The following is a 288,358-nucleotide window of genomic DNA, read 5'->3' on the forward strand; positions in this document are numbered from 1 at the left end:
TGTAAATTGACAGCCCAGGCACAGTTTTGCAGCTCACATACTTGACATGAAGTAGTGAATAAGCATCAAATGCTACAGCTGCTGGATATGCTATTAATATTTATACTGTTAGTTTTACCCTACCCAGTGCCTGTTTACCCTACCCTGTGCCTGTTTGCATTCTCTTCCCCTCCTTATTGTTTTATTACGATTTTATTAGAATGTAAGCCTATGCGGCAGGGTCTTGCTATTTACTCTTTTACTCTGTACAGCACCATGTACATTGATGGTGCTATATAAATAAATAAATTAATAATAATAATAATAATAATAATAATAATAATAATAATAATAATATTCACATGTGCCACTTTGACAGGGGACTGAGTGGTTTTCACCAAACCGCTACAAATATTCCCGAAGAAAGGCTTGTGGTGGAAGGATGAAACTTGCCTGAATTGTAGGATGAGCTACTGCAGAAAGCAATTTTAAGTGGCCTTTCTCTTGTTTTACACGTACCAACCTTACATTTCCAAACTATAGTCACTGAAAGCTAAACAGCTTCTTGCAAATGGCTAAGGATGGTTTTTAAATAATATTTATTTGATTATTTATTGCATAGCAGACATCACAAGACATTGATTAGATTTTAATTAACTCTCCTTTAAATTTCATTAACTGCTGACAGTCAACAATAGTGTTGCATGTTCCTAAGCAGTAAAATCTGAGCTCGTACTGTTTTTTGTTATTAACCTTAATGAAACTATTCATAGCAGAACTAGTATTTATTATTTAGCCACGCGTGAGTGAAGAGCTCCATAATGTCGACAAGGTTTACAGCTGAAGGAAGAAGTTTGTTCTCGTCTGTCCTTAGGCACCAGCTCAGAAGGTGGCAAAAGGCATCACGGTTGCCAGCCTCTCCGTTGCTCCACCTTCCTTCCATTTGAGTAACGTTCGCTCTGTTTTGCCTGTGTGCGAAATGGATGCAGAGAAAGGTCAGTAACAGCCTCCTGACCATTCTGTTGGGGTTTATTTCATTATATTGGTCTAGCACAGCCTTCCTCAACTTGGGGCGCTCCAGATGTGTTGGACTACAACTGGGAGATGCAGTCCAACACATCTGGAGCGCCCCAAGTTGAGGAAGGCTGGTCTAGCATGTACATTATGCTGGCAATATGTGGTGTAGTGGCTAAAGTGTTGGACTGGGAGTTGGGAGATCCAGGTTTGAGTCCCCACTCAGCCATGGAAACCCACTGGGTGACTTTGGGCCAGTCACAGATTCTCAAACCAACCCACCTCACAGTGTTGTTGTTGTGAGGATAAAACGGAGAGGAGGAGGATTTCCTTGGAGGGAAAATGGTGGGATATAAATGCAATACTAAATAAATAAAATATGTATCTCTTCACCTGGATTAGTGGTGGCTAATTGGTTCTACTGGTGGGCTGTTTTTAATAGGGATGAGTGGGCTAAATCCCCCACTCCTTCACCTTCTGTCTCCTCTTCTTTGCATGGTGTGAAATTAGGGGTTGGGGCAGGGAGGGAGAAGACTGTAAGGGGCCGTCCGAAGAGAAAGCGATCGGCGCCTTCTGTCCCAGGTGTTTCTTGCCCCCCTGTCCAAACCAGGTTCCAGCTGCAGGAAACTGAGGAAGGGGGTGAAGGAGAAAAGAATGCTCCCATTTGTACAAAAGGATAAGAGGGAGAGAGATGGTGAGCCCGTGAGCTAGAGAATTCCCTTCCCCACTGTCTTTCTCCCTCCCTTTCACTCTTAGCGAAGGCAAACATGTTGGTCTTAAAAACATTACGTGGGAAAAGGGTCCACTGACATTGGTGGGATGGGTTTAGGATCAGGGAGTTGACACCTCCCAGGCCAAGATGCATCAGAAATAACTGGTTGAACCTTGCTGTATTTTTCTAGGTATCCTGAGTCTAGTTGAAAGGGGTCTGATCCCACGTGCTGCTAGGATTACTCTAGAGAAGCCTCCTGTTCTACCCAAGCCTGTTCTTCTTCATGAATTTCACACAAAGTACAAGAAACCAGCTGCAGGTAGGGACAAAGAGATGCTGCTGATAATGCCAATAAAAACTTCCATCCTCCTATGCCCAGTGGCGCCTCCCTGCCACACTTTGCTCTTCAGCAACTCCCAACTGCAACAGCAGTTCCTGTTTTCCTTTGGATAGGTTGGGCTCAAGAAGCATCTATTCCGCTTCTGCCCACTTTATAGCACAAAATGCATCACCAATGCAACATTGCTTGTGTCAAAAATTGTGACCTCATAGTTGATTGTAGTGGAACTGTATAGTTGTAGCTTTTGCTGGAACCATTGTGGGCAACAAAGCAGACCTGTCCTTGATTCCTTGTGGCTTTGGTCATTGCCATGGTTATCTTTTGAGATTTGAGATCTGAGGTCTGAAGGTCTGACATTTACTTTTAATAGAAGCTTTTAAAAGCATTTCATTGGTTCTATAGATGGAGGTGTGCAGAGCGAGAAGGTGGAAGCACGCCCTCGTCCTTATCAAAAGCCGCCACGCACATCCACTTACGCAAGCAAGGCAAGGCAAGGAAGCCAGGGCAGCATCGCTCCACCCCCATCCTGCATCTCTGTAGTTCCACCCAAGAAATTGAGGCAGCAGTTGATTCAGGCCTTTCAAAAGCGGGAGTCAGCCACTTCTTCTACCTGGCTGCCAAAGGTATGACAGCGTTCTGGCCTGAAAATGTTGGGTATCTATTTGACTCATATATCCAGTTACTGAGCTATATATATAGCACCATGGTTCAAGCCAGGTGACTTAATATCTTGATTATGCCTAATTCAGAGCCCTGTATGTAAGTGAACTTCCCTGGGCATGGAGTTACCTTCTCCACTGAAGTGAATGGGGACGTTCTCACAGACTGGTGAGCTCTGTGTGTGGATTGGGACGCAGTGTGAGGATTGAGCCATAAGCAGTTGTTAGAGATGTACTGAGAGTGGAGCCCAGGACAAAGAGCCAAAGAACACACCAGAACCAAGAAGAACTTGTTGTTCAGGCAAAGTCTTAGCCCAAACAGGAAGTCTTTATAGCCCTTCCTGTCCAGGAGGGCCCAACGGGGCCTGTTGAGAGTGCTTCACCACTAGGAAGATGTTCTAAGCTGCCATTCTAATAGCTCACCATACAGACCATCTGCATGGAGTCATGAAGTTTCCTGGTTCTAGCACCAGAGACTTTAACGCACACATCTTTCACGTGATGAGTGCAGTTATCACATCCTGTTCTGGTCATGTTGGCCCTGTGCCCTTCCCCACGGCAGCCATTCCAGTGCACGTTTGGGCAATTTTCTTGAGTCGACACATAAGCAAAGAGTTTTCTGCTAACAGTATCAAAACAAAATTGACAAAATATGCATGTTGAATTGGTCAAACCTGATGGTCATGGATGATGGGGGTTGGAGTCTAGCAACACCTGGAGGGCCACAGGTTTCCCGCCCCTGAACTAGATCCAATTCTCACAGTAAGTAATAATAGCATTGCGTGCCTGCAGCGCTCGTGTTATGATGAAGGGCTCCTTCACGTCCATGCTTATTCTCTCTTTCTGTAGACTCCAGAAGTGACACCAGCTCAGGTGTTCCAGAATCTGTTTTTGGAATTTGACATACCTGTTCGTAAAGGTGCTATAGACCACGCAGCTTCCGATCTCCTTGGGTTTAAACAGCACTGCTGCTTATTCTGGGGAAGCACTCTTTCCTTCTTGGAGCAAGTTGCAAATCTTCTCAAGGATTATGCCGTGCCCTCCGCCGTCATCAAGGGGAAGAAGGTGATGGAGATCATTCCGGATTTTGACCTTCACCAGAGGCCAACCAGGGAGGATCTTCTCTCGGTGATAAAGGATGGGGCAGTGATCAGGGAGCTCTTAAGGCAGCCTGGCCAGAGATACAAAGGCCAAAATGGTACTGAAGCAGCAGCCAGCAAGATCCAGGCGACATGGAAGTGTTACCGATTCAGAAAAGCCTATATCAGATTCAGGCAGCAGCAGTGGGCCTCGGGCGTGATTGCCATCTCTTGGCTTGTGCATGTTCACATGGGGCGTGTCAGAAAGGCCCTGCAGGAATCACGGCAGAGACACCTGGAGAATTTCTACATCAGGGCCAAGGTGCGCAAAGCTGCCAGCTGTTTTGGCAATGCTCCTTTTTCTAAACATCACCTGCTTGAGCGAACGCAATAAAGTGTTCCTATTTTTTCCCATTTAACTATACACTTGTCTGAGCATATTTCATGCTTCATTAAATGTGCAGCCTTTGTGGCTACAATCCCTCCCCCCCCTTCCTAACACCCCCTCCTCAGAACTACTGCTGTTTTTTGTCATGCTGCGTGCAATTGGATTTTTTCTCCTTTCCCTTTGAGTTGGGTCGGTCTCGTTAGAAAGAAATATCCAGTGTTTAAAATGTTTTACAGAAGCTGATCATGGTTGTCTTCCTCTTCCTCAGCGGCATTTTTACCCCACTCTTCAACTGAAAACGGCTTCCGGAGTGGCTTACAAAGATCAACATTGTCAGTCCTTTGCCTTCAGGCTTACAATTGAAAAGTTGCAACACAAAAAGAAAAGGGATTGGGAGGGAGGAGGAACATTGCAATGAACATGGCGTTGCTGCTGAAAATGGCAGCCCTGTTAAGTTCCCCTCCTCTCATCCCATCATGTGTAGATGTGGAAATGTGTGAAATGTCAGCAATAGGCCTCGTATTTTCTCTCCCCCCCCCCCAGCATGCTTTTGGCTGCCAGCAGAGGCAGGGCGGGGGGGGGGGAGTGCGTTGTGATGGGGCCAACAAATACATAGTATAAGGGAGAGAAGGGGGGAACTTGGTGCAGTGCCGTTGTTTTCAGTGGCACGCCATGTTCGCCTTCCAATCTAGCTCTACTCGTGGCTCCTTCCACGTCTATATTCTCTGTCTGTCCTTCCCTTTACACCTACATTGTGCACTTGATTTGTTGTAGGAAAATAAACTCACTTGCCTGTGTGGCAGTCACTACTTTGTCAGAAAGTACTTAAGTTTGCAGACAGGCTTTTAATTAGTGCTCACCATTTCATTTATGTTTGCTTTCTTTCTTTTTTTCATTCATATTCTGTTAATTAAGTGATCAGCCTCTAATCTTCCCCTGCCAGTAGCTTCATGTAGCCATCTAATTAAATTAATTGGGGAAGATGTTTTAAGTATGTGATTAAATCAATTAATATAATTTATGCCTGGCTTAACTGTACAGTGGGAGAAGCGAGGATGGGGTGGAAACAGCTGAAGTTGGACTGGATGTTCTCTGCTGCAGCTTCGCCCTGTCACTGATCAATGCCTTCCCTTGATTTTTAGCATCTGGCCGCCAACTGGAATCGCATCAGGACCTCTAGGAGGACCATTATCCATATCCCATCATTAGGTATAACGCTTTTGTCTGTGGATCTATCAGCAACCTCTATTACCCACCACATTATGACTCCTTGATTGAGTTCAAGGAAGGCCCTTGTTTTATTCAAATTGGTCTCGGCAGGAAAATGTTGTCGACATGATGAGAGTAATAACGCAGGGCCTTCGCTTGAAACAGCGTTTAATTTGGGGATTAAGCAAATAAAGTCATTATGTAGAGGCCGCTATTCAGTGGAGAGGTGATTTGCTGTAATTCGCTTTCATCTGTATGAAATGAACTAAAAAGTTGTATTCCTCCCCCCCGCCCCCGCCTTCCCTCTCTCCCCTCCCCTCGAAATAACAGATAATGTTTCCAGTCTCTTTTAATGATGGGGGCACATGGGCTTGCCTGCTTTGTTGCTATTACACCAATAAGCTGGGATGTTGCTTGCGCCCTGTTTTTAATCAAATGTGCAGTCAAAATGATAAGCTGCATTCTCTGAAATTATTTAGTTCTAATTACGAGCAGATGGGATGCTTTATTTGCACCTTGGGCGCCTGAGCAAAAGGAAATGCTGTGTGCACAAGAATAATTAAGAAGTTGAATAGTGGGGTTTTTTTGTGCTTAAATAATCTGCAGTTTCATGTTAATTAGCACTAATGTAATTATTTAATTACATTTATGAATTTGGGGGGGGGGGCTTAAAAACATTTTCCTAGCAAGTGGAGAGGAAGCATAGGTGTTTTTCAAAAGGGCAGAAATTCCCTTTCTAGGAAGCTGCTGAAAACAGAAGCTATGGTCTCAGATTTAAAATATAATTAATTTCATGAAATTTAGGTGGTTTAATTTGAAGGGGTGAAAACTAAGTAGGAGGTGTGAGACACGTCTCCTTAGTACATACGTCTGTGCTCGTACATGCAGTTGAAGCATGTCGCGTTTGTCTAGGAGCAACTTGGCCTGCACAGGCCCTACTGCTACAATTGGTGTGAACAGGCAACCACACAGCTATGCATGTGCTTGGCACGCTATACAAATACCATTTGCATATTGGTGTTCTTTTTTGTGTGTTTTCAAAGCCACACATCAATTGCCGCACCGGCTTTCAACATGCAGCAAAACTCCCTTTTCCACCTTAAGATATTATTTTGTAAAAAACTTTCTACTGCTTTTTGCCCACGTGCAAGGTGGAGTGGGGCAAGAATTTATGGCAAGCAAACAAACATTTTTACGTCTTTAAAATCAGATGTCAGCAATATTACCGCATGCTAGATGCTTTTAGAAGTCCTTTCTAATTCTTTGATATAATAAAAATAGATGAAGATCTTTCTGCAAGTGAAATGCATTAATATTCTATATTCCCTTTTATTTTCTGTTACCTCTAGCAAAATATACAAATGTCGTTGGAAATTATGCAAATGTCTCAAAGACTGTTTTAAAGATATTATTTGTTTCTCTGTTTTTGAAGACATTCAACAGGGGGAAAAAAGACCTCTTATGTTTCTGAATTCATATTTTGGTCTGTGGAGGCCACACTCTGATATTCAGGAACCAGCATGATTTTTACAAGGAAATTACATGCAGCCCAATTCTGTAGAAGTGTGTTTAGGATTACAGAGCAAAGGCAAGGGTTTTGCCTTGTTATTGTCACTTTCAGCTCTGTTTGAGGTTCTCTCACTTACAGTACTACTAAGCCAATATTATATACTCAGGAAAAAAGTCTGCTAAGGCTGCAGTCCTACTATACACACTTGCCTAGGGCTAAGCATCATTGAACTCAAATGGGACTTACTTCTGAGTAGATATGCAAAGGATTGCACGTTTTTTGTTTTTTGTTTTAACAAAACCCCCAAAAGACCAAACCAACTTTTTTTCTTTTTCCTTTTTTTAAAAAACTAAGCAAGTTTTGGTGTAAATAAGCCAAATTTATTTTTTTTATCTATGAGCTTAACAGTCTGGTCCTTAGGCTGCAACTGTAAACATAAATTCCTATAATTCCCAATCATATGAGTGGAATGTTCTTCCCAATAAACATGTTTAGGATCAGGTTGTTAGGTTTTCTATGACAGCAAATGCTTAAGAAAAAAATATTGACTACAATATTAGCACAATAGCAAAAATCGTGGCATTAAATTGATATGTCTGGGATGTTGTGCCAATGTTTGCAAAGGTTTTAGCTTTAGGTGGAAAGCTAATTTTGCATTTCATAATATATGAAGATACACCTAAAACAAGGACATCTGTTCTTTTACCACTTATGTAAGCAAGGGATGTTATTTTCCTTTCTCCTTGAAAGAGTAATTACTTGGTATAATTTTAAGACTGGATATGAAGCTAGTTTAACGGCCAAAAATAAAACACCCAAGGTGCGTTTCATTGAGTAGTGTGTGTCTTGTGTATTTGATTCCTGAGCATGAGGGCACAGTGTTAATACTAACACTAGCAGTTTTACCTTACTTTAAGGCACACTTGTTGAGGGGACAGAGAGATCGTGTATTTTCTGAAGACCCCACGTGTAAGGAATGATGTCTTTGTTTTAAAAATAACTTCAATTAAAATTGCATGCGCACTGTATTACTAACATAAACCTTGTGGTTTGAAAAATAAAATATTTTAATTAGTTGGGGAGGTGGTTAATTTTTCTCCAGCTGTACATCTTTTCCCGGATGGCAAAACACCCAGGAATGGAGCTAGAATGCTTCACGCATAAAGTTGTAAGAATTAAATATTTTTATTTCTCTGTAGCCCATTTCATGTGCAGCAGTACTGAAGGGCAATAATGTAGACTGCATTTATTATAGAATAATGTTTCATGGTTTTAAAGTAATTCTTCCGATCAGATGTTTTGTTTTTAAATGATAGAAACTACTGTCTAAATTGTAAGTGATGTTAAATCTCCAAATCTGGGGCAATGCTTAATATATTGTCCAGTTCCCCTCCCTTATCTGTTGTAATTTCTAGGAAATTTTCTGATTACACAAGATGATAAGCATGTTAAACCAATACAGTAATGGGGTATAATTCTCCACTAAGAATGCACCCTCCCATTTCCTAAATCAATATGTGAATCTTAAAAATTAATGCTAGTTTTGCAATTGCAGTAAGACTGTCTGGTCCATTGGGTTATCTCTGTGTGGGAAAGGATTCTCTCACCAAGTCAACATGCTGAGCTTTTGTGGTGTGTGTTTTTCCAATGAAATAAACAGTTCTGCTCCACAGCACAGCTCTGTGGAAACTGTGTATAATATATGATTATGGAAGCATTCTCTTCTTCCATGTAATCCATTAACCCCCATCTTAAACCTCCTTTCACTGCTAAGTGGGAGTTCAATCTCTGGCTATTGTTCAGTTTCTCAACCCACATGCAGAGCTATGAGAATTTCAAAGACAGCTCCTTAATGCATGAAGCCCAGCCTAGCACCCCATCCTGCAATTCCCAGAAGGCTGAGAGTGAGACCTGCTGCTTCACTGGGACATGGGTGGGTGGTATCTGGATGCAATTCTGGGTCTTGAGGACAAAACCTGACATCCACCAAGGGGGGTAAATAAGGTTGTCAGAAACCAATCTACCACTGCTTCAATTGCATTGGAGCGCCCTTTAAAGCCAGGTCCTTCAGGGTCCTGGAATATCTTCGAACCATTGTTTCCTGTACACTCTTCCTATACGTAGCAATGCTCAATGATACCACACCAAGATCCCAGTTTCCTACTCGTAACATAGAATCATAGAATAGCAGAGTTGGAAGGGGCCTACAAGGCCATCGAGTCCAACCCCCTGCTCAATGCAGGAATCCACCCTAAAGCATCCCTAAGAGATGGTTGTCCGGCTGCCTCTTGAAGGCCTCTAGTGTGTTTTGTATTAAAAATTTCCTGCCTCCACCATTTCCCCTAAGGTTCCAGATAAGTAGAAATGGGGGGAACCTAGGAAGCTGCCTTATACTGAGTCAGACCCTTGGTCCATCTAGCCCAGAATTGTCGACACGGACTGGGAGGAGCTCTCCAGAGTTTCAGGAAGGATTCCTTTCCTTGCCCTACCTGGAGAAGGTGGGGATCGAACCTGGGACCTTCTGCGTACAAAGCACGGGCTCTGTCACACTGAACTATGAAAGGGGTACTATGTGAAGGTCAGCCTAGGTATTGTGCCCAGTTTGGGGATGCCTAGTTCTGGCCCCAGCGCAGTGCTACAAAAGATACACGTTGCACTACTGTTAGGATTGTCACCCAGGCTAGCTTTTAGGCCCCTTCCAACTCTACTAGTATACTATGAAGGTTGGTCTTTTTCTTGGTATGTTTTGGCAGATTTTACTTTCCCACACAGGACCTTATAATTAATCATCATGTTGGAGAGCTGAAGGAACTTCCCCTCAGGGGAAACCACTGAGTAATCTTTCACCTGCTGTTGTGGTTTGTATTTTGGTTTGCTTGTATGAGCATCTGGAAGTGTTTTGCTAAACTTTCTCCTTGTTCCACTGGCAAATTGCACACCTTCGTCTGTTCCTTTCAGATAACCTAGACTGTCTGAGATGGCAAGTCAGGGTCCCCTCTTAAGTGCCTTTACTATTCCACTACCTGAATGGGGATTTCCCCCCAAAGAAACGTGTTTAGGAACAGAATCGCACAGGTTGATGATATGGAAAGGATCCTAATTTAGTTAAGGTAATTGAATCGATTACTTTCCAATATCATCTTCTGTATCAGCCATGATATAAAATATATAAATCACCCATAATATAAATGGAACTGTTTTGTTTAGAGGTCATATACCTTTAAATGTCTTTGTCTTTGTGGCTGCTGCCTTCAAACACTGCTTTTAAGCTTTTCTAAAGCATCTGGCTGGTCACTGCTGGAAATGCTATACTATAGATAGCAATTCACATGTCCTACAATTAATTCTCAGTGATCAAAATCTCATTCAACAGCTCCTCCCCCAAAGCCAGACCTATAACAATGAGCCTAAAATGTCTGCTACCCGTTTTCCCAAAAAGTGGTGCCTCAGGTGCAACTATGAATTTCGCCCCATTACCCAAGATTCTGGGGGTGTTGGTCATATGCAATATGGAAAATGCATCGCTTTAATCTTGTTAATAGGCATTTCAAGAACACACATCAAACCTCTAGTATCACACTTGCTATTGATTTCATGACAACCCTTCCTGCTGGCAATTGATCTCGTGTGTTTTTTTACAGCAGGACAATTTTTAGGCAGGCAAATTTGGAACGAGCTAACTTTCAGAATCCTTTTAGATGGGAACGGTAACTGTCAACAATGTGCTATATAGAAATCATTTTGAAGGGGATCATGCAATCAGTGTCAAGTAATCATTCTAGCTTTGATAGCTGAAGAAGCCTATTTACACATTTCAGCCCTATAAAAAAGCAGCTGCCACCCGCCAGGCAATGGGCCCTGGGAAACCCCAGGCAAGCTTTATTTTCAGGAATGGGAAGGGCCCCGCAGAAGTCCTTGGTGGACTGAGGGCGAGGTGATCCAGTGTCACTGCAGTCCTTTTAATAGAGAGAGAATGCGGGTGCGAATTTCAAGTTAACTCATTGAAAAGGAAAATGATCTTTTAGTTAACGAGTCGCTCTATCAAGAAAAGATCCTTGCTTTTATAATTTAATTTGCTTTTATATTTTAATACAAATACATAAGTGTTTTGGGATGCAGAATTAATTCTGTGTGAATTTAACATCACAGCCCTCTCTAACAAACAATTGAGTCATAATTGTATGTGGATTTACTCATAAAATAATCTTTTTAAAATCTAGTTCTATTCATTGTCTTCCATTATACAATCTTCCAGTTGTTTTTTTATTCTTTTTTCTTTATTTTTTTATTTTAAACATCACAAACAATCTTTACTTCACATATAATACATACAAACAAAAGTATTCACAAAACAACTACACTAAAATACAATAATAAAAATTTAAGGATAAGGTTAAAGTATATTTTGGCCCTCTTCATGCCAGAAATGCTAACTAACTTCTTAATTACTATTAATATGTTAATCAAATTCAATTCTTTCTTATGACTTATCTGAACCTCATACATTGGATTCACAGAATCAATCTTCCAGTTCTTATCGTGTCCTGCTCTGGGAGAATTGATAGCAAACAAGACAATTAAACAGCTTAAATTAGGAGTACTATGTTTGAACCTGGGGATGCCTCATTTCACCTGCTTCTGAGCAATATTGCAGGGAGATGGTGAATATTTTGGCACTAAAAGATTCTTTAAAAAGCTGTAGATTATGTTTCCGCTATCATTAAAAAAAATGTAGGCTCTTGCTATCACGGTTTAATGGAAGTATAATTTGCTGTAATTCACAGGAAAAGATGTTTGTGTCTGCCATATTCAAAATGAAGCCAGGATACAATTTTGTCAAATTTTAGTTGGATTTAAAGCTCAGTGCAGTTGTGTGGTTTTGAGTATACAATACTTTTTCCATCATATCTTATGTATTTTGGGGTTCTGTGGGATGTTCGTGGCAGTCTGAGAAACTGCAGAGTAGGACAACTTTTGTACCAAATTTCAGCTCTATATATGTTGTTCAAGAACCGTATGAATTTTGATATCCCTTTCAGTTAGTGAGGCCCAATATAAAACATAATTTTATAAATAATGACTTATATAATGACACACACTCATACATAGGCTTTATTATATATACTTCAATGAACTTGTTGTTTTCCACCTCAGACTGAAGAGAATGTGTCAGCCAGAGACAACTTGTTTCTCAATGGTGGTTTTACAACTCCACGGTAGAGTTTTTACACCACCATTGAGGAATGTGTTGTCTGGTGGGAAAATTCCACCCCACAGTGCAGGTTTTTTGGAAAACAGACCATGCTGAATATCCACGCTGTGCAGAGGAGAGTTCCTGCACAACCATTGTGTTGCGTGGTGTGGCGGGCTCTGTGGAGTTTTCCGTTGCATTAAGTTGACTTTTTCCACTGGCTACAGAGTTCTCTGGCAAGAGAGGCGAAAGCGAATGCTGCTCTAGGAGAGCCAGCCAGGATTTATTTATTTTTATTTATTTTTTTGCAGCATTGGCTGATGGGATATCATTGGGAGGATCGGGGAGGCGAGAGGGTGGAGGAACTGTCAATCAAACGTCCCAATGGATTTTACTCAACTCCATGGTAGTCCACAGTCACACAACGGTGGAGTTATAACATGTAAACCGCCCAGAGAGCCCTGGCTATGGGAGCGGTATATAAGTTTAATAAATAAATAAATAAATATATGTTGTGTGGGGAGTACCTCCTAAAAACTCAACCTTGAGTGGAGTTTTCACACTGCGTTGATTAACGTGTTATCTGAACCGAGTCCCCCCTTCTATATATATAATATGGAAATGTTTGCTTGTATGTCCTCAGTAAACTTCAAGGCATACATCTAATTGAGGCTTTCAGGATTTTTTCTACCTATATCTGAGATGGTTTTAGGTGTAGTGAAAATTTTGACTGCCATCTTGAAGTAAAATGGTGGCCAATCAATTTTTTTTACAGACTTACTGCTTCAAGACCAGTTGATCGATTTTAATCATACAAAATTACATCTGCCATCTTGAAACAAAATGGCAGCCAATATAAATTTTCAATATTTATAGCTTCAATACCATTAGATCGATTTCAGCCAAACTTGTCATGATGATTCAGCAGTGCAGCGAGCAAATTTTAACCATACAAAAAGAACTATAAAATTAATAGCAATTAGTAAACAAAAACGGAAATTGTCTAAAAAGTAATATAAACTTGCTGTACCTGTTGTGAAAAATTTCACAACCATGTGTGTGAAACTTGCGCTTTGATAACTTCATTAATCTGCTGTTTTACCCAATCTTGAGATTTCACACATTCATATTAAATTTGTATTAAAACTGTTAGAGATAGAATGGAACATTGAGTGAGAAAGTTGTTCAGTTCCCACACATAACACCCCCATACACTCCCACACAACACATCCCCCTCCCACACACAACACACACCCATCCACCCTCATGTACTGTGCATCCGTTAAGCTTCACAATGCAAATTATTATAAACTTTTACAATTAATTATGAAGCTGTCAATTTATTTTCAGGATGCGATTATTTTTCTGCAAATCTAGGCATCGGCGGCTTTAATTTGAGACCATTCCAGGCTTGATCAGATAATATTTAAGGGTCAAAACAGAGTGAACAAAAATTCATATACACCAGTTGCTGGGGAACATGGGTGGGAGGCTGCTGTTGCACCATGTCCTGCTTTGTTGGTCCCTGACTGACAGCTGGTCTAGGCGGACCCTGGGTCTGATCCAGCATCAGGGCTCTTTTTATGCTCCATATTAATGTATAGATACAATACACAGGTAACTCCATGGTGGAGGCCATGCCTTGGGGTTCCAGTGGACATGGCTTCACTCAAGTGGAGCAGGCACAATGTCTGTGTAGGACTTTGTTGTATCAAGCTAAGGGCTCTTCTCAACTCAGGCAAAGCCAGGGTCGTTTTCTAGTATTTCATAAATATAATGTCCTTCTGAAACCTAAGTATGTTACTTTATTGCTTCGATTCCAAGACATCTCTAAAAACGGGGTGCGTCTTAAAATCGCGAGTGCGTTTATTATTTCTTAGAATCAAAGCTTTTTTTCTGTTGGTGGTACTGAAATTAGTGTGCGTCTTACAATCGATGGCGTCTTAGAATCGAAGAAATACGGTACTTTATACATCAGGGTTTTTTTTTTTTAAAAAAAAAGTGATAAAAAGAGGTGAACCTTCTCGGAGCTGTCATTGTCTCCCGTATTATATGGCCTTTGATTTGAATGAGACTCAAGGGCCAGTTTTATACAATTTGAATCTTTTCCTGTTTCAGGCTGCCTGGGTTGGAGGTTCCATATTTAATACTTCCCCAGTGCGGGATGGTAGGAGAACTATTAAAAAACAGAAAAATAGCAAGTCAAAGAGAAAGCTGGCTACACATTTATAAACTGCACTTCCACCAAATGGTTCCAAGGGCAGTTAATATCGATGCTCTTCAGCCAAATCCCAGCATGTGCCGACGACCATTTTAGATATTCAAGCCATAGTTGGTCAAATCGTCTGAACCAAGGGATCATGGGTTATGTGAGGGTTGTTTAATCCAACAACACAGCGTTGATTGTGTGATAGTTATTTAACACTTTCATAATCCATGGTCCCCAGCTTTGGATGAAATGACAGCCGCGACTTCACTATTCAGAGAACACCCGGCATGTCGCAGCTTATGCCACAGCGCACTGTGGCTTAAACAATTCATGGCGTTCTATGATCACTGAATATCCGTGAATTGTAGACTGGTTTTATTCTAAACTGTGAAACTGCTATAAAAAGTTGACAACCAAAGTTGTCCCTTCTCAAGGAAAACAAAATATAGGAGCCCAAGTTTTCAAACCTAGGTTTGAACTTTGCGTGAAGGTCTTTGTGAGTGAGACTCCTACTAATGTATTGTGATGGCTTTTCAGGGTATCCTCAGCATATTCGAGATGCAACTTCTGATTTTGCTATTCATCAGGGAATGCAGATTGGACGGCTATGTGAAATACAAGGTACTGACATGCTCCTGCCTGCCAAACAGCCGCCTTGATTCTTGAAGAAAAACCCACAGTTCATTAGATTGCCCCAAAGACATTTTAACCTCTCATCTCCCAAAAGAATCTGCAACAAATTGAGTCTTTCCTGCTAAAGGTTTCATGATTATCTCTCCTCTAGGCCTCTTGGGACTTATATCCAAGTAAACATAGGATTGCCCTGTAATTCCCCCAGCAAATCACAAAAATGTGTAGCCTGCAAACAATGTTTCACTAGCCTACATGCCCACACATTGTACATCACTCATGGGTTATTTGTGCCCTAAGAGAATGGAGGAGCCAACTTTTGTTCACCTTCCCTCCCTAATCAGCTGGAGGAGGCACCGTGTAGCAGGATTTCATTTAAGTGCAGTTTATTCTGTTTTGCTGTCATGCCCCAAGCCTGTTTCTCTGGTAGAGAAATTCTGCCATGCTCACAGGGGCCAAAAAACTACATAGCTTAACTACCCTCGTGCAAGCACCGAGTTATTACTGACTCTTGGAGGGACGCCAGCTTTCGCTGACGTTTTCTTGGCAGGCCTTATAGCGGGGTGGTTTGCCGTTGCCTTCCCCGGCTGTTATTACCTTTCCCCCAGCTAACTGGGTACTCATTTTACCGACCTCGGGAGGATGGAAGGCTGAGTCAACCCGAGCCGGCTGCCTGAAACCAGCTTCCGCTGGGATCGAACTCAGGCCGTGGGGAGTATTTCGGCTGCAGAAACTGCTGCTTTTGACTCATGCAGCCCAATGCAGTGCAAAGCAAATAGCTTTTGAAACCGAGGTGCCCCATCAAGTATTGCAGTTTTGAAACTGCAACACCTGATGAAGCGCCCCTACCAGTATTCTATGGTCAGCTTCCGAGGCCCTTCTCCAAGAGCCTCCTCCAAGGTTGGCACCCCCGAAAACGATCGTGTAACTTGCCTGTAAAAGAGACGAGGAAGAAGCGTCCTTGCCGGCGCCGCCACCCAACTCCCTCCTCGCCAGCCGGCTTGGAGAGCTCGGCAGAAGAAGGCAGGATGGAGAGCGGAAGAAGCTCTCCACTCCGCCTTCTTCCCCCAAGCTCTCTGTCCCAGCCGGTGAGGAGGTCTGTGGGTGGCGCCGGCGCCAGCAAGGACGCTTCTTCCTCGTCTCTTTTACAGGCAAGTTACACGATCGTTTTCGGGGTGCACTGGGGGCGGATGGAAGCGCCCTGAGAACGACGTGCGGATTCCCCCCAGGTGGGCCTGAAGTAGCTCTTTGAATCTGTGACAAACCGGTACGTCTGCAGCTCCGCCCCTCCAGGTAGGACTGGTTGCAAGACACCTGTTGCCTATTTTCCTCAGAGACAGGCTGCCACCGCCCACATATGAATGGCTCTTATTGAATAGTAATATTAAATAACTCATAACCTGGATATCTTGAAATTCAGATGTATGGAGACAGACGGACCCCATTTCTAGCGCTTCCTTTAAACTCTTGAACAACCATGTTAGCGTGTTTGCTAATCAATCTAGTGCATGAGTAAGGCCAACTTCCAATTCAATCATTTTTTTAAAGAACCAAGCAGAGAGAAGTTCAGAAATAGTGGCTTTTAAAAATAAAATGAAACAGCAAACTAGCTCACTGATTCTTAATTCTCAAGAAGCTGAGATTTACTGACCAAAGCAGCTTTGCTGGGGAAGGCAATATTCCCCCTGGACATCCAGAGTGTAGAAGAGTTTTTCCGTGACTCTTTGCCAACCACTTAAAAAACAAAGAAAAGGTTTCCCAATGCAGGTATTTCCGGGGTGGGTGGGGGGTGGACAGCTCCCAGAGAGGGAAAATTCAAACTTACCAGTTCTCCTGGTGGTTTCTGCGATGCCTACTTATAGTAGAATCATAGAATAGCAGAGTTGGAAGGGGCCTACAAGGCCATCGAGTCCAACCCCCTGCTCAGTGCAGGAATCCACCATAAAGCATCCCTGACAGATGGCTGTCCAGCTGCCTCTTGAAGGCCTCTAGTGTGGGAGAGCCCACAACCTCCCTAGGTAACTGATTCCATTGTCGTACTGCTCTAACAGTCAGGAAGTTTTTCCTGATGTCCAGCCGGAATCTGGCTTCCTTTAACTTGAGTCCATTATTCCGTGTCCTGCACTCTGGGAGGATCGAGAAGAGATCCTGGCCCTCCTCTGTGTGACAACCTTTTAAGTATTTGAAGAGTGCTATCATGTCTCCCCTCAATTTTCTCTTCTCCAGTCTAAACATGCCCAGTTCTTTCAGTCTCTCTTCATAGGGCTTTGTTTCCAGACCCCTGATCATCCTAGTTGCCCTCCTCTGAACACGCTCCAGCTTGTCTGTGTCCTTCTTGAATTGTGGAGCCCAAAACTGGACGCAATACTCTAGATGAGGCCTAACCAGGGCAGAATAGATCAGTACCTCACGTGATTTGGAAGCTATACTTCTATTAATGCAGCCCAAAATAGCATTTGCCTTTCTTGTAGCCGTATCGCACTGTTGGCTCATATTCAGCTTGCGATCTACAACAATTCCAAGATCCTTCTCATTTGTAGTATTGCTGAGCCAAGTATCCCCCATCTTGTAACTGTGCATTTGGTTTCTATTTCCTAGATGTAGAATTTGGCATTTATCCCTATTAAATTTCATTCTGTTAAATTTCATTCTATTTCATTAAATTTCATTCTGAGCCAGCCTGGAATGTGTATACGAAGGCGAAGTTTGGGTTCTGTCACAGCCTGACCATACTTGGTGTGTTCTTTGTTAGAAGATCTTTCCAGCGAAAGGGGACTGGGTGGACTGGGGAGGGGTTGGTTCATCACAGGACCCCTCCCAGGGCTGTTCAGTCTTTAAAATGTAACTGGTGACCTTTCCCCTCTTTGTGGCCAGCCCCTTAAGCAAAGCGACAAAAATATTAATTTGCTAGTGTCCAACATCTCTGGCTCCCCAGAATGACATACTTTACATGATTCATTTATATTTCAGCATCATTATTATTTCATAAATGCCATTTAGGAAGTTTGCACAAAAATGTATTCTGAAAATTTATAGGAGCCTAAAATAATCACTTAATTGCCTTTATATATTATGAAGGCACTAATGTTGTTTTGTCCTCAGTACGGTTCTTTTATGTTGTAGTGTTTATTTTAGGAAAGATTTGTTACTTCTGAACGACTTAGGAAGTGAGAGGCAGCGTGTAACCACACACGTCCCTTTGGAAGCTTTGCTGCTCCTTGCATTCGAACTCTTCCCCACCTTCAGTGTATGTGTTACACCTGTATCCCATCCTTCTCCAAGCAATCTCCGGGGAAATAGCAAGATACGACCTGTTCAAGCGGCCACGTCGTTTGCTTGTGCCTTTGGACTGGGCCTGCAAAATGGACCTGTGTGTTGACAGATAGTTGCGGAGTAGCAACATGGCAGCCGGCAGCACTGTCATTTATTGATTTTATTCTTCATATACCATCATCAATGTGGAAAGGTCCCTACCCTGAGGAACCGACAATCTAGAATTCAGCATGGTGGTGGAGATAACAGAGAAAAGGGAAATGCCCTTCCTATAGAGTTTGCATCCAGAGATGGCCATATCCCACTGGCTGTTTCCATTCCACCAGATTTCTGTTATGACCACTATGTCTATGTTCTCCTTTAAAACCAAGGACTCCAACATCCCCCGTCTGACGTTACTTTAGGAACGCCTCTGTATGGCATCCCTCTCCAAAAGTCTCCGGTCTGTGCATTTCCCTGGTACCTTTTTGAAATTAAGCACTAGCAGTTTTGTTCAATTCTGTTTCAAGAAGCACCTGTCCCTTTCATACAGGCCTGGCGTATCTCCAAATATTCCCAGTGCCTAACAAATCTAACTCCCTCCTCCCTGCACCACCATCTCACCCATGCATTAAGGCCCCTCACCTTCATCTGTCTAGCTGGCCCTGTGTGTGGCACAGGTAGCATTTCAAAGAACATTAACTTGGAGGTTCTGGCTTTCAACCTCCTACGTAGTAACATAAATGTTGCTTCCAGGACATCGCAAATACATTTTCCCACGTCATTGATGCTGACGTGTGCACCCTGACTGCTGACTCCACCCCAGTGCTAACAGGCTATGTAGACAATGCAGAGTTTGACGAGATCCAAAATAACTCGATGGAAAAGAAAGATCAGATGTCGTAAAATAACGTTTTGTTTTCTGTCCTTCAAAGTAGCCAAATGTGGTTTTTGCCTGTGGCATATATTTCTGGGCATGCTGCAGAGGTTTAAATCCAGTGGCAGGATTTATTCTTTGAAGCATCTTTTCGGAGAGCTCTTCAAGCCATTTACACATTCTAACCGCTGAAGAAGGATCAGAAATGTATGTCACTGTGGGGCCTGACTTTCTGAGACGCTCGGGTAACCCGGCACAGGACACAAATAACAGCAAAACCCTTTATTGCAACCGATCAGGTTGCACAGACCGGCTTTCCAGTGCTCACATCGGAGCTTACAGCATTTATAGACCTCAATAAATCAGGTAGCTTAGGCAGAGGCTACTGGCATGTTGCTTTGTTCAAGAGGAAATTCCAAGAATCCACACAATATCAGAGTCCAGTAATATATTCCAAATCAGAGTCTAAATGACACAGGCTTCAAGACAGACAAGAGTTCAAGATTCACAAAAAGGCCAGGCAAGAAGGTAGTTAAGACGTTCCCATCAAAGGCTCTTTGACTTCTGCACTGACTTAAATACAGGGAAGGAGTTGCTAAAGCTTCCCTTTCTGATGATCTATCCTGAGTCTGGCCCATAAGCAAGCATGGTGTCTGAGAGAGTGTCTCGCTTGTGCTGTCAGCAGTCGCTGCTGTAACCTGGGACAGGCACACCTGAGCCCTGTCCCCCTGCAGAGTCCTCCCCCTCCTCGGTTCTCACAAGCCCAGGCTGTAAATCAGAGGCCTCATTCAAGGCTGAATCTTTCAGCTGTAGCTGATAGGGAGGGTCACCCTCCTTTGGCCTGCAACCAGATGGGAAGGCGGACAGAACCGAGCTCCCAGGCCCTGAACTTCCCACGACTGGACTGGGTTCTAAGTCATCCTGATTTAACTCTGAATAATCATTCTGGTCTGATTCTGAATCAGACTCTTGCTCCAAAGCTGTCGAGCCCACAGCTAGGCCCAACAGCCACGGGACTGAAATGTTTGGGCTACTCTGAAGAATCAAACCTTATTTTCCTGCACCCTGAGACTTGTTTTCTCTTTTCTATCATAAAGGTAATATCCACCAACCTCTCTGCCTCTCTCAGCTTCTCCAGGTCAGCTGCCTTGAGCTCAATGGAATGAACTTGTTCCGTGGGAGCCAGGAGCTCATTGCACTGAGCACACATCCACAACTTCTTTCCAGTAGTCAGATAATCATACATTTGACACTCTGTGAAATACCCTTCTCATATATGCTTGGAATCCTCCAACATGAACCCTAGGGAAAGAAAACAGGGTCCAGACAGTAAGGCTAGTTGTAGGTTATAAACACTCGTGTCTCAGGAGTGGAAGAGCGGGATCTTGCATCTTTGAGATTCCAAGTACCAATAAATAGGCCGTTCCCTTTGGAGCCACAAGCACAACGCTCATCTCGTGCAAGAATAACTTCAGGGAGGAAACCAAACAGCACTGTGGTGTATTGTGCCTTGGTCAAAAGTACACATCAAGTATCCTTTATGACCAGACTGTGAGTTGCTTTAGACACAAGTCAAAGCAGTGTATAAAATGGTTCTTTCTGCAGCCTTCTCAGAGTAAATAGCAATTCCTACCAACATTAAAGCAGATCATTTCATAGAACCATAAAATAGTAGAGTTGGAAGGGATCTATAAGGCCATTGAGTCCAACCCCCTGCTCAATGCAGGAATCCACCCTAAAGCATCCCTGACAGAGGGCTGTCCAGCTGCCTCTTGAATACCTGCAGTGTGGGAGAGCCCACAACCTCCCTAGATCATTGGTTCCATTGTCATACTGCTCTAATAGAAAGTTTTTCCTGATGTCCAGCTGGAATCTGGCTTCCTTTAACTTGAGCCCATTCTTCCATGTCCTGTACTCTGGGATGATTGAGAAGAGATCCTGGCCCTCCTCTGTGTGACAACCTTTCCAGTCCTTGAAGAGTGCTATCATGTCTCCCCTCAGTCTTCTCTTCTCATGGCTAAACATGCCCAGTTCTTCCAGTTTCTCCTCATAGGGCTTTGTTTCCAGACCCCTGATCATCCTTGTTGCCCTCCTCTGAACCTTCCTCCAGCTTGTCTGCATCCTTCTTGAAATGGGGTGCCCAGGATTGGACACACTTTTTGGCTAAGTATCTCTACAACAGTTCTCAGACCAGTTGTCCCCCCAACTTGTTCCTCTGGCTTTCAGTGCTTTGCCCAAAGAGAGAGAGAGAGAATTGAGTGCACAATGGGGGTGGGGCGAGATAAGAAGTTTAAAGTATTTGTGAAACAGATATCTACTTTCTCTGTCAGGGTTGTTATAAACAGTGATCCTGATGAACAATGTTACCTTTATACCAATAATTAATAGTGGGTCTCTGCATGGTGGGTTTTGTTTTTTTAGATTCTAATGTGGATGTCATCTATATTTGCCCCCATCAAATGAGCAAGGAGATGCTGCAATATTACGATAAACTCTTGGGTCTGCAGCCAGCCGTTAGATCTGGGAACCCCGAGGACATCACTGACCTGCAGGACAGGTTCAAAATTCTCACCCCTGAAGCCATAAACAGCTTCCCTGTGAGTTTGTATCTTCTAATTACTACAGCTGGGGGGAATGCCGTAAAATTAAATTGGAAATTTTATAACTTGCAATGCTCTGGTACCCATCAGTGAAATATTATTGCAAGTTTTAAGAGCTTCACAGATTAAGTGACTAGTTAAGAGTGTTGGAAATAAATGCCGTGGTTTAGCTTTGCCGGCTGAAAGCTGAGCTGAGCTAAGCCCTTCTTTCTCCACTGGTCTCTGCCTGATGTCTGGCCCCATCTAGAACTCTGAACTTAAGAGATTTATAGTGTGATAGAAAGCAGAAGCCTCAAAATGCTTCTTCTGCTCAAACTTTCCTTCTTTGCAGCTGTGCAGATAGTTGTTCCCTTCCCTCCCTCCCTCCCTCCCTCCCTCCCTCCTTCCTGCTTTTATTGTGGCAAAATCCAATTTAGGACTCTTTTTCCCCCCTTGGATTGTTTAATGGCTTTAATTGAGAGGTGTTAGATATGTGTCTTGTTTTGAACCCATCTAGCCATTTTTAATTCTCCGGAACCCACTCCAAAAGGATGACACACACACACACACACACACACACCTCAGTTCTCCAACTACTGTACTCTTGTTTTTGAAAGGGCTTTTCATAATGCTGCAATGCAGTCAGCTCGTCTGTGTCGGGATGCTCCTTTGGTCACTTGAAATTCACAGACACTCAGCTGAAAGTTGGCGGTCTTGGCTATATCGAAGCAATGCCCACTTGTCCCTGCCCAGGTATCCTTGAAGTACAAAACATCTTTCACTGCAAGATTCTGGCTAGGTCATTATTTGTACTATAAAACGATGATGCCTCACCATATGAGAACTCTTTAGGTACTGTTATCACAACATGCAAATTTGTCAAGCTCTTAAATTTTGCCCTATTATAAGCATGTTCTTTCAGTTCAGCCAATCCATGCCTGTCACACTGATCCAACTCAATGAAGTTGTTCAGTCCAATACTGTGTTCAGCTCATCAGCCTCAGTTTTACAAAACTTGTTTGTGCGCATTGACCTTATGGATGTAAGCAGTACCAGTGGCATAAGGGCAGCTACTCAGCATCGTAGGCAAAAGTACGTGGTATGTATTTGGAGGATGAAGGCTGAGTGTTGAATACCTTGCATGATTAGGACCTGAACACTTGGTCATACGGCATCATCAGACAGGGTGGGGGAAGGAATCACGTTTCCCTCCCATCTCTTTGCCTCCTGCTTCTGTCCCACAATAGGGATGAACAGCTTCCTCTTCCTTCACACGGGGAAGAAAGAGAAAGCAAGCAATGACCATGTGGCCCATGCAGTGGGTGTTTTTATCACGCTGCTTCTCCTGCACATAGCAGGAAATGGAGGCACGTTTCATTACAGCAAAAAAAAAAACAACCTCGGATTTTCCTGGTCTATTTTTGTGACGGAAAAATGAGCAGAAAGGAACGGGAGACACGCGGGAGGCAGACGGCGTCATGAAAAGGACCCACGAAAATCTGTGAGTGGCCAGTAACGAGCGTGCTATAAAATGCTCATGTGATGACGCTCATAGAGGCAGAGGCCATTGTATTAAAGTTGTAATTGCACATTTTATCACGTGTGCTTAAAGATGAGCAAAGTAGAGTTGTGTAGCACTGTGAATTATATCAATAGCAATTAATCTGTGTGTAAATGTAGTCAGAGACCTACAAAGTAAGTGATTTTAAAAGCAGACCAAACCCAGATTTTTTTATGCCTCAGTGGCTAGTTTCCATAAAACCTTGCATGCCAAAAGAGGTTTGGAGCTTGGATTTCTCAAGCAGCAGCCCAGATGCCACATGGCAAATCACTTTTAAAACCTCAGAGATGTTAAGAAGTAGGTGGTGCTATGACATGAGAGAGCAGCTATTTAAAGAAAAATGTCACAAAAAACCTAACCCTGCTGGGCGTGGCATATTGAAAATAGCTTTTTAGATTCCACTCCAAATGTTAGACTTCAGCACAGTGTTGTTAACCTTTTCCAAATATATCTCTTATCTTTGAAATAAATAGGGGATGGCCTTGCAAATAGCTTCCATCCATTCTTAGGGAAATCACGCAAGAGATGTTCCAAGAGGATTCTTACTAATCTAAATATTAAGATTCCTACAAGTAAAGGTGCATGGCTGGAAATTTTAAAATCTTAGTAGTCCTATTTATTTGGGCTATAGCCAGATTGCTCCCTATGGTCAGGCTTTTTGTCTTTCCGTTTCTAGGTATCCATTTTCTTTCTGTCCCTTCTGTATTTTGGACACACCTTCATTGCAAATTCAGGTCTTTTTCACACAAGATGAACAGGCAATATAAGTGTACCGCTGAGTGCATTATTAAGAGGGGGTTGCAGCCAATCACAACTCCCTGATGATTGCACCAACACAATATACATGTTTGCAAGCATGTATTAGTTATGTTTGCACTGTACTTTTTGGGTGTGTTCACCTAAAAAAGTAATGTGTGCAATAGCCCTAACCTGTACCTTCCAGTGTTTCTTAATAACCAGAATTCTCCCATATTTTACTTGGATGATTGTTGGAATAAGGACCTATGTCTAATGAAAATGTTTGTCTTGTGGCATTTGACCTATAAAAGGTGTTTTGTAAATCAAAATGTTTAGTTCTGAAAGAACCACTTTACCTTGCTGCTCCCCGTAAGATGAAATGCAGACCCAGCGATGGGGGTGGGGTGGGGATTCTCCATTTTTTTGTATTGATTTTTCCCCCTGACGCGGTAGAATCAAACTGTGCCAGAAGTGTTGAGATGAATCACCATTATCCAAAGGCCGCAAGCCTCTCTTCCGAGTGACAGAAGGAGAATTCCGCGTGGATCAAATAAATACAGATGTGTCGTAATTAGTTCTATTCCCAGCGAGCCCATTTCCAACACACTAAAGATGTGAGCGATTATGGAGCCTCACCCCAACAGCTTTTATCAATTTAAACTGCTACGCTACAGGATAGGTCATAACCCAGCCTGCTATTAATAATGTATTTATTGCACTCAACATTATAAATTAGCGTTGTGGAGGAAAGAGAAAGAACACCTCTTAACGAGACTAATGTGATCTTCCTACAGAACCGGCCCATGTCCCTGGCTACTTTCTTGAAGTTCAGCCCCAAGACAATCAAAAGGCTCAGAAACCTGATCCAAGGTAAAGAGGCCTATATCGTTGGAGGGCTTCTGAACCAAGATGACCTGGAAGTGGCTGATGCCTTGGATGTGCCCATTTTGGGCTCAGACCCGGAAGTGGCCCATCTCTACAGCTCCAAATCAGGAAGCAAAAGGGTATTTGCTGATGCCTGCGTGCCACTGCCGCCAGGGCAATATGACATCTACAACAGGCAGCAGGTAAGAGCGGCTGCCGTTTGGGCAACTTAGGCATTCCAGTTAGAAAGAGTATTCGACACCCACCCACCCCCGGTTGTCCCTAGTCAGCCCTTACTTTGATGGCCAGAGCTGAGCCTGTGCTGAGGTTCACCAGGGCTGAGCCCCAGAAATTGGTGTCAGTACCAGAGCTCAGCCTTTAAATCTGTGAGTGGATTACTAGTGCTTTTTCCAGTAAGTGTTATGGCTGAACGGGGATTTAAACTTGAATTTTACTTGCCCATGTCCATCAGTCTATGTGTAACACCAAACTGACTCTCGTGCATGATTTCCAACCAGAATTGCAGCCTGGCTGGTGCCACCTTTTAATCCAGAACACATTTGCTTGGCCGCCATCATTACGGCGGAGCTTTGGCACCATGAGGCGCCTTGCTTCCGCACTTGCATTCCTTCCTGGCATCTGCACAGGAAGGAACACACGTGCGAATTTTCCAGCTTTGGAAAGGTAAAAATAAAAATAAAAAGCGGGGGAGGAGAGGAACGGGGCCGTTACTCCCCCCCTTTTAATTTATTTTATTTTATTGTCTGTATTTGCGCAGCTGTGCAGATACAGATAATAATTTTTTTAAAAAAACCAGGTGGGGGAGGAACAAGGCAGCCAGAGGAGGATGTGAGAAGGGGGACTGGGTGAACCACGTCTCTTCCCTCTGGCTGCCTCTTCCTCCCCATCCCGCCCCATTTCTTTTTATTATCTGTATCTGCACAGCTGATAATAAAATTTAAAAGGGGGGGAGGAACAGCCCTGTTCCTCTCCTCTCTCCCCCCAATGTTTTTTGTTTTACTTTTACAGAGGCATGGGGCTGCCCATGGCAACCAATCAGGGAGCGCCATGGGCTCCGCTGCCCCAAAAAAGTCAGGGTAAGTGCCCAACTTTTTGGGAGCGGAGTTTCCAGGGTTTGCCCCCGGATGGCTTCGCAATGATGGCTGCATCATGTAGATGACGTGCCGCTACTGCGAAGCCACCCTGGGGCCAACCCTTGGTGTAGACGGGCCCTTGGAAATACATTATGTGGAAATGGAGGGGATCTTAGAAGCTTAGAATTGGGATGGCGTCCGTCTGCACGATAACTCACAAGTTATTTGTTTATTTATTTGTTACATTTCTCTATTGCCTAGTAGCCAAAGCTCTGTGTGCAGTTCACAAAACAAAACTTAAAACCCTAAAACACAATTGCATAGTGAAAGATAATATAAAACTATAAAACAAAATAAAACCAAAGCAGGAACCAAGATAAAAGCCAGCAGCAGTGCAAAGAATTGAAGGACGAATTGAGATGCCACCACGGAAAATGCCCTCTCCTTAGTAGCCACCCGCCTCACCTTATTCAGCATGGGCACCTGGAGAAGGGTTTCTGAGGATGATCTTGGGGTCCGGACAGGTATATATGGAAGGAGATGATCCTTCAGGTAACCTGACCCCAAGACACTGTAGGTTAATAACACCACTTTGAATTGGGCCTGGAAAAGGACTGGCAGTCAATGCAGATCCATAAAATACTGGCATAATATGGTCATATCAGGCAGTCCCCATTAACAATCTCGCTATGCTGTTTTGGACTAGCTGAACTTTTCAAAGGCAGACCCACATATAACCCATTGTAGTCATTCTTTAGGGCGAATGTTACCCCTGCAGAACATGTTGAATATCACTCATCTGGGCAGAAGAACACTTCCTAACAGTACTTCTGTCCTGTCTCAAGGCAAGTTTTGTTGTTTATTCGTTTAGTCGTTTCCGACTCTTCGTGACTTCATGGACCAGCCCACGCCAGAGCTTTCTGTCGGCTGTTGCCACCCTTAGCTCCCCCAAGGTCGAGTCTGCCACCTCCAGAATATCCTCCATCCATCTTGCCCTTGGTCGGCCCCTCTTCCTTTTGCCTTCCACTTTCCCTAGCATCAGCCTCTTCTCCAGGGTATCCTGTCTTCTCATTATGTGGCCAAAGTACTTCAGTTTTGCCTTTAATACCATTCCCTCAAGTGAGCCGTCTGGCTTTATTTCCTGGAGTATGGACTGGTGTGATCTTCTTGCAGTCCGAGGCGCTCTCAGAATTTTCCTCCAACACCACAGTTCAAAAGCATCTATCTTCCTTCGCTCAGCCTTCCTTATGGCCCAGCTCAACATACAAAATGTAAAATGGCTAAAACAGTCTTCCCGTGTTGCGTGGTGAGCTGTTTCACACAATCTGCTTCTGCCATGCAGCTGCTTCTATATGGTATCATTTTGAAAAGTTTCCTCGTTGCACTTTGCATTTGTGAACTGGGCCTCCAAAGGAGAGGTGCCTCCACCAAAAAGGCCACCTCCCCAGTAGCTCCCATCTCTTGAATCTATTTCCTCAATTTTAGAGGAGAGTTTCCCAGATGCCAGAACCACACTGAGGCCATGTGCAACCATAGCAGAATCTGGAGTCTAAAGCATGAGTTCAAAGTGTAGTAGAGATAAGGTAATTCTTTGATCAGGCAATGCTAGAAGGCCAAGCTCTGGGTTTTTAATACCAGTCCAGCTCCCAGTCAGAGATGTTCTACAGCCTGCCAGTCTCAAAGGCTGACGTTGCTCCCTTTTCAATTTGGCACATGTAAAATTTCTCCCAACTAGAAACATTTCCAATTCTAAATTGATTACATCTTATGTAATAAAAAAAATGAAATAATGTGTATAAAGATGAGAAGAAGAGTTGTGGAGGGTAAAACGAAATTAAGCAAGGTAAGAACTAAAAATTGGAACTCGGAACCTGATGGAGCTTATGAGAACTAAAGAGTTTTCTAGAGCATTATGGTAGCAAATTGCTTGCTAATGTAGAGCCATTCATGATGTTAAAGGAGTCTGGAGTATCAGCAGGTATTTTGCAATTTTCTTTTAGCACAATTTTTTAATTTGGCACATGTCAACTTCACTCAGACTAGAAGCATTTCTAGTTTTAAATGGACTACATAACTAGAAGTTTCTTAAAACAACCCTATCACCTGTCTGTGTTGCAGTCTGAAAATTGCAGCCTATTTTATATCTTCCAAAGGCAAGAATCGATAGGATTTTTGCTTGCCGATATGAATCATAATGATTTTGAGAGGTTGTGATTACTCTCGGATTTATGAATACTGTTGGTTTTCAGAACAGTTGCTTTCTTTTCTTTCTCCCCCCCCCCCCCCGGTTTTTCTTTTTGCTCATTACCATTGGCTTGTAAACAGTGGCAGGTAACCTAATCTATTGCAAATTCCAGATGGTGGATAAAAAACACATCATCAATGCTGAGAAGAAAATAACCAATGTCTTGTCTGTACTCGACAACTAGATATAAAACACATTTAAACTATGTTTCAGACACTGAAAAAAATACCTTGGAAAGCATGTAGGTGTTAGGGGCCAGGGCTGATCTTATGATGAAGCCCAGGGATGAATGCACGCAAGATCAGGTAGAATCATAGGCAGCCTCAAGAACAAGGTACTAAAGAATGCAGCAGCCAGGATGAAAAGCATATTACAGAAAATCATAGAATAGTAGGAGTTCTAAGGGACCTATAAGGCTGTTGAGTCCAACCCACTGCTCAATGCGGGAATCCACCTTAAACCATACCTGGCAGATGGCTGTTCAGCTGCCTCTTGAAGGCCTCTAGTGTGGGAGAGCCCACAACCTCCCTAGGTTATCGGTTCCGTTGTTGTACTGCTCTAACAGTCAGGAAGTTTTCCCTGATGTCCAGCTGGAATCTGGCTTCCTGTCACTTGAGCCTGTTAGTCCGTGTCCTGCACTCTGGGATGACTGAGAACAGATCCTGGCCCTCCTCCGTGTGACAACCTTTCAAATCCTTGAAGAGGGCTATCATGTCTCCCCTCAGTCTTCTCTTCTCAAGGCTAACCATGCTCAGCTTGTCCAGACTCAGAGGGACAAGTGCCTGCAGAGGTTGCATTTGCACCCTTCCTGGATGGAATATAAATGGTAGTTGGGCATCTTGCCTAGACTGGGAGGATGTGGCTTGCTCAGGAAGAAAGACGACGTCCACACTCGTGATTTCATGGGCTCACAGTGGTGCAGAGGAGGCTCCATCCCAGTAACTTCTGTTAGAATGCAGAAGCAGATGGCATATGGTCAGCTCATAGTCAAAGCTAACCACGACGGTACAAAAATAATATATCACAGTGTAGTCATGGCCCAAGCATTGGCTTTAATATTACTTCCCTCACTGTTACAAATTGTACCCTGCAAGCCTACTTACACATTAGCTTTCCTTTCGATTTGTTTCAGATTGTTTTTGTTTCCTGCTGTAAGCTTCATATGAAATATTGACGGGGGGTGTTAAATAATCAAAGGAAGGTGACAATAATTTAAAGAACAGTTCAATTTTCACTTAAAGATAGCTCATAACTCTTTCTATTGGTGCAATCTTTACAATACTATCGACCCATTTCATTTCTGTAGGGGAGTCGTCAACAGAAAACCTATTTATTGGGCTTTCAAAAGCAACAAATAACAGGACACTGAGCAAACAAATAATAATTCCATTTGTGGTTGAAGTTCAAATAATAAAAAGTGTCTTAGAATCCAGAGGATTGCTGTTGTAACAAATACCTCCTGAGCTAATCTCTTTTGCAAGGTTATGTTCAAACCCACTAACAATGAAGCCATGAGATAGTTTTAAAAATGCCTCTTTTAATCTAGTTTTAGAAATACTGTGTCTGTCACCACTACACAGTAGGGCCTCCCTCCCACAGGCTGCCTTCATGGTTTCATCAATGCCTCACGCAGGACATCACTATGGGAAAGTAGGTGATGAGTTATAGAGGATGCGCGTGGTTTGGAATGGAATCTGTTTGAACTTAAGTGGAAAACCTCACGTTTTTGTCCCCAGATGGTTGAGGCCATAAGTCAGCTGATATTAGACTATCCGGAAGTGAAACGCTGGGTGTTCAAAGTGGACAACGACTTTGGGGGAAATGGTACAGCATACTGTGACATCACCACACATCTTAAATGCCTCCCTTGGATTCTGAAGGAGAGCCATAGATATGGTCCTGAGATATGGAAGAAGAGGTGGGCGCATGTAAGTCCACTGGACAGTTCAAATTCCTTGTATTTTGACCCGTTTCTCCCAGTTTTAATCCTATTTTTATTTTATTTATTTGTATAATGATAAACCACCATTCAAGATATAACCAACCTTATCTTTATCACAACAGAGAAAACATAACTAAACGTCAATTTCCATAAAATACAAAAAAAATGTAGACAGCAATTTGAAAAAAATACATTACAGTCAGCAATAGGGATGTAAAATAAAGCTAGAACGTTTGTCTCCAAATGCTTAGGTTTTTTAAAGCCTTCTACAGGATGGGTGTGGTATTCTGGGAAGGGTTTTCCATATGTGCAAGGCTATGCCTCTTGCAGTGGTCAACAAAGCTTTGGGAGGTTAGGTTTTCTGGTGCATGACAGTTTTAGTGATTCCAGCCGGGAGAAGCCTTCCCTTAGACATCCCAGGGCCAATTGGTTAGGGTTTTAAAATTCACAGCCAGCGCCTCGAATTGTGCCTCTGAAGTGTTCTCTGTGTGATACAGGGTAATTCAGGGTGAAAAGTAAGGCTTTTATTCTTCTATCTTGGCTAATATTAATTCTGTATATAGAATGTATTGCAACCTGCCTTAAGAAACCTGTCATCGGTCTTAAAGGGGCCATTGTGGAACAAAGAAACATGAAAGGGAGATTAGACCGAGAGGCTGATGAGTTAGACTTCATCAACAGGTTTGATTCTGTAGCCAGAGGTTTGAATCGGGATAAAGGATTTTTCTCACACTACATGATTTAATTGGCTTAGCTGGTGCCAGGGCATTTGTGTAATCAGCTGCTACTACACTGTTAATAATGTGATTGTCATGCTCAGTAATTTCCGCATTTAATTCCCTTCTAACCTCACTGTTTACAATTCCCACCCTCCCCATTTTATGTACTGAATATAAACCTGACATCATCTGATAAAGTGGGCTAGAGAACCATGCCAGAATAAATATGTTAGTTTTTAAGGTGCCATTAGACTGTTTGTATTATTTGCTGTACTAGACTAACAGAGCTACCCTTTGTTTTAATAAAAAGAAGTTAAATCTCTGTTGATCTGTTCTCCGTCCTTCAATCTTCTTTTTTCTCTTAATGGAAATATCTTAACCTTTTTTATATTCTTCTCTTATGAAAGGTTTTCCATTCTAGCCATAAGCTGCAATGCACTGTCCCTGCTGTATTTCAAAATTCTCTTTCTTTGGATTAGTGTCTGATGCTATACTGCAGATTGGCTCCGTGAAGCGCATTTTCATTAGTCTTTACCCCACCTTGTGTATAACTGGGGTGTTGCAATTGTTTCGATAGTGTTACTCGCACCTTCTTAACTAATAGGCTTTTAATAGCTGCCTCAGAAAGTTTTCCTGTCCTGGACACCTGCCCTGCTTTGGTAAAAATAATCTCAGATATTTCCACATGAAAGCAAATTTAAATCATGTTCATTCTAGCATAAATTTTTAGTGCTATTGGTTAGGTTTTTCTAGGATCTTTTGCTTGTTATGTGTCCTTCACATTGGAAACGTTAAAGTTATTTGGCATGGCCTCCTCCTGCTTCCGTCGATTCACCCTTCCCCTTGCCTAGTACAAGAGTGAGTTGCTCCAACCACTGTCTTTGGGTAGGTGCAAGAACACAAAATATGGCTTTGTTTGCTGACATGGAACAGGCCGCCCCCCTGGCAAAACTTGAGAATGCTTAATTTAATCGGACTCACCTAAGAACACACCCACTGCCTCCCCCAAACTAGAAAGCCACTATTTCAGTATCCTTAGAACATAAGGAGAGCCCTGCTGGATCAGACTGAGGATCCATCTAGTCCCGCACTCTGCTCACACAGCGGCCGACCAGCTGTTGACCAGGGACCCTCAAGCAGGACACGGTGCAACAGCCCCCTCCCACCCATGTTCCCCAGAAACTGGTGCACACAGGCTTACTGCCTCGGATACTAGAGATAGCACATATCCATCAGGGCTAGTAGCTATTGATAGCCTTCGCCTCCAGGAATTTATCCATCCTCCTTTTAAAGCCATCCAAATTGGTAGCCATCACTACATCTTGTGGTAGTGAAGTCCATAATTTAACTATGCGCTTTGCGAAGAAGTACTTCCTTTTATTTGTCCTGAATCTCCCGCCAATCAGATTCATGGGATGACTCTGGGTTCTAGTATTTTGAGAGAGGGAGGAAAATATCTCCCTATCCACATTCTCCATGCCATGCATAATTTTGTTCACTTCTATTAAGTCTCCCTTTAGCCTCCTTTATAACCTTCCCTCGTAGGGGAGATGCTCCAGCCCCTTAATCATTTTAGTTGTCGTTTTCTGCACCTTTTCCAGCTCTATATTTTTTTTACGTGTGGAGACCAGAACTGTCCACAGTATTCTAAGTGTGGTCGCACCATAGATTTGTATAAAGGCAGTAGGATACTGGCTGTTTTATTCTCAATATTCCTTTTCTTATAATGCCTAACATGGAGTTTGCCTTCTTTACAGCGGCTGCACACTGGGTGGACATTTTCATCGAGCTGTCCACCACAATCCCAATATCTCTTTCTTGTTCAGTCACTGCCAGCTCAGATCTCATCAGGTTATACTTGAAGTTGGGGTTTTTTGCCCCAACATGCATCACCTTACACTTGCTTACATTGAACCGCATCTGCCATTTGGACGCCCACTCTCCTAGCTTGGAGAGATCCCTTTGGAGCTCTTCACAATCCCTTTGTGTTTTAACAACCTTAAATAATTTGGTGTCATCAGCAAACTTGGCCACTTCACTGCTCACTCCTAATCCCAGATCATTTATGAACAAGTCGGAAGGAATTGGTCCCAATACCGATCCCTGTGGAACCCCACTATTTACTTCCCTCCATCGGGAGAAGTGACCATTTATTCCTACTCCCTGCTTTCTGTTCTTTAACATTACTGATCCATAAGAGGACCCCTCCTCTTATTCCATGACTGCTAAGTTTGTTCAGGAGTCTTTGGTGAGGGACTTTATCAAAAGCCTTTTGGAAGTCCAAGTAAACCATGTTCACTGGATCACCCCTGTCTACATGTTTGTTGACACTCTCAAAAATTCTAGAAAATAAGTGAGACAATTATTTCTTGGGAGAGGCTTTTCCTTACCTTGTCAATGTGGGTGTTGGCATCCTTGGTCCTAGCTGACACATGTCCCAGTGAGTCCCTGCGCTCCTAATTTGCAGTGGCAGAAGTGATAAAGAGCTTCAGTTAGTGGGCGGTATAGAAATGCAATAAATAGATAAATAAATAAGAGCCAGCCAGAGGAAATTGCGGGAATAAATTGGTCAGGTGACCCACAGGGTGTGCTTGGATGATGGTATTGGGAGAAGAAGCCATCGTGCCTTCTCTCTCCCCCCGACTCCACGTGAGATGTAAGTGTGACCACCATTTGCATAATTCCCCCAATGCAGCATGGGGTGGCGTGGTGTCTGAACCCGACATACGGCAGGGTTGTCTTCATACCCATCCTTCAACTCCTACTGCAAGCCATGGGTTGTAGAGTGGGTACAGGCTGTGGGCTGGGGAACATGGTCAATATTTGCATCTTACTGAGAAATATATTGTGTTTAATGTTGTTTCCTGCCTCAATCCAGAGGGAGAGGCGGGTAAGAATTTTTTTTATTATTATTATTATTATTACTATTATTATTAATTCTTTCTCGCTCATGGTGGTTTTTCTAGACAGACATGGTGGTTTTTCTAGACAGACTTTTACAGATTCAGGAATTTCCTGACAATTGAGCATGTTTTAAGTATGACTGCTTTCTGGATGGTGGTGTGGATGTATTTTGGTAGGCCCAGTTTCTGAAGGTTTTCTGTATAGTTTTCTGATGTGATGCCGGTGACCGATGTGACTAATGGAGTAATATTGACCTTTTCCTGTTGCCATAGTTCTTTGACTTCCATGGCCAGTGGTATATATTTTTCTCTCTTTTCCTCTTCCTTTTCAACAACATTTTGTCATTTGGTATTGCTATGTCGATGAGGTATGTGTGTTTTTCTTTTTTGTCTATGACTGTTATGTCTGGTCAGTTGCAAGGTATTGTTCTGTCTATGAATTGTTCTCTCGCAGTATATTTTATGATCTGCATTTTCCAAGATTGTTTTGGGTGAGTATGTACAGTATGGTGTAGGTTGTTTGATAAGGTTGAATTTGATGGCCAGTTGCTGGTGAATTATTTTTGCAGCTGTATTGTGTCTGTCCGTATAGTCCGTTCCTGCTAAAATCTTACATCCTCCTGTTACATGATTTGTTGTTTCTTGGAATTGATGGCATTTCGTTCATAGGTTACATTGTTATCTTTTATGATGTATTTTTGGTAGTTCTTGGTTGCTATAACTTGATCCTGTATAGCCGCTATTAAGAATCCTTCCGTTTCTGGAAATAACTCACCCTTCCTGAGCCATTCGTACAATTATTCTTTGTTTATTTGTGGGTTCTGTATTATGTTGTAGTGCTTTTTCTGCCCATTTTTCTTTTTTCCCTGCAAGTGAGAGTGGTCGTATTTGGGCTTCGTTTTGTAGTGCTAGGTTGAGTGGGGTGTAGTTTTTATCTGCTTTTACTATGGCTTTATGGATGGGGGTGTTTTTAGTGTGGAAGAATTCTCTGAGTGATTTTATCTGTTTAGCATGGATTACGTAATGTTGTTGTTGTTGTTGTTATTATTATTATTATTATTATTATTATTATTATTATTATTATTATCCATCCCTTTAATCAATGCCAGCACTGTGGAAGGCTTAGACCAAGGACCAGAGTGATATGGGCCCACTCATTTTGCACTGCATCTCCGGAGTGAATACACTGCCCTATGGTGTTCTTTACATAGGGGTGCTACTATAGACAGAACAGAGAGCCGGTGTGGTGCAGTGGCTAGAGTATTAGACTGGGACTTGGGAGACCCAGGTTCTAGTCCCCACTTGACCAAAAAGCTCACTGCTTGACTTCAGGCCTGTCACTGACTCTCAGGCTAACCTACCTCACAGGGTTGTTGTGGGAATAAAATGGAGAGGAGGACCATGCAAACCACGTTGGGTTCCTTGCAAGAGGAAAGCAGGTGGGATATAAATGTAATAATAAAGAAATAAAGCAGGGAGAAAGAGCATAAGAAATGCAATAAAACTCGTTGAGAGCATCTTTACCCCCCCACCTTTCAGAAAATATCTGGCTATTTCTCACCTTTACATTCAGCTCTGTCTTCTAATAGAAACCAATCTTTTGTATTTAGAAATTAATTGCAGTCTCCGTTGAGTATTGCCACTGAGTGCAGAGGATTAAAATCTTCCTTTGTTACTGAGTGCTCTTGTAATGCTTCTGCGTTTAGACATCAAAGCATTAGTTTATGAGCACAGGCATGCTTTAATGTCCTATTACAGTATGGAGACCTGCTTCTTTCGATAATGAAGACATTGTGTCATCGGCTTAAGCTGCCACGTACCAAGCATATGCTGGCAGGTTATTAAAAAATTCAGCTTCATGATGAAAGACTATCCTGCAGGCTAGGAGTACATGGCAAAAGACTCTCCATTCCAGTAGAGTTATTAGAAACAAGAATATGACTCTAAGCACTAAATTATGTTAATACTTACAAATAGCATCATTTGCATAGCAGTTTATGACATGATCCCAAGGTTTTTCCTTCATTGGTATGTAGTAGGGCAACCGATTAAACATAATGCAGTTTACAGGAGTTCATACTGAGTGTCTCTATTTCATTTAAAAAATGGAGTCCAATTGTTGGATCCTCCACACAGGATGACGACCATCCTGTCTAGGACATGCACTTCCTTGGCTTCGCCATCTGGAATTTCCTGTGGTCCAGGAGGCTGTGTGGCAATTCACATCTCAAGCCAGGCTCATTCAGTCCCCAGCGTTTGTGTCCCGAACGGCGAGCACTTGTTCGTTTATTTCTTATTAACGTTTGTATACCATCTTCCCTGCTAAAAAGCCATCAAGCCAGCGTACAACAATTTAAAACAATAAACCTTAAAACAATGTAGGGAGAACACGCTGCCAGTTGTTTTTTTAGGAACCATTGATTGACTAACTTTTGGTGAAATGTACTTCTCAACTCCTATTGGGATAAAATGAGACAGTTGGGCACAAAACACAAGGAGGGTCATAGTATCATAGAATCATAGAATAGCAGAGTTGGAAGGGGCCTACAAGGCCATCGAGTCCAACCCCCTGCTCAATGCAGGAATCCACTCTCCTAAAGCATCCCTGACAGAGGGTTGTCCAGCTGCCTCTTGAAGGACTCTAGTGTGGGAGAGCCCACCACCTCCCTAGGTAGCTGATTCCACCGTCGCACTGCTCTAACAGTCAGGAAGTTTTTCCTGATGTCCAGCTGGAATCTGGCTTCCTTTAACTTGAGCCTGTTATTCCGTGTCCTGCACTCTGGGAGGATCGAGAAGGGATCCTGGCCCTCCTCTGTGTGACAACCTTTTAAGTATTTGAAGAGTGCTATCATGTCTCCCTTCAATCTTCTCTTCTCCAGGCTAAACATGCCCAGTTCTTTCAGTCTCTCTTCATAGGGCTTTGTTTCCAGACCCCTGATCCTCCTGGTTGCCCTCCTCTGAACACGCTCCCATTTTTAGAAGAAACACACAGTTTATGAAAAGCTGTGGACTTCCTTTGTGAAAGATGAACTGTCTTTGAGAGAACTCAGAGCAGTAGGAATTGGAGTCCCAACAGCAGATGCTTGAATCAAGCGACAGGGGACGGGCATCCCTTTCATGCCCTTCTTTGTGAACTTTCCAGAGGCATCTGGACGGCCACATCTGGAAACAGAATGATGGACCAGATAGACCCTTGGTCTGATCCAGCAAGGCCATTGTTACATCCTTATGGTATGAAAGCCATTATTTCATTTTCAGGCCCCACCTTCAGCAATTTGTCCTGCGTATAGGAGTTTCAATGTTCACATGGAGCTCTTCTGCCTATAAGAGGTGGCCCCATTCATTTCAGTGTAGACAGCAAATTACTATGTGGTCCTACCCAATTCCCAGTGCTCCTGAGCATTACTGTTGATGAATACGGACACACCTCAACTATGAGACCATCATGCCTTGGCCGTCTGTCTCCAACCATGCTGAACTCTGCTGAGAGCCAAGTGCAGCTCTAAATTACGGGCATGTGTGAAGAGTCTTCACCAGCGTGGCTTCTCCACCAACCTAGATATTTCCTTCTGGAAGCACTGGGCTAGTCTCCTCACTCCAATTCATACAGTCAGTTCCTGAACTGCGTGTGGACCCCCTCTCCCCTGACGCTTGGGGAAAGGGGGACGATGTGCCTTCAGCTCCAGCCGGTGTCACAACTGATGTTTCATGAGATGCTGCTCGTGTGTGCAAAGGAAACGAATTATTGGTACAGGGTGTCTCTATAATTGTTAAATAGAAAATCCTCTAGCCAGATTGTGGTCTGAAATAAACAAACATCATTGCTGCAGTAGTATTTTGATAGCTGCTTCTGAATGTCATGTAGCTTAATAGTGGATGGTAAAATTATATTGGTTAACAGAAGAGGCCTCCACTAGTCTCTAAACTATATAGCTGTCAACGGGATCTCATGTTGTGTTTACCTATTACATCAGAGAACAAGCTGTGATGCTGTTGCTCAGCTGGGTATTATATTTAATGCGGCTACTGGCGTTTGGGTTTCAGGTGATTCCCTGATTCCTTAATAAAATAACAAGGCACAACAATTATGTCCCTTGGTTAAATTCCTAGGACCTACAATAATCAGATATGCAAGCTGTTGGTTTGCATGTCCTATTGATTTAATATTCTTCTAATCAGTACATAAAGCTATGGGCCTGCGGTGTTAATTTTTCATATGCTTACAAAGCACCCTTTGATTTTCTGTCACGCGTTAATTACAGCGTTTTGCCATTAAATAGGAAGCTTTGTGTAAACTAATTACTAGGTAATCATTGTCTACCGCGAGCCGTGCTGTTTGGTACCTTTTATTTTATTCCGTGAAAATGCAAGGATCTCACAGTCTGGAACCACTATACCTTCCAGCCATTAGCTCTCACTAATTCATAGCATTATTGTGTTAAGATTGTAGGAGTTGTAATTGTTGTGGTATCAGTGCTGTTAATTACCGGAGTAAACAGTTGAAATGGTGCCAAGGTCTATTGTACAAAGCAGAGAAAAGGAGGTTTAAATGTTACTTCCACCATCTGGGGACTGAAGTCTTTGCAAATGCTACAAAACAGCAGCAAGGCAATATCAGAGCTTCAAGCTTCAGGGTTTTAGGCCATATGGATTCAGAATATTTTGAATCAATTGAATTTAACTGCCAGTTTTTAGCAATAACCGCGCGGAGATGAAGAGGATAAAACAAGATCAGGAAAGAAAATCTGGAATTCGTTAGTGTTATCACATGCCATAAAATGTCTCCGTAGATTATATTAAAATGTTTATTTTGCTAAATTCAAGGAAGCAGAGAGAGGCTAAAAATGAATACAGATTTAACTGTGTGTTGTTTTGTTTTTTCTTTCTCTTTTTGGGTAAATAATTTCAACAGTTAACATGAGGTTCCTGTGAATTTCTGCAGACTTTTGATTGATTGATTATTGTAATTGTGTTTTACAATTTGTAGACTTCTTTGCTTTACAGGAGTAAAAAAAAAGAGAGGGAGAGAGAGCACAGCAACATGAAAAAAAGCAAAAAACAAAAATGTGCTTTAAAAATGAAAGTGCTGGGGACATTGCCTGAAATAAGATTTTGCTTTTGGCCCAGCTTTGGGCTGCAGCAGCATGAAGAGGCTGAATCAATTGGGGTCATTTGCACAAGCCCCACTGAAGTAAATAGGGAAATTTGCAGGGCTATATATGTCCAAACGTAAAGAACTTGCCATTTTCTGCTTCTTTAATAAATATACATTCTAGGGCATCCGTGGAAAAGTGTATTGGTATACATATACACAACAGCTTTTGAATATGAACAGGTAGTGTAGTTTCCTACAAATGCAAGTTAAGAGCAAGATACCTTTCCCTGAAGCCACATTTGCTGGTTAAAGAAAAATGCTTTAGACACTATTAGGGAAATAAAGGAAGTCCAACCAGCTCTGCAAGCAATTATGGCTTAATTTTAAGTACAATGGCAAAATATACTGCGTAGACCAATTGCTATGCCAAAAATAAAATAAAAACTAGCAACAGCAGAACGACTTGATAACATCGTTATTAGCTCAATTAGATTAACCCGCCACTGAATATAAATGCATGTCATTACTTTGGATTTCTGCAAAGTCGTCGCTGTGTGTAGGTGTGGGTGATGTTCCCAGCATGCAGCCTTAAAAGAAATGCTCCAGTTTTATTTATTTATTTATTTATTTATTTGTTTGTTTTTAATATCCCCCCACATACAGAAAAAGATGCCCCTGTGGTCCCTCTATGGATGATTCAGGGGGCTTGAGTGGGGAGAGGGGGGCATTCTTTCCCTCGCTCCTAGTTGGTTGGTTTTCATTGGCTTGTTAACAGACGTTGACGTGGTTCAGGCACAAGGCAAACCTGAGATTTTAAATGGAGAGATCACAAGCACTGCGTTCCACAATAAAGTTTGGAGCTGTGTGGGGACTGTTTGGGGCTAGAACAATGTTCTCTGGGCTTTGTGTATGCCGCCAGATTCAGGAAGAAAAAGGATGGCTTAATCTGTGCGTACTGAAATCCTCAGCAAGCACAGTGAGCCGGAAGAGAATAGCACGACCCATGTGGTGTGGAAAAACAGGAACAGCAGTTTAAGTGGTGGAAAGTTGAAAGAGGGCTAACCTCCTTGTTCTAATCGCCGAGGCCCAGTGTCTGCCTCATGGTCCGCTATTGAAGCGCAACATATGTGTCTCCGTTTGACAAAGGCCCTCTTCATCCCCAAGCAGCCCTCGGCCTGTGCACCGATCCAGAGCGAAGGGCCGTGGTAATGAGGGACAGGCCTCTCAAGAAGCAGAGAGGAGATAATACCGCCTAAGCGGAGAATTCTGTGGAGTGTTCTCGCCATTCAACGTAATGCAAGGCGCTACCCTGGCGAATCACTTGCCATCCAGCTGAAATGGGCCATTAGGTATCGAGGAAAATTGTCTTTTGCTACTTTCGGCAGATGGAGCAAATATTTTACAAAGCCATTTTACATACAAAAACCATTTGCATGACTTGGTAATGGCAGCTGTTTTACATGATGTTACCTTCCAAAAGAATGTCTCTCATGAACGGCAAAATCGGGACTTTTTTAATTTTAAAATTTGCAGTAGCACGCTCAAGCATTCAGCCCTAAAAGCGGCATTTGAATTCTAAGTAAGTGTGGCAGGCAATTGATTGCTTCCAAAAATATTTCCAGCATTTTCAAACTATCTTTTGAATAGTTTGCAGCTCCAGAGAGTAACAAAAAATGAACAACAAAACAAAGTCTGAAGTACTTGCTAAACATTGGATGGTGTGTGCATGTATAGACAAGGGAAAACCCACCAGCATTTGCATTTTAGTCTGCCTCATGGGTTTAGTAAGATGTTTCTTAAATGCAACGGCTCAAACTGTTAGGAACTGAACTTTTTAGTTTTGGGTTTATTGGGGTTTTTTTGTTTTTTAAAACTAAGTAGTTTTTCACTTCTTTGGTTTCTTAAACAGTGGGAAGGACTTAGAAACTGGGAGGTGAAAATGTACAGCCACTCCCATCTCTCTCCACTTTGTACTTCCAGTGGAGGAGTCCTTGCTTATGAATAGTCAGGCTACGTTTTCATTTAATTTGTTCAGCGCACGACCATCACCTTTCAAGGACCTCAGAGCAGTGTACATGGGCATTTCCTTTTATATCCTCACAATGACCCTGTAAGGTAGGTTGGATGAGAGCTAGTGACTCGTTCAAGACCATCATAGCAGAGTGGGGATTTGAACCCAGATCTCCCTGGTCCAAGTCCAACATTCTTTTCACTCTACTGTCTTGAATAAATTAGTTTGTCTCACAGGAAGGAGCATCAAGACTGATTCATGCTAGGTAGCCAACATGCAATACTATATATTGCAAGAATCTGATTTTTTTTCCTGATTAGAAACAAATGTATGCATTGGGATCCAGCCAGGAGTGACTAGATGGAACGGCTGTATCTAGTTCGATGAAAATACAACCAGAGCAACTGAATGGTGCATATTGATTTGTAAATAGAGCATCTCGCTAGCGTTAATCAATGAAGAGAAAATTTCTGTGGACCAAGCAATCCTCCCCTTCCCCCATATGGGAAATCATTAGTTCTCACTGGTTCTCAAATTAGTTATACATGAAAGAAAAGCACAGACCATTCATTCTTCCCTCTCTTGTCTATATGATACCTTTTAGCCAGTTCAATGCTACTGCCTTGGCATTGGAATCTATATCCTATTAGTGAATTCCATCTCAGTGTACAGATAGCCCTGCATGCTTGCCAGTTGTAACTGTGGGCACAAGTAGCTCTTGCAGGCTCAGGCAGGGGCTTTCTGTACACGTGGTCCCGTCTTAAGAATGTAATGTTTCAACCATACATTTTTCAAAGGCTTTCAAAACCTCACAGTATCTACTGGATCACTCATATCAACCTCAAAGAACTCCAAAAAGCTGATGGGGTAAGACTTCTCTTTGCAGAAGCTGTCCTGATTTTTCATCAGCACGACTTATTCTTCTATATGTCTAACAATGTTAGTATTACTCATGTTTTCTACTAGTTTACCTGGCATGAGAGGTAGACAGAATGCTCTATTGTTTTGTGGAATGTTCCCTCTGCCACAATCTCAAATACTTTAAATAAATGTAAATAAATAAATAAATAAAATGATTGGAAGCCCCAAATAACTGAGCCAAGCCACATGCTGCCGGGGGAAAATAGTTTATTTCCAGACTGAGGATCAACAATGCTCATTTGTGCTCAAAAATGCACGATCTGAAATTCAACAAACAAAACAAAGCAATTTTACTTTGCAGTGTGTTGTTTTGAAAATATGTTGTTTCTTTAGAGTGCTTTTCTACGCAAGGCATTTATTGTGTGCTCGTCATTCCACACTCACAATTGTTTGCAGGTTCTTTCGACGATGTCATGACTGTCCAGTTTCGCTTCTGTTTTTTTAAGAACTCTTTTAGAGCGGGGGAAAAGCAGTATTATTTGTGAAAGCAAAACAAAATGCATTTCCCCACTTGTGCAATTGCATTATTTTGCTGTACCACAGCACCACCTACAGGTTATGTAGCAAAAAAAGCAGGAAAGGAAAAGCTCTTTGTGTAGAGCTCAGAGCTCAATTCTGCGAGGAAACTGGTAGTAGATACATAAACAACCTGGAGTAGAAACATTTATACAGTGTATTAGATACACTATATCCCAGAGCCGTTAAAATGAAAAGAAACCCCTGTTTACCAAGGAGAAGAAATGACTGTGATGCTTCACTAGTCCATTCCTAGTCAAGAGGAACACGAATAGAGTTCCAGGATTGTTGTGTGCAGTGGGCAATTGGTCCTCTTTTGGAGCATGGGACATTTCCAATTTCAAGGGGTCATGAAGCAGAAGGAAAGAGGCCCAAGGGACATGAGGAAGTAATCGTGAAGTAGTGAGAGAAGAGCAGCAACCTGGAGTTTCATATATACAGAGTCCCTGTGTGCTACGTGCTTGCTCAGCTCTCAGATGTTTTGGCGTAGGAGAGGCTATGTGGTGTGAAGTCTGGATTTCTTTGTTTCCAATATTGTGCAGATCTGTGGTTTGGGATAGTCCTAATGAAGCTCTCCCAATTATATTCCTACTCATCTGGCATTGCCCCTAGATTCTCCTAAATACTCTTTGACTTAGGATCATTTTGTTACCTGATTCATGTAGGATCACAGCCAAGGATGTTAAGTCAGAGCCAGACTAAAGACGTCCAGTAGCCAAGCCAGAGGCTAAGGTCAAAAGCGTACTCAGTAGCCCAATAGAGATCCATTTCAGGCCCTCAGGATAGAGTGGGGAAATCCCTTTCGATAAAGAGCTAATTAATGGATTTTTAAAAAAACATTACTAGTTATTGTTACTCATGGTAGACCAATGCAAATAGTTCTAATCTGTCACCTTCCTTTTTTTGAAAATTAAACTTTCTGCTTAAAATATGAATAATGGAAGAAATGGTTGAAAGAAAGACATCTTTCAGGGGTGGGGGAATGCTCAGATACATGAAAGAGGAGGGAGAAAAAAAGATAAGGGAAACATTTAAAAAAGACTTTCTGGCTGTGGTTAAACAGTAACCACACTGCCTGTTGGAGGCCTGGTTTTTAATCACCCCACAAGCAGTTTTCATTTCTGCAGTAAAATTGCTTGTGGTTCTATTTAATTTGTTTCTGCAGGAACCAGCTTTGGCGAAGATCTCCCAGGAGCTGCCGGGCCTTTTAGCACAGCACGCTCAGGCTGTCAATGAGAAACGATTTCCTACATGGGGAAAATTCCTCCAAATGTTTGTGAGTCAAGGTAAATAAGACTGCTAAGTTCCTGCTAAGTGCTATAAGGGATAATTATATCACCGGCACTTTGTTCTCATTCATTGGGATATTTCTCCACCCACTTTCATTTCCTCATTACAGATTTTAACTGTTTAAGAATGAAATACAGGCAGCCATCTTTGCTCTTGCCAAGTTTGGACAGGCTTTGCCTGGTTGCTGGAAAGGGTATTTATTTATTTATTTATTTATTTATAGGCCTCCTTTCATCCAGAGATATCAGGACAGTTAATTCTTGCAATAAACAAATCTGGTAGAAATTCTGCACAATGGAATTGAGCGAGCTGGTGAACACATTATGCAAATCTGTATATCTTTCCCTTATTTTTCATTATTTTCTGTCCTTTCGTTAGCAACTCAACTTTTGGCTAGTCTGATACGGGAGGAGCAAGGAGCTATGCAGAGCACTGAGGCCTCGTGCCCTGACTACTGGAAATTCTGTGTAGCTCCTTTTTCTGGCTTCTGAAACGTTAATCAGACCTTTTTGAGCATAATTTTGCAGCCATAAGGATTCGGAACTTGAAGCTGAGCTTCTCAAGTTCAACACAGGCACGTGTAATGACAGAAGAGCTGGAAAAAGTAGAAAAGTAGAAAATGTCATGCCAACATGACAAGGGGCTGAACCAGCTCCCCTATGAGGAAAGGTTGCAACATTTGGGGCTCTTTAGCTTAGAATTCTATGATTCTGTGAACCCTTATGAAACTCAGTGGTGGGAGATTCAGGATATACATATGAAGAGATACTTCTCCACATAGCTTAACTATGCAATTCACTTCCATAAGGTGTAGTGATGACCACCAACTTGGACAGCTTTAAAAAGGGATTAGGCAAATTCATGGAGAAGGCCATCAATGGTTACTACTCATGAATGGCTACGTATTACTTCCAGTATCAGAAACAGTATGTCTGTCGCCCAATGCCAGTTGCTGGGAACCATGAGCAGGAGAGTGCTGCTTGTGGGCCACTGTGAGAACAGGATGCTGGACTAGGCAGGTCTTCAGTCTGATACAGCAGCACGGCTCTTCTCATGCCAAGGATTGCATATTTATTTATTTATTTATTACATGTTTATGCCACCCCTCTCTAACAAGCTCTAGTTGTTGTTATGACCATTCCGTTATATCTTCTGGGTAATCTTGATCTAGTGCTGACTGCTTCATGCACAAAACTATACCTTTCCACATAATACTTCTATATAACAACGAATAAGCCCTTCCAGGTTGCATAGGAGGCTAGCAAATTACTCCCCTTGTAACCATAATCACTAATAGAAATGCAGTTCATTTCATGTTTATTTATTACATTTATATCCCACCGTTTTTCCTTCCAAGGAACCCAAGGCGATGTACATAATCCTCCTCTCTTCCTCTCCATTTTATTTGAAGTCACGGTCTGTAGGTCTTTTAAATCAGGACCTTCCACAATACTATAGGGTTTGAACTTATACATATTTGGAAGCCAACTCCTTTCTCAGGTGTTGGGATAATAGTTATTAGAAATTACTAGAAATAGCTTTGTGCAGGTGCTTCATTCCTACGCACAATGAGCCAGGTGTTCTTGGCTTGACAGTGACTTCTCTCTCTCTAGGAGGAATCATAGAAGCCTTCCCACCTTCAGACAGTGTCACGAATCTCACCGTGGATATGCTAATAGACCCAACGGGAGAGATCACGATTGTTTCCTGTGGAGACCAGTTCCATGCCGACGGTCCTTTGCGGTCTTCAGGAACCACCCTTCCTCAGTGTTCTGTTGAACCACGGGTCCTGAACTTGCTGTGCTTTAAGATTGGAGAGGCCTGCAAATCCAGGGGAGTGGTCGGTTACTTTTCCATTGACTTTGCGACATTTATCCACCCCCAAACAATGGGGCAGCAGGTGAGCCAGTGACGCTTCATTCCAGGAGTGGGCGAGGTCAAAGCAAAGTTCAGTTTTATGCATGTCTACTTGCGTTTAAGTTCCAGTGTAACAGCTTTTGGGTATACAAACCACAGCTGAATTCAGTGTAGGTAGTTTCGGGTGAAATCTTTTTTAAAAACCAGAAGGATTGGGCTGAGTTTACACTGGAATGTATTTTAGTACCTTTTTCTTCTTAGCATTTCCACCCCCAGATTTAGGCATACCGTTCCAAATTCTTGGAAAACTGGAAATGTTTGAAAACAAGACAAGGTAAGAGTTCCTCAGATCATAGAATTCGAGTGCAGACCTTTGGAGCAGCACAGGCCCAGTTAATGATATCCTGGCTGTGACCCTGAGGTTCGCAAGTGAAACTTGATGTTCATACTGTTAGGCCTTGGACCCAAAATTCTAGAGGAGGCAACCGTTCCGTATCTTTGGGCTGGCAGTGGCCCCAGCGCAACGGCCGGCCCCTTGACCTTTCTCACAATAGTGATGGCAGATCGACAGCAAAGATCTCACTTTCTCCATACTTTTATTATGCACTTTAGCTCCTCTTTTTCCCTTCCGCCTAGTTGTTCTACCTTGCAGTTTCCTACGTCTCTCAGCTTGTGCCACAACTTTAGCATTACTTAAGCCGAGTTTCCCCCCCAACTTAATTAGATATAGAGGCAATTAATGATGCCATCTGTCTTGTTGTGAGGGAGAGAGATTGCACCAAAGATTGTGCTTCTGAAAGCATTATTTTTTTGGCAAACTAGAAATCCTATTAGACTTGTTCGAACACTCTCACACTAATTTCCCAGTTCCCATTTTAGATCAGTAGCTCAAAGGCTCAAATAAATTCTCCAGAACTACTGTACATTTAGGCATCCTTCTGGAGTTATACTTTACAGAAAATAACCAATGATCTATGTTTGTTTTGCTAAACCTAAAAATTAAATATATCATTAAACATCTGTTACCAGTACAGTCAAAGAGTAGTTAAATATCTTAAAATCTGAAAAACTGTCATAGCGATATGAATCTTTTGCATAAACACAGCTGTTTATGCAGCATAAAATGGCCACATTTTTACTGGATGCTCACGATTTTGAACAATTTTGGTATAGATGAAAAATGGCAGCATTTTCAGCTGGCCTGGCTTGATTGTGCAAATGCTTGCTTGGGCTGTTGATATTATTAGAGGTACCACCAGTGAAACAGCTCGGGGTGGCTTCAGGTTTTTAAGGACCCCCCTGATACGAAACCATCCATCAGTTTCCTTAAACAGCAAAGAGTGATGGCGGTAGGTCAAAGAAACTGAGAGAACACCCAAAGCCCAGGACTCATGCAAGCAAGCCAAGCCACGTGCCACATTCTCTGTGGTATAACTAAAGACAGTGTTACCATTCTATAGGACACTTCTGTCCAGGAATAGCTTCCTTTGGCCACCTTGGTTGGCCTCTCACTCTCAGAGCCACAGCGCCTGCCCTACCTCGCCATCCTCAGGAGCTACTTCGGAAGCAGCCATAATGGGACCTGAAAGACGCACCCCTACCACCACCACCACCTTGGTAGGACATCAGGAGATGTACCTTCTGCTTAGCTCTGATGTAAGGCAGCTGCCATGGGCAGGAAGACATCTTGGGTTTGTATATTTACTGGTTGCGCTGTCTGTGTACGTGAGTGTGGAGACAGAATGGAGGCCAATGAAAAGGATCCGAATGGCAAACTGGAAATATTGGTCACGTAGAATTGTGCATGTGTTCAAGTAATTGTGATGGAAGCTACACACACACTCAGTATAGCCACCACAAAGCTGCCGTACACCAGCGTTTAAGCTTTTTGACACAAATGTGACCTGGTTGACATATTACTTTGGGTGTTGCTACCTCCCTCGTTACTTCCACACCACTCGTGTTTAGGTTCGAGAAATATGGTCGGGGTGGATCCACTCAAGAGAACATGTAAATTTGGCCTGTGTTTCACATGAATTGGCCCTTAGCTCAGACTGAATCTGCACACGGTAAAGTGACAGTCTGTCAGAATTGGGGGGTGGGTTGGGCAGATTTCTGGCCTACGGCGTTACTAGTTGTCAGTCTGATGAGGCCAACAGCAAGTAGCACATTCCAGGACAGGAAAGGGTAACATTGTAGAAACAATCACCAAAGATCAGAAGCCAGAAATAGTTGATGTCTAGGACAAGCAGGAGATCGAGTTCCAAAGGTACCAGGCAAATAATGTTGAAGGCAGGCAAGAAAGAGGTCAAATTCAAAGTGTGGCAAAAGAGAACCACGGGCATTTAGCCAGGCAGAGTCTTCTCTAGTGAGACAAATTACACTGAGGCTGGAGCTCTATAGGCCTGCTAGTTAGGGATTGGTCCTTGGGGCCAACGGTGCTGTTCCAGGTACTGGTCTCAGCCCAAGCAGGGAGGAGCGCTAGACGTGAATGTGTAGCAAGGGAAGCATAGCAAAGTCAAAGAAGTCCAAGGTCCGGTTCTGGAAATGCAAAGCAAGCAGTACCTGGATTGCTCCATGGGAAGCTCAGGCTGAAGAGTTGTACAAGTGGGCCACTCAAATGATGTTGCTTCAACTACAGGCAAACTCGGACTGAGCCTTAAACAGAGCTGAAGATCCCTGTGGCTGGCTAGCACCACCTCTTGTGGGAGAAGCCTCTTTGATTAAAGCAATCTTGCCTGCTTCAGTGGTCATTCATCCCGGAGACGTGGGGAAGTCGTGGCATGTGGCTCCGCTGGGGCTTATGGGCTGGAGCCCTCAGAGTCCGAGGATGGTAATGCAACCTCTTCAGTTCATTCAGAGGTCCGTTCTGGTCCTGAGGGCAATTCCCTCTCCTGCTCTGCTACGAACTCCAATTCCACGGCCTCGCCCCCTGCTGAGTATGTGCTCCGTCAGGTGGCAGGTCTGGAACTGCAGCCCCTGCAGCACAGGGCTCAGCCACCACGGCTTGTGGCATAGACCCAGTTCAAGGGCACCCCCACCCCGGCATGCTACATCATTTGAGCATCCCACTAATTCTAATCTATTAAGCAAATACTGCTGGAACATATGAGGGGGGGGAGGTATTAAAATGAAATCAGGACTCTTGGTGGCTTAGGCCAGGAACCTGCCCCCACTGAATTCTGACAGGGTTTACTGTGTGCATATTCAGTCTGAGCTGAGGGCCAATTCACATGGGTCATGGGCTGGATGTTCCCGCCATGGGGATCTTGTCTGGCCAAATTATAATGACTTACTCGCCTCTTGCTTAACCCTGTTAAGCTGCAGTTGTTTACAAGATCACTCAGTAATCTCCTTGATTCCTCCTCCTATGTAAAGTAAGGCAGGAAAAATTGCAGGAAGCAGACCATGTACCTTTGAAACTTTTGAGAAGCTATATATTCCCCATTTTTGTTCTCCCCTTTTCTTCTGAAGAACAGCAATGAAACTGTTCACATCCAACTTCTTTCACTGATGGATCATATTCTGGGTGTACATGAAAGATCCATTTTAAAAAATCCTAAAGAACAATTATGCAAGCAACAAAAGACCAGGCACTAGGTGTTTCCTGGGGATTAATGACCAACTTGGAGGCATTGAAGGGTCACATCAAAGTGCTGTGTACACTCTTTGCACTTTCTTGCAATTAAAATCCACTCCAAGGACTGTGATGTCCATATGATGATTTACAATTTTATAGGTATCAAGGAGAATTCTGCTGTTGCAAAATTCAGATGTGAAATGTGTTTGCCTTGTATGAGTCCCTCTCTGAGGAATGTCTCAGACATTGAGGAGAATAGATTCCGGACTCCAGCCTCCAGGCAGGAGGAATAGCACACCTCTTTTGTAATGGTTGTCCAGAAGAGAAGGTGAAAGGGAGAGAACCCACTTCAACACTGCATCCTTCCTGCTGGACTGGGTATCCAGGTTTCAAAAGAGGGAGGGAAGGAGATGATGGACAGGTTACAAAAGAATAATGGCAGTTCTGCTTGAAGTGCAGGGCAGGAAACGTTGCTCTTTAATTTCTGTGGCGAGATAGTCTGTCATTCCTTTCAGCCACAGGTTTGCTGGTGGTGACAAGGAAAAACAACATTCTGCAGAAAACAAATATGGTTGTCAGTGAAAGAATCATTAAAAGAAACCACTTAATTGTTCAGCATTGTCAATCTGGCCAGAAATAACGAAGGGGCTCAGAGTGCTTGAATTCCTCCTTAAGTTCAATGGTTCGGTGCTACCTCTGGCATCAGAAGCAGTGTGCCTGTGTACACCAGTTGATAGGGAACATAGGCAGGAGGGTGCTCTTGCACCCGTGCCCTGCTTTTAGGTTTCCCATTGACAGCTGGTTGGCCACTGTGTGAACAAGATGCTGGCCTAGATGGACCCTGAGTCTCATCCAGCAGGGCTGCTCTTATGGTCTTCACAGATAGAGCAACTTCGTGTGCGTGTCCCGTTGTAGGCATGGTGCTAAGCCCTTCCGTTGTAGTGAATGGGAGCCCTCATGTACTGAAGCTCTGTGAGCTCACTGGGGCACATGTGAGGAGATGCATCCAGCGTTGTGTGTTTACAGCTCTTCTTTTATGCAACGTGTTTTAAGATGATTTCCCAAACAAATTATCTACGATTATTTAGCAGGGGAAAATGTTCACCCACAGTGGGCAGCATCCAACAGCCATTGCACCAGCTTACACTATGGGCATCCCATAAGAGGTTGCTGATGCTTGTGGTACAGCAGTGGCGTCTGTGGACCAGGAGTGTTGGATCCTTCCTGATGTTTTATTGGAACCAAGTAAATACCTGCTTCAGTCTGCTGTTTCATTGATCAAATGCCAGACAGATAATGGAGGAAGGAGTCCTTTAATTAGTTTAGCAAACAAGCCTAGAAACTACCCAAATAATCCGTTGAAAGGGACAATCTAATTGGCTGAGAGGAGCTGAGCTGGTAAATATGAAGCTTTTTATGTATGCCATTGTAATGATTAAAGGAATTTGAAAGGTATTAATGCACCAAACAACAACCCTAATATAAAGCAAAAGGCAGCAAATCAACGTCTTAAATGAAAGCAGCACGTACTACTTTGAGAAAGGGAATGGAGACCTTCTTATCAGGGAGGCAAGTGGCCTTTAAATGCTGTTTTTGCTTGCTTGTCAAGATCTATATTCTCAAGCCTTGGTTTTATAAGCACTTTGTTTTTCACAAGTGCTATAAAGGCAGAAGCTGGGTCTACTGAGAGATAAACAGTGTAATGAAAGTTATTGGTGAAAACAGAACATTTTGTAAAACATATAAACCTTCATTATATACGTATCTCCAGTGGGATGCAGCCTATTCCAAAGGAATGCCTCAAAATATCATAGGTGACTTTAGCTATATAATTGGGGGAGATGTAACAGAATGACCCAGGGACAATATGGCTTAGCAACACACACCAATTCCTGCTGGAGCATGTCCTGTCGTTTCTAATATAACCTAGAGAGAGCTCTCTTCGTTTTAAAGCAGTGGAAGCTGGTAGCTTCGATCTCAGTCGGGCTATGATTCCATGCTGGGTTTCTGTTAGAACTCTAAAATGCTGAACCCATTTGGGGGCACTTGGAGAGCTCCTTTAGAGTTCTGGCTGGTTCTGACAAAAACCCAAAATGGAATCACAGCCCCACTGAAATCAGAGCCACCAGCCTCCACTGTTTTAAAGTCAGTTAAGGGCAGTGGGCTGGCACAATCCAAAAGGAACCTTTCCTGAGCAGACTTCACTGGCATGAAAGGGGATTGTGCTAAGAGCATGGATGTGCTCTTCAATTCAGCCAAGTAGAGCTTGAACTGGAGAGCAGCCTGGCAGCTGGTGCTGAAGAAGGGTTGGAATTGTAAGAAAAAACTGCGAAACGTCAGGTATCGTAACTATACAGATTGAAGCCATATTCAGGCATTTGCATGAACACGCAAGAGCTTGATGTGAGAAGGGAGAGGGGCACGCACGCATGCACACACGCACACACAAGCACTACCCTCCAACAGCTGCACACATGGTCTCTTCCTCACTGTCATGCATTTAGCAATTTCAGCTGAATGTGCATAGAAGTCTGCTAAGGCAGGGTTCCCAATTTTTTATTGTATCTATTTATTTATTACATTTCCATACCGGCCAACAGCCGAAGCTCCCTGGGTGGTTCACAACATTTCACGGAAGTTTCTAAGCATATTCAATTGAATGTACTTCAGAGCTTTGTGCGGAATAAGTAAAGGACTGGAAAAGAGCCTACATGTAAGGGGATGTTGGTCGCAGGCTTGCATGTGCCCACCCCCCTCAAAGCATGTCCCAGATTTTTGGGGGGGGGGGAAACATGGGTGTCTAATTCCACGGGAGAAAAGTGGCACTGAGGACAGAATCCAGCTTGCTGACAATCTCGGCTTTTCATTTTTGGTGTGTGTTTTTGAATGACACGTTTCCAATACTTACAGCTGCAAAACTATGGTGCAGCGTATGTGAACAGTGCCTGATGAAACTTTCACAGACATCAGAATAAGACTGCTAGCAGTTAAATGTAGGGTCTCAGTGCCCTCTATTGCCCCTCCCCATGTGCAGCAAAACTGGATTTGCAAAATAAGAGAAAACATACAAATTTGTTTAAACTGCAAAATCCAGCTTTTGCGGATACAGAATTTGAATTTTCTGAGCACAGAACGTTTGTGTTCTTTTTAGCATGAAGTGCAAACAGCCTGGGTTTTTTGGGGATGGTGGTGGTGGACATTGAAATTCTGGGATGAAAATGTACAAAATGCCTGGCAAATATTGTGGATTTCAGTAATTTCTAGAATATTTAATGGAGTTTGTTGAAACCTCTGTGTTCACCTTCAGTTCAGCTGTTTGTCAATTTTGGAGCAGTATTAACCCATTCCAGATGACACCTGAACAGTATTTGGTCTTTATCTCAGGAAATCTGAATTGCCACCTTTCAAAAACAACTGCTAAGATGTCTTGCTTCAGAAACCCATCACTGTCCTGTAGAATAGCTGCATTGATCTCCCGTGTCAGAATGTTATGAATTGCATAGCCTGCAGAGTGAAAATATAAACTCTATAAACACCTCGTTGAACATGAGAGGAAAAGAGCGAGCCCATATGGCTCCTGTGAAATGAAACCAAGCCCCTCTTCCCCCCCTCCAATCTTAGAATTCTTTGAACATTGCCCTAGAAAACTGGAAAAGGGAGAAGTTGCTGATGAAATTTATTTGAACTTTCAAACTGCCTGTAACTAAGTTCCTTGCAAGGCAATGAAAAGAGTCATAGGGCAAAAGATAGAGTACTTCAGAGACAGTGAAATGGCTGAGCGAGACTAAACAGAGTGAGACTAAACAGTCAATTTTCAACATAACATGATCCAAAGAGCATTCTTCCCAAAGGTTACATTCTGGGACTGATGCTATTAATAAATGTCTCGCTGGGAAAGGAAGCAAGTGGTCACTTGGCTGCATTTTTCCATTGATAAAATAACCAGAAGCACATTCACTTGGCCCTTCTTCACATGTGCAAGTCAACAGGTGTGAGGTGCTTTCAGGGGACATGTGCATGTAGGACTAGCCTTGGGAAGGCTTCCCGTGGGTGAGTGCACATGTACATTATTCACCCACCTTTCATCCATAGCCAGTGATTAAAACTAATTATAAAAGCAATAAAATAATATACAAAGTATACAATAAACAATTCAGAAGCAGTTAAAATAGTAGAGCAGACTAATCATATGACCAATCTCATGATGCAACGGCAGATAAAAGGCAAAGATAGCCAGAAAAGGCTGGATTTCGCAACTTAAAAGCAGGTGGTCGTGGGGATGCTTTTTGTAACATCTTGCCTGATAAAGAGATCTGAAGATCTTGAAAGCTTGCACATTTTTGTGAGTTGGCCTAATAAAGGTATTATAGAAATATGGATTTGGGGGCAAATGAAAAGTTTCTGGCCTGGCGTCGAAATGCCAGGTGTCGGTGCCAGTCATACTTCTGTGGGGGGAGGATAGCCTTATTTGGATGCCGGCCACTGCCTCTTTAGTGAACCATGTATCTTCATATGTAGTCTTTCAAAGCAAATCCTTGTATTGTATTTTTGGCTTGAACATATTTGCACGTTTGAGCTATCCTACCAGTTTCCACTAGATGGCAGCCAAATAAGATAACTCTTTTCAATCCCAGCTAAAATATTCAGTCCCATTGTGAATTTTAACCATAATAAAGGGAGCTCTCTTCTGAGAACTGACTTGCATTAATATTTTACTAATTGGCATTTTTACAGTGTCATCCAACCTTTTCTTTTTTAAAAAAGCAGGTGCACTCCTTACAATAATGTAGAAGTCAATACTGGAAGCAAAGAGAAACAATTAAACCGAAGGAAGAAAAGCGATAATTTAGTAACTGTTTAAGAATTTATGCTTTTCTGACCTTCCCACGTTTTAAAGCTGAAACATTTTTATGGCAGCTGTAAAGAATGACACCATAACTGTGACTTTATTCACTCGCAACATTTATATTTTGCAGGGCAGCCTCTAGGGCCATTGGTTTAAGAGTTGAAAGGAAAGGACTTTCTGTTGTAGTTATTTTGCTGTGGATCCATCTACTGTAGCTGAGATCCTGCCCACCCCATAGCCCTATTAAATCACCCATGTGGGAATTTTAAGATAGGCCGATCACACCCCAAGCCCACAAGAAGGCAAGAGAATCATGCAAGAGCTGAAGGCCTTGTCCCTTTCCAGCCATAGCTGTCCAGCATAAGCCACCCCAGCAGTGGTTTGCAGAGCAATACCGGACGGGCACCGGTGGCGAAGGAGATGCACCGCTGGATCCTTTGCAGTGGAGCAGAGGTTGCTGTAGCACGACTTTCAGACCAGGCAATGGGGGCAGAGGTGGCAAAATGTCGTGCCTCGGTGTCTGTTGGAAGGAGAATGTCCGTGTTTTCAAGTCAGCGCATTGCTACTAAATTGGAAGGAGAAAGCACATTTCAGGGTTTCTTATTCCAGCAGAGCACATTCTTCAGACAGTCCCTAAGAGCCTGTGTGACCCCGGTATTTTCCCTGCAGAAGGAAATAGGCCACAACTCACTGGACTCTGACCAGATCCAGTTAAATCAGAGGACGTTTGGAGATGGATAGTAAATGTTTACTTGGTATCGCCACCATTTATTTAACCCCTATTTAGCCCTATTTGCTATATAAGAGAAGAAACACAGTCCCTGCCAAGGCTTTGCAAAGATGCAGCAAAAACAGGGCAGGGGAAGGTAAACTGGCACCAGGCAATAAAGAATAGGTGGCCTGGGGAAGGCTTTGCAGGAAGGTTTTATTGGCTCCAGGCTTAAAAAGCAGCCTGAAAGCTGGCTAGCTAGAGGGGAGGCAAGGAAGGTGGCATGAGAAAGGGAAGGGGGGGGAGGGAATATAATTGGGGCAGAGAGAGTCTTAAACACAGGAATTAGGAGTCAGAAGCTGATGCAAGCTGTGACGGATTCTGGAGCAGAGACTTAAGAGAAGAGTTATGGGATCATAGCAATGAGGGAGAAATATGATTTTAGAGAAGCACTCTGCTCAAGGCATTCTGAGATCAATATGTGGCTCCACTGGAGTCAAGAGCAAACCCTTCACTGCATTTTCCATCCCCTAAGAAAATAAAATGTCTCCATTAACCAAGAGGATAATAGGATTCCATTCACACCTGTTCTCAAGTCCCCCTTGTAACTGAAATGCCTACCTTTTCTGAGCTCTCAAGATACTGTCACAAAAGCAGACCTACCTATATGTCAAACAACTGGAAACAGTTTGGATTTATGAGAGCCATAGTGGGCATTAATGCTAAGCAGTTGAGAATCTTGCTCAAGGCTAGGGGAAAGGTTCTCCCTTTTCCCCCCAGCAAAGAGGCTTGCTGTCTTAAGTAACAGGCCCCAGCCGCTGTGCTATACCTCTAGTTTCAGACAAGGAGCGTCATCACATGGGGGAAATTGCATTTGATTACCATTGCTCCTCCATCAGTGTGATTGAAAGAAGAAGTAAACAATGAGCACATGGCCCATTCAGGGGGGCATTTTGATTGTGCTGCTTCTCCTGCACACAGCAGGAGAGAGTGGCAACTTCCATCTTTAAAAATAAGTTGGACTTACTGGGGTGTTTTTTGTGGCGCGAAGAAGGCTAGACGGGGTGGGAGGCAGATGACGTTGTGAGAGGGACCTGCGAAAATCTGTGAGTACCCAGTAACAAGTGTGCAATAAAACGCTTGTTTGATGGAGCTCAAGGTGTCAATACTAAAAGATGGGATTGAAGCTCAGCTACCGTTGTTGCTTCTGACAATGGAGGGGAACCTGTTCTGTTTTTACTTGTTATCTCTGTAAGAGTAGCAATGGCAGAGCTGAGTAATATCTGCATTGACAACTTGCAACCTGTGCAAACTGAACAGATTTGGCTGTATTTGTCCACTTTGCATAGTTTATTCTGCTTTTGCTCAGAATTGCCCCTGCTGGACCAGGTCAGCAGCCCGCTGGTTGCACCAGGAAAGCATGGCATGATGCCTGCGAAGAGAGCCATTCCTTACTATAATCGCCCCATAATAATCAGAAGTGGACTGCCTGTGAACATGGAGATTCTATTCTTGGTGGTCATTTCTTATAGCTCTTGATAAACCTGAAGCAAACACAAGACAGCAGTACCTAAAAAATAAACAGTGTAGACAATGCTTTCCATTAAGATAGTATTTCCAAAATTACAAATGATCCAAGGATGGAAAACACACATTGAAAAAGAGGTCACTACGATCTAACTTGATGGGTTAATTTCCCTAAAAGGCAAAGATGCCAAACCCTGCAGAACCAGTTTTGTAGAATGCAGGCTCCGGAAACTTGCAACGTTGTGCATTACCCATGCTGCATCTAATAAGAAGGCAATGAAATCTTTGGGTGCAACTACGTCGTGTTCTTCCCCATACATAATTAAGAGGACCAGTTTAGGCTACAGGGGAAATAAACAACTTCAGAAAATGTCCCTAATACCTGATTCCAAAAGGTAGCCACAACTTATCAGCTCCGTGATTGGGCTTTAGTGTGGGCTTTAATGTGGCTATCACATCAATCTCTAGTGGCAGTGAGTTCCATAAGCAGGAATGGTCTGGGCATAAGGAGCAAAGAGTGTGTTCAGCCCCCTCCCTCTGGCTTGCAAGATTTCCCAAAGCTTTGCACAAAATGAAAACTGAGGTGAGGCACCACGTCAGCATTATTGAGGCTGTGGAGAATGCATGTAGCTCTTAAATAAGAGCAGTTCCCCACGGTGCTGAATGTGGGGACTAGAGGTGCTTCGGTATGAATTGATCTCTGCTTGGGTCTGGGGAGGGTTGGATACACACCTGGCATCCAAGAGCAGGGGACAAAAAAGTTATCTTGCTCCTCTTGTGGTACCCCCCACCCCATTCCCAGTTGAACTTTCTAGAGCCCAGACAGGTACGTGAGAAGCTAAAGTCAGCAGATGCTCCTGTGGCCGCTTCACTATCCAGACGAGAAAACTCGTGGACACGGTACGAGGGGTGGGCGGCTGCCGAGGAAACAGTGGCTGTTGCTGGGGAACATCGCCAGCAGGCTGCTTTCGCATGCATGTCCTGCTTGTGGGTTTCCCACGGACAGTGGTTGGCCATGTGTGAACAGAATGCCGGACTAGATAAGCCTTTGGTCTGATCCTGCACGGACCTTCTTATGTTTTTATGGTTTATCTTAAAGGAGATGTCCAATCAAATAAAGCAAACAGACCCAGAAAGCTCATTTAAGCTTCTGTGCCTTGCTAAATCCAGTCCAAGGAAGGGCCCTTTGCCTCTTCACAGTGCAAATTTGGGGTTGGATGAGGAAGGAAATAAAGGATTGTAATTGACAAATCTTCCCCTTGAATTGTACCAAAGGAAGCTGGCAATCAACATCCAATTTACATTTTCCTCCATGCAGTGGGAAATATTTAAGTTGACAAATAGGATATTTAACAGCGCAACAGATACTTGGCAGTTCGTTATTAACAACTGTTACTGATGTGATTTATTTGCTGTTATAAAAAGGGCATTATTTTGTGAATATGATTCAGAAATTAGCTCCAGTTTAGCAAGAGGCCTTGACTGCCTGACCTCTTAATAGCCTTATAATGACGCCATTTACCATTCAGTGGCTTATTCAAGTCACTCTGTGCAAGATTTGTTTTAAAGGACTGATGTTCACAGATCAGACTGGTGTGTGGATGACTCACAGGGGGGGAAACTCTGGGGGTAGATACATTCCCAGGGCCTCAGTTTTCTAGGAGTTAGGAAAAGGCAGGTGTGTGGAGCTACCCTTTTTCAGCCCCCTTTGCAGACCTTCCCTCCTATTCTTCTTCCACCATTTGCCCCCAGATATCCATGTTTTGCTCATACAAGCCTAGCTGCAAAAAAGAATGTGATTTCTGGAAGAATACCTTGCGATCCTCAATCTATCCTCAATACCTTGCGATCCTCAGTATAGGACATATCAGAAAGAGAAATGAGCAACCAAAGAGTTAGATGGTTTGTTCAAGTTACCTGTCATCCCTTTTCTCTTGTTGCCACCTGGCCCATATGATGGCTTCCCCAGCTTCCTTGCCTGACATTCCTGCTTTGCCAAATACACAAATTCTCACTTCTCCCTGGGTCCAAGTGAGGCTTTTTCCTGTCTGATTGATCTTTCACTTTCCTTCAAGGAGCTAGAGTGTTTATTAACATTCCGTTGCTGAAAGCCTCACTCTAGTTAGAAGGAATTCTTTGAACGTTCCATTACATTGTGGCAGGCAGACTACTGTCAATATTTATCCTACTTTAGAAGTCCCTGAAGAACTTGTGTGTTGCAGGGCTGATGGCAGAGCGAGATTGGGTTGGGGAACAATGGGAAGGCGTTGGAGGATAGAGTAGTATGTGCAACACCTCAGCATCACCATCTAAAAAGCGGTGACTGCCAGAGCCCCTGAAGAGCCTGTGGCTGCCCAGGTGGAAGAGGGCGGCTTGAACTCATGCAACTGCCTCGGACAACTCTTCCAAACATTATGGCACCCACCTTCCCTCTTCCATGCCTATTTGTTGTCTCTCCTTCCCATTCCCTTTTTCCTATTCCCTCTGGAATTGCCACTTCCTCATCCAGAAAGTAGTCCCAGCACTATATTTTTCTTTCTCGGTCCTTGCAGCTACTTCCTCTCACTGATACCTGACTTCACCCCTCTGATACCGCTGTTGCTGCTGCCTCCCTCTCGTTCTCCAACTGAAGGTCATGATGGTGCCGCCCCTTTTTCTTTCCCACTGCTTCTCTACCTTTGAAGTTCCCTATATTAAGCTCTACTCCCCTTTGCATCTCTATACTGCTGTCCTATATTGCCCACCTGTCTCCTTCTTGACCTTCATTTCAGTCCTTGATGCTTGCCATGCCTTCTTCCTCTCCGATAATTCTCCCACTTTGCTCCTTGGTGATTTCTACATTCATGCTGATAATCTCTCTGCTTTACATTTCCTCCTTCCTCTTCCTCCAAGCTGGAGCTTTTGATGGACTCCCCCACGCAGTCTCTTGGGCACACTCTTGATCTTGTCTTCACCAGGAACTGCTGTGCTCACTCTGCTCTTCCCATGTTTTGCTTCCTTTTCCTTCCATGACCTCCAGTTCCCTCTGTATGATTTCTTTCTGCTTGTTAGACTTTGCGGTTTGCACCTTCAAGGCATTCTTGTCCTTCACTCTTGACACATTTGTCCCACTTGCCCAATGAACTATTCACCACTCTCATCTCCAGCCCTGGCTTACTGTTTGATATCTCTGTTCATGTTCTTGCACAGCTGAATGCCTCTGGAAGAAACCAAGAGTTGACTGATTTTGTCAACTCTTATTATTCTGTTTCTTCTCTTTTACCATCAGTCTGTCTAAACAACACTACTTCACCTCTCTGTGTCATGTTCGGTCTCAACACCCCTCCTCAGGTTCAGAGACTGACCTGGACAAGGCGTCTCCAGCCTCCCTACTGGATCCTTCCCAACTAGATGCAACAGCTTTACCATTGGATTCAGAAAACTCTCCTGTGCAGCCTGTCATCCCCTCTGGTTAAGAAACATTGAATAAGGCAATGGTGCTTTAAGATCCTCCGAGCAGGGGTGAAGCCAACAGCACTATCAGGCTGGCCAGCCCTTATCTCAGAAATCCTTTGCACCCTGAAGCAACAGTTTCCTGTGCTATAAATTTGAAAACTTCAGCCAGTCTCTGTCCAAGGTCCTCATCAGTTCTGCCTAGTTCTGGTCTGATCTTGCTCTACCAGCTGAGGCTGGATCTTTCTAAGCAAATCTTCACTTTGTCTAAGCTGACCTTCATTTTACCTGCTGAAACCTGATATCTGCAAACATGCCACTACAGCATCAGATGCTATGCCATCTGGCTATAGGGTATTGCAACCATAGCCTACTTCCCTGAGAGCTCAGAGTCTAGACAAGGCAGGGCAGGACAATCTGTTCCACATCAATTCTAGGAATCCCAACCACCTTTTCTCTACCACTGGTGCTCTGCTACGGCCTACCCCCTCCACCTTCACCTCCCCCTGCTCTCCACTCAAGTTTTTACCTCCTTCTTGAATGCTAGCATTTCATCTAGCCATTCTGACTTCTCTGATTCTCTCTTTCATCCTTCTGTAAGCTCTTCCTCCTCCAGCACTTCCTTCTACCCTTTCTTGGCTACCCTATTATCCTTGCCTAACCCCACCATGTGCCCCCCTTGATCCTGTCCCCTTCTAACGTCTAGTTGCCATTTCCCCAGCCATTATCCATACTCTCCACTACATTAACTTGTCTGGCTCTTTCTTTTCATCATTCAAACATGCCACTGCTTTCCCTATTCTCAAAAACAAACAAACCCTTGACCATCCTCCCTCTTCAACTACTGCTCAATTTCTTTTTATCTCCAAACTCCTGGAGTGTACTGCTTACTCTTGCTGTATCACCTCTGCTCCTGCCCCCGCCCCTTCAGTCTGGCTTGCACTCCACTAAAATTGCCCTTACAGAAGTCACTGATGACCTTGCTGCCCAATCCAAAGGCTCAGGGCTCATTCTCTTGACCTTTCTGGGGATATCCTCAGGAAGTATCTTCCTTGATACATCCACTCTCACATGCCTGATTCCCCTTATGCTCTAGGTCTCTTATGATTCTGTTCTCAGATAGTTCTCTGCCTACCTGTCTCTTTGAAACTTTCAAAGTTTCTATAAGGGGAAGCCCTTAATGGGCTTCCCTCTCTCCATTGGCATCCCTAATGACTTTGTACTTGGTCCTCTACACTTTTCTCTCTATATATATTATCCCTAGGAAGCCTCAGCATATCCCATGGCTTATGTCACCAGCCTTACTTCTACCCCAGAACTTACATCCTCACTCTACCTCCTCTCTGATATTTCTGTTGGGATACTTCTTTGTTGTCTCAAGTTCAGTAAGGCTCTAGCTGGAAAAATAGGAAGGCTGGTCTTGGTCACTCTCCTTTTCCACTGATGCCACAGGCCATCTCAGTGATCAAGTATGAAGCTTTGGTGTCCTTTGACTCTTCCCTCTCCTTTACCCGCCCCCCACCGCCTCCCCATCAGGCCTGGCATCAGCACCCACCATGGTCAGGCAAGTGCCAGAGCTCACAGGCACTGATGCCAGGAACCCATTTTTAAAATTTAATTTCATGGACTTTGTGCAATAGCCACCAAATGGTGACTGATAGGAGATCAGAGCTGTGGGAAGCGTGCCCATTCCCTCCCACCCCTACAGCCTCACAAGGGAAAGCCCATTCTCATCTCCAAACATTGAGGTCCACCAACCAGAGTCAGGCGTACAATGGTGGCCTGGAAGGATAGGCTGCAGGCATACAGTTACAAAGAAGGAACAGAGTACCTCTGTCTGACCACATGTTCAGCCTAGGAGTTTAATTTCAGTAAAAGGGCTGGACTCACCAGCCTTTCAAACAAAAAATGACTCCTGGTTTCCCTCAAATTTTCCTTTCTCAGTCTGCCTCCTTCCCCTTTTTTTGTGCCTGCTGTTAAACAATTAGGCATCAGAAAGCCTTGCTAATCTACTGCAGATCACCCAGAGATTCACCAGTAGATCCTGATTTACCTTCAACCTGCCTGTGTCATAATCCTATCCAATTGTTGAATTGAGTTATGGCTTGTATCCCAAAGCTGTCTCTGGGGCAAGTTAGCTTCAGAACTCCTAAAATGCAACGGTAAATATGTTTTACAGTCTAGCTACCAAGGCTGCAAATGTTTTTCTGTTATTGCCCAATGCATTTCACAGTTACACTGAAAGATTCTTGCTAGTGAAGTAGATTGTATATAAACTCCTAAGTAGGAAAAGCTGTTTAATATTCAGTTTATTTTAACAACAGTAATGCACCGATTCTGCCTCTTTGGGCACATTTGTATAGTAATTGTACTTCAGCTGCTTGTGTGTACCCAAAATTATCTCAAAACTGCAGTTGTGTGCCATTGGGTCATTCATCTTCCACTTCACTGCCATCAGTTTGCACAGGTGCATGGACCTGTGGGTGCTGTTCTACCTTCTGCAGGTCCCAAAGGCTACTTAAGTGATCTCCCACCAGACCATTCTCTGGGCTTGTAGAATGTTGTGCTTGTTGACTGTAGTATGCATCTTCAGACTTATATGATAAGGTACATGTTGGTGTTGCCTATTAATGAGCACACATCCATATATTTCACTATGGAGACTTGGATTTTGTTGCTTTCTGTAGCTTATTTTTTAAAATCCGATGGTCATGTATTTCATTTATGCAAAGTTTGCAAATAACTTTCAAGTGATTGAAATTATAATTATATTCTTAAACTTACCAAAGAAAAAGCAAGTTACATATTAGGTTGTGCACAGATTCTAAAAATATGATATGAGGCATGTTTACAAACAGTTGTGCAGTTTCAAAGCAGTTGGTCTACTATTGGTGAATTACCTGCAGTTGCTGCTCTCATGTAAAGTATGGCCATTTTAAGTCCAAAACAGTGAGATGTCTATTTCTCGGCTTAGAATTGGAGCTGAACTGTATAGTTAAATAGGAGAGGGGAAATGTCTGTTCCTATTATTGCCATGAAAACTTCTCTTACTTTTCTTCCTGTGCTGTAATTAGGTATGGGCAATAGACCTGGATCTGCACTATAGTGATCATCTGGCTTTGACACAGGTCTTGCTTTACGTAACTAATGGGACGCTGGATTGCAGGTTAAGCCGCTTTGAAGTGCAACTAATTCCAAAGAAACCAAAAGGTCGCCATCCCCAGAAAGAACAGCCCCAAGCTGTAAGTGATGTCCTCTGCACATTACATTTGGATATTACCGGTACCTCACTGAAGTGGTGCTCTTGTGTATTCCTGTTTGTGGCGTTGTGCATTCCTTTCCATGAGGTTTGCACAAGAGAATGTCCTGTGGACAATGCCCCATGCTTATTAGTGGAAGCGGGGGCCCTTGGGACTTTTTCTTGCAAAATGCTGTGGGCTGGTCCTGAAAATGTCACACTGATTATGAGGTTTTGAAATCTGATTAATGTTGAAGCCAAACTCGTTATTTTAGAATATTTGTTTGTCACAAGCTAGGAATAACACTCCCATATTTACAAGAAAAGAGAGGCTAGAAATATTTGCAAATGTCTTCAGGCCTAGTCTGGTATCCATTATTGTATATCATTTTGATATTTAGTTCAATATTTAATTGTCTAATCTTCAAACTCAGGGATCTCCTAGCTCATCTTTGAATAGCAAATGCTTGATCAGTTGAAATAGTCTTCAGAAATACACTTGGTACCCAGGTGATTTTGTCTGATCTTTGGTAGGAGAGCATTTTGAAGTTCATTGTGAATGCCTCCTTAAACGCCATTGCTCTTCTTACTTACCACAATGGGGACACCTTTGCTTTTACCAGTGCATAACCCCAAAGGTAGAAGCAGTAACTTGCTATCCCTAGAAAAATTAATTCAGAGATCTCTTAAAAGAGCTGCTTTGTCTGCAAAACAACAGCCATTTTAATGCATGGTCAGAAATGGTCCAGGAACCTGCTCCTGTCCATTTGCAGATAGAGATGTTGTGTCATTCCAAAAAGTGCCAGAGCTTTGTAATTTAGAGGTTAATGAGCTTCTGATCTATTGTTCTTGTCCAGCTACTACTTTGAGTTGGAATAGAGTAAATTAGTCCCAGTAGTACATTTTTTAGAAATGAAAAGTAATCAAGTAGCAACTTTTTAATTAAAATTCTGTCAGGATTAACGTAAGTTAGTCACTCCTGGCCTATAATCCACCCCCCATCCTCCCACATTCTTCTTATTCTTTCCCATCTTGTTTGGCTAACAGTCAACCGTGGCAAAAAGAGCACCAACGTGGCAGAGTTCTCTTTTAAAGAACCCAAAGAAATAAACAGGAGACAAATCTTTTTACAGCGCATGATCTGTAATGAATGATTAAGTAAAAACACTTTATGTGAAATTATGATGTTAATAATGCTTCTGTCCCCGCGAATTTATTACACATTCACTAGGCTGCTTGCTTTGATTTTGATAAAATGGAGCGGTGACCGAGTGCGAGTGATGGTTTTTATTTTTAGAAAACTCCTTTGCAAGAGCAAATTTCCTAGATACTGCTGCTACTGTAATTATGTACAAAACCAATCACTCATTATACTTAGGATACATTATCTTCGAGACAGATGAGGCTAAATAAGCAAGACATTAATAATTCATCCGGCAGTTCATTATGCATGTGTTTGCCTGCTTTGTAGCTGAAATAAGCACCTCATCAAACTGATGCTTGCGCTTAAACAATAGTTCTGTGTTATTGCCGCTGCATTCAAGTTTACGCTTGTTAAACTGCTACTTGGATTATTTTATCAAGCATTCATTTATTTTATTTCTGGCCAAAAACAAATTACTGAAAGCTTTGATACCTGATTTGATAATGTATACTCTTAGTCCTCTGACTCACTATTCTCAACCAAGGCTGGATTACCCCTCGTGCTAAATAAGCTTCAGGGCAGGACCCCAGCCAAATTGTGGGTCCTGCTGCTCACAGTGGCTGCCAATGTCAATCTCCTGCATACTTGATTTCCTCATAATACTGCACCTGGGAGCCCAAGTATGCATGCCTAGTAGTAACCTAAGGTGCTATGGCAGACAGCAGTAGGGCACTGAGGGCCACTGTGCGTAGAACTTCCATGCAGTAGGTAATGCTCTGCAGAATAGCAGATTGGGGAGGGAGGCTGGCCAGCCCTCACAGTTCTCTTGACTTAGGTCTAAGCAGCTAAGACTAAAAAACTTCTGGGGTCCCTCCAAATCGTTAAGAATTGACATTTTAATGGAACCAAAAATAGGTTACATTAAAGAAATCAAGGAAGGCTAGAACACCCATTCAGATTCTACTCACCTTTTCCAGTTGCTCTTGAGTGGGCTGCACATTTAGAATCCATGTTCACCCCACTGAAACTCAACTGTTTGGTAGATTGTCTCTGAAATAACTTGACAAATATCAAACGCATTGGTGGAAAATCAAACACATTGGTGGTCTTCTGCAACCAGGTTCTGCAAGAAATGGAACATAGTTTTTCTTAAGCTTTATCATTTATGTCTTTACTGAATCAATAGCACTTTGTTAAGAAATAAGAGGTGGGGTGAAATACGTTTGGCTAAAATTCTTGCTAGTAGCACACTGCTAAAGAACCAACTGTTTAAAAGTTCTGAAGATTAAACTAATAAGATATATCCCAGAAAATCTAAATAACCACTTTTGCAATGCCATGTATATACACTCATGGCACCACTTTAATAAGTGCCAAATGTTGCATCAGACGAAGCCCTAGTCAAAAGCAAAATAATGAAGAACATTAGTATTTCATTATAATTTCAAGGTGAGAACAAATATGGAGTGATATTGAACCTGGACCAGCAGAGACTTGAAATGAAGTCTCCACTCACCTATGAAGCTCATTGGGTGACCTTTGACCAGTCATTACCTTAGAGCAAAAAAGGTGGGATATAAATGTAATAAATAAATAAAACTAAACTAAACTAAACTACCTTGCAGGGTTGTTGCGAGGGGAAAACATGCAGGGAGAGGCCCGTGTATGCTGCCCTGAATACAAATGTAATATTAGGGCACATCTACCCTTGACCCCTCATTCAAGCAGAAACCTACATCACCATAGCTTTCAAAGTTTGGAGTTGGTTATCGTTTGCATTTTCAAACAACATGCAAATTTCTCAGAATAATTTGGTGTACTTCAAAACAATAGAAAATTTAAAAAATAATGAGTCCTTTATATTTGTCTTGTGGGTTCAGAGCTTTCAGGTCATATGTAACACATTTTCAAATTTCTCTTTGCTGCCCCAATGGCTTGATGCTTTCTGTTCAAGCCATGCACACACAGTTAGTTATTACAGCTTAGCAACTATTTAATGCACTTGAATTCCTCCACTGGTCTCACTGAGGGCTAGATCACATGACTGTAGAGTGATTTGTGCTAGGGGAATGTAATCTTACGTGTAGTGTGTGAATAGTACTTAGGTAAGGCAATTACCTTCTTGAATTATTGTGTTATAAAACATTGCTTATCTTTGTTCATGTGACTATGAAGTCCATAATTGCAAAGGCTGAAATGTGTGCTTTTAGGAAGCAAAATAATATAGCAGGACATTGGGTTTAGCCACTCGTGTATCAATGTGCTTTGTGTTGATGCGGGAATCTGTTAGTGCTTCATAAAATTAAACTTTTTTTGTTTTTGTTTTTCCTTATCCTTTTTGTTTTTGTTTTTGCCAGGCTTCCATTGTCAGCCGCTCTGTTGTCATGAGCAGTTCAATTATGCATGCCAACCTTTCCCTCATCTACTATAACGTTTTCCTTCAGATGTGCAAGGCTCATGGGATTGGATATGATGTCCAGGTGGGAAGGTCATGTGCTTTACATATGAATGAAACAGAGATAGGAAAATAAGAAGAGATGGGGGAAGTTTTATTTATTTTATTTACATTTCTATACCACTCAATAGCTGACGTTCTCTGGGTAGTGCATAAAATAGAGGACATTATGGTCATAAAGTGTTGGTTATTACCTTTAAAGCCCTACATGGTTTGGGTCCAGGTTACCTGCAGGATTGCCTTCTCCCGTATAATCCGCCCCACACACTCAGGTCCTCTGGGAAGGGTTTACTTCAATCAACAACAACTAGGCTGACAACTGTTACTCAGAGGAGATTTTCTTCTGCTGCCCCCAGACTGTGGAATGGCCTGCTAGAGGGGATTTGTCAGTTTAATACTCTCTCTGAGTTTAAGACAGCCATAAAAACCAGTCTCTTCTGGCAGTCCTACCCAGATGAATTTTAAACCTAAGAATTTTAAGATGTTGTGATTTTTATTTTAATATTGTATCAGTTTTATATGCACTTTTAACCAGTCTAACTTATTGTGTTGTTATTGAACGTTGTTCCCTGCCTCAATCCAGAGGGAGAGGCAGGTTAATCATCATCATCATCCCATAATGTAAAACCTAAAAAAAAAAAAATTAAGAACACTACTGAATAAAACAGTTTGGGAAGAGGAACAGCATGCAAATATTTTCTAGACTGACCACAGGAAAGTCAGTACTTTCACATTTTTGGCCCCTGATTCTTATGAAACTTTCTATAAACTGTATGATTCAATAACATATCATCATATGTCACTACCAAAACTCAAACCCTTAAAAACTATTTTCAGTTTAGGTCTGTGATTTGAAACACATGATGCTGCTTGTAGGAGCAAGTGCATTACTACAGAGTAACCACAGATACCTCCTACATATGTGGGATGAAGAGGGCTTACAGATCAGCCAACATGGTTTCCAGGCAGTCTTCAGTCTATGCACTTCTATTTTTAGATTTTTGACAGTCTAATTTTGATATCAGCCTGAAAGTGAACATTTCTCACCACTGATCTTGAATGAACTGGCCTTCTTTAATTTTAACTATCTCCACAAAAATGCTCTAGCTTCTTATTTTGTAAAATTGTTTTTATAATTTCTAGGCAGTTTCATATAAAACTTCTATTTTTAAACTTCTAAGCCAGTTAGTCTGCAGATTCTAACAACTTTTCCCATTCTCAACAGCTAAAAGAAGGTACAATTTTTCTCATGTTTGAAGAACAGAAGAGACATAAATTTGGAATGTTGTAAGTTTGCAGAAGATAACTGTAAGGCTGGAGTCATATTGAAAATCCTCTAGTTTAATACCCTCCTCCTGCTGAGGTTTAGTCTTCCATACCCAAACGCTCCTGAGAGGGGTAGCTGTAACTGGTTCATTGCAGCAAAACAAGAGTCTTGCAGCATAAAACTTATGCCATAATAAATGTGTTGGCATTTATGGTGCTGTGAGACTCTTTGTTGTTGCTACTCCTGAGAGAGTAGCTCTTTCACAGACACACATGGCCTTTGGTATGGCACACAATGGTGCAAGGGGACCAGGTCAGAGAGAGCAAGAGAGAGCACTTGTGAAGGGTTTCTTGTGCAGCACAGAGCAAGCAGCAGGCCCTGTTTTGCCCAAGTCCCATTGAACCTGTTCAATCTCCATTTGCTGCAATGGAACTTAGAAAGACATGTTTCCAGCAGAATGCTCTAGTATTAGTACTACAGTGGTATCTCATACCATTGGTCCCATTTTTGAAGCCCAACGTGGTTTTGAAAAGGCAGCAGTCTTTTGCATGGAATGGCTAAACCTCTTGCTCTCCTCTGCTACTTGATTAATAAAAATTATTTATTACACAAATCCTTTTTACTGACAAGTTAAAATGGGGCCTCATCTTTCATATCTCCCTGAAGATTGCCACCTTACGAGATTGAAAATACTCATTAAATTCCACCGTCTGACAAGCCCAAATGAGAGGGCGATTGTTTTTAAGCATGCGAATGGAATCATTGGCAAAGTCATTTGTTTGGATATCATTAACAGAACAATTGGAGAACATCTCCAGGGGGTCCTCATGACCTTTGCTCAGCATCTCTTCATCATCTATCAAGAATTATCAGCACCTAATATGCATGCCGAGACCAATTTTAAGGTGAGGTGTTAATTAACTAACGATTCCAGTTAAATTTCTGTTCGAGGACAGAAAACACCTCATGCTGTATTATAAACAAGTGCTAAACCATCCTGGGTTCTGTTCTTAGCAGTACATATTTTACAGCACGCAGGTCAATATTGTGAGATTCCCAGAGAATCTGTTAGTTAAATTTAAGAGTTTTAGATGTGGTAACATAGATTTGCTTGAGCTGGGAGCCACAGGTTTATTTGAAAGGAAGTCCTCACTCTAGTGATACTGCTAGCTTCAAGGGGAATTTGGTTTTCATCTCAAATTTATCCATTCTTGGAGTTGCTAATTGGAGAGGCAAAACAATCTTCATGCTCTCCTCCCTAAAGCTTGCTCATTGATTTATAAAAGGAAACTGTTGAGATATTAAAACACATACAATAAGAAGTAACAAATAAACAAGCTTGATTATTTTCTGATACCCATTCATAGGCTCCATCTTGTAAACCCAGAGGCTGCATTTGCATCCCCTCCATTGAGCACTGTAGGTCTTGAACCATGGTCCATGAAGAGAATTCAGAGAGCAAGTACTCATAGACCAGCTGATGCCTACCCTGTGTGGGTGTCTTACCATCAGTCCCCTTCCTGGCATTGCTGCCAGCACCCACCACAACTTGTTTCACTGCATGGTACTGCAGCTACAGAGGCACTAGTCACTTCCCATTTTAGGAATGGGAATGAAACTGTCTGCTCGACTCCAATCAGCACTGGATGGCTGCTATATTTTATTTCCCAAAACCTCAACATTAAGCATTGCATTTTGGAAGCTGTAACATGGGAGCTACTTATAGGAGCAGGTGCCTTGCTTTTCTGTTGGTCCCCAAAGTAATGCTGCCGTCAAGTAAGCCCATCCAGGGGAGTGAGATAGTGACTGGTGGCTACAGTGCTGCTGGGAGATCCAAATGGTGGTGGGTGCAAGCAGCAGTGTTGAATGGGGGTCTGATAGGGGTTCGGGCCAAGAGTTAGTGCCAACGACCCCCACTAGCAGAACTATGCAGAGAGCCCCCTCAAGCTTGATGCTAGCCTTGGTATCTACTGTGAGGAGGATCTCACACACCCAGGAGGAATCCTTCAGAAGAGTCAAGGAAGCTCATTGGTATTTGAAACAGTAGCAATTAAACTTAGCCTGAATGTTTGATTCTGTTGCTTTAACTGTAAATTAACGTTGACCTTAGTCACTAGTAACTGAACAAAGCACCTGCCACATTTGGAGGACTAGTCCTGAAAAGTGTCACTCTTAGTTTGGTTTCCATGATATCACTGGTCCAATGGTAAGAACGGGAGGGACATCCCGTAGCATAAACTACTGTTTCACCACTTGAGCTGTTTGACTTTGTTATAGGGAGCAGTCCAAGATATTGAACGAATTTTGGGAGTTACAGAACAAAACAAGTTAAAATTTGAAGAGGACCAACAGGCTTCCAAAGTACAAGCTTCCACAAAATAGTTAGTAAACTTTAAGTCTTTTTCTTTCATCTTTATCTTTATGCCTGTGGGGAAATAAAATACTCACTTCCAAATACCCCTTTCAGTCATATTATGCTCAGACTAGAAGCTTACCAGCTCTAATTCCCCCCCCCCCTTCATTTTCTAGCTATGAGTGGTCTACAACAGTCAAAGTTTTGTTTTTTACAGTAGGGCTGTGCCTGAGTTTTTAAAATGTAAGAGAAGCACGAACTGTGGAGGGAGATGTATTCCTTTAATTCCACACAAACTCTTTGGTTGCAGGCTTGCTTTCAAATGTAAGCGAACTTTTAGAGGTTCATAATCCTAGTATTTTAGAAATAAACTGTAGTAAAATGTTAGTTATTAGCAAGTCTCTTTCCAATCCTTTCTTTAGGGCAGGATAGAATTGGAAGTAGAAAGAGTTCACTTTAAAAAAAACCTTGATGATATTGTTAAGTTACAATTTATTTCTTCCGGTAGGTTAAACTCTATTCCATGTGCCATCGTGGGTTTCTCACTGTACATCTTAAAATTCTTCAAGGAGTTGTCATTGTTCAAGTACTGCTCCTACACCTGTGTTTGGGATTTTGAAAACCCAGTTAGCTGAAGATATACTGGAATCAATAGTGAGTCCCAAACTCACAGAAATTTTCTCAATAAGAATTGTATCAGATGCTATTTCTTCTATGTGGCTTAAATAAATATTGGTTTATTCTTCCAATAAAATGTAATGTGTTTATTTTTTAAGCTAGTTTGGCCTTTTAAGTTGCCTTTTTGGGGGTCTTATAATTTTTAAGGGTCTGGTTATATTAATGCCAAGTCCAAGCTTTTCCCAATGAACTAGGGAATGCCCTGAGGCAGTTTGGAAATTCAGGCAGCACTTTTTTCTTTCTTTTGGGAAATAATAGCACAATCCTAGATATGTCTACTCAGAAGTAAGCCCTATTGTATTCATTAAGGCGTACTCCCAGGTGTATATTGTATAAACACTATTTCCCAGCTACGTATAGAATATATTAGATATTCCTTAAGAGTTGAAGTAGAATTGTATACAGAACCAATAGATGGGCTCATCAGTAAGAAATCCTATTGGAAATATATTCATATTTCACTTTACAAGTTCTTTTGAGGTTGAGCTCTGCAACTAAAGGGGGGAAAGGTTCTGGAGCTGAGCAATCATAGAAATTAAACCTTGTTATTATTTCCATTTATAAAGTAACAAAAACATACTAAGCACTATGCATAGATTAAAAACGAATCCATCCCCTACATGCTTATTATCTAACCTGGTGGTGGGCAACTTGAGGTCTTCCACGTATTTTGGCCTAGACTCCCCTCATCCCTTGCTGTGCTTGATAGAGCTGGAGGCAATTTGCCCACCCCTGAAAAGAGGGGGAAAGGGCAGAGAGAGAAGAGGAAAAGAGCACACTCAAGCACCAATTCTTAAAGTGGCAAAATTCTTATAATGATCAGCTTGTAAGGAAACAGGTCAGGGAGGAGAGAGGAGCCAAATAGAAGTGAAGCTGATGAAGTGGGCCCCACAATCTCTTCTCTGATGACATTTGAAGGAGAGGAGGGGGTAATTTTGAAACACTCAAAGTGGTGCCTAATGGTGACATCCTATGCATATTTACTGTTAAGTAAATCCCACTATGTTCAAAGGGACTTACTCCTAGGTAATTGTGTGTAGGATTGCTGTCTTCAAGTTATATTTTGCAGTTGTCCTTAATTGTATAATTGCACTTACACCCCACCTTTCTAGCATGCTCGAACTCAAGGAAGCATAGCGTACATTGATGGTGCTATATAAATAAATAAATAAATAATAATAATAATAATAATAATAATAATAGTATAGGGTTCCCAGCCAACTGGAGCTGTTTAGCCTCAGCAAGGCTGCCGTATGTATCGTGGGTCTCTTCCAGCCATGCCCTTGGCCTACATATTGCAGTAACAAGCTTTTTGTTGTTTATTCATTCAGTCGCTTCCGACTCTTTGTGACTTCATGGACCAGCCCACGCCAGAGCTTTCTGTCGGCCGTTGCCACCCCCAGCTTCCCCAAGGTCAAGTCTGTCCCCTCCAGAATATCATCTATCCATCTTGCCCTTGGTCGGCCCCTCTTCCTTTTGCCTTCCACTTTCCCTAGCATCAGCCTCTTCTCCAGGGTATCCTGTCTTCTCATTATGTGGCCAAAGTACTTCAGTTTTGCCTTTAATACCATTCCCTCAAGTGAGCAGTCTGGCTTTATTTCCTGGAGTATGGACTGGTTTGATCTTCTTGCGGTCCAAGGCACTCTCAGAATTTTCCTCCAACACCACAGTTCAAAAGCATCTATCTTCCTTCGCTCGGCCTTCCTTATGGTTCAGCTCTCACAGCCATAGGTTACTACGGGGAATACCATTGCTTTAACTATGCGGACCTTTGTTGTCAGTGTGGTGTCTCTGCTCTTAACTATTTTATCGAGATTTGTCATTGCTCTCCTCCCAAGAAGTAAACGTCTTCTGATTTCCTGGCTGCAGTCAGCGTCTGCAGTAATCTTTGCGCCCAGAAATACAAAGTCTGTCACTGCCTCCATGTTTTCTCCCTCTATTTGCCAGTTATCAATCAAGCTGGTTGCCATAATCTTGGTTTTTTCGAGGTTTAACTGCAACCCGGCTTTTGCACTTTCTTCTTTCACCTTTGTCGTAAGGAACAAGCTAGCCTCCCGTTATATGTGAGGGAAGAAGCAGGTGTGAGTCAAAAGCTTATCTACTCCTCCACTAAAAAGGATAGTTTAAATGATACAGATATAATCCCCCACCACCAATCAGTTCTCCACCACTGTAATTTCACCCCAGGCAAGTTATTGGGGCTTCAAGTTATTGGGGTTTCAAGTTATTGGGGCTTCAAGGTTAATTCTGGCTGCCCATGAAATGCAGGGGCAATGGAGAGTCACCCTCCGCTCCGTTTCAGTGAAGCAGCACCCACTTTTGAGGCTTTTTAGTTTTGCTGGCCCCCACCCAGCTAATCAAGAAATATATTAAATCTCTCTCTGCTCTATTAATTATCCAAAGGTAAAGTTGAGTCAAAACTTGTTACTGACGATGATTAATATTTAGTGGCTTGTAGTGCATTCTACTACATAAACAGGGTATGTTGTTATGTAGTAACTGATTAATTAGCACAATCTCACTCTCCAGCTCACTAGTCTGAGATTGCTGAGTTTGAAATATTGTTCATAATTATCCAAAGCGGGGGAAGGGGGACGACGACTGCTCTTCTGTGGAGTTATTCCTACCCCCCCCCCTCACAGACGATGCTTAATGGTTCAAAACCATGAGTTTCACTCAGATAAATCATCCCATCCAGGGATCTGGGGGTTTGTTTGTGTGTTTGTTTCTTAGTCGCGGCAAATTTCTACTCCAAAAGGCCTCATTCAAAGGCCTATTCGAGGAGGAGCCGTCGAGTTCGGGCCTGATTTATCTGCAAGGGGCGCCGTCGGCCTCCCCATTCCCCTCAGCAAAGAATCACCTCAGGCGCTTCCGAACCCCGCTCGCTCCCCCCCCCCCACCGGGCGACATGAGCGGACCATTTCTTTCCCGCGCAAGAGTGCGCGCGCGAAATCGAAACCGTGCCGGGAGCGCGCGCGTGAAGCCGTCACTTGCGCAGGCGCAGAGCAATGGCAGGGAAGTTACTGCGCAGGCGCGGAAGGCTCGAGGGACGGACGCTGTGGAGGAGCCGTAGAAGAAGAAGAAGAGGAGGAGGAAGAGGAAGAGGAGGAAGAGGAAAAGGGGAGGGGGGCGGTGTTGGTGGCTCCTGTTCCTTTAGGTTTGGGAAGGGCATTGTAAGAGGAAACTAACCGAAAAAGGAGTTGCCCCTCAGGAGAGGTTTTTGGAAAGAAGGGTTTGGATGAGGGGATTTTGAGGAAAACTCGCCCCGAGCCACTGAGGAGAAGGCAGGCCGGGGGAGGCACGTCAACGATGGACCCCAGCTGGGAGGGGAGCCCGTCAGCAAGTAGCTTGAGGGGGAGGGTCTCCAGGAAAAACCTGCCCCCTGCCCCCATCTGAAGGGCCCTGTTTGTGGGAGACAAGATATTGCGGGGGTGGGGTGGGGTGGGGTGGGTTGCTCATGGGGAAGCCGGTGGGCCGTGGCGCCCTCCAGCCGGCCCTGGCAGGCCTGGCCCTCCTGAAGAAGCTGCACGGGGGGTTCCTCCGGCTGGCCCTTCTGCCTGCCCGGGTGGCCACGAAGCCCAAGGCCTCCGAAGTGCTGAGCCAGCACCTCTTGCAGAGGGGGCTGCCCCACTGGACGTCCTTCTGTGTCAAGTACAGCTCGGTGCGCAACGACCAGTTTGGGCTCTCCAACTTCAACTGGGAGGTGAAAGGGGCAAACTACCACATCCTGAGGACTGGCTGCTTTCCCTTCATCAAGTACCACTGCTCCCGAGCACCCTGGCAAGACCTGGCCGTGCAGAACTACTTCTTTACCACTCTTAAGTTAATAAACTTTGGTGAGTGTCACCTTCCAACATGCTGCCCAGGTACAGAGGTGGTACCGACGATAAAAGGGTCAAGATGGTGCTGCAGTGTCGTTGTTACTCTGGTTTAAAATACTTTGAACACACTTTAATGACTTTTCTTATGGGGAAAGGACAGCTTGATGAAAGTGTCAACCCAGTGTGCAGCTGCTGTTAAAAAGGCAAAACTCCATGTTAGGCATAGTTGGAATTGAGAATAAAACGGCCAATATCACACTGTCTTTCTACAAATCTATGGTGCGACCACAGTTGGACTTCTCTGTACAGTTCTGGTCACATACTTAAAGCAAGATATTGTAGGGCTGGAAAAAGTGCAGAAAAGGGCAACTAAAATTATCAAGGGGCTGGAGCATCTCCCCTATGAGGGAAGGTTACAACAGGATTGTTTTGGGGGGGAAGAGGCTAAGGGGAGACCTAGAGGTGTACAAAATTATGCACGGTATGGAGAATGTAGATAGGGAAGCATTTTCCCCCTCTCAAAATACTAGAACCTGGGGTCATGACATGAAGCTGGTTAGTGGGAGATTCAGGACAAATAAAAGGAACTATTTCTTCACACAGCACATGGAATTCGCTACCATAAGATGTAGTGATGTAATTAAAGCAGCCAATTTGGATAGCTTTAAAAGGAGTTGGATAAATTCCTGGAACAGAAGGCTATCAACAGTTACTAGTCCTGATAGCTATGTACTATCTCTAGTAGCAGAGGTAGTAAGCCTATGTACATCAGCTGCTGGGGAACATGGATGGGAGGGTGCTCTTTATTTTATTTATTTATTTATTTATTTATTACATGTCCTGCTTATAGGTTGCTGGTCAACAACTGATTGGCCACTGTGAATAGAATGCTGGACTAGATGGACTCTTGGTCTGATCCAGCATGGCTCCTCTTATGTTTTTAATCCAGGAAGAAGCAGGAATATGGACTTTTAAAACTGTGTTTGTTTACAATTAACGGGATGCTTTTAAAGTGTGGTACAATAATGTCTTTTAATTCAGACATGCAGTTTGCTACTTGCAACCTGTTTGGGGGAGAGCTAATGCAATACTATTTCTGCTCCCTCCCTCCTTACAGCATTAAACCCAAGAAGAAAGAGGAGGAAACTAGCAGTCACTGTGCTACATTTGCCCATGGGAGAGATAGGTACACTATGACAACTTTCAGTCTTGAGAATATTCATTCATTTCTCAAATGAAGTCTCCATGCTTCTTTTTACTATATATTCAGTTATTTCTTTTTGCTGCTACAAACCTATGTAGCTAATACTTTTAGGGCTAATATACTGCACACTTTCCTGGGAGAAAGAACTATTGAACTCATTAGTCCAGTACATATGACATGGCCAAGCCATTGTGGGTTATTTAACCCATGATGAGCTGTAGTGCATGCGGCTGCCATTTTGGATATTCAACCCCAATTGGGGGTTGTGCCATGTCATGGCAACCTGGCCACCATGTGTTATTTTAGGGTTAAACAACCCTTGACTAGTAGTAAGGTTATGGACAGGTTGTTTAACCTTTGACTGACCCACAGTGGCTGGGTTCACATAGAATCATATCATAGAATAGCAGAGTTGGAAGGGGCCTACAAGGCCATCGAGTCCAACCCCCTGCTCAATGCAGGAATCCACCCTAAAGCATCCCTGACAGATGCTTGTCCAGCTGACATGATATGGCACAAACCCTAATTGGGGGTTACATATTCAAATTGCAGCTGCACACAATGCAACTCACCAGCCACGAGGTCAATGAAGCTTACTTCTAAGTAGACCTGCAGAGGATTGCACTGTAAACCATATAAGTTTTGACTCTTTGATCTGTGTGTGTTGTTTTTCTTCATAGGTATCCCAACTTTATTATATGGAATTGGCTCCTGGTTCCTTGTCAGTGTCACAGAGACAGTTCATACACACAGTGGTCCAGTCACTATTTACTTTCTGAATAAAGAAGATGAAGGTGCCATGTACTAAACAGTTGCTTTCAAGAATTAATTCTGCTATTGCTTATTGCGGCAGAGTATTTTCATGGGCTGTACTGTTCCAAAGCACAGGCATAGGGGGAGGATTTCTCTTTGCAGTTTATTCTTATGTAATATGTAAAGGTTTCAAAACATGTCACTATTTTTCCTTTGGTACAATTTTGGTTTTCCTTTGAGCCTGGCAAAACCATAAAACATACTCTGTCCCAAAAAAACTGATTCTAGTTGTGAAGAATGAAAATACGTATTACTGGGATTTTTTTCCTGCTTATCTACTAATTGTGTAATATGTGTGTTTGTTCTAATATATGAGATTGTTGGCCAGCATTTCAATGGAATGCAAATATGACTACATTCTCCATAATGAGTTAACTTTGATTTCTTTTAAACAAAACTGATTTGCAAAACAAGGTTTCAATACCATATAATTGAACGAATGCTTCGGGGATAAGGAATTCAGAAGTTGGAGAAAAATGTTTATTTCAGAACTTTGCATGTGCAATTCAGGCATTGGTAATAAGTAAGTGGTTGTAGTGCTTATGGCCACGTTTGGACGATCAGCAGGGGAAACAATGCAGTATGGGTCGTCGTACCCCCCTGCATGTGCCTGTTGTGCGACTGGCATTTCCCTAATTACCTATGTGGCATTGTGGGTTGCTATGACACCTGAAAATGTTCTCACCCACCCCACAACCCCTACTATTCACTGCTTCGAAATCTATTTTAGATATGGAGCAGTATATAAATATTGTAAATAAAAAAATAGTTTGGTATGAGCCAGAGAGATTGGGTGATCCAGTCAAAATCGAGCTCTTTTTAGGCCCATTTATTCCAATGATTTAAGAATGTTTTTTACTCTTCCATTGAACTCAATGGCACTTAAAAGTAATTAACAATGGAGTATGGGATGTTTTCCTTACCCCCATACGTGCCTGTTGTGGAAGCAGCATTTCCCTAATTACTTGCGCAGGATTGCATGTTTCTGTGTCATCTGAACACCTTGCGAAGGGGGTTCTCCATGGGGTGTTAGAAACCTCCCCCGCTGCACCATATGCTGGGTTTGGTCGACAAGGCAACCTGTGACGCAGCACAGTAATTAAGGAAATGCTGGTCACGTGACTGGCATGTAAGGGGGGCGGGGAAAACAACCCATACTCTTGTGTTGTTTCTCCCGCTGATCGTCCAAACATGTCCATAAGCACCACAACCACTTACTTATTAGCAATGCCTGAATTGTACACGCAAAACTCTGAAATAAAGAAACATTTTTCTCAGTCTTCTGAATTTTCCCACAAAGTACTTGGGGTATATAAATATTGTAAATAAATAATAGTTCTTTATGAGCCAGAGAGATTGGGTAATTGCCAGCCAAAATCGAGCCCATTTATTTCAGTGATTTACTCTTCCATTGAACTCAATGGAACTTAAAACTAATTATTGGTTGGATCATGGCCATATTTTGTGTGTATGCATAGAGAATGCTTGCAATTGTTTGTGTTCTCCACCAAATGAGTACTCCAGTCACTTTGGACTCTTTGCATCTACTGACAGTGCTTAACTGATAATGAAAAATGTATTGCCGAAAGTTTGGCTGGCAGGTGTAAGAGAATATTGTTTGCTTTAAAAATAGTATTTTAGCAAATTATGTTACCTAGGAAGTGACATTTGCTGTATTGAAAATAAATACTGCAATTAATTTTTGTAGCATAGGGCTGCAATAAAATTATGCAGAAGTATATCTCTCAAAATAATTTAACAGCTGATTTGAATTATGAAAGGGTTCCATACAGTAGAGAAGTAATATATTTGCTTTACTTAAAAGCAACACTAAATACATTTGTAATCAAAGAAACACTTACTCTAGTATAGTTGGTACCAAAGAATATTTCTAACACAAGTTAAATAAATAGTTTACACAGTGGAGTAGCTCGTGTGTTACATTAAGCTTCATTAATAATAAAAGTGACTATTAGCATTTTGCTAGATTGGCTAGAACTGATTTTCCCAGTAACAGGCAAAATTAAATAAGCACAGCTCATAAGTTTAAAGTCAAATACTGCTCATTCATTGCTCCGGATTTTGTCAATATTCTGCTGTGAAGATTTGGTCTCAACACAAGACTGATAAAATGTTTTTTAATTACCACACTATAAATACAGCTTTTCATTGGAGTGGCCCCTCCAATAGCTGCAGCTTATTTGATTTTTGATAATGGAGACTGCTGACTTTGCTTACCTGTTTTTCGATAAGTGAAGGCAGCATGACTCCTTGTCCATACAGTGATGGGCAACCCTCCTTGGAGAACCTCTTTGACAAACTACTCTATTGATCCGCTACAATTCAAAACTGCTTGCAGCTTTAATAGAAGCTTGATTTCTTCCTCAATGTTCTCACTGTGTAACAATTAAGCAAATGTAATATTTTCTTTTATTACATGAAAATCAATGGACCTCTTGCACTTCTGGAGTTGATCATGATGAAGGATGAACTTAGAAGATGGCTAAGGGCAGAGTTCAAATATAATAATATCACTTGCTGGATTGATTAGGACCTGTTGAAGTATTTAAAGGGAACATATGCTATTCATAAAACACAAGGCTTTCCTTCTATAAATGAGAGTTTGTCCATTTTGTGGGGAATTGCCTTTTTTGCAGTGGCATTCTTAGAATTCTTGTTTCTAATAAAGATATGTGTAGCAGAGGATGTGTGAATATATAATTTGGAAAAGAATGTCCCTGCATCCTAGTAACATTAGGCATATACCTCAGATTACCACTTGTTTTTATCATCCATAATGAGTTCCATCAAATATTCTGCCCATTTTTCCTAAGTGGGTATAAAGTATATTTTAAGGCAGGTGCTCAGCTATTAATACTCAAGAGCTTCTGAAATTGTGGATTATGACTCCCAGGAAGATTTCGCTGGGTTGCATAATGAAGTGTTCTTGTTTTCATTCCCAGGAGCCTTTTCTCTTTTACCAGGCTGACAGCTCATAACTGTTTATTTTTCTTTATTTAATCTTAGAATGTATAAAATGCCCTTCATGCACGAGAGATCTGAGGGCAGTGTACATAACATTTTAAAAAGGGGTTCAATATTAAAAAAACATACAAATTAAAAGAAAATAAAACTTCAGCCAATAAACCATCAAAAACATTAATTAAAAAAAAAACAGAATAAAATGTTTTAAAATTAACTTAACATTTTAACATGTTAAACATTTTTAAATGTTATAATACCTGTGAAAAAGGAATGTTTTGATTTGGCACCAAAAATAAAAAAGTTGATGCCAAATGTCTCTCATTTGGGAGGGCATTCCAACGCCAGAGTGCCATCACAGAGAAGGCCCTCCTGCTTTATAAATTCATAGTGTATTTCTCTCATTGATAATATTTGGAGAAGTGCCCCTCTCAAGATCTCATGGGTGGGATAATAAGGGAGGTTACTCTGCTTTGGGCATTTGGGCCTTAAGCTGTTTAGGGCTTTAAACGTGATAACCAGTACCTTGAATTGGGCTTGGTAGCAAAAAGGAGCCAATGTAATAAGTGTAATATTGCTCAATTAAGATGAACTAGCCAGAACCCTGGTTACTGAATTTTGAACAAGTTGCAGATTTTGAACTATCTTCAATGGCAATCTCCCATATAGTAGTTCAACCTGGCTGTTATTAATGAATTATGATGGCAAGGCTATGGCTTTTCAGGAAAAGCTGAAGCTGACATATAGGCAGGGAGCTTAAAGAGACAAGCTCCCTGCCTATATGTCATGCTAAAATTATATTTGAATACATACTGCTTGTATATATCTACATTAACATAAAAATGAAAAATAAAATATATATTTTTCATTGTGAATTTCTGATGTGATATTCTTGTACTCTGGTGTGCGTGTGTGGGGATGAGGTTAGAATTAGGGCTGAACTTTGTTTACAAGTGGGTCCTGAAATGTTGAGTAAGTTTACAGATCGGTCCCAATTCAAAGTGTTTGAGAAGCAGTGGTCTAAGAGGAAGACTCACAGTGAACTAAGAGATCCCATACATGTTTCATATATCACCTATTTGTCTCAGTCCCAAAGAAGAACCCACAGTGCTTTCATATACAGTCTTATCTATAAAGTATTTCCTTTGTAGGAGATGGGCAAATCTGTAAACTTTGAAAATACAGGTAATTTCCATCTTGTATAAAAATCTGCTTAAATTAGTTATTACATTATTAGCAACTTTGCTTCAACTTTGTGATGTATAAAAACATTTGCTAGCTAGCTGATAAAGCACAGATTAGTTAGACAGTTTCCAGCTGAGGGTTTCAGGCTTGATCCCCCCCCCCTTTCAAATATTAACTCTCCCCCGCCCGGTGATGCTTTTAGATATGAGGTAAGTTCCAATCCCATTCTAATCTTGGTCATCCTGTCCAATTGACCATACATAACTTGGTATGTATTTTATACACACTTCTGAAATGTACTTGTGTTGTATATTTAAGATGCCAGGAAGGTATAATGACCCTTCAACTTTCAGGAAATATGATCTGCTCTATTCTCCTTTGAAACACAATAGGAGTGGCCTTGTACCTCTTGCTTTAATTATCTCTTTCACTCTGTACAAGGATGATGTTTAAAAGAGCGAAGGGGATGACTTTATAAGGCTGGGAACTTTGTTGTTAAGTGCGATGAAACAAATGCCGATAACTGAAACCTTAGACTAAACTTAGTTGATAGGTATCTGCATTTTTCAGCATCCCCTTTTAAACAGTAATGACTAGTGGGAGCATCTTAACCTAAACAAGTGCTTAGCCTGACATCTTACCCGGGTCAATGGTCTAAGGTATCGGAGTTAAACTGTGTTACTGTAAATTAATGGAAAATGTAACTGCGCTTTGCTGAAAGATCAATGTCCAATAAAGGCCACACAATCAAATCTTGTTGCAATGATTGAGGTCCTTAATTGCCTTTCAAAGATAAGGTGATAATCAACATAGGTTAAACTGATCTTTTTTACTAGTTCAATTACATGCTAACGGCTAGTGCCAAGGCAGAATCTTTAACTACTTTTATGTATTAAATCTTATGTTCGTAATGAAAAATTACTTAAGCAGCCCAATCAATAAAGTGCAAGTCTTAATTACTATTTTTCACTTTTAGACCTTTTGTGTGTTTGACAAATTTGGTCCACTAGAGATTTCCCAACAATAAGAAACATTATTAACAGAAACCTTGTTCCATGGAGTATTGTTTGCTAATCCAAATGGCTGGGATTTGTTGGATGTTTTGTGTATTTGTGTTAATGGAAATGTCCTGCTTGCATTAATGCCTACTAATGCCAATATGTAATGGTCTTAAACATCTATGTTTGTATAAAGATCGATTTCTGGGATGTCATGGGAATTTCTTTTAATTCCAAAACTAAGCTTTAACCAGTATGTTTTAACATAGAGACACTGACAAAGCAAAACTAGCATTTAGATACATTGGCACTTGGACCAAACTACCACTTGGAGTTTGTAGTCTCATTTTGGCCCACCAGCGAAGTGGAAATCCATTTGTTTTGGCAAGATTTTTAAAACATGAGAATCTAAATGGGACCAAGATGTAGGCTAATGAAACCATTCACATATATATTTAAGGGTTCGTTTAAGCATCCAAAAATAGCACCTAGCGGAAAGAAATTCAGTGACTTAACAATTCCCGAACAGCCTTGTGAAATAGCATCTTAGATTCTCCACTTTTAAAAAAATAATAATCACAAGTTTTGTTGTATACAGAATGTTTGTTTTCATTCATCATAAACTGGCCTTTTCCAAATATCTGATGTTTGTTGGTTAGGCAAAACTGCTGGTGTAAAACTTTGTTTTCATAAACATTCCAGAAGACATCCAAAAAAGTACTCACATAGATAAAGTCAATGTGCATGTAACTTCATCAGCAAGCAAAAATCTAATAGTGTAAATTAGACAAAATAATTTATCAGAGGCATATACTTATGCTACTTTTGTGTATCTTAATTATTTACATTAGTACATTATAATTTTATAGTAAATATGCTATATTTTATAACATAAAGAAATCATGATAATACAGGACTTATTCATGTCCAACTGCTATTAAGTGTCTCTTGAGGGATTTTTAACAGGTCAGGAGCACTTGACACATTTGAGTGCATGCATGCCTCACTGACAGTGTGCAATTAAGCAAAGTTCAAATGAGAAGTATTTGTTGTTTTTAGTACAGATGTGTATCGACACATACTGTATATAAAAAGTAAAGTGAGGAGTGATACCACAAACGCTTTTTTAAAAAAGAAAGGTAGAACACACTTAGCTAAGACTTCTTTTAATCATATTTGCATCATTTTAAGCACAGTTTATGAGCTTTGGGCTAGTTCATTACAAAACCATTATTTCAGTGATACTAATAATACTAAATGAACTGCAAAATGTGCTATAAAGCAGTTGTTAACACAAAAACTCTAATTTTTCTCCCCAAAGGAAAGCTGAATTTTAACATTCAAATGTTTAAAATATAGCACTTTAAAGGAAATAATGTATGGTTTCTTTTTTGAGGGTGGGAGTATGTAGAGTTATGAACACTATAAAATCAATGTGCCTTAGTTAACCTGAATACATAAATCTATTTGAATTCTTCTTTGAAGAAATGACATTAAGATATGGTCATTATATGCCTTGTGATTCATGGGCCTTGTTACATACATGCTTTGTAATGTATGAATAATTTAGTAAGAAAAATCACAATAATTTTGTTGTTACTCAAAAATTTATAGGTTGGCAAAAACAATTACACAGCCCCTGAAGCCGGTGGAGGGAGGTTGAGTAACATTGTTAATGTTGCCCAATCTATACCTTTCATGCTGAATGTTTTCTGTAATAATGTGCATTTTGTGCTTAAGTACCTTTTCATTTTGTTTTGCAAGAGAAGGGCAGGACTGCTAGTGTGTCCCAGTGAAATGGATGGGATATGTACATGAATCAATGAAGAGATAACAAACCAGGTGAAGTCTTCAGCTGTACCCCACCAAGAGCCACTGAATTTGGTCCAATGTGAACATTTGATGAGGCTGAACAAATTGAAGTTTAATCCAGATAAGACAGAGGTACTCCTGGTCAGTCGAAAGGCAGATCAGGGAATAGGGATTCAGCTTGTGCTGGATGGGGTTACACTCCTCAAGACACAGGTCCGCAGCTTGGGTGTACTTCTGGATTCAGCCCTGAGCCTGGATGCCCAGGTTTCGGTGATGGCCAGGAGTGCATTTGCACAGTTAAAGCTAGTGCGCCAGCTGTGCCCGTTCCTAGAGATGTCGGACCTGGCCACGGTGACACATGTCTTAGTTACATCCCAGTTGGATTACTGTAACGCACTCTATGTGGGGCTGCCTTTAAAGAGTGTTTGGAAAGTCCAGCTGGTCCAAAGAGCTGCAGCCAGATTGTTGACCGGGGCTGGTTACAGGGAGCATACAACTCCCCTGTTAAAACAGCTCCACTGGCTTCCAGTCTATTTCCGGGCACAATTCAAAGTGCTGGTTATGACCTATAAAGGCCTATATGGCTTGGGTCCAGGTTATTTGAAAGACCGTATTCTCCCTTATGAGCCTGCCCGTGTTTTGAGATCTTCTGCAGAAGCCCTTCTTTCAGTCCCACCATCTTTACAGGTGTGCTTGGTGGGAACATGGGAGAGGGCCTTCTCAATGGCTGCTCCAGTGCTCTGGAACTCTCTTCCCGGGGAAGCTAGACTGGCTCCCTCCTTGATGGGTGCTATATAAATAAATAATAATAATAATAATAATAATAATAATAATAATAATAATAATAATAAGCAGGCTAAAACTTGTTTGTTCCAGCAGGCCTTTGGAGAGTAATTTAGTCCTCCATCTATGTCAATGACTTATAATTTTGTTGTGTATTTTAAACTTTTTTTTTTTTTTACATTTCTTTTCCTATGTTTTAAAATTTATGTTTAAAACTTTTTAAGACCGCCTTGAGGCCCAGTATTGGGCAAAATGCGGGATGATGATGATGATGATGATGATGATGATGATAATAATAATAATAATAATAATAATAATAATAATAATAATAATAATAATTTGAAGAAAACTTGGAGGCACCTGCTTAGGTGAATCATCCAATGTTCTGTTGAGCAAAAATATCTTGGTAATGAGTTTGTACATCCCCAGTGGGTTCCCGTTCCCTTTCCCCTGCATATAATCTTGTAGTTTCCCCTCAAAAGTATTATTTATTACATTTCTTTACCACCAAATAGCCAAAGCTTTGGACGGTTCACAGCAATTAAAACCATAAAATACAATCTAGACGTTTAAACGTTTAAAACAATAGTATAGAATAAAAACAAAAATCTAGCAGCATTGCAAAGATTTAAAATACAGTAACAGATTTTAAACAAATGGAAAGGTTAAAATACCTGGTAAAATAAAGTCTTCACCTGGCACTAGAAAGAGTACAATGTAGGCACCAGGCAAACCTCTCCAGCAAGCTCATTCCACAACTAAGATGTCACAAAAGAAAAGGCTCTCTTGTTATAAGGAATTGTCAAATTAGAGACAGAAAAAGAGATATATGTAGTTATTTACATTCGGGTAGAGGGAGGAAATTTAGTTTTGCTCATGCTCTGGACTGGTCCAATCACCAAAGATGGGTTCCAAAGACCTATTTTAGGTATCCTCACATGCCCAGTGAGAATTCTAACTTCCTACATCCCTTTTGAATAACTGACCCTATGCCAAATGGCTTATGTAACTTTCTGTTTCAAACAAGACTTGCCAAGTGGCTTGAGGAATTGCTATTTGAGAAACACAATTGTTGGCTGAGTTGTATTCAGGTTTGTGTTTGGAATTGAGGAATTTGGCTATTTATCTTCACACTCTTTTGCAACATTTTAATTTGCAACCTGGAATGAGTAGTTTGGGACCTCAATACTTGAGGAATCGCCTCTCCCTATAAAGGCCTGCCGAGATTTGAAATCTGTTGGAGGAGCCCACCTCCACATCCCAGCAACACAAGACATACACTATGGTGGGACGTGGGAGAGGGCTTTCTCTGTTGTGGCACCCTGGCTATGGAATGCCCTCCCATTGGAGGCCTGACTGGCGCCGGCACTGGTTTCATTTTAGCGCCAAGTTAAGACATGGCTTTTTAACAAAGCCTTTGATGGCTAAATTCACCAAACCTGTACGTAGTTTTAATTGGTTTTGCTGTTTTTAAATTCTATACTGGTTTTAGCTTATTAATGGTTTAATTTGTTTTTAGCTGTGTATATATTGTATTATATTGTTTCTATGATTTTATCTTATTATTATTATTTATTTATTTATTTATTTATTTATTTATATAGCACCATCAATGTACATGGTGCATGCTGCCCTGAGATCCTTGTGATATAGGGCAGGATACAAATGTATAAATAAATAAATAAATAAATAGTTTCAGGATACTTGTTTTGTAAGCAGTTTTCTGTGGAGTACTTACCTTATGATTGTAGCATTCAGTGATCTAAATGTCATCCATAGGCTGGTCTACAGGAGGCTCATTGGCTGGTTGGTCCCTGCCCCTTAGCAAGCGGTTGAATTCAATAGCCTTTTAGCCCCTTCCAGTTCTGGGTTGACACATGGATGTACATTATCTGATTTTCCAATGATTGATGAGTTACGGTTGAATGTTTATTTATTTATTTATTTATTTATGAATTTATATGCTGCCTTTCAAAAGAAAAGGGTTAAGACCAGTATCTAAAAACATGAATGTGTGCATGACTCCATTGGAAAGCAGGAAATGATATGAAAGTTCTATCTGTGGTCACCACTTGATGCTGCAGTGATCAAGTCAACCAGCCTTGTGATTCCATGGTAGCATATATTGGCAGGGCTTCGAATGCACAACTGACATTGTGGAGACTGGTAGAATGTATTCTTGCTTCTTGTCTGTTTAACCTTTGTGTAATACAAACTCCTTTGGTACTGTGCTTTGAATAAATTAATCAATAAACGTCTTAAGGGGTAACTCATTGACATTAAGTGATCTTGAGTATGCAATCTAAGTCAATGTCAGAGTCATTGTTTTATGGGTTTAGGATTTCTTTTTGTAAGCTTTTGTTACTGTTTTGTTTGTTCCTGTATTCTCTATAGGATTGAAAACACTGCTGTCAGCTATACAAATATTTGAGGTGCTTTAGAGGGGGAGATATTAAAAAGCTGAAGTTTGATTACTGCTGTCTCAATACAAACTAGAATAAGGAACTGTAGCTAAGAATAGCCATGCTGGAAAGGCTACATAATATTTATGCTAATCTGCCAAGTTGAACTGGTTTTCCCTATAGGTTTACCAATGAAAAAAATACATTAGGAAAAAAATGATAAGGCTATAGAAATGCCATGATTCGATAGCCTATTCTTTACAACTTAATAGAAAATGAATCTTCATTGAGTGGTACACAGGGACCTCATGCAGGCGGTTCATTTCAACAGAACAGAAGTCCATGTGGACAGTCACTATTCCTGGGATATTCACGAGATGAGACTATTAAAAAAATTGTAGCAGTTTAAATTATAAAGTTATTGAACAGAAAGATAAATTATCTTCACTAATGGCCATTCAAGGATTAAATGCTTTTTAAAAAACCCTAAACTATGTAGAATCTTAATGAGGGGGAGCCAAACACTTTCATGAATTATAGCAAATACAGCCGGCAGATATCGTCTTTATTTTATTTTTACTGAACATGTAATGAAGTTGAATCAGATTATGAGATTTGTCATTTACCTTGAATAATAAAGACCACGGCCAATTCCAAATGCACGCATGGTACTGTATGGGCTTCCCTGTTTGTTTTGACAGAAATAATTGTCTATCCATGGAGGAGGAGGCCATCAATGGCTTTTAATTCCGATGGCTATATGCTTCATCCGATATATGAGGCAACCTACACTGGTTGCTGGGGGACATGGGCAATGTTGCAGTTATGGGCTCCCAGTGGGCAGCAACTTTCTGAACAGAATGCTGGACTAGGTGGACCCTTGGTCTGAGTCACATGGCTCTTGTGTTCTTTGGTTCTTCTACACACATTTTTACTACTGCCAGGACATAATGGTTTTGGCCATCCCCTGTTGTTTGCCTTTAGCATGGGCTAATCAAAGGATTACTGCTGCTGAACATGGAGGTTCTAATTGATAGTTAAGAACCTCCTCTGCTAGTGACCTTGTGGTAATGTCCCATAACTTAATGCCCCATTGTGTGAATATTATTATTATTATTATTATTTATTTATATAGCACCATCAATGTACATGGTGCTGTACAGATAACACAGTAAATAGCAAGACCCTGCCGCATAGGCTTACAATCTAATAATAATAATAATAATAATAATAATATATATATATATATATATATATATATATATATATATATATAGTTTTTTGTCTTGAGCATATGTGCCCTCCCCTTCAAAACCTGTCCCCCCAAATCCCCTTCCACTCCTCCTTGGCCTTCTGCTGCCTCGCGAGGCGCAGGGGCTGTGTAGGATAGGGTGACCATGTGAAAAGAAGGGCAGGGCTCCTGTATCTTTAACAGTTGCATAGAAAAGGGAATTTCAGCAGGTGTCATTTGTTTATATGGGGAACCTGGTGAAATTTCCTTTTCATCTCAACAGTTAAAGCTGCAGGTGCCCTGCCCTCTTTTAAATCTGCTCAGTCTAGTATAGCTCCTGCAGCTTTAACTGTTGTGATAAAGAGGGAATTTCACCAGGTTCTCCATATATACAAATGACATCTGTTGAACTTCCCTTTTCTATGCAACTGTTAAAGATACAGGAGCCCTGTCCTCCTTTTCATAGGGTCGTCCTAACCGCTTGGGGCTTTTCGCATCCTCCCTCTGCTTACTGTGAGGTAGTAGGGTGACCCTATGAAAAGGAGGACAGGGCTCCTGTATCTTTAACAGTTGTACTGAAAAGGGAATTTCAGCAGGTGTCATTTGTATATATGGGGAACCTGGTGAAATTCCCTCTTCTTCACAACAGTTAAAGCTGCAGGTGCCCTGCCCTCTTTTAAAATGGTCACTCAAAGAGGGAATTTCACCAAGTTCTCCATATATACAAATGACACCTGCTGAAATTCCCTTTTAAATCTGGTCACTCTAGGATAGCTCCTGCAGCTTTAACTGCTGCGATGAAGAGGGAATTTCACCAGGTTCTCCATATATACAAATGACACCTGCTGAAATTCCCTTTTAAATCTGGTCACTCTAGGATAGCTCCTGCAGCTTTAACTGCTGCGATGAAGAGGGAATTTCACCAGGTTCTCCATATATACAAATAACACCTGCTGAAATTCCCTTTTAAATCTGGTCACTCTAGGATAGCTCCTGCAGCTTTAACTGCTGCGATGAAGAGGGAATTTCACCAGGTTCTCCATAGGTATAAATGATACCTGCTGAACTTCCCTTTTCTATGCAGCTGTTAAAGATACAGGAGCCCGGTCCTGCTTTTCATAGGGTCACCCTAGTGTAGGAGCCAGAGGGCCTTTCCTGCGGTGGCGCTTCCTCACGTGCATCTTAAACTCTGCCTTTCTGCTGTATCTGTATATTGCTCCGGTCATTTTAGCCGGGCAGAAAGGCGGGAAGCGGTTTTCTGGTCTAGACAGAAATAAAAAATAAAATAAAAGTGTGTGTGGTGGGGGAAATCTGGCTTGTGGGGGTGACGTTGTGCAAAGGGGGCCTGAATAGAGCAGGCTGTGGGGAGGGATTTTGCAAGGCGTGAAGCCGCCCTCCAAGCCGCGGGGACGGGGGGGGGGGGGTGATTGACGAGGCCCTGGCTTGGGGGAGCGGTTGAGTGGGGCTGGGGGGGGGGGGGAGGCGCTTTCTGCGTGTGGCGGAATCTGGGCAAAGGGGCCGTTTCTTTCCGCCCGGGCGTGCGAGTGCCGGCCCGCTCCCCCACCCGTTCACCCCGGCGTGGCAACGGGAGCAGCAGCAGCAGCAGCAACGGCGGCGCCTCTCCTTCAGCCCGGTTCCAGACGCAGCGGCAACGCCCGGCTCGGCCCGGCCTAGTCCTGACTGGCTGAGGGGAAACCCGGCTCTTTGCTCGCTCGCTCCCTTTCAGGCGCGCCTCGGCCTACTCCCAGCTGCCCGGCGCCGCCATGTGAGGAACCTCCGCCTCGCTCTCCCTTCGTCAGCCCCGGGGATGCTCTTGCTGGCCGTGGGCGGCCCCAACCCCGCCATGGAGCCCCCCAACCCAGCGCTGGTCATCCGCATCCGCGTCCCGGATGGAGGCGCCGTGGATTGGACTGTCCACCCCGCGCCCCAGCTGCTCTTCAGGGATGTGCTGGTGAGTGTGGTCGTGGGAGGCATTTGGGGGGGGGGGAAACCCATTATCTAGGCTGCCAGAGGAAGGGGGTGCCATTGGCCCCCTTTACGGAGCTCCCCGCGGAGCTCCATAGGGAGCCGCTTGTCCTGACGGGGCTCAGAAGCGCCCCCCTCCCCAGGAGCTGCCCCCTTGGTGTGGGCACGGCTTCCGTCCGACCCCCGACCCGCATATGCAAGTTTAACGCGGGTGGGATTAGAGTTCAAAATCTCACAATTGACCTTGGGCACTGCTGCGATGTTTGGGGGGAGAAAACGTGTCTGTTTTTGGTTCTGTTGGGATTTATAGTGCACCTTTACTCCGGATTAACTCGATTAACCCGGAACAACTGCTGCGAAGTAGCCTGGATTCCCTTCCTGTTAGAAGGGAAGAACCACCGCTTCGTCCTAAAACACATAGTTGTAGTTGCTTTAAAAAAGTTTTCTGCTGGTTTTAACTTGTTAATGATTTAATATGTTTTTAGCTGTGCAAATTATTTATGTTTATATTCTAATTTTGTCTGTATGCCGCCCTGAAATCCCAGTGATGTAGGGCGGGGTACAGATGTTTTAATAAATAAAATAAATAATGACTTGGAAGCACACTGTAATTGTAAATTGCTCCTCTCAACAGCATTGAGGAATCTAGTATTTAAGATGCTCTGATTGTTATTTTAATAGTGTATTGGTTTTATATGCTCTTTTAACTAATTTTATGTATTATATTGTGTTTGGTGTTGTTCCCTGCCTCGATCCAGAGGGAGAGGCGGGTAATAAATAAATATAGTAGTAGTGGTAGTAGTAGTATCAAGAAATCTGAAAGGACCAGCCTTTCTGAAGCTAAGCAGAAAGGTTGGCTGGGTATGGTCATTGCCTTCATGAGACAGTGTGTGTGTGTGTGGTGTGTGTGTGTGTGGTGTGTGTGTGTGTGTGTTTATAAATGTAAGAAATGTAAAAAAAAACTCTGGGGGGGCCTCCCCCCCCCTTAATGGGAAGTTTCCCCATCACATTGCTAATGATAAAGGGATTTTTATTTTTCAAATGTGGTGAAGTGTCTGAGAATAATGAACGTTCATCCTGGATTTTGTGTGTAAACCTGTTCATGTTTACTTAGGGGTAAGACGTGCAGTGCTCAATGGACTTACTGCCAAGCAAGCATACATAGGATTGCAGCCTTAATGTAGCATCACTTGTTATTAAAGTTAATCTCTATGCTACTACTTGAACCTCAAGGTTCCCTCCATGCTTTAAAAGAAGTGTGTTGTGAGACCCTTGTTGAAGAACCCAAATTTAGATCTTACGGTTTGGAGTAACTACCACCCTGTCTCATATTTGCCATTCTTGGCAAGTTGGTGGACCGGATGGTGGCCTCACAACTCTGAACAGTGTTGGATGATACTGATTGTTTAGATCTATTCCAATCAGGTTTCAGACCTGGTTATGGGATGGGAACGGCTTTGGTCGCCCTGGTTGATGACTTAGGACAGGGGAGTGCTATCCTGTTCGCTCTTCTGGACCTCTCAGCAGGGTTTAGGCTTAGGGAGCACAGTGTGAAAGTGGTTCTAGTTCTTCCTGAAGAAATGGTCTCAGAAGGTGGTGCTGTGGGACTTTTGCTCCATCCCATAGCTGTTGCCTGTGGGGTGCTGCAATGTTCCATCTTGCCCCCATGTTTTTTAACTTTTATGTGGAACTCTGGAGGCTTGGACTAAGGTGTCATCAGTTTGCAGATGATACCCAGCTCTGCCTCTCATTTCTATCTACACATCCCTGGGAGGCTGTGGAAATCCTGAACCAGTGTCTGGAGGCTGTTTTGGGATAGATGAGGGTGAACAAGCTAAGAACTTGATCCAGTCAAGACAGAGGTACTGCGGGTTGGGAAACCATCTATTCTGGATGGAGGTTTACAACTGGTCTTAGATGGGGTTGTACAGTATTCCCCCTAAGATACCAAGTGCGTAGTCTAGGAGTCATCCTGGACTCTGTGCTAACTGGGGAAGCCCAGGTGGCTGCAGTGTCCAGGAGCGTGTTTTACTACCTTAGGTTGGTACACTAGCTGCGGCCCTATCTGGAGAGGACGGACCTTGACTCAGTTATGCACTAGTGATGTTCAGGTTGGAGGACTGTAATGTGCTGTATGTGGGCTGTCTTTGAAGATGGTCCAGAAACCTCAGCTGGAGCAGAATTTGGCCACCCAAATGGTGAGGCAATCAGATCAGTTGCATAGGTTAACAGTGTGTTTCTGAGCCCAATTTAAAGTGCTCGCTTTGACCTTTAAAGCCTTAAATGATTTGGGACAAATTACTTGAAGGACCACCTTCACCCCTATCAGCCTGCCCACAGTGTAAGAGCATCAACAGGGGCCCTTCTCGCTTGCCCACCTTTGAGAGCAGTTAGGAGGCCGGTAAACAAGAGGGCCTTTTCTGCCCCACACCTCTGGAATAAGTTGCTGATGGCTTCACCTGGTGCCATCATTGCAAGCTTTTAGCAAGGCCCTGTAGACTTGTTTACTCTGGCCTTCCTCTGATTATGTTTTATCATACTGGGCTATAGCTGCAGTTGTGTTTTAGGTTCTGTCTTATGTTGGTGTTTGTTGCTCCTTGGAAGGTTTACTGTTTTTATTACCGCATTGCTTATTTATTATAGGAATGGTTATTGTATGCTGCCTAGGGAGGGCTTGTGCCCTGAAAGGTGGCCTAGAAAGATTTTAAATAAATAAAATAAATAGAAAAAAGTTATGTAACTTTTGAATGATGGCATATTCTTTTACAGTGCCGATATGTAGACCAGGAAGCTGATGATAAGTGTTAGCCCTTTGATTTATGTTGTAAAGGGGCTAACAAATAAGAAGTTACCCTTCAGACCTTATAAGTACAGTTTTCCATTACAAAGATTAATTTCAGTGTCAGAAAATATTATGTGGAGAAGCCTTGAGATGCTTTATGGTGTTGGTCTACAGCCAGTGGGTCAAGACCTGCTACTGGGTTGTAGCCTGACCTAAGTTGGATCACAAAGCAACACTATCCCATATGGTAAAAAATTAAGAAGTAGGTCCTCAAAGGCATATTTGAGCTAAACATTGAAGCCAAAGGTAAATTCTGGGTCTGAAAAGATTGAAGACTACTGCTCTAGAAATTGGACAATCCTTTTAAAAGAAAGGACAGGTCTTTCGACGTATCTATCTTGCTAGGTCTTAGGATACCTTTGAGTTCAAGTTGTCCATGCCATGTTCCCTTTTAGGGTGGTGTTCTGGAGCATCTTGGTTTTCTTTGGAATTGTGCAATGCTCATGCTTGTGCACATTATGTAATGTGGTTTAGGAACTCAACCTTCCTTTTCTACTTGTTTTAAAGTCAGCTAATCAGTGGTTTCTCTCTAGTGTTTCATTGTATATTTGTGAACCCATACCAAAGACCACTTAACACGTATTAATTAACCCTTAATACTCTGTAGATAAGGGCTACTTCCCCAACAGGGATTTCAAGATCAGTATATTGAGATCCTCAATGTTGTATTGGTTTCTTGTCATTTTAAGAAACACCAAAAGTTTATTTTCCCAGTGAAAAACTTCGAATTGGCAATATCTAATACTTCTAAAGTTAACATTGGCATGAATTTTGGAAACAGGGCTCTGAAGATGCATGTTGATTTTTCTAAAAAATCCAGCAAATTAGCTCTATGTTCATCTGTACTTGAGTTTGCCTCTGGGCTCACTGCTGGACATGTCTGTACTGTTGTTGTGTACTGTTCACACTTGAAAAGTATGAATTTCACCATTAATCTACCATTAAATTTGCTTGAAAGAGTCAATGCAGATGGCTCTGAAATAGTTCTGTCCTCCTGGCAGAAACTGTTGGATAGAGTGCCCTCTTCATTTATTTATTATTTATTATTTATTTAAAACATTTATATCCCACCCTATATCATTAAGATCTCAGAGCGGTGTACAGATAAAAGCATAAATATGCAAAGTTAAAAACAAATTAAACCATGAACCAAGTTAAAACAATATATAATTTAAAAGCATTAAAAGCAGTTAAAACAATGTGCCAGTGAGTTTAACCATCAAAGGCTTTCTTAAAAAGCCATGTTTTTACTTGGCGTCGAAATGAAATCAGTGTTGGAGCCAATAGGGCGTCCAAGGGGAAGACATTCCTCAGTCGGGGTGCCACAGTTAGAGATATAAAATTTCCAGAAATTTTGAAGCCATGGGAAAAAACAATTTTTTCTGGGGGGTTTCGGGGGGAAACTGAAATTTTCGGAAAAATTGATACTAGTGCTTTTTACAGATTAAAAGTCACTTTGTTACTTTAGTAACATAAAATGTAATTATGTCCAAGTTGGTTTAGCATAAAATGATTACATTTGGTATATTAAAAGTACAGTGTATTCAAACATTACAAATTTAATTTACTTTTTTACTTTTTTTGGGTAATGAGCAGTGCTACAAGTTCCTGAACTGTTAGGAACACCTGAACTGTAAGGCACCTCTTTGGTTCTTCCAGATTCTGAGGAGCATGTAACAAAAATCAAAAAATCAAAATCAAAAACAACAACAGAAGAAACCACTAACATTAGTAACAAAGAAAATTATGTTTCCACTAGTCCTCCAGTGTCAAGACATAAAGTACTCATTCCCATAAAAAGAACTGAGAAAAAAGGGGGAACCAAGGTTCAGTGAATATGCATGAAATTTAATCAGACTCATTTTCTGACCTATAGCTATCACTATTAGTTTCAGTCTCTGCTTCAATGGCAGTGCCCCCTAGGGGCAGAAATGCATCTTGCTCTTGCATTTGAGAGTTGTCCCAGTTTGCAACCTAGGACTTGCTTGTCCTTGGTGCACAGACATTGTAATAATCTGATACTGCACAGTTTTTAGAAATCATTTGGAGAAGAAAATATCTGAACACCTTGTCTTAAACATTTTATTCATCATGCTAAAATAAAACATCCCGTAATCCATTTTTTCTTCATTTTTTCCAATTTTTCGGGGAAAAAACAAAAGAGGCTTTGGAAAAAATGGTTTTTTTTCTGAATTTTCCGGTTTTTTCCCAGGCCTTCACATCTCTAGCCACTGTATCCTCTTATTGGGTATATGATGAGAATACAGCGTAGCTACTTCTAATCTGAGTATGGAGGGGAAAGCAAACAGGGACAGCAGAAATTTAACATGCATTGAAGTAGCTGTGTGAAACCAACCGTGCAAAAGCCAAGTATTTGTTGGAGTAAACCACATCTGTTTGAAAAGTTTGGTTCCTGTGTACACTATAGCAGAAAAAAAAGGAAATTATTTTCCCTCGCCTCCTTTAGACCCTGACAATTTATAGCAACTTGAGCTTTCATAGGCAGCAGACCCACTTCATCAGATGCATAGAATGGAGTGAGGAGGGCATGTATGTATGGGCTGAGGTACACCATAGCTTCAGTTCTTATGTCAAGTTGATTACAGTGGGGTTTAAACAGCCTAGCATTGATCCAGTTTGCATGTAACAACTAACTATGGGTTATTTAATCCATAGTTAGTTGTGGCTCCGCAATAGCGAGCACACATATTGCCTTCTGCACAGTTGTCGTTTCTGCTTTCAGTGAACATCCCAATTCATGGGTTGTTATTATGATCTCTGAACTCAGAACTCTGGGTTGTAAACTGCCAACTAGCACTAGATGATAAATGATTTGTAATCTGCAGTGCTGAAAACTGTAAACAATCACCGTCCAAACTTATATGATCTAAAGTATAATTTCTATTATGAGCCCAACTCTTCCACATAAAAGGGTGTCTCTCTATTTTCAAAACTGGATTTTCCCGTGAAGTTAATTTAGGATGAGAATAGGGATCAAACTGCAGCTGATGAGCCATTGCATTCCAAGTGTCTCACTGTTAAATTTGTTATTGGAACGGTTCCTTTTTAATATGGCTAGATTCTAATGCCATGCAGCCAGACAGGGGTACAAAATAATTTGACTTTAATGGAGGACTATTAAATGAAAAAAGTTGTTTTCTGATAATTAGTGCATTGTTGGCTTTGTGCATGAGCAGGTTTAGTATAAAATGGTTTTATATACAGATGTTTTGTTATTATTTATTAGTAGGTTAGTTGTTGTTGTTTATTCATTCAGTCGCTTCCGACTCTTCATGACTTCATGGACCAGCCCATGCCAGAGCTTTCTGTCGGCTGTCGCCACCCCTAGCTCCCCCAAGGTCAAGTCCACTAGTCCTCCAGTGTCAAGACATAAAGTACTCATTCCCATAAAAAGAACTGAGAAAAAAGGGGGAACCAAGGTTCAATGAATATGCATGAAATTTAATCAGACTCATTTTCTGAGCTATTATTATTATTATTATTATTATTTATTTATTTATATAGCACCATCAATGTACATGGTGCTGTACAGATTACACAGTAAATAGCAAGACCCTGCCGTATAGGCTTACAATCTAATAAAGTTGTAGTAAACCATCACTATCAGTTTCAGTCTCCGTTTCAATGGCAGCGCCCCCAAGGGGTAGTAATGCATCTTACTTTTGCATTTGAAAGTTGTAGTCTCAGTTTGCAACCTAAGACTTGCTCATTCTCGTTGCACAGAGTTTGTAATAATCTGATACTGTACATAGTTCTTAGAAATCATTTGGAGAAGTAAATATATGAACACCTTATCTTAAACATTTTTTTATCATGCTAAAATAAAACATTCCATAATCTATTTTTTCTTCATTTTTTTGAATTTTCCAATTTTCCGGGGGTGGGGGGAGGGAAGCCTTTGGGGAAAAACAGGGGAAATGTGTGTTTTTTCTTGAATTTTTCCGGTATTTTTCCAGGCCTTCACATCTCTAGGAAAGGCCACTGAAATGTACAGCTTCTCTTTGGCTATGTGCTTTTCCAGCAATGAAAGAAAAATCAGATAATGCTGAATATGTATTACATTGCAAATAGTCTTGCTTCACAAATATAACTAAGTCTACTTCCATTCATTTACAGGATGTGATCAGTCAAGTTCTGCCTGATGCAACAACAACCGCCTTTGAATGTGAGTATGGTTTGTCTGGGCGAGGGGGGGTCTGTGCTCACATTATTTATTTAAAAAAATGACAACTGCATATTGTCATATTGTTTATGTTCAGATATGTTACAGTTAAATATTTATACATGGATGCAAGTTTAATGACAATTCCAAGCTAAGTAATATTTTATTATTTAATCACATCTTGAGAGCGCATATTTCTACAATATAGCTTTAATTACCAGCATGACCTTACAGTGCTCTTCATACGCACTGCAATTATATTGCTCAAATTAAATGAAAAGTATAAAGTACCTGGAGGCTTTGTAGGCTGAAATTTTAATTTTCAGATTTTTTTATTATTATTAAAAGCAGAAATCAGTAGCTAGCTTTCAGAAGAAATGGGTCTTCAAATATAGAGCATTAAATTAGTTGCTGAAATGTCATCTTCTCTAGATTCAGGTGACCCCCACCCCCTGACCATCCTGTTAGGGGGAGAACAGCTGTGGACAGCTCAAACTCCCAAAAGCTTAATCAGTGTAAGTTCCTGACATCAGGTCCTTGATGACAGAACCATCAGTACTGGTGTAGCAGGCACTATGGACTGGCTGTCTTGGGTTCAAGCCTCAACTCAGCTATGGACACAGAGGGTGGTCTTAAGGAAGCTACTACATCTCAAGTCCTAGAGATCTGAAGGCTTAGGAAAAGATCCAAAAATGGTGGGGGGCAAAAACTATTAAATGAAAACACATTTACTTAGGTTTTTTTAAGAGTGTTTTGAAAAATTTGGGGGGAAATGTGTCCCCTCCCATATTTTTTTTGGTTCCTGCCCATCATCCCCCCCCCCCCACAAGCCTTCCCATCTCTACTCTTTCCCCACCCCAACTCTATAGTATGTAGAAAATAATACTGTACTGGCCTGACTTACAGGTTTGTTGTACAGCAATTGTTGACATAATACATGTGAAGTGCTGTGAACATTACTTTGGTATTCTTATCATTGGTGTATAAGAGTTTTTAGGCATGGACTGGGCTTAAAGAGTTTTGGGTTGGTCAAGCTGGTGTCATTGTTTGTGCGAACCCATCTGCTTGCTGCCAGCCCAGTCCTCTCAGCTTTCCTACAGCGTGCTTCAACCTCTACAGAACTCTATGTACCACTAGCCAGCACTGCAGTCAGAGCAGTAACCCTGTTACCAGCATCATCGGCAGAATCTGCCGGGGAAATATGGATTTCATTGCTTCTCTTTAACATCTGCTGCTGTGCTTTCCAGTTCTTGTCTTTAGCCTGTCATTTTACATCAGCATGACACGGTTTCCCCTGCCATTTAAGTGGCATCAAAAATATGTTAACGTATATTGATGCTGCCTTGTTTCTGGGTTGTCTTCTCCATGCCGAAAGCCTGAAATTTACTAGTTTAAACATCTTCTCAGCTACTTGATGGCTTTCTTGGAGGCAGTTAATTGCTATCCACAGCAGCTTTCTCTCCTGTTTGCTTAGTTATTGCTATCTCCGGTGTGTCTTCTGTGGCTGCCTCTACCTGGGGCTGTATTCTCCCTCACCATTGGACCTTGATAGGCCTTTCGCTGTTGTATGCCATGTTGCTACAAATAAAACGACTAACGACATATGGCTCGTTATGGTCCTTTTATCCCAAACCATTTTGCGCGCGCATGACACACTGCGTCTTTTGCAAAGATTGCTCTGGAATATTTGGCTGCCATCTGCTGCATTCTATTTGGTGTCTTGTGAGGATGCGACATTAGCAAAATCCAGGCTTTATTTTAGTTCTACTTTTGCTTCCCTAATGGACTGGAAGATCATGTTTGCGCTCTAGGCAAGCAGAGGGGCTTACTAAACCCCTGTGTTACACAGAATGATTTTGAGGGATGTTCTTTCTCTTTTTCCAGTGGGGTGGTAAAGAATTTTCCTACTTAATCTGAGAAATACAGTATCTGGAGGGGTGGGGCTTCCCTCCCATCAAATACAAATTATGCTAATTTGTTTTAGACAGACACAGCTTCTTTTAATACCCATCAACCGTCTGTCTTGTACATAAATGTTTCTGCTACAAGAACAGAAAAGGCACTCCACTTCACCTGAGAATTCCAAAATTTAGGGTTACTTTTAGAGCTAATCTGCAGTAATGAGGTGCTTTCTAAGTTGCGTTTGTGAGCTTCTCAAATCTTGGCCCTTCACTACAAAAATATTCCTTCAAGGTATCTGCTTTGAAAGGCTTCTATCCGCTTTTCTGTTCTGTTTTTTTTAAAAAAAAACCATTTCATTTTAGAGTCAGATTGTGTTGAGAATTTTCGTAGCAGTTACTATTCGATGACTTCTTTTGAAGATAGAAAAATTATATATGTCTATAAAGCGAGAAGACTTGTGTTCCTGTCTCCTATAGTCTCCTACAGTGCTATAGAGTGATAGAATTGAGACCCAAGTGAATGGTCTAGTTTGCCCCCAGGATATCTTTTACCTACAGCACCATCTATGATTTTCATAGGGTTTTCAGAATAAAACAAGCCCCAAGGTGCTTAAGCAAGAAAGTGGGAAGGGCAGGATGAGGGACAACAGAGGAAAAGCATCACTTGCAGTTGCCATTGAAAGGTCCCCAAAGGAGGAATGGCTTTTCTAAGCTTTTCTAAGCCATGTTCTTGTACTGAATTGCTTTGAGAGTTAAGAATGTCAACAGATGTTTATCCTAAATCTGCCTGTGTCAACACCTGCTGTAGTCATAATAGTTGTATTATTACCCTGAAATTATATAGCCATTTAATTCTGTTAAATGTGTGCTCTTCTTTTAAACTAGTCATTATGAACACAGGGGCTTTATTTACTGATTTTGCAGATGAAGATGAGGATGGTGATCGGATTACTGTTCGAAGTGATGAAGAAATGAAAGCTATGCTGTCCTATGTAGGTATTTCTTATCACAAAATGGGTGAGGTGTCGGCCATTATCCATCCGCAAATTTTTCCTTCATGAGATACTCTGAACTGAAGGAGAGATGTGTAGGATCATGTGACTTCATTTCAATGTGGCTTGTGCAGAATGTGCTGGAGACTTGTGAGCAGCGATATTAATTCTTCCTTTTTTTGACAGTGTCAAATTGTTAAAAAGCAAACATTGGAACTTCTGATGTTTTTTAGTATAATATTGGTTGAATGTCTTGGTGCATGGATCTCACATGAAAGTTTGAAGTGCGCTCTCTTTTTTAGAAAAAAATGAGTACATTTACAGATCATATCATGAACATTAAGAGTAATGCATCCTAATGACTTTTGCATTAGATATAGTGCAAGCTAAATGGACTATCAATTTCTTGTATTTTTTTATGCAGTACTTAAAGTAACGGCTCATTAAAAATGAACCCCTTGGCTCTAAATTTAAAAAAAGACAAAAACAAAATCTGCTTTCAGCTGGAGACTTTTTCACCCCTTCTCTCGGAAGAGTTATATTTTAGCTGCAGGCTCAGAATGCAGAGACGATTTAAAGATGCATTGTCTGTTAATAACTCTAAAAATATGAAAACAAGGTTACTTATTGAATTGCAATGACTTACGTATATCTTTATAAATGACTTCGTCCTTTGTGTTTTATAAATGAGTATGAGTCTATCCATTAGCATTTATTTTCAATTAAAATTGAGTAATATGATATTATTCACTGATCTTCCACATCTTTTCTTTTAAAGAGAGTAATGATTGACAGTACTTTTTCAAAGCAGGCTTGAATTTTACATTGTGATCTGTTAGCCCAGCCCAGTGATTCTTTATGCATATGAAGTTCCCAACACACACCTACAGCTTCAGTGTGTGCATTTCCATGAAGAGGGAACAGCTGGAAATATATCTCCCCACTGCTCTTGTCACTGAAGTAAATGGGCAGACTTACACAGGCAGGAAGCCTACAGCCATTGTCCCCAAAACTGTGTTGCTAGTTCTGTGTACCTAATAGGGCTATGGTTTTGTGTTTCTCAAATACCACCATAGTGATGCTGCATGGCAAAGTGCTGTTGAAACAAACAGGAATTTCCAAAGCAGGATTTGGTATGGCATGGGAGGCCTTGTGTTCAAAGAAAACTCAAAAATCGCACTGGGCTAGCACAGGCTCTTGGGCATGCCTGAAGTAGTTCTTTAGATGCAGGCCAGTGGAACTTTACATTAGAGCTAACCCCCCTTCATTTCAATGGGCTTTTTTGGGGGCCCAATGGAGATTGTGTCGCAATCACTGTGTGGCCTGTAATGTATTATAACTGTTGCATGGCTAAAAAGTATTGTGCCTTCACATTCTGAATTTGTTTTTAGTTAACTAAGTTGGTTCCTTTTAGTTGCCTTATCTGATCACCAGTAATTGAAAAAAATATTAATGCTAGCTTGCCCCTATATTATTGTTGAATGTTTTAAAATTAACAGTGTTGGGATTTAAGATTTCATAGAACTTCTAGAATTTTTAAATGGCTGAAACTGTGATTCTTTGTCTGTAAAAATAACAAAAAGACTTATGGCACCTTAAAGGCTAACATTCTGGAATAAGCTTTTGTGGGCACTGCCCACTCCATGGGATTCAAATTGGCAGACTTACACATGCTGGGGTGGGTGGGGGGTGTCGGATGTGTAAACTGTGTAGTCAGAGGAAATTGAAATACAAAAAGTACAGACAGTGATAATTACCTTAACAGTTGCTATTCACAAAATGTTGTTGGGTGATAACAGACATTATTGCAATTGTGAACAGATTAACATACATAGTGTGATAAAAAAAAAGGAAGAAAGAAATATCTTTGTTGGATTTCAGGAAATAGAGCTAAATCTCTTGATGAATTGTACTTCAGCAATTTCACGTGGAATGTCTTTGAAATTCCTTTGTTCATGAACAGCCACCTTAAGGTCATTGACAGAGTGACCTGAGAGGTTAAAAGGTTCCCCTGCGGGTTTTTGAATATTGCTATTCCTGATGGTAGATTTGTGTCCATTTGTTCTTTTGCATAGAGACTTGCCTGTTTGTCCTGTGTACAATGCAGTAGGGCATTACTGGCAAATGATGGCATATATAAAGTTGAAAGATGAGCTCTTCATCTTCAACATGAGATATCAGTCAACAAGTAGAGCAGAGTCCGGTAAGCTGACTCTGGGAGCAGAAAGACGCATGTTGTTTCAGCAGCTACCAGACCTCAACTGTGGACTTATGGTCTTCTGGAGCCTACCCATGTCCAACTGCAAGCCCTCAGTTCTGCTTTCAAAGGGCCCTTTCCTCTCAAAGAGCTCCCTACTCATAAGTAGCTCTGTTGCTTTGGGCATTTAGACATCTGCTCTTTAGTTCGATGGCCACCTGAGTCGAAGGGTCCTTCCAGGACATCTTCTGGAGACTGCCCTGATTATCTCTGGATGCCTCTGGGTCTTCCTGGTCAGTCATGGAGTTGAGGGTCTCTTTCTGCCTCCCAGGGTTCCCTAGCTCTGTGAGGTCTGGGTCCTCATCTGAGGAGTAGTCATTTTGGGATGGTAAGTGAAAAGTTTGTTTTTGAGGGATTTCAGAGTAGGGTGAAATATTTCCAAGAATGTTGCTATGCTATCATCAAAGCAAACATCTAGAAAGATGAAACTTTTAAGTAACAGTTAAAAACTGACCTTCAGTTTCATCTTTCTAGATGTTAAAATTTAACTGAAAAATAAATGATATAATAGAAGTGAGCTTTGGAGAAGGTTCTCTGATTAGAAATAACATTGTGTTTCACCTGAAGCTCCTATCTTCTGAGGCTATTTGTTGCTAAATGTTGCCGCAACCAGTCTAAAAGAGAGCCTATAGACCACAAAGGTTTCTTTTTTAATAATAATAATAATAATAATAATAATTTAGAAGCCTTATACTGAGATAATCAAAATGAATTTCTCATTGTACTATTGGTTAATTAAAAATGAGGCATTAAGTGACAGTAGGGCTGCACTGCCACTGTTGTCTTCTATTGGTATAAAAAGGTAGTAATTTTTTTGACAGCCACTGATTGGAAAGTTGCTTGCAGCCATCTGGAAGCAAAGGGTACATGTTTTGGATCAATAGCTGGCAAATTTTCCATTAAAAAGAATACTTGAACAGGGTTCCAAATAGCCACTGGCATCTTAACTTTCCATAGCAACTCAAGTGCTCATATGTGGAGGACAAATCATTTTTGGACAATTTTTCCAGACTACTTGTTAACAGTTATTGCTGTCCCAAAAGGTTGACAGCTGACATGATTGATATTTCATTTACTTGTCATCTCTGTTTGAGTAATGGAGAAGGCCACATTACTTTTTTATTTTTAAAGAAACATAGGGAAAAATCTACTGGGAACCTTTCTGATGTAAGCCCCAGTGAAGTGAGTGGGAATTGTGTAAGAATCTGGCTCTGAAGCTGGTGTTGGGCCTTGGAGCATGTCTGTGATATCAGGTTTTTAAGCTCACACTGTTTTTCTCTGCTCCTCAGGGCATGGGCAGATAGATATACAGGGGTTCAACTTTGCTCAGCTTAGTCAAGCCACCATTTCTATCCTCCATTAGAGCTAAACTGTCTTGCTGGAACAGATCAAAGGTGCACCTCATTCTGCATTCTGTTAAGAACAGTTTGATCCCTGACATCTCCAGGTAGGTTTGGAAAAATGCCTTCCTGAAACCCTGGAGAGCCTTTGTTGTTGGTCAGTTTTGACCATACTGGGCTAGATGGACCAGTGGTCTGAGTCAGTATAAGGTAGGTTCTGATGTTCTTAACAGTGGCTGGCCAGATGCTTTTGGAGACTTCTCAGCAGGCGTGGAGATGATAGCCCTCCCTACTTGTCCTCTGCATCTTGCACTTAGAGGAGGTTCCATTTAGCTATCATGACTATTGGTAGAGATGTCCATACATTTTTTTAAAAATCCTTTTTAAAAGCTAGTGGTATTTCCCACATCTTGTGTGGATCTCTTATCAGCAAAATTGGGATACTGCTGTAAGTAAACATAATTCAAAAAGATAATTGTAAAGCTCTTTATATGTTGTAGAAATGATAAATAACAGAGTAATCCCATAGACAGGTGGCAATCAAGATTATTCTGGTACAAGTTCTCCTGCAAGCCAGGCACCCCAGCTCCAGGTAGCAGGGGGAGCTATCAGCAAAAGGCAAACAGTGCTGGTTAGGGAAGAAACAGCCACACCTGCAGCGTCCATGGAAATTGTGTCAACCAAGAGCTACCACCAACGGCACACCACAGACTGCCTCGCAATATAGGCAAATATTGAGGGACTGCTAGCCACACCCACCCACCCCTTCCCAACAGTGCCATCCCTACATGGCTGACAGCAAGCCAGGTCCCGTGGTATTCTGTTTAGGAATGCTGCCAGACACAGCAGTAGGATGTTGATGGGTTGAATCCTGCAGAGAAATACAAAAAGTACAGACTTTATATTTTTGGCCACCCCCTCCTCACAATAATTGCAGAATTACAGAAGCCCATACGCACACAAACACACATGACATTGCAAAGCCATACAGCATGTCTGGCTGCTCAAAAGATCAGGTGTTTATTACAAGCACCGTCCTCCCTTGTAATACAAAGCCAGCCCTAGACAGAAAACCAAGGAGAACCGCAAGCCACCTACCCCAAATGAGATCCCTTCCATACAGTTCCTTAGCAATTGAGATGCTGTGCAAGGAGGAGGGGTGCTGAGGTGCAGAAGGACCAGGCTGAGCAAGTGAGGAAGAGCAGCATGCATGTTAGCAGAAGGTGCAAAAGGAATCCCACTCTGATGAGAGGTCACATGCCTCACAACCATGTGTTCCTGCCATCAAGGCCCTGACCAGGAAAGCAGAGTGGGGTGAGGATGGGTTGGTACCATCTACATTTCCTTCCCACCCTCAAGCAAAAGCAGGAGCTGGTCTGCCAGGAAACAGCAGGTCACAAAAAACGGGGGCTAAAGACCAAAAGCTTCACAAAAGTTGCTGCTTATTTTGTGCCAAACAGCCCAACATTTCAGAGATGAACTCCCATCACAGAGGTGGGGAAGCAGCTGCTCCAACTCAGCGATGAGGCCACCTCCTCCGTTATGTACAGTGTCAATGGCACCCAGGAGCTGGTTGCTGCACCCGTGGAAGGTCTGAAGGCTCCATCCACAGTTCTGTGCAACCGTTGCATGGTAGTGGAGATGCCATGCACCATCTCGGTCAGAGCCCCAGGCCCACCTGGATGTTCATAAGGACCAGTTGAGAGGCTACAGTGACTTCCTGTCGCAAGCATCTGGCCTCAAGCCAAGCACATTCCAAATGCCCCCAGAGAGCTGAAACAGACTGGGCAAAGGCAGGTCCTCTTGCCTATGGGCACAGGGGAGGGGGGGACGTGACCTCCACGTCCATGCTCCTAGTTGCCTAAGCAAGAGGGTCTTGCAGAGGGTGGGAAAGCCCTCATCAGCAGAAGGGTCCGACTGCATAGAGAAAAGGGAAGGCACATTAGGCGGCCATAGAGGCATACATTCGGAACCCCTTCATGCCCACTAATGCTCACTATTCAGGGAATTATTCCAGTACCATGTATCCATCAGGTGACATCATCCGGCCAGAACCATCTCCTCCAGTAGCAGCCCTGAAGTCCAGCCTGACATGCAAGTCCTCTTGGATTCCCTTACGAATGCCTCCATATGGTTTTCAGATCGTGGCAATGATGCCCAGGATCTTGTTGGAGGATTCCTTAACCATTTTGCTTAGTTCTTCTCAATAGCTGCCCTGCTAGGGTGCAAAAGGATGGTCTGATGATCCGTCATCAGAACTGGTACAGCAGGTCTGAGCAGTTATGCCCGCAGAGGGGCAGCCATTTGATTGGCCTTCACTGGGTGAGAGTATGGTCGATGGATCAGGCCTTGGAAAATGTCCCTGACCACAGATAGCTGTGGCTCAGTGGCAGAGCCCCTGCATGCAGACAATCCCAGGTATCTCCAGGTAGGGCAGGAAATACTCCTGCCTGAAATCTTGGGCAAGCACCACCAATTAGTGTCGACAATATTGGGCTAGATGGACCAAGGGTCTGACTCTATATAAGAAGACACTTTCCTATATTCCTATGGCTCAGAAGAGCATCGAAGGCCCTGCTAGTCAGGCAAGACAGATAAGGTAACCTAAGGAATGTCAATCTCTTGGACAAGACAAGAAGCAGAAGGAACAATGGATGCACAGACACACTGATGAGCAGGTACTGGGTGAGACTGTCCCTTCTCTGGACACCACACTTCAAGAAGGATGCAGACAAGCTGGAGGGGTTTCAGAGGAGGGCAATGAGGATGATCAGGAGTCTGGAAACAAAGCCCTATGAAGAGAGACTGAAAGAACTGGGCATATTTAGTCTGGAGAAGAGAAGATTGAGGGGAGACATGATAGCACTCTTCAAATACTTGAAAGGTTGTCACATAGAAGAGGGCCCAGAATCTCTTCTCGATCATCCCAGAGTGCCGGACATGAACTAATAGACTCAAGTTACAGGAAGCCAGATTCCGGATGGACATTGGGAAAAACTTCCTGACTGTTAGAGCAGTACAAGAATGGAATCAGTTTCCTAGGGAGGTTGTGGGCTCTCCCACACTAGAGGTCTTCAAGAGGCATCTGGACAGCCATCTGTCAGGGATGCTTTAAGGTGAATTCCTGCAAGGAGCAGGGGGTTGGACTCAATGGCCTTATAGGCCCCTTCCAACTCTACTATTCTATGATTCTCCAAAAACCCATGAGTCAAGAGGAGGGCGTGCAAAAAAATTGGAAAGCCCTTGATGTGTCCCTTGGGCCACATGCATGCACCCACATCCAAATGGTCACATCCTGTACAGTAGGCCCTAAGGGTTGTTGTTGTCATTGTTATATTTATTTGTATCCTGCCTTTTGCCCAATACTGGGCCTCAAAGCGGCCTTACAAAGTTTAAAACATACATTGAATTTTTTTAAAAAAATACACAACAAAATTATAAGTCATTAATATAGATGGAGGGCCAGATTATTCTCCAAAGGCCTGCTGGAACAAACAAGTTTTAGCCTACTTTCGAAAGCCCATCAAGGAGGGAGCCAGTCTAGCTTCCCTGGGAAAAGAGTTCCAAAGCACTGGAGCAGCCACCGAGAAGGCCCTCTTCCATGTTCCCACCAAGCGCGCCCGTGACGATGGTGGGACTGAAAGAAGGGCTTCTCCAGAAGATCTCAAAGCATGGGCAGGCTCATGAGGGAGAGTACGGTCTTTCAAATAACCTGGACCCCAGCCATATAAGGGTTGCAAGAATGTGGGAGGAGGGGAAAATCCCACCTGTCATGTCTAGAAACCCACCCACCCCAATGTATCTCCCTCATGCAGAGGAACCCTTCCACTGGCAGCCACGTCTCCTTCCCATGAGAGCCATTTCACCCACAGACCAGCAATACCAATAGCGACAGATCCATCCAGCTATCTATATCTTCTGTCCTTACCAACCTTCAGTGCAGACCAAGCTCCATATGGTACTGTTGGAGGCGTACATCCTCAGTCAGCAGGATTGTCATGGGCAGAATCAGAAGTGGACCTGGGTGCTGTGCATCAGAACAGCTTGAAGGCTTTTTAACAATCAAGGTGTATGTACATGTTAATAATGAATGAATAAATGAATGACAATGAGTGCATCTGTGGGCAACCTTTTTTTTTTATTGATGGTCATATTCCCTGTTGAGAGCTCCACATCGTTGGTGAGTGGGGCCAGAGCCAAAAAGGGATGGATCACCCTTTTCCTCTTTCTGCCATGGGGATCCTGGCCCTGGTGGGTGGGTCCCTCATTGCCGGCAGTACTCCCCTACATTGTGCAAAGACTACTGTCTGATTGATATTTAGACTACTATCACAGCTGTCACCTGAGTCATGGTCTGGCCAGATGGAGGTTATATAACAGTGTGGGTGTGGGTGTTTGTGTCACAGATTGCATTGCGATTCATAAGAAGACATGGATGGAGGGCAATTTTGGCCACCCTTTCCCCCCTCCCATTGAACTCGGAACACTTGCCCTGGTGTAACTTTGATTTTTTGAAATGTCTGTAGCCATGGAATGGAGTGGGTTTGAATTGGTATAATCACTCTCTGCCCACATTGTACCTCCTTTTTGTCTGCTCTACCTGCTACTCTCCCCAGTGGCTACAAATCTCTGGGTTTGGCCCTTCATAGTTGTTCTTCTGTAATTAATAGTAGACAAGTGTTCAGTCTTTCTTTTTTTAATGCTTTGAATTCAAAGGTTGTGTTTGCACATAACACTAAGCCATGGTTTATGTTAATCATGGTTTGTTACTTTAGCCATGAATTGTCTTGCAGATGAGCAAGCAAACCTGTGCCTTGTTTCCCTATTTCTAGTTTGTTTCCCTTTCACCCATTTTGCCAGCCTTCTGAGCAGTTTCATTTTCAGGCTGCTCATGCTAGAAGCCTCTTTTTCAGGGCAGAAAACAGCACAAACAAGCAATAGATCAGGCACCGTTCTGGGTTCAGACATAACGATAAGATGTGGTTTAAACAAACCAGACTTCATAAGCCTACAACAAAGCTTTGTAGCCGGTTAACACTTACCATGGTTTGATTGCGGGACTGAATTCAGACACAACAAGAATCCAGGTTTCAACAAACCACACCATGGCTTAGCTTTATCTGTGACCCAGGCCAATGTCTTCTAGCAACTGTAAGATGACTTTGCCAACTTTGCTGCAACTAACATGGCTATTCTGGAATTTGGGAATTCAGCGAGGCACATGAGCACTGTTGCCAGTCTTTATATGGTACTAAATGGTCTCTCTCTCCCTCTCTCTCATCTTTTTGCAGTATTACACCACAGTAATGGAGCAACAAGTAAATGGACAGTTAATAGTGCCTCTGCAGATCTACCCAAGAGGTAATATTTAAATAATTTCTCATTACCAGCAACGATTTATTTATTTATTTATTGCACTTATATACCGCTCCCATAGCCAGGGCTCTCTGGGCGGTTTACAGAAATCTGTAATATAATCAGCGGTTATATTTTCTGGAGGTTCAGAGGCAGGCCATGTCACTTTTATGTCTTAATGTCGGGTATGCTTTAGGGTGGATTCCTGCAGTGAGCGGGGGGTTGGACTCAATGGCCTTATAGGCCCCTTCCAACTCTACTATTCTATGATTCTATGGGTTGAACATAAGAAGAGCCCTGAGGCTGGATCAGACCAAGGGTCCATCTAGTCCAGCACTCTGTTCACACAGTGGCCAACCAGCCATCGGCCAGGGATGAACAAGCAGGACATGGTGCAACAGCACCCTCCCGCCCATGTTCCCCAGCAACTGGTGCACACAGGGTTGAGGAATCCATTGTTCTGGAAAAGCTTTAGTTATTTCAAATAAAAAGCCAGATTCCAGAGCAAATTAGGCTAATAGGACTGAGTTTGCATTGTGCAACTTGTGTGCACTTAAAAACGTGTGTCTGTGTATACAGACCCAAAGCAGTTTAATAAATTAAGCTGGGCCTACACAACTTGCATCCACCAAACATAGGTGCTTAACCATGTAAGCTCACATATTTAATGCCTTACTGGGGCTGTAATATGGGAATATTTACAAGGCCCTAGCAAAAGGTGTCTTTTTTTTTCAACACACATATATGGGCATGTTATGTAACGTTTGCCATTCAGTCATGCAATTCTGCCTTTTCCGTTTTTGAAAGTGTAGTTAATTGCTGAAAGTGAGTTGGTTTTAAATTCTCCAAGTAAATCTCCTTGAAATAAATTAATTGAAATAATTAAAATTAAACTCTTCCTCGGTTAAATGATATTATACAAATAATCATAACACTTGCTTCCCAATTAAAACACTGTAGACTTTTCATTACTTACAACTCTCTCTGAAGTTTGAATTGGGCAATTAACCAACAGGATTCTCTAACACATGCTAAACAGGTCTCAAAAGGAGGTTGACGGCACTAGAGCTCATTTATGTGGAAGAGGATGCGGACTTAGTGCAGAGATGGGCAACCTTTTGATGTCGGGGGGCCACATTTCTTCAAGTTGGTGGCCTCCCTGCTTGACTCTCTGCCCTTACTTTCTTTTTCTCAACTTCCTCATCCATTTATCCATTTTCTCCCCCCCCTCTTTTTCTCATATGCATACACACTGCTCCCCCATAACACATTCATGTTCTCTCTCTGTCCCCTCCCCGGCACTGCCCGGCTTCCCCCTCCCTCTCTCCCTCCTTCCTTCCTTCCCTCCCTATGTTCTTCCTCTGGTATCTCCTCTTCCTTTCCTTCATCCCTGAGGAGACAGCAATTGTGGACCAGAAAGGAAATGGAAAACGAGGTGAGGGATGCGCACATGTGAGCATAGAGGTCTTACAATGGAGCACAGCAGCTAGAACATTTTTCCGCAAGATGTGTTAGAGAATCCTGTTGGTTAATTGCCCAATTCAAACTTCAGAGAGCTGTAGCTGCCACACCCCATGGTTGAGTCCTGAGCTCGTGCCTGCCTCTCCTCACTTTCCATGGCCTCTCTTGAATGCGACTGCTACCGCTGCAGGGATTAAGGAAAGGAATGCGAGATGCTGGGCTGTGCGCCGGGGCCGCATAAACAAGGCCAAGGGCTGCATGAGGGCCGTGGATTCCTCACCTCTGTTTTAGAGGGATACCGAAGTTCCTTTTGTTCCAGGCCAGGCAAGCATGACATGCCTGTGTAACCCACCAGTGGGAAGATGGCTCATCTCTCACCATATCAATTTCCATGCTCTCTTCAGCGCTCCCCAAATGCAGGTATAAAAAGACAATTTGATGTTTGAAGTGCATGCTTGCCTTGCAACTTGGGAAAGCACGTTCCATAGTGAATGTTGAAATCTGGTTGTGGGAGAGTAATGGTTTAAAGGCGTGCAGAAAATTGGTTAGGGCATGTGATGAATTAAGTCTAGCTGATTACTTATTTATTTAGTTAAAGCATTTTTAATCTTTTAGGGTTATACCCTCACAAAGTGGTATGCAATCAAATTGAAAGGCAAGAAACCAAGATAAAAATTGGCACATTAGCAATCTACAGGATATGTTGAGAAGTTACTCTCAGATATGTACTCTTAAGTACAATAGCTGATTAAATGCTATATTGAAGAGGAAGATCTTCGAGTCCCAGCTGAGTACCTTACAGAAGGGGCAAGTCAATAGGAAGGGAGTTCCACAGTTTTGGAGCCACTGCCAAGAAGGCTCTGTGCTTTCTGCTTGCTAACCTGCTTGCTCTTAACAGCAGGCATCTCAAAGGCAGGTCCTTGAGGCAAATCTTAAAGTATGGGCAGGATTGTCCAGATGCAGGTAGTTGTTCAAATAACCTGGTTTCAAGCCATTTTGCTTTTATCTAATGGGGGGAAATCATTGAGTGCAGAATGAAGTCAAAGGGTGAAAAGGCTTTAAACATGAAAAAGCAAGTTCGCATTTCCTTACGATAACCTAGTTTGCACGTAACAGCAACCCATGGGTTGTTGGGGCTGCATGGGAGCGAGCGTGCTGCCTTGTCACCACTTCCCACTTTGTTTCCAGCCCCATTCCTGGGTTGTTTGCTGTGAAGTCTAATCTCCCTCAAGAATGCTAGGTTCCTAAAGGAAAAACAACCCAGAGTATTAACCCTGGGTTGTTTTGTAATCTGGCAACGAAGTGGAAGTGGCAAGTAGTTGCAAGGCAGCACGCTTGCTTGCTCGCTCCCAGGTGGCCCCAACAACCCTTGGATTGTCGTTACATGAGAACTGTGTCTTTATCTCTTCTTGCCCAGAGTTAAAGATACCGTGATGGTTGTTGTATTTTTGAATTGCCCCATTTTGCATTTCTCAGATTTTGGTATTTAAGTCGTCATTGGATCATGGCTTAACTCTGAACTTGTCTGAGTTTGATGCTAGTATTTGGCCTGAAAAGAAAGGGCTGTTTGAATCCTTGCCACCCCACTTTTCCCTCAAATTAGGAATGGCTGATGTCAGTTTTGCTGGATACTTTTCAGATTTTCCACATAGCCCCATCTTCTGCCTTCAAAGTAGCAACCCAGTATTTCTTATTTAAGAATATAATAGTAATGTTTAATGTAGTTTAAATTGCATGAGCCTACTCTAACTGCTGTATTTAATAACTATCATCTGTGTCCCTTTGACTAATAAATCGCTTTGTTTCCTGCTGTCAAAACCAGGAGTGAAATGCATGTGTTTCTGAGGAAGGGGGAGAGAAGGGGGGTGGGGAACCAAATTCATCCTTTCCCAGACAATCAATCAAAATTGACAGGCCCTTTAACATACAATTTGTAGGGCACTGTAGTTTTAAAATGGGAACTGTCCGTAACATCTAGCTTGAAGCCTTTGCAGCTTAAACATTTGGCAAAAGTACATACGCTGCATAGAGTGGGGAAGATGAAGGCAATGTGGAATTTGAAAGGTTTTAAGGAAGTAATTTTTTTCTTGTTCTGCAGTAGTTCATCTTTATATATTTAGTAACAACAGCCTGTCAGACGCTTTGTGTAAATAACAGAGGAGATCACCTCCATTTATAACATACCTAGTCTTTGGTGCCCTGAGATGCTTGAGTTTTGTCCCTGGCTACTAATTTTTCATGTGAAAATATGAATAAAATGTGCTGATAGCATAGAACGCAAACCATTGATTTTTGGGCTGTCTGGCAGGCAGCTCTGCCAATGTTATCCTCCCTCCCCCCCCCCCTTTATCAAGTTTGGTCATCTCACAAATATATTATCTCCTGAAAAGTGTTGAACTAAACTATGTGAAAAAGAAGACTGGAAAACAGGAGTTACTGGAAGTTAGAACAGAGGATGTTGCTCACAGTTACCTTGATTTTGGTAACACAGAGTTTATATCAGCTGTTTTCAGAAAGCTCTTAGTGGGTTGGATTTTTTTAAGTGCACTTCTGCAGGTCTAGAAACTCTGCTTTATAATTCCTGCTTTGGGTTTTGGGAGCCACTTCACAATCATTTCTCTCTACTAATTTTTGTATCAGCCTCATTAAAAAAAAAAGATTTCATTTTGAGCAAATTTGTAAATGGCCCTGATGTGTTCTACAATTTAGTCAATTACTGTTTCAGCCTGCAAACCTCCTGGGAAACGGAACATACATGGCCTGAAGGTAGGAATTTCAATAATTGTTTCAGTAAACTTAGATGGATTTGCAATGCTGTGTTCCACTTATTGAAATGTCAAATAAAAACTGCACTTTCTGAGCCTTGACAAGCTGATTTAAAAAAAAAATAGTGCAGAGGAAAGATTCCTTCCATGTGGTGTTGAATGTGCTATCTGAATATCTTGTGCTGATTTATTACGGAATGAAATTGATTCCTTTCTTGCTTTTGCTTAATACAGTTTTTAAATACACATATAAAACCTAAAAGACACTGGTCATCCTGCCACTCTTTTTGTTCATGCCCCATTCAAATCTGAAAGTTGTGCAGGAGCTGGACTTTTGAACTATGCCAACAATCCATAACAAAGAAAGAAAGATCACATTATTTTGATTTAATTAATCTATACCTCTGTAATAACAGCCCAAACATTGTGTAACATTTATGTGTATCTTTCACCCTATTGACACATGTCTGTGTAATGCTATCTGTATCTTGAATTCTGGATTGCACACAATGTGCGGAGTATGCCTCAGCCTTTCTGGTAACAATAGACAAATGTGATTCATATATTAGTGCAAAAAGGTTTCAGGGAGAGGAGGAGAGAGAGGTGTATTTAATAGGAACTGAGTGAAAGCCTTATTGTGTGCCTGTACTTGATTGTATTATTTAACCAAGCATTTCAAATGCAGAGTGAATAAAAGAGCATGAATCCTCAATAACACAATGTGGTAACCTACATAGAGGCTGGATTTCTACCATGGGCAACTAGCTAATTAACCTTCGTAGCGAAATAGGAAATTCATGGCAAATTACAGGTTAATTAGAACCATGTCCTCTGAATAGAAACAACTGATAAAGATTCCTTTCCTGCCCGCAGGTAAATACACGAGCAGGTTCTGCTAACAATAGCGGTGCAGCCGTCCCAGACTCCCTTCCAAGCAATAGGTAAGAATCAAGGAGAAGAGTGTGCATGCATTTTATTAAAGCAGAACTCCAGAAGTGATTTCTGCATAGTAATTAACAGAAGCAAATGGGGAAATGCTGGATAACTTCAGGGGGATTCAGTTGACCAGTTTTCAGCAAGATTTTTGTGGCTTGTCGAAAGCAATGTTAGTCTTTGAGCCTATTATACAATGAGCTCCTTTGGACAACCTAATTCTGTGAGGATTTCTCTGCACAGTTGCCCCAGTCCAAAACTTTACATGCACTGTAATATACAGTCGGGCCTCCTGAGCTTATGGTTATTTTGACCTTACTGGTAAAAGGGTTGCTTCTAACGTGTTGAATAGAAGTTGTCTCTGCATAAATGTAAGGAAACAGGCAGTCAATTCGAGGCATTGCAGACAAGGACCGCAAAGGCCAGATTTCAAGTCCTTGCCTAGCTATGGATTCGCTGGGTTGGTTCTGAGCTAATCACCACTTTTCAACCTCAGGTCAGACTCTGTAAAGGGGGAGTATTAGTGACACCTCTGGTGAAGGGTTGCAAGTTAAATTGGGATGAAGATGGTAAAACTCTGCATATTAAGTGTGATAAATGTATATGTTGTGGTAGACTGTTCCTTTCTCTTTCTGGATTATCTGAAGCAGGCAATACTGCCCTGCTGTGAACTGATCTCATTACAGTTAAGTGGCAGTCCTTGTTCTTGTCACTTGGCAATCACTGGAGAGCTAAGGACAGGAGGGGGAAAAGATAAGAGGTCATCTGAATCAGCTGAAGGCAGGAGCAAGATCCATGGCCGGGGGATTTTAATAACAGGCAGAATAAGGAGTGGATCTTGAAGAAGGAGAAATGGAAATGGTTTCGGGATTTGTGGACAACTTGGCTGTGGCAGGTTGAAGGAAGTGGAGGAGTCAAAGATTGCTCCAGGTCTGCAAGCCTGTAATATTGGATGCCTGTATGTTGGGGCTTTACCATGATAATGGAGGGAGTAGCTAGAAGGTTTATGAGTTCTGTCTTCTAACTCTGGACATCTTGTCTTGCTGACACTTCTGCAAGATACATGATTGTGCAGTTCAAATGGGTCAAGGTTAAAAGAACCTAAGAAGAGCCGTGCTGGATCAGACCGAGGATCCATCTAGTCCAGCGCTCTGTTCACACAGTGGCCAACCAGCTGTCAACCAGGGACCCTCAAGCAGGACACGGTGCAACAGCACCCTCCCACCCATTTTCTCCAGCAACCAGTGCACACAGGCTTACTGCCTCGGATACTGGACAAAACAGTAGACTTTGTTTAGTGAAGAGTTGGGCAACGTACGACCCTTGGCCCAATTTCAGCCTCATTTCACAAGCACCCTGCGTGCAATCAATTAGACCTCTGGCAAGAGCCATTTGTCCTTTCCATGGCAAACTGATAGGAAAGAAGAGAAAAGCTGGTGACAGAAAGTGAGAGAAAAGGGGTGACCTCCACCCACTTTACAGCCACCATTGCCACCCAACAGATTACTGGCAAGGGAATGCAGAGGCCTCCCTCCTCGCCTTAGTGTAAAAGGGGTTACAAAGCTGTGACAGTGTGTGAAGTCTTGGGAAGTCACAGGAAGAGACACTGGAGATGAGTTCCTATAAGTTCTCAAGGACTGAGGCTAGGAACCCTCTGAATATGGGGGAAGTGAGGATAAAGAGACACAGAAGGCGATAGAAGGAATGGCTTGAGAGACAATATAGCTTTTTTATTACCTGTTACATTTAGGAAGTGCAAGGAAATATCTTTGTCTGTAAGCACAGCCAAAAGCTATGTTGTTTTAGTGGATCAAGAAAGGTTTTCATACAGTTACAATTGCTATCCAAGTATTGGAAGATTGTGTATTCTGTCTAGCTTTAGCCCAGGAGAAATCATTCTGTGTTGTGTTTGTCCAGAGCTTAAATGGAAGAACTTGGAGTCAAAAATAAAACTATAGCTTATCAAGAAGAGAAGGATCTTTAGCAAACTATTAAGAGTGTAACTTCTATTATTAAACGTTTGATGCTTAATAGTCAAACTTTGCAAAGCTGTCCCTCCATTACCGTTCTGTGGTCATTTGTTTTCTGCACATACTTTGAGCAGGTTCTGAAAGTGCCCTATAAACAATGCATTGAGTGGAGGCTGACATCTAATGGGGCAGTTAATTGGCTTTCATTTTCCAAAACCCATCTGCATTAGGAATGACTGTTTTGAAGTCATTGACAGTCTTCCTCTGTTTCATGTTCACAAAACAGTTGGTTGCAAGAGATGACAAGATCAGCATACATTTCATTTGGCAAAGTACACTTTCTTTAAAGTAGTCCAGCAGACAAGAGGCTTATTAAAGAACAAAGGTACCACATAATATGTGTTTTATTTTCAGTCATGATCGATGATCAAGACACTTGTGCCTGTCAAAAATATATCTTTCCCTTTTTCTTTTTAAAAGTTTCAGCAGTGACTTGCTTCTCAGTTCTATTTTTCTGTGGTAGTTCTACATGGGTAGCTTGATGGGTATTTAACTTTGGGGGGCACAATCCAGCGGGAATTGTTTTGCACAAGCCCTACAAAGATAAATGGGGCCTGTGTAATAGCAAGTCTTTGTTCATGCACAGCCAGCTTTCTGCTGGATTGTGCCCGAAGCTCACCTCATCCCAAAGCTTCAAATGGATGACAGTAATCTGGGAATATCCTATTAAAACCGTATTTAAAGCATTAGTGCTTAGACTGATTTGACATGTTTATCCTCTCAACAGCCATGAATGGTCTATTGTAACGATTCCCATTTTACAGATAGAGAACTGAGACAGAAGTGATCCAGAGTCTCCTTGGATAGAATCTAAATTTAGGACCAGTAACTTTCTATCTAGAGCATCACTCTGGCTTTTCTCATTGCTCTTCCCTCTCCCCCTCCCGCATTTTCTTTTTGCGATCCCACTCTTCCCCAAGAAAGTTCACATTTGGATGCGGTGGGGGAGGGGGGCGGAATCTGAATCTTGAGAGGAGATTAAATGAAATGAGAAATCTGTGGAGGCACCCTTTGCATAATTCATTCTAGGTGCTAATTTAGGTGCTGAGTTTACACCGCTGTGATCATAGGCAGGTGTAACAATAAACAATGGTGTGTGTTTTTAGTTAAGTACGAGTTGCGTTTCCATTCAGTAAGGTGCTGTTGTGCAAGCACTAAATATAATTTCCTTTTTTTTTGTCCTTCCAAATTCTGCAGTTTAAAGAAGTCTTCTGCAGAACTGAAGAAGATACTAGCAAATGGCCAGGTAGGTGCATTGGATTGGGGCTGGATGCAGGCAAGATGAGCATCCGCATGAATACAGAAATGCCTCATGTTCTAGGATAGCCTCAGAGATGCTTACTGCTCACTTATTAGTAATGTGTTCTTTTAATAAAGTAGAGGAGAGGCTGTGAAAGAGCTTGTCTTGTAGAGGAGCCTCTGTCTTGATTGATTTGGATTGGCACACCAATTTGCTTCTCCTTTCTCAAAACGCACTAATCAGATTTAGCTCCAAATAGATTGAAATGCCTTTCGCACCCGTCGTTCTGCTGCCTCAATTTAGGGAAGAAAACTTAATCAATTTTGAATAGCAAAATAGGATTTCTGGCTTGTTTAGATCTTTGCATATAGGCTTAAATGCACATGCTGCCAAGTGCTGAATAATGAAGGTGGTAGTAGGAAGATATGTGATGTTGTTTTCTTTGGAGCCCGGTGTGATCGGTTTGCCAGTAAAAGAGGGAAATTGTAGATGGCTACCTTGCCTCCCTTCTTCTGGGATCTGCAATTGAATGCAATAGCTTCACAATTGATGGGCAAATGGACACCTCAGGGCATGTCCTTCCTGGCCAGTTTTGATTCAAACAGCCAGGGATGGCCCAAAGTAGCATAATGACTTTAAATATACACCACTAAATGAAAGTACCTGCAAGGCAGCAGGATTCTTCGATAGCAACATAAATAAGTTTTAATGTTTGTCATGGTGAAAGCCCTTTGATAGCCTTGGAGGCAGGCACCTGTCCACTGCGATCAAGCTTGCCTATTAGACACTATTGACTGAGACATCTGTGTCACTGCAAATAAAAGACTCTTATTGATTTTCTTAACTGCTGTTCACTTCCCTTCCATGTTTCGAAGGCTGAAATCTTAATTATCTCAGATGCGTATTCAGTGCCTTCACACAGTGACCTCTCCAAGCCTCATTGGCATTTCATGAATCAAGTAGTTGTAGTTGAGCGTGTCAAGAAGATAAAAGCTGGTCTTCACGCTTGTCCTTCAGCGGATCACCTGTAACATTGTGCTCTTAATAGATGAGACGGGTCCCACTAGTGTCACCTGCACTGCGCTTTGCTTATTTGTGACCAGAATTGTTTAAATAAAACTTAGGAATATGGATTCGAGTTCTTCATTTTGAAGCATAGATTATGACTCTTCCTTTAAAGCTAGGTATGGAGTTTCTTTTAAGCTTTATAAAAGTAAAATACATGCCTGTTGTTTTTAACGCATCCCCGATATTTTATTTAATCTTTCACAAATGCTTTTCTGTCATAAATATTTAAGATTTATGGGGGAGAGGTGATTAAAAACGTGTAATTAGGGAAACAAAATTTAAAAGCCCTGTCTGAGAACAGGTGTGTTTTAAATATTCTTAATGGAATTAAGAAGATTTTTAATGCCTGATAGGGGAAAAAAAGATGGTCTTTGTAGGTTACTTTGGGAAGCCCATCATGCATGTAGAGTTCTCAAGAATACAGTGGGGGGTGGTAAACTATGGAGGCTTGCTTTTAGTGTTCAAACTCTGCTATGCATTAGTCATGCTCCTTTGGAGTTACTGAATGCTCCGCTTAAAAAATAATTGAGCAAATGGCTGTTGGATTGGATAAATAACTTTACCTTTCATTAACTTTGGATCTGTTGATCAGCTGTTCTTTAAGGAGTTCCAGTGTGCATTTGAAGCTCTTCCAATCACGTGTTATCACAAATCAGCAGAGCAGTGAGCTCTATGTGAGCAAAAGGGTGTGGGTGTAGATATCCCCCCTCCTGCCCTGAGAGAGGCAAATGAGAAAGCCTTCTTGCACAGTTCTGGTCACCACACCTAAGAAAAGGTATTATAGAGCTGGAAAAAGTGCAGAAAAGGGCAAGTAAAATGATCAAGGGGCTGGAGCATCTCCCCTATAAGGGAAGGTGACAACAGCTGGGATTGTTTAGCTTGTAAAAAGGGGGCTAAGGGGAGATAAATTATGCATGGTACGGGGAATGTGGATAAGGAGACATTTTTCTCCCTCTCTCAAAATAGTAGAACCCGGGGTCATCCCATGAAGTTTATTGGTGGGAGATTCAGGATGGATAAATGTAAGGACTTCTTCACGTAGCGCATTGTTAAACTATGGAATTCGCTACTACAAGATGTAATTGATGGCCACCAATTTGGATGGCTTTAAAAGGGGGTTGGATAAATTCCTGGAAGAAAAGGCTATCACTGGCTATTAGCCCTGATGGTTATGTGCTACCTCCAGTATCCAAAGCAGTAAGCCTATATGCACCAGTTGCTGGGGAGCATGGGTGGGAGGGTGCTGTTGCACCATGTCCTGCTGTGTGGGTCCCTGGTCAACAGCCGGTTGTCCACGGTGTGAACAGAGTGCTGGACTAGATGGACTAGATGTACATTGATGGTGCTATATAAATAAATAATAATAATAATAATGGACCCTCGGTCTGATCCAGCAGGGCTCTTCTTATGTGGCATACACAGAGCTTTCCATGGGAGGCAGGGCAGGTGGGAAGGGTATGGCCATGAGTATAATCCATGCCCCATCTATCCTGCTTAGGTTCTCTTGATGTCCGTGAGAACTGAACATACTTAACGGGGGTGTGGCTGTCATTGGGCCCTAAACTGTTAGGTTTCCTAAAAGAGCATGGTGGTCTTCATACTATTATTGGCTCCGTGTCAGGCAATGATTTGTTAGGTTGTAAATTTTAGTTGTTTTTTTTTTAAAAAAAAACAACATCTTTGGTGGTTTCAACCACACTTTAGTAAAAGAGATTTTTGTGTGTGTGTTGTTTTGCACCTTCTGCTTGAAAGCATTAATAAAGACATTTTTCCCTGATAGCCGCCACTTAGGTTTAATAAGGAATTCATATTAATCATTAAAAGAAAGGGGACACGATTCTTCAAGATAATCAAATATTGACAGGTTAGAAATAGCTTTCTGCCTAGGTTCATTGATATAGGTTATGTGATATAAATATTTATTTCTTTTCTGTCACTCAGAGAAAATGCCGCCAATTGATTCAGCATTGATGTAGTGTCAACAGTTCATAAGAAACATTTGACTGGCTTGTGTTTTCCGATTAGTCTCTGCTCTATAAAGTGGGATTTACTAAATCTCCTCAATTGTCTGCTCATAGAGTGTGACTGCTTTCTGAAGCCATTAGGGCTTCGATTGGTAGAGCGGAGGTACGGCTTATAGGGCCAGACTTCTGCTAGAGCTTTACATATCAAATAAGGATTAATTGAGCATTTTTGCTTGTAATGATTTATAAGAGATGCATGCTGATTCGCTCCAAGACAGCCGACATAAAGCGAGTGTTTTGTTTGTTGATTCGTAATTGGATACTCTTTCACTTTCCATTCGTTCTGTTAATAGCAGCAGCCAATCAAGGCTGCTTCAGAGAAGTAATATTCCAGCACTTGCTATGATGTTGATCGAGGCCTCCAGTTTCCCAAGTACAATAGACAAATTGCTCGGTACCTGAGACATGTCTCTCTGAGTTGATAAATTGGACGAAGTGGAGCTTTAGCCCCATGCTGAGGTATTTGAGACTCCAGACTTACTGTGAAGGCAAAAGCAAACATGGTCTACGTTTGGGCTCCTGTCTCATCAAGGGATATGTGGGACTGATTTGGAGACTCTTTGAACTGGGGACTCCTTGGCAGAAGAAATCCTGTGATTAAACAGTTGTTCAATTGGCTATCCTGGCTCGATCAGTCAGCAGGCATATATGCACATACATCTTACAGAGCCACCCGGAGAGAAGGGCGGGGGACACTCGAAAATAGTTGTTCCAATACAACAGCCTGTGTTTTCTGGGGGAGATTTTTTAGAGGATTTTGTGCTTTCTTTAGGGGTGGCAGAGAGGTAGACAGGAGTGCAGCTTCATTTCAGTGGAGAATTTCCTGGTGGATTATGCCCCATGTTAGCTAGTGTGGAGAGGGGGCAAGGGAAAGCCGTTTGGGATATTCTGCCTAGGCACAAAATGTCTCTGACCAGCCCTTGGCCCACTTTACACTGAGAATTGTTGGTGTACATGTTTTCTGGTGTGTGGGTGCCTCTGTTTCTTCCACCATCAGTTCCATGCATAAGGGAGTTTAAAAGTGAAGAATATATGCTGTAGTCTAGGGAGTGGTTGACGAAAACAATAACGTTTTTGTAAAATAGGTGATCTTGATGGGGGCTGTTCACTTCACACCACTTGACCAAAGGCAGGTTAAATGATCAGGGTGTGAGAAAACACTCTTGCCAAATCCCCCACACAATTGTTCTTGTGAAACCTTTACTGGTCCTTCCTGAATCGAAGCTCGCATAATTAAGCCTCAAAATTGCTGTTCCCCAAAGGATTTGTTTCTCATTGCGGATGTGAATCTATTTGCAGTGATGCAAATCTGAAGTGTTTCTGATGTCTCTGAACAAAGGTAGATTAAAGTAAGTGACCTACATCAGAATTCATTGGGGGAGCTTTTCCAATGCAAGCCCCATTGAAACGATTGGCAATTGCTCGTGTGGATGGCATGCCTTGCTCAAGAGACATTGATGTGAATTGTGCCCCAAATGTACCCTTGCCATGGCTCCAGCCAAGAAGACACTCAGAGACCTTCTAAATTCCTGAGTCCAGGTGGCATTTTCTCCTAGGGCTTTCTCAGGCCTACCTTTACCTCAGGCAAGGCAGGATTCCTCAAAATGTCTGCTGCTCCTTGACCTGCTTTTGTTAAAAGGGGTGGGGGAGAAATTCAGGGGAAAGAATCCCATAACATAAGCCTTAATTTTGATTCATGTCTGTCTGTTGTGTATTAATTCATTTCAATACATTAAGTTCACTGCAACAAGCTAAACAGGCAATTTATATGAAGTCCACTTCTGTGCCTTTGGGCTTCTAATGATCACAGATTGCCCAAGCTTTAGACCTGAACGTTTGTAGAAGGAAAAATATTTCCCTGGATAAATAATCATTGCATTGCACTATAGCAGAGAACATTTTAAGCTTGGCTTTTATGGCCTTCAAGTAGATTATTATTATTATTATTATTTTTAAAAGTACCCTAGCATGTGATTTGTTACTAAAATCTGTTTTCTACAGCTGAAAGTGTGCTGAATATTTTTTCCAACAAAACTAGTGTGTCAGGATTGTATCTCTTATGACATGGATGTGCTCCCATTTTAGACCATTTGTGAAACTACTTTTCGTTTCACTGGTGCTCGAGTGCCAGCATTATCCCTCCGTCTGTCTTCTGGACACAATTCAAGGTGCTAGGTTTGACCTCAAACCCTGAGGTTTGACAGGTGTAACAGGGTTGATCTTTTAACTGCTGCAGACGTAAATGTGGTTAAGGCCAGTGGGGGGGGGGATTTGCTGTGGGATGACAGCACTTGGACTCTCTCAGTCACTTAACTGCAGAGAGGCTGGCTCAAACTCTGTCTGCTTTGGAAACTGCTCCATTTGTGATCTGAGGTCAGCCAAGTATCTCTGATTAAGCATTCCAGCCTTGCAACAAGTGTGAACGTCTTGCTCTCAGTGCCTTCCCCAGCTCTAGAACAGAATTGTACGTGGGCTACAGCAATATGCTCCTGGCCATGTTTAAGGTCAAGCCCCCTCCCAACCTAGGCCTTGGTTATACTCTACACTCAAGACCCTTTTTCTCCTCTCCATATCTGTGATCTGCTCCTCTTGAGCTATGTTATCATTCCATTTTGACACCTTTTATCAAACTTTAATGAAATGACCCAGGCAAACAAATTGTCATTAAACTTTCCATCACTTTGTCCCTTGGTATTGTCTTTTATAAATTGGACAGCAAATGTTGTATTGATCTCCTCGTTCTTGCAGCTGAACTTGAAATGACCCAGACGGCTGGTTGTTTATGGCCTAGAGTTGCTTTTCCTTGACACTTCCATCCACGGCATGACATCTCTTTTGTTTTTCTTCCTTCCTTGTGGAGATGAATGAACAAGACATACGGTATCGAGACATCCTTGGTCATGGCAACGGAGGAACTGTCTACAAGTAAGTGTTCCCCCTCCCCCTTTTTTCCCCTGCTCCAACTTTTGGGAAAGAAAAGGCAATGACTTTTTCCCCATGAACGTGTCACTAGGTGCCTGGCTCTTATTCTGCCTCTATGCAGTGCTGATTATATTTAATGTTTCTAGGAGCTGCCTACATTACTACATTAGATCTTGAAAAATCATCCTTAATTTAATATATCTTGTTTGTTGTCATTGTTTGAATCCCAGGTGGATGTGGAAAGTAGCTACAGTAATCTAAAAATGCTGTTTCTGGAGTGATACAACTATAGCTTCGGGTGGGGTGGGAAGCGCAGAACAGCCCTGTGTGGTCAGATGGACCAGATAATATCTTCTTCTTGCAACATTTCATATCTTGCTAGGCAGTAAGCTTGAAACAAGTCCCCCACCTAAAGTTCTTTACAGAATGCAGAATCCCACTATGGAATTTCTCGCTACCAGATGCTGTGATGAGCACAAGCATAAAAGGATGAATACATGGAGGATATAAGGCATAATCGTCCAATGGAACTCAAAGCCATAGATTATTGTGATGGCCATTAACAAGGGTCATGTGTATATGTGGAGATGCGTCATGAGAGCCAGTGTGGTGTTGTGGCTAAAGTGTTGGACTGGGAGTCAGTAGATCCGGGCTCTAGTCCCCACTTGGCCATGGAAAGCTGCTGGGTGACTTTGGGCCAATCACAGATTCTCAGCGCAACCTACCTCACAGGGTTGTTGTTCTGAGGATAAAATGGAGAGGAGGAGGATTTTGTATGTTGCCTTGGGTTCCTTAAGAGGAAAAATAGTAGGATATAAATGCAATAACAATAATAATAATGGTAATGCCTCTTTCAAAACTGGGCCTCCACTCTGTAGTTTTTCATGGAACCTGAAAGGAAGATACCGTATTTCTTCGATTGTAAGACGCCATCGATTATAAGATGCACACTAATTTCAGTACCACCAACAGAAAAAAAAACCTAAGACAAACCCGCAATTCTAAGACGCACCCCATTTTTAGAGATGTTTATATGGGAAAAAAGTGCGTCTTAGAATCGAAGAAATAGGGTATTAGCTCACCACACCATCCCCAGTTGTATCTCTTCAGCTTCAACTGGCCTGGAAAGTGAATGCATTGTTTATGTTTATAACTCCCGTGATGTTCTTCTTCTATCTTGCCGCTCCCCATTCAAAACAAAAAAATCCGCACATGCACCCCATTGCGCCGACCATATGCTATGGACTCACTCTCCCAGCCATTTGCCTGAAGAAGCCACCTACATAAACCCTTATTAATTTAAATGTATTAAGGGTTACTGTAGCAAAGCAGTGGTTTACTTGACAGGAAAGTCTTTATCTCCTGCATAGTGCAAAAGTTTAAGTCCCACAATACAAATGTTCACACTTCATACTCTGCAGGGTTGTATGAAAAATATTCCACTAGGAATTAAAATAAACTCCGTAAGAAAAGCCCTGAGGGAATGATAACGTTTTCTTTAAGAAAAAACTGTTTTCCATATACAAAACACATATTTTTGTTATATTAGAAGGTGGTATACATTTTGTTTTTAAAGAGGATTTTAAAACCTCAAATATGTTTTTGAAATGATGGATTTCTGTTCACCATAGCCTTCACCAAGCTGGTACCCTCCAGATGTGTTGGACCAACTCCCATAATCCTTCAACCAGCGTACATCGGAAGGGCACCAGGCTGGGGAAGACTGATTTACATGTTGAACCATGGTCCCTTTCCTCATTTGGTTGTGGTGGGAATGGTGAAGTGATGTTACAGAGAGAGGCGGACAACATGATACAGGAGAGCTCTCTTCGATGGCGTCCCCTGTCCCATGTAAGATGTTGCTCTGCCCATAGGCTAAGAAACGCTTATTTGGTCCATTTCATGTGTTCAGTGATGACCATTACATGTGAAAGCTCATGGCATAATAAACTTTATCAGCGTTACTAGAACAGAATTTAGATGTAGATGTTTATTTTGGGATATTTTCTGATATTTGGGTGGAAGATTGCCTTTAAGACTTATTGGCTCAGTTCGGACAACACATTTCTCAAAGGTGATTTTAGAACTCCACAGTGGAGTTTTTACACCGCCTTTGAGAAATGTGTTGTCTGGCAGGAAAACTCCACCCCACGGTGGAGTTTTTGTTTTTGTTGTTTGTTTGTTTGGAAAACACTCCACGCTGAATATCCATGCTGTGCAGAGGAGAGTTCCTGCACAATTGTTGTGTTGCGTGTTGTGTGGAGGGCTCCATGGAGTTGACTTTTCCTATTGGCTACAGAGTTCTCTGGCACGAGTGGTAAAAGGAGTGAGTGGCATTCTAGGAGAGCCCCCAGGATTGTTTTTTTGAAGCAATGGCTGATGGGATACTATCGGGAGGACCAGGGGAGGAGAGAAGGCGGAGGAACTGTCAATGAAACGTTGCGATGGATTTTACTCAACTCTATGGTAGCCCACAGTCACACAAGGGTGGAGTTAGAATATGTTATGTGGGGAGTAACTCCTAAAAACTCAACCGTTGAGTGGAGTTTTCACATTGCGTTGTCTAATGTGTTGTCTGAACGTTGTGTTGCTGCAAAAGCCAAATTGAAATTACCACATTTGAAAGCTTGCAGGTGGCTTAATTCTAGTCTGATTATAAGTAGAAGATGCACCTAGTCCATTGGAGACAATTGATGATGGTTTTGAGAAATAAAATGAATTACAAATGCTTCTGCCGATGCGTTTTGTATTTTCCGGCTGCCAGCTTTCTACACTCTGGGCTTGTTTCTGAAATGTGTGCACCTCATATTGATTTGTAACTGAAGAACAAAAGCAGGCATGTTTGTGTGTGTGTCTTCCTAAAACCCTGCACCAAGTCATATCCATTATGGCAATGAAATATTACCCACATTCAACAAACAAGGAGGCACGTTTCAGGTCGCTGAACAGAAGCATTCTGTTTCTGTTTCCAGGTGAACTAACTATTATTGAAATAGTTTATGGAGATTGAGATATTGATCACTTTCGTGCTAACCGTGGCTTAAGGGAAGAGCAAGAGAAGAGAGGGGGGTTATTCTGCTTGGAAGACACCGTTTCATTGGCGTGTGTGTGTGTGAGTGTTCAGGGTTTTTACTGCCTCTGTAGGTTTATTGCTTGAAGAGAAGGGTATCTTTGCTTCATTTTTATGACAATATAATTATACTTCAGAAATGCACTTGATTACTCTGTGCAGCAAAATTGTTCCAGTGCATTGCTTAGGCCAATATTGCTATACAAACAACTTTTCAGTCAATTGCGTTGGCTAAAAAAAAAAGAAAAGAAAAATCAATACTTTTATAGCAATATTTCTAGGGAGAACTTGCTGAATCCATTTTTTTGTCCTTCTGTTTGTTTAAAGAAAAGGTGTTTTATAGCTCTTAGCTTCCTGTTAGGTTTATTTTTCCCATTTTCTTAACTAAGGGATGGTAAGCATTTTGATTTCGGCCCTCAGAATTTGAGTGTTGGAATTCGAGACAGGTGGCTCTGGACAAGCTGCTGAGGCAGCGAAGCAGCCATAAAGCCTGTCTTTCAGCATGTGGACAGTTTGTAGCTTGGTTCACATGGTTTATTTAACCCATGGTTTGTTGCCGTACCCAAACTTCATCTGGCCAACATACCAGCTGTGTATTTTCTCAATCTCTGGATTATTTGTTTCCCTCCATCCTCCAGCTCCCTTCCTGTATCCCAAACGTCTTTATGGTGCTGTAGTAGTGGCATGTAGAGTGGCTGTGTTTTGTTTTGGACTGTTCTTGCCCACTGACTCTGTAGCCTGACGAAGCAACTCATAAAGAATCCACGTTTCTGGGGTCACACGTAACAACAACCTATGGCTTAAACCGTCCAGACTTCACCATCCAACAAGAAACCATGGGTTTCTTTCCTGGGTTGTTTATGTTTAATGGACCATGGTTTGTTAGCACGGCCATGTTCACACATCACAACAAACCAGAATTCAGCAAGCCATACTATGGGCTAGTGTTATGTGTGAACCAGGCTTGTTTGAAAGCTTCTCAAATGTCACATCCATGTGAAGAAGCTGCCTCTCAGCACTACCAGGCTAACCCCACACCTCAGAGCTGTTCTAGGCACCTCACATGTTCCCTATGTCCCTGCCCCAGCTGTCTAATTTAGTAGAATTTGCCACAAGAATTTTGTCCAGCACAGACTAAGTTTCCCCTCTGTTGCTAACAGTTGCCTACGGTATCCCCAAACCTGAGAAATCCTATACATTGTGAATTGTATTTTATTTCAGTTGGGTTGTTTTTAGAATTCAGTTTAATGTAGCTATGCTGCAGATTTATTACTCTACCTAATTTAAACTAGGTTTTGTAATTTTTTTACCCCTCAAATATTTTCTAAAAGCTGGTATGATGGAGCATACAGGCTCTTGTGTATATATTGGAAAATATTTGTATACTGCAGCATCTAGGGTATTTACTTAAATTGCTTTTTTGAAAAATAATTCACTGGAAAGGCCGAGCAGCACGGAAAGTGGGTTTGCTTCCTGCCACATTTTTTAACTCCACTGCTGCTGTACAGAGCTCTAAGACATCACGTTTTTTGCAAAATTGCTTCCTCATTTCCAGTGAAATATGTTAACAATGTGATTTATAATGTAGCATCCCCTTTCTAACATTTGTGGCTAAGCAGAAACAGCACTAAATTATTTAGAACAAAAACACCTTATTAAGTATCATATAAAATTGTGTCACTGGTAAATAACACATAACATTTCTCACGTGAATCACATTATCTCAGCTTTTATTAGAGAGCATATTCTGGGGCTAGCAGCTAGGAGCTGTGGCTCAGTGGTGAAGATCCCAGCTTCTATCCCTGGTAGCGCTGGGAAAAAACTTGCCTAAGACCCCTGGAGAGCAGCTGCCAATACTGTAGATAGTCCAGTGGTCTAGAGTGTCATGGTGAGGCTTCCTACGTTTCTTAGAGCTGATCTGCTGGATCGTACAAAATCCCACCTTGTTTCCAACAGCAGCTAACCAGATGTCTCCAGGAACCTCTCAAGCTAGGCATCTGTCCCTACCTGTTTCTTAGACCTGTATACTGCTTTTGAACATGGAGGTTCCATTTAGTTGTCATGACCAGGACTGTCTTCTGTACAAGCCTGTGTTTAGAGGGGGAAATCCCCTTGGCTTGTGCTTGTTGGAAGTTCCTGGAAAAGAGAAAGGATTGTGCATACAACTGCCACAAGACGTGGAGATGGCCACTAGCTTAAGCAACACTTTAAGAGAACGAGACAGATTGATGTAGGATAGGTCAATCTGTAGCTATAAGCCATGATAGCTAAACCGAGCCTTCGTATTCAGGGGCAGTCTACCTGATGCTGGGGCAAACAAACAAGAGGGAAAGGCTATACAGCTTGTGAGCTTCCCAGAGGTGTCTGGAAGGTTGTTGCTAGAAACAGAACGCTGAACTTAGATGTACCTTTTGGGTTGGATCCAGCAGGATAGTTCTTATGTCGATCCCTTCTTAACCTGGCTTAACAAGTTGAGTGCACACATAGCTCTAGTTTTAGTGTTGTAGACTCTGAACGATCAGCCCTTTTTCTTCACAGCGCTTGTAACTTCTTCCTTGTGTGTTTTTACTATCTTGGTTTTGTCTAATGATTGCTTCAACTTTAGACGGGCTACAATCCCACCAAATTCCATTGGACAATCGTTACAGGTTAACCAAGACTGACCGGTGATTGTAGTTCACTTGTTTCCATTGACCCCAGCCGTTCGCTGCCCGGCTCATAAAATCTGTTATGCACAAAAGTGCATAAAATGAAGATGAAGTGCCTTCTCCCAGCCTTGACAAAACCGTTCCTTCTGCTGAACTGGCGCTGCAGTGAAAGTAAATAAATGAATGGACAGCAATCACAGCCTAGTTGATGAAACTGTTCAATTAAAGCACAGACATTTACATGGTGTAATTTCCCTAAATTGCCAATGAGCCCCTTTAGACACAACCAGTGTTCAAATTGATTTCAGCATTGATTTTGGCTGAAGCTGATAAATTTCTGCTTGTTAGTTAAAGTAATTTTGCAGAAGACTTTGTACTGCGGTATTGAAGTGTTCATTTAGCTGATGGTTAAAAGAGGAGTTATTTACCGAGGGCTGCACTGTTGTTCTGAGATAGAGCAATTCCCCAATCATCTTTTACTTTTACTTTTAATTTTTTAAGCTTCAGTATCCCAATCAATAGGTGACTGAAACTGATTAAAACTTATCCAACCAGCTGCCTATGGCAGTTTAATTAGAAACTGGTTGATTCTTAAATTAAACTTGGGTGGTGTTTTTGCACGGTGTACTCATCCTCCAGAAGATTCATCAAAAAGTTAAGTTGTTCTTGATTAAAAATAAGCCAGGTATTTTGGTAAGGAACAACAGAAGAGTATTGCTTACGACAAAGTTGGGAGATCTGATTCAGGGCTGTTTACTATCCTGCATGGGAGCTCACATTGCTGACTGGAAATGGACTATTGCAACTTTTCCCGAATTCCACTGAGTTTAGGTGAAGAACAGGCTCATGATTGGCCTTTAGTAACCTGTAATCTGATTGGCTCTCTTCCCCTATAAGAGCAAGCAGACATATAGTTACTTCCATCTGCTGCAAGCTCTTTTCCGGCTGTTGCTTTTCAAGTTCCCCAAAGAACTCGGGCTAGGCCTGCAAGCTGATCAGTGCACAGAAAGGCATTATGGTGTAAGTGAATGACAGAGGTCGACTGTTTTCATAAATGATGGTTCACTTAACTCGTGTGTGTGTGTGTGTAATAGATACATATTTATATTTTAAAACACCTTGCAAGTAAAATGCTATCCCAGCCTTTACCCCATTTTGCTCGTCTTTTACTTACCGGAAAAATGTGATCCCTTACTTGCAGCCTGAAATGGTACTGACCATTCTATCACCTTGGGACTCACTCTTACCTCTTCATTCTCTTGCCTGTGTAGCTAGTCTTGAGTTGTTGGAAGAGTTTACAATTTAGATGCAAACAATCTGGGCTAGAGGGTGCCTTCAAATTAATAACAACTCATTTTGCGGTCATCATTCAAGCATCTGCAGTGGGATTTTGGACAGAAGGAAGATTGGCATAGATTATGCCTTTGAATGAGCAGTGTCCTGATAAGGGCTGCTCTTTACTGGTGCTGCTCACTTCTGAATTTCCTCTTTTTAACAACCAGCGAGTCAGGCTAATGGGCTTGCCTATTACAGAAAGCAACAACTGTCTAAGTGCTAATTTCCTGGAAGCCATCTGAACCTCTTCCTTTTTAGATAGCTGTTTCAGTACGTGAAAATATTGTCATTAAAACTCCCGAACTCTGGCCATTAGCATAGAGCAGAATGCTAAATCTAGCACACACAAAAAGGCCTCAAACTAAATCTGTGTGTAATTTGCTGCATGTTGTCTGCAGCTGGTGACCATCGTATCCTTGCACAATGTATAATGCTTAGAGAAACTGAACTTATGCATAAGGTTGTAATGAGTTGTTCCTCCCCCCTCTTATTTCGGTATTGCTATGGAAGTGCTCCATATCTGTTTGATTTGGGAGGTTTTGAACACTGAGGGCTATCATTGAGTTATACATGATGGAGCCAAGACAACAGCTGCCTTGTGGAAGTGTTGCATCCAAAATGAAAGGATGGAGATGATTAGACGCATCTTTTGCTTCCATCAGGCTTACTGAGCTAAAGCCCCCTTCTCCTTGGGCAGGCTTTGGCTGTGGTTCTATGTACTCCATAAATCTGTGTTTGAGCTTTAAATACCCATCAGTGCTCCCTATCCCATAACCAAGAAGAAATCAAGGGGAGCAGTAGAGCTTTAGCCAGAAGGGAGAAACATTGGTAGCTGAGAGCTACCCCTCTCTTGTGCTTTGAACAAGCTGGTCACAAGATGCAACCCTCACTTACATAACTGTCTTTCTAACTCTGAAAATTCTGGACCAGGTAAGTTGCTTGGCTGTTTTCTCTGTAGAAGCAGTCACCATTTATGGGCTCGAGAGTGGGATTTGCAGTGTAAACAATAGAAGTAAATAGCACTTGAAAGCTTTTCCTTCACTATCTTGCCTGCTGTGATCATTGTTCTGGATCCCCCCTTTCTCTCCCAAATAACTGATGATCTCACCAGCGAGTCTACATATAACCCCTTCCATAAGGAACTTTGAAGGGAAATTTGGAAGGTTCTGCTCAAGTGGCGTGTATGTGTGCACTTCTGATCACACAGTCTGTCTTTCTGTGCCTAAAATAGCCATCTTAGCAGGTCTGGGCACATTGCCTTCTCACAACACCCTGCAGGGAAGCATTTGAATTTTCCATGCAGTAGAAGCTCACAGTTATGCAAAATGGACTTGGCCCACACTGGTACCTTCAGGGTTTCAAACGTCTGGGGATATGGTTAATAGTCAAGGTTAACAAAATATTTGACACAGTGGTGCCAGTCCTGCTCTAAAGCTGTTCTTTGTAAATGGATATAGCAGGCTCAAAGTAATGAACACTAATAGGTAACATTAAGCAAAAGGGTTCTATGTTTTAGTTTTCATAAAGAAAACGAAAAGGCAGCACTTGTCTTTCCCGTAGTTAGTTTACGCTAGGAAAGTGGGGTTGGAAAACCGCATATAATACAGCAGATTAAAAACTACCATTCCAACCATTAAATGCTGTCTGGAAGAATAAAAACTTCCTACATTTGCCATTTTTTCAGCCTTTCTGATTGGGTAAGCAAAAAGTACGGATTCAGAGTTATGGTGAGTGGAAGGGAAGAAAAATGCAGCTTTGTTTGAGATCATGTTTTATACTGTACATTCTTCGGCAGGGCTTTTAGCATCCTGTTAATTGGTCAACATGTTTTAGTTGCTTATTTCAAGATGTATATTTGACTACATCACAACACTAGCAAATCAGGTATGGTTTAAGAGAGTAATCTTAAAGATATTCACCCTGATCCAGCAAATTGCTGCAAGCATGAAGTCTTCGACATCATGCGTGGAGCCGCTCTGCTCCCACTCCCCGCCACCCCCAGGGAGAAGCCCAATGGCACATGCATTCTCTTGTATGAATGACTCTTCTCCCTATAGAGACAAAGACAGGAGTCAATAGTTGTACGAGTTCCCTGCATGCGTAGCAGTGTTTGTGCAGTACTGAATTGGGATAGGTAACTGGACCAAGGTAGCAGCTATATAATCTAAATGACCAATGTTGACTCGTAGTTGTACTTGGTATTTGGGCAGAAAATGTTTTTCCAGCAGACTCATTGGAACAGGTAATTACTGCAGCAGCTACAGCCTAATTTGAAGTGTTAGCTGTTAATTAAAACACTGCCAAGGTGTCCGGTTTTCTTTTGGTGTAACCAAAGCTCCCATTCAGTCTCCATTAATCACTTTACAGTTAATGCGCTGGAGGAGGTCAAGCCAATTGAGATGCCGTGGCGGTCAGGAGTAAACAAATTTCCTTTCTTCCAGGTACTGTGGAATTTGCAGAAGCCAAGGGATGCTCTGCCCCCTTGGGCATGATATCTGTTTTCTGATCTCTTTCTCAATGATAATTAAATGTTAAATTGCTACTGTCAATGCTCTGTAAACCAAACCAGGTACTTGCTCTTTGCTGGAAATTTAACCCAAACTTCCACGGATGAATTGGCGTGCATCATAATTAAATCATCAAGTCTTTCCTTTTAATTCACTTGGAAACAAGAGACCCCCCCTCCTTTCATGGAAGAAGGGGAGGAGGGGAAGGATCGGCTTTCTTGACAAGCTAATTAAGTTGCCAAACTGCCCGGCACAGTACATATTAAACTAACAGACGTTAAGCATGCTCTCTCAGCTGCTTGTTCCTTATAGTTTCTGCTGATGTGAAAGTCAAAATGTTTTGCCACTGTGGGTTCATCCATGGTTAGCCTTATCCTTCTTGGTTTATTGACTGCACTTTCCACTGTCAATCTCTCAATTAAGTGGACTTTTTTTGCTCTTAAATATTTTCCCCCCCACAGATATATTTAAGGTTTGCATGAAACACTGCTAATTTTTAAAACATGATTATGTTTGTAGACAAGGACTCACCTCTTGTGCACAGTTTTTACGGGAAACCACTCTTGTACATAAAAAACAAAATGTGAATAACATAAGGTCTGTTTTGAGTGGGATTGTATTGTACGCCTTCTCTCTCTCTCTCTCTCTCTCTCTCTCTCTCTCTCTCTCTCTCTGTCATGTATAAACTTTTGGAACAAAGCCTCTAAGGATGCAGTCCTCTTCTAGCCCTTGGAGCTGGGGAGTCCGTGGCCTAATCTACACCAAGCAGGATATTGCACTATGAAAGTGGTATGAACGCAGCATTTAAAAGGCAGGAGCCACACCAAGCAAGATATAGTGGTATGAAAGCGGTATATGGCATGTGTCAATGGGCCCCCAACAGTTGTCAGTGCACTTCAATACTGCTATAACGCAGTAGTGTGGCTCCTGCCTTTTATATATCACTTTCATACCGCGATATCCTGCTTGGTGTAGATTAGGCTCGTGTGCATTTTGTTGTGTGGGTGCCACATTCTTTAGGTCAGTCCTAAAGATCACATTCTGTGATCTTTCAAGTCAAATACATCCCATGTATTGTAGCCTGCCATGTCCTTGATAACCCCCTTGTTTTTGCAGTCCAAGGTAGGCAACAAAAATGGGAGACTTGTGGGGCTCTTGATTGACCATATTACGTAAATAGTGGATTGTATTCAATTTGGTGAGTCATGAGTTGTGCAGGATTGATTTGGGTTCTAGAAGTGGAAGAAGGTGTACAGCTGGTCACTTCCTGGAAGCTAGAGTTTGTTATCTGTATCATCCCAATGAACACATTGCTATTAGCTATAAATCTTAACAAATACAAGTCCCAGATCAAAGTATGAATGTGACTTGTCTCTCACTTAACCTGACTTTTTCTCTTCTTTTTTTCTGGATGCAGAGCAAACCATGTCCCCAGTGGAAAAATACTAGCAGTAAAGGTATGCCCCCCCCAAATATGTTCTTCTTTCTGTGGTTCTTTCTTAATTTGCTTCCTTGCGTGAACAGAAGCACTCCAGCAAATCATATAAAATTGTTTGCCGTAGTTCAAGAAATCACGTGGTAAAGAATACAGTTTATACAGAGATGAACTATATAGGGCCACAACACTTTCTTGATCACATGTATAGTCCTGAGAAGAATGGAAAAATACATATTGGTTGAAGATCAGAAAATCACAGATATTAAAGATTGTTGAACTTCCTATTGACTTGTTCTTTGTCCCTTATGCCCAGGCGTGGCTTGAAGACCTTCTCCTTCAATGCTGCCTGGGATTGTAATTCGCACACCTATCTGAGAGCAGTGTCTCAATGTATCCTGTGTGTTTGCTAATGTGGCAGTTTTTATCTTTTGTTTCTTGCCTTTATTCTTGATTGTTTGTTGCTTTGTGAGGGCATAGCACTAAAAATGTTTTAAACTGCTTTAATTAATAAATAAATTTTGGATAGGGCATCATGGGTGACCTTTGTCTGTCCCGTTGCCAAGGCCTTCAGTGTTCCTGGATCATGTTCTTGAGTGCTTTCTTCAGCTTCCTTTTAAAATTTGAGTCGCCCTCCCCACTTCCCCTCAAAAGCCTTCTCTTCTACCTGGATGTTCTGAGAGAACAATAAATTCTTCTTACAATTGCCTCCTGTTAGATTAATTGTATTGAATTCCTTTTTGCAAGTCATAGTTTCTGGAAAAAAGAGATCTCCTTTCTTTTGTCAAATAATGGCGAACCAAATAATTCCTAAGACTATAGGTGCCAGTAAATCAAGATTTAGGATGTGGTGCTGTAACAATAGTGCCAACACATCCATTGCATTGTGCCTGTGTTGCTCAGATGTAGTGACACACACACAGATTTAGGATCACTGTAGTTATGAGAGAGCGTGATGACTGATGGATTGGAGGCAAAGCAGGCACTGACAAGGGAGAGCTAATGTGGGATAGTGTCAGGATCGGGCCCGGGTTCCCTAGTTTGGTTTCAGATGCTGAGTCAGACTCTGAGGTATAACTAGAAGAATCCCAGCCAAGATCGGAAGCGGGAGAGGAAATTCCCCTAGACTCTCCAGGAGTCAGGGAGGAATCTTCCAAGGAGCTTATCAAACAGGAGGCCCTGGCTCAGGGAGTGTCTCCCACCCCCAGGAACTCAGTCTTTGTCAGACAGATCCCAGAGTCCGATGCAGGATCAAGTGGGTGGAATTGAGAGGACATGGGAGGCGTCCATCAGACTAGCTACACATCAGACATTGGATCAAGGAGACCCTCCCTGAAGGCGGAGTCCAGTAAAAGTCTGTTGGGCATGCCAGGAAACCATCCATTTAGTTGATAAGCAACTGCCTTGATTTGTTTGGCTAATTAAGCTTAGATAATAGCTCCTAGCCTTCACAGTCACTTCTGATGTGAAGAGGTGTTTTTTTTAAAAAAAACTGAATAAAGAATTTGTGGATTGCACGGTGAATCTCTTAGTTGTCTCACATTTCAGTGGGAGGGTTTAGAATCACAACAGATAGCAGCTAGGTCTGGAGGAACTGGATTCAGATCCCAATTCAGCCAGGAAGATGGCCTGTTCTGTCTCTGCTGGACACTGGTGAGGCATAGGCTCAGGGTTCCACTATGGATTGGGTCTTCACCATGGTTTTGGGCAAGTCAGGTTTCCCAGGAGGCAGGAATGGCAATAGGACAGCACCACGGAGAGCTCCAAGTGGTGTTGGGGCTGGAAGCCAGACATGCTTGTGTGTGTGTGTGTGTGTGATTGCAACAAGTAGCGGATCATGACTGAGCCTTAAGTAGGGGTTTGGCTTCCTTTAAGCTGGTTAGCCTTGTCTCCACAGTGATTAAGGCCTTTCCACTCAAAGGGGTTTGGTCCTATTTAGCAGCTGTGCCAATGTTGGTGTTTTCACTGATGGAGTCCTCGGAGTCTAAGGATGGCAATGTGACCTCTTCTGGAGAACTGGATCCTGAGGAGGTGGAAGCCTTCTGATCCCTTTATGTAATCGGGTCTTCTCCCTAAGCTGTTAATACAGGGACTTCTTCTTCTGAGGATAAGAGGTCTTCTCTGAGGAGGAGGGTTCAGAGTCCTGGTGCGTGACAGAAGGTCACTGGGTGACCTTAGGTCAGTCGCTATCTCTCAGTCTAATTTACCTCAAGGGTTGCTATGATAAAATGGTGGAGGGATCCATGTATGCTTCCTTGAGGTCCTTGGAGGGAAGGTAATACTGATTGTGACCAGACAAGTGCTGGAGCTACAGCCAGAAAGCTAGTTGGCAGGCCAGCTGCTAAACAAAGGTGGTCTGAGAGTAGCAAGAGCCTTTCCCTGGGTGACAAGTTGCTCAGACTGAGGAACTAGACCAGAATAAAAGACCAGGAGGGACCTCATTGGTCTCTTATGTCACCTGACCCACCTCCTGATTTCCTGCAGTGGCGGCACATCAGCGCAGACCAGACCAGCAGCTCTCTCCTTTGACGACTCATCCCAGTAGCTCACAGAGCGACTTCCTTTAACCGCCAAAGTTCCCAAGTTGAGACCAGACATAGCACTAAACTCTGGGGATACAGATGCCATTTAACTTATTGCTTCAGGTGTGAAAATGACTGGCTCTGTGAATAGTGCAGAAAACTATTGCAATTTAGTAAAAAAAAAAAAAAAAGTGGGGGAGGGGAGAAAGAACTAGAGTAGAAGAAAACAAAAATGCAAAAAGCAGACGAGAAGGAAACGAAAATACAGCTTCGTTGGCTGAGCACTCTGTATCTTGTCAAAGCCCTTTCTATCTTCTGATGCTTGTGGGATTTGCTAGATTTCCTTATTGTGGGGAGGCATGCAACTGAGGCAAGAGCAGCCACTGCCTCGTATCATGTTCTCTGCGGCTGCATGACATCCTGCACTTGCCATGAGTTTCCTCTGCTCTTAACCTAGCATTTAAATGGTCCATTTGATTAATCATTTGTATACTGACTATCGTACTCCCAAATTTCCTCTGAGTTGTACATACTGTAAAAGACAATTATGTTGCCACAGATTAAATAAGTGAATTAAAATGGAGTTGCAGCTTAATTTGACCTGTGATTTTGCTCTCATTCCCTTTAGTAGCGCACACACCATTCCAGCAAATAGATGAAGTCATCCATGACAGCCGGTGATGAATTGCCATCGCTATACTGTATATTTTAATAGCCTCTCACTAATTTAAATTGAGCACCGAGTAAATTATAATTCAGTCACTTGACTGCTTGTATTTAACTTGACAACTCATCCTTATTTGTCCTGGAGGTGTAGCAGGGAAGTGGAAAGAATGGGCTCAGGTATTTCGCATGGGCTTAACCCTTTCCCCTTGAAGTGTGCTGTGTCAGAGTCATTGCAGTTAGGAAGCAGCTTGCTATTTCCGTTGCTCCGGCTATTTACCACAAGGGAGCGTGAATAGTTTTAGGGCTGGAGCCCACGTTGTCCATTTTAAATTTGGAAATAGGATATTCATGAAAGAGTGGACATTTTCACCTGACCCCATTCCTTCCTTCCTGCTGCTCTTCCTGATTCACTTTTCACAGAAATCAATTAATAAAATAAAATACGAGGGGCCTGCGTATAATGCAAGCCCCAGCGCTCAAGACCTATTATCCATGTCTGCATTTAGAGTAATTAAAATTGTGTAAATCTGAAGGTGTTTTAGTCCGTCGGTTCAAATATATTTAACAGCTTCATCCCAAACATGTTTACTTTTAGCAAGCCTTGGTGAGTTTAGAGGAACTTACTTCATGTTGAAATCAATGGGCTTATGCCTACCTAACTACACTTTTGATCAGGCAGTAATTTGAATTCCCTGCGGTTTCCTATTGTCCCCTAAATAGAATTGCTGTTAAGGCCGGAGTGATGAATCAGCTATTACCATCTCCAGCTTCTTAAAACTGCATGGTGGGTGGTCCACGTGGCATGCTATAGCCACGGTGTTTTGCAGTGGTGTGGAGCTAGATTGTGTGGTTGTGGCAGCTAATGCCCATAGCGAGCCTTTGCTTGTAAACACACTGCAGTGTGGAGCAGTTGTCAACACAAATACAGTTTAAAGTAGCAGCCATTTTGTATGAAGCAGGACTTAGTCCCTTCCATTCTTAAAAATCAATGTACCTGTAATTCACAGCAGCTTAGGGACTTTCTTTCTTCATTTCATGTCTTGGCTGATGCAGCAATTGCCATCCACGACGTCGAATCCAGTCAATATTTAGCTAAAGCTTTTGCAATGGCGAAGCTTGGTTTTGAGCAGGGTTTAACAATTGGAAAGCAATCTCTTTTAGATATGATAGAGGGTTAAATTTTGTTGCTGTTTTAATGGGCAAAATTGATACAGTGTTCCAGCAGGTTACTTTGTTTTAAGCTTTCCACCCAGGAAAAAAAATGTAAGTGAATATTGTTGGCAAATGACTATTGATCTGGAGAAATGTGTTAAATGTTTTCTTGGCAGCCTTTCTATTACAGTTACAATTTAGTTTAGTGAGAGCTTTTATAAATAACCCTAAAGCAAATTCTTGATGGAAACGGGTTATGCTCTTTTTTCCCCATTTAGACAGACATCAATACTGTAAAATGTAGGTTTGAAAATAGGCTCCTAGGTTATGTTTTTTTTCTCCCCGTCAACAGCATGGACTATGGGTTGTGTTAATTCCGTAAAGCATGTGTGAGCCTCAAGTTACTACCCAAATCCTTGGGAGTGTATATGTTAAGCTCTTAAGTTGTTCCTCCTAGGACAGAGATGATCAACTTCTTCATTTTGTGGGGAGGGGACACTAATTTCTACAGACGGGGGCTGGAAATGTATTTTGCCACACAAAACCATCCCTCATGAGTGATCAGGATACATAATAAAATCGACGCCATGTAGTAGTCAGAACTTCCAAGTTATAGAGCACATGTTCTCAGGCACATGTTCTATGTATGTGTAATATATATTGCATATAAAGTTAAAGAGAGCTATGCGGTGTTAGATTGGAATATACCTACTTCTACAACTCACATGTTTTCTTTTATTTACAAATAAAACTGTGGCAAACCATACTTTATTAAAAATGAATTGCCAAGGCCCGATGAAATTGATTTGGTGGCTGCCGGTTGGCAGTCCCTTGTCTAGGGCAACTCAGGTTATGCAATGCACGTAGATTTTAGTCTAGAATTTGTTAGGAGTAGCCTTAAGAGCTAGTAACCGAAACCCTGGGAGGTGGTGATGTCACTTGAGCGGCCCTGTCTGTCAGAGGCACAAACTCACAGTTGGTGATGGCGAAGGCGAATTGACTTTAGTAGTAGTGGGGGAGAGGATGTGAAAAATATATCAGGTGATCATTTGTCGAGAAAGCCTTGCCACTTCTGGCTTAAAAATTAAAAGAAAAAGAAAAAAAACTAATAGGATTGTTAATAGCCATTAAGATTTACATCTAATTTCTGGAGATATAATGTTTCAATACTTACTTTCAGGTGATCCCTTTAGATATTACACTGGAACTTCAGAAACAGATTATGTCTGAGTTAGAAATTCTTTACAAGGTATGTTATTTCTGGCATTTGCATTTTAATTCGATGTCAGTAGTTTCTCTTTAAAATACATTAACAGACTCTTTATTCCTTTCCTTTTTACAGTGTGATTCATCCTATATCATAGGATTTTATGGTGCGTTTTTTGTAGAAAACAGGATTTCCCTTTGTACCGAATTCATGGATGGTGAGTAGTGTGTTATGTATTTGTGAAAAGCCTCCACTGTTACAAAGTAATTGGTAAATCAATTTGAACATTTTTTTCAATACATAACCTAAAAAAAGTACAACCTGATCCCTACAGATGGTGCAAGATGGTGATTTTTTATTTTTAAAAGAAGGTATTTTAAAAATAATAAAAACCATTAGCAAGCAAGCCATAACACATCAGGCAAGTGAGAAGAATTATGATTACGTGATGTTAAGTACATTATGTTTTCCTGAATGGAGATGTATTCTTTTATTGAAAATGTAAACAGAACAGAAATAAATGCTGGTTTATCTGTGGTTTGATATTTGCCACTTCCATGCAATCTGTCTTTACTGACAAAACAGCTGTTCCCTCTTTTAATGTTTCAGTCGCCAACACAGATTTTCTTTCAAAGAAGCCTATTAGCTTACTCAGTGTCCTGTGTGTTTTCAGCAAGCAGTTGATTAGGAACGGCAAGATAAAGAGTTTTAGTCCAACTCACATAAGAGAGGCTTATTGCACTGTTTGGCTTTGCAATTTAACTCCAGTGTTCATCAAATTATAAATGTCTCAAGCAAGCAAGGCATATGCACCTACACAGGTGACCCAAAGAAAAGATGTGCTCTGGGATCTTTTCCTATGTCACAAAGATTGCCGAAGCACTGCTCTAGGGTTGTACATCCCTCTCAGGCCTGGGCTAGAAGATGCATTGGCAGGCTCACTTAACATAGGCTAAAACCGTTCATCCAGCTTATCATGTTTTTTCGTATATGTTTTTTAAAATGTTATTAACTAAGTGTATTTTGTTTCACTATACAGGGGGCTCTTTGGATGTTTACAGAAAAATTCCAGAACATGTACTGGGAAGAATAGCTGTAGCTGTGAGTACTTTGGGGTTTTGTTTTTACTGTAATAACATTAAGCACAGCTGAAATGTGTAGACACAATGAAAATAATACAGGAGGACCACCACCCCTCCCCACGAGAAAAAACCCAACAGAGTGTTGTGGGACCTTGAAAACTAACAAATTTATTATGGCACAAGCTTTTGTGGGGTCCACTTCATTACATGCATCTGATGAAGTGGACTCTAGTCCATGAAGGCTTATTCCATAATGAATTTGATAGTCTTCCGGCTGCCCTAATTTTTTGTGTTGTTTTTGCTGCCACGGGGTAAATATGGCTACTCTTATGGAAAGAGAAAAAACATGCTGCACAGATACTGCATCATTGTGCCTTCAGACCATGCCATGGCATACTCACAACCTGAATTTTTCAAGTATAAGCAGAGAATGTATCATAATTTTAAAGCTGGAGCGAAGACCAGTGGGAAGAAAGCCTTGGTGAAATGTCATGGGGTAGGGTGTTGCTGAACAATTGCTAAATCTGAAGCAGGCTTTGATAATTTAAGTGGTTTAAAGCATAACAAAGTTATTCTGTAATGTACCATTTAATTAAATGCCTGTTTTCCACACTCATTATACATCAAGCTGACAACTGAAATCCTTTAATCTAACACAGGCAGCTATTTAGGGTTCTTTCATTGTAATTCGCAACCCTGCTTCATTCTCTCCACTTTAGCTGCATGCGTGAAGAGCATCTTTTCATCTGATGTGGTCTCTTTGGACCAGTTCCAGATGGGCTTATTTTTTAGGCTCAGGGTGGTTTCTTGTGGTACATGAGAGTGTTTGGCTTTTTCTTTTTTTTAGGTGAGACTAAAGTGAAATAAAAGTGTTTCATTTTTGCTGTTTATAAGATTTGATTGTATTATAAAATAATCGTTCATATAGCTCACAGTAAATGAAAAATATTTTACAGCCCTGAATGTCTTTTGCATTTTAACAACAAGCAGCTTGAGGTGGCATCTTTTGAGAATTTTACAGGCAGGGAACTCATGGTGTGTCCAAGGCCACGCAATGAATCTGTGGCTAACCTGAAATGAAAGTTAGAACAAATTTTGAAAATTTGTCTTTAAGGGATTGTTTTAGGTAATTTAAATCTTACAGCTGCAGCTCAGTCTAGTGCCTATGGAGCAGCGGGAGCCGTGTGATCAGAGTCTCTAAAAACAACAACAAAACTAATGAACTACCAGTCAGCTGTGTAACAGAGAAGGCAGAGGGGGGAATCTAAACCTTTACTTGTTCTGTCTCCTGAACAGCCAACAGTTGGTGGGCATTTGGAATGGGAACAGTGGCTGTTTGAACATGGGTTTCCCCTTCAGCTTGTGGGAACCCTATGCATGTGGGAACCCTCCAGTTGGAGTAGGGCCAGGGTCTTGCTGATGCATTTTAAGAGATCAATCTTAAGTATCAACTTGTCAAATTCAGTTTGCATCTCTCCTCACCTCGTCTCGAAAATCCCTAAATTCAAGAACAGCACTCTTCTTATAGGAATCCAGTTTGAGAGAAAGTTTGATCTGAATTTGCACAAGCTGATGCTGATTAAGAGAACTCAGGGTTTTTTTTTGTCTCCAGATCCATTATGCAACAGTCTTGCCACTGAATGGTGAAGCCTCACCTGTTTGTGTGAGTGTCTTTTTTAAAAAATCTGTGAAAGCATAGCTTGGAGGCAGTCATAGAAGCACCCATTCTAAGTACATTCTTGAAGTTGGGCTACGAAATGTTCATAAGCTGCCTTTAGCTTGCCACTTCACACATTTATTTTCCTTTCCATTTCTGAAGCAGTGACACCATGCGCTGTATTTTGAGTGCTAATGTTGATTGAAGTTTTTCCCTGCAAAAGATGTGCACTTAAACTGTCAAGAGAGTGAGTGAGTGATGGCAGATATAACTACTATTTGTGTCAAGGCTTTGTCAAATCATTGTTGTCAAGCCTATTTTACTGAATGCCAGCAATACCTTCTGGAGTATTCAGTCAAAAGAAATTCTATGCCAGCATCTCTTTAACATAATGCTTAATACTTTGTGTCTACATTCTGAATTGGAAAATGGCCTCTCATTTAGTGTAAATGAATAGCTGTGATTTCTGATCAATGTACAGTGGGTTATGGGGCATCCTTGGATCCGTACTTGTAAAACATTCTTTAAAAAAAAAAAAAGTTGAAATGGAAAACTATCTGTTATTTGGTTAACAGTGTGCTTTTTATAACTGCTTTTTATAACTACTCATTCAACAGACACACCTCACCACAAAAGCACTTTATTAGCTCAGTTGAGTAGGTTTTTAGATTGGCAACATTCTTATATTTCCTGTTAAAAATCTATAATTAAAAATCAATGCAAACTGTGTACCTGTACTGTAATGAACAGAGAAATACATTTGCCTTTGGTGTGGGCTCAGTTCCCTGACATGTTGCAGCATACACAATTAAAAACAAGAATGTTCTCAGTCAGCGAGGGAATGGAGCACGCAGGAAATGGTTACCTCCACCAACATGGAAGGGCACGGCCAATCGAAACAGACGTACCCCTATGCCAAGGGGTAGTTCCTGCTGCCCTTAAGGAGGCAGCAGTGCGACTGCTATTGAAGAAACCTACTCAGGACCCAGTGGTATTTGACAATTACTACCCAGTTGCAAATACCCTTGGGGGTAAGGTACTTGAGAGGGTCATGGCAGGGCAATTGCAAGGACTCTTGGAGTATATTGATGATCTCTAGACCAATTTCAGTCTGGGTTTTGGCCTGGTTACAGGACTGAATCAGCCTTGGTCACCCTGATGGATAACCTTTATCAAAAGAGGGACAGGGGCAGTATGACTTTGTTAATTCTACTTGATCTCTCATTAATTTTTGATACCTTGACCATGGTATTCTCCTGGATCAGTTCCATGGACTGGGCACTGGGGGCACTGTGTCATAGTGGTTTCAGTCCCACCTGCAGGGTCAATGTCAAAGACTAACTCTGGACAATGGAGTTGCAGGTTTCTACTTGTCCCCAATGTTGTTTAATATCTATATGAACCTGCTGGGAGGGGTCTATCTCTCTAGGATATCTGAATGTGCAAGTCCTGGATCAGTGCCTACAGTCAGTGATAAGCCGGATAAGAGCTAGTAAACTGAGGCTGAATCCTGATGAAACAGAGGCCCTATCAGTGAGTGATTCCCAAATCTGGGAGATAGACTCACTGCCTGTCCTGGATAAGGTTACATTCCCTCTGAAAGACCATGTTCATAATCTAGGACTACTCCTGGATCCACCTTTGTCACTGGAAGCCCAAGTGGCCATGGCAGCTCAGCTTGCCCACAGTAGTATAGGCACTAGTAACCTCAAGAATAGATTACTGCAATGTGCTCTATGTGGGTCTGCCCTTAAGGCTGTTCCAGATGCTGGAGTTAGTGCAGAACAAGCTGCCTCCTTTTAGCCTGTAACAACTTTACTGAGGGAACTGCCCTGGCTGCCTGCTGGCTACTTGGCCAGGTTTAAGGTTTTGCTATTGGTGTAGAAAGCCACGAACAACTTGTGACCAGGATAACTGAGAGAGCGCCTTTTGCCTTAACGGTTGGTCACTGAGGTCTCAGATGAGGACCTCGTGTAGTTCCGCATGGACCTACAGTCTGTTTGGAGTCCACTCGGAACAGAGCCTTGAGTGTCCGGGCTCCCCTGCCTGTTGATGTCAGGCAAGCACCAACACTTCTGTTTTCGGCACCTGCTGAAGACATTTCTATTTAAACAAGCCTTCCCTGATTAACCAGCCATGGTTTTATTGTTGCAATCTGATCTGAAAGTTTTTGATTCTGTATTTCTATTATTATCATCTCTTGGCATGCGTGTGCGTGCACGCATAGAGGAGTTTCCCTGTGGCTTATTCACACTCCATTGCAGTACTGCTAGGAAGCCTGGAACTCACTGCCATAGGATGTAGCGATAGTAATTAGCTTTAAAAACGGATCACGACCAGTGGTGACTGTTTATTATAGTCAGAAGTGGACAACAAGTGTAGCTAGGGTATATGTTGACTCATCCCAATTGTGGCCCAATATGTATTTATTTCTTTTTTAATGTTTGCAGTGCAGTAAAAAAAATTAATTTTAACTCTAGATTATAAAATAAAAATACATATCTGTGTTATATATTTATTAAACACCTTCAATCATTTTTTTCTCTGTCCTTCATTTGTAGGTTGTTAAAGGCCTTACATATTTGTGGAGCTTAAAAATTTTACATAGAGGTAAGTTGTGGATTTGTTCTTACATGTTCCAAGTGCATATCTTAGCTCATTCTAGTGGTGAAATCTGAAAGATTAACTGTCTTATGCTGAAATTAGTGTTTTTAAGGAAACAGATTACTTCATCTGTTGCATGAAAATTTGTCTGGATACAGATAAACCAAGGTTTCAAGACAACTGAGAATTATGGGAATTCAAATTGTTTCTAATGCTTGGAATGCTAAATATTGTGAATATCATCCATAAGCAAATGAGAAACAGTTTACATTTTGATCTTTCTATGGCCATGTGCCCATCAAAAGTAATTTGTCAGAGGGGTGTGTCAGCTGCACCGTTTGCCAGTAATTTAGCCCCTTACTGGAGCTCCTGAAGTCCCTGTATAGTTCAGTGTTCCGTGCTCTGGAGCCTGTTTGGCTCTTGTCTTGCCAATCTTCTTTTTGGGGACGGACTAGTTACCCCAGCCGGCTCTAGGAGTGGGTGAGCTGGGTGCTTGCCCTGGGTACTCGGGTGAGCTGTGTGATGGAATTTTGTTTAATCTACTGTCTGCAATGAAGTAGGGAGCGATAAAAAGCAGTGTTTTTCAAAGTTCTACAGGTTGTTTGGATACTAATTACAAAAAATAATGTCTATCAATTAGCTTTCAAGTATCCCCCACCCCTAATTTCCAGTTAGATGTCATGCATTCTAGATAAAAAAAAACCAGCAGAATGCAGCTTTACTTTGAGTCAGGCTTACCAAGTGCTATAAGCTCTACAAATATTACATAAACACTAGGTAGAAGCTATAGATGGCTAGAGGGTCCCGAAAGTGTTCCTTACCCAGGGTGCTGCTTAGCTTAGGGTCAGCTCTGTGCTCAATCTGATGCCCAGAACAGACTGTATGGCAGATACTGTGTGGCACGCACACACATATATGCATACATACAGATGATGACAAACTTCAGAAAGGGCTGCATTTTCATCTGGAGCAGGCACATGTGCCATCATTTGCTGAAACATGTAGACCAGGGAAATAGCCAGGGAAGTGAAAAACATTCACTGTGAACCCAGCCTGCAGAGTTTGACCAGAACAGAAATGCTTCTAATGACACAGCCATCTAATCTTTAAATGAGCTGATTTGTGCATGCACCCTTGAGATCTTAAAATAATCAACAACCTTTAGAAGAAACATGCAAACAGGATCAGAACAGCTGCAACACAATTGCTAATGGACAAGAAAAACGTTACTTAGGTTGTGTGGCTGCTGATTATGATCTCTTAGCGATTCACATCTCTAACTAGGTTTTGTATTGCTCAGCTTCCTTGAACTTTGGAATTCTGCACTCTAATGCTTATGCAATCAAGGTGGAGAGTGTGGTTTTTAAAAATGATTTTGAATAAAAAGGATTGTGTGAGTTTTTAAAAAATCTATTTGCTCTTGAACAAGGCGACTAAAATGTTTCTGTATTCAACATCCTGACCCCCTCCTTGACAGTTCGGTAATGGCAAGGAAAGAGCACCCATGTCCCATTCATCCAGTAGTCTGGTAAAAACAGCTCAGATGGAGGTGGAATGAAAAGGCGTCTGTTCATTCTCCATAAGGCTTGTCTCATATAAATAATTTGTATTAAGGAAACAATTGTGATGATGGGAACATAATGTCCCATTTTGGCTCTTGTTTAAATTCTTCCACATTCAAAATGGGAGTATTAATCACAAACAGATGCTCTGGGAGAGTATTACACATGTACACAGTGCTTTCTCTTATTTATTTTTCTTATACAAAGAAATGAACATGTTTGATTTTTTAAAAAAAAACAATAACAACCCACCAAAACATAAAATACATTTTGTGGTGGGTTTCCTGATGGCTGGTTGCCTCCCCTCTGTCTGACGTTCTAGTGAACTCTCTTGCTCCAGAACAACAAAAACATCGCCCTTTCCAAAAGCCAGCGCCCCCTTCCAAAGCCAACTAGAGTTAGCCTCTTTGGATGGCTGCTAAATAAATGGAAGGAATAAATTCCTAATACAGACTTTTATAGCTGTTATTTTAATGGGTTAATTAAAACCGTAATGTAATTGATGCTAACAGCATTAATAGTGTTACTTTAATGTTGAGATACAATCTAAATGGAGCTCCATACATGTTGTGGACTTCCAAGGCCATGCACTTAGCTAGAGTGACCATATGGAAAGGAGGACTGGGCTCCTGTATCTTTAACAGTTGTATAGAAAAGGGAATTTCAGCAGGAGTCATTTGTATGCAATCAGCACCTGGTGAATTTTCCTCTTCATCACAGTTAAAGCTGCAGGAGCCCTGCCCTCTTTTGTATCTGGTCAAGAAGACTTTATTTTGTATCTGGTCAACAGCTTTAACTGTTGTAATGAAGAGGGAATTTCACCAGGTGCTGCAGGCATATAAATGACACTTGCTGAATTTTCCTTTTCAGTACAACTGTAAAAGATACAGGAACCCTGCCCTCCTTTTCACAAGGTCACCCTAATTTAAATTGTTCCAAATCCCAGGGATGGGATGGGTCAAATACAAGGGAGCGTTGTTGCATGGAGAGAAGCATGTGCACATCCCTCAAGATTACAACCATGGTATTCACCTACTACTACTACTAATTATTATTATTATTAATATATTTATTTCTTACCTGCCTCTCCCTTTGGATCGAGGCAGGGAACAACATTAGTACAACAAATCAACACACCTTAAAAATTCTTGATTCCACATTCCACTTTTGTAAACTGTCCAGAGAGCTTTGGCTATGGGGCGGTATATAAATTTAGTAAATAAATAAATCTGGGTAGGCCTGCTGGAAAAGGCTAGTCTTTAAAGCTGTCTTAAATTCAGAGAGAGAGAGAGAGAGAGAGAGAGAGAGAGAGAGAGAGAGAGAATTTTACAAATCTCCTCTGGCAAGCCATTCCACAATCTGAGGGCGACAGAAGAAAAGGTCTTCTGGGTAATAGTTGTCAGAGGACCTGAGTGTGCGGGGCAGACTGTACGGGAGAAGGCGATCCCACGGGTAACCTGGACCCAAACCATGCAGGGCTTTAAAGGTAATGACCAACACTTTGTACTTTGCCCGGAAACTAATTGGCAGCCAGTGGAGTGATTTTAATGTTCGGGTAATATGCTCACCCCTAGATGTACTGGTGACCAACCTGGCTGCCATATGAATGTATCACAGGGCTAACCTACTGGTAGTAAGTTTAGGACTGACAAAAGGAAGCACTGCTTTACACAGTGGATAACTAATTTATGGAATTCACTGCAGCAGGATGCGGTGATGGCCACTAGCTTAGATGGCTTTTTAAAAGACTTGCAGAAGTTCATGCACAATTGACTTATCTGTCCTGCTGTGGTTGGTTGAAGCTCAGTCCTGAAGCAGCCTTGGGGTCAAATTCATCTCAAAAGTTCACAGGCAGGCAGAGGTCAGAAGCACAGGCAAACAGTCCAACACACACAACAGGAACAGAGACAGAGTCTCATCAGGACTCCCAAGGATCTGAAACACAACAGGTGAGTCCAAAGAGAACCAGAGTCAAGGAAGCAAGGTTGGGGGCTAAAATAAGGTGTTGTTCTAGCAACTCCCACTACCTGGGAGTGAAGCTTATAAGCTGGAGCTTACAGGGCCCTGCCCAGACTCAGCTGCAACATATCAGGGTCTTCTGGGAGAAGCAACCTTGTGAGGAGGGTCCTACTCACAAAGAGTCCTGTATTCATGAGGAGGTTTGTAAACAGGCACTCCTTCTCACAGAGGTTGTTTTATCCTGCCTCTTGAGATGCCGTTGCATAGGTAGTCACTCAGCCTCTGTCTCAGAAGTGGGTGTCATAAGTACATAAGAAGAGCCCTGATGCTGGATCAGACCAAGGGTCCATCTAGTCCAGCACTCTGCTCGCACAGGGGCCCACCAGCCATCGGCAAGGGATGAACAAGCAGGACGTGGTGCAACAGCACCCTCCCGCCCATGTTCCCCAGCAACCGTCCCGTCGTCTTGCAGGGTTTATTTATTTATTTATTTATTTTGAAACATTTGTATCCCGCCCTATATCACTAGGATCTCAGGGCGGCGAACAGATAAAATTATACAATATAAAACAATAAATATGCACAGCTAAAAACAAATTAATCCATTAATCAAGTTCAAACCAGTGTATAATTTAAAAGCAGTAAAAGCAATTAAATCAGTTAAAACTATGTGCGAGCTTGGTGAGTTTAACCATTAAAGGCTTTGTGACCATCTCCCCAGAGGGTCCAGTCTCCTGGTCTTCTAGCATGGGCTACTCTTTAATGCTCTTTGTCTTTGGGAGCTGTAGCTGCTCCTCTGAAGAAGATTCCTCCAGTGTGAACATGAGACTATCAATGACTGCTACCCATGATAGCTAGATGTGGCCTCCGTGTTACAGAGGTGATCTACCTCTGAATGATGGGAACAAGGGGAAAGCCACCTGCCCTGCCCTGCCCTGCTCTGTGAGTGTCCCAGTGCCATCTGGCTGGCTTCTATTTGGAACAGGATGCTGGACTAGCTAGATCTTGTTCTTCTGATTTGGTAGCACGGATGCTGCATCTTATTGTTACCCATCCCTGAGCCCTTGAGATTAGATGAGTTGAAAGTTTGCTCAAAGGAATCCCGCTGTGGTACTTTGCTTACGAGATGAGAGATGAGGCGGCATAATCCTCTCCATCTGCTTAGCTGGGACAGGCTGCCGTTTGGCTCCTCCTCTCCCAGAAGTCTGGGAGAAGCAACCTTGTGAGGAGTCTCTTTCTTGGTGGCTATTCCTCCTTCTCTTTTAATATTTATGTAATTTCATGTTAAAATCAGTGCCTGAATTTTCTTGGTTTCCTATCCCCTCTACTTTTTTGCATTGCATCTCTTGCCAAGCCTGTGGGTATGGGCACTGTTGCTGTTCTTTTAATTTTAGCACCGTGCTAAAGATGCATTTAATGCAAAGTAAAAGCTGTATGACTTTGCTTCATGATTGTGTTTGGCTCTTCCCGTACAGACGTGAAGCCCTCAAATATGTTGGTGAACACGAGAGGCCAGGTCAAGCTATGCGACTTTGGGGTTAGCACACAGGTATGGTCCCTCCACCTTCTTCCACCCCTGTCTCCGTTTCCCTCCCCGTCAGGCCACTGTTCGCTCTGCTTCCCGAACTCGCCACAAGACAAACGGAGCCCCCCGTGCAGCCGGCTCGCCTCGTCTGGGAACGTGCGGTTTATCCTTTTAATCTCCTGGTGACTTTTCTTCATCAGAATATGATTGTTCATTGTTTAATGACAGTAAAAACTGCTGATATTGTAATTACTACTTACGAATAGCAAACTTCATTGATATGCAGCTTGGCTACGAAAGCGTTTGGGCCAAACAAAAGGGAGGGCAGGCCGAGGGAAGCGCCTAGGGAGGCTGACTGGCCCACGGTAAAAATTAATATTGGGAGCCACAATAGTGGTGGGCTTCGACAATGTGCAGCACAAATTTTAATTAATTTCCATTTTGGGTTTCCCCTGAGAACCTCTGTGATACTGACCCATGAGCTTGCTGCGATGTTGAATTGAATTGCAGCCACCTTTCCTCCCAGCCAAACATGAGGACCAAAGAGAAGGTCACTGCTGCATTATACGTTGTCAAAGTCTGTTGTCCCTTTAGCATATTTAGTGCTCATTCCAGCCTGATAATGAAGGTGGCTTTATTCACATCTTGAGCCAGCTGACAGTGGGGGGGGGGGGAGGAGGAGGTGGGAAACTGACTGAATATGCTGCAAAAAATAAAATAAAAATAAAATCCTTCTTCCAATAGACTTTTTATATCCAACTGGTTGGTGGGGTACTAAAAACTCTAAGCATCCTGTTTAAAACACAATTGTCTTTAAGGTTATCTGCCATAAACTTAAATGTTGTGGTTGTTTTAAATTAGGGCTCTTGTTCAAAAGGAAAGGGGAATTTAATCATTTTTAATGCCTTCACAGGGAAATTTGACTCCCCCCTCCCCCTTCATATAATTTTTAGCTGATTTATACATAGAATGATTGTAGGTTAAATGAGAAATAATTGCCCGTTTTATTCCCACATTATCTTTATATGGCTCTAACAGGCTGTTTTGTCTGATAGCTGGTGAATTCCATAGCCAAGACGTATGTTGGGACAAATGCTTATATGGCGGTAAGTAAATTTATGCAGATTCTTGTATTATACACTAAAAAAACCTTTTGTGGGCTGCTCAGTTTTGTCTGCAATTTAGTTTAGCCTCTAGTTCTTCTACTGTCATATGCGTCTTGAGGTGTTTTTTGTAAGTAGATATGAAAATAAGAAGAAAGTCTATACAAATGTGAAATGCAGCATAGTAATATATGAAAAACCTATGGTGCACATATAAAGGTCCCGTGCCTGCAAGGTCTACCCATTCACTTTGATAGATGAGGCAGCTCAATGTCACAAAGAGAACAGCCCGTATGCATGGGCATAGGAGGACATGTGGAGCTCTGCAGCAAAGCACCTGATTTGGGGATGCCCAAGGGAGATTTACGTAAAAATCTGTGCTCTACCGTGAACGTCCCTGTGGGTGATCTTTGACCTTCTGTGCTGCCTCAGTGTAACCGGGGGTTGTAAGAAGAATGGTAACAGCGCTAGAAGTAGTGTTGGAAAGTGCAGTGGAAATAATAGGTGCAATTGAATTGCATAAAACCAAGAAAATGTTTCTAGCTTGTATCATGAAGTTCTTGGGTTGGGACGTGTCGGCTCTGGCCATGCCAAAAGGTGACTGGTAGGGATGCTGGAGGATGACTTCCTGCTGTCAGAGAGTTGGGGGTTTAAACCCAAGAACTGTTGTTGTTTAAATGGATACTGTTGTTTTATACAGTTGTTTTTGTATTTTTGATGGTTTAAATTTTGTATACTTTTTAACGTCCACTGTTTTTAACTTTTGTAAACCGCCCAGAGAGCTTCAGCTCCGGGGCGGTATATAAATTAAATAAATAAATAAATAGGGATCTTCCTTGTCTGAGATGGGGGCTTAACCCATTGAGCTACTTTGGGCGCTGAGGCCTCAAGAACAGATCAGCGTCTGCAACTGGTGGGCAGTATGAAGACACTGAACTGGATGTTGGCCACCTTCTCTTGCCTACAGAGTTGTTCCTGCCTGCTGCTGTTCATGCTTCAGTACTCCAACTGCTTTGAGAAAAGAGGATATAATGTGTGAGCCTTATTTGCATTTGGGCATGTTTGCAGGCTGGGTGTGTGTGTGTTCAGATGCGCATCCAACCCACTTAAATTGGGCTCGTGTCATTCATAATATGAAATGGATGGTGCTGCCAGCAGATTGGGCACAACCTCCTATTATTATTATTATTATTATTTATTTATATAGCACCATCAATGTACATGGTGCTGTACAGATAACACAGTAAATAGCAAGACCCTGCCGCATAGGCTTACAATCTAATAAGTTGTAGTAAACAATAAAGAGGGAAGGAGAATGCAAACAGGCACAGGGAAGTGTAAACAGGCACAGGGTAGGGCAAAACCAACAGTGTAAAGTCAGAACAAACTCAATATTTGAAGGCTATAGGGAAAAGAAAAGTTTTGAGCTGAGTCTTAAAAGCAGTGATTGAGTTTGTAGTTCTCAAGTGTTCTGGAAGAGCGTTCCAGGCGTAAGGGGCAGCAGAAGAAAAAGGACGAAGCCGAGTAAGGGAAGTGGAGGTCCTTGGGCAGGCGAGAAGCATGGCATCAGAGGAGCGGAGAGCCCGAGTGGGGCGATAGTGTGAGATGAGAGAGGAGAGATAGGCAGGAGCTAGGCAGTGAAGAGCTTTGAAGGTCAGTAGGAGAAGTTTATATTGGATTCTGAAGTGAATTGGAAGCCAATGAAGAGATTTCAGAAGTGGAGTGACATGGTCAGAGCGGCGGGCCAAGAAGATGATCTTAGCGGCAGAGTGGTGGACAGAGACCAGCGGACTGATGTGAGACGAAGGAAGGCCAGAGAGAAGAAGGTTGCAGTAGTCCAACCGAGAGATAACCAGTGCGTGAACGAGAGTCTTGGCAGAGGAGACAGACAAAAATGGTCGAATCCTGGCAATATTATACAGGAAGAAACGACAGGATTTAGCTACTGCCTCGATGTGAGGAGTAAAGGAGAGCGAGGAGTCAAATATGAAGCCAAGACTACGAGCTTCCTTGACCGGAGTAAGCGTAACATCGTTGACAGTAAGGGAGAATGAGAGGTGAGGAGAAGGTTTAGGAGGAAAAACTAGCAGTTCAGTCTTTGCCATGTTAAGTTTCAAACGACGATGAAGCAGCCAGGCTGAGATATCTGAAAGACATGCCGAGATACGATCGTGAACATCTGGAGAAAGTTCCGGAGATGAAAGATATAATTGTGTATCATCGGCATACAGGTGATATTGGAGGTCGTGAGATTGAATGAGCTTGCCCAAGGGCAGCATGTATAGAGAGGGCAGCAGGCGCGGTGTCGGTGCCGTTGCCACCTTGTTTCTACATAAAGAGAGGTTTCTTGTGCTCCCACTGTTCGAGCAAGAACATGAACCATCTTGGATTGCAAACTGTCAATTTTCCTTGCTTTTCCAGTCATTGATTTGCTTTTTGTTTTTCTGATTGGTGTATCAGAAACTTTTAACCTCTTAAAGTTTGGAAGAGGGGATGTAGAAGAGCTCTCACGCATTACTCTTGGTAGTCTACCTTTCTGGTGGCCGCATCTCCAATCTCCAAAAGAGCTGGAACACTCTGGTTTACGTGGAGGAGACTTCAAACAAATTATTTCATCTAACTCCAGCTCCTCTCCTTGATTTCTTTAAATAGCAGTAATAATTAAATTGTATTATTCCTTTTAATGTACAAACCTCAATTACACATCTATTTCCCAGGTGTGCATTAAAGAAATTACTTTTTTTTCTTATTGTTTACGGATGACTGTGATACATCCATCTGTTAATTGAAAAAAGTGGGGATTAAAGCTATAAGACGTTTCATCAGTTCTTTGTCAGGACTGCTTTGCTTCTTGAAAGAATTTGGTTCCTGTCATCAGATTTATTTATTTATTTTTGGGTTTAATCTTAAAGGAAGAAAAAAATCTATAAGACTAGGAATGAAGAGAGAGGAGCAAAACTGTATCCCATTCCATCTGGTGCGCAGGGAATGAGATGGGCAGATGTAACTGTTTCGTGGGCCCCTTACAGTGCCTGTTCGGTTTGGAGTGCTGACATGGGGCTGAATAAAACGCAAACAACAAAAGCCAATCGACTTGTTTCAAACACAAAACAAAATACATCAGTGCAATATGCCCCCACATGTGTCTACACAAGGAGCGACTTGCCTGGAGTACATATGCAAACACATTTCTTTCCGAAGACTGGAACACCAGGTTTTATAGCAAAATTCCTGCCCCACATCCAACTGCTGCAAGCTTCCTGCTCAAATATATTTACAAAGGAACATCTTTAGTGGTGGATCAGGTGTCTCATGGCTGGCCTGCTGTTGCTTGGCATACGAGCCACTCAGAAACGTTGCCTCAAGCTATCAACAGTGTTTTCCCTCTCCTTCTGGCCCTACAGCTGTGTTACCGGCAGCCCGCTTTAAGAAATTTGCAAGGTGATGCAGAAGCAACATGTCTGTGTCACCCTTACAAGTTTCTACTCAGAAGCATTTTTCTTAATAGTATGACTATATGCTTAAAATTGCAGCAAGCAACATACAAAAGGTTAGAAATGGGCTAATACCTGCCCAACAGCTTCAAGTCCGAAGCAGGTGGGCAAGTGGGCAGTTGTTTGTGCAGCTCTGTTTAGCCCCTAATAGGCTGCTAAATTTCAGTCAAGGTGTTGTGGAAGATTTAATTCCACTAGTTAAAAAAAGCATCATCAAAAGTTAGATGGCAGAGAGATCCCCAGAGCTGTATGTTCTCCATGATGATTTATGTACATGTGAATTAAAACTCTGTGTAAAAAAAAACCTGGATGCAGATTTAGCCAATTTGCATAATCTGTTCTGTGATTATTATTTTTTGCGCAATTCTACTTCTGCTAGTCACATAAAGGAACATGGGGCTGGGTGTATACCGGGCACTGAAACGCTGCGCTCTGATCAGTTGCCCACACATTTTCAAGTGTATGTTTGCCGCCATAAGGGCTTGGAACAAAAAATGAAATTTCCATAAAGCAGAATTCTTCACCAATACTACGTTCTGTGCTTTTTATGTGATGCATTGCAGCATACATTTCTACTTACTTTTTCTTGTAATACCCTGGTTGTGACTGAATATGTGTACTTCACAAATGTGGATCAGACCAAAATCCTATCTGGTCCAGCATTCTGTTCACACAGATGCTACAATGCGAAGCCCACAAGTAGGACATAAATGCATTAGCATCTTTCTGCTCATGTTCCCCAACATTTGATATACAGAGGCGTATGCCTCTTATACCGAAGGTAGTGTATAGCCATCAAAAAATCCGAACTTCAAGTATAACCTGATGGGATCTGAGCTGGCGGTGACCTTGGGGTTGCAGTGGACAGCTCAATGAAAATGTCAACCAGTGTGCGGCTGCTGTAAAGAAGGCAAACTCCATGTCAGGCATTATTAGAAAAGGAATTGAAAATAAAACTGCCAGTATCATACTGCCTTTATACAAATCTGTAGTGCAACCACACTTAGAATACTATGTACAGTTTTGGTTACCATACCCCCCAAATATTGTAGAGCTGAAAAAGTGCAGTAAAGGGCAACTGAAATGATCAAGGGACTGGAGCATCTCCCCTATGAGGGAAGTCTACAACAGCTGGGATTGTTCAGCTTGGGGAAAAAGAGGCTAAGGTCAGACCTGATAGAGGTGTACAAAATTAGGTATGGTATAGAGAATGTGGATAGGGAGAACCCGGTGTCATCCCATGAAGCTGATTAGTCAGTGATTCAGGATAGAGAAAATGAAGGACTTCTTCACACAGTGCATAGTTAAACTCTGGAATTCACTGGCACAAGATGTAGTGATGGCCATCAATTTGAATGGTTTTAAAAGAGGGTTGGATAAATTCCTGGAGGAGGAGAAGGTATCCATTGCTTACTAGTCCTGATGGCTGTGTGCAACTTCCAGTATCAGAGCCAGTAAGCCTGTATACACTAGTTGTTGGGAAACATGGGTGGGAAGGTGCTGTTGCACCATGTCCTGCTTGTAGTTTCCTGGTCAACAGCTGGTCGGCCACTGTGTGAGCAGAGTGCTGGACTAGATGGAGCCTTGGTCTGATCCAGCATCAGGGCTCTTCTTCTGTTCTTATATTCGTCAGGGCTAGTAGCCATTGATAGCCTTATATTCTATGAATTTGCCTGGAGTTTCCTCCACGATCCAGCAGCCATGGTGGTGCAGTTAGCAAGCAACTAGCATCTAACCCCCTTTTAAAGACCCCCAGTTCAGACCCCACTTCAGACAAGATCAGGAGTAAGGCATAACTTACCGAATAGACCCTACTGGTTTTCTTTTGTTCATAGGAACTCAGCTCAGATGTGTGCTAGTCAATTCTGTCTGCTGGGTTTTACTTGTGGGATAGTTCTGTCTCTGTAGTGTCTAGAAGGCTGAGTCTTAAAGATCATTTAGGCCATTGTGTCTGTGTTTTTTATTTAACATTTACTTGGCGCTAAAAGCTCCTGACCTGGGATTAGCGGCTGCAAGGAAGCATCCTCAAGCACGTTCGACTGGCACTAATTTGGGCACATTTGTTTTTCTCTAAAGGCTTCTGGGTTATTATAGAATGGAGGGAGGAGAAGTTGAGCAAGGTGCCTGAACTAGACAGGTGCATTAACAGCACAGTGGGAAAGAGAGTCTCGTCAAGTCTTTTTATTGTTCCATTTCACACTGTACTTGACCTTGGCGATACCTAGAGCATAGCTTCTGAGTAAAAGAGCTGGCTAGCTATTTTGCGTTCCTGGAATGGTATTAAACTGGCCGCTAATTGGTGTGATCCAAGCCTCTTTCATTTGCTAGTTGCAGTGTACATTAGCTTGGGAACATTTAAATGAAAGCTGGATTTTGGTGGTGTCCTTGTTTCCTTGCAAAATACGTGCCAACAAATATGCTAGCTACTTGAATAAAATGAGAGACATGTAACTGGGAGTGTGTATAAGGAAGGCGATGGGGATGTGTTCCAGAATGGTTCAAGATGGCTAATTTTGTTTTGATTGTTTTGTTGCATATGTTTAAATTTATTATAATCTGATCAGATTGAGTGGGATTAAAATGGAAATAAATAGCACTGAAGTATTCTTATAGTGAGGACTGACCTTGCTTCTATGGGGCTTCCAAGAAGTTCCTTAATTGTGGCATTTTTAGGAGTGCTGCAGATGGAGGGAAATTAGCCCCCCGAGGACACTTGGGACCGTGTGTTGCTCGTGTATAGAAATGTATGAAGAGAGGATGGAGGCAGGAATACACAAGGAAATTTAGCACCAAATGGAAGCCTTTGGGCAAAGAGTTCAGCAGGCAGAGAGTGGAGCATATCGATTGAGATTTGAGGGCCAGCACTCCTTGAAAGTGGAGTGGAACCTAAAGCATACGGCCCGCTTGACTGGGGTGGTTAGTTAGCAGAGAGCTTGTGAGGCAGTTCTAATTACAAGCTGGGGACTAAAGGGTTCACAGTGGGTGCTCACAACGGACCCAGTTATTGCCCAAGGGGCAGTATGCCAACCTCAAATGTATCTTTGCCCAGCATGTTAAAATTGCATCATGCATGGTGGCAACCGGTAGTGTAGGGCCTTGTTTAATTTCACCAGTGAAGAAGCCTGCCTGCATTCCCCTTTGTGACGCAGCTGCATCCTGCAAAGTGAACACTCATCCTGTGGTGGTGCCGTTCTTGACTGAAGCCTCCTCTCCTGTCAACATTGTCTCATGGGTCCCAGTCAGATGGGTGAAAGGCAGAATTTTTAGGCCCTCTTCTTGACTGGATTTGCTGGGTGGAGAAGATGAAACCATTCAAATATTTTGTTTAGGGCACCAGAATATTTGGGGGGGGGGTGTTCCTTGCCCTAAAACTTTGTATTCAAATGCACCCTGTGATTCTGAAATCATCTGCATAAACAATTAACTTTGTTTCCACATTGTGCCAGCATCTGCCAAAAAATGAAAATCTGAGAAAATCAAATGTTGTTATCAATATTAATTAGTACAGTAAATGCCTTCAGTCATTTTACCAAAACTTGAGAATCTGAGCTTTCACTTTCCTTGCAAGATTTATGTCATGTTATCACCTCTTGACATTTCATTAAGTCCAACTATCTCCTCTCCCTCCTCCCCACCCCGTATTTGTTTTTAACAGCCAGAACGAATTTCAGGAGAGCAATATGGCATTCACTCTGATGTTTGGAGTCTAGGAATTTCTTTTATGGAGGTAAGTGCATTCTTTCAACTATACAAAGAGCACAGTTAAGTTTGAGCCTTGGTTCATACAGGTTTTTAAAAGTGGCTTCACATCCTATGTACAGGGAAATAACATAATTAGCCAAGGTGTCCATGCTGATGCCCAGAGCGGAGCAGTTCCATTCATGCCCCCACTCTTGAGGGAAGGAAAGCATTTTGTGGGGGGAGGGATCTAGAGGACCAGGAGTTTGCTCACATTCTACTTGCACAATTACGGTGACAGAGCTGCTGTGAATGAGGAATTTATAAACATATTGCAATGTGACTGTACTTTGGAGTGTGCTTTGATGCGTTCAGTGGTATAAAACTATCATTCTATGTTGCATTTACAATGGATTTGTTCTGCAGGAAGAAGTCCCGTCCCCTCCATATGTACTGCTTCATCTTTTAGCCATAGAAGGGACTTAGAATTCAGCCTCCCTCTCCTTGTATACATGCCTGCAACTTGGGCTGCCAGGTGGTAGGTTTGCTTTGCTTGACATGTAAACTTAGATGGGCCATTCCTGTGCCAAAGCGCTGGAGGGTGCTGAGGATGGGGTGGGTTCAGGGCAATTGCAGTATTAATTTCCTGAAGATTTCCTGGCATGATGGATACAATTTATATATGCTGGTTAGCATCATCATTATCTTCTTCATCATCTTAGCAGGTATTTTCTGTTCTGGCAACTGTGTCTAGCGTGGCTTGGCAGTGCAGCCTTTTCCCCCCTGCTTGGCTTTGGTTTGTGCGGCTCAGTCATGAACTCCTCTCTCAGCCTGACCTATCTCGCTCACATAGTTGCTGTGACAATAAATTAGGAGGAACCCTCCTACTTCCTCCTCGTTTTCATTGCATGGTGACCTATAAATAGTCTGCTGCCCCACAACGTAGCACGCGAGTCTTGTGGGGGCGGCGCTTGATGCCAGAGGGTTTGTGCATAGAGCACCGGCGGGCCTGGGCAGTGCCATCGCTTTCGGATAGGGAGGGCCTGCTGACTGCCTCTTCTTGCACAAACTCACTCCCCCCTTTCTCTTTTTGCCTGCTTCTGTCTCCCGAGTCAGATGCATGGAACAATTTGTCTCCGTGTGCTTTGTTAATTGGTGTGTCATCTGCTCCTCAGAGACCTCTCTTCAACACGATCATTGTTTTATTGAAGTGGTTTGAGTGATGCATTAAATGAGGAAAGTGAGGGAAACTGTCTTTAGAAAGATGAAGGTGATGCTCTGGGACGCCATGCAAGGTCATTGCCATTACAGGTGCGCCGTCTGTCGACACTGGAATGGATCAGGTAGCATTCCGAGAGGAGGTTATGCTGGAATTTCCAAATCACCTGTTTGAAGCAGTCTTCATGTCACTGAGCTTGCATGTTGATCTGAATAACTAGGTAAATGATCCAAGGAGGTTCTTTCCAGTACTTTCGTTTGAGAAAAGAGAACACGCTGGGACTTATTTCTGTCCTGTAACGTCATGACGTTGACGCATCCTGTGAAAGCAGAAACTCTCTCTTCTGAATGGTTCCAGTATTGAAAGTCTCTGGGTTGCTAGTCAAACTGCATGGGTTCTTGGGTGGATCACAATCTTCATTCTGCATCTTTCCTCAGCTCCTGTATTCGCCGAAGGGAAAGCCAATTCCCTGTCTTCAGGGATTCACGCAGTTTTCCTTCAGGAGCCAGACAATCCAGCTGCAGTTCCTTGTTGAGGCTAGAAGGACTATCTGGCCTTGTCTTTGGGAGGTGGATCCTGGGTCCCAATCTTGTGTGGCAAGCAAGGCCTTTGTGGGATCTAAGCTGTTTGGGGGAGTTCTAGAGCTAGTCCTAGTAGAGACTAGGAACAAAAAGGAAGCCTTCCCTACTACTAAAAAAGGACCAAAGAAGCAGATCTCATTTTCACGTAACACACACATAGTAACACATAATTCACATAACAACTGTGTTAAAAGAACTGCACTGGCTACCTATTAGCTACCAAGCCACGTACAAGTTCCGTTTTTTTCATATAAAGCCCTAAATGACTTGGGACCAGGATATCTAGCAGACCGCATTCCCTTATACATAACGTTCAAAATCAGCAAAGCAGGCCTTGGTGGTCATCCCAAAACAAACGGAATGTCGCCATAAAGTACCCAGATGGTGGACCTCCTCTGTAGCAGCACCTACTACCATCTGGAAGACAACCCTCATGTAGTTCAGGAGGCGGAAAATCTGACATCTTTTAAACACATCCTGAAAATGCACTTGTTCGCCCAGGCCTGGGCTGTAAATAAATTAATTATGCCGCTACATTTTACTGCTCCTTGAATTTTTACTGTAGTTGGAAGTGTGTTTAAATGCTGTGTTTTAATGTTCTGTTTATAATAGTATTTTAATATTGTGAACTGCTGAGAGATTTTATTATATTCAAGCAGTTTATAAGTGCCATAAATAAATAAATAAATAAAGTTCAGTTCTTTCATCCCTCTGAGCAGTCCTTCAAGGCTCAAAGATTGCTTGGGCTTCAAATCCAAGTGGCAGCACTCTAAGACTTCCAATGAACAGCTACCAAGGAGCAATTCTAGTCCGTCCCCTTCTTCCAACGGCAGCCAGGCCCAGCAAAACAATTGATGGCTCGCCATTCATCTCTCCCCTTTGCATTGGTAGGCATCTCCTGTCATTCGCAATAAAATGGGAGAGGGTTACCACTGAGGCGTGGGTCAGGGAGACAGTTGTTCTGGATTATGCTCTCGAGTTCACACAGTGCCCACAGGATCAGTTCTGGGTTTCTCCACGATCCAAGCGCAAGGAAAAACACCACCTCATGCTCAAAGTGATTCATCGTCGGTTGAATATTGGAGCCATCGAACTGGTGCTGATGGGACAGCAGTACTCCAGGATTTACTCAATTCTTTTTTTAGTACCAAAGGGAAATAGGTGGGTGGGTGGGTGTTCAGCCCATTCTTGATCTGAAATGGCTGAACAAGTTCATGGTAAAGAAATCTTTTCGTATGAAGACCTTGAAGTCCATTGTGGCAGTGATAGAACATTGGGATTTCCGGGCAGGTATTGATCTTTTAGAGGCCTACCTTCATGTCCCAATCCAAGTCACCCTTCAGAGATTTCTTCACTTCTGTTACAGTCCTGCCCATTTTCTGTTCAGAGCTCTTCCTTTTGGTCTCACCATGGCACCCAGGGTTTTCACCAAAGTGCTGGTTGCACCTGTGGCCCATCCGAGGTTGGAAAGAGTATTCCCTTATCCTTATTTGGACAACATTCTAATTCGGAGCAGTTCCAGAATTCAGTGTCTGAATGACATCCAGGCCATACTTTTATGCCTATGTCAACATGAGTTCATGGTGAACAAAGAACAGAGTTCCCGGATTCCATTCCAACAGTTGATACACCAGGGAGTTCTGCTAGACACAATCTCCTTTTTAATGTTCCTCTCCGAAGAAAGAGTTCAGAAGCTTGTGGAGGTTATTCACCTTGTCTTGGGATCTCATCAGGTTCCGCTCGTATCCCTGACACAGGTCTTAGGAAATTCAAATTGCTTTTTATTTCCTTTCAAGCAGCTTCCTTGGAGAGGAAGGTTTCCACTTCGACTCAGTCTAGGTGGCTACGCCAGTGTGTTGCAGAAGCACATCGGGCCTTGGGCAAGCCACCTCCACAAGGAAGTGATGACTGATTCCGTCAAGGGAGTTGCGACTTCTGCAGACTTTGAAGTAAGATCCCCCTGGAGGGATTTTCTAGGGCCGCCACCTGGACGTCAGTTCATACTTTTACGCATCATTATCAGATTAATGTCTTCACATCGGTGAAGCGGCCTTTGGTAGGAGGGTGCTTCAGAGTGTCTAATCATCAAAAAACCTCCTATAGTTTCTGTCTCTGCTTTTTTATATATATCCCAGAGAATCTTCAAATGCCCTCCTTACTCTGCCAGGGAAACAGGAATTTTCTTACCATAAATTTCCCTGTTATGGGGAATATAAGGATGGTGTTTGATCCATCCTGTTTTCTCTGTGTTTTTTTGTCATTCTTCTGGACAATCAGCTACATAAGAGGGTAGTAGTTAGGTTTTCCTTACTAGTACTTGTGTTTTCTTTATTTGGTTTTTTATCCTTCAGCCTGTTTGACTGACGTCTTTGGAAAAAAGTATGAACTAAAATGTAAAGATTGGCTGTTTCCCTTTCTTTCCTGGTAGTATTAAAAAAGATAAATTGGACAGGAACAGGAGAGACATGAGCCCTCTCTTGGGATGTGGTTATGAATCATGTAATATTGTGCTGGTGCCAGCGTTGTTGCCTTTGTGCTGTAAAACCTCCCAAGAGCTTCTTGCAACAATTGTTTGGGGTGTTTTGCTTGAGCTTCATCCCGTGCTGTCATTCCTATCTGGTCCCCAGAGCATGGTGTTTTTCTAGCAAATGTCTTTGTCCTAACATCCAGCCTTGGGCTGGTGAAGCAGCTGAGGATCTAGCACTGTTAAGTGCTAAAGGAATCATCACCATCGTAACCAAGAAGTGTCATTGCGCCTCTCACTGCCCTCACTTGTCTTGAAACAGTGCACCCCTCAATAGACCCTGCTACCGTAGTGCAGTGTCCTAGTCTCAGTACGGTTCTGTGTGGCACATCTAGCGCTAAACTGAACTCTCTCACTACTCAGATTTCTAGTACCAAGCAAACAGGGCTTGCAATATTGAGATGTGACAGTTGAGTGACGTCCCTGTCCGCATCCTTAGAAAGTCTTGGCCAGTGGTAGCTTTTATTTCACTACTGGAAGTTCAAGATGAGTTAAAGCTACTCATCTTTAACTCTGTGTCTGCTCCTCAAGGTAGGTCAGTATTAACTAATCCCATTTAAAGTAGCATTATTTCTGCATTCTTTGAAGATTTCAAGTAGTTGTTAATTGAACACGTTCGATGGATCTGGGCAGATTTCAGTAGCTATGGTACGATTAGTTTTAAATTACTTTTAACTACTATCCATACCACATTCCCAACCTTCTTTAATAAAAATCACCCTTTTATAACCAGCTATCCAAGGAATCAGCTAGTGATTTGGTGGCTTTAAATCACCCTGTTATAACAGACAGACCAAAAGGATGTGTTGCAGTCTTTAAAATATTGTTATAATAAAATGCCTTGTGCCTCAAGAGGCATCCCACAGACGACATCCAACTCGCAGAACTGCTCACACATCTAGAGCTTCTGACTGTTTCACTGCCCTCCCATGACCTCTGCCTCCATGCATTCGTTTTCCTGCTGACCATAGTCCCAGTCAACCCAGTTCCTAATTAATACTATGTACATGCACACAGCTATCAGGACCAGCAAAGCCACCAGGCGGGTGACTGCCCGAGAGTGATCTTGCAACCCTCAGTAAGTTAGAGCCAGTTCCTTAAGGGAGAAATACTACCTACTGAGAGGGAACTAACTCTGTTTTGGTGTCAGATTCTGTACATATTTAAAGTCGGCACAAGCATTGCTGAAAGCAGAAGGACTGTGTCTTTCTGTTTAGGTTGCCACGAATTGAGATTGTTTCCCAGAGCCAATGGTAGGTCAGTGTGACTTCCTCAGATGAGAAGACAGCTGGTGAAAACCACCACCCAATCTCATTTCTTTCTTTTGCAATTGGTTGTTTTGCATCATTGAAGGGCATACCTGAGAGAGTGCCTTCCTGCCCGATCACTGAGGTTGTCGGACAGCATGCTCCTTGTGGGTCCATGTGGACCTATGTCCCGATTGGAATCCACCAGGAGAAGAGTCTTTAGTGTAGTGGCCCCTTCTCTGCGGAACTCCTTGCCCCTGGAGGTCAGGCAGGCGCCGACATTAGGATACTTCTGGCGCCTCCTGAAAGCAACTCTGTTTTGAGAAGCCTTCCTCAGCTGACTAGCCACTGTTTTTCTGGTTCCTTTGTTTTTAAATTGTACAGTTTTAATTTGCATTTTCAATCTTTTATTGTTTATACCTGTGTTCACTGCTCTGGAATCTGTGTTAGATAATTGAGTGGTATATAAATATTGTAAATAATAATAATAATAATAATAATAATAATAATAATAATAATAATAATATCATCTCTTACTCATAAAGTTTAATGCAGGTGCCCTTCTATGGGGGTCTTTGGACTATTTCTGGATACACAGGCTAACCTTTAAATTCTTACTGTGTAATGTTATTTACCGTATCAATCATAGCGTGATGATACCAGCCTATATTTTAGTTTTAATGCCCCCTGGTTCTTCCCTGTCCTGCCCTGTCTGTTTCTGTGATTTTAGATTGTAAGCCATATGGCAGATTGTCTTGTTTTGCTTTATTTTGTACAGTGCCATAAACATTGATGGCGCTTTATAAATAAATGTTATTAATAATAATATTTATATCTAGTTGTATTCAGGGTAGATAACAACCATGTACCTGCAACCAGGGATAAAATATATTTTTTTAAAAAATATTTCTATATCACTCTTTATCATACCAAATTCCAGGGAAGTTTACAACAGTGTAGATAATAAATGATTTAAATCCTAATACAATATAGTATTAAACTACCATTAAACAACTATAATAAATGATAGCAAATAAAATTATGAAGCAGACTGAAGGATTCTACAAATTAAAAATCTAAAAACCGTCTTAATTGATGCTGAAAAGACAGTAAAGTAGATGCCAGGGGTCCCTCTTCAGGGAAGCTCTACCAAAGCTGGTGAGTCAGCTCTGCCCTCCCCTTTGGGATTACATAGCCCATTTCTGATAAGGAATGCATTTCGAGTAGGACCTCAACAGAAGATCTTAGGAGCTGGGCAGGCTGGAATGCAAAGAGGCGCACCATCAGATATTTGGGTTCCAAGCCATTTAGAGCCGGACTAGGCAAACTTCAGGCTTGTAGGATCTTCTCTGTGTTTTAGTGAGATCCACCAGCTGGATTCTGGTGCAAAAGACATGCATTTAGAATTAAAGAATTTTGAGCTCAGTAAATAGTGATGAACAGCAGAATTGAATGTAGCTCACAGTCCTTCCACTCACAAAAACACTCCTGGCTACCCAGAGCTTCCTTTATTTCAGCAGGATAATTGAGCTTGGGGAGTCATTTTGTTGCCGCTTTCGTTAAACCGTTGGTAGTCTGAAATCCTTGCTGAACTGCAAATCACCCAGGGATCTACCAGTTTATCGAGATCCACCTTCTGCATGGGCGTGATTTAGAGCACCTTACATAAAACACCTTGAGTTTTATCATAAAACTGTAGATTTAAACATAAATTTTCTGTCGAAGCTTCCTGGTTTAACAGGGAGTGGAGGGCAATGAAACAGGAGGGATGTCGGGTAGATTGCTGTTGGAGAAGACGCCGGGATGCGTCTGACCAAACACGGGCGAAGCACCATTTAAAGACCTGCACCGTGGCAGTTATGGCATAGAAGAAAGCTCACTTGTCTGCTCCTCAGTTCTTGCGTTCACAAAGAATGGACCAGCAATGGTTTTCCACACTGTGAGAGGCCTTATTTGCCACAACACTGGAGAGTGAGGAGCCAGAGCAGTCGGTGGCTTGCTGTGTACAATTTGCTTCATTCTATGTGGATAATGTTGCTTGGATTCGCCTTGACTTCAATATTGGAGCAGGTCAGAGTAACGTAACCTTGGCAATTGCTTGTCCAGTTGTTTCCGATTCTTTTCAGCTTGCAGATCTTGAGGATGTGGACAGGCTGTCTGGAGTGGTGAGGGGGGCCACCACCTGTGTATTCAACCCTTGCCCTTATTGGCTAATTAAATTGGCCAAGGTGGGACTGATGCTGTGGCTAGGGGAAGAGATTAATGGATATTTGCACGAGGTTGTTGGATTTTTTTGCATCTTGCTTAAAAGAAGCAGTAATAAGACGTTTATTAAAGAAAACTTCCCTTGACCCAGGAGATCTGTCTAACTATAGGCTAGTCTCAAATGTACAGTTCTTGGCTAAAGTGATTGAGAAGGTGTTGTTGTTGCAATTCCAGATGCATCTGGATGAAACTGGTTATCTGGACCCATTTCAATTGGGCTTTTGGGTGGGATATAGGACTGAAACTGCTTTGGTTGCCTTGGTGAATGACCTACAGCAGGAACTGGATGTGGGGGAATTGCAACCCTATTAGTGGTGTTGGCCCTCTCGGCTTTTGAAACCTTCAACCGTGGTATCCTTCTTTTGAAACCTTCAACCGTGGCACCCTTCTTTTGAAACCATCAACCGTGGTATCCTTCTTTTGAAACCTTCAACCGTGGTATCCTTCTTTTGAAACCTTCAACCGTGGTATCCTTCTTTTGAAACCTTCAACCGTGGTACCCTTCTTTTGAAACCTTCAACCGTGGTATCTTTCTTTTGAAACCTTCAACCGTGGTACCCTTCTTTTGAAACCATCAACCGTGGTATCCTTCTTTTGAAACCATCAACCGTGGTACCCTTCTTTTGAAACCATCATTTGTATCCTTCTGGAACACCTGGTGGGGCTGGACCATATGCATGCTGTTTTGCTATTGGCCTTTGGTGTCCCACAGAGTTCTATCTTGTCCCCAATGTTGTTTAATATTGACATGAAACCGCTTGGAGAGGTTGTTCGGAGTAAGGCACCGCATATGTGCTGATGACACCCAGCTCTATTGCTGTTTGTCACTAAACCAAGGAAGCAGTCAAAACCCTTGAACATTGCTTGTGTTTTGTAATAGTCTAGATGAGGGTGAAGACGGAGGTGTTGTTGGTCAGGAGAAAGCCTGACTTTAGGATTGCACAACACTTCCCTGTTTTGAAAGGGGTTGCGCTCCCCATGAAGGACCAGGTTCGTAGCTTGTGAGTGCTTCTTAATCCTATGCTGTCCCTGGATCTTCAAGCGATGGTGTTGGCAAGGAGTGTGTTTTGCATAGTAACACTTGGTGAGCCAGCTGCAACCCCTTCCTGAGTTGGTCTGACTTGGCAACAGTTATCCATGCTTTAATTACATCATGTTTAGACTACTGCAATGGGCTCTGCATGGGGCTACCCCTGAAGAGTGTCTGGAAGCTTCGGCTGGTACAAAATGCAGCAGCTAGGCTGCTAACCATTGCATATTTTGGGGACCTTATTACACCTGTCTTTAAAGACCTGCACTGGTTGCCAGTTGCTTTTTGGGCTCAATTCAAGATGTTTGGTTTTAACTTTTAAAGCCCTTAAACTGCTTAGGACCTGGCTATCTTCTTATGAACCTGCCTGGTTATTAAGATCTACAGGAGAGGCCCTTTTAAGGGCAATATTAACCACAGAGGCCCATTTGTTGGGTACATATGAAAGGGCCTTCTCCTGTGTGGAACCTAACTGTGGAATATGCGTCCTCAAGAACTACGATTGGTCCCCACTCTCTAGCCTTTTAGAAAGGGTGTGAAGATACGTTTTTAAAATCTAGCATTTTAAATTATATAGATTTGTTTTAACGTTTACTGTTTTTAAATTGTTTTTTAATTGTGTTAAGGTTTTATTTTAAATTGTTGTATGCTGCCTTGATGGCTTTTTAGCAAATTAATTAATAAATGAACAAATTGTGGAGCTTTTACTTGGCTCTGTTGTCATGAGAAATTGTACCATGCCTTTGGCAGATGTTTGGACACTGAAGAGCATTTCAGAACTACTGAGCAATCAGAGGAAGAATGCTTCTCTATGTGCCTTTGCTCTGACTTGCCACACAGATGGTAAACTTAAGAGGGCGCTCATGCTTAGAGATTGTCATGGGGTATGGGGCGGGGGAGCTATGAGCTATGTAGAGGTCAAACCAAGTAGGATTTGGTAGGTCAAAGACCAACACTTCTAAATTATTCCTGGAAGACTAGGAAGCTGGTGGCAGCATGGGGCGCCAATATTCAGTGCTTCCTGTGAGTGTGACATGTTCACATTGGGATGCAGCAGCTACGTTCTGGACCAATTGCATTTTTCAAACAGTGGAGCGTGTAGGTCTGCGAGAGACCAACAATTATAGTTGTTGTTCCGTTACGATTTTTGCCAGATGAAGGTCATCTGCATGAAACCCGCTTTTGCCTTGTGATAATGGAAGCTGATGTCCAGCTTTCGTGGTGTACGATGGCAAGTAAAGGTTTCAGTGCCTAAGGCCTGGGTCATGAATTAATAATTGCCTCCGTGGCGGGTGAGGTCCATCAGAAAAGCTGGGAAGGAAGACGTTGCCTTCCAGAGTGCTATCAATCACCCAGTGACCATAACTTCTAGTAATTAGTGTATTTTATGGGGCTCTGCTTCAGTGGCTTGCAAGCGCATATGCTCCAGTCGCAAGCGAAACTTAGGCAGAGTAATATTCCAGGATGATTTATCCACTTGCTGCGCTGGGAGGTAACCCTATATTAGGGAGAGATTGTGAACTAAGCTGCAATAAAGTGTAAGTTTAGGTAAAGTTTGCCCAGGTTGAGACCTCAATGTATCATTCTTTTTCCAGCGTTCATTGCTGGGCGACAATTGGCCAGCTTTGTGCTGGGGAAATAAATAAGATAATTATTTGAACAGAGAGGTGTACAAGCAAGGGAAGAAATACATATGATTATCGTAAAATCCGTCTATAAACCGAGCTCTTATTCTGAAACTCAAATGATCAGACATGTTTATTGCTGCTTTTGCTCTTTTTGTTACAAAAGCAGCTGAGGCGAACCAGAGTACAAAGAGATCAGCACCTCATTCTAGTACCCCTTGAAAGAAGTCTGTGGCACAATGGGAGCTCAGATCCGAGGGAATCAGATAGTGCCTAAATCACCAGCAGCATCTTGATCTTTGCCTCTTTATTCACTGGCTTCAGTTCTTTGGGTGAGCTTAGACTGCACAAATAATAGTCAGAAAATTGTAAGATGGACTCATTGGGATGCGCTTGCATTTCTTGGGCACATCATGTTTTAAATTAACTATGAATTATTTATACAGTACCATCAGTGTGAATGGGGCTTTTCCAAGTCCCTGCTCTGAGGAGCTTACAGTCTAAAATTTAACACAGGGAAAACAGAGGAAATGGAGATTCCCCATCAGGGATATATAGGGAAGTAACATGCCATTGGTTTAGTTGCCTGTGCTAAGGGTTATTTATGGCCTACATCCCAGTCAGGCATGGAAATTAGGAAAAGCACCAAAGTCTTCATGGAAAAGGTGGCTTTTGAAAAGAGATTTGAAGAAGGGTGGGCATCACGCAGGTGTTCTGGGAGGCAATTACAATTCTTCTCCAAGGTAGCACAAATTTTGGGATCCAAATAGATTATTTAAATGAAACACTGTTGCATATATTTGTCTATGTTGCCTGATTTATTCTTTTTCTACTCGCTAAGGTGGAGTAGGGGTGGGGGACATTGGGCTACGCAGAGTATCAAAGCCTTTTCCTCCAGGCCATTGGAAATACCGTTCAGGTCCTGAATTGCAGGCATTGATTTTGACTCACCAGCTTTAGAAAGCTTCCGGTAGCTTTACATGAATAAACCTTTCAGAAACGGGATTTCCATGCTTTTAAGTAATTGTAAAATGGTTTTCTAAATTGAAAACATACGTAGAATTTAGTGGTATTATACAAGTCCCTTTGATGATGGCTCTGTAATGAAGGTGAATTTAGGTTGGGGTTTTGCCTGGAGCTCCCAGAGGGCATGTTTTCTGCTTGGCCTGTTGGCATCTCTGCCCAGCCTAGGTGCAGCTGCAGACAGACAGACCTGTCATTTCATCTGTCTCTGTTACTCCGGCTCATGGCCCTCTGCAGGGGTCGTGCATTCCACAGGTTTCCAACTAATGGTCTTGTACATTAAAAATGGAAGCCTCCTTTGCTCTGTGGCCTTGCCTTGCTTTGTCTGTAAGCCCCAGACACTTTGGAGTGCAGCTGCGAACTATAGGCAGAAGATTAAATTAATTTGTAACTCTTCCCCCCCCCTCCCCCCGTTCTTTTGGACCTGAGTTACTAAATCCTTCTCATTTAATTGAAACCCTATTTCAAGGTGGTTTGTGTCTCTGTTCTTTGTTGCCAATTTAACCTCCAAAGCACTTTAACATGGGTAAATTGCAGTTATATCCTCCTGGATTCTTTTTTAAACTGTGCAATAAGAGGACAGTGAAATTGGTATAGGTGAGAAGGAGAAATGATAGGGCTTCTCTTTGCAGTATTTAATATTTATCAGGGTCTTTGTCAGTGAAATGTTAAGATGATTTTATACCTTGTATCTGGAAATCTAGAAATTGGTCTTGGAAATGAAATCTTACTGTGAGTTTCAGGTAATCCAGTTGTTATGTCTGGGTTAAAAAAAAAAAAAGTTTCCAATGTCTGAATGTTCCAAACTGGCGGCTGCTTTCCTCTAAATTGAGGGTTTAACGGCGGTGCACAATCTAAATGCAAAATCTTGAGATGGAAATTTAATTGTGTAAAATGTGCAGAAAGTAATTAAGAACAAATTTTAGAACATTTCAGACTATAAAGTCCTTCTTTAGCTCGATCACAAGCAGTATCGTAAGTGCTTATTTTCAATTTGCAGTTATGCTGAGAAACATGGAATGTGACTAAATAAAGCCATCCCGTGCTCTTCAGTATAACTGTAAATTAAAAAAAACAAACTTGCAAGTCGTGCAGAGTAATCGAAGGAAAGGGGGGCAAGGGACTTGATAGCGTAATTGTCCTTAAAAACAACATTCAAAATGTCCTTGCCTCTGTTGCTTCCTGAGTATGATCATTGTCAGGACTCAAGCCTAATGTCAGTCTTGAACTGATCATTGTCAGGACTCAAGCCTAATGTCAGTCTTGAACTGGCAACGTGAGGCTGGGGTTCAACTTCTGCATTGCCACCTGTCTCTGGCCAAAGTAGTGAACTGCAGAGAGGGTGGCCAGGGCCATCGCTTGATGCCAGTAAACCAGAGAGGGGCAGGTGATGCTCCCTGGCCCCTCTGAAAGCTTTGAGGGCCGTCTTGCTTGCAATTCTGTGTCTATGAACATACGAATATATCTAGCTCAGTATTGTCTCCTCTGAGGATAGCTGCGTGCCAGAGTGCCAAGCAGAGGCCACCAGGCTACCTGAGATGCTGAGACTTGAGCCTGGGACCTTGTGCATGCAAAGCTTTATTTATTTATTTATTTATTTATTTATTTATTTATTACATTTTTATACTGCCCAATAGCCGAAGCTCTCTGGGCGGTTCACAAAAGCTTGCATGTGTTCTTGCTTCTATAGACTGGCTTCACCTTACATCCCCTCACAGCCCGACCACAAACCTTGGGTTCTCTTCCTGGATTGTTTGTGGTTAACAACCCATAGTTAAACCATAGTGCAAGGTTTGCATGTAACGACAACCTACAAGTCAACAACAATCAACGATTTAATGATGTGCAGCAGCTGGACCTCTTCATACAGCAATAACCACCTGGGGGTGGCAATTACAAGCAAGAGTCTTGCACATGTAGGTTTCCCATACATGTGGGTTCAGTGGTATTCTAGAAAATAGTGGGAGGTAATGAATTTAAATAATCAGGGAAGTTGGATAATCAATATTCAAATAAGAAAGGTCCCACTGTGTTGAGGCATTGATCTATTAGTTTGCCAAGCCACGAGGATTCAAAAGCTAAGAGCGGCAGTGAGAATATGTTCCCAAATCTGAAACAGCACGCAGAAGACTTTTCTGATTGACTGCCTTAACTTGTGTGCTTTTATCTTTTCAATTTTCCTTTGGGGATTATAGAGCATTTTATGTCCAAATGGCTTCTGTTGTGTGGATGCGATGCTCCTATTGGCAAAGCCCTAATCTATTTGTTTTTGTGAGGGTTTCCCCCACCCCCTCTTCCCCCACCCCCTTTTGGCTTCCATGCTTTAGCTGTTAGCCTATTTATAAATCTAAATCTACATACAGAGGTCATTGGTTGGCTGAACTTAAAACCATTTTACTCAGTAAATTTAATTAAGAAAATACAGTGCAACTCATAAGCAAATGAGTTTTTCCTAGTTTTAAACCAAACCATCCTCTTGAGTGTTGATTGCCTTGCTCGACCCCTGGTGATACTGAAACAGGCAAAATTAAAAAGGACATTAAAGCTTCATTAAATCTGAAACACATTTAGTACAGTGACATATCTGCAGGCTATTTCAGGGAAGATTACAGACTCTTTTGTGAGTTTCTTAATTTATAATACCTTGACAATCTTGGAAAGGGGAAGAACTCAGCATAGCCCAATGGAGCAATGGCTCTTGGAGCCACCGAATTGGGTTTCTTGCTGCTTGGGTGCTGGTGGCATGTTTGGTGGCATTTCCTCTTAATCCAAATCCCAACAGAGGTATTTTTGTTAAACTTCTTATTGTCAGGGTTTGCATGTACTCTTATCTTAAAAAATAACAATTTCTATACCAATGAAACCCAATTCTGCATGCAAAATAAATTATATTTGTGTAAATGTGCCTAATTTGCATAAGCATGTTTTATTTGCATTAGTTGGAATAATATTAAAGAATGCCACTGTGGTCCTGGACTTTTGAACTGTTTTTGCAGTTCGTGTTTAGGAACAGCCAGGCATTTGCCCTCCTTTAGTTCACACTTCAGGAAACAAGTGAAATACCAAAAGATTTTTTTTATGTGTACTTAGTTTGAATTTTTTCTCATCATATCCCCCAAAGTTCAAGCAGGTTGCAACATATTCCGTTTCCCTCTTTAAAATAACTCTGTAAGATAGCGTAGAAGAGAGAATGACTTTGCCAAGGCCACCCAATGAGCTATATGGAGTTGAAATGTGCTTTCACACATCCAGCACCTCACCGCTACCCCATGCAAGCACTACAGGCATCTAAGGAAAGGCATCCATGGAGTTTGGCCATTTTATTGTGAGTAACTTGGAGGGGAAAAGCACCCTTACCTGGAACACAAAGGCCTGGGCCCAAGCTAAGCAACCATGATCATGCTGGAGGAGGAAACGTGTGTGATGCTCGAGTTCGATGCGTCCAGCCTGGAAAGACCGCATCTGGCTGCTCAAAGAATTCAGAAGGTCTTGAACCAGAAGGGAACAGAACTGGCTGGAGTGGACCTGTGTGGCCTCCATAGAGGGAGGAGTTACTTCCCTTGGATTTAGTGCTTTGTTAACTGCTCTTCAATACTTGGAGACAGGGCAGTAAGAGAAATTCTTTCCCGTCCTTTTAGTAACTGCATATTGCTGAATTCTAATCCATTTTAGTGGTGGTAAATAGAGAAGCAGAAGGTGATGGCCCTTACGCGTTAGTGTGGATTGCAATGCCGTGGTTAGGTGTGTTGGGGTTTGAAACTGAAAGAAGCGCCAGTTGTGGCTTCCACTCCTGGCGCTGTCAACTCCCTGGCTTCTTGGCACTTTCACAGTACTATCTGTAACTCCCTGATGGCTTTTTGTCTTCACCCGAATATCTTGAATTCCTTAACTTCATATTGAAATCCAAATAGATGATGTAAATCCTCTCCGAATTCCCCTGCAATTTATTTGTGAGTATGCAGAATTTGGGTAGGGTGGGCAGGGTGGACGGCCAGGGGGCCAGGCAGATGTGTTGCAAATGTGTTACTTGTGTATGGTTGTCCATTCTAAATATAGCTGTTCTTGTTTAGAGGATATATTTATTTCAGTATCTGCTTCTGCCTGTATATCTTTGCACTCAGTACTGTACTGATTCTTTTAGTTCTCCCCCACAAGGAAAATCTTGTCTTCCTCTCCCCGCCCCTCCTCCCTAATGCAAATCTCTCTAACTAGACAAATATTATTTCCTTTCCCAGCTTGCTCTCGGGAGGTTCCCGTATCCTCAGGTAAGAATGTTCATTATCGCTGCCTGCCACTGCGGCGTTCATTCCTATGTATGAAGTTGCAGAGAACAATTGTGAGCCTTGTAACCAGGTTCATATAAATCTACCCTGTTAAATCAAAAAGTAGTATCTTCAGAGTTGTCCAAAGCTGCCATTGATTTTGGTCTGTTTTTATACTTGAGATTTATTGTATATACTTGAGGCCATTTAATGAGTTTGGGGATGAGTTGTGGGGGACATGAAGCCTTGCATTCATGAACAGAATGAGATGGGGATTGCTACCTTTTTATTATTTCAAGTCTTAAGGCATGTTATAATTTTGAAAAACATGTTTGGCGGGGTGGTTGGGGGAATCACTGTGGAATCTTCAATGTTTCTTTTTCCCCTTTAAATAGTTTGCTTTAAATATATTCCAGCATGCAGTTGGGATAGGGTGACAGCTGCTAATACCATTGACTCCAATGCCCAGTGGAACCCCCAGCAACTAGGCGTAATTCCACTGTCCTCAAGCTGATGTCCAGGAGGCTACTGTTAGCCAAAGTCCTAGTCACATTCCCTTCTGATGGCTTGACAGTAAAACTGCATGTTATCATTCATTGGTATGGGAGAAAAGTACTCTGTGAAGCCCCTTCCAAAGAAAGAATTCACTTTGTCTCTGCTTATGTGTGCACCTAAACCCAAGTGTGTACAGTATTGCTGTTTGCACCTCAAGTGGCAAAAGCTGTATGTTGTGACAAGCTCAAAGTGATGTGAGGAGGATCTTTTGTCCATATGGATCATTAAGACCCGTACCTTAAGGCTCACCTGGCAATCAATGTGCAGTAGCTATGTAGATGTATGGAGCAAATGCCTACATATTACTTGTACTTTTGAACAAGTCAGTGCATACCAGACTGGTGTCAACTAACCCATGTTCAGAAATGGTTTGATTTCTAAAGGCACTGTTACTCATATTTAAGATGTGTTGAGTGATTCACAAGACCATGTATATGTCTATCACAAAGTGGTTAAAATGTTGCCAACCTATGCTGGGGTGGGGGGGAAGTTAGATTAGGTCTAGTGAATCTCCTTGTTGACCTCCCAATACATCCAATGTCTAGTTCTCACTGAGATGATAAACCCTGCACCTGGGCTGTACAGTATCAGATTATAGGTGGTAGCTTTCATAACCACATCCTCTTCCATACTAAACAGAAAACTAGCATGTCTGGGAAACAGCAACACTGGAACCATTCTCTGATGTCTAACTTGTGTGTCTGTTTGGGTTGTGTGGTTTGTGATAGGGGAGCAGTCATGGGGGCCTCCAGCTGTTGTCTGAAATGGTACAGCCCAGACACAGGTTTGCCATTTCCATGAGAACTAGGCCTTACTCGCTGACTAAAATGGTGAAATCTACCATCCTGTAAGTAGACCCAAATCAAGATCTCTCTTGTCCACCATCTTCCTTACCGTATTTCTTCTATTCTAAGACGCCATCGATTGTAAGACACACACTAATTTCAGTACCACCAACAGAAAAAAGCTTTGATTCTAAGAAATAATAAACGCACCCGCGATTCTAAGACTCACCCCGTTTTTAGAGATGTTTATATAGGGGGAAAAGTGTGTCTTAGAATCGAAGAAATACGGTATTTTTTAAAAAAAAACAATAATGCTGCACATGAAAGATGAGGAAATATTTTTAGACTTTCCTGTAAGTGTTAAGGCAATGCTGTTTTAGATACGTAGAACCCCTCCCCTCACAACATACATCTTTACTGAGTATATTGTTTTAAAAAATAAAGGGGGGGGGGGAGTTTCCAAAACCAATTGAATTATTCAGCTGCATCTTTCTGAGAGCATATCTTTGCTAATAGTTATCACGGTGAAAATGGACCCTTGCTGTTATTCTCTCTAGAAAAGTGTTTCTTCTTTTTCTAGAAGAATTATGTGAGATGTCTGTGGGGCAAAGTGAGTTATTTGGGGTACATTTTCCTTTTTGGACATGGGATGCAGCCCTCCAGAGCATCGCCTGTGCATTGAAATGATTGAATGCCATACACAAGCACTTTGGAGCTCTTGCATCATACCCAGTCATTTCCATGGCCCATGTGTAGGAGCCATTCCCTGGTGAATTGCACCACTTTTCCTGGTTGATACAGGCCAAATCGCCTGGAGGCATGTCTGATTTAAAGCCAGTGTTGGTCTGTGCTTTTTAAGCATCTATTAACTTGTTATTATTATGCAAATAACACATACTAATTTATGCGTGGTTAGATTATGCAGATGCCTCACCACTGTGGTTATTGAATAATAGGAAGAGTTTTGTTCTCTTCCTTGTATTTAGGAGCACTTTTTAAAAAATACGTTCTTCTGACACTTTTATGGACTTTAAAGGTGTTTTCGGTAGCCAGAAAGTACATCCGTATTTAAACAGGTGGGTAGTCTGATGTAAAGTAACGGTGCAGAAACATCACATCACACCAAACTGTGGCTACATCAAGCCCGGTTCTGTAGACTCAAACCCTTGTCTTCTTTACTGATCAATTGTAAGCCTCTCCGAGAGACTTTTTGGCTGAGGTGCGGGATAAAAATACTCTAAATAAATAAATAAACCCAATCCATGTGCAGGCATTACTGGGGAGCGGGCGAGGCTGCAGGGTGAGAGCCGGTCGCTGTGCGTGTCACGCAGGCTAAATGCGCATCCATTTGGGCAGCACCCTGGCAAAATGCATCTGTAGAAGTAGCTGGGGAGAAGAGGGAAGAATATCCCAAAGTGCTGAGCATTTAGTTCAGTTTTGCGTCAAGGGGAAGGTGACGTGAAAACCTGTCCAGATCAAGATGAGCATGAGGAAAGTCAGGACTGAGATTGTACCTCCGCTTCTTTTCCTTCACCTATCCCTTTTGACAGCCATTATAGCACAGGAATGACACAGATTGTAAGCCAATGGAACACACTGACTCATTTTAAGGATTGGTCGCCTGGCCAGGATTGGAATTCCCACAAAGGGGTTCCATTCCTTGCCACCCCTTTTCCAGGCCTCTCTGTTCATCTACAGCTTCCTGCTATCACTCTTTTGTTGCATTTTGTATATGTGTAGCCCCCTCCATTCTTCTCAGGTGACTGAACTCAGAAGCATTTCAGGATTAAAATGGCATAGATATCCTAAACTGGGATTCAGACATCTTCCTCCTCAGCTGAAAGTATTTGTGTGCACTGCTTTGAAATTTTTCGATGTAAGTGGTTTATAAATACTCATAGATAAATAGATAAATAGATAAAAATATGACACCTTAGGGCAGCCTTTCTCAACCTGGGGTGCTCCAGATGTCTTGGACTGCATCTCCCAGAATGCCCCAGCCAGCTCTGCTGGCTGGGGCATTCTGGGAGTTGTAGTCCAACACATCTGGAGCACCCCAGGTTGAGAAAGGCTGCCTTAGGGTATGACAGGCTGTGCTACATGTGGAACAGCTCTCACTGGTTTCAACAGGGCTGGCTGCAAAGAATAGTTTCCTAGTGAAGATTTTCCTATTGAATGTTTTTCAATCTTATGTAGAATTCGCACCTCACTCTTGAGCATAAAAAGCAATTGTTCATGCAAGCCACGTTTTTCACGTAAGCAAGTTCTTTCAGGATTTTGTTTTGATGAATGGTGAATTTTACTGTAATTTTTTTTCATTTGCAGTTCACTTGCAAATGTGTCAATTTGCAGAGAAAACATTTAAATATTGTGATAATTAGACCAGGCACTTCTATTACCAGGTGTTTACACACAAACAAACTGTATGGTTTGATCAATCCAGAAAATTCCTGATTCACTTTACATTTTTATTAACCTTAATTGTGATAATTGTCACTCAATTGCGGTTAGGAAAAAAATATTTAGGAAAATGTCAGGTATAGTCCTTTAGAAGTTATGAATTCTTTAGAAAGAAATGCAAGGCCTGGATATTTTCTATCAATAGATAAGATTTAATATTCCTCTCCTGGTTATGTGTGAACATCTACTAAAGCTCAGCGTGAAGTGTGGACCGTATGCACATGTTCCATGGCAGGAAATGTCTTTTTCTATGTGTGTCAACATGAAATCAAAACATCTATCAAACTAGTTTGTCCCCAAAGCCGCAGTTAGCTAAGTTATACATCATCTTAATGTGGATTTGGCAGCATTTTCTGATTCTGTATAGAAAGAATTGTACAGAGCTAAGAGACAGTGCAGTGTTGAAATGATCACAGACTGCAAACTGTAACCCTTTGAAGGTACCTAAAAGAGTTTCTTCTTCCAGAGACTCAAATTGTCCTGATTGAATCAGAGCATAACAGAGGGCGATGACGTGTGTTACTGTCATAATATTGCTAAGAAATGCCAAGATCTGCCCCTGTCAAACAGTCTCTTCTTGTGTTCAAGCTCTTCATCCTGTTCGGGCAGGATGAATCCATCAGGATCCCGTACTTCTTAACTGCTGGAGGATTCTGAGAAATGTATTTAAACTAGTCCTCCTGAATCTGGCTAAAAAACCTTTTCCCTATTTTTGGATACACTTGCAGATCTTTGTTAATAAATTACATCAAAATGACTTGAAGTTTGGAAGGGAGAATGCCTTCCCCCTTCTTTAAAAAAAAAAATCTGAGCAAATAGTGCCCCTGGTATTGTAAAGCTTTGAATGTTTTCACACCCCATTAATTTATTACTTCTCCTTCTTCATCTTTAAATTTCATTTTTTTTCCCCCAAAAAAATAAAAAAATCCAGCTCCCTGCTGCTTGCGAGATTTCCATCTTGTTGTTAATTTTCTCTGCTCCATATGGAGCACCAGACATTTCACCTGGAGGCTGTACTAGATTTTTCTGTAGTGATCGTACTTCCGGAGGGCAGAACTGTCATTTCAGGTTCCTGGTGCATCTGTCTGTGCCAGCCTTCTCCCCCTCCTCCCCCCTCCCGTTTTCCACTGGCACAGGAGAGTGTGAATAACAAATTGGGTGCACCTGAGATTGGGATGGTGTGTGTGCGTGCACACGCGTGTGTGTGTGTTGGATCTCCACAACTTGCAAGCAGATTTTTCCAGGGCTGGGGAGATGTGAGCAGCTCTTGATATGGGCAGATTTGCACTCTCACCTTCCATTTGGGCTTGGCTTGGGGAGTGCAACCCTGAACACAGGCAGGCATGGGGGTGGTGAGGGAGAGAGAGAGAGAGGAGTAAATATTTCATCCTGCCTTGTCATTGATTAGAAAAGACCCTTTAATTTCATCTCACCCCATGTTGCGATTAATTTGCATTCTTTGTCAGAAGTTAATGGAGTTTTTTATGGTTCAGTCTGAAATCCTTGAAGACATCAGTGAGTTGATCTGATGTTTATACAACCGCCAGCGGAATTTTTTTTGCTTTTGATTGATGGTGAGCTTGATGTTTATTCCAAACGGCTTTTAAAGCTGTTTTTAAGAATTATTTGAATAAAATGCAAGCAAGATATTGTTATAATGAGCAAGATTATCTGTTAAAAATCTGTTTCAAATAAGGAACATGATAAGTAGGGGAGGGGAGGGAGGAAACCCCCCAAAGAGGAGAGAGAACTGGCAAACGGAGAAGATGCGCTTTCAGACATTCATCCAGCAAAGCATCGAAACAACTTCTTATAAAATGGCAATGGTGGGACTGATGTAGGTGGTGCTATGCGAGCTTCTCCTTCAAAAAAATAAAATAAAAGAAGGACAATTTTTGTGGCCAAGCACTTCCCCCCCCCCCTTAATGATGGCCAATAAAGTAACTGAATTTGCAAACTTGGCTGCTTCCCATTCCTTCTGCCAGCCTGTTCTGCCTGGCTTTTGCCAACGGTTTGATGAAGTGTTGCTGTCTTGTTCCTAACTCAAAGGGACAAGACTGTTAGGCCGGTTAGCTCAACAAAATGATGACATATTGCTTCTCTCCGGGTAGAGGCACCCAGCGCAATGGAAACAAAAGTGAATAATAGAGACTGTTAAAGAGCAAAGATGCAGCAGGCTCCTCTTTTGGGTTGATTTTACAAAGGAAGACAGCAATCCAAAATATTATTAATAGAGGAGTGTGAGTGGAAATCCTTTACTGGAACAGTTCTCAAGAATTACCCTTATCCAGAGCCTATATGGGTTCTGGTGCGATGTTTCACTTATTTATTTATTTATTTATTTATTTAAGGTATTTCTAGGCCGCCTGTTAGAGCAGGAGCCTTCCGAAGGCAGCTTACAGCTACGGTGGGAGCATCTCTGCAAATGCTGCATGCATACATCTGCCCATGTGTGCATGCACTTGCGCGCACGCACATGTGCGCTGGGATGCATGTGTGAGACCGAACTTGCTGGTCATAGTGCTGCGTGCATGGACAGTCACTAGATTGGGCCGGCTGTTTTCTCCTCATACTGTGTCTTATACTGTCACACCAAAACAGTTGGCAATCACTCAGCTAAGGTCAGCAAATCTCACCCTTCCATCATACACTAGAAATTCTCCATGTTCATTCATTTTTATTAGTTGTAATGGGTTTTGTTATGTTAATTCAGATTTTTATGTGCCAGGGGGATCCCACTTTGTGAAACAGAAGGGTGGGATATAAATGTCTTCATAAGTATTTGTTGTGCATCTCTTATTTTACCCTGGGCGTGTCATAAATAGGGTACACACTGCATGAGAGGAGTTTAGCAAATGTTGGGAGTGAAACGTCCAGCCCCATGGTGGGTTGCAAATGAAAGCTCTGATTTCTCCAGTGGTTTAACAATGCTTGTCTGAAGTTTTCCTGTTTCAGAGGTTTCTTGGCCAGTCTTGTCTTCCTAGTTTCATTTGCAGGAGACTCTAGGGGTGGCGACAGGTGACAGAAAGCTCTGGCGTGGGCTGGTCCATGAAGTCACGAAGAGTCAAAAGCATCTGAACGAATAAACAACAACAACTTGAATAATATTTCATGAGCTGGTTGTTGTCTCCTCTTCCATGATATTCACTAATGACAGGGTAGAGAAAATAGAGAATTCTAGGAGTTGGATTTCTCCCTCCAGTGCCAAAGGATTTTAACGCCCCAGTACACAGTGCTCCATTGTACGCTCATAGAGCCCAGCTTCCTCGTTCATTGCATTGTCGCGAGCAGCCTTGTGTATGCCACGGGTGTCTGTGCATGCCCTGACATCACTGGGAAGGCTTTGTCTTCACAAGAAGCTTCCACATGTGCTATAAGCCTCTAGGTTGGGGTTAAAGTCTGTCCAGCATTATCAAGTGGAGGGAGCTACAGAGGTGTAAGAATTCAGTGGTGGAAAGTAACTTGTAAACAAAGCCCAAGGTGACCCATACCACTTTATAATCTAGCCCTCCTCTTCCCATTGCAATAGAGAACATTTTCAAAATGCCTTTTGATTACTAATTCAAAAGCCATTTTTTTCCTTTCCAGGGGAGAGAAAAAATATTTTGTTTCAGCAAATTCCTTCCTCATTATGATTCCTGCTAGTGCAATTGAATTGTGGGTCAAAGAGCTCTTCATCCAAGGACTTCCATTTAAAAGCAATTCATTTATTTGCTGCATCTTAAAGGGCTGAATAATTGGCTGCTTTTAATTGAAGCTGTTGCTTTCTGCTCCTTGATATTAGCAAGGTCCAAGGTTCTTTTTCTTATATGTAATCCATAATATTGACCAAGTTTGGCCTGTTTTCATTTCAATGCAAGAGCCACTTGTCAAAGAACGAGGGGGAGGGAACATAATTTTGTTTAAGTGGGTGCATAGAAAAGCTGTTTTGCTGGGATTTTCTTTTTCAGTTGGCAGAAATGTCACTTAAACATTCATTTATTTTGTGAGAATAAACCGAAGAGTGGCAGCAGTCAGTTTCAAAATAAGAGTGAAACTCTCGGTCATTAAAACACACATTACAATATTCACCTATTTAAACCATATTAAACCTTGTTCACACATTAATGCCAAAGTTTCCATGCTTTCCATGCTGCCTTCTTTCTAATCAAAGATCATTAAGGTCATAATTTAATTTTATGTAATATTTGCCAGTCTTCATAGTCTATGGTTCTCTTTGTAAAAATGTTGGAAGTGATCTGTTGTTTGCTTTTTATGTTCCAGGGGAACAATGCAAAGTTTGACAGCATATATTATCCAGTGAATGTAGAAGATCTATATGTGTATAGATTTTTTCTGATCTGACTAGACTTTCTAAGTCCATATCAAAAAATACAATTATTTGGGATATTGATTTTATATTTAGAAATGGATATCTGTTCTGCACCTACTCACGTATGCAAGAATAGTTTACATACATTTTCTGTGAGTTAGTGAAAAGGCTATAGAAGTAACTAAATATAGGGTAAATATCTCCCGAAAGAACATTAGCTATTGGGCGGATTAGAACTGAAATAACAATAAAATAAAATCCAACAAAAGGCCTACTTTGAGTAAACCCATTAAAATGAATGGGGCTTAGGACCAAGATTGGATTTTTCCCATAGGAATTTTTTTTAGAGTTACACAAAAACAAAACCCTTGTTTACCAAAACGGAGGTTGTGGAGGGAGTATACTTTTTTAGGCGCACCAGTGAAGCCCCTTGTGATCCAAAGTGAGGCAGTAAAATTCTGTCCTATTACTGATGCTATTGCCATGATGAACAGTCGTAGTTCCTGACAACTTTGGATGAACATGTTAGGGTAAAAACCCCAACCAGAAGGGAGAGAACAGGAAAACCAGACAAGTCTAGATTCAGTGACCATTCTTTATTGAACTACACGTGTAGGAGGAAACTAACCCTCAACAGATCGAAGACGAGCTTCTCTACCCATCATCCACAACCAACATCTTTTATAACATTCCCTGCCCCTCCTGATGAGCTCATCCCTCCTCCCATCCATTACTGATTGCAGAGTTATACATTTTTCATAAACAAAACTATTTCTAACAGCTAACAACACATAATATTGTGACAACTATGCCCTGTTTGTGTAACTTACTGTACCAGATAAGCCCCCCATGCAAAGGCGGGTGAAACTGACTTTGCTGACCATTGGGGTGGTTTTTGGGATAACAGGGAGTGGTGCGGCAAAGTGTCTGGGATAATGGCAACTTGAATCCGTGATCCAAGCCTTAGCAGCTGTGTTTTTGGAAACTGCTACATTTGCTGAGCAGACTAACCCCTACTCTGGGGTTGGTAGGTGCAGGGCAACCTTGAGCAACCAGCCAACTGCATTCTGATGACTCTTTATTAATGAACAGAGGGAAAGGAGGAGGGGTCTGGTGGCAGAACCTTGAGTGCTTGGTGTACCCTTTTCCCCCAGAAAGGGAGTCTTTTGGTGGGGGTCTTTTGACCACCTTAACAAACATATGAACACATCCTTTGAACACAGAGGACTCCCAGAAGCTGGAAGAACATGTGGTGTAATAATATTCAGAAATAAACTCTTGGAAGGTTGTTTTCAAACTATTTCAAAAGAGCTTTTCCCATATTCCCTGTCTTATTGTCTCTTGACCAGGTTTGCAAGCTCACAAGTAAATATTGGGGATTTTATGAGAGAAGCGCACTTGGATCTGGGGTTAAGAGTAGCAAAACACACACAGATCAAGAAGAGAAAATAGACAAGGCAGTAGAGATTCTCTAACTGTAAGGCAACATTGTTTTCCATTATGCCATAATAAAAGCAAAGAAATGATGACAACTTCATTCAGTGGCATGAAGACCGGTACTAGAGCAGCCTTTGATCCAAAAAACATTTATTTATTAGGGGGAATGGAACAGTTTACATATAAAAATAAGACACGTTCATCTTTAGAATCCAGAATTGCTCAGAGCTTGGGTAGAACGGATGCTTTCAAAATGATCATGATTTTTCCAGGTACTTTCCCCCCACTTTTCATATTTTTCTTCTCTTCTTTTCTCTTGTTCCTTCTTTCTCTTTCTGAGAAGAGCTGATCTCACTTGTCTACAGTTATCTCCAACAAAAGCTACTGAGCAGGTTCTAATGTAATGATGAAAAAGAGCAAATCACAACTGTGGCCCATGTCATCACGTGAGCTACAGAAGGAGGAATTCATTTTAAGTGGCTTGATTCTCTGCCACTTCCCATCAAAAGTATTTCCACAGGCGCAGAAGTAGTTAAAAGATGGTTTTTAAAATAAAGACATTAATTAAATGGTATATGAGACATAAGAAAAACTTTTTGCATTGCTAACCAGTTTCTCTGACTGACGGATTCTCCTCCCAGACCAAAATAAATAACAAGAATGCTTTTTATTAAGCATCTTGTCCTCCTTGCCAGAACCTGGAAATTCATGGTATCTAATATTTCCTTCTTTTCTTAGCTTTGTTCTATATGCTAACAAAATTACAGTGTGGTGTAGCGGCTAAAGGCATTGTGGTGTAGTGGCTAAAGTGTTGGACTGGGAGTTGGGAGATCCGGGTTCTAGTCCCCACCTGGCCATGGAAGCTCACTGGGTGACTTTGGGCCACTCACAGTCTCTCGGCCCAGCCTACCTCACAGGGTTGTTGTGAGGATAAAATGGAGAGGTAGAGGATTATGTACGCCGCCTTGGGTTCCTTGGAGGAAAAAAGGCGGGATATAAATGTAATCATAATAATTTCTGAAATTATTGTGTTAAAAATGGGAGAAATTAGCAGTAGTAGCCATAGTAGTAGTATTTATGATACTAATCAAAATAAACATTTATAAAGAGTCTTAAAATGTTTGAAGTGCTTCATATACCCAAATATGATGGTAAGGTAGAGCAGTATGTCTGGGCTTTGTAGGTCAGTGCCTGAGGCCAAGAAAGACTGGCTTGCTGAGTTTGTGACGCAAGTGACGTGTGAACCGGGGGTTTCCTGATTCACAGGTTAGTCTCTTAACCATGATGCTACACTACGAATGGGAAAGACGGGAGACCAGAGCGCATCAGTTCTTGGAGTGCTTCAGCCCTCTAGGAAAAATAGGCTCTAGCAGAGTTCATGAAGTCGCTCCGGAGGAAGAGGACCTGCCAGGCCCCTTGAGGCGATGGGGCCAAAGGACTGGGGCCACCAGGCCTCTAAGAGCAACTTGCCCAGCAGCATCTGTAGCAGTGGTGGGGGAGCCTCGAACTGTGCCACATTTTATATTGGACATTCTTTTTAAAAAGGTAATATTTCAATGCCCCATAAAATCAAACGCCTTGCTTTTTCGTGAACTGTGTGCAAAGGCAGTATTGCTGCCTGCAGAATTGTTTTATGTTTACTGAGGCTCTCCAGTGTTGTGGGCTTGGAAAAGGTAAACAACATTGTTTTTTTCAGTGAAAAATATGCCTAATATAAATACAGCTTGAATAGCTTGCTGTTGAGGGCTTGAAAAAAATATGGTTGTGGCACTTAGAATTTCTAGCAGAGTTAACAAATGAAAAGAGAGCACAGCCATACAAACAATCTACCCAGAACACTAGATTGCAGTAAATACATCCCACTTCCTAGTGCTTCTGTAGTATTCACCCAGCAAAAAAGCATAACATCCGGCTCTTGTCAGTACTGTCGTTAAGAAGTAATTGGGAGTCTTAAGAGCTCTGAATCAGTTCTAGGTACCTTAATATGAAATTTCTGAATAAGGGGCTGGTAATACTTTGCCTCCAAAACCAGCCACTGCAGTCCAGCAATTGTGTGCTGTGTGCCTGTTTCTGTTGAAATGGTTTCCACGTGTGTAAAGCTACTACAAACACACCCACCGTGGCCAGGCAAGCAAAATGAGAGGAGAACCTCAGACCAGTGCCTAAAGGAGAATTGATGGTTTCCAGTGCCCTGTCCAACAGGTTTCAACAAATGTCTTCTCCAGGGCCAACAATTACAAGGTGCTCCAGAGTTATACTTCATGCTGCATGTTCCTCCAAAGCACCCTTTGAAATGGGAGAACTGTAATTGTCCCCCCTGAAGAAAACATTTGTCTCCTTTAGCACCAGTTTGAGGTTTGCCTCTCTCTTTGCTATGAATGTAAAGCTGCCGCATCATTAAAACGCCAGGAATTCTCTAGGTATGTCCCTGATGCTGATGTGTAGTGGTAGCGCTAAGAGCATTGACGAGCATCGTTTTCCCCCAGTTTTATGTTTAGGTTTAGGTTATGTGTTCTTCGTCCATAACCAACAAGTGAGATTGTCTCGATTTCAAGGAAATAGAGCCACTTCGCTCTCCCGCTGGAGTAGGCTCTTTCTGTACAGTGGCAGCAAAATACACAGGGAAGTTCCTCTAGACTTGAAAACTAGAAGTAAGGATTGCTTTGCCACCCGGGGCTTATTTTCATCACTCTCCCTGAAGACTCAGGCCCTGTGAAGGCCCTGTGGATTGTCTCACCCTTTTTCTGTCAAGGGTTGCATTCCTTTCAGGGCAATTTGTTGAGAACTGCTTGCTGGCAGTGAATGGGACCAGACCCAGAGTAAGTGGGGCCACCAACTTTGATTTCCCTCTCCCTTCCTGTTGTCCCCTCCCTCCCAGAATCCTGCTGGGTGGAAAGGGAGAGGGGGCGGGGAAAGGACAAAACATTCTTGAACTGATGGCTTACATGCAGGCTTGAAATCAGACCCAGGGGTTTTGTGAACCGCCTAGAGAGCTTCGGCTATTGGGCAGTATAGAAATGAAATAAATAAAATGACTCACGGGCTACGGCTTGCCCTCCCCTGCTCTAATCTCCCATCCAAAGAGGGAACACCCTCTGGAAGGAGCTATCTGCTTAGCTTTCTGGAAGCTTCCATAGCAGGGGATCCTGCCACTGCTCTAGGCAGCTTATTCCATTGGCAGGACTTATTTGGGATTGAATTTGGGGGGGGGATCCTCACGTCGTTCCCAGTGCAGCCCCAAAGCAATAATGTAACTTAACTGGAGAAGAGCTGAGGAAGAGACGTCCTTGCTGCTGCCGCCGCCGCCCAACTCCCTCCTCATCAGCCGGCGTGGAGGGAGTTGGGTGGCGGCGGCGGCGGCAAGGACGTGTCTTCTTCGGCTCTTCTTCAGGTAAGTTACATTATCACTTTGGGGCCACACTGGGGTCACTTAGAAGCGCCCTGGGAACGACGTGTGGATTCCCCCTTGTTGCACCCTAAAGGAGATTTGTACCGTTGGGAAGCATGGTGCAGCATGGAAAGGTAAGGAACTGCTCATGAAGAGGGTTATTTCCTGCCGTAAAGAAATTCACTGCCTTTTCCTGCTATACCAATGGCAGCAAATTTCCCATGGAGGGAGAATTTGCTCTCTCCTTCTGTGGGCAGCCCCTTTTCTTTTGTCTCAGCTGCATTGTACAATCTCTTACCTTTCCGTATGGTGTGTGACCGTGTGTAGAGGAGGTGTGTGTGAGAGAGTGAGAGAGGAATGGGGTGCAGTTGCCATGGGGTTAGATCAGGGCTCACCAACCTTTTGGGGTCTGTGCAAACATTTGGAATGTTGAGAGAGTGTTATGGGTGCTTTCACAAAATGGCTGTCATGGCGAGGGGCTTGCCCTTTCATGAAATGGTTGCCATGAGTGGTATAACTGGTCATGAAAGACAAACTAGTGAAATTAAAAGGAAGCTAACTTGCCTGAGAAACTTATTACAAGGCAGAAGTGAGGTCTGAGCTGAAAACCGCAAAACCACCCTTTTGAACCCAATTAAAGGTTGTGCTGAAGGGTAACATTTCACTTTGCAGCATGCCACCCTCCCTAGTTAAAAATAATAATGATTAAAAATCCTAAGAAACAAGGTTCCCAGAATCCTGGCAGATGCTAAGAGAGGTGTCCACAGATGCCACCTTACACATCCCTGGTCTAGAGTCTAGCCCACCCTGTTTGTGAATATGAAGGTTTACAAGAAATGGCAGGCTTTTTCCACACGCTTGAGTAGTACTGTTCGCACCTGCAGTGACTTCATTGTGTCACATAGTGTGGGTTGACAGGTGGTTCTTAGAACTACATCCCTTCCGCTATGAGCAGCAGGTCACAGCTATGATGCTTGGGGCAACTTAGTCAGCAAGTCCCCTGTGTTCCAGCCCCCCAGTTTTCCATGAGTGGCTTCTGACATTTGGAAGGGGGTGCAGCCAGAATGAGTAGTGTGATGCTTATTTTATGCCTAATTCTGCTTGACGTACGGTGTTTGTGGGAAGCTAGAATCGTTTGATTTGCTGCAGAATGTTTTTTTTAAGGTTTAGCCAGCTCTTTATAGAGTCTGGCATCCTGGGTGTGTTTTCTTCCTGATGATAGAATCCCATCACTTGGCTTCACGGTGTGCTTTGCCCACCTAGCCAGTAGACTCAAGTTGAGCCCAAGTTTGGATTCAGCCAGGAGATGCAGTAGGAATGAACAGATGTGGTTTCCCTTCATTCGCTCTCCCCCCCCCCGATGCCATGCCCTCCTCCACTGCATGCAAATGGGGTACTACACCCCCACTTTGCAGAACACTGCCCCCAATATGTTAAAGAGGAAGTTGTCAATCCTCTTTCTTCATAAACCCAATTAGCTTTCATTTACTAGTAAATATTCAATACAGGTTGTCGGCCAGATATTTTGCCCCCTGCAATGTAAACAGCATATTGTGTTATGCTGGGTCGTAATCGCTCCAAATTATGTGTAGCTGAAAATAAATAGAGGTACAGCAGCGTGCTCCACTCGCACGACATGTTGCTGCCTCCCCTGCCTCCCCCCCAAATGTGGAGTATGCCATGCCAATGTTGTGTCTGATCAGAATGCCACGCACACACACCCTTTGCCCTCTGGAGAGTGGAATGCATGGGGTTCTTTGAAGAGAGGTTTTAGACAGATGGGGGAATTAACTACACCAGATTGCAAGCTCATGGAGGCTTTTACTGCTGTGGGGAAGTGGTGCAGCATGCTTTGCTTTCTCCTGAGACTTCCCACAAGTCCCAAGTGCTCACATTCCTTAGGATTTTGGCCTGTGAAATGCAGATCCCCAGGAAGGTCCCCTGCACTCCCCTGCATTTATATCCTGGACATGCTACTGCAGGTGATGCATTTCAAATGCACTGATAAATTTAGTTTCATGTCACAGTTACGAGTGTTAGGTGAGGACTGAGAAGACCCAGATTCAAATCCTCCGTCATCCATGAAGGTAGCTGGTTGACCCTGGGTCAGTCACCAGCTCATAGCCTAACATACCTCACAGGCATTTGAGTTTTCCAAAATTCTTCATCAGGTTGGTTGTTGAGCTTGCTCACTTTTTTGAGACATGTTGGTAGATCCTAATAAAGGTGGTGGGTTTTGAAGGGGGTGGTAGTGTGGTGCAATACAGCTTCCTTTGCTTTTTGTCTACCTCGTAGGGTTGTTGTGGGGATAATGTAGAATGGGAGAAGAACTATGTAACCTGCCTTGAGCTGTTTGAAGGAAAGTCAGGATATAAATGTAGTAAATAAATAAATATTGTTTACTTACCATCAACCTCTTCTATTAAATTGAATTTCATTACAACTACTTAGAAACTTGATGTACAAGATCATAGAAGTACTTCAGTCTCAACCCCAAAATAAAGTTTATCATTGGCTTAAAGAGGTGTTTGGGGATGGTTAGAGAATAGAGAAGTTAATCTTACAGGGGAGAATTATTTTTGCTGCTTCAGGGTACCAGCTGTACTTTCTAATAGGTTATATTTATAGGTGACATCCCAAAATATCTGTGTGCATATTACTTTGATTGTTATAATTTAGGTTTTCAAATGTAATAATCCTGAGCTTATGGGTTAGAAATCTTAGTAAATAAAATGAAGTTCAACCAGCGTGTTTGGTGCAAGGTTGCACCAATGTTACCTTGTATATTTTCTGAGGAAAATTCTCCCTCATCAAACCAAGAACAGTGAGTGCATTCTATTTCCATTTGCTGAATATCGCCATAGAGGTAAAAGGTGCAAGAGAACCCTGATAATGGTATGACGAATTTTCCAGAAGCTGATGCCCCCCCCCTTTTGGGGGGTATGTTTGGGAGGGGGTGTTGTTGCATGGCCTTTTACTACCTGTATAAGCTATTACTTAGAGGATAATGCCTCTAGCTAGCCAGGGAGAAAAGAGAACCATTCAAGCCAGTGGCAGAAATACAGGCTATTCATCATCCCTGGCACTGCTCAGCTGAGAATATTGAATGGACAGGGCAGGCCAAGTTAACTGTGAGTGAACCCAAGGTATTTTAGGCAAAGATGCAAGCTGCAAAATGGAAGGGACACTGGGACACCTAGCTCTGCCCACATAAAGCTACCAAACCATGTACAAGGTTATGGTATTATCCTAAACAACTTGGGACCAGGATACCTGGCAGACCGCCTTCCCTTATATACACCCAGACGACATTTACTGTCATCAGAGGTGGTCTCGCTCATCATTCCAAGACGAACAGAGTGTCATCATGAAGAACCTCGATGGCGGCGGGCCTTCTCTGTAGCGCCCCCACCCTCTGGAAAACCCTCCCTCGTGTGATTCCAGAGGCGGAAAATGTAATCACCTTTCAAATGCCTCCTGAAAGACAAGCTTTCTATGGATTATAACTTTTTCTGGTTTTATATGACATTTTAATTTTTTTTTATAGTTTTAAATTGACCTTTGTGTACTATGGTTTTAATTGTGAACTACCCAGAGAGCCTTGGCTGTTGGGCAGTATAAATATGTAATAAATGAATAAAATACATAAATAAAACAAGGGACATATTGATATAGGCAAAGAGGCGCATAGTCAAATACGTTTCTGGAAAATAGCTACTGTATGCTGTACCACAGAATTCCAAGGGAATCCATGTGTCATCTAGCCTTTCAGAGACGTGGCCTCATCAGTGGCCCCACCCTTTAAATGTTTCTGTCAGTGTGGAAAAAGCCATGTCATGGTGGCTCTTGTGTCACGCTGACAATGTATGACCATCTCTTTGACCCCCCTTTGTGCAGCTCCTTCGAAGTTCACGAGAGCAATTCCGAGTAAGTCGGATGGATTTGCAGCCTTGGGAAGGGCGCGCCAGCTGGCGACCTTAAAACACAATCATAACCGAAAAGTTGGTGTTCAAAAAGTAACTGTGGGAGTTTTTTTTGGGGGGGGGGCACATAAGAAATTCTAAAAAGTGGAGCATAAACAAGTGTTCTCCAAGAAGAGGCAGATAGTTCAGACGCATAATTAAAGTTTTCTTGAAAAAAAACAAACACAAAAAACTACAACCCAAGGAGGGGGGAGATTGTGAGTAGACGTTGGCAGTAATCCAAAATTCTAATTTCTGACTATGATTTAATTTCAATTTTAAATAAATCGGTTTTTAATTTAAAAAGAGTGAGCTTCATAACATTAGCAATGATTGCAACATTAAGCGCAGTGTTCACAATCTAGCAATATAAAACATTATTTATATCTGAATCGTAAACAGCCTTTTGAAATGGATTATGGTTTTTCTCCCTATTCTAATACAACCTGGAGGGTACTAAAAAGTGTTGTGTGAAATTAACATTCTGCTGACTTTCGCCTATAAATGAGAAGCGAGCTATTAACATTTGTGTATTTTCATTATGTAAATTGTGTTAACACATGCCCACAAATTGCCACCAGCGATACAATAATTTTCTCTCAGTGATCATAATGTGTCCAAGTGAGTCATTTTGATTATGACATGCTAATTACATATTGCCTCCCCTTTTTTCCCTTTTCAGATTCAGAAAAACCAGGGATCTTTAATGGTAAGCTTTATGAGTTCGGGAAAAAAATTCACTTTTCTTTTTCCTGATGGCTGCTTCCTTTGCATGCTTGAATGCCTTGTTTTAAACTTAGCAAATTGCATTTTGTGGAAAATGCAAACCTTTAACTGCCTGTATTAGATTAGGTACCATTAGAAATAATAGGACATCCTGAGCCACGATGTTTTTATAAGAGTTTGCTGCTGTTGATTAATCTTGCTATATTTTATTGCATTAATGATTTTTTCTTTCCACTCCACTGTAAAGATATTGCATATAGCCTAATACTTCCCTTTCTCTCTCTCTGCCCCCCCCCACCCTCTCCTTTCCATCACAGCCTCTCCAGTTACTCCAGTGCATTGTTGATGAGGTGAGTCGCTGTCTTATGTGCTTTCGCTCCTAAAGTCATTCCTAATGGACTGGAAAGCTTATATTTTGTTTCCTAATGAAGCACAATGGCCCGCCGTCCTCCGCTGCCAGACAAGTTGCCTTGTGCAGCTCGGAGCTGTCGAGTGCCGGCTGGCCTTGTCCTGCTTTGTGCCGTTTTCTGGTGCTTCCTATTGAATCCTTGGGAAAACGAGACCCTTTCCAGGGAAGTCCATTTTCCCCCCTTCTGGATAGCAGAGACCCCAAAGCCCCCGTGTTAATTGATCACCTCTTCACCTTGCCAGATGTAACGCAAAGAAATGAAAGCTGTCATTTTACCTTTAAATGAGGCACGCTTTAGCTGAGCTTTAGGTGCGGCAACAGGGACCCTGTTAAAAGGGGTCAGAGTTGAATTGTAAACAAGGGTAGATTTGAATGCTGTGTCTCGTTTTGGTTTTGCCAACGGGAGAAAACCAAAACAGTAGGAACCCCCTTTATTCCTCTGTTATCTGAAATCCTGACTCTCTGAATTCATTTCATCCTGATGCAGCTGTTACTTAGAGCAGCAGAAGCTCTGATGCTTGTATGGAGCTTGTCACACACGAGGCCTGCTTTGTCCATTTCAGTGGAAGACGTAAATCTACATAGCTGGTCCTTGGTATAGCTACAGATACTGAATTTAGTAGTGAATCCTGTGTGTGCAAGAGCTTTATGCGCCCTCGCAGCACGGGTGGGGCTCTGGATCTGGGAACGATTTATCCCTGGCATCAATGACACAGACCCCACAGGCACCACGGGATGCTTCCCTTGGCACCTACTGGGGGCCCTTCCCTTCCTAGTTTTTAACGTTATTTTCGTTTAATTACTTTGGACGGCTGGGAGGCAGCAGGGCTCTGACCTCCAGCTGGCCAGACTATTTCCTTTCCTCTTCCCCAGTTTGCCTCTGGGTTTTGTATCAGCCCAATACATTCTTCAGAAAAGGAAGGCGGGCTCTTTTGTGTTTTGAGGCAAGACACTTGCCTTTTAGCACCATTACTTTGACTTTCTGTGAAACTTGCGTTTTGTGACTGCTTGTGGCCACCATTGCAGCCATCTTGTGAATGAGCATCCCACCCACCCCAATGGCAACCGCTACACTTTCTCAAAATTCCAAATGGGTCCAACAGCCCAAAATGTTTGGAGATCCCTGATCTATCTTCCCCACCCCAGTGTCATGGAAACAATATTCCTGCTTATCTGGATTTCTGGTTATCCAAATTTGTGCTTGTCAGCCAGGGAAAGTCATGATGTACGTGGTGTTGTCTTCTTCACATGCTCTGGCCATTTGATCTGTGCATATGCCACATTTGATCTCCCTCCCCCACTAGGTCTATGTGCAATCCTACGCAGGGGTTCTGCACCTACCCAGAGCTCAGTTCAGGAAATGTCTGTAGTTAGACTACAGTTCTGTCCGGAGCCCCTCCCTCCCCCCCCTCCAGCTGCACCCTGAAGGAGCACGGCTTCCACCTTCCTGCTCAGTTCTCTTCCAACCATTGCAGTGGCAACTTCAGAGAACTTCATCTCTGGGCTGGAGAAAAAACTCACAAGGAATGGGTTTGGTTCTTCTCTACTTTTCTCTTTGTCTATCCATCCTATCTGTCTTCTCAGTCTTTTTGTGCTGTTTGTTTTTATTTATTATTGACACTTCATTCATTTTTTGTTTTTATTCATTATTGGCACCTCTTGGGCCTTTGGCTCAAAGACCACCTTTTTCTGCAAGCATTGCCTATGGAGCTCCCCCCACACACATTCCCCCCCCAACCCCACATGAAGCAGTGAAGCCCTGTTACCTCTGGCTTTGCTAGTAAAGGCAAGCCAGAGGTAACAGGACTTCACAGCTTTATGCTTTCCTGTTGGAGAAGGTGCTACAAGTAGTGGACTCAAATAAATTTGTTGAGAAGTGCTCATCAGTGCTCTACTGCACCCTGCCTTTGCTGAACCGCATCCTAACACACTAACAGGCCGTCAACATCTTCAAGCTCAGCCGATCCTCCAACTTCCCGGGGAGCATGCAGCAGCTCATCAGAGCCAGCCACGTCTTTGATACCTCCTTTGGTGATAGAACCATCTGGATCAATATTGGTCTCGGTACCAACTAACACCCAGCACCTTAGTCATAACTCCAACTCCTGGCTCCAACCTGGTAGCAAAGCTTTCAGCTAAACTGACCCCAAAACATAATGGAGCAGCTTCTTCCAAGAGTTCTAAGAAGGAAAAGAATAAGTCCCCAGTCTTTTGTCTCCAAGCAGTCCATAAATCCTGTGGGTGCTCAGTTGGTATCAAGCTACACATTAGGTTCAATGTTGTCCATGAAGACCCAGGTGCCAAAGCAATTAATGCAGCAAATGATGTCAGGACCAACACTCCTTTACCCAACAACAACTGTCCTAGGAAAGTGAGTTATCACTTCCCCACTGATTACGCCAGTGGAAATGTTGCCTCCGGTTTTATTGCTCAAGTCCCACCAGCCTGTAAGTATGTAGTCTGCATCAGAGGGGGAAATGATTGACCTTAACCAGAGGACACACATGATGTTCACTTGGATTGTAATCCTCTTCATTCTCACTACCGTTTTCCATATCGCATCCAGTGCTCATCCACCCTCCCCATTATGGCTGCTTTCAGAACAATACTGTCAAGACAGAGTATGACCAATCCTAGACCTCTCAGTCACCAGGATGTTGGGTGTGACACTCTCCTTCTCGATATTCCATGACAGAATTGTGGTCGTCCTACACACCAAGGGACATGCATTGGGGCCATATCTGTTACCATCACTCATTGTATTTCTCCCTGAATTATTATCGCTGTCCGACTGTTGTCCTTGCCTTGCTGTCATGGCTGGTGATACCCACTGATGAGAATAGCCACTGATGATGCTTCTTCAATCGGTGCCCTTTGTTCTTCCAGCCTCCGCACATACTTGGATGTCATTGGCATCTACTAGCTTCACGCCAGCAAGTCTGGCACCAGTTTCATCTACCACCAAGTCCTTGGTATTGGGCTTGGCCCTGAGTTCTGCTTCAATTTCACTCACAATGTATAGAACCTTAGATGTGAACTGGACAGTGGCCCCGTTCAGACAACACGTTAAACCATGCTGCTTAACCGCACTCCATTAATCATTTTGTGGTTAAGCAGCATGGTTTGGCATGTTGTCTGAATGGGGCCTCTGTCATTTACTTTGGTGAAGTTCCCTGTGATTCTTCCAGGATCAGACCCCTCCAGCCCTTAGCAGGACCCAGGAACATTGTCTATCAGCTGCCCCACTTGTTCTTCCCTCTTCAGGGATAGAAGACTCCGTTTCAGACTCTGAATCGTTCCCATCCGTTGTCACCCCATTCATTTCATTCCCTGATATTAATGTTGGAGAACAAACTCCAATCACTCCCTGTGGAAGATATTAGGTCATTCATTGAACAAGTTACCCAAATGGCTCAGCTGAAGGTGCAGTGCCCTTGATCTCCTATCCAGGACCAGGTATTTGCTCAGTTTTAGGCAGTCACTGAAGACATTTTTATATGGCTTTTGATGGTTTTAATATGGGGTTGATCTTGCTCTTTGGGGTTTTGACAGTAGTCCTGCTGTTAATCTGATTTGTCTCAAATTTATTTTAATATTCTTGTTCTTTTTATATACCACCTTGGGAGCCCTGTTTTGGTTGAAAGGTGGGTTATAAATATTTTAATAAATAAAATACTTGTTCAGCTCTGAGTCCCTTTACAATGCAGCAGCACAAATGATGAATTACCCCATAGTGCTGAAATACAGCCCTACACCTAGAAAGTAGGACAGAACTGGTGGGCCTTGAGGAGGCGGTCACCCATCTGCTTAGCTGCTGCAGCTAATTTCTGTTATTTCAAGGAGCAACATTTATTGGATCACCTTCCGAAGAAACAGTCTGAAATGAATGCTATAGAAACAGAAATGTGTTTTGAGATGTGTGTGGAGTAGGGGTGATAATTTGCAAGTACACCAGGTGGGAACAAACAGCATTTTAGAACAGGGTGAGTTCATGTCTTTAAAGCAGTTTGGGTATCTGCATGAATATAATAATCACCTGTTGATTTCTTGACACTTGATGACTGGTAGTTGAATTTGTGAACTGACCTGCTTGTGAGGTGACATGGAAGCCCCATCTGTAGTCTTAGATCTATGATAACGGCTCCATTCACACATGCATGGTATCACTTAATATTGCAGTCAGGTTATGAGCATGTGTATGTGTGAGCTACCATGTTGCAGAACTGTAGTCTTTGTAAACCCACCAGAGAGCTTCGTCTATGGGGCAGTATATAAATGTAATAATAATAATAATAATAATAATAATAATAATAATAATAATAATAATAGCAGCAATGTTGATCAGCGCTGCAAGGATTGATTCATGCATGGCTTTCTGTGACCCAGGAATCGCAGCCCTGCACATGTCTGAAGCCCTTTCATGTCCAAACCGCTGGCCTGAAGGACTCCTGCAGGGTCATAAAAAAAACATATCCTGTAAGGGAAGGCAAAAACAATAGAAACAGGGTCACACTTGTCAGAGGAAGTATTAGAAATATTGCAGGCACTGTAAACAGGTGTCCTATTTCTCTCTGGGGTGCCCATGTTAGAGAACATATAATTTCTCTATTCATTGATCTAGGGCCTTGAACCAGTTGGGGCTGTGCAAATTGTTTGTGCCTTAGCTTTCCGACCCAAGTATCCAAAGACAAGCAAATCCTCCGGTGGCCGTTCATATGCTCCATTTCACGTGTTTTTCCTATCTCAGAGATGAACTTTTAACAGCTTTTCTCTCCAGCCATGAGGACTATATGCTTGTTTTTTGTAAAGTGAGAGAGCGTTCTAAGGAACGCCACTGCTTCTGAGCCACATTCTGTGCGGAATGGTGCAATGAAAGCCATGCTGGCTTCAAGACACCCTGCCTTCAGCTGGCAACAATTTCCATTTCTCCTCAGGCCCTGGTAGGTGCCCTACAGTTTTCTCTCGCATGTCAGCTTAATAGCAGCCCGGTTTTGTTTTCCCTCCTTGCTCGCTCCATTCTCTTCCTGCTCCCCTCCCTGGGCTCTTTTTAAGATGCAGCCCTGTTGGGGGAGAATAATAGTCCCCACTTATTGTGCTAATGTGTGTGTCTCTTTCTAAATAAGGACCTCATGAGAAAAGGTCTGTTTGCTTTCTGGTATGGTGCAGCTGCTGTTGTTTTCAGTGCATTCATGATAACGCGAGTGTTAGCTATTAGAAGTGCTTAGTGTTCTAAGACTGATTATCTCGGGCCAAATGCTCCCCTCTGTGGCAACTTCATGAGAACAAATAAGGGCTTGGAAGGTCCTAAAACTCACAGGATGAGGGGAGGGGAGTTGCTCCCCTCCACGTCAGTCTGCAGCTGTTTTGCATGGCAAGGTCCTTCCTGAATCCACTCATAGACATGCACAGTTCCCAACTTGGGCTGCTGTGGCCTTGGCTGTGCTCGCACTTTGAATATTTGGATGCTTTCCAGGACTGGGGGCGGGAGGGAATTGGGCATCTGTATAAGAGCCTCGCCATCTTCTGGGGTGGTAGATTGGGAATGCTGCCAGAACTTCCAAGCCGTGGGATGACGAGGGAGGGGGGCTCCAAAGAAAGGCTATTTCTGGTTCTTTGCAGCTGAGAGTACACTAGTTCTGGTGCCTGGGAGCAGCTCCGGGCCAATGGGTAAGGTGACTGGAACACCACAGTAGCTGTCGCTGGGGGGCGGGCAGCGGGGGAAGCTGCTGACTGGCAAGGTGGATCCCCATTTCAATAAGATCTGAGTAGGCCCTCTGAATCCATGCCACGTCCAAAATGATCGTATTAATTCATGTCTCCAAGAGCCTACAGTGGTGGGGCTCCGGGGAGCACTTCAGTTCTCTCCCCTGCTGTCTTCCCCTCTTCGTTAGCTGCTATTTTGCTCCCCCTGCTTGTGCTGTTCACCTGCCCTGAGTATCTTGCCTGCCTGCCTCCCTCTGTTCAGCAGTACCAGCACCATTTTCCTTCTCTCTTGAACCAGTTTTGAGCAGCTTCCTAGGAGGCCTTTCAAAGTTGCTTTAAGGAAGACAGCCCTGAAGTGGTGAGCGTGGGCTCAGTCTGGATTGAAAAGGATGAGAAGAGCAGGCGCTTAACCTCAATTCATACAGCTGTTAGCCATCTTAAACCCTAATCAGAACCACCAGTAGCGTTCATCTGTGGTGTTCTCTACTGCTTTCAGGATCTGGTTCCTCGTGGGGGCAAGATTAATTTGTTAGTGGACTTGGTGCAGAAATATTGTTTTCATGTAGCCTTCAAGCTTTGCTGGTTCACCTTCTGGTGAGCTGTTCAAGTTGTTCTGCAAGTGATAAAGATGAATATGTTCTGTAATGTGATCCCTTTATCTACAACTTTACCTAGCAGTGGAGCAACAACAAAACAGGTGCCTTCTCAAAATGACAGTCTAGTACTCTGGATTGATTAGGCTGGAGTAGCAAGTCACTCTCTGGCCTGTTTCTAACTTTCACATTAAAATTACCACGGATATTTCTAGGGTGCATTTTCAGAAATTGCATTAACTTTTTTGAAAAAAAAAATAGGACGGGGGAGAAGTAATACCGCGTATGGTTATACACTTCCATGTCTCGGATGTTAAATGTATGTGTACAGAAGAGAGTCAAGTGTCAGAATGCATCTATCCATCATTGCTTCCACCCTGCCCCAAATGTTTTCTGCTGTTCTCTTTACTGGAGCCAGAAATTGTGACCTTATCCATGTGCATGATTCAAAGGCTAGATGGGAACAAGGTAAAACTACAGGTAGGAATAGCTGAATAATTACCTTTAGACCAACCTGAGAAACAAAACCTCCCAAGAGGCTGAACTCATTTAATGGTTCCTAAAAACTCAATCTTGCAGGTGTCAACGGTCATGCTTGATTATTTGCGGCAGTGTTTTATGAAAAAGCAATAAGACTGCATAGGGTGTTTACAGAGGGGTGAAAGCAAACAATAAATGGGTTCAGTTTTTCAAGGGAAGTCCCTATGGTGGATTCGGGTTCCGATGGTGTTTTATGATGCTGTGCCTTAGCTATTTAAATCTGTGCGAGAAAGAGGGGAAGCGTGCAAAGTCCTTCCGTACTTTCTGAAGCAAAAAATGGCACCATGACAAAAATGATTTCTTTTGTTATAGGGAAAGTAGCAGCAGTCATCAGTGTTAATTAGCCTACTCCAGTGATTTCAAAACTTTTGAGAAGCCCAAGGTTCATTGGAAGCTTATGGGAAGCTTCTCAGTGAGAACCTTAGTAAAGGTGGACGAGGTTTCCTGAAAGACAGCTTGCTAATCTTCACCTGCAGTGCCCAGGCACATGGGAGTGTTGGGTGTGTTCCAGGTTGCGTGCTTAGTTCACACGGGCTGACAGGTGAAGCCCAGCACCTGTTCAGCCTTGTTTTGTTCTTGAACACTCGTATCCATTTTGTTCACTAAGGAGCTCAAAGAAACATAATTAGAGCAATATCAAAACAGCCTACTAAAATATTATAGTAATAAAATTAGCAGTCAAAACAGACAATAGTAGTCAAGAAAATCCAGCTCATCAGCAGTAAAAAAAAAACAACTCTATTTGTTCAGCCTATTGCTGATCTTAGTGAGTTTCCAAATAGAATCATAGAACAGTAGAGTTGGAAGGGGCTTATAAGGCCATTGAATCCAACGACCTGCTCAATGCAGGAATCCACCTTAAAGCATCCCTGACAGATGGCTGTCCAGCTGCATCTTGAAGGCCTCTAGTGTGGGAGAGCCCGTGACCTCCCTAGGAGATTGGTTCCATTGTCGTAGTGCTTTAACAGTCAGGACATTCTTCCTGATGTCCAGCCGGAATCTGGCTTCCTGTAACATGAGCTCGTTATTCCGGGTCCTTTACTCTGTGATGATCGAGAAGAGATCCTGGCCCTCCTCTCTGTGACAACCTTTAAAATATTTGAAGAGTGCTATCATGCACCCTAGAATATGATCCAGAGTCTTCTGCAGTATGTAGCAGTCCTACCACAGACGTTAATACAGAAAGGGTTCTCTGAAGGGAGGAAATGGTGAAAGTCATTGGAATAACCATTTTTCAAGCCATGAGCGCAAGAGACACCAGTCCACAAAGGAGTGTGGTGGTGCAGCCTCCCTTCATTCCAGTGACAGGTCTCCTTCTCTTGCCCATGTCCCAGGATGTGTATGAATGTTGTTCAGTAGCAGCACTATGTGAGTGGCACCACTCAGTCTGCCATCCACCAAATCTTTCAGAGATCCCACCCTACAAATCGTAACATTTGACCACAGCTAGAAATTGAAAATAGGTTTCGAAGGATCCTTATTAGCAGCTAGTTTTACAGGTGTGCTGCTTTGTGAAGAGCGATGGGCCAGGGCCTTCCCCTCCCATGCCCCCAAATGGGTGGTCAGCATGCTCCACGGCAACAGCCACCGGCATGCGGTGGCTTCAGGTGGCTTGATTTGGCCCTGGGCCCCCAGTTGCCCATCCCTGTTATAGTTCATTGATAATGCTTAATTGCACTCTCGTTTCTCGATAGGTTCTAGGAACCAATTTACAGTAGCAAAAGATTGGCTGTCAGACGTCCTGAAATATCTGATCTGACCTAGGACAAACATGAGAGAGATATTAAGTAGATTATAATGAATAAATATTTAGCCTGGTCATGTAATCTTGCATCTTCCTGAGGCTCTTACATGATTTATATATTATATACAAGGGGGAAATGTAGGCCCTGGATGTGAGGGACGTGCTGATCAGCTGTGTGTTTGTGTAATCAAAGGCATTAAGGAAACAAATCAAAGGATTCTGGGAAATAACTCTTGGAACACAGGCACAACGACCTCTTCTCGGGTCAGAAGTGAGGGCTTCGAGGGCGTGGATTGGACCAGCCCATGCCTCCCAAGTCCCTTCTCACAGTTGGGCAACTTCCAGCCCGAGAAAGGAGACCGTTGAAGGTGCAAATGGGGTCAGCTGTCACCCCTGGGCTGCCTGCTGCCTGAGGAGGGATGCTTGGGAGCCCTTGTCGGCCATGAGGCAGCCTGATCCCGTGCCCTCAGAGCCCTTCCTTCTCAGGTAGAAGGCTGCCAAGAGCAGGGAAAGCCAAGAGCACACTTTCCTGCTCATTCCTACTTTCTCCTGGTGCAAGAACATTTATGTTCAGATTTCCTGAATAGCACTTACCCTGTTTTTGTTTTTCTTGAAGCGGGGAGAACTCTCAGCATGCTGATACCTTCCTCTTAAGCGTGGGTGGTACCATTTTGGCTACAATAAACATCTGCACTCACCCTATGAAGGTGGGAAATACCGTATTTCTTTGATTGTAAGACGCCATCGATTGTAAGACGCACACTAATTTCAGTACCACCAACAGAAAAAAAGCTTTGATTCTAAGAATAATAATCGCACCCACGATTCTAAGATGCAGCCCATTTTTAGAGATGTTTATATGGGGGGGGAAGTGCGTCTTCGAATCGAAGAAATATGATAGAAGGAATGATTTTTAAAAATGGAGAACTTGCTGATTAGTTGTGTATTTGTATGATCAAAGGCCATAAGGGAAAGGATTAAAGGGTTCTGCAGGAAAACGCTTGGATTGTGCAGAGCTGCTGCAATGTTGCCAAGGGGTCCGTAAAGCCCACCCAAAAATATTGCCGTCTTTGGGGACCACTGAAATGCACAACTTTGGACAACTTTGGTCAAATGGCTCAGGTCTTACCTGGAGGGCTGTCACTTCCACAAATTAAATATTAGGGAGGGAGTTTAGGGTTCAGCTTCCTCCACCACCACCCACCACCCCGCCGGCCGCTCAAGATTCCCTGCTGCTGTGCTTTGCTTGTTCTGCTTGAGCACCTTGCTGACGACTGCTAATAGCAAAATGCCAAGCAAGGGTCTGGTTGGAGTTCCCCACATATTAAACATTCTGAACTTGTCCTTTTGCTCATAGATTGTGCATAATTAATAATTAAACAGCTTCCGTTGTAATGGGTTGACCTTCCTGAACTGTTCATTATTCACAAGGCAAAGGCATCACTCAAAACATTCCCCCCCCCACTCGAATTGCCCTTCTCTGTATTCCTTCTGTAGGTGTACATAGCAGTTGGTTGAGTTTTCTTTCTTTCTTTTTGCCAGTGCTGGGGACGCCCCTGCGATCAGATTTGAAAGGAAGCAAACAGATACCGTTTATGGAGGACTTGGGGGGTCTTTGGACAAACTGCAGTGGAATTTGTAGTTTATTTTTTCATCCTCAGTTTTGCAATTGTCACTTCAAAGGTGTGGAAGAAGCTGAGAATTCCTGAGTTCAAACCTTTGCTTCTCCCACAGACACCTTGCGGGGCTTCAGCCAAGGCCGTGGTGTCTCCACCTCTGTCAGGTGGACAGTGAGCATGGTCTGCAGCCAGCCAGAGCAGGCCTCCTACTTGCTCAGTGAGTGGACTAACCCAGAAGTCTTTAGAGAGGGCACCACCTGCCCCTCTCTGGCCTGTTGGGGCAAAGGGGCTTCCTTGCTTGACGCGGCTGGTCTCTTTGCAATACCTTCTTTTGGCCAGGGCTGGATGGCGGCACACAGGCGGCACCCACCCCCCTAGCTGATACCCTCAGGTCACCAGTCCAAGTTCCACGTTGAGCCATTTGCAGTCTTACAGGGCTGCTGTGTTTGGGATTACTGAGATAAAGCACATGACGTGCCACAGAAATGCGAAGTATCCTTACTGAATGAGTGGGATTTTTATATGCTGCGCTCCTGAAGCATCCTTCTCTTGGTGCCATTAGCATGCCAAATAAGAGGCATGCTACCCACACCCTCCGCTATTTGTTCAGCTGCCAAGTTCAAAGTAATCTTTCCCACACGGCAGAATTCTCAAAAATGTGTGTCAAAGGCAACCCGTGGAATACTGACGCTGTTTACTCTTCAGTTACTTTTGATTTAATTGTGTTTTGCTGCAATTTCCGATTGTTTGAATTGGAAACAAAGCCTTAATAAGAGTTCTAGTTAATTTTCTGTCTTGTAATTACCACTCTCATTTTTCTGATAATTGGCCGTCGCAATTATATGTATATTTACTAATCACGTCAGCAGCTCAGTGGTCGCATCTCCCTGCCGCCATTGATAATGACACGCACGCACATATTGTGGAGGTGCTTTTGTCATCATCATCATCATCATCCCTTCTTCTTTTTTAATTTTTTCCCCTTCTCCCCATCACATCAAAGCTATTTCCCTTGTAACCCACCGTAATGAACCCCACGCATGCATTTGACACAGTTGTGTGCGAGAGAAATTGTTTGGCTCCCACCAAATGCTGCACGCTCCGAGTTTCTTGCCTGCAGCACTGGAAGGTTGTATGTGATGATATATGACTCTTGCAAATGGCCAAAGCACTCCAAAGCACGGCAAGATTAAAATAAGTCATTCCTTTGTTAATTTAAATAGGTGCATGCATCATACTTTGCAAAGCACTCGGGGACGGGGGTTGGGGGGCGGGGAGGGAGAAGCAGTTGCAAAAGCTGCCGAAAGGTATTTTTAATAGCAAATGAGAATAGATGAGAACGGAGTCATTTGCAGCTGACTCCTGTTTTATGTGGCTCTCTTGTTCCAACTGTAGGTCTAATGAGATGACTGTTAAAGTACTCCACAGTGCAATTTCATTACATCCTGAGCTGTTACACTATAAACACTGGCAAGTCTCTCTGTCATTCTTGCATTTGGGATGGGGACGGGGACGGGGGAAGCAGCAGAACCTCCTCAATTTGTAAATCCCCCTTTTGCAAATGAAATATTCCTCTTTGGAATAATAAGGTTGTTTCTTGCTTTGAATTTATTTGTAGCTTTGTGCTTTGGTGGATAAGTTGTTAATTGGCTCAACTCGCCATTCCCTATTTTGTTTTGTTTTGTTTTTAAGTTCTCCAAGTCTCCTGGCCTCTCCTGCTTAAATCTAACAAGATTTGGGACTGCTAAGTGTAAATAAATAGCAACTATGATGCAGGAAGCAAAGGTCAACACAAGAATAATTTCCCAGCTCTTTGTTAATTACAAGACCATTTGGGTGTTACTTAAATAATCATTAATTTCTCATTTACACTTTCCCTACCTTCTTTTCTGCCCCGTGGCTATCATTGTCCCTTTTTTACCTCCCCTCAGTCTTATTTCTACATGTTTTACCCATTGTATAACACTCATTACTTCTAAATGCAGGATTTCTAACACATTCTAAGGCTTTATCTCTTTTCATCTCTTACACACAGAGAGACACCCCTTTTTTAAAAAAAAATCAGCAGCATCTCTTCCTTGTTTTCCATCTGAAAGCAACTATACAATTAACAAATTGGACTCACACGTTCTGATTATTCTTCTCCCCCCCTCCCCTCCCCTCCTTGCCCAATCCAAACTCAATTGCAGGAATCGCCTGTCCTTCCGGTTGGGGAGTTCTCGGAGCCGTTTGTACACTTCATCACTCAATGGTAAGCTTCGTTTGCAAATGTGCCGTGCCCTCAATGTAAATGATACATGCCATTAACTCCACAGTATCACAGGACCTTATGGCTTTCTCTGCATCCTTCCAGAGGGACTTGGCAGGGCCTTGGGCAGCTGGGGCAGCAAAGCTGAGCAAACTGTTTAAATTATGTAAACGTTATTTACACAAAGGGTCATAAAAGTACTTCAGAGGGGGAATTTTTACCCCCACCCCTGTTTTAATAAACGATTGGGGATCTGGGTGTATTCTCAAGGAATTGGTGCTGTGTGTGTGTGTGTGTGTGTGTGTGTTTTAAATCACTTGAAGAAGAAGGATGACAGATAATCATATTTAGAACTCCATTATTCAGGCATTCTCATACTACTTAGAAAAACAGGCTCCGCTTTTAAAATGGGTTAAACAGTGCACTTGATTAATTTGTGGGCTTTTCATTTAGAAGTGGTTTTATAGGGTTCTTGTTTAGGAGGGTGGTCTTGTTGGTAGGGGCTGTATTTTAAACCACACCGTAGGGCATGTTTTGTTTCTTCCAGACAAACTGCCTTGTTCAGTGGAAGACTACTTAAATTAACTAGGGGGATTTTTAAAAGGAATCTAGTTTGAAAAAAGGAATCTCCTGAGCACCAAGAGGTTAAAGATCTAAGTACAAGCTATTATAATGACATGTTATTAATGTCTCATTTATATAGAAAACTAATAGGCAGGCACTCAAATGATAAAAGATGAAGAGAATGGTCTAAAATTGGTGGATTTGGTGGGGAATTACTCTGTTTTTCCTGTCAAATTGAGTTTACTTGACAAAAAAAATGGTGCTATAATTTAGCAGAGCAAAGAAGTCTATGTCTCAATAAGAAGGCTACCTGTTTATGCCAATCCAGTTCTGTCACTTTTAGGCAAACTAAGGCTCTCCTCTCTTTTATGGGAGACGTAGAATTGAGAAGTATTTTCTTGCAGAAGCTGGTAAAGGAAAAGGAGGCTCAGTATCACAGTTGGGCCAAGCATTTGTAGTGATGCTTGGAATATCCGTGTGAAAGTATATGGATGCTGGCAAAACTGAAAACATATTTAATTCCTTGCTTCTAATTCCCTTTTCTTTAGAAGTAAAAGTTGGATTAATGCCAGTACAATTGAATCCCAGGGCAAAAGTCAAGGATTGGTTCCTAAGAGGAAGAAGTATTTGGATAAATTCAGATTGTGCAAACTTAAACTAATGTTAGAGAACCTCCCCCGGAATGTCCCAAAGGGTGGTGTTCTGACAAAAGAATTAACAGTGTGACTTTAGAGTTAATTGAAATAATAAATACAGGGCTTATGTTTATTAGAAAACAGGTCTAGTTTGGGGTAGATTAGGGTTTTATGTTGGAGTCATAATTGTTGGTGATCTATCCTGCTCTTGCAAGCCGAGGTGCAGGGGGCTGTACTTCTCTTGTCTCTACCCAGAGATTAATCTGAGAGCATATCGTTGTTATATTTTTTTAATTGAGGCAGGAGGAGGGCTAACCTCTATAGAAATGTCCACAGATGTCAGGCTGAAGCATAAATGATGGCAGATAATGGCCTTGTTCTCCCATGAGATCCAGCTACTTTGGAATGTCAGATTAAGAGTGTTGCCAAGGCGGCTTTGAATGGCTTGCAAGAATGCAAACCTCCGTTTGGCCGTGCAGGGTTATTAGTTAGACGGGGAGCAATCCACCGAGTGCTTCTGCTTTTGCTGCTGCCGCCGCCCAGTTCTCCTTTCATGTGCAGGGCCATAGCTGGCGGTTGGGCCACAGCTCAGTGCGCTAGAGCAAATGCTTTGCATGCGGAGGGTCCCGCGTTCCGCATGCCCCCAGCGTCTCCAGGTAGGGCAGGAAAAATCCTTCCTGAAATCCTAGAGAGCGACTGCCAGTCAGTGTCGACAGTACTGTCAACAAGAGATAAACCCAGGGTCTGACTCTGTAAAAGGCAGCTTCCTGTGCACCTGAGAGCTACACACATCTCTTGAAGTGAATGGTGATTACGTAGCACTGGTACCTGCTGGACTAGGCACAACAGAGGAGAGTTGCCTTGTGCAGCCTCAATAGCACCATAGGCCTTCCTAGAGGCGGTGTCTTCTGTGGTCTCCTGATTTGTGGCAGGTGAGGCTGCCCAGGTCCTTTGCTCACCTGCTTGTTTTCTCTCTTTGCATCTCACAAGAGTGTGGCCTAATGGCTATGAGTATCAGCTGCAAGCAGGATGAGCTCTCAGTTCAAATCTCATATCATCCACAATTTAGTGACTGGTCTTAGGCTACTGTTCTCTCAATTTCACTCTCCCATCCGCCACAGGGGGATAATAATACCGGCTTTACAAGATTGCTGTAGTGATAATGTTTGAAAGTTAGAAATATTGTGGTAAGTACTCTAATATGGGAGGAGACAGACATTGATTGCCAAAACTTCCTTGATTATACTGTTAGTTTTACCCTACCCTGTGCCTGCTTACCCTACCCTGTGCCTGTTTGCATTCTCTTCCCCTCCTTATTGTTTTACTATGATTTTATTAGATTGTAAGCCTATGCGGCAGGGTCTTGCTATTTACTGTTTTACTCTGTACAGCACCATGTACATTTATGGTGCTATATAAATAAATAAATAATAATAATAATAATAATAATAATAATAATAATAATAATAATCAGAAGGAAATTAATGGCACACAGCTGACCTTCCTGTGATTTTTCACTTTGTGCATCTCCTGCAAGCAGGCCTGTTCCCACAAGAGGTCAAATTTTGAAATAAATGGCAGACGGTAACGTGTGAAGTCTGCTGATTTTAAAGGGCCATTTCACACATTACACAGAAGCAAACCTGAGTTGGCGAGTCCCAGCACCCTGATGAGTCAACTTGTATGTCACTTATTTATCACATTCACACTTCACATGTTTTACATGTACACCTAAGAGGTTCTAAGTGAACACTTTAAAAAATGTAATGCATGAAATTGAGGGAGATGGCGGCTAGTTGCCATATTTCATTGTGGCAGAAGCTTTCAAGCCAAAGAGTGGTAGTGATGTTTTAAGCACAATTTAGAGCTATCCTTCACGCTTTACATATAAGACCTTTGGGGGTTCTTTTACTTTGTTTCTATTGGTCAGCCATAACCAGAGACTAAAAATTCTACAGTATTCTAAGCTTCTTAATATATTGTCTGTTTTTCTCTCTTTTGGTGTCCAGTATGAGAAAGCAACCAAAGGAACGTCCGGCCCCTGAAGAGTTAATGGTGAGTAAATCTACAGTGTTCTCCCTGAGATACAAACCACAAGTTTTTCTAATTTATTACATGTGAAAGTTTGTTGATTGTTTTTTCTCCATAAGTCGACTAACGTTAAATCTACATTTTGCTTCCAGCTCTGACAGCCAGCAGACGTTGTCAAGACATTCATAAACTTATTTCTTAGTTTCATTATCGTTTTAAGTTCTCTTCCATAAAGATTGCAATGGTGGGTATGGAGACACATTTCAGCGAAGGGCTTCTCGGAACTTGGACTGTTGCAGATATTCATTATGGTCTATGTCCAGGCTTTCTGCATTAGAAAGTATTCCGATCTCTTCCTTAATTTATGGAACTCTTTAAAAAAGAATCCTGAATTTGACAGCAATTTCTGGGAACTCGGTATCAGCATTTATGGCATTTGTGGGATGGGCTGTAATCAATATTCCTATTGTTAAACCGATCTTTGGGTTTTGGTGAGAGTATTGCATTAAGTATTGCCCCAGGCTGCCCGTTTTTTTCTGTCTGTGGTTACAATATGTATAATGAACCATTTTCTTTCTTTTTTAAAATGATACCATCAGTACACATTTAGCCCATAGATAACCTTTGTTCCCTATTGGGTAGAGGATGAGTGGGCACTTTTTACTTACCTAGTGGAAAAGATTTTAAGGTTTGGCACTTGCTTACAAATCCCTAAACGTCTCAGGTCCAGGATACTTAAGAGATCGCCTGACCTGCCGTTTTGGATTCTGCACTTAGCAGGAGATGTCCTTCTGGTGATGCCTAAGATATTGAAGCTCCAGTCCATGATGGCTCGGAACTTAATTGTTCCAACCAGCTTTTCCAGAATTGTGATCTTGTCTTTTCCTTGCTGTCATTCTATTGAACCTGTTCCCACAAAACGGTGGCAAAACATGGATTAATTAACCCATGTTTTGCCACAGCGTGTGAAAGCACATTCCACAGCCATTTTGATTGGAGGTTGATACATGCCATCTGAACCTGGACATTATAGATTAATCATGGGTTAATCAAACAACCCACAGAAAACCTACAATTAGTAGTTAGGTCAACTGTGGATTGCTTAACCAATGATTAACCTATAGACGTGGTTCACATAACACAGCCAAGTCACCAGGTGCATGCAGCTGCTGTCTCCAATACACCATCACCGATCTGGATGGTCACGGGTTGCACTGTCTCATGCAAACCCAGACATTTGTGGGTAATTTGAGGGCCAAACAACCTTCGCATAACCGTTGATTAGTAGTAGGGTTATGTGGGGGTTGTTTAACTCTTGAATGACCGATGATATCCAGGTTCGCACAACATGGTGCAACCCTTGGTCACCCGTTCAGGGGTTGCATATTCAAAATGGTCACTGTACGTGCCAAGCACACACCACAGCTCATTGTGGGTTAAATTACCCACGATGATCCAGACCTACCATACAAACTAATCCCATAATGTGCGGGTTTGTTTGTCACGTAGCAACTTCCAATCAACCCGATCGGCGGTTGAATATTCATGAAGACTATGGAACATGCTCACAGTGTGCTGTGGTAAATCATGATTTAAATAACCCACAATTTGCTGCTGCTGTATGCAAACAGGCCTATGTTTTATACAGTATTTTTATGTTGTTTGCATATTGTTTTTATATCACTTAGACATTTTTATGTTGTTTGTATATTTCTTTTAATGTATTCCAAAATCCACAGCAGGGCAATACTTTTATTAGGACCAATCAAAATTCCTCAAAAATGTGCAAGCTTTTGGGTTCTCCAGAATTCTTCAGTGGGCTAGGTAGTACAAAAAGCAGGAAATGGGTGAGGAAAGCGAAAAGTCCAACAAAGTGACCATGAGGTCTGCCGTATAGATAGACCCAATCTCAAAATGGAGATTTGCAGTCTGAATGAATTAGCCAGTGGTAAGTGTTGCAGGTATCAGATTATACCTAGCAGTGCATTTTGGGATAGCGAAGTAATGGCTGATCTCCATTTCTGAAAACACCGAAGGTCCGCCGTAACTCTGATTTGCCTGTTTCCAGCCTTTACAGAAATGGAGATGTGTGTAATGTGATACCTGCAACATCTGATACCTGCAAAACACCTGGCCAGATCCTTGGACTTTGCTGTTGCTTTCCCCCATCTTCTGCTTTTTGTACCACCTTGCCTGGTGAAGACTTCTGGAGAACTTGCCAAATGTTGTGGGGTCTTGGTAGGTCCAAGTAAAGGTGGATTGGCCAACTGTGGATTTTGAATGTTTTTCCCATAGAGCAGCACAACTGTCATAGAATCATAGAATAGTAGAGTTGGAAGGGGCCTCTTAAGGCCATTGAGTCCAACCCCCTGCTCCATGCATTAATCCACCCTAAAGCATCCCTGACAGATGGTTGTCCAGCTGCCTCTTGAAGGCCCCTAGTGTGGGAGAGCCCACAACCTCCCTAGGTAACTGGTTCCATTGTCGTACTGCTCTAACAGTCAGGAAGTTTTCCTGATGTCCAGTCTTAATGTAAACGATTCATAAATATCAGTAAGCAAATAAATGAATAAAACTGTGGTGAGAAGATAAGATGGATTACATGTCCCCATCAAAACAAAAGAACAGTGGCCAGGATCCCCGGAATTGCACAACTAGTCCTGTACACATAAGGGGGGCTTTCAGCTTGTGTTCCTCGAACAGTACACGCAGGCACACACAGCAACTGAAAAGCATATTTCAGAGCAAATGGCAATATGGCAGGCAGGGGGTGGGGGTGGAAGTGGAGGTGCCTGTTGTTGAAGGAGAAACGTCCAAAATGACAGTGGGCTGGTCCAGGCCCTCCTTCTGGCTGTGCATCAGGTCTGTGGGATATTTGACCGTGCATCTAAATTTGGATGCAAGTAATGTCTATTGATGTTGAAGAGCGTGTTTAGGCATTTGCTGAAACACCTTAGTATAGCGGAACTTCGTATTTTTCTCCACTCCGTCCATTCTCTCTGGGTAGTGATGGTTGAGGCTGCCTTAATTTGCCCTTTTTTTTTATTAACTTTTGATGGCTGGAAGGTTCCTGCACTTAGTCACATCTGAGAGAACTTGGAACAGGTTCTAGAGATGGAGATGCATTTACCTTATGCGTTGTTATTATTCTATGGCTGGGTAGCTTGACTATTAAACCGACAGAATGGGGTTTCATAAAACCTGTTTCTCTTGGTAAATGCATGTTTTCTGTGATGCAATAGGCCTGCCACTTATAAATAAAACATCTGCAGAGCGCACTTCCGACCCTCAGTATATATGTGCGTGTTCAGAAGCTATAACACCACTCCAGGGTGTAAAGTCATAAAGACGGAGGCCAAGGGGTGAGTGCCTATAGGAAAAGCGATGCAGAGTTATATATCTTTCCAACTACCTGCCCTGAAGTGCCTGGTTCTACTCAAAAGACGGTATCTTTCCCCCCCTTTTAATAATTAAAAAAAGCATGACAGCTCCAAAAAGAGAGTTTGTTTCTTTTTAAGGATTTAGTGCTTTCTCCCACATTGCTTTCCTTTCACTGAAGACGGGCTCCTTCCTTACCCAGCAAGCCTGGCCATTCAGTAGTGGAAGAAGGCCCTGGTTGTGGAGGAGAGTCCAGTTGATGCCTTGCTTTATTCTGCAATTACAGACTCAAAGGAGGAGGAGATAATTGCTTGTGCAGGACCACAAAGGGCTCTTGTCCAGTTTCATTCTTTTTACTGGGCCTTGGAGAGATGTCCTTGGTGGATTGTGCCCCTCTTCCTGGCTTGGCTCAGCATTCTTTCTTATAGTCCAGAAATATGGTGTCATTGACCCGTAATTTATGTTTCCTGTTTTTGCCACCATTCCCAACTTAAGAAAATATGAATATGTTGATGTGTTCAAATAGAAAAGCAACTCTCAGGCACATATTATTCTCTCTCTCTCTCTCTCTCTCTCACTCACTCTCTCTCTCTCTCTCTCACACACACACACACACACACACACACACTACATAGAAACTGCTCTGCATTTTCCTGGCTTCTCAGGCCCCCAGGAGTTTAACCAGACTGAAGTGTCATTAGCTTTGATAAGTTCAGATCTATGATCCCAGCAAGAACGTAAGAATCGCCATGCTGGGTCAGGTCTAGGTCCATCTAGTTCAGACAAATTTTTCTGGTTATTCAGAAGAAGAGCATAAAAATGCCAGAAGTTACTTCCTCTGTTGTTTGCTCCCAGCCTCCCGGTATATTTCCTGGACGTTCCTTTTACTGCCATGGCTAATACCCGTTGACTTATTTGCCTCTATGAATTACTCTAACCCTTTTGGAAAGCCAACTAAGCTAGTGGCCATCAAAAGATTCCACAGCCTTTGGCTGCTATCATACTAGGCTTTTTATATCACAACTTTCCAGGGCTTTTGCTTCTGGATTCTTTGCAGGATAAAGTTTGGCACCTTTACATGAGCGGACACATACTTTGATTCCAGGACTTAATTTGTCTGCAAGTTCTATATGTTTCATTATACAGCCACTAGATGGCTCTGCTGTATAGCGCAACTCTGTCATTAAACACTGACAATACATCGGATTAACGTTTCTTGCCACATGATCTCCAATCTTTTTAAAAAGCGGGATAAAGGTCAAAATGTGTGGGAGACGTCCTGGAGGTTGGCAACGTTGTGTAAAGGACCTGCAAACTTCCGTGAGTGACCAATCATGTTTGTGCAACAAAAGCCTCAGGTAGAAGTGCTCTCTGAGTTGGCCAGAGAGAGACAGGTGGTGAGTGATCTGGCCAACAGATGAAGGGAGGGGCAAGGGCTGAGAGTTAAAATAGATGCTCCTGGTTCTCTGGATATTAGCCCTTGCAGGTACTGGGATTTTACAGGAATTTTAGTACAATTAAAGAGTGGCAGCAAAATGAAGATAGCTCAGCTCCAATCTTCTTCCATTAATGATTACTAAATTCTTTAAAGCATTTCAAAAAGCCGTGTTTTTAAATGCTTATAACCTCGTATTTCAAAATCCATTCTTGCTTCCACTTCCATCAAAATCATCAGTGGAGTCGCATCCATCAGGGGTGCAATCTTGGATGCTAAAAAGAGAAATCAACTCTGGTGCTTGATAAACGTGTTAAAAACTATTTTATTCTTTAAATCCAAAAATGCTCTGCATTTTTGGATTTAAAGAATAAAATAGTTTTTAACACGTTTATCAAGCACCAGAGTTGATTTCTCTTTTTAGCATCCACGCTTATTGGTGCGGTTTTTTTCCCTACGTTGGCATGGGGCGCAATCTACCAGGAACTTTTCCTGCACAACGTTCTCTTTTAAAATGGACTGAACTGCAAGATCAAGGAAGTAGGAAGATGATTTGATAATGCCCTGTGCTTTTTGTTTTTGATTTATCTCTTTCTTTGTGTATGTTTGAATTGAAAGGACCTTGACCCAAATGCCTGAGGAAATCTAATTAGCAACTATGTCTGCCATTTGACTGTAGAACGAGCCCAGACACAGTCACATTAGAGCATGTGTTTATCGTTCATATTAGTATCTTATCCTTCCCTCACAAGAATACGGGAAGCTGCCTTATACTAGGTCAGAACCTTGGTCCATCTAGCCCAGTGGTTCCCAAAGTGGGCGGTACTGCCCCCTTGGGGGCGGTGGGACTGCATGGGGGGGGGGGTGTTAAGAGGCAAGGGTGTGGCAGGGGGGCGCTCGAGGTGGTCTTTTCCGTACCAGGAGTTTTGGTTACAGAAGGAAATTTCTGATCGCTCTCCTGCACTATGGAGAGTGGTTCAGAAGCCCCTGGTTGCATTTCCAACATCATATTTGGTAGAATGTGGTTTTAGTGTGGCCTGCCTACTTCTCTCCAAGCAAAGAAATCGACTCCAGATTACGAAACGTGGTGATTTAAGACTCATGTTAAGTGACTTTAAACCAGACGTTGGGAAACCGGTATCACTTCATCAAGCCCATCCATCCCATTAAGAATTTACAGAATAGTGAGGTACTCTACCCTAGTTACTAAATGTGATATCTAATATTCTTGCTAAATGACTATCAGACTTTGAAAAGATGATATCACTGGATCAAGTTCATCAACTATGCTTAATTGAATAAACTAAAAAAATGTAATTGGATTTTGAATAAATATTCAATTAATTGTTACAGTTTTGAATTTTATTGTTATTATCTTCCTTAATGGGGTCGTTGAAAACTGCTATCCTGAAAAATGATTTTTATAGTGTAGGGTAGGGGGGTGCTGGGCATGAGTTTGTGGAACCAAGGGGGCGGTGACCTGAAAAAGTTTGGGAACCACTGGTCTAGCCCATCATTGCTGGCAGCAGCAGCAGCTCTGCAGTCAGGAGGAGATGCTGGGGGTCGAACCGGGGACCTTCTGCGTGCAGAGCACACTGAGCCACGGGGATTCCCCGAGGGCGAAAGGACACTCAGGACAGTGACAGTTCTCCCATATCTTCACAAGTCCTGCAAGGTGGGCTAGGCCAAGGGCACTGACTGGCGCATGGGCACCCAATGAACTTCATATCTAAATGGATATTTGGAGTTAAGTCTCCCTGTTCCAAGCCTTCACCCACACTTCTTAGTCATTTTGCCTAATGAAGCGGCCTGTGAATGTTGAAACCTTGCCTCGTTCTTAAACCACTGGTTGGTTCAGTGAAAGAGATCCACCTTTCCCTCATCCTATATGCTTACAGACTGGCATCAAACTAAAAAAAGAAAGCACCTTTTCTACGGATGGGAGACTTGCTTTTATTTAAAGAGAGGGGCAGGTGTGGTTCTGCAGGCGTGGCGGAATGCCACAGGGATTCGCTTAGGACCCAGGGTTATGCATTTGTGCACTCTGATCTGGACACTGTTGGTCTCGGCCTCCATAGCACCGTTTTCATGAAGCTTTCAATTCCTAAGCTCTATTTAATGGAATCTATGCATAGTAAGTAACCGGGTCAAAGAGAGGCAGCCTTCCCCCTGTTTGAGATCAATCGCTGGCTAATACTTTATCTAGGTCACTTTATTATCTCATGGCAATGCCGTTCCCATTCGCCTCCTCCTTTTGTAAGACACACTTCAGCTGTGGGGAAAGTGCGTTATCGCATACATATTAAAAACATATACCCATTCTATCTGTATGTAAATGCGCGAGGCACAGCTGGATATTGCCAAGGAGTTTGATTTACTAATGGTTATTATCTGTTCTCGCTGTTCAGTGGCAGAGAGAGTTTCAGCAAGCATGCTAACATGGAAATTGTCTCCCAGTAGCTCTAGCCTGCTTTTGAGAATTGTTTAAAAAGATGGCCCCGTTTCCGGGGGTTTTGCACGGCCGTGTTTTTGAAAGGCTGTTGCGTTCCCTTGGTGAGTTTCCTAGTGAAGCGTGCACGATTGCTAGAAAGTTAAGAGCAACCCAGAGTATTTCTTAAAGCTGTCCCATACCTCAACCACCCTGAGCTACAGGACTGGAGGTAGAGAAAGAAAATATCGAGTCTCTAGCACAGAACAGCAGCTTTGCCCTCGCTTCTTCTGCTATTGCTCTCTGCCTATCTATCCCCCACAGAAGACAGCCAGTTCTGGGCCCCTTCCGTCCTCGTGCTCTTCTTTGTTTGCTCCAGGTCTCTCTCGCGTATGAGTTTGTGGGGGCTGCTTCTCCAGACGGAGATCTCCCCTCCTCTACCAAGAAACTCTGCAGGGAAGGAAGGGAGGAATTCCTGGCTGCCAGATTGTACTCCAACCGCAATCCAACCAGGGAATTCACCCAAACTGTACAGGGCAGGGAGGAGGAGGGGGGGCAAGGAAGGGGCTGGGTATGTTATTACAGATGTGCTGTGCCAAATTTTCATGGGAGTTGATTTGTGCTGCAAACATTGCCATTTCGTGGGTGAGTGTGAAAGTGCTCCCACACGCACACATGACATTCTACTCTCTCACATATTTTTTCCGCACTCCTGGATTTGCTGCTGTTTCAATGCCTTTTTTTTAACTTGAAAAAGCTTCTTCATTCCATGATCCTAGCCAGTCAGGGATCACATAGTAGACATGTGGCCAGTCAGGGCAAACGCACCCCCCCCCCAAAAAAAATCTTATTCCCATTGCCCATGCAATTGAGCTGATGTTCCTTGTTGGACTCTGGTGGCTTTCTTGGACCCCAGCCCTAGCAAAATCTGCCATAGTAATAAAACAATATGCACCGTTAATGAAACAAAATCACCATATCTGTGTACAACGATATGATTATCACAATGTATCTAATTTTTACAAAGCCTTGGGAAACGGTTACAAATTGCAGATACTCTTAAATAAGATGAGCCAAAAGAATATTGCAGATACAGCCTTCGATTAGATTAGTTTACTATACAGATCAAGTATTTTAAGCTAGTTACATATTCATTTTTTAATTTTAATTTTTACTGCCCTCTTTAGTGTTTTTATATTGTGGGATCCCATGCTAACCAAATGCTATTATCTCCCTTAAAACCGCTGGGAACTTCTTGCAGTTTTGTAGCTCACTAGTGAGAGGAGGTAATGTATCCCTTGTCTTCCATTAAAAGTTTGTAGTTGCATAAACTGTGTGACTGAAAAAGCTGGTGACTAAATCTGTGATAGATATGCCGTGCTGGCAAATAATGAGTTTCAGGCTCTTAGGCAGGCGTTGTATAATTACAGGACAGAGGAAACACAAGTGGAAGGGAGCCAACTTTGGGGATTACAGAAGCCAGTTCATCAGTGACAGGAGGAAGCAAAGGATCCGCTGCCATCTTGCCCTGTCTTTATATGTAAACATATAAACATGTGTAAACCGCCCAGAGAGCTTCGGCTATGGGGCGGTATATAAATGTAATAAATAAATAAATAAATAAATAAATAAATAACACCTCCTGCACTGATGGGGCAAGAAGTAGGGTGTTCCTTGGCACCCTTCTGAGTGCTAGAAACAGCCCTGTTTCCGCCCTCGAAATTGATACAAACCCATGGACTGTTTAGAGGAATCTCTGTGGTAGGATATTGTGCACAGGTGGTTGACCACAGTGCCCATCAAAATGGAACCCCTCCAATTAAATCCCACATTTTAAAACCTGTACTTAATGAATTAGGTAATATTTCAGCTGACGCCTTGGGGCTTACTTTTGCCTATGCTTTTAGAAACATGTTACCAGTTTGAATTAATAGCATCAGAAAATAGAGAAATACCCACACTTGCATCCCCCCCCCCTTTTTGGTCTTGTCTGCATGATTTGATTTGTGCAACTGAAAACTAGCCATGGCTGTGTAACCCATTCATTCCTCATTACTGCTAGCTGCATGGCAAAGCAATTGGCTGATTATTCTGCGAAGTAGACTGATTTGCAACACATGGTAAGGTTACCTTTTCTCTTTGATTTGTTAGAATATGTGTATCCTACCCTTCCAAAGGAACTTTGCAGGGAGCTTAACAACAGATGAAGCAGAACAATTAGTGTGTCTGTGTGTATTAAAAACAAAATAAAAGCAGCATAAAACCAATTTGACAGGGAGTAAAAGGTTTCCACCTGGTGTTAGAAAGATAACAGAATAAGCACCAGGCAAATCTCCTTGGGAGAGCATTCCACAGCATTGAAAAGGCCATTTCCCCAATAGCCACCCACTGTGCCTCATATGGCCGCTTTTTCTACACATCCTAGTGAAGGCTGAAAGCTGGTCTAGCTGTGTGAGGGCACATTCAGGCCACCATTTTGCCATATGGCATGCGGTAATGTACACCGAACTCCCTGTATGGTTGTGTGAATTGGTCTGAAACCATGCGGTGTTACAGTAGACTGATGCGGCAACGCTTTCTTGTTAATCTAGGACACAGTCCACTGGGGACTCCTCCTACACAAGGCCCACTGAAATTAACTGCATTTGCATGCAAGTCCCTTAATGATTTGTCTAAACAGATAAAAATAGACTTTCAAATGGAACGAGATGAATTGAATTGGCAGATACTAAATGCAGGGGGGGCGCGTGGCGTTGGTTGCAGAGATAGACATTTTTCCTTTACATAACAAAAAATGGATTGTGAAGTAAACATTATAGAAAGGTCTTAATCAGGTATGTACAATGCCATGCCTTTAAAACATTGCTGAGCAAACTTTGGGGCTGCAGCACAGGCCCTCTGGTGCTGGGTGGGATCTCGTTACGAACCAGGTCGCATTTCCAACCCTCGCAGAGTGGGTGCAGGCGTGTGGATTTGAAACACGTCTCTCCTGTACGGCGGGGCTATAGGAGATCGATGTGGGAGGAGCTCCTCATCTTTTTTTAATACCTCGAAAGCACTTTCTAATTTGTGGAGTTGACAAAATTATGTCTTAAATATTTCTGCTACAGGGAGCCTATGCTGAACGGTTCTTAATTGGATTTTCATGGTGATTGACAGCATTTCATTATGGCAGTAACTTCCTTTGGCTAGAATGAAGGCTGAAAGAAGGGGGGGTCTTGTTTGGAGCCCCCCCCCCAATTCTCCATCAGAGCTCTATTTTATCCCCTGAATTCCCGGTGGCGCAATCGCATTTGTGAAAGAGCCTTTTAGCACCTTTGTTGTTGCTATCCCTCGTGGTGATTGGACCCAGCTGGTTGTGGAGAAGAGAATGCGCCTCTCACAAAGCGACTGTGCCTCTTGCCACCACAGTTTCAATAATTTTAAGAGCCCCCGAAACCTGTTGAGGATTCGAAGTAGCTTTAGATGTGGAGCGAGTGTTAAGTATTAGTTATCGGGAGATTAGGGCCCCAGGGACCAAGTGAGATAAACAGCCACAATTAAGGCAAAATCTGCCATAGTAAACAAAATTTAGTGGAAACAGATGCCCGAAACCGTTTGGGGGGGATTGATTTGAGGGTGACAAGGAATCGATTTTTGTCTCGTTTACACTTTGCAAACCCCATCATGATAAAATGGGCGAATAAATATTTTGTACAGTCCTGATTTTAGTTAATTTTTCCCTCCCCAGCACTTCACAGTGGGCCGGCTGCCTTCTGACAGTGACCAGGCCTAAGTTGATCCTGCCTTCACATGGAGCAGCTAATTGGCTATGAAGGGCCCCTGTGTTTAAATGGGCTTGACAAGAATTTAAATTTTGTTTCAATCAACCCCTGTGTTTGCAGCCTGCTCCACTTTCTGATTTTTAAATTAAACATGATTTTGAAAAAATAAAAAAGCTGCGGCTTGGCCTGTTTAAAGAGCCTGGTTTTAACTTCCACGGAAGGCCAGGCAAAGCAGGAACATGAAGCTTGGCTTTATTAAGGCATTGGGAGCTACGGGTAGAAGTTGGTTGGGTCATTGAAATTAATCTGCTTATCTAGAACAGAACTTGAGATGCTGAATTGTTTACTCCTTTGCTGATACAAAGGGCTTGTTATGATGTAATGATGCAGCCTTTGGCTGTTGCTGTTTTGGCACCCGGGTTGTGGAAGGCGCTTCCTGGAGAGGGTCGCCGGGTGCCGACGTTGGGCTCTTTCCGGCTCCAGGTGAAGGCCTTTTCCTTTTCCCAGGCATTCTTAGCATTTTAGCTCAGTTGTTTTAAATCTGCGATTGCCTTTTAAATCTCTGCACCGCTGTTAGTTTTACTCTGGTGGCACTTTTATGCTGCAGTTTTAAGCTATTATATTTTATATTAGGGCTGATTTTGTGGTTTTAAGTTTTGTGAACCGCCCAGAGAGCTTCAGCTGTTAGGCACTATAGAACTGTAATCAATCAATCAAATAAAAATATACTTAGCCCTCTGTGAGTTGCATGTTTTGTGATGGGGGCTCTGTAGAGGAACGCACGAAGGCGCCTTATTCTGAATCAGACCATGGGTCCCTCTAACCCAGTATTGTCGACATGGACTGTCAGCAGCGTCTCTACAAGGTTTCAGGCAGGTGTTTTTCCAGCTCTACCTGGAGTTGCCAAAGATTGAACCAGGGAACCTGCTGCATGAAGAGCATGTGCACTGTGGCCTTTCCAGTAGACAAGCATGATGGGAGAATGCAAGAAGAGGCCAGTGGTGGAGTAGTGAGAAAGGGGTTGCCAAATCCGGGCTGTTCAGAAATAAAGTTATGTAGAAGAGAGGAAGTGGTATTTACTCCCTGGATTCACTCTGATTTGTTTCAACTCAATCCTAGATGCCTGGATGAAGTAATCACAAGATAAGTTACAGGCATGCCTGCTATCTAATGTGGTCTCTTTTCCCCAGCCTTTGCCTCCACAGAAAAACAAAATCCTCAAATGCTCTAGCTTTCTATGACCCCACAGGGTTGCCATAAGGATTCCTGTGATATGAAATTTTTATTATTATTATTTATTTATTTATCATACTTATACCCCGAAATGCACCGAACACACTATATAAACACTGAAGGAATAGTATGTGACAAAATGTCCATGTCAGGTCCTTCTAGGTCAAAGGCAACTAAGTCCGCAACCAAGTCAAGGCCAGAGATGTTTGTGAACCGGCTGTTGAGTGGCATCACCTGTCCAAGGGATGCTTTTTTTTACTTTAAGAGTAGGGAAAGTACGGTGTAAGGCTGTTCATTCTCGTCCCTTCAGATCTCCTGACCCACAATACATTCTCCTCCATTCGCTGAAGGACCTGTTGTGGTCCGCCTTATTCAAGCATTACCAGACCTGAACAGTTTTACTCTCTTCTCCTTTCCTCTCCTCCCACCCTCATTAGTCTGGATTAATCAAATCTCACTGAAAGGAAAGCTGATACGCAAAATCTTGACACACAGTGGTAAGTTAAGGAATATTTATTTTAAGTGACATGAGCGCTTTTGCAAACCGTCATGGATCCCTATGGAACACAACTGCTAAAATAACTCTTGCTGTTCTAAACTAGGCTAATATTCTCCCCCAATCCCAACCCATCTCCCCCTCCTCTCTCTCACACACACCCCTCTGAAATACTTAGCCTTACGGTGCCTGTGAGACAATATTGTTAGTTTGATGATCCAGATAGTCGCTGTTTCTCCCCAACTGACCTGGCCTAATCTGCCTTTGCGATTTGGAGACTTTTGCGTGACTTCTCTGGAAGTAACCTTAAATTGTAATCTTGTAAAGATTCCAGTGCTGTATCCTTCACTCCTTCTCCTAATGAGGTTATGACCAAATGCTCATTATAATTGCTTTAGACTCCTTTTAATTTTCAAGCTTATTAATCATAAGAAGAGTTATTTAAAAATGCATAAATTAATCTTAGATTAAAAGCCCATCAAAGCCTCAAAACAATTAAGAATAAGTAGGATTTCCCTGGGGCAGCAAGTTTTATTTTAATAGTGTAGCCAGGTGGATATCAGAACATTTGAAGTGTGGGGATGATTAATGTTTGCAGCGATTCTGAAGGAGACATTTTAAAATGGCAACTCTAAGTCTCATCGTGAGCTTACTGTATGATTCAAATCTATTGTCTCTCATGTGCACTAATGAACATTTTAATTACAGTGTGTGGTAGGGCATCGAACTGTGCAAGAGGCCAACTTCACCATTTTAAAATGGCGGCGGAAGGAAGTCGGTTGCAGCTTAGCTGCTCCATTTTGTTGCTATGAGCATTGACTTGCAGGCCTCCAACCTCTGAAGAGTGTTGTGTAGCTCAAAAGCTTTCATTCCAACTTTTTGGAACACTAATTTGTCCAAATAAAAGTTTATTGTCTTGCTTGCTCTGTTTGTTTACTATTGAGGGCAAGCAGAGCAACACCAAAGCCTATATTTAGCTGCATAATCGCGCAGTAGGCCCAGATACCGTTGATTTTGACTACAACTATGAATACAGCTTAAGCTTTATAGAATATCGACTGTGTCTGTAGTCCGGTTAAGGGAACAACCACAGACTGACAGGGAGTAACAGTCACATGTTTGTGGCAGTGAAGAAGTTCACTGCCACCAAACTAGGATAGAATAGCTCAGGAAAGACATTAAAAATATTCTGGATTTTAAGGAGGGACTTAAAAGAGGGACTTGGTCAAATAGAGCAATGCCACAGGAGGCACAGGGACAGGAATTTGAGGCTGGCAGTGACGATGACAGGGTGCTGACAGTCAGCTGGTGAATGTCTCTGGCGTCGGAGGTGTCTCCATGTTCTTCAGGACATCTCCAGGGCAATTCTAGAACTGACCCCTGCACGTGGTCAGCCTGCTCTCCCCCGGATCTGCTTCAGAATCCGTTTCGTTGAGGTTCAACCAGCTGTTGTGGCTGCTGGTCAAGAGAAAATGAAAACCAGCTGCTTTTGGATTCTTAGCAGAACAGGAAAGCAGGGTAGTCATAGAAGGGTGTCAGGGCTGAGCCAAAGAAGCTTATAAGCTACATGTGGCAAGTTCCAGGCCGAGAAGAGGCCGTGGCTGCCAGATTCTGTTCTGTGAAAACGCTCCGCACTGCACTATTGGGTACACAAAGAGAATTCCAATCTACCAGTTTTGAATACTTCCTGATATAAACTGCTGTGTTCCTTTTTCAGTGAGAAGAACACAGAGTCTGACAATCACATGCTAGCTGTGAGAAGATCCTTTTACAAATCAGGCCCTGTAGCCATCAAGAATATTTATTTTCTCTGTTTGCTTTAAGCTTATGAAGGCGCTGTGTGTTTTTCTCTTTCTCTCTGTGCTGTCCTGACTGGAGTCCTGACCAGCGAGCGTGCAATGCCCCCAGCCCTAATGTGCCGTTAACGATAGGTTAATGTACAGTATAATGTTTGTCGGGCTCTGGGTTCATTACACTTCTGAGTGCAAGGTCTTTCTGCAGCGTGCCCACGGTCCCATTGCATTATATCATGCAATAAAAGCACCCTTTTAATATCACACACTAATAAACTGTACTTGAAGTGCCATCTGAGGGCACCACGATCTTCTGATAGGTTGCCTCCAACTGCAACAGTTGGGATCTTCCATTTTATTTGATTGTTTCTGGATCCAGATGTTTCCTCAGACCTGTGTTTAATGAAAATGCAATTGTCACCACTGTTCTGATTTATATTCAGGGCCGGCCCTACCATTAGGCAGCCTGAGACGGTTGCCTGAGGCAGCAGATGTTGGGTGGTGGTGTGGTGGCAGCCCCCAGTTCCCTTCCTTTCTGTTGGAGAATACAGCTGTATGTTCTCGGCAGCTTGTCCTGCACCTCCTAAGCTAGGCTGCTGCCCTTAGGTGCAGTGCAGGATGCCGAACCATCATCCGCGTCGAACTAGGATCCAGCTGCCTGGTTGGTAGATGAACTGGGGCAGGAGGAGCATCTCGGCTTCTGCCACAGGCAGCAAAATGTCTTGACTTGGCCCCATCTATCGGTATATTGAGTCAGCTCCATGCTTTCCTTTACTTACTCTTTCTGAAATATGGAGAACCCATCTGTTTATTGGCATTGCTGGTCCTGCTTTCCAAACCCATATCATCATCTGTGGACATCCCTGGGTGTTTTGGGGGAGTCAAGTGTGCTTTGGATTGGTTTCCAAATAGGTTCCAGTCCCATTGAAGATGCTTGTTGTGGCCTCCAAACCCTTAAGCAGCCTGTTCCACCTGACCTTGGGAAATGCTTCTCCTCCTGTGAGCGCCCACAGTTTTAATGGGGAGGCCCTGCTCCCGATTCCCTCACTTAGAGAAAAAATGTCTCCTTGGATTATGAGCAGGGTGGTCTTTGTGATGACTCTGGTCTCTTGGACGGTCTCCCTGACACTAGGGGCATTTTAAGAAGCACATAAAGAGAAGGCCTTTGTCTGTTTGTCTGTTTGTCTATTTGTTCATTTGTTTGTTGTAAAAGCACTTTTGGCTTTGCCCTTGATGTTGTAGTTCCATTGATGCTGTCGAGGTATTTAACATCTTAAATCGTATTTGTACAATTTATAACAAAATGTGTTTTCAAATGCTTATGCTATTATAAACCACACTATTTATTTATTTAGAGTATTTTTAGCCCGGTTCTCAGCCAAAAAGGGCTCCCAGAGCGGCTTATAAATAATACGTAAAAGAAGACAGTCCCTTCCTGCAGCCTTCCTATCTAAAAAGACACGACACGCAAGGGGAAAGGAATAGGGAGGGAAGGGGTGGGGGGGGAGAAGGGGAGTCTTTCAGCAAGGCTGGTGGAATCCCCTCCCCAATCCCCCCTCTCATCTCCCTCAATAGAGCCTGCTGGAGTGGCTTCTGGAGATGACCCTTGAGGGAGGAGGGACCTTCACTTTGGTAATTTATTTTTAAAGTATGTTATGTGTCAGGGTGGGGAACCCGCAAGCCTGAGGGCCGCATGTGGAGTGTGGCCAAGTTCCATGTAGGCCTCAGTCCGCCTTGAAAACTCTGCCCACTTCAGCTCCAACCCACTGCCAGCCCTCAGACCTGCCAGGAACACAGCCCGCAACAGGAAGCAATATTCACTGTCCCTGCTATATATGACTATTTTAATCCACATATTTATTTCATGGATAGATTGGTCTCCTATAAAAAAAATATTCTCTCCGATGCAAAAACATAAACCAAGATGCAAGGTAATATACAATGTAATAAATGCAAAGATACAAAAAAGAACACATTTTAAATGTACTGTCAATAAGAATAAAATAAGAGCTGCAGCATCCTTGAATACTCCCATCCATCACTAGTAGCTGGGGAAAGCTTTGGAATATGAAAATGTCTTCACCCACTGGCAGATGTTGCACCAGGGCCATCTAGCTGCGTGTCTCCCAGCTGCCTTGTCCTCAAAGGGAGAAGACCCGAACTCCGTGCAGACACTGTTAATTAGATTGCTTAAAGACCTTGTTGGCGAGATTCAAGCTCAAGAAAGTTCCTCCACAGGCAGAGCAAGAAATTAAATATATATGTTCTCTTAGGAAGTGCAACGCCCAGGAGTAAAGAGGAACCCATGAAGGCAGGGGATCCGTAAACTGTGACTTCAAAGACATGACTAAATGAAGCCAGGTAGCCCTGAACTATCTTGTCCACATCCACCGATAGGTGTTCATCTTGGAAAGGGTTAATCTTCTTGCACAAACCCAGCAAGTTTAAAAAGGCAGCCCTTCTCAAGAAAATGAGATGTGACAAGTTCATTTAAAACGCCCGGTTTGTCATTGTTTATCCCATTTTCAGAGTTGGCAGAGCACATTAGGCTGGCTGACACTCAGCCACCTCCATCCCCAGACCCATCTGACCTGACCTTTCCCAGGACTGATTCTCTTACTGCAGGAAGAGGGAACTTTCCCCAGAGCCTGGAGGGGTTCTCAAGGAGTGCTTGGGGTCATCGCCGCTGCGCCCAGGCTTTGATCCCAAGATAAGCTAGAAGCAACGTTCTGGGGCGGGGGGATTGCAATAATTTTTCTCTCTATTTAAATATGGGTGGACAGAATAATAACTGGACAGATGTTCCTGATTCAGTGGGGGCTGAGGGAACGGATCCATTCTGTAGGTGAAAGTACTAAACTAGCCAAGGGAAAAACGAGGAAGGTGAACAAAAATAAATAGGGCTTCTTATTTATTTATTTTTATTTATTTAAAATATTTATATCCCGCCCTATATCACTAAGATCTCAGGGCGGCGTACAGATAAAAACATACAGTATAAAACAATAAATATACACAGTTAAAAACAAATTAAACCATGATCCAAGTTAAAACAATATATAATTTAAAAGCAATAGATGCAGTTAAAACAATGTGCCAGTGAGTTTGACCATCAAAGGCTTTGTTAAAAAGCCATGTTTTCACTTGGCGTCGAAATGAAATCAATGTTGGTGCCAATCAGGCCTCCAAGGGGAGGGCATTCCACAGTCAGGGTACCACCACAGAGAAAGCCCTCTCCCTTGTCCCATCATAACGTATGTGTTGCATTGGTGGGATGCGGAGAAGGGCTTCTCCAACAGATCTAAGGTCTCAGGCAGGCATATATAAGGAGAGGCGCTCTCTCAATTATCGAGGTCCCAAGCCGTTTAGGGCTTTAAACGTCATTACCAGCACCTTGAATTCCGACCGGAAGCGTATAGGCAGCCAGTACAGTTCCTTTAAGACCGGTGGGCTCTATAAGATGTACCCACCAGCAGTCTAGCTGCTGCATTTTGCACTAGCTGCAACTTCCGCGTCATCTTCAAGGGCAGCCCCACGTAGAGTGCATTACAGTAGTCTAATCGGGAAGTTACCAGTGCATGCACTACTGTGGCTGGGTTGTCCCTGTCCAGGAAAGGCCATAGCTGGCGGATCAGCTGAAGCGGTTCTCAAGTACTCCGTACCACAGAGTCCACATGGGCCTCCAGTGACAATGATGGGTCTAGGAGTACTCCCAAGCTACGCACCTGCTCCTTCAGAGGGAGCGCCACCTCATTCAGAACAGGCCGCTTACCCAATTCCCAGACTCGGGAACCACCAGTCCACAGAGCTTCCGTTTTATCAGGATTCAGCTTCAGTTTATTGGCCCTCATCTAGCCCATTACAGCCTCCAGGCACTGGTCCAGCACCTTCACAGCCCCAGCTGATTCCAACGACAAGGAGAAGTAGAGCTGAGTATTATCAGCATACTGATGGCACCAAACCCCTAATGACCTCACCCAACGGCTTCATATAGATGTTGAACAGCATGGGGGACAGAATAGAACCCTGCGGCACCCCACAGCTTAATTGCCATGAGGTGGAACAGGAATCCCCCAATACCACTCTCTGGGATCAGTCCCGCAAGGAGGAGTGGAACCACTGTAACATAGTGCCTCCTACTCCCATCTCAATGGTATCAAAAGCCGCCGAGAGATCCAGGAAGATCAACAGGGTAGCACTCCCCCTGTCTTTCACCCTGAGTAGGTCGTCAGTCAGAGCCACCAAGGCTGTTTCAGTGCCATGCCCTGAACGTTTCTTAACAATTTAACAAGCAGACATGGCTAAAGACATGTCCCTGCTGTTGGCATTCTTTCTTTATTTCATTTTACTAGAACTAATATTAGCTTCCTTTCCATATAGGGTTCCTTCATGGCTGAGCTCATGCAACATACGGTAGTATTTAGAATGTTGTTGTTGAAACATTTTATTTGTCTATGGCACAAAGGCAACAATAAAACAAGATTTCTCTAATGACAGCCAAAATTCTTACAAACTCATAGGGAGAGAATTCATTAAAAAGAAGCAAACTGAGAGAAAAGGCTGAGATTTTTACCATTGAAAAAATGATACAGACCCTAGTAGCAACAATAACAGAAAAAAATATTGCTGGTGGTCCTCTCTGCAATCTACACCTGTTGTCTTTAGAAAATTTTGGCAGATTTTTTGAGCTGCAGCGGCAAACGTTGCAACCTTGATTGTAATCGCTTTACTATAATGTGCTAAGAGGTCACAGATAATATTAGCGGTGGTCCAACCCACTCTTGTTCTCAGGAGAATGTTGACTATAAGCTTTCTGTGCGGAGGTTAGTTATAGGAATACATGCTTGTTGCATTCTTGTCCTGCTTGTGGGCTTCACTGTATGAACAGGATGCTGGACTATATGGAAGCCTTGGCCTGATCCAGCATGGCTGTTCTTAAGCCAACTCTAACTGTCTGGCATTTTGTAAAACTGTGCCGTGTGTAGCAATACTGCCAGTTTGCTGAAGCTGTGTGGGTCGGTTCACGACTCTCAAGAAAGACAGGTGCACTGTCCGGTGCTGCTGGAAAGGTGGGCCAAGGTGAGAGACAGGATAGGGACAGACTGCTGAACACCAAGGGAGCTTGATAGCCAAGGCCATGTACAGGGAGCTGGGCTCTGTAGAACTTGCAGGGGCAACTTCCAGGTAGCAACTCAAGGGTGCAGAGGCAGCTCTGAACCTGAAGGGCCTTCAGGCAGGGAAGGAAGGCCTTACGTTGCTGCATTAATGCTCCGGCTTCTGGTGTGGGCTCCTACTGGCACTCACATTCATCTTTGTTCTTGGGGCCTAGGGGGTGAAAGTGGGAGGTCCTAAAATAGAAAACAAGCTCAACTGGGTGGGTGGGGGACAGTAGGTCCACAGCTTCTGATTGTGAAGCATCTTCCAAGATGCTGCCCCACCCAGGATTCTTCCCATAGGATGCTATTATCCCATATATCTCCCCTTACCCTATATAATGAAGCTTGCAGTGAGATCCTCCACCTCCTGAAGTTGGACATTAGGTCCTAAGGAGCTGGCGGGTCCTGACCCCATGCCAAGCAGATAATTCAAGGTCATCTTTTGTCTGGGGGAAGTGTTCTCTACTAAAGAAAATGTGTTTCAGACTTCTGTGCATCTACGTTTCTGCAACATTACCTTGAAAAATGAAGGGAATCAATACAGGAATATTTAAGTGCCATAGGTTGGCTGCCATCTGGATTTGGACCAATATTGCTCAAGGATAAAGTGGGGCCCACTGGTGCTGGTGACTTTTATTTGGTGCTGAAATGCACAAGGACTAAAACTCCCTTGGAATTTGCATTCATCTCTCCCTCCCCCCCTCTCTCTCTTATTATTTCCTTCCCTGTGTTGTATTTGTTTCTTCTTTCCTTAGGAATGAGAGTGTCTGGTTAACAAATGGGTTCTGTCTCTTTCTAACAGCCTGGAACTTCATTATACCTGCACAAACTGCCAGTTCCATTTCTGATGTAGTTGGCTTGTTTCTTTTCTCTTCCTCTCCCCCCCCCCAGAAGACAATCTCCTTCTTGTCTTCTGCCTCAGTGGAAACTATTCACCAGTGGGGGAAACTCTGAAACAAGTGTAATCAAGAGAGGGCTGCTCTGTGATTCTGTTTCCACCTTCTTCGGCATCTTCCTGCTTTCCACAATTGTCTGCCCACCCAGAGAAAGGCCCTCCTACTGTTCTGTGACCACTTTGACCTGAAAACCTGGTGATGGCAACCAAAACCTACACGAGCAAGTCCTCCCTTTCCTACAGCTCCCCTTTTGACAAATTTTGACAGAACAAATCCTGTCAGACTAATCTGATCTCATTTTTTGATCGGGTAACTTCCCTTGTGGACTGTGGGAATGCTGTGGATGTTATATATCTTGACTTCAGCAACGCTTTTGACAAAGTGCCCCATGATATTCTGATTAACAAACTAGCTAAAAGTGGGCTAGATGGAACAGCTATTAGGTGGATTCACAGTTGGCTACAGAATCGGATTCAAAGAGTACTTATCAATGGAACCTTCTCAAACTGGGGAGAGGCAACAAGTGGGGTGCCGCAGGGCTCAGTTCTGGGCCCAGTGCTCAACATTTTTATTAATGATTTGGACGAGGAGGTGCAGGGAACGCTGATCAAATTTGCAGATGACACAAAATTGAGTGGGATAGCTAATACCCTGGAAGACAGAAACAAACTTCAAAGTGATCTTGATAGGCTGGAGTGCTGGGCTGAAAACAACAGGATGAAATTTAATAGGGATAAATGCCAAGTTCTACATTTAGGAAATAGAAACCAAAGGCACAGTTACAAGATGGGGGATACTTGGCTCAGCAATACTACAAACGAGAAGGATCTTGGAATTGTTGTAGATCGCAAGCTGAATAAGAGCCAACAGTGCGATATGGCTGCAAGAAAGGCCAATGCTATTTTGGGCTGCATTAATATAGTATATATTAATAGCATTAATATATAGCATTAATATAGCTTCCAAATCACGTGAGGTCCTGGTTCCTCTCTATTCGGCCCTGGTTAGGCCTCATCTAGAGTATTGCATCCAGTTCTGGGCTCCACAATTCAAGAAGGACGCAAACAAGCTGGAGCGTGTTCAGAGGAGGGCAACCAGGATGATCAGAGGTCTGGAAACGAAGCCCTATGAAGGGAGATTGAAAGAACTGGGCATGTTTAGCCTGGAGAAGAGAAGATTGAGGGGAGACATGATAGCACTCTTCAAATACTTTAAAGTTTGTCACACAGAGGAGGGCCAGGATCTCTTCTCGATCCTCCCAGAATGCAGGACATGGAATAACGGGCTCAAGTTAAAGGAAGCCAGATTCCAGCTGGACATCAGGAAAAACATCCTGACTGTTAGAGCAGTACGACAATGGAATCATTGGGAGGTTGTGGGCTCTCCCACACTAGAGGCATTCAAGAGGCAGCTGGACAACCATCTGTCAAGTATGCTTTAGGGTGGATTCCTGCATTGAGCAGGGGGTTGGACTCGATGGCCTTATAGGCCCCTTCCAACTCTGCTATTGTATGATTCTATGGTTGCAGTACCTGCGTGCAAGCTATTAACAGTATTATCCACTTTTTGTTTGGCATCATCAATGTCTTGAAAATGGGTTTGTGTTTCTCTGCACTGGGATCTTCTGCCCGCAAAGCCTACGCTTGGCCACTGAGTTGTGGCCCCTCCCCAAGGAAAGTTTCTGTAGTATTTATTTGGATGTAGGAATTTGTGGCGTCCCAAATGGTAAGGAAGCATTGTGTTTTGAAGCTAAGATTTTCCCAAATTCTTAAGCAGAGTTTGCCAGCCACCGACCCCATGAAAACAGCAGGTTCCCTCGGAGGAACTAGTATTTTTGCACAATGTAAAGCAAGCGTTCCTGTCTTCAAATTATGACTATGGGAGCATGAGATCATGGAAGGAGTTTGCAGTAATGTGTGAAATTCACTCCCTGTTTTCAAGTAATTCCTTGCAGTCAAGTCCTTCCGTTCCATGGCAGACTCCAACCTGCTAGCTGCCACTTTATTTCCAGATTTCCTTGCTCTCTCACTTGCTATGGCTTATACTAAAGAAGGCAAATTTCTTTTTCACTGGTGTGAGATGGGTTTTTCCACAGCAGGGAGCTTCTCTGTTGTAAAGGAGATTCATGGTAGAAGCTGACTGACTTTGTTTAATGGCTGGTTTTACTGGCCCGGTGTGCGTGCTCTCCTTTTGTCTCCAGGATCTTGATTTGTTTCTCTCTCAATTCTTCCCTGACCCTTGTTTGCCAGTTTTGTTTGTGGTTGGCTTATTTAAAAGGCCAGGCAGGTAATTGTAGGCTTTATTGTGAATAAGGACATTCGTTTGTTTCCTCCAGGGATCTCCCAAGAGTTTTACAAACACTTAAGTGAATTTAACCTTGTGGCATTCGGGGAAGTCAGTAAGAGTAATTACTGTAAGTAACTTGGGTACTGAAAGACTGAACTCCAAGCTTGGCCAAGGTGGTGCTGGGGCAGAGGGCAGCTTTTGACACTGACAAATATTGTTATGCAGTCTGAAAAATAATGCAGAATCCTTTACTTTTCTTGATCCCTGTTGTCAAAAGTTGCTGTTCTTAGCAGGAACTGGAGGAGGAGGAGGAGGAGGAGGAGGAGGAGGAAAACAGAATAGGCAGTTGAAGGCACATGGCTCTTGGCCATTGATTGGCAGATGGAGGAGAGGAGAACCAAGTCTGCCTCTTGGGTAGATTCACATTGCAGAAATGGTGTGAATTTAGCATGAACCTCTAAAGACTTTGGGGTCTTTGTGTCATCCAGAATGATTGGAGGCTTAAAAAATAAATACATCATAAGAGACGTAGCAGGGGCTTAATACTAACACTAAAATGAGCGGTTACAGAGTTGTGGACAGGCAGGTGAAGTATGCCTGGCCCAAAGGGCCTACCACTAAGTCTCCATCTTGCTAATGTGATTCCATCTCCAACCTCTTCCTGCCAGCATCTCCATCTCTCCTTCTGCTCTACCACTTCTGTCTCTAGCTGCTTTTTGCTAGTCCGGCCCTTCCCCCCACCCATCCACCCTCTTGTTCATTCCACTTCCTCTTAAGAACTTCAGGGCCATATTGCTCCAGCCCGCATCAGTTTAATGGTTGCAACTAGCTATTTGGGAACAAAGGAAACAAGAGTCAGCAGTTCCCTCAGACTATGGATGAGATCGGCGCAATTCTCGCAGAGTGCTACAGCCATGTTGACTGCTGCTTTGCTGTCCTCCGATCTTGCACAGTTCATCTGGAGCTGTAATTGTGTGCTGCTGTGTTGAAAGGCCTTGTGGAGGAGGAATGGGAAGGCTAGAAGCCCTGCAGTAGGCAGCGTGTTAGGTCTAGCCATGGGAGATCCAGGTTCAAAGCCCATTTCAGCCAGTAGCCTGGAACAAGTCAGTGTTCCTTAGCCTGACCTGCATCTTTTGGAGATAAAGAAATGTGAGGATGTGCCAGTGGATGACTTTTTAAGGGGGGAAGCTCCGTGGTGCCTGCCCGCCTGCCTAACAGCAGCACCCTCTGTCCTAGGAATCCTGGCCGCTGTGTAAAAAGATAGGATGGTTTTAGGCACTTGGAAACCTATTTGCCTTTTGCTCTTCAGTTGGACTGCAAAGCCAACACATTCTTCTCCTGTGATGTATTGGCTCCCATTCTCAAATTGGGCCTTCAAAAAAAACAACAACCCCCAAAACCCCACCCCAGATATCTATATGTATTCTTAACTTAAACAAATGTTCTTCCTGGAAAAGGAAGTCCTAGTTCAGTGACAGCACACCAGGCGGGGGCCTGAGTTCAATGGTAGGATACTAGCCTTTCATTGCAGAAGGTCTTTGATCCAGACCTGGAATCTCCAGTTAGAAGGATCTCGGCTACAAGACTGGAGGTTTTAAAACTTGATGTTGTGCAGACTTCTACTGCTACTTTCTACTGTTAGTTTTACCCTACCCTGTGCCTGTTTGCATTCTCTTCCCCTCCTTATTGTTTTACTATGATTTTATTAGATTGTAAGCCTATGCGGCAGGGTCTTGCTATTTACTGTTTTACTCTGTACAGCACCATGTACATTGATGGTGCTATATAAATAAATAATAATAATAATAATAATAATAATGGGGGTTCGTTGTATGTTTCATTCAGTCCTAAGATGCTTTGGGTTCCTTGGCTGAGTCCAGTTCTGCTTCTTTTAGGGCCACCTCTTCATCGTCCAGTACAATGACGGGAATGCTGAAGTTGTCTCCATGTGGGTGTGCCGGATGTTGGAGGAGAGACGTTCGCAGCAGCAGCAGCAGCAGCAGGGATCTCAGTGAGCAGAAGAGAAGCCCTATGGGAAGAGGTCCTGATGCTCGCCAAAGCTCACCTGGACTTTTAATGCGTTAATGGGAGACTTTGCTCGTTGAATTTCGTTGGATGAAGGCATTTGTGGTGGCTTTTTATTCAGTAAAGATTCAACAAATCTCACCCTCTGATCATCATCCACCATGCTGTATCCTGCAGCCTTAAGACAATATTATATATGTTATTAAACTTACTGTATATTTCTTGACTTCAGAGTATTTTTATACACCTTTTATTCTTTTGCTAGCTAAAAAAAAATTGCATGAGCAGTGTGGATAAATTCCTGGGCACGGATTTAACTGTCCGGTGGACTCAATAATATATCTCCTTTGATTTTAAATTGTAAATATCAGAACGAAGTAGATATTGACCAGACAAAAGAAAATGTGACAATAATGATCTTGGAATAATAAAAAATATAACATGTATCAGTTTCAGCATGTGTGCTAAATTCATATTCATTCTAGATGAGAGAAGCCCCAGGAGGCGACCTTAGGGGAGGAAAATGAGGACGGCGTGCGGATCGCTTCAGTGTCCTTTCTAGTGGAATAACCTCAGGGTGGAGTTAGCTTGGAGGGTTTGTGTTTGTTTGTTTGTTTTTGACCAGTACCACGGTAGTATTTGCTCTGGTGGATCAGGCCAATGGTCCGTATCTTCCAGGACCCAGTTTCCCACACTGGCTGTCCAGGTGTCTTTCAGCGCATTCATTCAACACACATGAGAAGTGCTAGCAAGAGCATTGGTGCCTGACCTACTGATTCTCTGTCTGTCTACACAGCTCATACAGGAAATGGTAAAAACTGTATTCAGGTGGTACATTCAACACAAAGGTCCCAAATCCCTGTGCCACATCATTCCTCTGTTCAGTTAAGCTGTTTCCATACATCTTCTTGTGCGCAGTATTGACACCATCTCACAACATGGCTGCTTCATGGAAATGTCTCTTCAGAGCAACTGCTCCATACAATGAGCCATTCAAGGCTTATCGTGCAGATCAACTGCCGATGCACACTGCTTGATGCTGTCAAGCATTTCTAGCAGCGGCTTTGGACTCTGTGAGATAAACCGCCAGTGGGGGCCATGATCCGTGTAAGAAAATGGTACACATGAATGGTCGACCATTCAGAGACATGCCAAGTGGAGGACATATCTTGAGAAGTAGGAGTGGAAAGCCTACGGGCCTTACCCTAATTTCAAGCAATCCACTCAGATCTCTGGGAAAAGTCCCCATCCCCATTCCCCATCCCTGCCCTAGATCAGAGACTACAAGGTCCAAGCGAAAGCATTCATAACATCATGTCCTAAGATGGGTTTGTTTTCTAATTTTCATCCAACTACTAGACTTCCAAGTTAGTAACCATCTTAGAAGTTGAAAAATTATAAACACACACAGAGAGAAGTATTCCACTTTGGTTCATTTCAGTTCTGTTTTGTACATTTCAGGCTAATCTTACTGGATCTGCCTTGGGTACTTGGAAGTCTCTGAAGATGCTTCCCACTCCGCTTGTTAGCTAGATGAGTGTTTTTGCCCATCTAGCAGAGGGTTCCAGGAGGGGGAAGGAAGGAAAGAAGCTACACATTTGCGAGTGTGTAGAAGTAGTTGCCATGGTTCTCTTCATGCCAGCTGTGTGGGGGAGTGAACTGGGAGCTCAGTTTCTTGGCTCAGAGATCAAAGCGCCATCTCTGGCCTCGGATTGAGGAATGCGAAATGTCCTATATCCTCCCTACGCTGTCTAGTGGTCCTAGGATTGTTTCTATTAGAAATATATTTAAAATGTTTCATAATTCCTTTTTCTTAGTCCATTATTCCTCAGGAAGTTCTTCAGAAATCTGCTGTAAGACAACAAACAAAAGTGTTTACATTGAAGTAGCCATTTGCAGTGCTATATCACTAAAAAAAATCTGAAAAGGATTATAAAAGATTGGAGGTCCACAGGCCTCTTGTTGTGAAAAAGATCTGCTGAACAATTACAAATCCTAACCATTACTTCAGAGGTAGTCTAGAAAATACTTTGCTTCCTTCCTTGGAGGGATCATCAATCTTCAGGTGAAGGATAGAGATTGCAGGCATGAACTTATAGACTAAAGTTTGTCTTAATTGCTCCAATGTCACAACCTTTCTGGCAGATAACAGTACAATGAATGACTCAATGTGACCAGTAGCTGCAGGTGCTTTTTCTAAAAGTGAGACAAATTTCGTTCTTTTGAGCCAACTGGGCAGAGGCAGCTCTTTTATTTATTTCCAAAACATGTTGCATACACTTTACTTCAGAAGTCCACATAAAAAGCATTCTCCTTTGGCATTCATCTACATAAATATTTTTTCCAAGAACACTTCATCTTTAGCCTACTGGCCAAACAGATTGTATAGTTTTATACACCAATGTCTATCAGCCACACATCAAAGATTGATAAAGGATCCAAATCGATGGCCTAAGCATGTTTTAAGTGGAGGGTGGGTGTTCTAAAAGGGTCTATTAGCAGTTTTAGAGAGAAGGTGGTGACAAGGTTAAAAATGACCTTTTCGACTTGGCTATAATTTATAGTAATTAATTAGGCATTTACTCAGAGAGCTCGTCATCAAGCATGCATTGAGCCTTTGTGAATCATATAAAAATTTACTTACATGTATGCACCAAGTTAAGAGAGAGAGAGATGCTTAAACCTTCACACAGCTTTTGCTGAGCATCACCTGGGTGTACTAGCCCATATTTATGCCATACCAACTTCATTTCTGAATTGTTTTTCTTTTTCTCTGTTAAAGGAGTGCTGTTACAGCTGCACCATCTCTTTCAACCAGCAGAACAGTCTACAGATAAAGCAATTAATAGAATGGACATGAATTTGAACTCATTGGTTATATACATCTCTTCCAAAGATCTCTGAGGACCTTGTTTACGGTTCCGCTGGCAATCTCTCAAACAGTTTATGAGATCATAAGAACATAAGCGCCGTGTTGGATCAGACCGAGGGTCCACCTAGTCCAGCACTCTGTTCACACAGTGGCCAACCAGCTGTCAGCCAGGGACCAACAAAGCAGGACATGGTGCAACAGCACCCTCCCACCCATGTTCCCCAGAAACTGGTATACACAGGCTTACTGCCTCAAATACTGGAGATAGCACACAACCATCAGGGCTAGTACTGCCCAGAGAGCTCCGGCTATTGGGCGGTATAGAAATGCAATCAATCAATCAATCAATCAATTGTAGCCATTGTTAGCCTTCTCCTCCAGGAATTTATCAAACCTACTTTTAAACCCATCCAAATTGGTGACCATCGCTACATCTTGTAGTAGTGAATTCCATAATTAAACTATGTGCTGTATGAAGAAGTACTTCCTTTTATTTGTCCTGAATTTCCCACCAATCAGCTTCATGGGATGTACCCCTTGGGTTCTAGTATTTTGAGAGAGGGAGAGAAATGCCTCCCTGTCCACCTTCTCCACACCAGGCATCATTTTGTACCCCTCTATCATGTCTCCCCTTAGCCTCCTTTTTTCCAAGTTAAACAACTCCAGCTGTTGTAACCTTCCTCATAGGGGAGATGTTCAGCACCTTAATCATTTTAGTTGCTCTTTTCCACACTTTTTCCAGCTCTATAATATCCTTTTTTTAAAGGGGTGGTGACCAGAACTGTACACAATATTCTAAGTGTGGGCACACCATAGATTTGTGTAAAGGCAGTATGATACTGGCCATTTTATTCTCAATTCCTTTTGTTATAATGCCAAACATAGAGTTTGCCTTCTTTACAGTGGCCACACACTGAGTGGACATTTTCACTGAGTTGTCCACCACAACCCCAAGATCTCTTTCTTGTTCGGTCACCACCAGCTCAGATTCCATCAGGGCATACTTGAAGTTTGGGGGGGGGGGGTTTGCCCCCAAAATGCATCACCTGTTTACATTGCTTACATTGAACCACCTCTGCCATTTGGACGCCCACTCTCCCAGCTTGGAGAGATCCCTTTGGAGCTCTTCACAATCCCTTTGTGTTTTAACAACCTTAAATAATTTGGTGCCATTGGCAAACTTGGCTACTTCACTGCTCACTCCTAATCCCAGATCATTTATGAACAAGTCGGAAAGAATTGGTCCCAATACCAATCCCTGTGGGACCCCACTATTTACTTCCCTTCATCAGGAGAAGTGACCATTTTTTCCTACTCCCTGCTTTCTGTTCTTTAACCAGTTACTGATCCATAAGAGGACCTCTCCCCTTATTCCATGACTGCTACGTTTGTTCAGGGGTCTTTGGTGAGGGACTTTATCAAAAGCCTTTTGGAAGTCCAAGTAAACAATGTCCACAGAATCTCTCCTGTCTACATGTTTGTTGACACTCTTAAAGAATTCTAGAAGATTAGTGAGACAGGACTTGCCTTTTGGGAAAACATGTTGATTCTTCTTCAACAGGACCTGCCCTTCTATATGCTTACTAATTTTGTCTTTAATAATACTTTCAACCAATTTTCCTGGAACAGATGTCAACCTACCCAGCCTATAATTTCCCAGATCCCCCTTGGATCTCTTTTTAAAAATTGGTGTTACATTGGCCATCTTCCAGTCCTCTGGTACAGAGGCTGAACTTAGGGACATGTTGCATCTTTTTGTAAGAAGGTCCATAATTTCATATTTGAGTTCTTTGAGAACTCTAAGATGGATACCATCTGGGCCTGGTGATTTATTTGCTTTCAATTTGTCAATAAGGTTGAGAACTTCATCTTTGTCACCACTATTTGCCTCCATTCCTCAGACTCCTTTCCTGAAAACATCAGTTCAGGCACAGGCATCTATCCTATATCTTCTTCAGTGAACACCAATGCAAAGAATTCATTCAACTTCTCTGCAGTCTCCCTGTCCTCCTTTAGTACTCTCTTAACTCCATTGCCATCCAACAGTCCAACTACTTCCCTGGCCTCAGCTAGACCTACATGTCTAGCGCGACGGAGGGGTGAGGATCTTGCCATATTTTTATCACGAGATTGTTGGTCTTGATATTATTAGCGGTGTGCTCTTCAAAATACTTTTTTGCATCTCTTATTGTTTGCTTGCATCTCCTTTGTTTAAGGGGCATGTGCCCTCTTTTATTTTCCTCACTTGGGCAAGACTTCTATTTTTTTTTTTAAGGAAGCCCTCTTTTCTACAATAGCTTCTTTGACACTGCTTGTTAACCATGCTGGTGACCTCTTGGACTTGGTGCTACCTTTCCTAAGCTGTGGAATACATTTTAGTTGAGTTTCTATTATTGTGCTTTTGAGTCAGCTCCATGCCTTTTCCAAGGATTTAACCCTCTTGATTCCCCCTTTCAACTCTCTTGTCACCAGTTCCCTCATTTTAGAGAAGTTTCCTCTTTTGAAGTCAAACCAGCAGAGTTTCAGCAGTGCAACCGTTTCATGGGCCTTTGGACCATTCTCTGAACCCTCCTTTGGCAGCCTCGAAGGGAAGGTTGGCAGCCTTGTACCAACTGCTGGTGTCGATTGCTTTTAAAGCTTTTCACTGGCTCTCCAGAAAAGCTATACATGGATTGTCATAATTGCTTTGATATTTCTCTTCCTAGCATGAGTGAAATGTGCTGTTTAAGATCACATGGCCCAAATGCTTCAAGCCTTCCATTTAACTTAGGTCTGCTATTAAACATTGCCAGGGACAAGTCAGCTCTCAAGCTGAAAAAAAGGTCCCCATCCTGCCTCTTGGCTCGCCAACCCCACACGTGCCCCTTCCTCCAGGAGGAGTGTTCTGAGTGTTCCCCATGGGGCGCCTGATGACAGCGGAGGGAGACCTCCAGCGTGTAGCCTCAGTCTTGTCCGTGGACATTCTCCATCCGGTCCATGGAGCCATCACAGTCTCCTCCAGGGGGTGATCGCCGTCCCCATGCCCTGGAGGAATCCCCACTGTTATCTCGGATCAGAACTACTAGTGGGGGGGTGGGGTAGGGCTATGGGTAGGGTGCCACTGTGCACCACCTTCCTCAATGGGAAAGGTGCCGCACAGGTGAAGCAGCCACTGTTGAGCCAGTGACCAATCAGCTCCGCCAACTGCTAACACACCTGGGGCCACCTCACTTGCACCGCCCCTCTCCCATTGGGGAAGTAGCCCGGCGGGTGAAGGAAGGCCCTGCGGGATTGGAGTTGGCAGGAGAGCTTGGGAGCTCCACTTGTCCTTCACGTTCCTTGCACGGGGATCCCAAAGGATGTGTGGCACAGGGCTGAGCAGCTGTGCCTGCCTCACATCCTTTCACCAATGGGAGAAGGCCACACACAGCGACACCTGGCGGCATCCTCCACGTGCCCCTGCCTGGGGCCGAAGGGTGCCAAGGGTGAGGTCATGCCCCCTTTCATGCCACTTGGCCTGCGGTGGGCCCGATGGGACTTCCAGTCGCCCACCCAGTTCCAGCCTCATGAGTGAAGCCTAGGATAAAACGGTCCAAATAAATCAATCAAAAGAAAATAATAACTGCAAACACGTCACGCAATTACTAGGCCACAGAGTGTACTAGACCACGTGGAGAAGTTTAACCCCAGCAAAGCCTAAGCGGGGGCAGTGGGAAACACACAATACCTGTCAAAGTGACTCAGACCATTCATCAAGTTTTAATTAAACAAGCTATTTCTTATCCTTTCTGCCTCAAAATCAGCACAACTCTCTCCTCAAACGGACTTCTCTTACACTGCCAAGTTTCAGAGCAATCCACTGGGCCATTTTCTGAGTATACGCCATAGAGATTTCCGGTTATAATGGTGGGATGTGACTTAACTGATTCACCCTTATTATAGGGCCACAACTGTGGCCCTATAATATCAGTCCTTCCCTAATTATTACAGCTCTAAAGCTCTCAACAAACTTTCACCTAACCATAATTTCAGTTCTCTTTTCAATGGTGGCCGAATCACAAGGCCTGAGAAGCTCAGCAACCTCCGTACCCATTCACCGCTTCTCAGCCTCCGGCGCTACTGTTTGAACGTGCCCCCCCTTCCCTTCTCTTCCCACCTGCCCCCTTTTCAGCTCAGATAGTCTGTTTGTTATTAAGGGCTCCGTTTACTTAGAGGATCAGACCTCTCTACCCTCCACGTTTTCAGACTACCCGGGCTTAATACTTAGGAGGTCCTCTACCTTCTAATGTTGTGGGGTATAAAAATGAGCACAACAGATGCCCTTAAACGATGCTACATTTTCTAATTTAATCATGACACTATCCCAGAGCAGGCTTTTGAACTATGTTGTGAATCAGGACCACTGAAATGGCATCAATAATCTGGGACTCATGTCAGCAAATCAAATAGCTGGTATAGTTGGCTTGGGAGGTCTTTGGGGGGAGGTTCAGTAATTTCTCAGCAGCTCTTGTGACTTGTGTATTTTCGCCCCATAACGTCTTCTACAACTTTAAGTATTGCTTTATCGGTCCTCCTCGTTCATACCTTATACCTCTGCCCAGCATATTCCGCAGTGCATTAATGTAATCTGTGATAAATACTAGTCCCTGGTTTTGTATACTCAGAATCACTCGTAGCGATTAGAAGTCCCACTTCCCGCTTAACTCTGCATTGCTTTTTTAATTTTAATTTTCTAACCCATGGTTCTGCTATTTAAAAGAAATCTGTACGGCAATTGTATATGGAGCCTGCAAATGCCACATTTTAGTAGTGGAGCCGCCCGTTAGTAAAGTCGGGGTGGAGGTGGGGGTGGGGGGGACGGCGTCACCAGAGGTGTTTTGGCTACATTCCAAATGGGATGAAATGCTGAGGTTTCTGAAAATGTGCTCCCAAGAAAGAGACTCTATTTTTGAGGAGTAACTCTCTTTCCTGAAGCCCCCAAATGCCTGCGATTTGGCCTTGTTGTTTTCAAGAGCAGGGTGCTGAGGGCAGGGGGGGGTGGATGTCTCTTGCTTTCTTCTTCCAGGCGCCCCGCTGTCAGTTTGCCAAGGGCAAAGCGTCATTCTTTGTTTTCTCAACAGCAGTTTGAAAAAGCACTCTGGGTGTGCGGATTTATTGGCAAAGAAAGCAATTCACAGAATGGATCAAACTGTAGCTTCAAAAAACCCCAGCACCCAAACAAACTCTTCCAGCTGAGGCAATTTTTTTCCTCCTTTGGGCAAGTTGACACGTTACATCCACCACGTTATCATTGCAGTTTATCAATTAATAGTCTGAATTATTTATGTTGATTTTTTTGGCCACTCTGTCTCCAAACAACAATACTCCGTATTTCTCCCCTGCTATCCCCCGAGATTTCACACATGTCTTCTTTAAAGAGCCACGGCTCTTCTCTCGCTACAGAATCGCACGATTTTACCTCCAAAAGCGATCTTGCCTTGCTTCAGGAATAAATGATGGGGCACTGGATATTGGGGCATTGGAGGGGCAGTTCCAGAGTTGAGAAGCAGCGGCCACCAACTTACGTCCAACTTGTCTTTGAGTTTAGAACTGACACATGAAGGACACAGAGCATTACTGGGAGTCAACTCTTTTCTTGACCTCCAGTCAGCAACTAACGATTAACAGAGGCCATATTTGGAAGACAGCGAAGGCTGAAAGGCCACCAGTATCTGCTCCATGCAGCGATTCTCTCTGGGCCGTGATTCTACAGCCAAAGAGCTCTTTAACTCCTCCCTGCCCAGGGTGGCTTGGGCAGAGCTCTGCCCTCACGCTTCCGCTAATCACTTTTCTGGGTTATGAATTGTTTGTGGAAGTCAGCAACTGAGGTGCAAAATGAAGTCTCTGTTGCTGTGCGCCCTGGAGAGGGAAGGGCCCTTTGCCTGTGTGGGGGAGAGCAATTGGGGAGAGGTGAATAGTGGAGGTTGAAGTACAAGACTGAACTGTCAGCAGCGTCCCTGTACTGTAAAGATCAGGAGAAGGGAGAGGGAAGAGGATGCACTCCAGTGACAAGGTCATGCAGCGCAAAAAGCAGAGTCATGTAGCACCTGGAAGACTAAGAGCTTTTTCAGATGCGGGGGTGGGGTGGCGGCTCACATTTCCCTCCCTACGCTTTGAATTGTGCTTCTGTCCCACAATAGGGATGAGCAGCTTTCTTGTTCTTCAGACGCTGGAGAAAGAGGAGGTAAACAAAGACCACGTGGCCCAACCACGTGGCCATTCTTTTTCGTGCTGCTTTTCCTGCACACAGCAGGAAATGGCGGCGTGTTTTGCTTGGGCAGGGGCAGGGATTGGATTTTCCTGGGTCTTTTTTTGAGTTGGGAAAATGATCAGAAGACGTAGGAGACCTGTGGGAAGTGGACAGCGTCATGAATAGGACCCGTGAAAATCCATGAGTGCCCAATAACAACCATGCTGTAAAACGCTCGTCTGGTGACCCTCTATGGCTAAGCGTAACCCAAGCCTCACTGCTGACAAATGTGGCAGTTGACCTTACTCGCACATCTGGACAAGGGCAAATTAACGAAAGATTGACTAAAAGACAATCTAAGTTGGCTAAAAGACAATCTTAGTTAAACCCAAGTAGCCCAACCCTGCAGAATATCATAATGACTTAACCTGAATGAGTCCTTCATAGGGTAATCAACCACATGGCTTAACAACATTCTCCAGATGTGCATTGATGGATGGGCCACAGATATTGCAAACTAGAGCCTGGTAGCTTCTCCCCCCTCCCCAGAAAAAGATAATCCCTCTCAGCAGTGGCCCACGGGCCACCAGACTCCTGCTCTGTAGAAAAAGCACAAAATCCTGGTCTGGAAAATGGGTTCTGGCTCCTTCCAGACAGGGCTCTCAGTTCCTCAATCAAGCAAAACAGCCCCTGGCTCAGGCAGCTTCAGCGTTACCAGAAAGTAAAGCAATAAATCTCACCTCCAAGAAACTCAAGCAACCTCCTAGTTTCTTGTTGCAATAAGCAGCTTTCTGTCCAGTTTGCTCTTCTTGATTCAAAAAAACTTTGGACAAGAACTTTAGTTTCAGGACCCCACCGTGGTCAGTAAACTTCCACTGGCTCTATATGCAACAACCCCCACCAAAACATGGAACAACATAACGCAACATGACTTCACATTATACACTCACCTTTATATTTGTGCAAACCAAAGAAACTTAAAATAAGCAAATAAATTCCTATCAGCCTTTCTGGGCTTCCTTTTTCCACTAGATGGCAAACTTCTGAGTCCTGATCTGTTGCACAAGCTTTTGTGGACTACAATCTATTTTATCAGAGGCAAGCACAGTCTAACACCCTCTGGAAGGTAGTTCAGAGGTAACAGATACACATGATGCACCCCAGTTCATAGTGGGGGTGGGGAATGCTTCCTTGCTTATTCAGATGAGGAACACCCTGATTTTTCTAAGCAAGGGGGATGGGGGAAGTGATAGAATGTTCACAACTGTCAGAGAAGGAAGATGACTTTTCCCTTTATTTCTGAAATAAACTCCTAGAACTCCTTTATTTAATGTAAAGTGATCTCTGTCCTCAAAACAAGAAACAAACAAAAAACCTTCCCAGTTTAGACCATGTGTGTCATTTTAGCTGTTCCTTAGAATACACATTTGATTAAATGGGAAGATTTTCAGCCTCCAAAATTCACTCTTCAGTGCTTGATATTTTAAAACCAAGAGGCTATTTTGCAATTAAAAATGCCAGCTGTCACTTCGTCACTTTGCCAGAGTACGTAACCCCCTTATTCTAGCCAAGTGTCAGCAAGGACCCACTACTCACCCCACTATGCAGTAGGTGTGTGGATTGTCAAAATTTGCATTGAGCTGAAGTTTGTTTTCTTTTTTTGCAAGGCTGAACTAATTTTCTGCCACCTTTAATGGTTAGAAATTTAACATTAAAGAAAGTATTTTGTTTTGTTTTTAAAATCAACTTGCATAATGCCAACAGTTATTCTAGCCTAGCCTAGCCTGACACAAATCCTTAAGTGCAAAGTGTAGATTTATCTTTGGGGAGACAGTGGATGCATTTGGCACAGGGCTAGCCAAGACGGTCCTTGGGTGCGTTCCTGTTTAGATTCCATCATTCTTTATTGTTTCTCCTCCCCACCCCCACCTCTGCAACATTCACACTGTAGGCCATGTCTGTAAATTATCTTCTTCTGAGACTGTCTTAGAAAGAGCCATTGCACAAAGGGGATCTCTTTCTCTCTCTTCTTAAAGCTAACACTGTTCCTGTCATGCTGACCCTACAACAATCCTCTCTGCAGTGCAGATGAATTCCGAGTGAGTATATATGGTGCAGGCCTGATCCGGACATACCTAATAAGAGAGGTGCCAGGGCCCAATGGCCCTGCCCTCTGGTCTGGAAGCTCAGCCCCCTAATTCTTCTTGCATGAGAGCAGGTTTACGCTTATTTAGTGGAGGAAGCACTCACTCTGCACATGCACAGTGGTACTCCTGTTTACATTTAAATAACCATGTTAGGGTGACATAGAGACTCTACTGTGAACCAGGAAGTTCTGATCTTACCTCTGCCCTAGGCTCCGGAGGTAGCTTTAGTAACAGGATTATTGTAAAGTGTATTAAGGTAAAATCTAACTGTCTTTGAGTGTTCAAAGTGCTATATAAATGCTACGTATAACATTATTACCATGGTCCAAGGGACTGTCTGACCCCTGGCTGGATGCATCATGAGAACTGGGCCACGTCTCCACCTGGGGACTGGTTCAGGACAGCCAGTGAGATGAGAAGAGGCGGGGGGGGGGGGGGCCTTTAGCTGAGGTTCCGAACAGGAGGCGCTTGTTCGTTTTTCCTTTCTCAGCATAGCTGTGGTGGATCTGGCCTCATTTTTATAGGAGTGGGATTGTGGCTGTACAATTGCCAAAGATTTGTACTGACTGGGGACTTTACCTTCACTAAAGGGTCGGCCCATAAACTACAAGTGCAGGCTAAAGACAGGATTTATGGGTTGAGCCTTCCTTGCTATTGAAGAACAAACCTGTGCCGCTCACCCCTGCTTTTTCACTGCCGCAGCTGCTCTGAGCTGGAATCCTAGAGAGAAAGTTCAAGGTTTATAAGTGGCTGGTCAGCCCAAGAGATTTTTAATGGGAAATGAATGTCTAGGGTTTTTAAAAGGCCTGTGTTGGCGTGGGGGGAGGACTTCTCAACCACGGATCCACTGCGCGTTCCAGGGAGAGGGAGAGGGAGAGGCCGGCACACGGGCCAGAGGAAGCCACTCTAAAGGCAGGTGAGTGAGAGGCTGCCCCTGGTCTGCCTGCGTCTGCGTCTCTGCTCGTGTGTACGGAGGCGCCAGCAGGGATTGCCGGCAGATGCGGGGCCAGAAGAGCCCCCTCCCTCCTTTGCCTTTCTCTCCCCCCCCCCCCCGGCTCTCCCAGTGTTTCGGCCTCTTCTCCCGAGGGCCCGGCCCCTCCGCCTCTCCCCGCGCGTGGCAGGGCCGAAGCAGGCATTGTTCCCTCTTCGCTGGTCTTCGCCCGGCCCGGCTGCCGGGGAAGGCGCGCTGGGGACCCAATCAATAAAATCTTGTCGATTGATCGTGGACATTTCATTTTGCAGCCCCGCTCCCCGCGGCCTCCCGCGGCGGCGCAGCCAGCACAGGGGCGCGGGCCCGGGCGCGGCGGGGGCTTCGGGGGTGGGTGGGCGGGCGGGCTGGGCCGCCCCCCCGCTACTTTCCCGGGAGGAGACGGGAGGGAGGCCGGCCGGCCTCTGCCTGAGTCGCGGCCCTCGAAGAGTTCTCTTGGTCCTCTGGACGGGAGCGTGGCTGGGCGGGGGGGGGGGTGGCGAGGGAAGGGCCCCGAAATACTTCGGGGCTGTGCGGGGGGGGGGGGGCTGTCCGTGCCTTCGAGGGGACCAGCGCGCCCCCCTCTCCGGCGTCCTCCCGCAGCAGGGCTCCGCGCCGCTCTCCGAGGTGCTGGAAGGCCTCCCGCCGCCCGGGCCGGCGCACCTCGGCCGACTGGGGCGGAGGGGGTGGGGTGTGTGTCTGCCCTCCCTCTCCCCCTCCCCTCCCCCTCCCCCTCCCCCTCCCCGCCTCTGACCTCCGCCCGCCCCGTCCAGGCTGCGGGCTCCGCCAGGCCGCGCCGAGGAGGCCGTGCAGCGCCCTTGCCCGGATCCTTTTATCAATGTCCAGTAATTAAAATGTCAGCGTTTAATTTTCGGGCCTTCTCGGAGCAATCTTTTCCTAATAAAGAGTCTAATCGAAAGGCTATTTGCCCCGCCCGGAGCGGAGCGGAGCCGGCCGGCAGACGGGCAGCGGCGGCGGCGGCGGAGCGAGGCCCCGGCGCGGATCGATCGGCCGCGCTGGGATTGATCGGCCGCTAAAATGGAATTTATTGGGGTCATGGTTTTATATGGTGCTGATACAACTGTTAAATGGGCAACATTCGTTTCCAATAGGAGGCGTTTATTAAACTTCCACTGAATTAGGCCGCCGCTGTGATTTATGGGCCAATCTCCCGCCAGCAGCGAGCGGGGCGGGGAGGGGGGGGGCTCGGACACCCCCCCCCCCGCACACACACCGCCGGCCATGCAGGGATATTTGTACGGAGGCGGCGCGCGCCCCTGAGTTTTAACCTGGAGGAAGGAAGGATTCCAGGGGGTCTGGGAAAGCGGAGGGGTCCAGGACCTTAGAAGGTGACCCCCCCTGCCCCCCACCCCGCACACAGCCAGAGGCTCCCCCCAAGGACGGCAGAATTCCCCGTCCTCTTCGGGCTATAATTAAAGGCTGCGATCCAATCCCAGCGCACTTGCCTGTTCGCCAGTGCCATTGAGCGCAGTGGCTCTTACTTCCGAGCAGACTGGCCTACGCTTGCCCCGGACGCATTCAGTCCTGCACGTGCTTATTTATTTATTTATTTATTATTTATTTATTACATTTATATACCGCCCCATAGCTGAAGCTCTCTGGGCAGTTTACAACAGTTAAAAACAGTGAACATTAAAACAAATATAAAAACATTAAAACATCAAAAGCGTAAAAAACAACAATATCCATTTAGAACAAACTATTCTGGGGTCAGTTAAAAGCTCAGCATATGTTGTTAACTGCCTGGGAGAAAAGAAAAGTCTTGACCTGGCGCCTTGTCGGAGCCAGGTGAGCCTCGTCAGGGAGATCATTCCAGAATTGGAGGGCCACCACTAAAAAGGCCCTCTCCCTTGTTGCCAGGCTTATTACAGCGCAAGTTCTCCTGAACCTTCCTCTGATGCAACCTGGGGAGGCTGAAGCCCAAACCTCCCCGAGGCAAAGTCAGGCGACCCAACAGCCCTTTAGCAGCCCGTTGTCCGTACTCAGCACCCAGGGTTTCTGCGCCCGCTGAGGGGTTTGCAGAGACTTCTAACCCGCACCGTTGATGACCGGTCGGCCTTGATAGGGGCGCGCCTGGCTCTTGGCCCTTGCCCTCAGGCTCACTGGAGGGGAAAGTTTCTTGATTTCAGCACTCTGAATTCCGTAGATGCCCTATGAATTCCATAAAGTGTTTTCAAACGTTGCTGTTGTCTCGTCGTTGTTGCAATGATCATAATGGTTGGGAAATACTGGATACCAGCCGGGTAGAAAGGAGATTGCGTTAATAAACAGGGAATACAAGGAGCGTCATGTTTACATCCGCACGGTTGTTTCCGGGCACTCGCTTCTGCTTTGTTTTGGAAGACAAACGAATAGGGAAAGGGCTCAAAGCCTGCGCACGCACGGAATAGGCAAGGTGAGCCGGGAGGTACGAAACAATTTATAGGCGAGGTCGCCCCAGCCCCGTTTCAAAATCTGAACGGGATACTTTGGGAACTCCTCCTAACCCGCCAGAGAATCCGCCTTTCCCGTTAAAGGGGCCGCTTTTGATGCGCCCCCAGCAAATCCCAGGTCGCCATCTCCTCCCCTTGGCTCGCTGACTTGCGCTGAACACCGGCTTTGCCGAGAAACCTGCAAGCGACAGCAGCAAGAATCCGAAAGCTCCCCCCATCCGGTCCCCTGCACGAACTTTGCTCCCGCAACCGAGGGCCGGGGGTGGATGGGTGGGCAGGCCGTGAAGAGTGCGGGCCCTGCAACTGAAGTCCAAAAGGGTGGGGGTGGGGGTGGGAGAATCCAGCCATTCAGACACCATCAGACGGTGAGGTGGCCAGGACTAGCCACCAAGATCAGGAAATGAACTGCGTGTTATCAGGGAGCCTCCTGTGCTGGCTCGCCCCCCCCCCGCCCCCAGCCCCGAGGCCGGTGCCTCATGGACCCATCAGTTTGACAGGCCTGAGGCACTGCGGAGCTTTTTCTATGGCAGATGGACAGACGGACAGACGGATGGATGGATGGATGGATGGATGGATAGATAGATAGATAGATAGATAGATAGATGGATGGATGGATGGATGATCGGGTTGTATAGACTGATTGGCCGGGGCAGGACTCAAGAGGTGATTGGCGAAGCTGCTGCTTTTCCCTTTTCGTTGTATACCAAACTAGCTGCCTCCATCCCTGGCTTTCAGAGTCCGTCCATTTAGAGGGACATCAATTTGTCCCTGGGGAAAATGACAACAAGGACTGAATCTACGTGTCCAGGTCTAAAGAACTGCCAGCACCCCTCCGAGTGAGGCCAGGGGTGCGGCTCCCTCTTCATTTGATGGGGCCAAAGAGATTCCCAAGGAAGGTCCACAACTGGACATGATGGCAATTGTCCAGCCGCCATCCCTGTCCCTGGCCCCCCTGCTATTAATTCCCAGCATCTGGAAGTTAGAGATAGACTCGTGTCTATGGACACGGAGTTCCACCTGGGCTTATTTTGGGTAGTAACAATTGAGTCCCTCACATATTCTTCCAATCCCTTTTGAAAATCCATTTCCACCGGTGGCAATTGCAGCACCTTGGGGCAATGAGTTCCTTAGATTAATGGTACACATTGAGAGAAGGCTGCCTTCCTTGCCTGCAAGAGCGGCTTCCTGCCTGCCGTTCCTTCCCTGCTCCTGGTTGGAGATGCGGGGCCCAGGCCACCACATCCCACACTTTCCTGGCCTTCGTGTGTCCTGTCCCCTGAGCTCCGAGCACCCACATTTCAAAACAAGATGTAAATTTGGAGAATTTCACCATCTCCGCAACCAACTCTTCCCCTCTCCAAATGTATATCCACCCCCTCCCCAACCCTTTGCATTGGGTGATCATTGAGTTTTAATTAGAAATTGTTACAATTAAACCCAACACACACGCACGTGCGCGCACACGCCTTAATTACATCTGATTTTTAATTCCAAATCCGTGTTTACACAGTAAGTGAGACGTACCTCCTGATTATCCCCAATACTCTTTATACTGTACTAATTATGTAAATTAAACCTAATTAACTGACAAAAAAAACTGCAGTTAATTCAACTGTTAAAAGATATGGGATAGCAAGGAGCTTAAGAGAAGCAATGAAACGAAAGCGGGGAGCGGACACCTTCCTATGCCCCCTCCCCCTCCTCTGTGCTCGGGCTGGAGGCAGGGAAGAGGGTCATACGGCTGGGCCCCGATCCTGTGCTAATCAGGCCAACAGGTTCCCACTCCTTGGCTGTGGTGTTTGGCTTTCCCTGGATAGAAATCTGGGACCTCAGGTGCGGGAAGGTTACAAGAAAGGTCCTGAACAGTCCTTACTTGTCTTCATGTTCCACCTTCGCCCGCCCCCCCCAACACATTTGCTCTCCTCCCTCCCCCTCATAATTCTGAAAGAGAATTAGGAATAAGTTCATTGCAGCCTGCGCTTTAGCAATGGTGGGGGGGAAGACAAGCCAGTGCTAAAGCACAGCCCACCGATCCGCTCCAAGCCCTCCCTAAGCAGGGAATATTTGTCGGGTTTGGTTGGCGAGGGGCAGTAGCAGAACACGAGTCCTGGATTCTGTGTTGCCCCCAAACTTCCTTTCCTCTAAATTCCTGTGTAAGGCACAGGATTGGGGCGGGGGTACGCCTGAGAAGGCTGGCGATGTGACTGGCCAGTGCCTGTCCCTGTTTGCCCCTTTGGTGAGAAAACACGTGTGTGTGTGTGTGTATAGAGAGAGGGTGTATTTTCCTTTCTTAGAGGGAGGGGGGAAGGGATCCAGGGCCCTTCACCTGGCCCATCCGGCGCCCTCCGCACCCCCCCCCCCCGCAGGACTGGGTGGCGTTATAGGCCGGTGGGCCCGTGGGACAGCGCCTCCTGCTGCGACGGGGGGGAATGGCACCGGCGCTGTCCCAGGTGCTGGACCCCCGAGGCCGGTCGCAGGGGCTCCGGGCAGGGCTCGCTTCAGCACCTGGGACAGCGCGTCGCCGGGCGAGGCGGCGAAGGAGAGCGGGCCAGCCGGCGCGGCTTGGGCCCGGCCTCCCGCTCGCTCTACGGCTGCTCACTCGGAGCCTCTGGGATCGGACGGCCCCCGACCCCCACAGTGCGGCCCCAGGAAGCGGGGCAGGCGCCTGGGCCGGTTCCCTCTCGCTCCGCCTGCAGCCCGGCCGGCTCGCCCAGCCGAGGTTGGCCGACTGGCAAGGCGGCCGTGGCGGGTCCGTGACTCGCGTCTGGGACGTGCTGGTCTGCCGATGGTGGCGAGGTCTTGAACAGGGCGAGCGCGGGGCGCCCGGGCCTTTGGGACGTGGGAGGCGAGATGCTCCGATCGATCGATCTTTCCATTTTCTTTTCCTCGCCTCCTGGCGATACCCCAAAGGGCAGCTCAGAGAGCCACCCTTTCGCAAAAGGCCGAGAGTGGTCTGTTCGCACGACCGCTTCAGCCAAGCTCCGGACACGCAAGCGGAGTAGCTCAAGGGCGGGTCGGGGGCTTCGTGGTTGATCTGGGTGAGTTGTTGATTGGCGAGTTTCCCTTTAAATGTGAGTACAGAGCCAGAGTGGGGCTCGTGGTGCCTGTGGCCCTGCCTCTGCCCCCTCCCCAAATCCGACCCAGAGGTTAGACTGCCCCCCCCACTCTTCGGACTGTGCCACCCCGGGGCAACACTGGAATAAACGAACCGCCACGGTTTTAAATTGTTTTCCCTGGAACACTTCGGGGGCCCCCCGACGACTCGATCGTCTGTCAGGAAGCAACAGCAACTTCCCTCGCGGGGGGGGGGCAAACTTTCCCTCCCTCGGCGCTTCCCCACCCCCACCCACCCCGCCCCCGCCCCTTCTCGGGGTTGCTTTTGCAATTGACACTCTGGGCTAACAGACGGGGCTAATATCAGCCGCTCTGCAGAGGTTAAGAGCCCTGGGGCGAAGGGCGGGCGGGGCGCGGCGGGGTGGGCGGAGGGACGGGAAATCGGATTAAATAGGGCGCTTTGTAAGTATTTAAAATTATATTTAATTTCTGTGTCGCTCGTTTATATTGTTGTTATTGTTGTTGTTTTGCATAGATATTCAACCCAAACAGCTCATGATACCATCCAGGCCTGTGAATTATTCTAATATTTTTTTTTTAAATTCCACACACACACACACGAAACAAACAAGCAAAACAGAAAACAAAACAAAAATCCCACAACCCCCCCCCACACCTTATTTCAAATCAAATAAGCATTCCATCAAATTAATACCGAAAGCCTCGTTTTTGACTTTAAAAAAATCATATTAAAATAATGCATAAAGCGGCTGTCTCCGCGGGGGGCGGCCTGCGCCCCCCCCCCCGCCCCCCTCTCCGGCTAGATCTTATGAAAGGGCTTCATCTTTTGAAGTTCCTCGCCAGGGCGGGCAGCCGGGCCCGGCGCTCGGCGGCGCAGCAATAATAACGGCTAATAAATATTTAACTACACATTTGTTTTTTTGTGGGGGGGGAGGGAGGGAGGGAAGGCGACTAGGCTTGCGGGGGGTTCGGGACCCGAGGAAGGGGCTCGCTCCGCTGGCGAGAGCAAAGTCTAATTAAAGGCAACTGCCGGGCGGGGGGGGGGGCAGGCGGGGGGGCACCGTCCAGCGCGGCCACATTTATTGGTCACAATGTAGGATTCAGTGTGTCTGCTTTAAATAATTAAAAGGCGAGGAATAATTACCGAATCGCATTGTAATTACGGCGAGCCATCGGCTCCTGGAAACGGGAGCCGCGTCGGGGGTGAGCCGGGCAGGGTTACCGAGGCGCCCTCGCGAATTTTCCAGTTCACCTTTTGTCTCCCGGAGGTGGCCGGGAGGAGGAGCGGGCGGGATTGGAGGGAGGGGGCGCGGGGGGGGCGCCGCCTGAGGCCGGGGGCCAGCCCCAAACCCGCCTCCTCGCCCCAGGTGCGCTGCTGCGGAAAGGGAGTCCCAACTCTCACCTGAGCGAGCCAAACTCGCCCCAAAGACCGCCCCCCCCCGCGAGTCTTTCTCCCAGTGTCGCCCCCCCCTTGCCGACCCCAAGGCCTCCTGTCCGGCCCTCTCAAGAAAGAGACGTTTCCAAGGCAGCCCCCGCCGCCACGACCACGTTTCCCTGGGAAGAGATCGATGCCCCCAAACCTGCTCTCAAGGACAACGTGCGTGTCGCGATACATCCGCTCTCAAGCAGGCGGCGGCGGCGGCGGCCTTTCCTGGCGACCAGGCGCGCTGGAAGATGGAGCCCATATGCCGGGCGAAGGGCGAAAGCTGCTCGCAGGCGGCCGCCGGCCGGGCCCGCTCCTGCCGAGCGCTCGCCCGAGGGCGCCAGCCTGGGCCGTTATTAACTTCTGTTTGATTAGTGTAATTGCTCAAATTTGGGGCCGGACAGTATGATTAATTACAGTTTAATTAACGCGGCCATTAAGAGCACTTAATGCCACGGTGCTTTTAGAAACAGCCTGAGGAATGGGAGCTCCAGGAAAGGGGAAAGAAGAGAGGGGGGGGGGCTTTTCATTTTCATTTTCCAATGTATTTATTTTGGTTTGGAGGAGGGGGAATCCCCCGAAAGATTTCCATGTGAAGGAAGAGGGAGAGGAGGCGGGGGGGGGGGGCACAAAAGGAAACCACAAAGACGCGTTTGATCAGAAATGATAACAACCGTCACAACCACAACGGCATGAAGATCTCAGCTCGGGGCCCGGTGTCCGCACGGTTTCCTGCGTCCTTTTTGACCACAGTGTCTGCTAGCCTTGATTTGAGACGGGCCCTGCCCACCCCCGGCGCATGTTTTGCAGGCCCCTGGTTAAACCCAGTTTCTTCGGAGCGGGGGGGGGGCGTGTTGATTCCGGGGGAAATGTAGCCCCACGGATATCTGAACAGGGATACCTTATCTGAACAGCCAATGAAGTGGAAGTCCCGCCGATTTCATCCAAATCAAATTTAGGGTGGGAATGGTTTCGTTTTTAAGAAAGCAGGACGGAGTTGTTTTAGGAATTTTTTTAGGAAAGCAGAACGGTTTTTTGTTTTTGTTTGGCTTTAAATGGAAATGCTCTAGAAAATTTCCTGTTGCGTCCCCTGCCCTCCCATACACGTAGATTAAAATCTAGATTAAACATTATGTATGTGTGTGTGTGGGTGTGTGGGTGTTTATTATATATATATATATATATATATATATATATATATATATATATATATATATATATTAGCAAAGTGTTCCTTGGGAATAAGTCAATCTATCATCTATCCATCAAAATGCAGCTAGACAGATTTCTTTTTAAATGTAGATAATGTCAGCGGGCATTATTTTAGGATAATTTCCGCAGGACAAATTATTTTCTCCTCGCCCTCCCTCCCTTCCCAACACGCGTAAACTTTTCCAGTTAAACCGCGGGGTGTCCATTATGGATGTACAGGCAGACATATTTTACTTGCTTATTTACATGTCCTGAACGGCAAACAAGAGCGAAGAAGCTCTAAATACTGATCAGGCGAGATTTTTAGCGCCGCCGCCGCCTTCCCGGCGGTTGGGTTTGCTCGCATCACGCTGCGGATGGCCGGATCCGGGCTGTGGCGGCGTCTGGGCCGTCTGGGGAAAGGTCGGGCCCTCCAGCTCCTCTCAAGCGAGGGGCCCACGGAGCCGGCCCCGCTGTGCGCCCACCCCTGAGCGCGGGACGGGACGGTTTGCCCATGGACCGGCTCCTGGAGAGTTCATGGGGCATCTTTTTCGTTGCATCCGCCGCCAGCGAATATTGCCAGCTAAATCAGCGCCTTGGCCTCGCGGGGAGAGGGGGGGGCACGTGTGTTCTGCCCTGAGCACTGAACAGAAGCAGAACCATCCGGAATTACCCCCTCCCGCCCCCGCCTTGCCCCGGATTAGCCTTTTCCTGGCCAAACTCTTGACAGCCCTGGGCGTCAAGTCCCGGGAAAATCTGCTCCAGATTTGCAAAAGAGCAACGAATTCGTTTGGGGGCGAAGTGTTGTTGAGAGCCCCCTCCCTTTTTGTAGGGCTCATTTGTAGGAAGGGAAAGTGGGGGGAAGGGCAGAGTGTGGAAAGGAGGCAGAAGAGGAAGAGATCAGAAGTGTGGGCAAGAAGAAAAAGGAGGGGGAAAGGGAGGGAGGGGGGGAGGGGCCCGGCGCGGCCTTGGTCCTACCAACCACCTGGAAGGCAAAAAGGCAACGCCGGGGTTGCGGGGCAGAGACCGTCCGGAGCTCTCCAAGGCGCTGCAGCACCGCGGCCAGCGCCACAGCAGAGGCAGCGGCGCAGGCTGGGCGGCTGGGCCTGACGAAGTGCCGCGGGACCCGAGGGGGACAGAAGCCCCATCGGCCGCCTCGGCCGCCGGATCGTCCCTCGCCCCGTAGTTTCACCACCTCTCAACCGCGCCCCCCTCCCTTTAAGAAAACCAGCCGTCCCCGTCGAGGTACAGCGAGCTCGGAAAGCCGGTCGAAGCGCCCCCGCCCCCCCCTCCGCGACGGGGGGAGGGGGATCGAGGGCTGGCGCGTCTGCGTGGAGCGTGTGTGTGTGTGTGGGGGGGTCCCCTGCCTCCGCCCGCCATGCCGCCCTTCAAGGCACCTGACTCGGCCGGGCCTGGCGGAGAGGGGGGACAGCCCGCAGCGCGCCGCTTACCTGCTCGGCGCCGGCGGCTCCTTCGCCCGGCGTGATTGCCGCCGCCTCCTCCTCCCCCTCCCCCTCTTTCCCCTCCCCTCCCCCGCCACCCCCCCCCCAGCAATCTGTTTTTCCTCCACGCAGCCCGCCCGCCCGCCCGCCCGCCTCCTGATTGACTGGCACCGCCGGATGATTGACGCGCGCCCCGGTCCCGACGGCACCTCCTCGTGCAAATACGTCGGTGCTGCTGCTAAGTGGGTGTTGCCTCCCGCGCCCCGCCGCTGTCACTGGAGGCTCGCAGGGCGCCTTCGACTCAGGCTCGGGAGCCTCCTCTGCCTGCCTGCCTCCCCCCCCCCCCGCCTCCTCCTCGCCTCCTCCTCGCCTGCCTGCCTCCCCCTCCCGCCCGCCCTTCCCTCCCTTCCTTCCCTCCGCCCGGCCATGTGGCCAGCCTCCCGCTTGCCGCTCCAACCCGGAGGACGGAGGCGAAGGGCAGCAGCCCGCCTCGACGCCCCTCAATGAAACTCCGCCGCCGCCGCGTCCGGGCGGCCAGAGGAGTCGGGCGCCGCCGCCGCGCGTAGCGCTCCTGCTGCCCCGCTCGCTCGCTCGCTGGCCTCGGGCCGGACCAACGGTAAGCCCCGTCCCTGGCCCCGGGGGGGGTAGCGGGCCGCCTCCCTTCGCCCCCTCCCCGGCGGGGCCGGCAGGGCCCAGCGGCTCCCCCCTCCCCGCCCGCCCGCCCGGCCGGCGCTCCACCGGCGCTCCCCCGGCGCTCGGGGCTTCGCTGCCGTCCCCTGGCGGGCGGCGCCGCGCCGGTTTCCCCGTGCAAACGCCGGGGCGGAGCGGGGCTGCTCGCGGCGCGTCCCTTTTTCAGCCGGCCGTAAATGGAAGGAGGCAAAACCAAACGCGAGTCCTGGCTTGGCGCATCCCGGCCGTCGGGAAATGTAATTAATTTGTACGTGAACGCCCGTATTGGTGGCGGTGGCGGTGCTGCTGTTGTTGTTTTCAAATTAGTTTTCCGGTTAAAATCTGATGGCTGCTGATTATTATTATTATTATTATTATTATTATTATTATTATTATTATTATTGTTATTATTATTATTATTATTATTATTATTATTTTGGTGGGGGAGATTCGAAGGTGATAGAAAAGAGATCTGAGGCAGGTGGGGGAGGAGAAGGAGAAGTTTGTATTCACCTTTTAGAGGGGAGCAATCGCTTGGACTATTTTGTGTAATTACAACGAAAGCCTCTTACTTAATCCGTGGAGATCCTGTTTAGCTAAGCGCATTCGCTTGGCTCAGGGTTTCCTTCTGGTCGGCTCCCCCTCCCCCCCCCTTTTTATTTTCTTTAACGTGCTGGTGGAGTCTTCAACTGGCACGGTTAAGTAATCGGCCTTGTTCCTAATCTCCTGTAAAGACATTAGGAAAAGCGGTGCGGGGACCGACCGGGGGGGGGGTGCGGGGGGTGCGGGGGAGACTTTCCACGGATGCTCAACTACTTCCAAGACTATTCGATCAACCCTATTTAGAAATTACAGAATCCCAGTGAGGCGGAGGTGGGGTGTGTGTGAAGGGATGAAAGCAACTTGGACTGGTTTTTCGCGCCCCCCCCCCCCGCGTAGTTTGGAAGCTTCTGGATATTTTCCTAATTTTTATTCCTGGTTCGGTTTGGCGGGGGGGCGGCTTGTGAGCGAGAGGGTTCCCGCGTTTTGGGTTAAATACATCTGGCACCATGTTGGGGCAGGATTACTGCTCGGGCTAAGACAGGCGGTGAGTGTATTTAAACCAGCCTTTCCCTTAAGCCCCAGCCGGGTCATGGAGCGCGGGAGCGGGCAGCACTTTGGCTCCCGATTCGCTGGATCGCTCCTCTAACGTGTAAATACAACTGCGGGCTGTTCTAATCAAAGCATCCTCTCTCCCGCCGCCCCCCCCCCCGCCCCGCTTCCTGCTGGAACATCGGGCATTTCTCCCGTCGTGGCTTCAAACAGGCCCTCTTCCAAAGCAGCTGGAGGTTCGCTGGCGCTCTGGGGCGCCTCTCGCCGCTCCCCCCCCCCCAGCAGGCGCTGCTGCGGGGCGCCCGGGAGCCCTCGGAGGCGGAGGCGGCCCTGGCGGCTCCTGCCTGGGCTGTTCCGGGGCTTCGGCGCTTGGGCCGCTGCGCCTTTTTAATTTTAACGCCATTTTTGAATTTATTTTTGCCTGGCCCCTCGACGAGTCCCCCTGAAGCCCCTGGACCCGCGGCCCGGGCTCCCCACTTCCCCGGGCTTGGTGCCTTTCGACATGGCGGGCGGGCGGAGGGGCCGGCTTGGGGGGGGCGCCCCAGAGGCCAGCACCCCAGAAGGGCTGGGGGGTGGGCGAGGCCCCGCTCTGCCCCGCAGCCGAGCCTGGAGGGGGCCCAGCCGCTCCCCGCGCCGTCCGTCCGTCCTGCCTCCGCGGCCGCGGCCTCTGAGCGTGCCTCCCGCTTTTCCCTCCGCAGGAGCTCGGCTGTCGGGGGGCGATGGAGTCGCTGGCCGCCGCCGCCGCCGCCGCCAGTCAGCTGGGGACTGGGCGCGACTCTGGCTCCTCCTCCTCCTCCTCCTCGTCGGCGTCGTCGTCGGCGTCTTCCTCGTCGGCGTCGCCCCACTCCAAGCAGGAGCTGCAGCTGCCCTACTCGGGCTCCAGCCCGCTGAAGCCCAACCAGGTGGGCGAGACGTCGCTGTACGGCGTGCCCATCGTGTCGCTGGTCATCGACGGGCAGGAGCGCCTGTGCCTGGCGCAGATCTCCAACACGCTGCTCAAGAACTACAGCTACAATGAGATCCACAACCGGCGCGTGGCGCTGGGCATCACCTGCGTGCAGTGCACGCCCGTGCAGCTGGAGATCCTGCGCCGCGCCGGCGCCATGCCCATCTCGTCGCGCCGCTGCGGCATGATCACCAAGCGCGAGGCCGAGCGCCTGTGCAAGTCCTTCCTGGGCGAGCACAAGCCGCCCAAGCTGCCCGAGAACTTCGCCTTCGACGTGGTGCACGAGTGCGCCTGGGGCTCGCGCGGCAGCTTCATCCCGGCGCGCTACAACAGCTCGCGCGCCAAGTGCATCAAGTGCAGCTACTGCAGCATGTACTTCTCGCCCAACAAGTTCATCTTCCACTCGCACCGCACGCCCGACGCCAAGTACACGCAGCCCGACGCCGCCAACTTCAACTCGTGGCGCCGCCACCTCAAGCTCAGCGACAAGACGGCCACCGACGACCTCAGCCACGCCTGGGAGGACGTCAAGGCCATGTTCAACGGCGGCACCCGCAAGCGGACCTTCTCGCTGCACGGCGGGGGTGGGGGCGGCGGCGGCGGGGGCGCGGCCAAGAGCGCCCTGCACCCGCCGCCCTCCTCCTCCTCCACCGCCGCGGCCGACCTGGCGCCCGTGCACAAGAGCCTGCGCTGCGGCGGCGACGAGCAGCCCGGGGAGCGCGTCGGGGCGCTGGGCCTGCCCGCGGGGGCGCACGGGCCCGCCGCCGCCGCCGTGCGCAGCTACCCGGTCATCCCGGTGCCCAGCAAGGGCTTCGGCATGCTGCAGAAGCTGCCGCCGCCGCTCTTCCCGCCGCCCTACGGCTTCCCGGCCGCCGCCTTCGGCCTGTGCCCCAAGAAGCAGGACGACGCCTTGGGAGCCGCGGGCGACCCGGGCAAGGCAGGCGGGCTGCCGCAGGGCATGTTCTGGGGGCCGCCGCCTCCGCCCCCTCACCCGCCGCAGCAGCCGCCGCCCCCACCGGGCGCCTCGGCCAAGGAGAGCGGCGTCTACCCGCCCTTCCCCATGTTCTGGCCGGCCTCGGGCAGCCTGCCGGTGCCGCCCTACCCTGCCCAGAGCCAGGCCAAAGCGGCCGCCACGGCTGTAGTGGTGGCCGCCGCGGCCGCGGCTGCAGCCGCCGCGGTGGAGCCGCTGGGCCTGCGGGGCCACGGCCACGTGGAGCTGGAGGGCTCGGAGCCGTCGGGCAGCGAGCGCGGCAGCGCCACCCCGCAGGAGGGCGCGGGCTCCGGAGGGGCCGCCGCCGAGGGCGAGCGCTGCTCCAGCGCCCGCGAGGAGGAGCGCTCGGGCGACGAGGCGCTGCTGGCCCCGCTGCCCAGGAAAGGCAGCTACCTGTCGGCCTTCCGGCCCGTGGTGAAGGACGCCGAGAGCATCGCCAAGCTGTACGGGACGCGCGAGGCCTACGGCGGGGGGCCCCGCGGCGGTGGCGGCGGCTGCCCCGGCTACCTCTCGCCCGACTTCCTCAGCGAAGGCAGCTCCAGCTACCGCTCGCTCTCGCCCGGCAACGACACGGTGGACGAGCCCGACGTGGACGTGGAGTCCCACCGCTTCGCCGAGGACGAGGACGACGACAACGACGAGGCGCCCGTCGGGGAGGCCCGGGAGCAGGCCGAGGAGGCCTCCCCGCCCCAGCTGCTCTCGCCCCAGCCGGAGGAGCCCCGGGCAGCCCCGGGCGCGGGCCTGGCAGCAGCCGAGAGGGCCGTGGAGAAGGCGGCGGCGGAGCCGGCGGGAAGCCCCCCAGAAAGGAGCAGCAGCAGGGGCGGCTACGAGGTGCGAGGAGGGGACGGGGAGCGGGGGGGGGGACAAGAGGCGCCCCGGCCCTGCACGCCTGGCTCTCGGACTCGCTGGAGAAAGCCCTCCACTCGCCCCCCCCCCCCGCCTGCCCTGCGCTGTAGTCCGCCTCGGGGGAGGGTCCAGAGGTGTTCGGGGGCACCCTCCAGGCGCCTTGGAAACGTGCAAGCAGAGCCGGGCTGGTTCAGGAGGCCGAGTGCAGAAGGAAAGGCTGACAGTCACATCACCAGGCCTTGCGGAGCTCAGAGAGCAGGGCGCTGGGGAAAGGCCGGGACCCCTCTGGAGAAGAGCAGAGGGCGGCACTGGTCCCTCCAGGGGACAGGAAGGGGCAGCAAGGGCTCTTAGGAGGCAGTAGGGCCCCTTTAGGGGGGTCCCTTTTCCAGGGTCACTGGTGCTGTGAAGGGAGGCTTGGGGAGCTCTTTGCTCTTCCCCCTCTTAAAGGCACCTGCCAGCATGATCCAGGAGTAGCCACTCTGTTTTAGAGGCGGTGGTGGGGCTACACCAGGCGTGGGCAGGCGGGGCTCCAGGGGAGCCCACCGCTAGCCCCCCTCCCTCTTGAGCGCCTGCTGAGATTCCTGCCCTGCGGTCGGGTCCTGCGAGGCCCCTCCTGCCCGCTCCAGCCAGAGCGCAAAGTCAGGGGCGCCGAGCAGCAAGCCCTCCCTAAGCCTGCGCTTTGGTGTGTAGTTTCACGCGCAGGAGGTCCGCCCAACCCCGAACCCGCCTGGTGCTGCGGTATGCAGAGCCGGGAGAAGGACCCCATCTGTAAAAAAAAACCCGACTCCGGCCCCGTGTGCCCCACATTCCGGGGGTCGCCCCCTCCCCCACCGGGCCCCGCTCACCCCCCCCCCCCACGCCGCGGCCTGCGGGCTGCCCGCTGCCTCTGACGTGCGCGGTGTGAGGCTGGCTTCAGCACCACGGACAGCTCCCGGGGGCTGCCGCGGGCCTGCACCGCACGGCCTGCAGCCGGCCGGCCAGCAGCAAAGCGGTCCTCCCCGGGGGCCCGGATCCTGCCCCCGCCCGCCCCGCGCCCAGCAGGCAGCTGCGAGGGCTTTTCACCGGGCTGCTCCAGCGCCTGCCAGCGGCGCAGCCCGCAATGGCCTTGCCCGTGGCCAGAGCGAAGGCCGCCAGTCCTCGCTCCCCTCTTTGGCCCAAGCCCGGTCCGGATAGGAAGCCCAGGAGCGGGAGATCCCAGCCCCAAAAGCCGCCAAGGGAGCCCGGAGGCGTGCGCAGGAGGCCAGCCGGGGATCCGCCGCCAAGCGCGCGGGCCAGGAGCCAGGCGGTGCACGTCTGGCCTCACACGCGAGCGCGCACTCCCCCCCACCCCCAGCAGCTGACAGGCGGGAGAATAATCGATGCTGGGGGCGGAGGGGATGAAGGCCTAATCGAGCTAAGATCATATGACCCGGGATCAACAGGCTGCGGGCCTCGACCCTCCCCTCCCTTCCCCTCCCCTCCTTTGGCGACGACGGCTGCTTTTCGGAGCGCCTCCGGGCTTTTCAAACGGGACTCAAGGACTCTTAACCCAATATCTGGGAGTGGGTCTCGCTCTCCTCCCCCACGGGCCCTGCGATGGATTTGATCCAAACCGCACCCCCACCCCCGAGCAACATCCCTAAATCTACCCAACCTTCCCCGCTCCCGCCCTGCGAGGGCACTTTGGACACAAGCTCCAACAGGTCTATTGCCCAGGCGGACTGCAGTGGCTGGGGCGGGGTGGAGGCCATGCAGGTTTTGACCAGCTCTGCAGTTCCAGGGTGACTTGGAAGGGCGCCTTTTCCCTGGAGGTGCAGCAGTGGGGGCTTCTTCTGAGCGGCCGGAGAGGGCTTTTGGACCTCCTGACAAAGGATCCTCCTCCCCAAAGGACAAGTTTTCTGGGGCGGGGGGGGGGCAGCGGTGGTCTCTTTCCACGGGATTGCTGAAAATCTGGCCCAAGGCGATCCTCACGGCCCGCTCTGGCTGTTTCCTTTGCAGGTGTACCCCGCCCTCGACAGGGAGGACTGCTCGCAAGCTCTCAAAAGCAGCGCCCCCATGGTCCCCCCGACCACCGCGTACCTCTGCACCCCGGAGAGGAATGGTAAAGATACACACAGAGCGAGCGAGAATGAGAGAGGTGGCGAAACACAGCTTGCAGCCTCAGTGCTGCTGCGGGTGGGGTGGGGATGAAAGCCCCCGCAATTTTCCTCCAGCCCTCTTAGGAACTGGCTGTTTGGGGTCTCAAGACACACGGGTCACCCTTCTGTATTTGAGCAGAGAAACATGGAGGCCTCCTGGGCTACTATCAGAGCCCCCTGACCACCTGCCAACTTGCGGCAGCATTGCCCATTCTCCTCCCCAGTTGCCCACTTTCCCAAAGTACCTAAAAGCAGAGGCCCCTTCTTGGGATGTTGTTGCCATTGCCCTAAAGGAGCTCCCCCCCCCCCACTGCCCCACACAAATGCATCTCAGCTCCCCCAGTTCTGTGCCAGCCGCCTTCCAGGGCGCCGCTTCTCGAAGGGGCAGCAGGCGCTGTCCAGCCCAGAGTGGGGGCCGCTGGGGCACTGCTTGGGGAAGGAAAGAGGCTGGGCGTGGGGTGGGGGTGCGGTGGGATAAAAGCCTCCGAAGCAGCAAGCGCCTTTCCTCCATGAGGCGATTAGGCTGTCCCCTAAGAAGGCTTTAACGAGGACTTTGTTCTTAATTATGTAATTAAGGATATATCAGGCTCATACTTTCGTTGCTTGTGCTTGAAAATCGGTTTATTCGCTCTAAGAACCAGATAAAGAAGACAATCATTCGACAGCTGAGGATTTGGAGAGCAAGAAATCCTATCAGAACCAAAGGAGCGTCTCTCAGGCCAGCCCAGCTCACGCCGACCGAGGTAACATGATGGCGCGTGTGTGTGTGTTGCACCCCACCCTGAACAAAGGTGCCCATCGCCCTGCAGGAGGGTGGGCGGACTCGAAAAGCAGCAGAAGGCAAGGGCAGGGCTCTCAGGAAGTGGGGGGCAGGAGATCCCTGCCCCACTTTGGGTGCCTCCAGATGTCTGGCACTACAACTCTCAGCATCCCTAACCATTGACCAAGCTGGCTGGGACGGATGGGAATTGTAGTGAAAAAGCCACCTGGAGGGCAGCCGGTAGGGAAGGCTGTTCCACCCAGTTTCTGTTGCATCGTTGAAGTGTCAGGTCTCCAGCAGTTAAATCCAAGGCGACCCTCTGTGGGCATCATTTGCTATCTCCAAGGAGGCTTCCCCAGGAGTAGGAGGTCCTTTTTTTGTCTTGCTTGAAATAAGAGAGTCCCACATTCCTGGTCACTTGAAGGTGGTGGTGGTGGGGACAGAATAGAAGCATTTCTGGATGCCGATTGTTAGGGAATGATGCATCACCTGGATGTGGAGGGACATCTGGTGTGATACAGCCCCGAAAACAACAACAAGATTAGGACAAGATGAATATCAAGGTAGAGGAGGCTCCCACCTCTTCTGCTATGACTAATATTCTAGCCAGAGGTTTTACTGAACTCCTGTACGCCAATCTCTGTTTTTAGGTGGCTGGTGAAACCTTAGCAGATGTTTACGCGTGTTCTCCTAAAGGGGGAGGGGGGAGAATGCATTTTTATTGGGAACTAAGTTCCAGTGAAACAACTCTCTTACTTTCCCAGCAAATGGCTGGTGGCTTCAATTTAGGGGAGGTTGTGATTCCATTCTGGCTTTTAGTCAGAACTAGCCAGAACTCTAAAGGAACTATCTGAAATGGTTTCAGCACCTTGGATAGTTCCTTTAGCCACCTGCCTGGCTCTGACTGAAATCACAATGGAATCCCCAGTCCCACCAAAATCGTTGCTGGCAGCCTCTGCTACTTAGGCTATACAGTTGGGGGTGAAAAGCTATAAAAGCATCCCAGTGCCAGGACTGCGGGTCTAAGCACCCCTTGGAAGCCAGTTCCAGATGGGACCCCGCTGCATGCCAATGCAACTGCGCGCGTCTGTGAAGCTGTAGCCGCTGGGTGGGCGGCTCCTCCTGGTTTTCCTCTGAAACCACAGATTAAAGTTTTTACTCCCAAACAGTAGAACTGAGAACAGAGAATGTGAAAGAAAGCAGGGGGCAAGAGAGAGGAAAAGAGAAAAGAGAGACCTTAACACAATTTCACCTTTTTGAAATTTAATTTATTTGGCCGAGAGTTAAATAATAAAAAGCACTTCCTCCATTTAAAAGAAGACGAAATCTTCCCCATACACAATTTGAAACCCCAGGAACGGGCTCCTCCCCATACTGGTGGCCTACAGAGGTATTAAACTACAACTCCCCCCCCCCCCATTATCCATGAGTCAGCCCGGTTGTCCTCCAACACATCTGGAGAGTGGCCAAGAAGGCTGGCCTGACAGCATAGGCTAAAGAAATATTGAAGCGTGTGTGAGGAGTTACTACAAGTCAAGCCCTCCTTACAGTGGGCAAGCCTTGAATCGCTGGGTTTCTTTCTGCACCATCCAGGCTGTTCTGTAATTTCAGTGATAAATTTTACACACCAAACAGCTGTGGAAAGGCCCGTTTCGTTATTCGGCGGCTCTTGGAGCAAATCAAATCTCCTGCCTTAAATTAGATCTGTAGTTAATGCAGTAGAGGGTAATTCCTTCATCCTCTCATGGACCGATGTCAGGTTTACTCAGAAGTAAGTCCCGCTCAGTTCAATGGGGCTTTCTGCTGGGCAACTCTCTTGTAGGCTGCAGCAGTCTTAACTAAAGGCGCTGACACTGATTTGGGGAGTAAGCCCTATTGGGCTAGTGGGGCTTCTTTTTTGAACAAGCAGAAAATGATGGGATGGTATTGCCAGAGAGGGGCAGACAAACTGGGAGTCACCTAAGCTGTGCCCCGTTTCAGGCAGGAATGGAGTTCACTTGAGTTCCTTTCACCCCCCAGAGAAATGGCCTTGTAGGTCCCTTCCAACCCTGCTGTTCTATGATTATTTGATTCTATGAAATAGCCGTGTTACAAAAGGAGTCTTGGGGCACCTTAAAGACTAACAAATCTTATGCCAGAATAAATGCGTTGGTCTTTAAGATGCCATAGAACTCTTGTTTTTTTTATTATTATTATTTCTCGTGTTTTGGTCACTGTACACTTATTGACATTTTGCTGGACGTGTAAATTGACTGTCAAAAGAAAAGCTTTGCATTTAAGACAATATTGTAATCCTGGTTTTAGTGCTTATACCTGTGATAGGCCATTCACACGTGCATATCATTATTTGGTGTGTAGTTTGGACATAAGCAGACACTAGGGTGACCATATGGAAAGGAGGGCAGGGCTCCTGTATCTTTAACAATTGTATAGAAAAGGGAATTTCAGCAGGTGTCATTTATATGCATGTCACACCAGGTGAAATTTCCTCTTCATCACAACAGTTAAAGCTGCAGGAGCTATACTGCAGCTATACTGTGACCAGATTTAAAAGAGGGCAGGGCACCTGCAGCTTTAACTGTTGTGATGAAGAGGGAATTTCACCAGGTTCCCCATTTATACAAATGGCACCTGCTGAAATTCCCTTTTCAATACAACTGTTAAAGATACAGGAGCACTGTCCTTCTTTTCATAGGGTCACCCTACAGACACATCCTTCTCGGAGGACCTTTTTAATTTAGAAATCCGTAATACGTTTTGACCTGACTACCTGACCTTATTCCCATTTTACAGACGAGGAAGAAAGAGTCTGTTCATTAGATGAGGGACTCCATCCCAGTAGTGTCAGGTTCATGCCGAACTTTTTAAATCCTATGGTTCATACTCTGTGATCCTGTTACGTTGGAAATAAAAACAGAACACACATGGGGTAGATGGTGATACAGGCACAGTGGCAGTTCATGAATAAAAGAAAGAAAGAAAGATGCTCCCAGAAGGACACAGAGGAGATGTTCGTTTCTTGCAAACGGGTGTTGTATCGGGAAGTAATGGCAATGCTAAGGAAAACTTGGTTTACACCTGCGTGTTTGTGCGTAACTCGATTGCTCTGCATGTGAACACTGAACATTGACTAATTGGCCAAGAAATGTGTGAACTGGCTCCTTAGGAAAGCGGAGCGCTTGAGGTTATGTGAGGTGAAAGGAAAGCCCATTTCATTCATTCGCTCATGCATCTTACATTTCTATACCGTCCCAGAGCCAAAGCTCTCTGGGCAGTTCACAAAAATTAAAAAAACATTAAGACATTATACAACGAACCACAAGAAAGACATTTACATCATCATCATCATCATCATCATCATTTCAGTTAATATCCTGCCTATATACAGAATACTTTAGATGGCAAAACCATATAGAAAAAAAAAAGGAGAAACGGGTTCTCAAGATGCAAATAATTTATTTCCACAAAGTCCATGATCAAATTAAACCACCTTTAGTGGAGGTTCCGTTTTCTGGTGTGTCTGAACTGGGCTGGCAAAAGCTTTGAGCAGTCTCTTTTTGAAGATTTAAAAACACAGACGGATGTCATGAATTACAATCGCAGGTGGCAAAATAGTAGACACAAAGTAGATAGGTGCGTATGTGTCTGCTGGTGGTGGTAGTAGGGGATTGACTTATAATGACTCAACTGCATTAAAATTGAACTTCCTAGATCCGCAAAGCATACGCTATATAATAAAACGATATTATTTGCATGCTGAGAACCCGTTTCTCCTTTTGGCTTGGACGCCCGCCTCCTTTTGTTTTTGGCAAAACGATATAAACAGAGGAACACACGCGGGCAACATAAATCTAAAACAATTTGTTAAACCGTCAGCCAAAGACGATCCAAGTTCTATTTGTGCTGTTAAATCAGTGATCACATTAGATCCGTTCACACGTGTATGTCATCCCTTAAGGTTGTAGCTATCGACTGATGAACCATCCGGTGTGATCCAGCCCTTTTACAGATCAGCAGACGATGCTTTATATACACAGTTTATATTGGGAGGGGGGGCCCGTTTCTCTAGTTTTCTTCTTCAGCCTCCTGCAAGCTGGATTGTTCCTCTCTCATGTGGGGCTGGGGAAGTGTGTGTGGGTCCATTGGCCGCCTCCTCTGCCCGTGGAGGAAGTGGGGGCAGAACCGGCTGCCTGATGCCAGCGAGGTCCGGACTTTGACCCTCTGCCCTTCTTTTCCGGGTACAGGTGAGGAGGTGGTCAGCATCGATGTCACCGGGACGCCACTGGGGGAAAAAGACCTCGGCCACCTGGCAAGAGGTAAGGGTGCCTTGCGGGGGTGTTGGGTTGGGGCTGCACACGGGAGGGGGCGAGCGAAGTGGGGTGGGGTGGGGGTGGGGGTGTCGCGTGTGCAAGGAAGTGAGTGTGCCCAGGCGCCATCAGTCAAACACCAACTACAGGTACGATCGCCCGGACGGTGACGGTTCTGCTGCCGCTTTCACAAAGGGGGTAACAGCTTCCCTGTTATATAAAAAGCCATCCAGATCTGCACCAAGCAGGATAGAACACTTTGAATACCATTGGAAAACGGTGTGGCGGGTGTCCTGAGGCCGAACAGTTGTCAAAACTGTTCCAAACCGTTATAAAGCAGCAGGGTAGGCGCTGCCCCGGTTCTAAAACTCCTGTCTGCCGGTCCACAGCCGCCCGCGCGCCCTTGACTGCGGTCCCCCTGCCTCTTGGCCTCTGTAGCCCCTGCCCGAAAGTTGTCCACAGCCCTTCGGTCCCGGGAGTCCGTGCCCCCCGCCCCGGCGCCGCCCTGCGCTTCACGCCCGCGCTTCATTCCCTCCCGCAACCCGCAACCCGCACCCCCCCCGCCTGAGGCCTTCATGTCGGTGAACCGAGGCGCAGCTGCGCCCCCGGCCCTCCCAACGCACGGGCACCGTTCAGCTGCTGGAGGCTGCCCGGCTGCCCGTGGCTTTTTAGGGGGTAAAGGTGGCATAATTCACCTCTGCCCCTAAAATGGGGGAGGCTATTCTCATCATCATCATCATCATCATCATCATCATCATCATCATCAATAACAACAACAAAACAACAACAATTAACGCAAATAATAACAAAACAACAAGAAGCAAGTTTCAAAGCAGGGGAGACGACGTGTTCTGCACTCCCCCCTCCCCCCGCTCGGTTTGGAAGCTGCGTTTCCCCCCCTCCCCCCCCCCCGAGGCCGCGATCCTCTGCATCCCTTCCCCGTGCGCGAAGCCCCACTGGACCGACCCGGCGGCCCTTCCTTCGGCGCGAACGTGCATCAGGCTTGCCTGGTCAGTCCTGGAAGCAGGGCAGCTTTCCCCAACCTGGCTTGTGTTGCACTACAACTCCCATGACCCCCAGCCGTTATACGTCTTTGAGAAGAGCCGCCGCCGTTCCTGGGCCCGTGGCGTTCTTCCCGAGGGGAGGCAAAGCGACGCCCCCCACCCCCACCCCCGCGTGCGCCGGGACCGGGCGGTTCCGGGCTTGGCTGGCTCCCCGCGCGGGAGGGGGCAGCCGCCGTGAGCAGACTGGCATTCTCCCCCCACCCTGCCCCCGCCCGGCTCACCCCAAGAGCTTCTCTTTCTAACAGATGAGTTGCAAAAACTCCTCCTGGAGCAGATGGAGGTGCGGAAGAAGCTGGAGCGCGAATTCCAAAGTCTCAAAGGTAGCTCTCGCTCGCTCGCGCGCGCGCTGGAATAGGGGGGGATGGAAGGGAGGGGGCGTCATTTCCCCAAGGGCCGGACATCCACTTTGCCCCGGCCGGGCGCTGCCGTTCAGAGCCGTGCGGCTGAAAGGCGATCTCGGCGGCGACGCGGGGCCTCGAAGGGCTGCTGGAAATGCCGCTCGCTCTCCCCGGAGCTGCCGGGGTGGGGTGGGGTAGGCAAGAGGACGTCTGAGCGCCCCCTTTCCAGGGCATTCGCGTAACCCCAGGCAGGTTTGCTCAGAGTAAGCCCCCCGGAGTTCAGAGCGGCTTACCCCCAAGTAAACAACCCCAAGTAATGGAATGGTTTTAGATGTTATTGTAAAGCGCCTGGACGCCAGAAATGGTGAGGCGGCGCTATAAAAATGCTTTAAATAAAATAAATAAGTAAAATGAATCAGTCAGTGTGGCCAGGAGGGCCCCCATGACACCCGAGAGCGCGCCCTGGAAAGCCACCGCCGCCGCCTTTACGCCCAAGCAACTGGTCAGATTCCTGGGGGAGGGGGCTGCGGGGGGGGGCACGGGCGCCCCTCTTTGCGGACTCGCGCTCGCGGCCCGCCTGCCCTCCCCTCCTGCCGCCTTCCTGCCGCTTTCCAAGAGCGCAGGCGGCCGAGGTCGCGGCCAAAGGGCGACCCATGGGGAGGGGGCGAGAGGGCCACTGACCCTTGCCCGGGCCTTGGAAGGGAGGCGCCAGGGTCTTCCCCCCCCCCCCAGCTCTTTAGCCCGTGGCCACCGCAGCTTGCGCAGGCAGAGCCAGCAGGAACCCGGACTGCCCCGGGCCCCAACCCTTCCGCGAGGCCGCCGCCGCCGGGTGGGTGGGTGTAGAAATCGCTGGGCTTCCGTGCCCGAGTTCCCCGCCGGGGCGCCTCCCGGGGGTGCAGCGGAGCTGCCCTGAACGCTGCCTTTGAACCCCCGCAGATAACTTCCAGGACCAGATGAAGCGGGAGCTCTCGTACCGCGAGGAGATGGTGCAGCAGCTGCAGATCGTGCGGGGTGAGCGCCTGCCCGGAGGGGGTAGCTCCCTCTCTCCCCCCCCCGCACCCCCCTCCGCTTTGCATCCCAGAATTAGCCGAGCCCTGACGGCCAGCGGGCCCACGCGGCCCAGGCGCAGCCCCCGGGACCGCCCCGCTGGCTACTCCTCGACGAACGGAACGGAACGAAACGAGCCCCCCCCCGGCAAAGAACCTCCCCCCCCAGTCCAAAAAGCCTCGGCCTCTTCCCGAGGAAGCCCGCTCCCGCCCGGCCTCCGCTCGCCCCGCGATGCAAAAGCACCACCCGCCCTTCCTCCTCGAGGAAGGGCGGGTGGTGCTTTTGCCTTTGGATGCTGAAAGTCGGGGCGGGGGGGGGGGGTTTGGTAGATTCTTTCTCCCCTCCCCCCACCCCCACCCCCGAAAAAAGCCCCAACCTCTCCCGCTTGCTTTCCAGATACTCTGTGCAATGAACTGGACCAGGAGAGGAAAGCGCGCTACGCCATTCAGCAGAAGCTAAAAGGTCGGTTGGTCCGGAGAGGAAGGGGCCGGGGCGGGGCGGGCCGGGGCGGGCCGGGCCGGGGGATAGGGAGGCCCTGGCCAAGCTCTCCAGATGTTCACGTTCGATTAGCAGCATCGCCCGTGGCTCTGCGGGGGCGCTTGCAGCAGGCGGGAGGACCGAGCGCCTCTCCCCGGTGGGTGCGGCAGGCTGGGCCCAGCAGAGCCTGCTGCGCCTGTTGGCCACCTCCGAGTCCCGGGCCTCCCAAGGCAGCCCTGGGGGCTCGCGCACGCATCGGGGTGGGGGTGGGGTGGGGGTGCTCCTGAGGCGCCCTTCCCTAGAATCATAGAATAGCAGAGTTGGAAGGGGCCTACAAGGCCATCGAGTCCACCCCCCTGCTCAATGCAGGAATCCACCCTAAAGCATCCCTCTTGACCAGTGGAGGCTGGTGGCCCCGATTTCAGCGGGGCTGCGATTCCATTCTGGGTTTCAGTCAGAATCAACCAGCACTCTAGAGGAGCTCTCCCAGGTGCTATCCAGTTGGGGGGAGCTGGCTGGCTTGGGCCTCAGCACCTTGGACAGCGCCTTTAGAGCCCTGGCTGGCCATGGCGAAGCCCAGAATGGAATCCCAGCCCCACCGGACTCGGAGCCACCACGCCCTTCGGGCCATGGCCTTGGCCTGGGCGGAGGCCGGTCCCAGGGCGCCAGGTTGGCGGGCTGCGCCAGGCGTGGCCAAGCCAGGCTGGAAAAGCCGGAGGGAGGGAGGGGGTGGCGCGCCGGTTGACAAAGGGGGCCCGGCGGATTTCCCCCAAGGGTTCTGCCCTGACTGGCTCTCGCCGGAGATCCTTTATGAAGAGGGGTGCTGGGGGCTTCCTGCGCGCTCCGTTGCCGCCCTCTGGGATGGGCATCGCCCCCAGCCCTTGCCGCCGGAGTGGGGCTCTCGGGGAGAGGCGGGGGCCGGGGGGGCTGTATTTGCCGCTTTGACGCCTGTCTTTTTGTCGCCCCACAGAGGCACACGACGCGCTGCATCACTTCTCCTGCAAAATGCTGACCCCCCGCCACTGCACGGGCAACTGCTCCTTCAAGCCCCCCTTGCTGCCCCAGTGAGCCCCCGAAGGTCTGGGCCGAAGCCGTCGCTGCTGCTGGAGGGGTGCGGGTCACAGAGCCCCCCCCAAAAAAATCCTGGACAGGGCAGGAGCGCCCGCAAGACACAAGCCATGTGGGAATCTAAAGGAGACACGTGTATATATGGCAGACAAAAGCGGGAACCCGGAGCGAGCGGCGCGCCCCTTTCCCTGCCGTGTAAATAGAAGCTGCGTCGGATGGCTCCGCCGATCGGATCGGGACCGCCAGCAGATGCAAAGACCTCCGAGAGGGAGGAGAGCCGCTGGATGGATGGGGGGGGGGCGGGCAGGGAGGCGGCCAGGCCCCCTGCCTCGAGGGTGGTGCGCCGCCGCGCGCCCCGCGCTGCCCCCCGCCGGCCCCCTTCCCCTCGGGCGCCCGCCTCCCCCTCGCTCAGCCTGGGAGGGGGCGGCCAGGGCCCCCCACGGGGCGACGTGCAATGGCTCCCTCGGGCGCCCTCCTGGTCCCGCCGCGGGGGCGTCTCGCTCTGGGCGCTTGCTTCCTTCCCCGGGCTCTCGATGCGGCCTCTCCGACCCCACCCCCCCGACCCCATCGCTTGTACACGGTTGATGTCGAACAGCACTTTAACGGGCCCCGGGCGTCCCCAGGGCCCGCGCCCGACACGCCGCCTTCGGGACCGGGACCGGGACTGGGGGGGGGGCGGCTCCTGGAGCAAACGGCCGCCCCCTGTCCGGTGGCCGTTATTCCTCCTTCCGTCCTTTCGTTTGATTCTTCTTTAATAAAATCCGACTTTGAAACAACTCCACGAACTTCCAGGAGCCGCCTGGCCGGCGCGGAGTTTCGTCCCCCGGGGCGACGCCGGGATCGAGGCTCTGGGGCGGCCGAAGCGGCTGGCCTTTCCCAACAGAGAGATGAATAAAATAAAAGTTTAAAAACAAGCCAGCCCACTACCGGTTCATGCGGCCGGCGCCGCTTGGCTGCTGCAGGCAAAGCCTCTCCGGCTGCTGCGCCTTGTCCGAAACCGAATCCGCGCGGCGAAGGCGTAGTCCGACACGCGGGTGGAAAGTCGTGTGGAAGTGGAGCCCCAGCTAAGCAGGAGGGAGGACCGTCCCAGCTCCAGTTTGAGCGGGCTCTGCTTGAGCTGGGGCGAGGGCGGGGGTGGGGCGGGGTGGGGGGCATCCTACTGGCCGGAATGGCTCGATGGGGCCAGACGCGGGAGTCGGCTGCTTCAGACGTTCACAAGCCTTCCCACGCCCCCACCTCCACCCCCGCCCTTTCCTGCGCTCCCATTTTAAGCGAGAACAAAGGGGAGGCGCGGCTCTTCCGACTTGTCGAGTTTAAATTTGTAAGACAGGGCTTACCTGAGGAAGAGGTCACAATAAGCACCTCCGAGCATGTGCAGAGTATGCTTTCCTTTGATCTCATCTTTTGATAAGGTAACCTCCCTTGTGGACCGTGGGAATGCTGTGGACATCATATATCTTGACTTCAGCAAAGCTTTTGACAAAGTACCCCATGACATTCTGATTAATAAACAGCTAAAAGTGGGCTAGATGGAACAACTATTAGGTGGATTCACAGTTGGCTACAGAATCGGACTCAAAGAGGACTTATCAATGGAACCTTCTCAAACTGGGGAGAGGCAACGAGTGGGGTGCCGCAGGGCTCAGTCCTGGGCCCAGTGCTCTTCAACATTTTTATTAATGATTTGGATGAGGAGGTGCAGGGAACGCTGATCAAATTTGCAGATGACACAAAATTGGTTGGGATAGCTAATACCCTGGAAGACAGAAACAAACTTCAAAGGGATCTTGATAGGCTGAAGTGCTGGGCTGAAAACAACAGAATGAAATTTAATAGGGATAAATGCCAAGTTCTACATTTAGGAAATAGAAACCAAAGGCACAGTTACAAGATGGGGGATACTTGGCTCAGCAATACTACAAACGAGAAGGATCTTGGAATTGTTGTAGATCGCAAGCTGAATATGAGCCAACAGTGCGATATGGCTGCAAGAAAGGCCAATGCTATTTTGGGCTGCATTAATAGAAGTATAGCTTCCAAATCACGTGAGGTACTGGTTCTTCTCTATTCGGCCCTGGTTAGGCCTCATCTAGAGTATTGCGTCCAGTTCTGGGCTCCACAATTCAAGAAGGACGCAGACAAGCTGGAGCGGGTTCAGAGGAGGGCAACCAGGATGATCAGGGGTCTGGAAACAAAGCCCTATGAAGAGAGACTGAAAGAACTGGGCATGTTTAGCCTGGAGAAGAGAAGATTGAGGGGAGACATGATAGCACTCTTCAAATACTTAAAAGGTTGTCAGACAGAGGAGGGCCAGGATCTCTTCTCGATCCTCCCAGAGTGCAGGACACAGAATAACGGGCTCAAGTTAAAGGAAGCCAGATTCCAGCTGGACATCAGGAAAAACTTCCTGACTGTTAGAGCAGTGCGACGGTGGAATCAGTTACCTAGGGAGGTTGTGGGCTCTCCCACACTAGAGGCCTTCAAGAGGCAGCTGGACAAGCATCTGTCAGGGATGCTTTAGGGTGGATTCCTGCATTGAGCAGGGGGTTGGACTCGATGGCCTTGTGGGCCCCTTCCAGCTCTGCTATTCTATGATTCTATGATTCTATGTCCATACTCTTCCCCTAGACCCACACACTCCTCTAGTATTAGAAAGAAGCCCTGTCCCAGACATCCGAACAAGCCCCTGGTAGCAATGACATCCTGGGACAGCCAGGGAGGCCTGCATGGCGCCTTCTTCCCTTGAGACCCGGCTGGGACAGCCAACCTGGGACGGGTGGTGGATGGGCTGCGTCAGGCTTTCCCGCAGGGTTGGGCTGCGTCAGGCGTGGTGGGCCAGCCATCCCAGAACGGGCCCTTGCATAGCCTGTAGGGTGACCACAGGGAGGCCCGGGCTCCTGTATTTCAGCAGGTGTCGTTTGCATGCATGCAGCACCTGGTGAAATCCCCTCTTACACAACAGTTAAAGCTGCAAGAGCCCTGCCCTCTTTTGTATCTGGTCACACTAGGCAGAGCGCAGTCCTCCTTTTCATATGGCCACCCTATGCACAGCCCAACCTCCTCCTGTGTCCACTCCTGGCTCCTCCCAAGGCCTCCAAGAAAGGAGAGGCCACCACCTCCCCAGGGCACTCAGGTACAGTCGCCGCGGCATTTGACCTGCACCAGTCTTGCCCAAGCTGGGACCTCCAGACCTTTGGGACTCCTAGCTGGCCGGGGGATGCTGAGTTACAGTCCGACCCATCGGAAGGATGCCCGGCTGCGCAAGGCTGACCTGAATGCAGCTGCTCCTAGGTTAAAACCAGGGGTTCTTGTACGGATCGTCCTGCTCTTTCTTCCAGAGCCTTCTTGAGAAGTGGTGGCAGCAGCAGCAGCAGCAGCAGAGCCTTGTTGGTTGGTTGACCGATGGATTGGTTGTTGGAGGATAACTAGTTCCCTTTTCCTCCAAGGATTTGCATAAAGGACATTGGGGTAGTGGGTAGAGCAGAGGCAACTGGCCTTCAGAAATGCAATGCAATCCCCTCCCCATTAGATGTGTTCCCTCCACACACCAGAGCGAACGCCTGTCTTAAACTGCACCCCCTATATCACTTGCCTGGGAGAAAGTCCCAGTGAATCCTATAGGATTTAATTTTGGCCAGACATACATGTCTACTCAGAAGTAAGCCCCACTGAGTTCAATGGAATTTTGCCCAGACATACATGTCTTCTCAGAAGTAAGCTGCACTGAGTTCAACGGGATTTCCTCTTAGATAAATGAGAGAACTTGAATACTTTTTTTTTTGTATAAATGAAATAAATAAGTGGGTATAGGATTGCAGCCTTAATCTATTTATATTTTTAAACTAAAAATGGTTCACCATCCTAAGTCTTTTGGAAGGAGAGAGGTGTGTGTGTGTGTGTGTGTGTGTGTGTGTTAGAGAGAGAGAACAGTCAACACCAGCAAATACAAAGGCAAATGGATTCACACAACCATGTTTATCAAGTGACAGTTTCAGTTATGTAATTGCCTGGAAATGTGAAAGCGCCTTCATTATCCAGTGCCATCCTCAGAGATAAGACTTCCTTTGTGGGATGGGTTTTCTCTGGTCTGTGGAATGGCCCTCAAAGTTGGCTCAGAACCATGGTGCCATCGTGGGCATGTTTGAGTGTGCCATGAGATACCTCAGGTGCGTCTACCCCAGGACTGGCCCACAAACCCTTTCTGCCTGCCACAAAGGACAAGATGCCCCCCCATCCCCATTCCACCTACAGAAGCTGACCTACAACATTACCACTGGGATAGGTGTCCGCCACCACACCTGAGGGCAGCAGATTTGTTCAGAGGGTTGGAATAGGCTGGGTGTAGCACGTACAACTCTGTCCTCCAAGAGAGCGGAATAGCCACAGGGCTCAGGAGAAACAGCCATGAGATTGCCACTGCCGCCCTCAGCATCTGCTACCTGAGGTGGCTGCCTCACTGTCCCTAACAGCAGGGTGGGCCCAGCTATACTCAGCGTTAAATGGGGAGGGCCAGCCCTCCAAAGGCCCAGCCTGTTTGCGGCTTCAGTCATTAGAACTGCTCATCTGCAAGCCAAACAAGAGGACAAGTTGGGTGGTCTTAACGAACCAACTATTGCAGATATAATTTGGATAATTTCCATGCTCCATGCAGGAGACCCACAAACTCTGGAGAAGTATGGTATTGGTCCCCTCCCCTCTCAAAAAAAGTTGGGAACTCAGAATAGGGTGGTGAAGATGGAGCGCCATTGCGCTTCTAAACACACTTAATTTGCCTGGGATGGGATTTTGTAACTTTGTCATGTGGCTGAGCAATAGCTTCTTGCAATCCATTATTTCCATGGTCAGATAAGTAAACCACTTAGTCCTGTAAGAGTGAGACAAAGGCAGACTTCTTTAAGGCAGAGCAAGGCCACGGGGAATGCTAGTGGCGGGGAATCATCTTCCACAGCCCAGCCTATAACCAAGGTTTATAAGGAGGAATGGTGGAGTGGGAGCTGCTCAGAGAAAGAGAGAGAGAGAGAGAGAGAGAGAAGAGAGAGAGAGAGAGAGAGAGAGAGAGAGAGAGAGAGAGAGAGAGAGAGAAGCCCATTCCAACGCTGGATCTCTCACGTTTGCACTCTCTGGATGCACAAACGGTGGGATGACTCATTGCTGCCTTTATGGGTGTAAAGACACAGCGGCCGTCCTGCCTTCTCGATGGGGAAATGGGGGTGGCGATAGTCCCACTTCCACCGCCATTCTCAATCAGCCCATTTATTCAGCTTCAGCTTCCTCTAAGTACTCATCCAAACTATCACTGAGCAAATCATAACATGTGGATATAACTAGATGTAACGCAAGCATGCTGACCAGTCAGGCACAATTATATACTTAAGGATCTCAGTCCAAAGAAAGTTAACTGCGCTTAAATTAGCAGAATGTAAGTTAACCACTGGATCTCTGATCCTGTTGGTCCACCAGTTTTTTCAAATCTCCTGCCCCCTCCCCAATTGTGGGGAAGTAAAGACTGACTTGTTACAACAGATGATGATGGGTGGGTGGGGCGGTGCAAAGACAGCATCCAGTGGGCAGTTTAGACAAAAAACTGGAAGCCCAAGTGAGGAGGAGTTCCACAGGTTAATCATCCATGGCTTTGGCTGCCACCATTTCCCTGAAAAACTTCATGCGGCCCTAACAGTTGTACAACAAGCTGGAATCCAGTGATAGAGGGATCATCATCATCATCGCTTCTTTGTAATGGGGAAAGCATCACCTGCTAAATTTCCACCTAACCTGAAGCTCCTAAAACTACGGGGTCCCAGGGAGAGCATGGTAGGGTGTAGGCGGCAAAACCAGGCTTCCTATTTTGCTTCTTACCTTTCTTGTTGGTGTGATTTTACTTTATATTTGCCTACAATGTAGAAGCATGTTAAGACTTAAAGCATTCAGCCTGTGATAAGAAGACCCAAATCCCACCTCTTAGCAGCTCCTGTTGTTCTAACGCTGTTGAAATGTCACCTCTTTGAAACATTAACAGCCAAACTATTGGAATGTGCATAATTATTGATAATTATACAATTTGTTGCTGATTGAGGTTTCTGGTATCTATTTTAATTAGCTTCCAAAATTCTAATTAAGTAAAATGAAACATTAATAGGAAAAATATGGTGTCATTTAAAACAAAACAAACAACTGTGTCTATCAGATGGTGTATGCATTTAGTTTCGTATCACAAGGGTGCCACCTAGTGAACCCAGGCAAGAATTGTGGGGTCTTGTAGCCTGTTTCTTAGAGTTTGAGAGATTCCCATTTCCTGCCTGCTCTATATTTGCTCAAAAGTAATTCCCACAAAGCTTAACGGGACTTCTTCTGTCCCTTTGGGCATAGGAGGATACCTGATACTGCGTAGTTTGGTACTGAAAGAATTTAACAACAGCTCAGGGTTAAGAACTGGATGAAGTGACATCTTCTGTGAGGCTGATGGCTGCTGACGTTCAAGCATGCAAGCTTTTGAGCTACGCAGTTCTTCAGTTAGCAGAATAAATAAGTCGTCAATTTTGTGGGGAGGGAGAAAGGATGGTTACATGTGGCCAGTTGTGTTGTAGGTCTTAGTGTAGACTCAACATGGGTTTCAGGGCTGACATTAAGCCCTGGTCAAAGGCCTCCAGGAAACGAGCTATTTGATTGAAGAGGCATCGAGGAAGATATGTAGCTCAGTGGCTGAGCAGATTCTCTACATGCAAAAGGTATCAGGTTCCTTGTGTCACCTTCTGCAGGCAATTTCTGTCTGGAACGCTGAGGAGCTGTTGCCAGAGACTGAGCTAGGTGGGCTGGTGACCTGACTCCCTATAAGACAGCTTCCTTTGTTCCTGCACGATCAATGACAGTGCATACAAGTCATTGCAGAGCTCTCTGTTAAGGAATGGGCCACCACAGATTTGCATGCAGAAGGCCCCGGGTTCAATCCCCGACAGCTCCAGGTAGGGCTGGAAAAGAGGCTTCTGTCTGAAACTCTGGAGAGCTGCTGCCAGTCAGTGTAGGCAATAATGCGCCAGGTAGGGTAAGGGAAATTTGACGATCTTTTAACAGCAGATCAAGCTGCTGTTAAAGGTGCAGGAACAGGAGCCAGTAAAGAAGTTGGCAACCTTATGTAGCACTCTGATTAACTCTTTAGCGAAGCACACATTTCAGTTTTACTTTAACATAAGCACCTGCTCAAACAACGTTCTGTGCAGGGTGCCAAAGCTTATAAAATCTGAGAGTTAAAATTAAAAACAAAACAAAGAACAAAACCCAACTGTTATATGGGATTAGTATTTTCACACCACTTAACTCTCATTAAAATGTACTTTGCTGACTGTAAGAAGTGGTTTCAAATGACACAACATATTAAGTGCTTAATATACTAGAAATTATGAAACTGATTTACCCAGTGCAATATGAAATAATTAGAGGGAATGAGATGTCAGTGGCTGAGTGAAGGGAAAAGCCAGGCGCCTGAGTGACTCCAAATAGCTGGAGGGCGACAAAAGACCCTAGAAATGGAATGAAATAAAACGTACACTCCCTTGCGGGTAAACCCATTGAACTCAGTGGGCTCCAATTTTGGTGGGGCAGAGATTCCATTCTGGGTTTTTGTTGCAGCCAGCCATAAGGCTAAAGAAGCTATACGAGGTGCTGAACCCTAATCACAAATGAGTCCAGCACCTCGGATAGCTCCTTACTTCCGGCTGGTTGTAACTAAAACCCAGAATAGAATTGCAGCTCCAATGAAATTGGAGCCACTAGTCTACCCTGCCTCAGAGAAATAGGGAGTGTCATCATACGGAGTGGGCAGGGGAGGTATCGTGTTTCCTTGCCATCGCTTCCCCCCACTCCCCACTTCTGTCCCACAATACTTCCTTTTTCTTTATGCGGGGAAGAAAGAGGAAGTTAACAATGACCACGTGGCCCATTCAGAGGGTGTTTTTATCCCACTGCTTCTCCTGCACACAGCAGGAAATGGCGGGATGTTTTACTACAGCCAAAAAAGTTGGCTTTTCCAGGTCTTTTTTTTGTGATGAGCAGAAGGGGCGGGAGACGCAGGAGAGGCGGATGGCATTGCCAAATGAACCCATGAAAAACCACACGTGCCTAGTAACAAGTGTGAAATAAAATGCTTGTCAGGGCCATTTCTGAAAGGGATAAATTTCACAATCTGAGGAGGGGCGGGAGGGAGGATGCCCAAAGCTGGAATTGGACCGTGGCTGTCAGTGATTTTCTGCAGAATCACAGGGATGAAAATTTGTATAGGAAAATAGCCTTTCATGGCTGATCGTCTATCAATGGTCATCTAATGGAACCTCCATGTTCAGATGCAATAATTCATTCAATATATATTTATTTTAAAGATTTATATCCCACCTTTTCATATATATATATATAGTCCAAGGTAGTTCATGGCATATAACAGTGAAAAAGATCCAATTATTAAAAATTAAAATGAATTTCTAAAAGCATACCCCGTAGCAGCAGCTGCAAAAAAGAACAGCACCTACTTAGTTCCCAGGCAGGGTTAAAATAAAAGTTTGCCCAAGTGAGGGCCTTTCTAAAACCATCCGACAGAAGGCCAGGAGGGAGAAAGCCAGGCGGGTTTCTCCAGGAAGGGAATTCCAGAGCCTCAGTGAAGCCACCAAGGAAGCCTTCGCCTTATTCTTGACCAGAGATGACCAGGACTTCTGCTGACGACCTTAACGAGTGGGCAGGTTCATGCAGGAGAAAATGGTCCTTCAGGGAACCTGGTCCCAAAGCTATAAAGGGATTTGAAGGCCATCAGCAGCACTTTAAACTGGGTCTGGAAGCCCACACAGTTGTTTCAACACAGGGAGGTATACACTTCCCGTACATGTGCTGGGGACAAACAAGAGTGTGTTTTGGGGGGCAGGAACAGGACTGCTGCCTTCATAGTCTGCTGGGGAATTCTCACAGACGTCTGCCAAACACAACTCCTATCTGGGCATTCTGCATCTGAGTGCAGTAAATGCATGAAGAGGTGGAGCACCCTAGCCTCACCCTCTCCGTGTGCATTTCTAGCTGCCTGTACTTGCTTTCTGATGAGGATGAGAGCCTCCTGCACCTGGGGATGCTTTGCACATGATCGAGAATCCTGATTTTTCAGTATTCTGGGAACTTTCTGGGACCCAAGACTTCAGAGGTTGGCCCCACCATGTCTGTGAACAAGGCCTTTAGTGTCATAGCACCCAGTCTCTGGAACTCCTTGCCACTGTAAATTAGGCAACCACAACTACTGAAAATATATTTTCCCCCGACAGACATTTCTAGGGCTTGTCAGGGCCATTTCTGAAAAGCTTTAAAGGCAAGGACCTCCAAGGTGGCACCTGCAGGTGCCTCTGCAACCACAAGGCCAGGCTGAGGCACCTGCCAAACCATCCCCTCCCCTCTAAAAGTGGATGGAGCAGTTCCTCCATTCATTTAGAGGGGCAGAGGGGGGCAGGGAGAGGGGTCCTCAATGCCCAAGAATGGCTGGAGGGGAACCAAATCCACCCCACATCAAGGACTCTTGGGGCAACAGGATCCTTTGTGGCCGTGACCGTCACCCGGCAGCCAAAGGGCCTTTTTTCTTGCCCCATGGAAACGAATGGAGAAATTCATCCACTTTCTTGCATGGGATGGGGAGGCAGGAGGAGGGAAAGAAAGAGGGAAAGAGGAGCCGGAGGGAGAGAAGAAAAGGAGGGCGGGAAAGAGGGGCAAGAGAGACAGAAGGAGGGAAGGAAGGAACGAAGGGAAAAAAGGAGAGAGAGATTAGCCAATCATGCGCCCGCGCACACACAGAGACATAGATGGTAGGAGTGCTCCCATCGTTTTTGTGATTGCCGCCATCCAATTTGTGGTCGTGCTCAGGGCACCTGTTCAAAATGCCCAATGCTCGCACAGGCCTCAAACAACTGCAGCTCCCTGTCCGAGAGGGCGAGAGCTTTCGGAGGGAGCCGGTGCGGGGAAAAGAGCGCTGCACGCTTCCTGTCCCTCCACTAGAGGGCACTGTAGCCCTGCAGCTTCGGCGGCGCGGATGCAAACCAGAGGAGCCAAGCTGGCCACTTCCATCGCGTCTCTTAGGGCCAGAGCTGAAAACACAAAGGAATTCTCTCGACCGGTTCTAGTTGCATGAATGGGAGATGTGCTAAAGACCAGGAGACGCCTAGGGGAGAAGGCCCCTCTTGCTCAGAAGTGCCTACTCCAGTCTTCCCCAAGCTGCTGCCCTCCAGATGTGTTTGACTACAACAACCACAATCCTCTAGGCTTTATTTATTATTATTATTATTATTATTATTATTATTATTATTATTATTATTATTATTATTATTATTATTATTATTATTAATTTATATAGCACCATCAATGCACATGGTGCTGTACAGAGTAAAACAGTAAATAGCAAGACCCTGCCGCATAGGCTTACATTCTAATAAAACCATAATAAAACAATAAGGAGGGGAAGAGAAAGCAAACAGGCACAGGGTAGGGTAAACAGGCACTGGGTAGGGTAAAACTAACAGTATAAAGTCAGAACAAAATCAAGTTTTAAAAGCTTTAGGAAAAAGAAATTTTTTTAGCTGAGCTTTAAAAGCTGCGGTTGAACTTGTAGTTCTCAAATGTTCTGGAAGAGCGTTCCAGGCATAAGGGGCAGCAGAAGAAAATGGACGGAGCCGAGCAAGGGAAGTAGAGGCCCTTGGGCAGGCGAGAAACATGGCATCAGAGGAGCGAAGAGCACGAGCGGGGCAATAGTGTGAGATGAGAGAGGAGAGATAGGAAGGAGCTAGACAGTGAAAAGCTTTGTAGGTCAACAGGAGAAGTTTATATTGGATTCTGAAGTGAATTGGAAGCCAATGAAGAGATTTCAGAAGTGGAGTAACATGGTCAGAGTGGCGAGCCAAGAAGATGATCTTAGCAGCAGAGTGGTGAACAGAAACCAATGGACTGATGTGAGAAGAAGGAAGGCTGGTGAGAAGAAGGTTGCAGTAGTCCAACCGAGAAATAACCAATGCATGAACAAGAGTCTTGGCAGAAGAGACAGACAAAAATGATCGAATCCTGGCAATATTATACAGGAAAAAACGACAGGATTTAGCTACTGCCTCAATATGAGGAATAAAGGAGAGCGAGGAATCAAATATAAAGCCAAGACTACGAGCTTCCTTGACCAGAATAAGTGTAACATCATTGACAGTAAGAGAGAATGAGAGATGAGGAGAAGGTTTAGGAGGAAAAACAAGCAATTCAGTCTTTGCCATATTAAGTTTCAAACGACGATGAAGCGACCAAGCTGAGATATCTGAAAGACATGCCGAGATACGATCGTGAACATCAGGAGAAAGATCCAGAGATTTCTCCGCTGTGGCACCCCGGTTGTGGAATGAGCTCCCCAGAGAGGTCCGCCTGGCGCCTACACTGTACTCCTTTCATCGCCAGCTGAAGACCTTTTTATTCACTCAGTATTTTAACACTTAATTTTAACTTAAATTTAAATTATACTGTTTTAACTCTGTATTTTAACCTTATATCAATTTTGCTGCGTGGTTTTATCCTGGTTGTGCTTTTTATATTGTATTTTGTATTTGTATTTTTAACTTGTTGGTTGTTTTATGATGGTTTTAATTTTTGTGAACCGCCCAGAGAGCTTCGGCTATTGGGCGGTATAAAAATGTAATAAATAAATAAATAAATAAAATAAGAGATGAAAGATATAATTGTGTATCATCGGCATACAGATGATATTGGAGGACATGATATTGGAGGCCATGAAATGTCTTTCCTTGCGCCTCTGTGGGCCCCCTCTCTTCCCCTCTCTTCCCTTCCTTCTCCTCTTTCTGCCTCCCTGTCCACAGGCAGGAGAATAAAGCAATTTCTCCATTCATTTGTACGGGCGGAATTCTCTTGCCAAAAGTTGGCTGTGGGGGGTGAAAGTCACCCCCACCAAGGATCCAGTTGCCCCAAGGGTTCTTGGTGGGGTGGGTGGGCTTCAGCTCTTTTGTGGGAGCGAGGACTCCCCCTCCCCCCATATGCATGAATGGAGGAATCACTCCATTCACTGGCAGAGAAGCTTGGCAGGTCAGTGCCTCAGCCTGGCCTTGTGGGATCAGTGACATCTAGGACAGGGGGTGGCAATCTGCTGTCCTCCAGATATTATGGACGACAACTCCCATAATCCTGACCTTTGGAGTGCTGGCTGGGGCTGATGGGCATTGTAGTCCACAGCACCTGGTTGCCTACCCCTGATCTAGAGTGTAGGCCAAGAGGCGCCAGAGACAGGCGCTGAAGTGGAGCTATCATCCAAGGAGCAGAGCACTGTGGAAATTAGGATGCGGTTGGGGAATTGTTGGGCTCAGCAACTCAGCAGTCAATCCAAGAGGTACTGAGGACAGGAATAAGGGAACAGGAGATTGGCCCGTGTGGGGAAACCTGCTAAGAAGCAACCTGTGATCTCCGAGGTGTAAAGAATCTGGCCTGGGCGCAGCCCTGCCCCACCAAAGCTACAAGGTCCTGGAGGAGAAGGATCTGGAACGCAAGTTCAGCTGCAGGTATCATCCAGGTGGTCGTGGCTGGGCCAGGCAGGCCAGGACCAGGGGAAGTTCCTCGTAGAAACTGAGACGTAGCTTTTACAAAGGCTGGCTTCCGCGGAGCATCTGAAAAGTGACAGCGCCCAACCCAGTGCTCGTGCCCACCGAAGCTCACTGGCTTCAGGTGTAGCAAAAGTGTGTGACGGGCCCTCTGGCACTCCGGTATTGCTGGAGACTCTCCAGCTGCACCCTCTGACCTCTGTGCCAGAAGTTTACAGATTAGCTGGGGGGATTGGATGAATGAGCTCTGTTTGCAATTTGAGGACTGTGAACCTCCAGCTTCAGGAGCAGTTTGCTGTTGATCCCTCCTTCCTCAGACTGGGCCTCCAGCTGCCCAGAGGCAAAGTCCTGCTGGCCCACTCCTCAGTCATATTCTTCCCTCAAGCATTTCTGCAGGGTATCTGGAGTCTGGGATATGGCAGGTGGGCCCAGGGCCAAATCAGCTAGGGATCAAAGAGACATTTGGAGGAGAAGAGAGCCCCGGCCGGGATTGACCTGCCCATTTGGTGCCTTGGGTCTTAGGCCAGTCCAGGCATCCTGAATTTATGAGGGCATTCATCAGCCCAGCTGGGGCTTGGCATTATTCCTGGAGTAACGCCTGCTCATTCAGAGGGAGAGGGAGAAAAAACAGAAAGCAGCCCATAATTCAGCTCTCTGTAATGAACCAGCCAAGCCTTGCAACCCTTGCCAAGTTTCCCTTCGGTGTCCAAATTAGCAGCTGCTTTTGAAATATCTGTCCTGGGAGGTGAAGGCTAATATTTTAAATCAAGGATGGGATGTGCTGGATGGTTTTGTAAGATCTCGATATCTCACCCATAATGAAAGTAAAATTGCTTCTTGATTAATTGGCTGTTGTAATTTGAAGTTTAATTCCATCACAGCTGGATTTCTAAAGAGAGAGGTGCTAATGCACGTCTGCCTAGAAGACCACGTCTCTGCTACCAGTGCCACAGATGACAGTTATCTGGGGAGAAGAGGGCTACCGAAGAAAGAGCATTTTGTACATGCCCCAAAAGCAGTACGGTCCCAAATAAATAAATAAATGGTGATTACTATGCTACAGCTCGTCCTGTATGTCTCAGTTCTGCTGGAGACTTCAGAAACACCCCTACCAGAATCCACTCAACCTACCGCGTGGTGTGTGATGCCAGTTTAAAGTGGGCTCCGCATGGCAGGTGATCATGTCTTAGCTTCATTTTACCTGTTCATCTGTGCCATTTGACACTCCCTTCCCCATTCCTACTACTTCCAGTGTACTCTTTCTTATCAACTGGATCAGCTCCCTGTGAGTAGCCACGTGTGTTGACAAAAGAAACGCTGCAGTGGTGGTTTGAAAGAAACACTACTTTAGGAATAAGCGACTTGCCATCCCAGGGTAGGATGGCTCAGTTCAGCCATTTATTTACTTATCTATACCGCCCAATAGCCGGAGCTCTCTGGGCGGATCACAAAAATCAAAAACATTCAAAGTATAAAACAACAGTATAAAACCATAATATAAAATACAATATAAAAGCTCAACCAGATAAAAACAGCAGCAATGCAAAATTACAAATTTAAAACACCAAGTTAAAATTTATTTATAGACTGTTAAAATGCTGGGAGAATAAAAGGTCTTCACCTGGCATCGAAAAGCATACAATGTAAGTGCCAAGCGAACCTCCTTAGGGAGCTCATTCCACAGCCGGGGTGCCACAGCAGAGAAGGCCCTCCTCCTGGTAGCCACCTGCCTCACTTCCTTTGGCAGGGGCTCACGGAGAAGGACCCCTGAGGATGACCTTAGGGTCCAGGCAGGTACATACGGGAGGAGGCGTTCCTTCAGATAGCCTGGCCCCAAGCCGTTTAGGGCTTTAAATGTTAATACCAGCACTTTGAAATGGGCCCGGACCTGGACTGGCAGCCAGTGAAGCTGGAAAAGGACTGGCGTAATGTGGTCTCGTCGGCCAGTCCCTGTTAGTAACCGTGCTGCCCTGTTTTGTACCAGATGTCAGCAACCCACGCGGCAGGGAATGACAAGGAGGAGGAAGTAGAGGGGAAGACAGGAAAGGGGAAACCAAACCTCCAAGCAATGCCCTTCCACCTTGTCCAGGTACACAGTAGCTCTTTAGCTCCAGGCCCAGGGACCTGTAGCCCGAGTTCTGCTAACACCCTTCACCTCTCCAGTCCCTCTTTCCCGCCTCCACCCCCGCACACCTCCCAGCACTCCCTTGGCCCCGCACCAATATGCCTTGTAGTCATAACCCTTTGCAGGCAGCCCTTTGGGGCTCCCCAGAACTTTCACTCATCAACACAACGTTCAGTCTCACCACAAACATTGCATGGGTTAATTGTCTGACATTTTCTAGCAGTGCTCTGGAGACTAAAAACACTGGAAACATTACTGGGCACCCTGGCTCTCCTGTTACATCATGTTACTTTCGCTGGATGCCAAAGGAATTTTTTTTTTCATTTTATTTTTGTTCAGAACTGGCTTGTTATTTCTGCCCATCCCTAAACAGATCCTGAGTACAAATGGAGGCAGGGGGTTATTAAGAAGTCTTGAGTTCATCATAGTACAATATTTAATAAAGTGTGAGGCCAAAAAAAGAATGGGTTCCTCATCCCACCTGCTTCCTGGAAAAGAGGATTAGCCACACAAAAGTGCACCCTAACACAGGAGGCTGGAACCAGGGCATGTGATCCAGGCTGATAAATACTTTAATTTTGGCAAGTTGAGTAGAAAAATGAGCCACGTAGCTCAGGTTGCATTTGTTCAAAGACTAGGTTAGTTCATCGAATCATAAAATGATAGAACAGTAGAGTTGGAAGGGGCCTACAAGGCCATCGAGTCCAACGCCCTGCTCAATGCAGGAATCCACCCTAAAGCATCCCTGACAGATGGTTGTCCAGCTGCCTCTTGAAAGCCTCCAGTGTGGGAGAGCCCACGACCTCCCTAGGTAACTGGTTCCATTGTCGTACTGCTTCAGCTCTTTTCTCCTGCCCCTGTTCAGTGCATGCCTCCATCCCCTGGTTCTCTTCTCATCCTCTCTCTGCATCTTCCTTTCCTTGGTCCCCTGCTCTCGTCTTTTGCCCCCCTCCTTCCTTCAATCCCTTGCCTCCTCTACCCCACCTTTCCCCCAACCACATCCTGGGTGTCCTGCTTCAATTACTATACAAATACAGGGATGAATACAATCAGGAAGTCAATTTAGCAGGCAAATAGTCAAGCACCGTGAGAGGCCTAAAGGGCACCCAAGGTCAAACACATGGGTATCAGTCAAATAATCACACAGTCCAAACACAGAATGAGGCAGGAGACCAGAGGTTAGTAGCATGGAGGTACAAGCATAGGTCAGGTAACACAATACTGGATTTGAAGAACTGACATTGTTTCCAGCAACAGCTAGACTTCTACTACAGGCTTATATTACCAGAGTGTCCTGAGCCCCATCCAGGGCTCAGCTGCAGTTCATAACAGTGTCTTCTTCCAAGGGGTTCTCTCCTCTTATAGAGTTTAGCACTTAAAGAAGTCCTACAATTCTGCCTTCTGAGGCAACAATGCCCTAGGGGACTGGGTGGTTGTTCAGCCTCCATCTCAGAAGCAGAACTCCCCTCTGCCAGTGGGGATGGATCAGTGGTCCTCTCCCCTGAGCATCCAGGCTGTCCCATACCTTGTAAGTGGGCTGGCTCCACAGCATCGTCTATCTCTGGGAGTTCTAGCTCCTCAGAAGAGAAGGCTCCCTCCACCGGGGCATGATGCTGGGGTTGCTTGTACTGCCAAGACAGCTCTACTTCCAGAAACGTTGCAATCCTCCAGAATATTTCTCTTGGTGGGACCCCTAAAATTATATTGGGGCAAGCTGCTTTGGACAAAGTGTGCATGCATGCACTCCTGACACACTTGATGTGGGTGGAATCTCAGAAATCTGGGGACAGCCAGATGCCCCAAGTGAATGTAGAGTGCCTTCTTCATACCCCTTGCTACACAGCAGGGCTTTTTAAAAGGAAATGCACAGTGGGGGTATGATTGTAAGGCACGTGCATTGCCAGCGCTGCCCCAACGTTCCTGAGCATTGTCCTTGCGTGTATGAGCCCACGCTTTGCTGCTTAAAGTCCGTGCCATTTAGAGTGGGGGAAAATAATCGGAACTAAGAATTTGACAGCCTGAACGCAGAGGAGTGCCCGTATTCAAGCTTCACACATCATGAACTCCAACAAAACTTTATTCTGATGAGGCTTCGCAGGGCATTCCCTTTGTTAAACAGTGTCTGGATAAGACTTTCAAATAAATAAACAATATAAAACACTTCTCGCACCTGTTCTTCCCCTACATACATCCTTATCATGTGAGGCTCGGATTTTCCCTTGGAGCGGCATCTCCTGCACCACCTTCTCACCACCACCACGGTCTGGGCCAGAGCAAGAGGCAGGTAAAGGAGCAGGTTGCCATGGTGAAGAGGAGGAGAAGCTCCAGGGCACTCTTGTCAGTGGGGCGTTGGCCCTCTGCGGGTGCCCAACCATGCCTAGCTTTGGTGCTGGCCCCGGTCCCCCGCACTGCTCTCAGGGCCCTGGCCTTGCTCCCAGTCTTCCCCATTGTTAAGTGTGCTCTCTCCCAAGTAGAGCAGGTGACCTTGCTTTGCCTTGTCGCAATTCCCCCTCCCCTGCAAGGGTTTTTCTCTCACACACTGTGCTGCTGCTCTCCTCCACTCTAACACAGCCACTGATCTCAGAGGCCTGACAAGGGCGAGCCGTGGCGTGCCAGAAGCCGGCCACATTGCCTGCAAGCGAGGCCACCTGGGACACTGTTGTCCACTTCTCCTTCATCGTGCCACTCTGACCATGCCCAGCATTCACCTCAGGGGGGTTGGAGGAGAGCGGCGAGCGGCAGAAGATTGCTGCCTGGGGTCCAGGTACATGGCATACAGGCCTGCCCACTCCTCACTTCTTGGGCCCTTCTGCCAATGCAGCTTCTCACCCAGCACACCATCTCGGATACCACAGGAGCACATGGAATCTAAGCATATGAAGAATTTCCTGACTGTTAGAGCAGTGTGACAATGGAATCAGTGACCTAGGGAGGTGGTGGGCTCTCCCACACTAGAGGCCTTCAAGAGGCAGCTGGACAAGCATCTGTCAGGGATGCTTTAGGGTAGGGTGACCAACTGTCAGGATTTCCCCGGATTTGTCCTGGTTTTTGTTCTTTCCATGGTGTCAGGGGGGATTTTCTATAATTTTCAATAATGTCCTGGAATGACACACCTTCCTCTTTAAGGCTGCCATTAGCATGGCAGGAGGGAATGACATGCTTTCTTGAGGCACATCATTCCCCCACCCCGAGCTCCAATTGAAGTCTTAAAGGGGAAAGTGGGTCATTCGTGGACATTATAGAAAAGGCCCCAATTGGAGTGGATGGTGGTGGTGCAGAATGAAATCCTTTCCCCTCCTCCACTCCAATCGGGTTCTTTAAGGTGGCGGGGGAATAAAGTACTTTCTGCAGGACTCGGAAAGCTGCTTCCCCACACACACACTAGGTGTCCTCTTTTTTGGTTTCCCAAATATGGTCACCCTACTTTAGGGTGGA

The 288,358-nt window shown here is 44.7% G+C and overlaps 4 protein-coding genes across 7 annotated transcripts; all 4 read left to right on the forward strand.

The window, feature by feature from the left end:
* Positions 1–928: 928 nt before the first annotated feature.
* On the forward strand, positions 929–70,501 carry IQCH (IQ motif containing H). The gene is made up of 16 exons (XM_063142665.1): positions 929–974; positions 1,896–2,024; positions 2,448–2,668; positions 3,554–4,105; positions 5,314–5,380; positions 14,828–14,911; positions 21,471–21,646; positions 29,867–30,058; positions 43,403–43,523; positions 45,141–45,427; positions 62,553–62,720; positions 66,218–66,340; positions 67,541–67,602; positions 68,379–68,487; positions 69,860–69,963; positions 70,444–70,501. Coding segments are annotated over exons 1-16 (2,412 nt in total). The 5' UTR covers positions 929–958; the 3' UTR covers positions 70,445–70,501.
* A 3,569-nt stretch (positions 70,502–74,070) lies between these two features.
* Positions 74,071–78,190, forward strand: C16H15orf61 (chromosome 16 C15orf61 homolog). The gene is made up of 2 exons (XM_063142666.1): positions 74,071–74,449; positions 76,319–78,190. Exons 1-2 carry the CDS (start codon positions 74,071–74,073, stop codon positions 76,444–76,446), a joined length of 507 nt encoding a protein of 168 aa, XP_062998736.1. The 3' UTR covers positions 76,447–78,190.
* An 11,282-nt stretch (positions 78,191–89,472) lies between these two features.
* MAP2K5 (mitogen-activated protein kinase kinase 5) lies at positions 89,473–232,931 on the forward strand. 4 transcript variants are annotated; one of them, XM_063142304.1, is made up of 22 exons: positions 89,473–89,795; positions 96,789–96,837; positions 99,660–99,727; positions 108,616–108,685; positions 112,866–112,906; positions 113,779–113,846; positions 117,066–117,114; positions 123,061–123,125; positions 134,100–134,139; positions 139,638–139,706; positions 139,800–139,881; positions 140,704–140,765; positions 144,965–145,013; positions 150,004–150,077; positions 151,109–151,159; positions 158,306–158,377; positions 174,078–174,107; positions 191,686–191,712; positions 192,047–192,079; positions 204,527–204,588; positions 207,794–207,839; positions 232,576–232,931. In XM_063142304.1, exons 1-22 carry the CDS (start codon positions 89,652–89,654, stop codon positions 232,693–232,695), a joined length of 1,371 nt encoding a protein of 456 aa, XP_062998374.1. In that variant the 5' UTR covers positions 89,473–89,651; the 3' UTR covers positions 232,696–232,931. The 4 variants fall into 4 exon arrangements, with proteins under 4 accessions (XP_062998374.1, XP_062998375.1, XP_062998376.1 ...); XM_063142305.1 differs by lacking the exon at positions 174,078–174,107; XM_063142306.1 differs by lacking the exon at positions 204,527–204,588 and having other exon boundaries at positions 232,576–232,665.
* Positions 232,932–256,963: 24,032 nt separating this feature from the next.
* SKOR1 (SKI family transcriptional corepressor 1) lies at positions 256,964–270,456 on the forward strand. The gene is made up of 7 exons (XM_063142667.1): positions 256,964–259,012; positions 261,005–261,107; positions 266,149–266,220; positions 267,521–267,595; positions 268,550–268,624; positions 269,057–269,122; positions 270,108–270,456. The coding sequence occupies exons 1-7, from the start codon at positions 256,964–256,966 to the stop codon at positions 270,203–270,205; spliced, it is 2,538 nt and encodes an 845-aa protein (XP_062998737.1). The 3' UTR covers positions 270,206–270,456.
* The last annotated feature ends 17,902 nt before the right edge of the window (positions 270,457–288,358 follow it).

This window comes from Elgaria multicarinata, chromosome 16 (assembly GCF_023053635.1).
Source record: "Elgaria multicarinata webbii isolate HBS135686 ecotype San Diego chromosome 16, rElgMul1.1.pri, whole genome shotgun sequence".
Taxonomy (NCBI): domain Eukaryota; kingdom Metazoa; phylum Chordata; class Lepidosauria; order Squamata; family Anguidae; genus Elgaria; species Elgaria multicarinata.

Bases quoted from the DNA above. Each gene is read 5' to 3' on its own strand.
- SKOR1 (XM_063142667.1), top strand. From the start codon at position 256,964: ATGGAGTCGCTGGCCGCCGCCGCCGCCGCCGCCAGTCAGCTGGGGACT. The intron at 266,221-267,520 runs GTAAGGGTGCCT...TCTTTCTAACAG, and splicing joins CCTCGGCCACCTGGCAAGAG to ATGAGTTGCAAAAACTCCTC. The intron at 267,596-268,549 runs GTAGCTCTCGCT...GAACCCCCGCAG, and splicing joins CGAATTCCAAAGTCTCAAAG to ATAACTTCCAGGACCAGATG.
- MAP2K5 (XM_063142304.1), top strand. From the start codon at position 89,652: ATGCTCTTGCTGGCCGTGGGCGGCCCCAACCCCGCCATGGAGCCCCCC. The intron at 99,728-108,615 runs GTAGGTATTTCT...ATCTTTTTGCAG, and splicing joins TGAAAGCTATGCTGTCCTAT to TATTACACCACAGTAATGGA. The intron at 108,686-112,865 runs GTAATATTTAAA...TTACTGTTTCAG, and splicing joins TCTGCAGATCTACCCAAGAG to CCTGCAAACCTCCTGGGAAA.
- IQCH (XM_063142665.1), top strand. The intron at 30,059-43,402 runs GTAAGTCCACTG...TTGTTTCTGCAG, and splicing joins GGAAGAAGAGGTGGGCGCAT to GAACCAGCTTTGGCGAAGAT. The intron at 67,603-68,378 runs GTAAGTTTGCAG...TATCATTAACAG, and splicing joins AGACATAAATTTGGAATGTT to AACAATTGGAGAACATCTCC.
- C16H15orf61 (XM_063142666.1), top strand. From the start codon at position 74,071: ATGGGGAAGCCGGTGGGCCGTGGCGCCCTCCAGCCGGCCCTGGCAGGC. The intron at 74,450-76,318 runs GTGAGTGTCACC...TTTTCTTCATAG, and splicing joins TCTTAAGTTAATAAACTTTG to GTATCCCAACTTTATTATAT.